Source organism: Podarcis muralis, chromosome 1 (assembly GCF_964188315.1).
Source record: "Podarcis muralis chromosome 1, rPodMur119.hap1.1, whole genome shotgun sequence".
In the NCBI taxonomy this organism is placed as follows: domain Eukaryota; kingdom Metazoa; phylum Chordata; class Lepidosauria; order Squamata; family Lacertidae; genus Podarcis; species Podarcis muralis.
The window spans coordinates 46,932,343-47,144,627 of NC_135655.1; the positions used below are offsets into that span (position 1 = coordinate 46,932,343).

At 44.2% G+C, this 212,285-nt stretch overlaps 1 protein-coding gene and 1 long non-coding RNA gene across 6 annotated transcripts; both read left to right on the top strand.

Annotated features, from left to right (window-relative positions):
• The first annotated feature begins 4,464 nt into the window (after positions 1–4,464).
• LOC144327543 (uncharacterized) lies at positions 4,465–10,124 on the top strand. Its single transcript, XR_013392663.1, has 2 exons — positions 4,465–4,944; positions 9,304–10,124. It is a non-coding gene; the product is annotated as an uncharacterized LOC144327543 (long non-coding RNA).
• Positions 10,125–31,690: 21,566 nt separating this feature from the next.
• On the top strand, positions 31,691–196,599 carry SLC8A3 (solute carrier family 8 member A3). Of its 5 annotated transcripts, none has more exons than XM_028725121.2 (8): positions 31,692–32,324; positions 72,947–74,772; positions 162,902–163,008; positions 176,712–176,729; positions 190,451–190,575; positions 191,873–191,972; positions 194,040–194,315; positions 196,005–196,599. In XM_028725121.2, the coding sequence occupies exons 2-8, from the start codon at positions 73,004–73,006 to the stop codon at positions 196,379–196,381; spliced, it is 2,772 nt and encodes a 923-aa protein (XP_028580954.2). In that variant the 5' UTR covers positions 31,692–32,324; positions 72,947–73,003; the 3' UTR covers positions 196,382–196,599. The 5 variants fall into 5 exon arrangements, with proteins under 5 accessions (XP_028580981.2, XP_028580954.2, XP_028580970.2 ...); XM_028725137.2 differs by lacking the exon at positions 162,902–163,008 and adding an exon at positions 167,000–167,103 and having other exon boundaries at positions 31,694–32,324; XM_028725127.2 differs by lacking the exon at positions 31,692–32,324 and adding an exon at positions 32,902–33,054.
• Positions 196,600–212,285: the final 15,686 nt, after the last annotated feature.

A 212,285-nucleotide genomic window follows, 5' to 3' on the forward strand; every position in this document is an offset into this window, starting at 1 on the left:
TGTAAGTTTACAGCAGACCTTAGCATCTTACCATCACCTTTCGATAAACTGTCCCCTGATGTGTGGGGCTCTGTTTGCATGCACACAACTGTGGGAGTCATGTGCCCTCCCACCCCGCCCAGCTTGATAGTCCATACATTTCCAATTTGGGTAAATGCCAGAACAGCAGGACCAATTGTTTGCCTTGCCCCCAGCCAATTGACACTCTTCCTTTTGGCATGAGGATCACATCCTGTCCATATGATTGCAGTTTCACACACGCCTTGCAGCTGCAACAGAGAAGTAACTCCAGTGTGTTGTTGTATGAGTGTGATAGAGGCCTGAGTTGAAATAGTAACTTTGCCTGTTACCCCAAGTGTCTCACTTTCTGGTATTTATAACCCCATGTCAGTCCTGGGTTGTGCAGAACGGTCCTCAAGAGTGATGCATTTAGATCTGTGAGACTAAGCCAATAGCTTACTTGAAGCAAATCCCATTAAACAACTGAGCCATTGGGGCCAATACGTTTTACCCATCATTTTCCAAACTGCAAAAAATGTTGCTGTTTTTTAAAAGCTGATTTGTTGTGCTAGGGCAGGGGTCGGCAACCTAAGGCCCATGGGCCACAAGCTGCCCACGGGGGCCGTTTAACCGGCCCACGAGCTGCCCCCGAACCAAGCCGCCCGCTCGGTGAGTCCCCATGTGCTGTGCTAAACCAGCGCAGCACAGCACTGGGACTCGCTTCCACGGCACCAGAAATCATGTCTGCACATGTGCAGATGCCAAAAATCATGTCTGCGCAGACACAGACACCAGAAATTGCCTCTACGCAGACGTCGGATCTCCACTGGAGTGAACTGGCTTAGGTGAGGTAAACCTTGCCGACCCCTGTGCTAGGGCAACAGAGCAACATGATCCATTTTAAGCGCAGAAATTTACAGTATGCATGTGAATCCCTCCTGCAAAATCCTGAAAGTCTAGAGGCACCTAGCATTGGACTTGGGCTGCACACTGGAATAAACTGGATGAGGAATCTTCCCTGAATTGCCTTAGATTAGAAGCTGTGATTCTTGGCGTTGTTTTATTATGCGATCAGAGAGAATTTTATGTTATATGGTACACGTCTTCAGGCACAGAGGGGGTGTTTCCTCCAGTGTTTCATTAGAGATTCATATGGATTATTGCTTGGAAGCTTACATACCAATTTGAGTAAATTTCATCCTATGCATGAAGCATTTGCTAGGAAGAATGTTTTAATTACAAATGCAATCTGAAATTTAAAGGTTTAAAACCTTGTTGGCTGCTTCGCCTTGGGCCTTTGAGAACTCTAGCTTAGCAGAGCATAACACATAATTACTGTGAGCCTAGGGAGTAAAAAAAAACCCAACCCAAACCATCTTCGCAGGAGAAGAAAATCTTGAGTGACTTAATAGAAAAGTATTCCCTTTAAGGACACTCTCCCCCACTTTTTTTTAAAAAAAGGATGGCCTCCGTCAGTGTGTCTCTGTGGAAGCACAGTACTTACAATCTCTGGGGATTTCTTTGTCATTACCCTTGAGATATCTCCCAGCATAAGTCTGAGGAAATCCACAGGGATCTTGAGTTACTGAGCCACACATTTTGATACTGTTCAGACCCGCATTGTGGAAGATCTCTTGCCTTGCTTCTGCCATTCTTTGGCATCCAATCCACCCTACTAAAGCAGGTATAAGGAACCTGTGGCCCAACAACATCTGGAGGACTAATACTGGCCTAATTTGGCAAATATAAAAGGCTTTCTTTAAGGGTGTGGTGTTATTATGACACACACAAAAATATGAATTCCGCCCCAAATTTGTAGATTTTTAATTCCTAGTGCAATTAAAGGTAAAGGTACCCCTGACCGTTATGTCCAGTCGCAGATGACTCTGGGGTTGCATACTCATCTCGCTCTATAGGCCGAGGGAGCCAGCGTTTGTCCGCAGACAGCTTACAGGTCATGTGGCCAGCATGACTAAGCCACTTCTGGCGAACCAGAGCAGCTCACTGAAACACCGTTTACCTTCCCGCCTGGAGCGGTACCTATTTATCTACTTGCAATTGACGTGCTTTCAAACTGCTAGGTGGGCAGGAGCTGGGACCGAACAACGGGAGCTTACCCCGTCGTGGGGATTCAAACGGCCAACCTTCTGATCGGCAAACCCTAGGCTTTGTGGTTTAGACCACAGCGCCACCCATGCCCCTTAGTGCAATTATAAGCTCTGTTTAATATAAGATGCAACAATTTAGCTACAAATATTTTTCACACTAAATATCTGAAATCATGACACTCAACTGGGGGTGTGTGTGTGGAAATGCTCGGTTTAAAATTTTTGAAGCGTTCACAGATGCAGAAATAACTTCAAAGCCCGCAGATGTCTAATCATTTCAGGCCCCTCACTTTGCTTCAAAGATCGATCAAAAAGGAGCAAATCCTTTGACTATGGTACTAGATCATGCTTTTAATTACTAATTAACCTTATGGAGAAATGAAGCCTTTGTTAATAAAATGTTGCCATGCTCACTCAGGTAAGAGCAGAAGACACTACAGAAACAAATAAACAACAGAAACCATATATCCTAACATATACCGTATTTTTCTCTCTATTACACGCAGATTTTTTCTCCTAAAAAGGAAGGGGAAATGTCTGTGCGTGTTATGGAGCGAATGTGGGGGGGGGGGGTCCCTGGAGCCGATTAGGGGAGCGCAGGAACAAAAATCAGCAAAAATCAATCTGCGTTGTGTCGGAGAAGGGAAACCTGAAAAGAGGAAGTGGTTGCTTTCCTGCATTCTGCCTCAGGGTCTTACTGCCCACCCTCCTCTGTTTCGTTGCTGTGTTTGCTCAAACGGAACAAAGAGCAGGCAAATCCCCTCCCCTCCAGGCAAGCAGAGGGGAAAGCAGAGGTCTTTCCTTCTAATTCCTCTCCCTGCTCCTCGCAGGCAGCCAGAAAACATGCAGGAGGAGAGAGAGAGCTCGCTTCGGTTTGGGGAAACTTTTGCCTTTCTTTCCTCCCTCCAGTTAAATCCCGTTAAATCCCTCTCCTGCTTTCTTAGCCAGCTGCTTCTCTGCACACTGCTCTCTTGTCCCTTCTGTGTTTTTCCTTCACTCCCCACTTAAAATGTAGTTACAAAGCATGGATCCACATGGATCCTCAGGATCTTTGCATTGGGCCACCCCAAATTCATCAGATCACATAGCAGCCTGCCCCCCAAAAATCACACACCCACTGTTGCCTGGGGCTGCAATGGTGCAAAAATGTGGTTAAAAAGCATGGATCCACATGGATCCTCAGGATCTTTGCATTGAGCTACCCCAAATTCACCATCAGATCACATGTCTGTGGCCACAGCATGAAGCACAAAAATGATACATCCACTGTTTCATTCAGAATTTTTTCCCTTGTTTTCCTCCTCTAAAAACGATGTGCGTGTTATGGTCAGGTGCGTGTTATAGAGCAAAAAATACGGTATTTTAAGTAAGAAAGTATGCCAACAAAACAAAAATGTCACCCAGTCCCATTTTTTTATTATTATTACGCTGGGCTGTTTTCTGAAAAGCTCAGGTTCCCCTGTGCCTGTTCCATATTAATTCAGCTCCACGTTTTCCTGAAGTCAGCTGAGAGGGGAATAGCTCCTGCATTGCTGATGGAACTATCTGAGTCAGACTGAGGAATATAAACAGAGAGAGTATAATTCAGCATCTGTTATGTGGGACACTGGAGAAGAAAAGGGGTCTCTCTTGATATCGCCCTCGTGTTACTTGCCAAGTTCTTTCTCGTACAGGATCAGTGGCGTAGCGTGGGGGGTGCCAGGGGTGCCGGCCGCACCGGGCGCAACATTTTGGGGGGCGCGTTTGGCCGGCCCCCCTCGAGGAAGCGGGAACCTCTCCAAGGCACAGCGTGCCGTCGGTAGAGGAAAAAAGCCGCGCAGCAGCAGCAGCAGCAAAGTCGGGAGGAGGAGGAGGTGGAGCGAGCCTGCTAATTCCTTGCTGGGAATTAAGCGGCTCAAGACTCTCTCCACTGGCCGCCTGGGTAGTGAGCCGAGCCGAGCAGGGAGTCTGGCGAGCGGGCGGGAAGAGACTTTCCCCCCTTTTTTCCACCTCGCCTGGTCAAAAAGGAGAGCGGAGTCTCCTCAGGGCGCCCTCAGGCAGGGCAGGGAAAGGCAAGCAGAGCGAGGAGGAGAGAGGGGGGGGGGAGCAGCCAGGAAACGCCGCGGTGTGGAGGAGGAATCAACTTAGGAGAGAAAGCGAAAAGCCTTGGAGAAAGGGAAAAAAGGAAAGAAAAGAGGCAGCTCCAGGAGAGCGCGGGGGAAAGAGAAGCCTCGCTGCTGCTGCTTGGGAGAGTAAATTACTGTACTTGCCTTGCCCCGGGTTAGGGGGCGCAAATTACTTGCCTTGCCCCGGGTTAGGGGGCGCAAATTACTTGCCTTGCCCCGGGTGCTGATAACCCACGCTACGCCGCTGTACAGGATGAGCTCTTTCCCTGTCAACCTACAAACCACAATGCCTATGTTGTACTTCCAGTGACAGAAGCAGTGTGTCCCTGAATGCCAAGTTGCTTGGAATCACAAGCTGGGAGAGTGTTACTGGACTCGGGTGCTGCCTGAGGTCTTCCCACAATCGTCTGGTTAGCCACTGTAAGAACGGGTGCCCAGGCCTGATTCAACAGGCTCCTATGTTCCTTCTTAAGAGGTATTTGTCAAAGGAGCTTTAGCTGCTCATCAGGGGCTGTGAACAAGCTAATTGTCCTGCAATGGGCTGACTAGGGAGCATATGTTCTGTGCAATCTTTCCTTTCAGGGAATCAGCACAACTGTTTTTTTAAATCCAGATTCAGAGAATGCTGGGAGGAAACTCTGTTTCTAAAGCTGTTGGGAGTCTGGCCCTGAGGTGATTTCCGTCTGAAACCATATGGAAACAGCCCTACGATGAACCAGCAAGGCACAAATGTAATAAATAATGCTGAAGAATATTGTTGCCCTTTTCATATTGAGTCAGACTTGTGCATGTGGTGACCTTTCTGGAGTAATGTATGCTTGTGTATGCGTCCGTCCCCCCCCCCCCCATGAACATTTCAGCATGATTTTTAAAGAGTCAAAGCGAAAGAGCATTTGTAAACTAAATTTAATAAGTTAATGTAGATTATGCATGTAATGAATTTATTTTTCCAAGAGGAGCCCTGCCCCAGACATTTTTGGAGTGCCTTGAAACAGGAAATTTAGAAAACCACAGTCTGAAACCAGAAATGTTAAGATTAGTGATACAGATTGCCCAGGAAATATTAAAAAGGTAATCTGCATCAGGAAAAATTCTGATGCCCTAGAGCAGGGGTGGCCAACTCCCAAGAGACTGTGATCTACTCATAGAGTTAAAAATTGGCAGTGATCTACCCCCCTTTTGGGGGGTTCAGGTCAAAGTTGAGCTTTTTTTAGGGTGGAAAGCCCTGTTTTTAGCAGTTTGGGTCAAAGTTGTTGATTTTTTTTAGGGGACCCAAAGTTGTTGAGTTGTTGAGGGGAGCCAGTGATCTACCGGTGATCTACCAAAGACGTCCAGTGATCTACTGGTAGATCATGATCTACCTGTTGGACGTGCCTGACCTAGAGAGTTATGTAATTAGCATGTTTGTTTAACTTGTATTTACTAAACAAAGCTAAATGGTTGGAATTCCCTTGTTGTTGTTCAGTCGTTTAGTCGTGTCCGACTCTTCGTGACTCCCTGGACCAGAGCACGCCAGGCACTTCTGTCCTCCACTGCCTCCCGCAGTTTGGTCAGACTCATGTTTGTAGCTTCGAAGACACTATCCAACCATCTCGTCCTCTGTCGTCCCCTTCTCCTTGTGCCCTCCATCTTTCCCAACATCAGGGTCTTTTCCAGGGAGTCTTCTCTTCTCATGAGGTGGCCAAAGTATTGGAGCCTCAACTTCACGATCTGTCCTTCCAGTGAGCACTCAGGGCTGATTTCCTTCAGAATGGATCGGTTTGTTCTTCTTGCAGTCCTTGGGACTCTCAAGAGTCTTCTCCAGCACCATAATTCAAAAGCATCAATTCTTTGGCGATCAGTCTTCTTTATGGTCCAGCTCTCACTTCCATACATCACTACTGGTTGGAATTCCCAAGCTTACCAATATTCAGTTTGAAGCTGACATCTATTCATTGTTACTAATGAACTAACGGTGGCCAGGGGGTGTGAGGATTACTGGAAAAATAAAGCACTGGGGGAAAATAGGTTTTGGAAAAATTTCCATCCCATATCCCTGGATTAGACAAACTACGCAATATTTTGAGTTTTTGTAGAATGCATAAGTTTATCCCTGTACATTTTGTCCTCAAAGAAATATGCTATTGGTTCATAGGCAGGAAGAATGTATAGTTGTCGGGAAATGACTGGAGGCCATACGGGGGAGGGGGGTGCACATGCTGTTTCCCAGAACACTGGAAACTTGCATCTTTTTCAAACATGACTATTAGTATGAATCAAGATGCCTTGCATGAGCCACCTAAAGATGCTTTTATGCAACATTTTTTTCTTTCCTGGCTAGAGAGCCAGCAGCAAATCCTGGGCTCAGCTGAAATACAAATCACAGTACCTGGGCATTAATTAATAAGAAAAAAATAGTTTTTGTGAAAAGCGGATCATTGTCTTCTGAAAGAAGGAAAATTAAATCCTCCCAACATGGGCGTAGCCAAGGGGGGCACGGGGCAGCTGCCCCCCAATCAATACAAATCAATACAATTCTGAGGTTCTGCCCCCCCCAACAAAAGTTTGCCCCCCTAACAAAAGCCTGACCCCCCTAAGAAAGAAGAAGAAGAAGAAGAGTTTGGATTTGATATCCCGCCTTTCACTCCCCTTCAGGAGTCTCAAAGCGGCTAACAATCTCCTTTCCCTTCCTCCCCCACAACAAACACTCTGTGAGGTGAGTGGGGCTGAGAGACTTCAAAGAAGTGTGACTGGCCCAAGGTCACCCAGCAGCTGCATGTGGAAGAGCAGAGACCTGAACCCGGTTCCCCAGATTCCTGGCTATGCACATTTCTCCCAATTAATTTAAGGTCATCAGTTTAAAACAATATTATACAAAGTCCCCAGAAATGCAGGATTGCCATTACAACTCCCCCAATTGTTGCGTCCAGCCCACTGTAGGCTGTGGTTGTCTTACACAATGGCCTGTCCTGTATGCACTAAGGAAACTAGGGTTGCTTCCAAATGACCTGTTTATTGAGCATTCATCCTGATTTGTTTGTACAAAGTTTGGGAGGGTATTACACAATGGGAACATTACACGCAGGAAGGATTATCCCACACTTTCCTCTGCATTTTTGCCACCTTTATTGCAAAAAGTCAGATGGGGAGTGGGCTTGTTGTGCAAGACCACCAAATCAGCTTCAGTTGCCCAACCTGAATTTGCCAGGATGGGATTGAAACCCAGCCTAAAATAGCAACAGCCTGGAAGCCCCTAATATGTACTTGCTTCTTTAAATGAAGAAACAGTAATTCAAGGCCAGTCAAATCTAAGAGAAATCGTTTCCCTTCTATATAGTGATTTAGTGACTTAGTTGCCCATCTTTTCTCGAACAAAGGACAGTGATATAACATACAGCTTAGGAAATAAAAAATAGCTAGAGGAAAGTCATTGCATATTTCAGAGGAAAGGGGAAATAATGTAGTAAAAAACCAGCTTTCCAAGTTCCATTCCCAGCAGTCTATTTTTCTGCCCAGAGATCTCAGATTGCTTTTTTAAAATGCAAGTTTCTACTTCTTAACACTCCCAAAAAACAGAAAACAAAAACCACCTTGTGAAATTCTGCAGAAAGCATGTTGGGGATGAGGGGGTGAGCAAGATTTGCAGAAGGTTAAGGGACAGACTTCCAGCCATGCAGAGTTCTTTGATATTCCCTAACCATAGTAGAAGTAGAATGAATCATACCTTGTAATCAAATTTGCCCAATTTTTACAAGCCGTGTTGGTTTTCCCCACCCCCAAGGAAGGGACATATGAAATCCCATGTCTCTGGAGCTGATTGAGGAATTCCTTGGAGAATATAACAGGTTTTGGTTGATTCAAAGACCAAATCCCTTAATCATTGGGCCACAGTACTGGCTGGTCCTAGAAATGCAGAAGATGTACTCTGGTGCTTCTCGTTCGGACATGATAAACTATTGTTGAGCACTACACAAATCCTAACATGCTCTTTCCTTCACATTTGTAAGTGGTAAGTCCTATGAGAGGTGGTTGAAAGAACTGAATACAGTTAGCACAAAGAAGGACTGATTAAGACGTGTTCATAGCCTGTCAGGTAGAAGATGGAGCAAACTTGTTCTCTGCTGGGCCAGAACCAATGGGTGGCAATTGCAAGGAAACAGATTTTGGCTAACATGAGGATAAAACTCCTAACTGAAAATGCGGTTGAATCATGTAGCGGGGTGAATGGGCTGCCTTCATTGCAGGGTTTTAAGGAGAGGTGAGATGGCCATCTGTTTGGAAGGCTGGCTTAAAATTACAGACTTCTGCACTGAACGAAGAGTTGCCATTAGATGATCTCCAAGGTCCCTTCCAATTCTATAATTATACAATTTTATGATGGCAAAAGCATTTGCTTCCACTTTCACCCAACTGCAGCTTGTCATTATGCCAGAACAAAGAACTGTAGCTAGCTTTAACAATGGTTTATCCAAACATGCCAGGATCATAAACAATGGTTTGAAGTTGGCTTGTTTCAGCAAATCATTGTTAAAATTACCACAGTTCCCACTCTCAACATAGTGGTAAGCTGTGGTTCATCAAAAATGGAAGTTGATGCTTCCTACCTTATCCTCATGGCTGTAATGGAGGAGGGTGGAGTGCAGACACTTGTTCATGTGCTATATATTAAGAACTATAATTACTCATTATTATGAACTATAATATGCGACGTGGGTGGCGCTGTGGGTTAAACCACAGAGCCTAGGACTCGCTGATCAGAAGGTCGCGGTTCGAATCCCCATGACGGGGTGAGCTCCCGTTGCTCGGTCCCTGCTCCTGCCAACCTAGCAGTTCGAAAGCACATCAAAGTGCAAGTAGATAAATAGGTACCGCTCTGGTGGGAAGGTAAACGGCGTTTCCGTGCGCTGCTCTGGTTCGCCAGAAGCGGCTTAGTCATGCTGGCCACATGACTCGGAAGCTGTACACCGGCTCCGTCGGCCAATAAAGCGAGATGAGCGCCGCAACCCCAGAGTCAGCCACGACTGGACCTAATGGTCAGGGGTCCCTTTACCTTTATGAAACATAATATAGTGCTGCATAATTTATGGTCTACTAAATTTGTGTGTTTCCAGGTGCACTAGGTGCTATGAAATACTAGCAGCAGAAGCAAAACACAGAAGCTCTATCCTCTAAAGCAGCTCCTGGGAACCTCTTGACTTTTCTGAAGTTCCACCAGGCATTGCCCCAGCATCTGCAAGATGTCCTACAGAAGCATCCCACTTGCAAGGTGTTCCTGCACAACCATTTCACAAGTGGCCAGGCAGAGATCTGATAGACTCTTCCATCCTGTTGGGTCCAAGGGGCTTCAATAGCCTGGGGTGAACTTACTGACTGACTGTGCTGAAATTGAGTAGCTGTGATTCTGATCAAGCACCCATGTTTCCCCCTTTGCTTTACATACTGTTTTGGAATATCTGTTAATATATCCAAATGCCTTTCTTCCTTCTGCTTTTTCCTCTTCAGAAATCTTGTATTTGCAAGCACTGAAGATGTGAAACAGCCCTGGAGCTGCTTTATGCCTTTATACCTTGATAGTACCATATCCATGCCGGCCCCCACAAGTTGCCTCCCATCTCTCTGTAAATCATAGAGGTACACTTTACAGCATCTCAGACTAACCTGTCTCTTGATGCCCTTTGAAGAATCTGCTGTTAACCTGATGATGCCCTCTCTACACATATCATATCATGTACCAGGCTCCCATTTATTTATCCCCCAGGCAGCAGCAGTGGCGGCTGCTACCACAGCTTTCCCTTTCTGCTGAGAAGAAGGACACACAAAGGAGTCTCAGCAGCTGCCTAAGGTTAAAAAATTCATCATTCACCCACCCATAAATGGATGTTTTTCTCAGTCTTTTAAAGAGTCACTGTAAATAAAAACCCTCCGTAAGTCATGTTTTGTGTGCTTTCTCGTTGTTGGCTCCCTTTTTGTTTGGAAAGTGTTGTCGCATGAAAATGGTTATGGCCTTGTGGAGGACCAGCCTTGCATCTCTAGTCAGCCAGAGTGGATGTTTACAGAGCTTTTAACTGGCCTTAAGGTATGACACAGGGACGCGAGTGGCGCTGTGGGTTAAACCACAGAGCCTAGGACTTGCCAATCAGAAGGTCAGCGGTTCGAATCCCCGCAGCAGGGTGAGCTCCCGTTGCTCGGTCCCTGCTCCTGCCAACGTAGCAGTTCGAAAGCACGTCAAAGTGCAAAGTAGATAAATAGGTACCACTCCAGTGGGAAGGTAAACGGCGTTTCCGTGCACTGCTCTGGTTCGCCAGAAGCGGCTTAGTCATGCTGGCCACATGACCTGAAAGTTGCACGCCGGCTCTCTCAGCCAATAAAGTGAGATGAGCTTCACAACCCCACAGTCAGTCATGACTGGACCTAATGGTCAGGGGTCCCTTTACCTTTACCATTTTAAGGTATGACACTTGAACACTGATAAACTCTGTGCCCTAGAGTAAGAATGGACAAAGCCCCCCCCCCCCAACGAGAGCTGCATTATCTAGGAGGTGATCTCTTGAGAGTCGCCTGTCAATGGGCAGTGGTAGAGTTAGTAGTGGGCAGGAAGAATGAATTAGTTTGAATTAAACAAAACAGGTGCTACCACCTAACACACCCCACATTCACCGCCACCTCCACTCCACACTGGTTCTCTTTCTTCCTTAAGAATCTCACTGAGAGCCAGTGTGGTGTAGTGGTTAAGAGCGGTAGTCTCATAATCCGGGGAACTGGGTTCGCGTCTCCGCTCCTCCACATGCAGCTGCTGGGTGACCTTGGGCTAGTCACACTTCTTTGAAGTCTCTCAGCCTCACTCACCTTACAGAGTGTTTGTTGTGGGGGAGGAAGGGAAAGGAGAATGTTAGCTGCTTTTAGACTCCTTTGGGTAGGATCTAATCCAAACTCTTCTTCTTCTCTTCTTCAAGGGGTGGTGGTGGTCTTAAAAGAGGAAACAGTGTTGGTTACTGATGATCTTAAGAGAGAGAGAGAGAGTGGTGCGCAATGAGGATAATGAAAGAGAAACGAGCCAGCAGGTGCTGCGATGAGCTTAGCTGTTTCACGCACCTATGATTTTGCAAAATGGAGATTATGTGAATATACTCATGTAATACTGCTATTTGGAATGAATGAAAGGGTGGATGAGCATTGGAAATAAATGAAACCGCTACAGGGAACATGGCCCTTGCTGATGGCTATCTTAAATAAACAGGATTTAAAATATCGGATTAAGGAAAACAACATTGCTTGGAAGACATGTTGCATTTCAGGACAGTTCCCAAAGGTGATGACAGGCCTCGCAGTCTGCGGACTGTGTGCAATCAGCACATCTTGTTTGCTTGCCACATAGCCCTTGCAATCCAGAAACCACATCTACAATCTACACATCAGCCAGTAAAAGACCATTGCAAGCAGATATATTTTGAGGAGAAAACCTCTGCAGCATCCCCAAGAGTAGCCCTTGGTGTTGCTAGACTGGCCAGTTTCACCAGAGCATCTGTCTTGGGTACCTATACTTCTGCAGAGCATGTGTGAATGTGTGGGATGGTTGAGAATTCTTGAATGAACAAAATGAATAAATTGTTTTTGAAAACTGCTGCTGCCACCCTGGTCTCTGTGTCCTCCTCCTCCAATTCTGGGTTGCATTCATGACAGAAACAGGAGCATCTTTCCAAAGGATGTTCTGTGCTCCCCATGGTTGGGAGATGCTGAGGTTTCCAACAAGACTGAGGGGTGCAGGTGGACACAGGTTGCCCACTTCTAGACTAGAGAGAGTGGGTGAGAGGTCCAAGTGCAGGACCTCTGTGTGGACCAAGAGTCATGATAATAGGACCATAAGACCCTGTTGGGTGAGAGCCAGAGCGGGAGTGTCTGTGGTACCCCAGGTGAGAGATGGGATGGGGTCACTGAATGTTTGGAGACTGAGTCTTAGACCCAAACTATGGGAAACACCATCTAGAGCATGTGGATGTTTTGTATACTACTTTTTTAATTTATGTGTTAGTCGTTGTTCTCTCTCCTGTTGAGTTTTCAGCTGTTAAATTAGATTGGCTTATTGCTAGTGTTGCATACAAACTTATATGGATTTTTTTGTATTTATTTATTGACATTAATGTTTTGAACATGTAATTGTTATACATAATTGTTCACTTGATGGGCACAATTTTGTGGAAAAGTGGCATACAAATAAAAAGGAGGGACCCTCACTTTTTCAGCAGATGATGAGTTCCATTCTAAGGGCACAATGACTGATGTTCTCTCCCTGCCACTGATAGAACACTTTAGAGAGCACTAATAACTTCCCCTCCTGTCACTTCCACTAGCAATACTTTTCAGCATCAGACTTCACACAAATTGCCTGCAGGCCATCAAATGCAAAGGAATGCACCAATGAGAAATCATTTGAAGTACACACATGTGCAAACCGGTTCCCCATCTCACACCATGTAGTCACCTTCAGCTTGCACAGCCCATTCATCTGAGAAAGGCTGCCAGATCTAATTGTTCCCTTGTTTACCGTTGCCCATAGAAATCCTCACAGTTCCAAACTTTGCTAACCCAGTAAAATGGCTTGAAACGGACTTTGGCTCTAAGTCTGGTGATAAAAATCAGAAGCTGATCTCAAGAACGTCAGCACAGAAGTGAGAGATTTCGTCACCTCTCTTCTTGTGCTGCTTCCTTCGTTCTGTAAGTGATCTTCTAAAGCCCTGTGCTACAGGAGGGAATGCAAAATAAGGCATTCATTTGTGGGGAAAGAACTGCTGCATTCTTGCAAGAAAGGAAGGGACAAAAGGAAACACTGACCGCTCTGGGGAAGACAGCTATTTTTAGCAAGACCTACTAAAACGATGAGGCTTCTGCTCAGAGAGCATCCCTTCAGCAAGATCTCCGACTACATGAGCAATGAGATCAGAGCCATAGGCTTCCAAGTCAAGAGAATGCGTAATGCTCCAATGTCTTCTACCATTAAGTATTAAGCTGCATATGGGGCAGGAGGGGCGGGTGGGGGGGATTTATCAGCAAGCTGGCAGCAGGATGGTTGTTTACTTCAACTTCCTTGCACTCAACTAGAGGAGCAGGATTATTAGTATTATTATTTTAGTTCTGTGTAAGTCACCACTCCTTCTAATAGTGGGCTGATGACTATGGAGTTGTAATGAAATAAAAGGGAGATATCAGCATGTTAGGTGGGGGGATGTTTGCAGAAGCAAATCTTCTTATGAAAGCAACATATGGGGGGTAAAAACACCGAACTGAAGACTTAGTGTGCTTAGTAGTCATGGAATGTTGAGTGTCATGTGGAAAATGGGAGGAGAAATGGGGTGCGGGGAGAGAAATGCTGCCATCGGAGGGAATGGTTAGCTAGAACCCAGAACAGGTTATCTCCTGTTAGGCAGGAGGATGCAAAAGCTGTATTGTCATGTTCATGGAACAGTACAGGATTCCATTATACCACTTGAAATTGACCCAGGCTAGGGGCTGCACCAGGCCATGGATTGTGGACATAAACATTTAATCATTTTAACGTTGTTTTTTGTGGTTAGCTATGGAAAATTTTAAAGGGATGCGGGTGGAGCTGTGATCTAAACCACTGAGCCTTGGGCTTGCCAATCGGAAGGCCGGAGGTTCAAATCCCTGCGACGGGGTGAGCTCCCGTTGCTCGGTCCCAGCTCCTGCCAACCTAGTAGTTTGAAAGCACGTCAAAGTGCAAATAGATAAAGAGGTACTGCTCTGGCGGGAAGGTAAAGGGCATTTCCGTGCGCTGCTCTGGTTTCACCAGAAGCGGCTTAGTCATGCTGGCCACATGACCTGGAAAAACTGTCGACAAACGTCGGCTCCCTTGGCCAGTAAAGCGAGATGAGCGCCGTAACCCCAGAGTCGTTCGCGACCGGACTTAACTGTCAGGGTTCCTTTACCTTTACGGAAAATTTACTACACTGTTGCATGATCCTAGAGTCGCACAAAAGCAAAGATCATGAAGTGGAATAGTTAGTTAGCAGTGGCATAGCGTGGGGGGTACAGGGGGGGCCGGCCGCACCGGGCGCAACATCTGGGGGTTAGGGTTAGGGGGCGCAAATCCACGGGTTAGGGGGCACAAATTACTTGCCTTGCCCCGGGTGCTGACAACCCACGCTACGCCACTGTTAGTTAGTAACACTTACCTTTCCTCTGAGCTTTCCAGGCACAGTCCACATTTTAAAGCTCTATGTTTGTGTACTTCTTTTTTGTTCTGGAACTTCCACTGTGAAAACATGCTCTTTAAAACTGAATTGGAGCAAACAGCAATCTGTGGACCACATGAATAACTGATTTAAAGAGTGGTTTTTTGTTGTTTTTTTGCAGGAAAAGCTCTGGAGGGAAGGGGGGGGATGGTGCTTGGACGCAGAGCTTTAAGGCATGGACTTGTGCCTGGAAAGCACAGGGTCAAAGACAAGTGTGGATAAACACTTAGCCAACGATTGTAACTTTCCCCATAAACAGCATGCAATCTGCCATCAAACAATGTTCCTAATTTATTTATTTTTAATTATTAGGATTCATTTTTCAGTTTCTCTAGGTGTTCTTTCAAGTGCCCCCTAAAAAACCCCAAATACCTGCTTTGTTTAACCCAAGCCAGTCCATTCATTTAGGCAAGATTTACTAACTGGTCCTTTTGAAGGACATATAGCTTTGACCCCGGGTGCCACACAATGGTTTGGAGAAGCTCAGGTAAGCCACAGTTCCAGAGCATTAGAAGAATCCCACTGCTTTTGCCAAGCTGCTTCTGTTGTAAGTGATTTCAGGGTTCCTGTGCTACACTTGGCTATATTCCAGCCTTGGGGGGAAGGGGAAGTCAGAGGTTCTACACACCCACACACCCCTCCATTCAGACACACAAGAGGTATTTATTATAATTCAAGGGCAGACTCCAGTGGGCCATGGGGCAGGGGGGGACATGGCCTGAGGAGAGTGCCAGGTGCCAGGTAGAGAGGCCTCAAGGCCCACATTAGACACCCAGGCTTGAAGTTTTAATTGTATTTGAATCTGTCCCTTGCTGCATTCACCTGAGATCAGGCTTTGTTGCTATGCTCAGTGTGCAGGTGAAAAGACAGTCAGTTGCCTGAATGACTGTTGTGCCCAGTTAGTGCCTGGATTAAAAAAGCAGCCCCTCTTAATCCTATGCATCCACCTCTGTGCTCACCACTTTGACAGACACTCTTGCTCCAGGATCAGGTCCTTTGTCTCCTGCCCTCCCTCCGACTGCTCCTTTTGTTGGACAGTAGGCTAGATCTGTGCTTCATTGCATTGGCAGTGGTAGAGGTGTGATGTTTTCTCTCTGTTCTGAACCTTCGTTTTCGTGTTTACTCGGCCTCCTGCTGCACAGCTCTCTCCAGTTGGCCTAATGAAACTACAGAAGACTGGCAGGTTCCTACAGGGTTCTTTTGCCTTGCTTTGCCAGATATGCTGATGAGCCAAAGTCCACCCTGCATATTACAGTGTGAGGCAGAAAGACAGGCCTCGGTAAGCAGGTGAATGATGTACACAGAAGAAGCTGTATTCCAGAGGTGGGGCACCTCAAGGCTGGGAACCAAATTTGGTCCTCCAGGCCTCTGGCCACACCCTTCGCAGGCCCTGCTTTGCACCTGAAAGGTTTTGGCCAGGTTTCAATGTGTCCTTGAACTTCTTTAACACTTATTTTGCCTCAGGCCCCAACCGCCACTGGCATGTGGTCCCTGAAAGGTTGCCCAGGTGGGAATGTGGCCCCTGGCACTGAAAAGGGTTCTGCAGCCCCAGTGTGTACAAACCCATTGAAAAAGTCGACACTTGCAGTTCTACTGCCAGTCTCAATATTTTAGCCCTAAATTTAGTGTGTTCTCCGTAACATTTAAAGAGAGCCAAATAAGGCACTAATGAATGAAAGAAGGTCTGAATAGGTAACATTATTTTAAGGAAGATAACAGTGTCCACCCACTAAGCAACTCTCTACATGCGAGAACATTATGTTCTCCTCCTTCTGTTCTGTTCACAGTCTGTCTTGCAAATGGAAAGGCCCAGACCACCTGCTTTTAAATTCCTTACCATCCTCTGTGTGTTCTAACAACACCCTTTTAGCATTCTGGGCCTCATTTGAGGTGGCTTTTTTTGTTTTGTTTTGTTTTTGTTTATTTTTTATTTTATTACAATTCAGAGCCACCAGAAGTTTTATTTATATTGCATTGCCTAGAACAGTAATTGTTTCAAAATGCTTTTTGCATTTGTTCCACAGTTGGAGCTGTTATTTACTTAGAGATAATTGAGATTAATAAATAAAGACATTTGTTTGAGGTTGTTTGAGGGTCCCCCCCCCCCCAATCTGGGTTCTTCTGACAGCATAACAACAACTTCAGTGCTCCGCTTCCTCCCAAGAATACTAATTCTGCTTCTAGAGTCCTCCTTAGCATGAGGTCTCTGTAGAAACCTGTCACAAAGTCTTGCCGTCTCTGGTTGAACTGGGGGAAATCATTGTCGATAAAACTGCCTGTCTTATCTTGAGCCAGATCTTTGGTCCACAGGGACTGGGGACAACTTTCTGAAGTCCCAGGTAAATGCCTTTCCCAGACTTGCACTAACTGAATCCTTTAACGCCTGGACTGGGAAACCAGTGGCCTTCGCCTGTTGCTGAGCTACAACTCTCATCATCTCTGACTATTGGCTATGCTGAATGGGGCTGATGTTGGAGTTGGAGTCTAAGAACATAATGTATGATGGCCCTAGGGGCCCCAGCCTTGCTTTAACTGTAGATGTGAGGGATTAAACCTGGCATGCATTCTGCCACTGAGCTATGGAGCTTCCCCACAGCTTATCCAATCTTCTGTCGCTCACTCTGTGTGTCTCCCTCTACCTTCCGGCTAGGTGTGGCAATTTCTTCTGCAAGCCTTCCTGACTGTATGTGCTACTGCGACAGTAAGTCTGCCTCAGTGCAAAGACTGCTGAGATTCTGTACTATTGTTGCCTGGATTGCTGTGCTTGTTTGATGAGCTGACGGCTACATCCCAGAAGCAGCACGTGGGAGTCAAGTTCCTTTGGCGGTGGGTGCGACTGTCTGGGGAGGTGGAGAGCTCTTCTTCATGGAGGGGAGTATTTAAGCAGAGGCTGGACACTCCAGTTGCATCCTGCATGATTGTACATCCTGCACTGAGCTGGGGGCTTGGACTAGATGGCCTCCGGAGGGGGTGCGGGTGGCGCTGTGGTATAAACCACTGAACCTCTTGGTTTTGCCAATAGGAAGGTCAGCGGTTCGAATCCCCGCAACGGGGTGAGCTCCCCTTGCTCTGTCCCAGCTCCTGCTAATCCAGCAGTTCGAAAGCATGCCAGTGCAAGTAGATAAATAGGTACTGCTGCGGTGGGAAGGTAAACAGCATTTCCATGCGCTCTGGTTTCCATCACGGTGTTCCATTGCACCAGAAGTGGTTTAGTCATGCTGGTCACATGACCCGGAAAGCTGTCTGTGGACAAACGCCAGCTCCCTCGCCTTAAGCGAGATGAGCACCACAACCCCATAGTCACCTTTGACTGGACTTAACTGCCCAGGGGTCATTTATCTTTTACCTTTAGAGGCAAAAGAGTGTGGAGCAATGGATTACCTTTGTTCAGTAGGCTGCATTCCAACCACACATGCAATCAGCTCATGCATCTCTCTGTCCTCCATCCAGGCAAGGATAATCTAAACGTTAACACTGTTGAGGCTATGACCTGGCCAGGCAAAAGCGCTTGAAGATGGTATGGAGTACAGCCAGTGAGAGGGTGTGGCTTGGAGAGAAGGGACAGATTCTGCAAAGGGGTGTGACCTGGACAGAGCTCCGAGGACTGGATTAAAAGGGATATCCCCGCCCCTGCTATGGAACTAAGCACAATGGCACATACATAACACAAGTTACATTCTGGGAGGAAGCTGGGATGGAAGGGCAGCATTGGGGAATAATCCTCACTTACTTCAAATAGAAAGCTACAAGTCTATCTATGCAAGACAAGCTCTGAGTGATCACTATGTGTGCTTGTAGAACAGATGTCTTTGTTCCATAATTGAGTGTATTTGATGAAACAAGCCATGTGATTTGAAATTTAGGGGTTTCACCTTGAACCAAAAGCAGTTATGTGCATGAGAATGCAAGTCATGTGTACCGGAACACCCATGGACTGCTGGATCCGGGGGGGGGGGGGCAAGTGTGCACATATTTGTAGGACATGCCCAAACTGCCAGGGTCTTATTTTAGCAAACTACTGAATGCCTTATGTCACCAAACGGCGAGCTCTGTATTGCATGCACAATAAAATATTCAGTCACCATATGTTTTGTTCAGAGGTGACAGAATGGGCAGGCAGTGGGGAGATAAGCAACAACCCCAAACATCTGGAGTGGGAAGGAAAATGTGTTACTGACCTGAACAGTTTCCCAAAGTCTGATAGTGTTTGGTCCCAAAATATAGTCAACAACATGACTCAGAGCTATTCTGCATTACTGCAAAGGACAACTCCTGGGTCTTTTCCACAGCAGATCTGGTGGTAACTTTAATCTGTTTTAGTATTTTAACTTTTGTATGTTTTAAAATATGGTTGTAATTTTTTCTTGATTTCACTTGATTTGTAAATCACTTTGAGGTGTTGTTTTGTTTTGTTTTTGACAAACAAGCAGTGTATGAATTTTACTAAACAAACAAACAAATGATCTTTCAGGCCTCAACTTCTTATCTAACACGGATTTATCAAATTAGCAGACATGTCAGTCGCTACCAGTTCAACAGCTAGCAGGCAACTACTCTTGGGGCGCTCCTAGACTGCCATGATTTTCAGGTGGGATTCAATCAGATGCTGGAAAATTCAAGTTGTGCAGTTAATGGCGATTTGGTGCTCTTGTGCAACTAATCAGCTCTTCCCGCAAAACCCAGACGTTTTGCTGCAAGGAAAATGATATTAAAACACACCAGAAAGTGTTGAATATAAGTAATGCAAAACAATCTAAATGCACTTCATACACGCTCCAAAGTGCCCTGCCCTTAGGACAATTTCCAGTATCTTATATTAAACAGATTTGGCCACCTGAGCATGGATGAGAGCTTTGCTCCCAACAAACAATGCCCATCTTTTTCACATCAAAGATCTCAGTAATGAGTTTGATGTCGCATCAATATTCTCTTGATTGTTCAGCTCATCCTACTTAATAAAAGAGAGTTTCAATTTTCCACAGAATTTAGCAATTTTGTCTCCACAGTGTGAACACAGCATAATCCCAGCTCTTCTCTGTGTGTAGCTTCCTGGGTTGCATTAAAGTAGGAGATGAAGATCTGTATGCATTTGAGAGATACAGGTCTGGAATATATTTGTTCAGCAAGTGAGATGTATCTTGCTGTGAATCCCCTCCCACCTTCGAAAAAAAAGCCATGCTTCCTTCACAATCTGCATAAGAACCATATTAGAAGAGGCCAAGTTAAATACTTCTGCCTTTAATGTAAAAAACGATGCACTGAACTTCTGGAGCCTTCAGAAAAGCAATATATCACAACAGCCAAGCCCTGAACATCCTGCTTGTATTCCATGTTGATCAGAATATGCTATTATTTAATTTTAAACACTGTAGTTTTACTATTTAAAAGTTAACAGAAAAACAATTTTTAAAACAAAACAAAAAAACAGACATCTTCCTGTATTTGAGCAATCCTTTCGGCAGTTTTCACCTTCCATAGGTACCCCTCTGGATGTGCTGGTTCCTGCCTGTTCTTTCGACAGCAGGACCCAAAATTGAAGCCTGCTGCCTGGATTGCTGAGCTGACACATGATGCCAATTAATGCATGACCGGAATGCCATTTTATGGGAGATGATGTGATTTCCATGAGACACTGCCACTGTGAATTTCACAGCAGCCTTGTATGAAGCATGTGTCATGTGCCGTGGCAGAATGAAAAAAAAAAACTTTGAGGGTGGAGGGCACAGGAGGGGCAAAGAGCACTTTGGTTTTGAGAGACAATGGGTGCTTCCAGACATAATGACATGAGAAGACCCTGCTGGATCAGCACAGTGGCCCATCTCTTCCGACATCCTGTACTCACAATCTCCAACTAGATGCCTGTGGGAGGTTTGCAAACTACCTGAGCCCAAGAGAACTCTTCCTTTCTGTGGTTTGCAGCAGCTGCTATTCAGAAGGATTACTGCCTCTGACCAGGTAAGTGGAGCAGAGCCACCATGAGCTAAATGTGAAAAACGGGTCATTTAGGTATCCCAAATGGATCATTGCCAACAGCTGGGGTTTTTTTACATAGCAGATTTTCCATGGGAAGGGTAAATCTGGATTAAATGCCAGAAGTGTCCTGTGCTGCAAATGATAATAATAATAATAATAATAATAATAATAATAATAATAATAATAATGGGACGCAGGTGGCGCTGTGGGTTAAACCACAGAGCCTAGGACTTGCTGATCAGAAGGTCGGCGGTTCAAATCTGTGACGGGGTGAGCTCCCGTTGTTCAGTCCCTGCTCCTGCCAACCTAGCAGTTCGAAAGAACATCGAAGTGCAAGTAGATAAATAGGTACCGCGACGGCAGGAAGATAAACGGCGTTTCTGTTCGCTACTCTGGTTCGCCAGAAGTGGCTTGGTCATGCTGGCCACATGACCTGGAAGCTGTACGCCGGCTCCCTCGGCCAATAAAGCGAGATGAGCGCCACAACCCCAGACTTGGTCACAACTGGACCTAATGGTCAGGGGTCCCTTTACCTTTACCTTTACTCTGTTCTAATGCTGGACTAGATGAAGATGGTGGTGGTGGTGGTGGTGATGATGATGATGATAATAATAATAATAATAATAATAATAATAATAATAATAAGCCTGTATTCCGTATAAAGTACCGGCCTGAATGTACCCCTCCAAAAAAGAGAGAAAAAAATGTTTCTCTCTTGAAACACTAGAATTGGACAAGTGAGCCAATTAAACTGGTTTAGTTCAAACAAAAACAAGTATTTCTTCATGTACTTTACGGAAGCCTCAGCTGTAAGGTGCTGTAAAAAGGCCAGTAGCTTAAATGGCTTTTTAAAAGGCCAGGCCTAATTAAAACAGGAGAGCTCTACCAATAGCAATAGGATTGTCTCACAGCTAAATGAAATCTCCGTATTCAGAGGCTGCAGAGATGGCCATCCCTCTTGCAAGTTGTCGCTGGCATTTGAATATCCAGGGTCTCAGACATGCTGCTGCTTGGAATAGACAGACTTTGGGTCTTATCGACCACCAGGGCAAATACAAGTTACTCTCTGCAAATACTATTTGGCTTATGCTACTTTTTAAAGTCTTTCCCACGTCTTCAGCTCTGGAATAGCTACCTCATAGTCTCTCTCTGTCTCTCTCTCTGTCTCTGTCTCTCTCTCTGTCTCTCTGTCTCTCTCTCTCTCTCTCTCTCTCTCTCTCTCTCTCTCTCTCTGGCTGGGAATTCAGTTTCCCCTCCAGGGTACTGAAGGCAGCAGAGTGAAGATAACTAGGCTTGTGTGATCACTGTGGAGCCTGCATGTAAGCAGCTAGAGGAAAAGAAGATGGAATATTTACAAGGCACTCTATTGGTTGAGTCAAGAAGATGGTGTATTGATCTCATGGGAAGGGCTGCAGCTCAGTGGTAGATTCATGCAGAAGGCCTCCAGTTCTGTTCCTAGCATCTCCATGTACCTGTCTTGAAACTCCCTGGAGAGCTACTGCCAGGCTGAGTGGACAATACTGAGTTAGATAGACCAATGGTCTGATTCATCTTAAGACAGTTTCCTTTGTTCCTAGGTCCTGCTTGACTCCAGGATCAATTTCCTATGGCCCTTCCTTGCAAATGAGGATGCTGCCTTTGTACAAGAACCAGCAGAGAGGTTATATTGGCTCCATCTCAGCCTGACTTTCCCCATCCTCCTCGGTACTGACTCTGGGGAGCTTGTGGTCTAAAAGCAAAACGGCAACCCTGCTTGTTTCTTCCTCAGTTGTGCGTTGTGCACACAAGCTGGCATTTTGTTCAGGGAAATCTCCAAATCAACCTGTCTTCCTACTCCTGTTCTGTGGCTGAGTAACAGACATTAACAACTGATGGCAGGAAACTGAACACACAACCGCATGACAAAGGCCGAGGGGACTGGGATAGTGTTCACAGTCTTTCTGGTGATTTGAGGATCCTCTAAAAGACGGCACAGAGCCTTGTATCCAATTTCCTGCTCTTTTACTACTCTGTGCATGTCAGCTGAAGCCACTGCCTGTCATTATCAGACAATCCGTCATATTAAAACAAGGGGGCTGGGGAAATAAATGCCTTGTAGCTTTTGAAAAGACATAGGCCCATGAAACTGTAATTCCATCTCATGCTCAGGCACGACTCCTGCCCACGGTGGGCTACTAGCTCTCTGTACACAAAGGGTGCTTCCATGCTGCGCTGTTTCCACGTGGAATTTGAATTTCACTACGAATGTCCCGGTCCTCAAACACTCTGCACTTCAACTGGGAGAAAGCTGTACTCGCAGAGCTCAGGCGATGCCGGATTTTGGCATCAATGTTGGCCCTTGTGGAAAGATAGCTACCCAGGTAGGAGAAGTGATCAATATTTTCCAACATTACACCGTTAAGTTGGATTTGTGGTGCTACAGATGGGTTGTTTTGAACTTGTTGGTGCAGCACTTTGGTTTTCTGGATGTTGAGTGATAGGCCAAGATTTTGGTAAGCTTCTGCGAAGCTATATAGGATGGTTTGGAGGTCATCCTTTGAGCGTGCGCACACTACGTTGTCACCAGCATACTGAAGGTCTATGATGGAAGTTATGGAAAACTTACTCTTTGCTCTTGACGGCTTCTCTCACAAGGATCATCGGAACATTCAAACCCACTCACCACAACAAGGTTATGATCCAGCGAGTGAGGTATTGGTAGTAAGCCATCTAGAAATACTGTGGTGATGATGTGTGCGTTTAAGGTTCAGTCAATGGACCTCCTTCATAATTTATAAAAGCAATTCTTCTCTGGGAAAGAAATTCTCACCCCTCTTTGCTCAGCACCCCACAGGGTAACATACATAAAACTCCTTGCACGTTTCCATAATGGAGGTTAGCGGAGTGACTTGTCAGAGCGAGAACAAATTTGCAGCTGTGATTGCATTGACGACATTGAGGTTTTAGGTCTCCACCTTTCACGGTGAAAATTGCACTTATAAAATTAAGCAGCAATTTCACACATCTTGATATACTATGAAAATGATTAGCCACGGCAGCAGCTGGAGAGAACGAAAGCGGGAAGGAGCCTGCCATGATACGGTTCCCTCGAATGATTTTTGTTTTCTGTATGAATTCAATATTGCCAGGCTCTACAGAGGGAAGGTGTGTATCTGCTCACAGACGACGTCGCTTTGGATGTCAAAGTCATAATTAGTGGTGGCAAGGCAGCTTTTCTGCTGCTGGGGCTAACAATTCTGACCCTGCAGATGCAAGCACTAGGGAAGAAGGGAAGAATTGGTTGGGAAAATTCACATTATGATAACATGTACCTGAATTTTGGTAACACAATCTCTGTTAAGAAAGTTTGTTCGGCAATTCCTCCACCAGCCATACATTTTTTTTCAGATGTGGGTCAGACATGGGTTTGTTGATACTGCCTAATAATACTAACAATACTAATAATAATAGGGGCCAGATGTCAGGCAGCAATGTTCAAGGCCATGTTAGGGAGGAATATGTGTATGTTGTCTGGGAGGAAGCAAGACCTGTTTTTCTCAGGCAAAGTGTTACTCAAGAGGTATCAGAAGGAAATGTTTCAAAATTGATGAATGATGATTATAGTTAAGATAAAAGAGGATTCACTCTACTAGACTATTTTGAGGACAGGTTGTAACAAAGTATAAAAGCCATAGCAGAAACTGGTAATTGAACAGGTAATGTCTAGGGAGAAGGCATTTTGAAATTATAAAGGAAAAGTTATTTTATTGGGAGCAGCAAAGGAGGCAGGAAAATCGGGGTGGGGGGAGTCAGCTTTTAAATCTGTATTGAATTTGTATGCAAAATCAATTAAATAATTGGAATAATAATAATAATAATAATAATAATAATAATAATAATAATAATAATATGCTGCTCATCCGAATGGGTTGACTCAGCCACTCTGGGCAGCTCCCAACAAAATATTTAAAGCATCAAACATTAAAAACTTCCCAATACAGGGCTGCCATCAGATATCTTCATTTATTGCATTCAGATGTCTTCTAAAAGTCAGATAGTTGTTTATTTCCTTGGCATCTGATGGAAGGGCATTCCACAGAGTGGGTACCACTACCGAGAAGGCTCTCTGCCTGGTTCCCTGTAATTTCACTTCTCACAATAAGGGAACCGTCAGAAGGCCCTCAGAGCTGGATCTCACCCCAGTGGGGGACCACTGAAACAAGTTGTAATGAAACAGCTTCTATTAATTGGCTGGCCAGCTTTCACACACACCCTTTTTTTCCTTGCAAAGTTCCTATTGCTTTTAATAGTTTTGAGTCAAACAGGAATTCACCAGGTGAAAGTTTTCAGAGTATGCCAGAAAAAGTCTGTCTATAATGGGAGATGTCCATCTTGCACACCTCCTGTTAAATAGCAGTGAGACCAGACGCTCTCGCATGCATGCAATAAATCCGCTCTATGGCTGCCTCCATGGCTGCCTCATATAGGCCTCACAAAGTGCCCAGTGCGCTGTAAGAATCCTTCTTAATAATAACCCAACATTGAATTACTCCTGTGCCGTGTTCCAGTATCTAGTGCTAAAACTGGAAAAGGCAAGTAAGTGTCATCGTCACAGGAAACTGCTGTGCTGAGATGAAGAGGGAGTTGGAAGAAAACAGAGAAGCGAAACTGCTCATCCCTTTAGCGCTTACATTTTAAAGATTTTTTTTTAAAGAAATAAGCAAAACCACAGCTGCTGCTGTTATTACCTTAGACACATCCATCAATAAAAGGCATACCGAGAGACAGGCAAAAACAGAAAAATTGGCTCTGTGCCACAGATCCACTGAAACAGTCGTAATACAAATATCTGTCATATAAATGTTTATGTCCCAACACCCAAAACGAACCATGACTCCCAGGTACCAGTTCATGGTTTAACAGGTTAGTGGCTTCCATCAGAAATCTAAGAGAAAAGCAAGATAGCAGAGAAGGAAAAGGGGACTTGACCTGACATAGAGCAACAGTGAGACACCAGGATAGGAATGGGCTTCCAGCTAAGTAGTGCAGCACATCATTTGCATGCAGAAGGTCTCAGGTACCAGGTAACCCCTTCCTGGCTTGTTGGGCCTACCAAAACCTCCCAGGGATCTACCAGTAGATTGCAATCGACCTGTTGGACATCCCTGGGTTAGAGTGTTGGACTAGGACCTGGGAGACCAGGGCTGAAATCTCCACTTGGTGACCTTGGGCCTGTCACTCACTCTCAGCCTAACCTACCCTACAGGGTTGTTGTGGGGATAATATGGGGGGAACTATGGATGCCACCTTGAGGCCCTTGGAGGAAAGGTGGGATATAATAATTGAATGAGCTAGCTAGCTAGACAGACAGATAAGATTGCATCCAGGGGATTCAACGAGATGATCCTCAGGGGTTCCTTCCAGCTCTACCATTCTATGAGTCTAGGTTAATTAAGATTTGATAGAGTGATTAATTCTTACCTCTTTCTATTTGTTCATCTGTTGTCAAGATTCAAAAGCTTCTTTGGGGGTTTGCAGAGATGGTGCATCAGGATGCGTCTTGATTAATGTTCTGCCTCTGGTATTTGGATGGTGGAAGATGCTGCTACCTTTGTGGGCTCAGGTAGGGCTTTAGCGTCAGCCAACTTCCTGGAAAAGAGCCAACCAGCATTAGAGATGCAAAAGCCTATCAGGAGTTCTCCATTCTGTGTCACAGCAAAACGCAGCATTTATCAAGGCTTGATTATGGCGAAAAAATGCATTTTAAAACTGCTTATGTAAGAGTCTCCTTTAATCATTTACACTCTGCAACCACTGGGACAGAAAGAAGATGCAATTCTAACCAGTGTGTCTGCTCTCGAGTGATATGGACTCAGATAATATTGGTGCTTTTTTTTGGCTTCGGGCCACTTTGGAAAAGTCTATTATTGCGATGGGGTATGGGTGTGTTTTTGACACCCACATCAAATACAGTTGCAACTCAAAAGTAAGTCCCATGGACTGCAGTTGGACACATACTCCCTGTATGTAGGATCAAAGTCTTAAGTAGGATCAAAGTCTTAAGTCTTAAGTGTCCAAAGGGCCCTTACCTGAATGTGGGGTAGTTTTACTATTATTGTGGTTGTAATAAATTGTATCAATCTTAATAAATAAATAAATATCTCAGTGGCTTATCTGCATACTCAAGGTGGTTATAGTAAAATACGTACCACCCATCAACTGCTGGCATATAGAGTGCTGTGTCTTGTGTCTGAACGTATCAACTGCTATAAATTTGGGCAGCTGGAAGAGGAGCCAGGGGAGGCAAAGCAATACAGGATCTTATGTGATCTCGTATTATTGTTCAATATGAACACACTTTGTGGATGTTGTGGCATTTTATGAAGCTGACAGGCAGGTTTTCATTTTACCTGTATTCTGCGCATAATGAACTAATAATAATAATAATAATAATAATAATAATAATAATAATAATAATTTATTTATACCCCGCCCATTTGGCTGGGTTTCCCCAGCCACTCTGGGCGGCTTCTAACAAAGTATTAAAATACCGTGGTCTGTTAAACATTAAAAGCTTCCCGAAACATTAGCTACATTTATCACTCTTTCTGGATATGCTATGCATATACATGAGAATTAATAAAGGATGCCCTTATTTATCTATGAGTCAAGGGTTTTTATGAATTTAGTAAAGGTAAAGGTACCCCTGCCCGTACGGGCCAGTCTTGACAGACTCTAGGGTTGTGCGCCCATCTCACTCAAGAGGCCGGGGGCCAGCGCTGTCCGGAGACACTTCCGGGTCATGTGGCCAGCGTGACATCGCTGCTCTGGCGAGCCAGAGCTGCACACGGAAACGCCGTTTACCTTCCCGCTTGTAAGCGGTCCCTATTTATCTACTTGCACCCGGGGGTGCTTTCGAACTGCTAGGTTGGCAGGCGCTGGGACCGAGCAACGGGAGCGCACCACGCCACAGGGATTCGAACCGCCGACCTTTCGATCGGCAAGCCCTAGGCGCTGAGGCTTTTACCCACAGCGCCACCCGTGTCCCTAATTTATGAATTTACCCTAAAACAAATTATCTTGGTGCAAAGCTAGCAAGAGGAGAGGTGTTCTGCTTTGCTGCTGGGTTGGGGTGGTCTCCCCCCCCCCCTCCTGGCGGTGTGACAGGGCTTTGCACCAGCTTTTCCTGAAGTGAGGAGCCAATGCAAAGCCCCACTGCTGGGGGGGCGGCATCCAGAAAGGATCTCTGATCCTCACCTCCTGCCCAGCGGGGAAGACTCCTTAAGTACTTTGCGCCCCCATAATGGGGCTTTTTTTTGCCTCAGGTGTTGAAATGCCTCAGGCCTCATTCTAGGTACAAGGTCTCTTACAGCACATGCCTATGCACTTCTACTCCCCAATGAGTTCAGTGAGCATTTCCCCAGTTCCTACTCTCATTCCAAAGTATGAAGAACTAGGCATGTGTGGGAAAGTGCTAAGGCACAACAAACAACAGGGCTGAAAATAAATTTCCCAAGAAGATGGGAAAAATACCAACATTAATAACAAATTATTAGGTTACGCAGAAATGGTTCTATTGACAAACTAAGGGGTAATACTAAACAATCATTTATTCAAAAATGGGATATGTCCAAGAGATATTTACAAAAATGTAACAGTGACTTAACATCTACGGCAACAACCCTTGTGTAAAGTAAATATTAAGAAATAAGGAAAAATGGTACATGTTGTAAGAAAGTATTAGAAAATATATTAAGAGGAAGGTAATACCGGTAATTATAAGTGCATTCATTATTACAAACGTTAATTACATTGGGAAATGACGGGAAGTCTACTTTATTTTATTTTACTTTATCTTAGTTTAGTTTGAAAATATGTAGAAAGAGTTATCACTGTATGATATCTATGAATTTCAATAAAGGATTTAAAAAGAAAGAAAGAAAATAAATCTCCCTAACTTAAAGCAAAAATATAAAACATATGATGCCCCAATCCGGAGCTTCGTATGTTGTGCAGATGGAATGAACGGCCTACACTTAAGGATGCATGACTCTGTCAATGTCTGTTTCTCATTTTCCCAGTCTTCGGCTCTCACCCTTCCTGATGTTTCAGCACATCGTAATGGCTAGCTGATGTCCCCCTTCCATTTAGTGACTAGGAAAGTCACTGCAAGGTGGAGGAGAGCCACATGCATGCTGAGGTGAAGGACTGTAATTCAGCTCACAGCTAGATGCACTTAAGACCCATTTATTTTATTAGAAATGAGCAGCGTGCGTCTCTGAATGAAACGGCAGGCACAACTGCGGCACTCCGTAGACATCCTCTGAAGGTCTCCAGCTCCCTTTCTCATCTCTGCTGTTCCTCCCATGGCGCCCTCCCTTTATGCTTAGAACTGCCTTCCAGGAAACCTGCACATCTCTCTTGCTCCAAATCCACCTTTTCCATAACACCTTTGGCATAACCTTCTAGATTCTGCTCTGCGGGTCTTGGGTAACCTGCGGTCCTCCAAATACTGTTAAACTACAAAACCCATCATCCCTGGCCACTGGCCACACGAATCCAGCAACATTTGGGGTGGCCACTGGTTCCCCAACACTGCTGTACTGTAACTAAGCATGACTGAAATGTGGCTGAAATAATGCACACTTCCCTTTGTCTTGCCTACCTCCACACATATGCCTTCTATGCTACACCACCAGTGTGGTATAGTGGTTAAGAACGGTGGACTCGTAATCTGGTGAACCGGGTTCGATTCCCCGCTCCTCCACATGCAGCTCCTGGGTGACCTTGGGCTAGTCACACTTCTCTGAAGTCTCTCAGCCTCACTCACCTCACAGAGTGTTTGTTGTGGGGGAGGAAGGGAAAGGAGAATGTTAGCTGCTTTGAGACTCCTTAGGGTATTGATAAAGCAGGATATCAAATCCAAACTCCTCTTCTTCTTCCTGCTTCCACTATTGTCCCCTTCTCTCTTTTCTTGTTCTGCATCCAAATATAGATGGTGAACCAGGACCCACTCTCTTTTCCTTGGAAACTGGACCACAGCTCAGTTTCCAAGTTGGCCTTCAAGATGGTTTGAGATCCCGGAGAGTGTTGCTCATCAGGGTAAAGCAGGCAGGCCTGAACTAGCTGGCCCATGAGGAGCTTCATGTTATGCAGCTGCCTAAGGCCTACGCACATTGAAGACACGCCACCCAACTAAAACCATCTCCATTGAAATGATTTTCAAGAGGCTGGCCTTTCACTGGTTTTCAGGGGAAGAGGTTTTGGGATGCCACCAGTGCTTTTTTCCCCTGGGGGTACTCAAGGGTACACAGTACGTGCACCTACCCCCCCCCCCCCCAATGTTAAAAGTGTGGCACTTACTGCAACAACTTCATGGTGAATATCGGCACCTTTTTCTTTCTTTCTAAAAAAAGCACTGGATGCTGCAATGATACATATTAGCTCCTGAATCTCACGCAAGGACAATGTTGCTGTTGAAGTCATTTAGGCTTGGCCAGAATAGCCTGCAATGGCTGTCAAACAGGGGAAGACCCTGCAATGGGCTTGAGGCTCTGCAAGAGTTTCCCCTTAAGGAAAAGCCCTTGCAAAGCCTTGCTGCCTGGCAGTGGGAGGCAAACTCTGCAAGGGCATCCAGCAGGCCCCCCTCTTGCTGAAACTCGGTGAGAGGGGATGTTCCGGAGAGCTTTGCCATTGGACCCCCTCCATCCCTAAAGGTGGTGGGAGACCAGTAGCAAAGCAGAGCTTCTCCAGTGACAGTGGTTGGGCAGGCAGGATGCCGCCTCTTGCTTTTCCGCCACCTGAGGCGGCTTCACCCTGCCCCATCTGTGGCCTGGCTCTGCTGTCAAAAATAACCAGTTTGGATGTGACCCAACTTTGCAGGGCATTTCTTTTCATTAATGCTTCCATTTGGGTAGTAGAAGCTCAGGTTTCTGCACACACAAGAGGTCAGAGTTGGGAAACCATGAACACAAAGCCCAAGGGAATATAGTTAAGTTTCAAAGCAAGTTCTACAGCCACATGTGAGATGGGAGGAGAGGGAGGAAAGAGAAATCCTTGTAACTATTTGACACGCATTGATGTGCTTGGTTGCGGAGATGAGTTGAAATGAAACATCTGCGCACCTCAAATCACTGTCTGTCTTAGCATACTGCTGCAGCTGCAAAACACATCTGGAGTCCTGCTTCCGCCGACAAGAATTATGTATCTTTGTGCCTCAACCTACTTTCTGCTCCTGCTTGGAATTATTAAAGACACCTAACACTGTTTACAAAGCACTAAAAATAAGAGGCTGAAACCACAGAGCATCTTCATTTCAAAACTAAGAACTGATAAACTAATGCAAGCGAAGATGGCGGTGCTTTTGCACAGCTCCCATTCATTTCTAGAGGGCCTGGGCAGGAGAACTTCCCCGTGGATCTCTATAATGTAGCATTTAAAGCAGGGATCACCCCATGCCAAGCGGCAGGCCTCTTGGAACGGACTGACACCATGCTTGCTCATGGCAAATTTAGAGGCAATTACAGGCAGCGGGGTGGAGATCTGCTCATGGTCTCCAGTTGCAAAACTCAAAAGCTATCATTCTCCTCCAGGCGGATGGAACCCACAGTTTGAAGCCTGGTCATTTGTCACTGAAGCCAAACAGCAATTTGTGAGGCAGTGGGTCATATTTTTAGCTTCCAAATGGTTGCTGCTGCCTCCCAAGTAGTTATTTGACTTCGGTTAAGAAAGATGACTGGGCACATTCCCACCAACTCCACCACGGCCACATGAACAGGCTGCATCCAACCGATTCCCAAAAGCCAACACGGATTCTGCCTAAGCAGTTTTCAGCAGCTATATTTATTCTCTCTCAGATGTCCTTGGCAGATACTTCCAACCGAATGAAAGATTTGGGTTAGTTTGGGGTTTTGTTTTTCTACTTCTGAAAAAATAATAATATTCCAAGGGTCAGATTTTGTTCTCCCTCCTCCTTTTGCTACCCCCAATATAGAAGGTGCAAAGTCAAAGCCACATAACTAAAAGGGGAGGGGGGAGAATCTCTGCCCTCCCCCCGGGGGTCTCCAGTCATCTGTCCGTCCGTCCATTCGTCCGTCGGAGAGAGGCAGCCCATTCATGTATTTATTTTGCGCGGGGCTTGCCTGTGGTTCCCTGCGCTTCAAAGTACACAATCCGAAAAGCCCCCCCCCCCCCTCCCCGGCAGCGTTGCGAAGGATAAATATGCATGGCTTGTAATTCGGTTGCAGTTCTTGCTCCCAGCTGATAGGGTGACGTGGAGTTTGGAGAGGCTCGCAGATTGGCTTTTTGATTTGGCTTCTCTGCTGCAGTTGTGCACAAGGCTGGCTGGGTCTGCCTCTCATCCAGAAAGCAAGCAGGCGCCGAGGTTGGCCCGCTTGCTGTCTTGCCAGGCTGCGAAGTCTCCCTCTCTCTCTTCTGAAGCACCAGGGATGGTGTGAGAAGCCCACCCTGCTGTCTATTTTCTTTTGGAAGAGGCGGGGTGTGCCGCCACCACCACCACCTCCCTCCCGCCCAACCACCCCCGCCCTCCTCGCTCGCCCACCTTATCTTCATCTCCACTGTGCCTCCCTCCCTCCCCTCTCCAAATTACTCTGCACACACCACCGAGCATAAGCGAGGCCGGGCGGTGGGGAGGGGGAATCGCCCGTGTTTTTTAAACCCACGCACTTCCCCCTTTTTCAAATGCACTTCCCCACGCGCAGCGGTGGAAGAGGAGCTCGGTCCACCGGCGAGCCAGGCAAGTTGGATTGACATGCCAAGGAGGCCCCCCCCTCCCGCTCCACACCTCACCATCCTCCCGCCTGTCCGGGCAACGATCGGGCACGAGATGCAATGAGATCGCTTTAGAGAACCGGAAGGATCTGTAAACTGGGGAGCAAGGAGGACCCCCGCCCCCCCCGCAAAGAATCAGAAAGGTAAGTGGCAGAGGTCCATTCCCATTTCAATGTAAACAAAATATGCAGGTTTGTGGCTGGGAAGTCCTAGTTTCGCTACTGCATGCGAATTCCTATATAGTTGCGTGTGTGTGTGTATGTGTGCGTTTAGGGAGAGGAGAGGGAAGGGTCTCCTTGCAAAAAGCAAGCCCCCCCCATCAGGAAACTGCTGGATCAGATGTTGCAAATGCAAACAGGAGGGCCGTTTCCCTGCTTGGAGGATGGAGCTGTCGCTTGCCTGCGTGTGAGGCTGTGCATTTATGAGTGCGTGTGTGTGTGTGTGTTGCACATGCATATGGAGATAAGCCGGGTGCTGCAGCCTCGCATCCTAGTTTTGCACGCAGACCGTTTGAAGGAGCCGGAGGAAATTGCAGGGAAGGAGGGGATCTGTTCGGGGTTTGTGCTCCGTCAGAAGGTGCATGGAAGCAGGCTGCCCCTGCTCGCTTTTGCCTGCCGCTCTCCAAACTCTCCTGCCACCCCACCCCCTCGCCGTAGCGGCTTTTGCGCGGGGATCAGGAGAGAGGCTGGGGGGGGGGGCGGTGAGATTTTAATATAATAACAAGCCGGCAAGGGCTCCGGCGAGAAGCGTGCAGGGCGCTCCGTTTCACAGCCAAAACCCGGGGATTCCTTGATTCCTTGCTGCCGAACTTGCTGACAGCCTTTTGGAACAGATGCAGGAGGGAAGGGCGAGAGAGGTGGCTCAGTGCAGGAGGTGAGGGGAGACGAGGATTTGGGGTTTTTTCCCGCGGGGGGGGGGGGAGGGAAGGGAAGGGAGGCAGGAGCAATGGGCAGAATAGATGCCTTTAATGCAGTGGCCATAAATTTCTTTTTCTCTCCCCAAACGCCCTATTTGGGTCTTGTTTGGGTCTGGAGCCATAGCTAAGAGCTTTGCACAAAAAGTGGCGCAAACGGAGACCCCATAAACGAATCGACTTGTTCCTTAAAAAAAAACAGCGATCGTGCTGGGATCACTCCACAGAACATCTATATGTCTGTTTTAATGGCCGAGGAGGGGTTGTTCGGGTAGAGAGAAGGGCCGGCTGCAGTTCAAGGAAAAGGGATTTCCAGCCGCTGTTTGGGCTCGGGACCAATTTCAAAATGAAAGCAAAGGAAGCCCTTGCAGGCAAGCCCCCCCCCCCCCCCGCAATCCTCCCATGTGTTTGCGCGGGTCTCCCTTTCCCCCCTCGACTTGCGCGATTAATCTTAGGCAGCTGTCGTGCTCCATCCACTACCGCCGAGATCTTGTTTACCTCGGTTTTCAAATATAGCTCCTGCGCCATCCACTTTCCTAAATAGGGCAAGGAGGGCAGTTCACTTTGTAGGAACGGGAGGCGAGGGGGCGGACGTGGATCGTGGCTGCTTCCCGGAAGGGGCTCACGCCTTGCCCCTTCCTGGCTTGTTGGGCCTACCAAGCTCATTCTCCCCTTTTCTTAAAAAAAAACCACCAAAATATCAGGAGGGAGAACCGGGGCCAAAGAGCCCCCAAGCCTAGGGTGAAAAATCACGTGTATGCCCCCAACCCCTTTTTGAATAAGGGGTTCATCCAGTTAAAAATAAGCGACACTTGTAGATCAAGTGTTTCTCTTTGGAAGTGTAGTGCTGCTGCCTTGTGCAGCAATAAATGAAAATATATACAGGTTAAGTTATTATTATTTTTAAATGCTAAGGGCCAATTTTGAAAACTTAACGCAGGAACAAATATTAGTTATTGTTTATCTCTCCTGAAATGTGATGTTTCCCCCTTCCTCTGCAGATTCTGAAAACACACATTTGTCCTATCCTGACAGGACCATTTCCCTTTAACACGAAGCATGCCAATGTGGTTCTTAGTTTGCCTGGCATAGATCTGTCCTGTAGAACAGTCCTAAATAACACAGCTCTCAATGGAAAATGAAAGAAGAGAGATATTTGAAGAAGGGTTTTCTGGTGGGACCAAGATTGCCTTGCTTGCTACTTCTTAATTCCGATGGTTATTCTACGTCGCCGTTTTTAGAATATAGTGGTTATGTGGTGGAGTCACCACAAACCTGACTTTGGCGTGGCGCCTTGGGGAGTTCTTTGGTAGACGTGTACTGAGATTGTAGATCCACACATCCCAATTCCATCTGCCTTTTGGAAAGCTTTTCAGGTAATGTGTACACTGGCTTTAACTAAACTTGCTGTGGTATTTTCTTTGGAAAGGACAGACTTCCAAAGCAGTGAAAATAAAACCAGCCTTCTCTGTATAGCCTGCACTCTGTTTGCTCGGGTTACCTGAGAACGCTTTCTGATTTCATCCATCTTCATAATTAGCCCGTAATGGAAGGTCACCTGTTATCAGTTGGGAGGTAGACCAAGAAAAATGATCAAGGCTGCCTACTGGCATCCAAACCCACTTCCTTTTAGTTCAACCCTCTAGTGCAGAACAACACTGGGTTTCTCTTCTGTTGTTCTCATTGGTTGCTTGCTAATAATCCATCCCTTGGATGGACTGAGACTGGAGGAACTCAAGTGGCTGAAATTCTGTGCAGTTGGAACAGGATGATTCCCTCCTAGTCAGTAAAAGTTTCATTCATGAGAAGCTGGGCTTTAGATATTTATTTCATTTGTTTTTCTGCATTGACTGATAAAAGTATCCATTTGCTGTAACTCTGTAATTTCAGCGAACCTTTGGTGTAACACTGCAATTTCACATGGTGGCTATAACTAGCCAGTGTCCCACAATTATGGGAGTGGACCTTCTTTTCTGTGGGAAGGCTCTGTTCTTCAATTAGACACTGCTAGATGGTAGAATATGTACTTAGTAGGGATCATGTGTGTGTTGCATGATTAAAGGACAAAATCTGAATTAAAGAGGAAGGCTTTGAGTTGAGCAAGTTAAAAGGAATGATTTGTGGGATTCCACTTATGTACCCACCAATATTTTGTGACGTGACCTTGGACAAGTCACTCAAGCTTCTTCTGCGTTCTTGAGAGTAACCAGCCTGATATTTCTCTACTGCAGAGTGAAAGAGGAGGAACTGAAATCTATTCAGTAGAGGTTACATGTGTGTTTATCACAGCAGCAAAATATAAATGCTAATTTCAGAGTAAGAAAATGCCATATTCAGGTACTCCAAAAGCTGGGAGCCAAGAAAGCTCTGGTAACGGCTGGGTCAGCTCCATGCTTGAGTGGGGTCCTCGACAATGTGGGTTCCCACTTACATTGATGGCTGTGCTCCCTTAGGCATACTTGGAAGAAGTGGCAGCGGTGCTCCAAGACTGGCTCGGAGCTGGCATTTTAATATCTCACAATGTCCCATGGCACCAGACATAGTGTCACGCTTGTGCTTTTATGGGAAATTGAAGTGGGGGGTCCCAGAGCACATGTCCGTTCCAGGAGACCCTGGCAATTGCTGATGTCTAGCCAGGACAACAGTATATTAAAGCTGTTGCTATCCGTGGCGTGTGCTGGATAGGCTTTAGCCAGAGAGACATTGGTCAATTGTTTCTGTTGACAGCTCTTTTATTGGTATTGGGTGAATAATTTCATTTATTTGTAAAGAGTAATGAGCAACCCTCTGCAGCTTCCCTGGATGCTCTAACAGCAAAGACATTAGCAACCATGGAGGCAATGGAATTTTTATGCGTTTGGTAACACCACAAGGCCAGCTGGAGTTCTCTGGTTTTATGGCTGCTGGACAAGTTCCTGATAACATTAGATTGTGGATCACACTATGTGGAGGAATAGGAGACACTACCATTTTTGCATTTTTTTCTGACAGCAGCAGAGTAACACACTCAAAGCCACCCACCCCAGACATATATACCGTGTTTGCATTCTCATGATGTGCATCCTGTTTAGGTCATTTAAATGTACATACCTGTATAATAAACATTTGTATCTTCACTTACCAGTGAGAATGTCCCTCCAATAGACTGAAGATCTGCCTAGTTTCTCTCAGTACATACAAAATGATTTGCTTTGCATTCAAAGAAAAACACAGTGGGAATGCTGGCTTAGTAGCTAAGCCAGTGACATATGAATTAGGAAATCCCTTCGCCCTGAACTCACTAGTGACCTTAGGACAGGGTTAGCAGTTATGGTGCCCTCCACTTGTTTCTGAACTACAACTCCAGTCCCATCACCTCTGATCATTGCCCTGAAGTGCATCACGGTGGCTACCCCTGCCATAGACAGACCTCTACCTCTTAGATTTGCATTTGTAATACAGTCATACCTCATGTTGTGTCCGCTTCAGGTTGCGTGTTTTCGTCTTGCATCCCACGGCAACCCGGAAGTACTGGAATGGGTTACTTCCAGGTTTCACCACTCGCGCATGCGCAGAAGTGCTAAATCGCGCCGTGCGCAGATGCGGCATTTCAGCTTACACCAGTTCCGTGTTATGAATGGGCCTCTGGAATGGATCCCGAGGTTCCACTGTAATGGATTAATGATACTGATCTTACAGGATGTTTTGATATGTGAAGTTCTCTGAACACACCAAAGTGCTATGCAAATATAAATATTATACCATATGCACCCTATGTTTATTTGGAAGAAGCAGCTGGCCTATAATCTTCGTGAATTATGCTACTATGAAACCAGCTTCCTGTTAAAAAGTTTTTTTTGTATGGATTTCTCATCGTTGGTTTTAAGGGAGCTGTGCATCTAAGATGTTACGTTATTTTTACATCTACCAAAGCATGAAAAAAGTCATTTTAAGTGGGCCTGTTCTGAGATGTCTGACATAGTGCTTGTAGGCAGCAGGACTGCTTAAAACTCGATGTTGTTCATTTATGAATTCTGCTTGATAACTAGCCCTAGAGTGTGCCTAGAAATTGCCAGTGGCCCTCTGCGTCCAGGCAGAAAAATGCATCAAGAGCTTCTGGTGAAAATGCAAGCTGGAGTTGAAGCCTTTCTAATATATATTCTGAAGTTTATGAATCACAGTAACCATTACAGATAATCTGCCCGGAGACTGCAGTTCTCAGTGCTGCTTCACCAGAAATGTACTCTTAACTAGGCATTCTACAAAAGTTGGGATACACTAAGAGCTAGAAGTCCAGGTTTGAGTGTATTAGTTTCTTTCAGAAACAACCATGAATGCTGCTACAATCTAGCATGACTATCCTTCTAGAATTTCTTACACAGATTGTAGAGAAGTGATATAAAATAAAATAATAAAATAAAATAAAATAAAATATTGTTTCAGCCACTTTGGAGAATTTCCTGAGTTTGAAAATGAGGCCTGCTAAATTTCCTCATTCACTAAACGTGACACTTTTGCCCCATGGGTACTTGTTTAGAGCTGATTACTCTGTTCTAGGGGGATGCGGGTGGCGCTGTAGGTTAAACCACAGAGCCTAGGACTTGCCGATCAGAAGGTTGGTGGTTTGAATCCCCACAACGGGGTGAGCTCCCATTGCTCGGTCCCTGCTCCTGCCAACCTAGCAGTTCGAAACCACACAGTGCAAGCAGATAAATACGTACTGCTCCAGCGGGAAGGTAAACGCCGTTTCCATGCGCTGCTCTGGTTCGCCAGAAGTGGCTTAGTCATGCTGGCCACATGACCCGGAAGCTGTACGCCGGCTCCCTCGGCCAGTAAAGCGAGATGAGCACCGCAACCCCAGAGTCGGCCACGACTGGACCTAATGGTCAGGGGTCCCTTTACCTTTACCTTTACTCTGTTCTAATGCTGGACTAGATGAAGATGGTGATGGTGATGATTTGTTTGTTTGTTTACCCACCCTTCACCCTAAGGCTCCAGGGCAGGTTACAATATTAAAACACAATATTTAAAAACCGTTATAAAATGGGAACTAAAAATATACACCTCAAGTGTCAAAAGACAGGGTAAAGAGGTGCGTCATTAGCATTTGCCTGAAACTGTATAAGGAAGATACCAGACGCACCTCTGTTTGCAGCCACTTTGCTCCTCCATGGTCCCTTTGGGTGACGCAACATGCTAAGCCAAGATCTGCCATAGTGTGTCATAGTTAAGCTGCCTCCAGACTAACCATGAGCTAGAACTTGGTTACAGCCAAGGTTCAGATAACATACTAAACCTTTGCTTAGCTCATTGAGCGGTAGCAGCAAAAAGGAGCAGAGAGGCTTCAAAATGTTCTCTGGGAGCTCATGATTTCTGTCTAAGCCATTGTTTGGCTTAGTGTGATGTGCAAAATAATGCCATGTTCGTTTCTTTCTTTCCTGCCCCCACACACTACAGATCCCAGAGCAGGCCTTAAACCCCCCCCCTAACTACAGTGGTGCCCCGCAAGACGAATGCCTCGCAAGACGAAAAACCCGCTAGACGAAAGGGTTTTCCATTTTTGAGTTGCTTCGCAAGACGATTTTCCCTATGGGCTTGCTTTGCATGACGAAAGCGTCTTGCGAGTCTTGCGATTTTTTTCTGCTCCCCCCCTTTTTCTAAGCCGCTAATAGCCTTTTAGCAGCTAAGCCGCTAAGCCTTTAATAGCCGCTAAACCAAGGTGGGTTTATTGGAAGAATGGCAGATGAAGGTGATTGACTACATGGGTCTGGCAGAGATGACGAGCAGAATCCGAGACCAGGGAAGAGAAACAGCGGAGGAAGATTGGAAAAAATTTAAGGACTATCTAAAGAAATATTGTAAAATTAATGAATGTTAAAATGATGTTGGATTAGAAAATAAGTGGTTACCAGCGGTAATGGATAAGTTAAAGAGAATAAGTAAGATCAAATTCAAGTTAAAATAAGGGAAGGATTTGCTGAATAATTGATTAGAAATTGGAATACAGAAAGGGGAGGTACGAGGAAGTCGGGGAAGTAAATTATAAGAAAATAAGATTTCGAAATTGTACTTGGTTTTTATTTGTTGTGTCTATTGTATTGTATTGTTTTGTTTTTGTTGTTATAAAATTATGGAAACTTTAATAAAAATATTATATATATATAAAAAAAGCCGCTAAACCGCTAATAGCGCTAATCCGCTAAGCCGCTAATAGGGTTGCTTCGCAAGATGAAAAAACCGCTAGACGAAGAGATTCGCGGAACGGATTATTTTCGTCTTGTGAGGCACCACTGTACATCCCTTTAGGATGTTTGAGTTTTCATGGCATACTGGCAGTGACTTAAATAGACAATTTTATCTCTCTTTTTAAAAAGAAATGTTTAGATTAATACAAGCCCTCCTAAACACCTTTTCTGGAAGTAAGGTTTTGTTGCAGCTTTCTCGTAGTTAATTGGTGCTAAGGCCGGCAGCCTGATCCATCATTAGCAACCAAAAGAGCAGACGTAGCAAGGAATAATTTTGTTTCAAAAGCTGTCATTGACCTGTTACGATAAACTTATTTTAGACTGCAGCAGAATATCCCCATTTTGAGGATGTTGCTGTGGAGTGTATCCTCAGTTTGCATTGCCCTAGAACATCCTCTGGTAGTTTGTCCAAAGAGGGCACCCATTTGGATGAGCATGGCAGGTTTGTAGAATACTCTAGGCCAGTCTTCCTTAACCTGGCATCCTCCTGATGTGGTTGGATTGCAACTCCCCTCGTAGCTGACATTGTTATGCTAGTGTCTGGAGTGATGGGAGATGTAGTCAAAAACATCTGTAGCTCATCAGGTAGAGGAAGATGGCTATAAGCCAAGCCTACATAACATGTGGCCTACCCAGCCAAATGCAGACCACCAGCCATGGGCATATTATATTATTTCCCAGGGTGGGCAAGCTTGGAATTCAAGCAACGGCAGACAAGGAGATTAGCAGGTTGGGTTAAACTTGATGTGTTTATGCTGGGCAGGTCTGTTCAAGACCACAGATTTAAAATACCCCCCCCCCCCGGCAATCATCACAGTGGGTGTGAACATTTTAAATGTTTTATAGATCTCCAAACATAACTCAGTGGAATGGATTTAGGCCCACTAAAAGGCAAAATAAGTACTTAGTCATTTTAGATTAACAAAAAAACCACACCATTATTACCCCTTATTACTGTTTGTAATACTATAATACATAACTCTGTAATACTCAATACCATGAAACTGAAAGGGAGAAGGAGCTTAGGTAGTACTTGAAATCCCAAGTGCAATATTTGTTAGGAGAACTGTTTAAAATAAGTAGCACTTATTTCCAGAGTAAGATGTTTTAGATGCAATTGTTAGGAAATCAGCAGTTGTGGGTATTGGCCCCAATCCACTCAGTGTTAACATTTTCAAAGTTCTATTGATTTTTTTAGAACAAGCAGTCACGTGTCCCAGGGAAATCTGGAATGTTAGGAAGTGCTTAAGTCTGGCTGAATTCTGGTTTTTTGTTGCATGTAACAGATTCAGCAACCTTTTGAACAACAAGTGAGAGATCCTCAGCTAAACTGGTAATCCAGTGTGTTATTGAAGGCAATATGTGATTATACAAATATAAAAATGTGCTTGTTCTCTCTGCCCCCCCATCAGACTCTGTTTTAAAAAAACATCTCACGTAAAAGCCAAATGAGTATTTTCTTTAGGTGGCCTTCTTCAGTGTGTTTTAACATGCTCTAGCTTGGGCTGCCTGCCAAATTTCATTTGTTTCTCAATCAAGCAATAATATGATCTAATTCAATATTTAAAGAAATTAAATAAACACAGAGACCGTTTTTATGTTGTGGCAGAAGCTGTAAAGTCAGGGAAATCGTCCACGGATCTCCCAATTGAGAGACTCCATACTTTTGCTTCTGGCACATATTACTTATTTTGCAGAGTATTCCAATTGATTTAGCTAAGAAGAACCCTAACGTTTTGATGCAATTTGCTAACATATGGTAAATGGTTCAGAGTACCTGATGGGGATATCTAGGATCAGATGCTGTTCCTGGGCTTTTTTAAAGTGGCAAAGCAAGCAAGCAAGCAAGCAAGCAAGCAAGCAAGCAAGCAAGCAAGCAAACAAACAGGAAAACATTCTTTTAAAGTTACTGGCTCAGAAAATCAGTCTGTCTGCCCAAACATGCATACATTAGACTGCAGTTCTCTGCATACTTACTTGTGAACAAGCTCCGTTGAACCCAATGGGACTTACTTCTGAATAAATATGCATAGGATTTCTCTGTTAGTCATTTGCCTGATAAAAGGAGCAGATGTAGCTCTTCCAGGTTATAGCAGTTTACTTTCATGGTCATCTGGAACAAATTCTCTCACCACAGGTGACCAGGCAAGAGGACGTTTTCACTGCTACTTTTTGGCAGAATCTGTACTGTCACTGAAGCAAACATTTGTTCGTTCACTTCAGTGAAGCAAGAGCATGCATTACGTAAGGGCGCTGTGGCCATTTTGCTTATTAGAAAAGTCTCTTCCTCTTTTTACGCTGGAGGCGATGACTTGCGGCCTGTAGTCTTAAGACAATGCTGTAGTTGTCGAACCGCACCATTTCTCCAGTGGATCCACTAACTTGACTGTAATTAATGCTGGATAAAGAAAAGTTGTGGGTTCCAGCATAGCTGTCTTTAGAATAGTCTGTTGCTGGCCGAGTCTGTGCCACAGTGGTCTGCGGCAACAGCAGGTGTGAAAATGGAACAGGTATTCCCTGCCACATTGTCTTCTCAGCTGAAGTTTAGAAGGGGGAAAAATGGTGGCAGTGAGAGATTTTACTTTTTTGGACTCCATGATCACCGCAGATGGTGACAGCAGTCACGAAATTAAAAGACGCCTGCTTCTTGGGAGAAAGGCGATGAAAAACCTAGACAGCATCTTAAAAAGCAGAGACATCACCTTGCCAAGAAAGGTCCGTATAGTTAAAGCCATGGTTTCCCCAGTAGTGGTGTATGGAAGTGAGAGCTGGACCATAAAGAAGGCTGATTGCCGAAGAATAGATGCTCTTGAATTATGGTGCTGGAGGAGACTCTTGAGAGTCCCGTGGACTGGCAAGAAGATCAAACCTCTCCATTCTTAAGGAAATCAGCCCTGAGTGCTCACTGGAAGGACAGATCGTGAAGCTGAGGCTCCAGTACTTCGGCCACTTCATGAGAAGAGAAGACTCCCTAGAAAAGACCCTTATGTTGGGAAAGATTGAGAGCACAAGGAGAAAGGGACGACAGAGGATGAGATGGTTGGACAGTGTTCTCGAAGATGCAAACATGAGTTTGACCAAACTGCAGGAGGCAGTGAAAGACAGGAGTGCCTGGTGTGCTCTGGTCCATGGGGTCACGAAGAGTCGGACACGACTAAATGACTAAACAACAACAACAAAACTGCATTGTGTCAGGTGTGTGGGTGTCAGACCCAGCCGATGGCAAGGCAAGAAGGGATATGGCACGGGTCATCTTCAGACACTACCACTCTGACATGTGCACTGCTAACACCTGTGCTGAGGTCCACTTTTATCTTCTTTCAATGAGTATCAGGCAGCTGGGATCTTTGAGATACCATTATAATATTTCATGGTGCCCCCGCAACACTCTCCAGAACACTGTGGCACACTTGGGATCTAGGAGCTGCCATTTTACTTTCCCACAGAAAGTTGGTATCTGACACAGCTCCCATTACAACTCTAGCCCTCTTTACATGTTACGATAAAGAACGATGGCACAACTGTATGAAATGGGATGCTGGAGACAAGCATGTCAGTCACATGGCTCTCCGACCCGTGGAAGGCAACCTTTGGGCGTCTTTCCTTTTCAAAATTAATTTACAAAATGCACAATGTGAAAAATAATAGGAAGCATTCTTATCATATTAAAGAATATAAATAGAATGTTATGTTTATGAGGGCTGAAACCCATTAAGAGCACTTCCAAGAACAGGTCTGTCGTTAGAAAAGATGCTTATCTCTGTGTTAATCTACTTAGCTAAAACTTAGAAAGCAGGGCAAGGGTTACCAATGCAGGCCAGCTCCCTTGCTTCTTTTATACTTTTTAAAAAGAAGCCTATTCTTGTTCAAACCCACTAAATCCATTCAAATCCCTGCTACCCCACAATTGCTTTACCCATAGGGTATAGTGAAATTCCACATTTTGATGTACCATTCTTGCAGCTGAGGAGATTGATTATTTTTCCAATATCTTAAAGTGTCCTCACCACCACAATCATAAATAACAATAATTTCTCTTTCACCTGTGAGACAACATCTTTAAAAGAATTCAATAAAAGTAGTTTAGAGTCGAACTATAGTCTATATTTCAAAATCAGTTGAACATTCTGTAAAATCTCCTGCCTATAATTCTTTGCCACGGGGCAGGTCCACCACCAGTGGGAAAAGTCAGTCTGCCCATTCCACATTTCCAATTATTAGAACGCTTGGTTTTATAAATCCTAAATAAACCTGATAAAGATTAGGTACCAATTTATCCACATTTTATTGCATTATCAAGGTTATTGACGCTGTGTATCTGTTGATATTTAGCCAAATATATTTCCATATGCCATCAAAAACTATTCTCTAAATATTATTTCCCTTTTCATGTGTGGTATAACTGATTTGGCTCTCTTATTTGGATAATATAATTAAGCAAATTCTAGATGGCACATATCTATAGATATATATCCCAAATTTGTTTTTCTGAATCGCTTTAACTGCTTCAGTTCACTGACATTCAATCTTAACCAATAGTTTAGAAAGTCTCATATTTGAAAATACTCAAATAATATTAAATTTGAATTTTTCAATCTATCCTCCATCTGTGTTAAAGCTACAACCAGAAATTTATTAAGACTGCCTTTTTGGCCATTAGTGAACATACCAATAGCCCAATTTTTATAAAATTTCAGAGGCCAGTGGGGAAAATTGGGGTTTATCCCACATGTTCCATAACCTCAGGAAGATGCTTAACTTTGTCTTAACTTTGTTGTCGTCATTCATCCACAAAAGAGCATTTGGCAGAATTCCTACAAAATGTACTTCAATATCATTTATGTAGTCTTGCCCTGCTTCTTGATACCATTCTGATATCTGCACTAAATGGATAGCCATATGCCTTCTATATGCTCCCCACACATTTCAGAACCGCAGGGTAAAGTATGCATGAGTATAGAAATCTCCCCACTTCAGAAGAAGATTGTTCCCCCAGAAGTTGGGAGGTGTTGGAATGGGGGGGGGGCAGAGCTAACAGTCTCATCTCTGCTGCTCCCCCTCTTTATTGCAGTGCTTGAAGAAGGTTTCTGTCACACCTATAATCCCTTATTAGTTCCCATATTTCAGCTACAGGGGCCATGCTGAATATCTAAATCTAAAGAGAAAGCTTTCTGCAAGTATTTTTTTTTTTAATGACACATAAAGGCTAGTTGCCTCAGAACTGTATCTCTTCATAACTGAACTCCAAGCAAAGTGAGATCGTGATTAATTAAAATAATAATAATAATCCCAAATTAGCCTTGTGGGTGGGTTGCTAGGCTGCGAGCAATGGGGGCAATAAACGTAGATTCTTTGTGAAATTGCTTACTTCAGGGGCTTTTGATCCTGATTTGCTGACATTTAAGAGCCATCACCATGGAACAAGATGGAGGCTTGGTAGATACAGGTGGTTACATTCACACCAGTTTTTGAGTGAAATGGTTGCTTTATTATCATCATCACCCCAATCCGCTTTATGGCAGCCTAGATCGCTTCATGAGGTGTAAGAATACCTCAGGTCTGTGGGCCAGACAGGAAATCTGTTGGTGTGTTGACCCTGGGGCTTCACACAGGAGCATAAATTATTTGACTGTTTTAAATAGCTCCTAATGTGAATGAAATCTCTGTGTAGATGAAAACCTTGACTTCAGTTTATGTTCAGTTTTTTTGAATGAGTTCTTTCCTGAGGTAATGTTATTCATATGTGAACTAATGAATTAAAATGTGCAGGTGATCCTTTTTGGTGCCATATGTGACCTGAGTGGAATGCATCTGTGCTTATGACTTCCTTGATACTGTCAGAGGTCCCTCTGCAATGGCAATAGCATCACTCGCATCTCTAGGATCACGTCCACCTGGAATGGATGGAGATGTAGCATTAGGAAGCGGAGATAGCTGTGATGCAGGAAATAGCTGTATTGTCGCCTGTACAGTGGTACCTCGGGTTACATACGCTTCAGATTACAGACGCTTCAGGTTACAGACTCCGCTAACCTAGAAATAGTACCTCGGGTAAAGAACTTTGCTTCAGGATGAGAACAGAAATTGTGCTCTGGCGGCGCGGCGGCAGCTGGAGGCCCTATTAGCTAAAGTGGTGCTTCAGGTTAAGAACAGTTTCAGGTTAAGAACGGACCTCCAGAACGAATTAAGTACTTAACCCAAGGTACCACTGTGTTGTTGTTTAGTCGTTTAGTCGTGTCCGACTCTTCGTGACCCCATGGACCAGAGCACGCCAGGCACTCCTGTCTTCCACTGCCTCCCGCAGTTTGGTCAAATTCATGCTGGTAGCTTCGAGAACACTGTCCAACCATCCCGTCCTCTGTCGTCCCCTTCTCCTTGTGCCTTCCATCTTTCCCAACATCAGGGTTCTTTTCCAGGGAGTCTTCTCTTCTCATGAGGTGGCCAAAGTATTGGAGCCTCAGCTTCACAATCTGTCCTTCCAGTGAGTACTCAGGGCTGATTTCCTTAAGAATGGATAGGTTTGATCTGCTTGCAGTCCATGGGACTCTCAAGAGTCTCCTCCAGCACCATAATTCAAAAGCATCAATTCTTCGGCGATCAGCCTTGATGGTCCAGCTCTCACTTCCATACATCACTACTGGGAAAACCATGGCTTTAACTATACGTACCTTTGTTGGCAAGGTGATGTCTCTGCTTTTTAAGATGCTGTCTAGGTTTGTCATCGCCTTTCTCCCAAGGAGCAGGCGTCTTTTAATTTCGTGACTGCTTTCACCATCTGCAGTGATCATGGAGCCCAAAAAAGTAAAATCTCTCACTGCCTCCATTTCTTCCCCTTCTATTTGCCAGGAGGTGATGGGACCAGTGGCCATGATCCTCGTTTTTTTGATGTTGAGCTTCAGACCATATTTTGTGCTCTCCTCTTTCACCCTCATTAAAAGGTTCTTTAATTCCTCCTCACTTTCTGCCATCAAGGTTGTGTCATCTGCATATCTGAGGTTGTTGATATTTCTTCCGGCAATCTTAATTCCGGCTTGGGATTCATCCAGCCCAGCCTTTGTACCACTGTACCTCTTAACAAAAAATCTACCTAGATCTGCTTCATAGGGTGTGAGATGGGATATTATGCATTTGCACCAAAGGACTGGGGAGGGGGTGGAGAATTAAAAATGAAGGAAAACCCAAGACAAGTTTACAAAATGGCAGGGCATCACTTTGAGACAGGGAGCCAATATGGTGCCTTATGGATGCTTCAGACTACAACAGGCTTCCTCAACCTTGGCTCTTCAGATGTTTTCCCATCATCCCTGACCACTGGTCCTGCTAGCAAGGGATCATGGGAGTTGTAGGCCTAAAACATCTGGAGGGCCAAGGTTGAGGAAGCCTGGACTACAATTTCCATCTTCTCTGGCTATTATCCATGGGGCTTATGGGAGTTATAGTCCAAAACATCTGGAGGTCTCCACACCCTGCTTTAGCGATAGGACGGGAGGTGTCTGCTGGGGCTTAATGATCATGTGTTGGAATTGCATCCTAGGGGAAAATATATCCTTCCGGTATTTTTTTTTTTTTTTTAGGGGCAGAGCATGGGGGGGGAAAGGAAGAAGGGACAGTTGTGTCACATATCATTAATTATGCGATAAGAAAATTCTGCTTCACATTCCTGACCCTTGTACAGCCACCTTCCACACAGCAGTAAAAATTGCAATGAATGGGCTACTTGGGAGAAATAGTCCACTTTTTCAGCTGCAAATACTGCGAATTTAAGTGCTCCAAAATGTAATCCTGCTGCATCAGAGGTACGACTTGAGGGAAGGCACGCCAAATGAGAATCAAATGCACATTTATTGTAAAATAAACTGATTGTGCAGAAAGGCTCTGAGATACGGCTGCCAAACAAATGAGACCTATCTGAGAAGAGAAATCATCCTCCCTTAACTTTCACTCCATCCCTTTGAGATACCTTGTCTCATCTGATTCTCCCCAGATTTAGTTCAGCACAAATTCAGTTTATGCTGTCCTTCAGCTTGTCATGGTCCAAATATTATTTGTCACTCTTGACATTCCTGTTGATCTCAGAATTTTCCGTGAAGTTACTGTTCAATACTTATAAGCAAAACGAGGACAACCAGATTCTACCTTGGGACCTGCATCCAATTGCTGTTGTCAGCCTATGACCCAGGCAAATAGGGGACTCTGGGTATCCAAACAGCAGTCTGTGCATACTTTTCTAGCTATTTAGTTCAACCCATCACCTGTTCTCCCTTGCATTGGCACCAGTGGGATGTCCCCCCAACCCCAATGCTAATTCCTAATTGCTACACAGGAGGAGATGTGATTTTTCTGAAATTTCCACTAGCGAAGGAATGCCTGAATCTTTCCTCTATACACTGCAGTGATGATGACTATTTTTCTCCCACCAGGTATCTAACTAAGAATGACCAACATCAGGATTGCTAAGCATGCTGTTAAGTGTCACATGTAGCTAGACCCTCACTGTTTCAGGCGTCTAGGCAAGGCAAGACTTTCAAATATGGCTTAAACTCATTATAATTCAGGCACACACAAAAATAAAATAGTATTTCTATTATTTGTTTAATTCTGAATCTTTAACCTACCATTGGTACTAAATGGGCGCTTTTACAGGACAACAACAACGACAACAACAACAACAATAATAAATTTTATTTATAGCCCGCCCTCCCCAGCCAAGACCGGGCTCAGGGCAGCTAACACCAAGTATAAAAACAAAATACAACTTTAAAACAAGATTAAAATACAACTTATTTTAATGCAGCCTCATATCAGTAGAAACTCAAATCAAAAACTTTTTGGGGATGAAAACGTCAAATCTTTACCAAGGCCAAATAGTCTAAAATCTGGAAAATAACCACTTTGAGACGAAAAAGTTTAAATAATGGGAAACTCTCCCTATATTTTTTACAGAACTAAATACTTAGTACTACATCAATTGTGTCCAAACTGTATTACTGGAATCCTTGGAATCACCGGGACTTCCTTGATGGGAAGAATGAAAATGGCAGACCAGCTACCCATCATTATTGATCTTATAGGATGTATTATTTCAGTTGTACACTTCCGTTTCAGTTGTACACTCCCATTAGCATTTTCTGCCATTGTTTATATGCACATTTGCCTAATATACATATTTTTTGCAGATAGTTTTCCCCTAAAATAACAATTTTTTTGGTGTTACTTTCACTAATGCGCATTTTTACAGGCGCTCAAACCTAGCATATCCATTTTTGTGCATGGTACTTGGCTTGATAACTGCATTGTAAAATTTGGAGAATTGTAAAATTTGAAGGATGGCTTTGTTTCAGCTCCTGTTTTGTTTTAGAAAATACAAAGGAGGGGGCTCTGTGTGATATGACAAATGGGTGAGACCCCTCCCTCAACTCAGAGATAGAAGGACAAAGCCTGAATTTAGAGTTTGCAGTGATATGACCTAGAAGTAAAGCAGCTAGCTGGAGAAAGAATTGGAGGGCAATGTTTGATGTCTATTTGAACCCATGGCTGTGGCTATCCAAGACCCTTTTGGGGTGCTAATGCTACGAACTCCTCCATCGTAGGCTCAGGTTGCATATATGTGTAAATAAGCCATAAATCATGAAGATACCACTGTCTCTGCTGTGCCTCATTTCCAAAAGGAAACATGAACCCTGGGTAAGCGTCTGGAGCTCCTGGAATCTTGCAGAGCTCAGAGACTGGGGTGACGTGCAGCAATATTAAGACTGCATCCTAAAATGGCCTGATAGGGAGAAAGAAACACATTTTGCAAGCTAGATCTCTCATCCCCTATGGACAAGATAGTCCCTAGGTCGCCCTGTTGTAGCAGTTTGGGGAAAGAGAAGCCACCTCAGCTGGAATGTGAGGGGTTAGATAGATGGGCAGCTTGATAGGCTGTTCTGTCTTCTCCTTCCTCCCCTCTGAGAAAGGTGGTCCTTTGGTAGCCTTGTGGTAGCAGTAGTTCATTTTTAGAGAAGAAGAAACAGTTACCTGTGCATAGCCTGGCAGGAGATGCCTTTACGAACAGCTTGTGTCCATCAATTGATCTGTGAGTGATCACAAAAACGACTGAATCAGTCAAGACACACACCCCTTCTTTGTGGGCAGAACTGTCTCCAGCAAACAGGCCCATTTACATAGCCTAACACATGCAGGTGTCCTCCCAAGCTGAGGAAATTACATATTGGGATCTTGTTAAAAGATTCAAGCAGTTTGCTGTGATTACTGTGTGTCAGAAGCATTTGGGTAGAGAGATTTGAGTGACAGCGAAGAGAAGGCACAGAAGAAGAGGAGAGAGACACGCTCAGGAACAATAGATAATATAGTCAGGAAAGCACAACGTTTTCATTCTGTGTAGGTTTCACAGTTGAAAGATAATTAATAATAAAAATAACAGCATGTAGCCTTGTGATGTACTTTGTTCCATCAACCGTTTCTGAAGGGTACCATCCATCTTGTGGTCTTGATCATCGTTAGCACATGCATTCCTCTTTGCACGACTCCAGTAGATCTGTTCCCCAAAAGCAGAATCGAGCCATTTCCAGAGTTGTATGAATAAAGAATAGGTTGCATCACTATGCTGCATCTTTCCCTTCCAATTCTGCCTGCCAGGGATCAGGTCACCAGGTCAGGCTCGAAACCTTGTCAGAGCCAAAGTGCTGGAGGCCGCAGATCCGCTAAGGGCAAGCCAATGTTCTGGTCAGAAAGCAGCTCTTGGTCAGAAGCCAGAGGACAAAGCTAAATGATGAACAAGGAGCTCGGAATGAGGGAAGCAGAATCTGTGCCAGGGGTTACGTGAGTGGGCAGACTGGATCAGAAGGTGAGGGGTTGGGTTTCAGGGGTGGAGCTGGATTAAGGAATGCCGGAGTGAGAATTGTGCTGAGCTAGATTCTGGGACCCCGTACCTCTGCCTGAACCCACTCAGAGGCCTGCAGGGTTGGTGCACGTGTTGATCACTTGATTGCCTCAGTATGCCTCATCATCCCTCAGTATGCAAAGCTGAGTGTTTGAAATTCCACTGAAAAGCATCTTGCTTGAGATGAAGCTGATTGGTGATACGTAATTTCTCTCTGTAAGGTTGGATACATGATGGCACATTCATGCAAGCAGGTTATTCTTATTTTATCTGTAAGTCGCCTTGAGTCCCTGTTAGGGAAAAGGGTCAGAAAATAAATAAATAAATGAATAGATGAATAGATAATAAATAAATAGATGAATGGATAAATAATACAGTCATCATGTGATGAGCATGCATATGTAAACTAATATTATTAGCCTGCCCAGATGGCATATGTGCACAGAGGCCTACATGAATCTATTCTCAAGGAACTAAAGCATGGGTAGGCAAACTAAGGCCCGGGGGCCGGATCTGGCCCAATCGCCTTCTAAATTCGGCCCGCGGACGGTCAGGGAATCGGCGTGTTTTTACATGAGTAGAATGTGTGCTTTTATTTAAAATGCATCTTTGGGTTATTTGTGGGGCATAAGAATTCGTTCATATCCCCCCCCAAAAAAAATATAGTCCACCCCCCACAAAGGTCTGAGGGACAGTGGACCGGCCCCCTGCTGAAAAAGTTTGCTGACTCCTGAAAGCCAAGGTGCAGTATCTCCATCCTGATAGGGTTGCATCTGGGCCACCAGCTGAAGCTGATGGAAGGCACTCTGCACTACGAGGCAACTTGTGACAGCAGTAGACCCAGAGGTATTCCCAAGCTATGTACCTACTCCTTCAGGGAGAGTGCAGTCCCATCCAGAACAAGTTGCACCCCCCATACAGTTTGAGGGACCACTAAGTGCATTAGTCTATCTGGATTAAGCTTCACTGTGTTGGTTCTCATCTAGTTCATTATCAGAACCTGGCATGAGTTAAGTACCGTATTTTTCGCTCTATAGGACGCACCAGACGATAAGACGCGCCTAGTTTGGGGGGGAATGAAACAAGGGGGGGGGGGAGATTCTGAATCCCAGAAGCCAGAACAGCAAGAGGGATCTGGCTTCTGGGATAGTCTCTTGCTGTTCTGGCTTCTGGGATAGCCGCTGAAGCCTCTCCTGGGCAGCGGGATGAAGGCTCCCCCCTGCCTGGAAGAGGCTGCGTGCGGGTAAGCTGCCCTCTGTACCTTCCCCCATCTCCTGCAAGAACCATGTGCTCTTTAAAGGGAGTGCGGTTCTTGGGGGCTTTTCTGGGAGGTGGGGGAAGGGACAGAGCCGCACACTCTGTCCCTTCCCCCCCACTTCCCACAAGAGCCGCGCGAAGCCTCCGCAGGGTAGCGGGCAGCCTTCGTCCCACTGCCCTATGGAAGCTTCGCGGGGGCAATCCAAAAGCCAGAATAGCTACAGGGAGCGCTGCGCAGTGCTTAGCCGCGCAGCCTGCATTCGCTCCATAAGACGCACACACATTTTCCCTTACTTTTTAGGAGGGAAAAAGGGAGTCTTATAGAGCAAAAAATACGGTACATCCTCTAGCCAGAAATAGAACTGCATACCAGCAGCATATTGATGACAGTGGATTCTAAAACTCAGGATGACCCCACTCAGCAGTTCCATGTAGATGTTAGATAGTGTGGGATGTAAAATTGACTCCTGTAGCATCCCGCTTTGGATGAAGCTAAACAGCACTTCATAAGCACCAGCTTCTGGAGATGGCTATCCAAGTAGGACTGGCACCACCACAAAGTGACAATCTACTCCCAACTCAGACAGCTGCTCCAGAAGGATACCAAGGTTAATGGTATCAAAAGCCACCAAGAGATGAAGGAGAATCGACAGGGTCACACTCCCTGCTTTTTCTTTCCTGATGAAGGTCATCTTACATGGCAGTGGTTTCCATGCCAAAATCAGACCTAAACCTTGTTTGAAATGGATCTAGAAAATCAGTCTCACCCAAGAGATCATAGATCTGGTCAACAACCACCTGCTCAAGAACCAAGCCCAGGAAGGGGACATTAGTGACCAGGCAACAGTTATTCAGATCTTCCTGGTCCAGGGAGAATTTCTTAAGGAATGATCTTAACGCTGCCTCCTTCAGGCAGCCAGGGACTGCCCGCTCTCATATGGAAACCCGTCCCTGGCTCAATGGGCCATTCCTTCACTACTCAATTTTATCAGCCATAAGGGAAAGGATCAAGACTACAAGTGGAGTTTATACAAGCACCTTATTCACATCCTTGAGCTGTACCAGCTGAAACTCACCCAACAAAAGAGGACCAGCGCCTCTTGAGATCTGTCTGCTGTAACAGAAGAGCTAAGGTCCCGACGGATGCAAGCGACTATCCTTGAAATGCTTTGCAAACAATCACAGCGTACCACTGCGAGTTCCAAAACCCCTTTGGGCCAGCATGTAGGAAAATCCCCACTGGACAGCATAAAGAAGATGCAGTGGAGACAGCAAAGTCATTCTTGTTTGCTAGCTCATGAGGCAAGGTAAAATGGGAAGCAAACAAAAAACATTGGTGCTAAATAGATTAGCCAAATTCTAATGCACCCCATCTCTTCATTTCTGGTAAAATAATCCATCTCTAAGATGTATCCCACATTACGGCCCTCGTGTCTAACTTTACTGGGCATTTCAGGATTGCTACTGTTCCTCCTTTCCTCTGCTCTCCTTCTTCTCCCTTATGCAATCCATCTTCCCAAACCCATCCTGACAGATGTTGCCCTCCTGGTGACGTCCAGTGCACACAGCCTATTGCATGAAAACTGGTTTTGTGGGTGACTGCAGCATGAGCAGTGACCCTACTAGCATCCCTGCTAAAAATACAACTTGTTCCTTCTGGCAGTGCTGGGATTTGCTTTCAGATAGGTATGTAGACTCACCCCCTGGATGCACTGTACTTTTGTACCCACTGGAGGGCATGGTGTAACCTTTTGTGCTCCTCACCGGGAAACAATTCAGAGGTGCAGGGCACCAGGTAAATCTTCTGTAAATGCATGAGCAGCAAGCATCCCAGTACCCTTGCTCCATTACTTCCCAGTAAAATACCTTTTTGGTCAACACACACAGCAATCCCTCCAGGCTTCTCCTTCTGTAGCTTATATAATTCTGCATAGGTCTACTGTAGATTTCACAAGTCTTGCTAACTGCAGCCCTTTGCCAATATAATTTGGAGATAATTACCATTGAATTCAGAAGGGTTTACTTGAACTACGCATGCATAGGAATGGACTGCATAAATGGCTTTCTGTTTCTAACACACGTAAAAGAAATCCAAATATCATTCATATGGCTATTTTAATTCAAATTGTAATCCCTGGAAATATGGCTGTTTAATTCGATTGGTGTGGTAGAAGCATACCGCTCTGCTCAAAGGTGACCACTTACACATCATATAGCTCAGTCAGTACAGCATGAGACTCTTAATCTCAGGGTTGTGGGTTGAAGCCCATGTTGGGCAAAAGATTCCTGCATTGCAAGAGGTTGGACTAGATGACCCTTGTGGTCCCGTTCAACAGTTAAGGAGGCAGTTTCTTCATGTGCTGGAGAGGGAAGTGTGGGGTAGATGGGGCCCGTCAACCTGAGAAGGTAGCAAATCTAGAAGAAGAACTCTGCTGCCTTGTGGGAGAAGACAAGGCTAAGGAGTAAATCCTGTACAAATCTGGAGTGGAGTCCTTGTACAGTGGTACCTCGGGTTAAGTACTTAATTTGTTCCAGAGGTCCATTCTTAACCTGAAACTGTTCTTAACCTGAAGCACCACTTTAGCTAATGGGGCCTCCTGCTGCCGCCACGCCGCCGGAGCACGATTTCTGTTCTCATCCTGAAGCAAAGTTCTTAACCCGAGGTATTGTTTCCAGGTTAGCAAAGTCTGTAACCTGAAGCGTCTGTAACCTGAAGCGTATGTAACCCGAGGTACCACTGTACAGCTCCTTCTGGCAATTCCTGCAGCCAAGCTGGTGCCAAACCTTTGGACCACATCAGCAAGGCTGAGAGGAGGGTCTTGTCGTCTGGGCAGCCCAGGACCTCCAGACACACTGGCCAGGCTTGTGCCCTAAGGAGGTAACTTCAGTGATGCTAATGCAGAAAGCAACAATGTGGAAGGCAGCAGTTACCGGTCTCTGCAGCCACAGCAGGTGCTGTGATTCTCCAGCAGTTTGACTTCACCCCTGGAGGCACACTCCATTGTCTCTTGAGACAGACAGATGCCAACAACTGGAATAGTGATTGCATGGGAATATAAAAGACTTATAAGGTTTCTAGGGTTGCCATATGTCCAGATCTTCCCAGACATATCCGGAATACTGTAGTCGGCAGCAGTGTCCAGGTGGGAATTGGGAAAAATGTCCAGGAAAATCTGGACGTATGGCAGTTTTATGTTGGCAGTGCCGTTTTTCCACACAAATGTTCAAAAACGGCATTATTTCAAGATTTTGACCTAAAAAGCTCAACAACTTTGGGCAAAAATGAAATAAATAAATGCTCAACAACTTTTCCAGATTTTCACTGTTTGAAATATGGCAACCCTAGGCTTCCCAGCATCCTTTGATAAGACTGTAGACCAAAAGGGCATGGGTTGGTTAAACAAATGAGCAGTAGAATATTTGTCCTTCCTACTTTACAAAATACGCAGTGTCCCCTGACCAATATTAATTGCCTGACACTTTTCTTTAAAAAGCTTGTCCATTTCCCACCTATTATCAGTTTCCAAGCTAAGGTATTGCAACAACTCTAAATGAGCTTGTATTTAAATAAATTAATGTATGAGGGAGAGCAAGGGAGGACTGTCTAGGTGGGGTGGCAACTCTTAATTTTACGTGACTGCCGAACTTAATATTTTTTCTCGTGCAATCTCTTTTTTGCTAGTCGTGCATGGTTAATCTGACTTCGGTTAAATAATGGGAACCAATATTAAGAAAGAAATCCATAAGCATCTAATATATAAAAGCGATGAGCGTAAGCAGCTTGGGCTCATAAGAAATTAATCATGCTAGATGAACTACTCAATCACTAAAGAAAACTTAATTGCAAAATGAGTGTGTCGGAGAAGTTCAGCGACTGTGATGAAGTGGTGTTTAGAGAGAGTATCTGTTACCATGCGCCACAAAAGCTTACCTGAGATATTAATTCTAATTGGCTCATATAGATGCATATTTAGAGCATCTGAACATTGGCTAAAGGGCTGCGTTGCAACAGGCATGGCCACTGCCTTGAAAAAAAGGGTTGCCAAGGAGCCGCAAAGGCTGGCCCAAGCCAAGGCTGCCTTTCCACCATTAACTAGCTAAAAGAGGGAAAGATGTGGGAGGGGCTGCAAGCTTCAGTGAAGCTGTGGAAGCAATATGCAGGGTGAGGGATACTTTACGTAAGGAGAGGAAGGAAACAACATTAAACTAGGGAAACATACCGGCTATAGAGAAAATATCTCAAATGCTGGATATGCAAGTTCTGAATGGGTTTAGTGGAAGTTACAAAATGTCTGTGGTTAATTGTGACGGAAATGGAATGAGGATGTGACAATGGTGAACTAAAGTCAGATAAACAAATTCCTACTCCTGCCTCTAAATTAGGATCTGGGTCTTTTTCAACTGGCCATCGCTCATCTGACCTATCCTTGTATGTTTCCATGTTCCCTCAGTCAGAGGAAGGGCTGGCCAGTTCTGTAAGAGTTTCCAGTCAGGGCTTGGCTGTTCTGTTTGCTGCACGCTCGGAACATCTGTGCTTATAATAATGAGCTCCACCCATTAACGCAGCCTTTCTATGGACTCATATATATTACTCCATGTGAAATGCCACTGGCAAGAACATGTATGAGGCCTGGTCTTCTCGAGGCAGTTCTGTAGCACGGTGTAACTCGGACTTCTCTAAAGCGTTAGGAGGATCCTGTGCTGCTGCGGTTGCTGCTGTATTAACTAAGCCATGATCTGGCTTGGCATTATGTCCAAACTCAAACTTGTGGTTTGTTGCACTCCAGACAAACTATAAGCTATAACCAAGGGGAGATGAACCACAAGCCCAGATTTGCATAGAGTTGTGTAGTGTGGCTGCAGCAGAATTGGGAGAGGAGCACAGTGGAACCAGCATGTTTCCACTTAGACCTTCCACTTGTTCCTTGTGAACTGCGCCATTTTGTCCTCAGGCACCAGGGCCGAAACTACACATTGCCTTAGTTATGTATTTGTTCCTTTAAGTACAGTATTTGGTGCTGTTGTTTTTTTACACGAATTGCCAGTGTAGGGCCTCTGATGTGAATTGGGATCCTGAGGCAGGGGCTTTAATCTGCCCCTCAGTATGATCCTGATCAGGGGCCCCACACTGGCAATTTTTATTTAAAAACTCTAAACTTAAAGGCACAGCTACATATCTAACAGTACATGTACTCTGCCCCATAGTTTCTGAATGGCAAAACATGAGGGATGAATTAGAAAGCCCTGAAAGAAGAATGATCCAGATGGCGAGGTTGCTGGCTGATAAAATTTTATGGAAATAAGATGTTTTAGTCTGACCGAGGGATGCCCATTCCAGTTTATGACAATTCTATTCCAGAAGTATCTAGAGTGTTAAATGCCAAGTAATGAGAGACTGTCGGAAAGTACCAAGTAGGAAATAACGAGGTGGAATAAAATGCAATTGCTTACTTTCATTCTGAAGGCTGAAGTGCAAATCTCTGCGATAAATTAGATTGCGAGTTTAGTCTCCTGGGGAGGATGTGGCATCGTCCTCTTGTGGGTAATAGAAAAGTAAAAAGGACAACACATTAGAAAAATAGCATGCTTAAGGGACAAAACAGTCCTGGCTGCTGTGAAGGGAAAGGGCAGTGGGGAAGAGGGATGGGAGCCGCAGACGCTTAATAGTTCTCTTCTGTCTCCAATTTCAGTAATTCTGCAAAATCCCCACTAATAGGGCTAAGCCACAGAGCGTTGGCTAACAATCCATAGCACTCTGCCTGCTTCACAAAGCATTCTAAAGCATTTTAATTTACAGCTGAGAATTAAATAATCGGTTCTTTCTTTTGTTCCTCTGAAAATATTCCCCCTCACCTTTCTTTTCTATTTCCTCACTTTCATCTATTCCCGTCATTTTCACCTCTGCTCAGACCTGTGCACGTTTACTCAAATGTAAGCAAATTAGGTACAGTGAAGCTTGCTCCCAAGTAAATGAGCATGGGGTCGGACATCTACATGGGAGTAAGAAATATGGAACGGGTGGGACTCACTTCTGAATAAATACAGATTGTGCGGTCCACCTCTTAAATATTGTATCACGTTTTAAGAATTTAAAGCAGTGTGTTCTTGAGCGGGTAACGCAGGGAGTGCGGAATTGCTGCTGCCAAAGCTTGAGATACGGCTTTCTGACCATGTTGCACATGTGTTTGCTTGGCACAGCATAAGCTTCAGCGTAAATAATTACTTTTCTTAAGAACATGACTGAGCCAAAGAAGTTCTTGCATCCTTACTCTTTAAATATTTATAAAATGACTGCATTCCCCTCTTTGCAAATGTGCAGCTCCTGCTAGTAGATTTGCCACAGTGATTAATGGGTATGTGCGTGTTTGCGCATCACTTCCTTCAGGTGCACTTTTCCCTGAGGAAAGGGGAGGGGGTAGCCTTTCTTTAAAAAAATAAATCCCAAAAGAAAGCCATTATTCAAATATCTATAGCTTTCTGAAATTGCCTCCTTCCACTGAAATTGCCTCCTTCCAATTGCTGTCTCCTTCAAAAGGGATGGAAAACATTTTCTTATGCCCTATAATTCCTCCTGCTGCTGTTTGCTTATAAATCAGAAATGCATTTCATTGTCAACAATCCTGCCCCCCCCCAAAGCAGAACTCCTATTTTGCTACTGCTAAAATGAAGAGATTGCTGGGATCTGAATCATTGTGAATTGTCAAGGTGTCTGACTCTGACTTAGCCCTCCAGCACTGGCTCTTTTTTTTAATATCCCGCTACTGCAGACTATATTGGTGGCCAGACAGCTCTTGAAATTCCATTGCCATAAACTCCAGCTCCTTGATATATTTACTTAAGAGGTACCACAAAACAGCCACAAGCTTATGTCATGGGCTGCAAAGAGCTAGTATCTGTAGAACTAATGGATCGAGTCAGATTCAGCACTGGGTCGGGACTGAGCAATGCTGAACCGATAGGGCATTTACAGCAGGTCTTAAAGATAGTACACAGCAGAGAGAGAAGAATGGGCAGCGTCTTGCTTCGGATCTGGAGCCAACAAATTGTCTCAGAAGAAACACAAAATCTGCAAAACAGTTTGAGATACATTCCTTTATAGCCTTTGACAGGGAGATTCACATTCAGCTTTGGAATATTTATATAAAATATGTTGATGGGCCTCATTCCACTTTCTGCTGGACAAAGGTCCATTGGTTGGATTCCTCCTGTTCCATCAGCGGAAGCTCCATTGGACAAGTACTTACACTTTTGCAGTGGGACTTCCCATCTCCTCCTCCCTCTGGGTTGTCTCTGCAGCTCCAGAATTGCCTCTGTGGGGTTGGGAGAACCCCCCAGAACAGAGCATGGGGGAGGAGAGGAAGGATTGTTTTGTTTGGCAAGCGAAATTTAACATTTGTTGAACTCCACCTCAGGTTTTTACACACAAACACATAAATGCAAGGTGTGACCAGAAAGTTAAGTGAATCGTCACAGAAATCAGACAATGAGAAATATCTGAACATACATACCTTACAGGCCTTCAGAGTAAGCCCCCTCTGATACAATGCACCATTGACAACGTTTGTAGAACTGTTGAAAACATCTGGAGAAGTTCTTTTTTCGTATTGCGTTCAGTTCCCGTGTCACAGCAGCTTGGACGTGTGAAATGTTGGAAAATCTGTGCCCTTTCAGTGCAGATTTCAGTTTTGGAAAAAGAAAGAAATCTGGTGGGGCCAGATCGGGAGAATACAGAGGGTGGGACAACTCATTAACCTCAGTAACAATTTCATTCAGAATATGCAATTCTTCCGCCATCATTCAGACAGTCAAACGCCAATCCCACATCAATAACTCACGAACTCTGTCGACATTTGCAGCCGTTCTGCTCGTCAATGGTCTGCCAGACCGAAGGTTGTCTTTGATAGTTTGCTGCCCTTAACGGAAATGCTATAAGCCACTCATACACTGTCTTTCGAGTTACAGCTTCATCCCCATACACAATTGTGAGCATTTCGTGGGTTTCCAAAGCCGATTGTATGTTCGAATATTTCTCGCTGTCCGATTTCTGTGACCATTCACCGAACTTTCCTGTCACACCTTGTATGTTCAGAAGGGTATCCGTTTAAATCTGCTCACCTGGAAGCTGGTTCAATCAGGGCTCCTCAAATGTTCTGAAGCGAGACCCACTTTGAGATCTGAGGAAAATTTACTCATCCTTATGGGACCCACTTGTAAACTGAACCTCATCTTTCAAACCCTGCTTTCCAGCTGCAAATCGGAGTGCCTTTTCTAATACCAATTTGCCTGTTCACTGAGATTATTGGGCTCGCCTCCAGGTGCTCCTACCTGCAAAGGCTAGTTGACTGGCGACTCAGGCTAAGCTTTCTCTGCTGGCTCCGTGATCACGGAATAACCTTTCTAGAAATAGTAACTCAGCATCTCCTCTTCTGTCTTCTAGGTGTCGAGATAAAGCTGTTTTCTTTTCCCGAACGTTTAGTGAATGACATTATGACAGTATCCTACTCTATTGCCGCTGCAACATTTAATTGGATCTTTTTATGTGGATTATATTGTGAAATGGTTTTTATTGATTTTGTAAGCCACCTTGAAGGCTTGGTATTGGAAAGGCAGGATATAAATGTTTTGAACAAATATATAAATCAACCCATTTCTGTACCTTTTCCCCCCTCCTTTTAAGAAGAATAAAACAGTTCCATGAAGGAAGTAAAGCAGGAAGTAAAGGCTTTCAAGCTTCCTCTTGGGAGTTCATGAGGACTAGTCAGCTTGCTTCCAGGTGCTCTTTCTTCCCTGGAGAGTCTGTTCTGCAAAGAGTGCCACAGGGTCACGCTGAGGGAAAGACAACCACTTCATCTTTTATACTTAACAATTGGCTCCTGCTGTTAGGATGTGGAAAGCGGCTAGTATACACCTCTCATCAAGCAGACAAATAAATTCATCTTCCCAACCTGGCCCCCGTGTATCAGTAAAATTCTGACTAGGTCTGCCCAGCATTTGGGATGTTTTACATGAAGGCAAATGTGAAGCAAGACACCTGGCAAAGTAAGGATGTGGAGTACATTGGAGTGCGATTACTCTTCTTAAATGCTGTTGCAGTGGGGAGGATGTGCAAATAACTATAGTCTTCTGTCACTCATCTGCTTTATAAATACCTGTGGCTGCTATATGTGTGTGTGTAGTGGCTTGTGTGATGTGGCAGAGCTGCAGGGTGGTGGCAAAGTTGGAGCAACTGGATCTCCTGGCGTTTGTTCTTGGAGCAGTTGGGTGGGGAAGGCAAGGGGTATCTAAATGTCTTCCTTCCCCCATGTATCTTCCAATAACAAGCATCGTCCCAGATTGCAATCCAGAAACCCATAGTCAACAGCACCTTGGCAAATAGCAGTTTAAGGAAATCTCTTCTTCCCCCACCCTAGGAAACAAAAACCCAGTGGCAAGTATTTCACGAACCAAACAATTTAGAAAATCCAGTCATGGTTCTCCTGCATAATGTGTAGTTTTGACCCTGGAAGCACAACCACCCTTTTTGTTTTAGACCCTTACAATAAATTAAAAGGATTAGAAACCCCAATTTCAGCCAGAAGCAGGTGCTGAAAGGGCAGTGAATATCCTCCCTTATATGTACAGCCTTGATTGCAATTATGAAAAAAGTGATGGAAAGTGTGTGAAAGGGTAACAAATCCATGTCAAGTGATCCTTAAGTCTGCATATTTCTATTTATAAAAATGTTTCAGGAAGAAAGAGAAACACAAAGATAGAGAAAGTATAAATACCATGGGGGGTGTACACACTGTCGATCAATAATGATAAAATCAGTCAAGTCTAGTCTTTCAAAGTTGTATCCAGCTGTGCTCCTCCACTGATGGAAGCCTCTTGGATCCAGTGGAGGAATGAAAGGGTGTGTGTGTGTGTGTGTGAGAGAGAGAGAGAGAGAGAGAGAGAGATTTTCACTGATTCTCCCTTCCCTCTGTATCCTTCTGCATCTAAAAATTTACTTCAGAGGGTGGGAGGCATCTGGAGGTAGGAGAAAGGCGGACTGCCTCCTTCTTTCTGTTCATGGAAGCAAAGAGCCTTTCACCAGTGGAGGGACACAACTGGATACAACCCTCAATATGTACATCTAGTTTGTTGCAGAAATCAACAGAACCTTTCTTTCTCCTTTTGGAGGCGGTTGTTCTTTTGTCTCTCTCTCTCTTGTGAGTGCTGTGTTTATCCATTCTTTGAAATAACAATTCTATGCCATTCCGTACTTGCTCGGCCAGTGATTCACAATTGAGGGGACAGAACTGCGTATTGCCTGAGCACACACAACCCAAGCATTGTTTGCCACTTAACAGTGATGAGGAGGCAGGGGAGATTTGGGGGCAGAAGTTGCTTAACCTCCCTCCTCTACTAATAATATTCCTACACATCCCCTCCCCTAAGTGACTTTTCCTTCTCAGCTGGGCTGCTATTTCTGGTCTGAGAGCTGACTGGCAGAAAATGAGGAAATACAGTTGGGAAGGGAGCGGTTTCAGAGAATAGTTATGGATAAAGAAATACTTATGTACAGTGGTACCTTGGGTTAAGTACTTAATTCGTTCCGGAGGTCCGGAACATGAAACTGAATTCTTAACCTGAAGCACCACTTTAGCTAATGGGGCCTCCTGCTGCCGCTGCGCCGCCAGAGCACGATTTCTGTTCTCATCCTGAAGCAAAGTTCTTAACCCGAGGTACTATTTCTGGGTTAGTGGAGTCTGTAACCTGAAGCGGATGTAACCTGAAGCATATGTAACCCGAGGTACCACTGTACTCCCTACCCATGGGTCAATGTTTCTTTGCAAGCATCCCCTGCATTAGTGTTACAAGGCAAAGATGGGGGTTGCCTTTCAGCAGAGAGTTCCGAAGGTGCTTTTAAGTAGAGACCTCTAAGAACTTGAAAAGAGGCTGCTGGTTCAGGCCACTGGCTCCAGCATCCAAATGTCTGGGGGAAACCAGCAAGCAGCTTCTAGCCATATTCATGAAGTTAACTGAATAACCTTGATAAAATCTGTGTCTCTCCTCCTGCCATTTCCACCAACTGGTATTCAGAAGCGTTACAATGGTACCTTGGGTTACGAACTTAATTCGTTCCGGAGGTCCGTTCTTATCCTGAAACCGTTCTTAACCTGAGGTACCACTTTAGCTAATGGGGCCTCTTGCTGCCACTGTGCCGCCACCACACAAATTCTGTTCTCATCCTGAGGTAAAGTTCTTAACCCATGGTACTATTTCTGGATTAGCAGAGTCTGTAACCTGAAGCGTCTGTAACCTGAGGTACCACTGTACTTCCTCTGACTGTGGAGGCAGGGCAGTGGTATGGTGGCTAGTAGCCATTAATAGTATTCTCCTCCATTAATTTGTCTAATCCTCTTTTATAGCCACCCTAGTTGGTTGGCAAGGGAGTGGGCGGTGCTGTGGTCTAAACCACCAAGCCTCTTGGGCTTGCCAATCTCAAGGTCAGCAGTTCAAGTCCCCATGATGGGGCGAGCTCCTGTTGCTCTGTCTCAACTCCTGCCAACTTAGCAGTTCAAAAGCACACCAGTGCAAGTAGATAAATAGGTACCGCTGCAGCAGGAAGGTAGACAGCGTTTCCATGCTCTCTGGCACTTGTCACAGTGTCCTGTTGCACCAGAAGCTGGCCACATGACCAGAAAGCTCCAGGTTGGAGAAGCCTGCTTTTAAGTCAGCAGTCCTTAGTACTTCGCATGTGCCATGTTTCTACGTGGAGATAATCTCCTTTGAAGGAGGGGAGAAGCCCAGTGTTTTCCCCCACAATTGGATATGTTTGGAAGATGTAGCACACACAACAGTTTCTAAATAGGACAAAAAGGACATGGTGATGTTTAGATTTGTGATGCTGGACATTTCCTACATCCAAGCAGCATTTTTTAAACAAACAAATTTCAGGTTTTAGTTTTCCTGGAGAAAAAGCAGGAGCCCTTTCTGCCTTTAGCTATTTATGCTACAGTGGTCTCTCCAGCCCAGCTAGTCCTCTATTCACTGCAGGCATAGTGGAAAGATTATTTCCTACAGCAACCAGAGCCGAGACTGGTGGTGAAGAGAGCAGCAGACCTGCTAGACTTCTCTCTGCCGTGAACCTCTTTAGGAATCCATCCGAGTGAGCATCTGGCAGTGCTGTTTTTAAATTCATGTCCTGCTTCAGGCTTAAAATGACACAATCCCTTTTTGAGCACTGTCCACAATCTGAGCTGTGCATGTCCTAAAATATTTTTTTAAAGAACTGAGCTGAAAGATATTTGTAAGTGATATGATTGTGACAGCAAATGAACAAGATAAACTCTTGGCTCCACCTTCTTCCTGATGTCAGAGGTTGTGGAAAACAGTTGCAGAGATTCAGGCATCAATCTCGTGTGCATTTACAAGGGAGTATAAGCTTAATTGAAGTCAGTAAGACTCTTAGATGCTAGAGCTTCTTTACTCATTTGTAATGTAGGGTGGGTGGGTTATTTTAGCAGCTCTATATTTTGATTATCATTTTTGCACATTATTATTATTATTATTATTATTATTATTATTATTAGTATTATTTTATTTTACAAGTGAGATCTGTAACAAACTGTTGCAGTGTGGAGTTTTCAATTCAGGGTTCCAGCCAGCCAGGCATACCTGGTTTTCCTGAATACTCCATTCCATTCTCCCCATTTCACCTGCAATACCTCAAGGACTACATCTCCCCATAGAAACCAACTCAGACTCTGCATTCATCACCTGAGGCCCTTCTTTGTGTCCCTCCTCCACGTGAGGTCCAGAGGGTGGAAACACGAGAATGTGCCTTTTCTGCACTGGCTCCCCGTTTGTGGAATGCTCTCCCCAGGGAGGTGCCTTCTTTATATATATTTAGGCGCCAGGCAAAAACATTCCTCTTCAACCAGGCGTTTGACTGATTAATATTCTACAGCCTTTTAAAAGTGCTTATGGGAGGGGAGAGGGCTATTGTTTTGTTTTGTTGTGTTTGTTTTAATTGCTTTTTTGTGTTTTTATCTTGCAATTTTCTCTTCTGAACTGCCCTGAGATCTTTTGATTAAGGGTGGTATATAAAGCTAATAGGGGCATGGGTGGCGCTGTGGGTTAAACCACTGTGCCGCTTGGGCTTACCGATCGGAAGGTCGGCAGTTTGAATCCCCGCGACGGGGTGAGCTCCCGTTGCTTGGTCCCTGCTTCTGCCAACCTAGCAGTTCGAAAGCACGTCAAAGTGCAAGTAGATAAATAGGTACCACTCTGGCGGGAAGGTAAACGCCGTTTCTGTGTGCTACTCTGGTTCGCCAGAAGCGGCTTAATCATGCTGGCCACATGACCCGGAAGCTGTATGCTGGCTCCCTCAGCCAATAAAGCGAGATGAGCGCCGCAACCCCAGAGTCGGTCATGACTGCACCTAATGTCAGGGGTCACTTTACCTTTACCGTTATAAAGCTAATAAAAATAATAATAATAGCCAGCAATTGTGGACCACTGAGAATGCTCAATCCTCATTAGATTCTACCCCCCCCCCTTTTTTTTTTTTTTGCAAACATTGGGATCCCCTGCCCCTACAAGCCTATTGACACCTTCCATTTCAGCTGCATAAATATCTATGCTTGAAGAATGAGTCTGCCATTTGTTTATAGGTTGACATTCTCAAGAATACTGGTATGTTAAATGGAAATGTTAGTGTAAGAGTCAGTGTTGAAGACTACAGGGCGGATTGTGCATATTTAACAATTCTATGCGTGCCTAACCATCCATTCCTCTTCCCAGGGAACTTTGTGGAAGTGTAATTCTGTGAAGGGAATAGAGGTCTCCTAACAACTCTTGGTGCCCTTAACAAACTACAGTTCCCAGGATTCTTTGGGAGAAGGCGTGACTGATTATAGCGGTATGACGCTGCTTCAATTGTTTAGGGTTGACGGGGATCTATGGAGGATGCAAAATGATGGCCAGCAGGAGTGCCAGCTTGAATATAATAAATGGGAGGGGGGAGAGTAAGCCCCACACTGTAGCATTGATCACATAATGGGATGCATGCACGTCATTTGAATGGCAATGCCCATCAACTTGGGGGGGGGGGTTAGGGTATTTTATTGAGGGGGCGAAGGGAGTTGGCTCCTAAGATGGCCAGGCTGCTAACACTGGTGCTGGGGTAGGGGGAGAAGTTAGGAAAAAAGAAATAAGCTGTGAAACTGCCTCTGGTAATAGCGAGTCCCATCTTTTGGATGATTTCTCCTCCCACTGAAGAAATCTGATGAAAAAATTCCCTGCAAGTTCTCTTCCCTCAAATAGCATTAGGGAATTTTGAGAGTTGTGCATAGCTCAGCTGTTCTTGATCCTTTCCACACATTGGCCTGGTAGGAGCTCATGGACCACAATGTGAGAACCTCGGCTCTAAACTCTCTTTCTTAGAAATCCTGTTACAACTCACACCCTTAGAGTGGCCATCCCCATACCTGGTATTTCATACTGCCAACTTTAATTAGCCCTGGTCAGCGTGGCCAATGGTTAGGGCTGATGGGCGTTGTAGTCCAAAAGTCTGGTGGGAAAGGCTGCTCTAGAGATCCAGGTTGTAACATATATCTAGTTGAGATCACGACTGCTGGAACTTTGTGGAAAAGGATATGTAGAAATTCAAGACTTTTAGTTTTCTTTTCTTTTAGTTTCTGTTTTCTTTTAGTCACTGATTACTAGTTGTTTAGCAGAACATTCTAGAAATCCTCTCTTTAGGGCTCTTTCCAAGCCACAAAATTTTTCTCTAGGGTTTAGAGCCAGTGTGGTGTAATGGCTAGAATGTTGGGCTATCTCTTGGGAAACTAGGGTTCGGATATCCACTCAGCTCACTGGGTAACCTTGGGCCAGTTACTTTCTCTTAGTGCAACCTGCCTCACAGGAATGTTGTGAGCATAAAACGTGGAGGAGAGAACCATGTGTGCCTCTTTGAACTCCTTGGAGGAAAAGATGGCATAAAAATGTAGTAAGTAAGTACATAATAAATTTCTGGTGACAATTTGGATTACAAATTGTAATGCATTTTTTTTTTTAAAAAAAACAAACTTGCCTCTCTCTTAAGAATTTTTGTCGGTTCATTTGCAGAAAAGTACAGATACCATTGCCAAAATCCAAGCCTAGGTTTTTTAAGTGCATTGGGTTTTTTTGCAGGTACAATTTGTATGTGCATAATCATGCAATGTGCAGCGCAATCAAAGTAATTGCACATGCAAATTATGCATAAGAAGAGCTCTCCTAATGTGGGCTTTAATATCCACATACTGTTAACAAGAGAACTGAGCTGTGTGAAAGCAGCTTTTCTTATTTAATTTACATATTTATTTTCAGCTGTTGGCAATACATTCACAATGTGGTTTTTATTGAAAAAAATTGCTCTCTGGTGAGTCTTTCTGCACAGGGTACACAAAACACACCCGATCTTTTGATCTTGCTCTCTTGCTTTGAACAAAGCCCACGAAAACAGGAGGCTCTGCTGCTTCTACCTCTCAGCTTAGAAACAGAAGCCGGTAATTAATTCCGCAGTATACTGTTAATGCAGTGTTTCCCAACCTTTTTTGGGCAAAGGCAGACTTGTTTCATGAAAAAAATCTCGAGGCACACCACCATTAGAAAATGTTTAAAAAATTAACTCTGTGCCTATATTGACTATATATAAAGTAACTCTCTTTAATAGGAATCAAATAAACACAAAGATAGTATTTTATAATTACTTTATTATGAAATAGTAAGTAAACAGAAATATGAAAAATTATAAAATACTTTATTCAGTGCGCAACCTGGGCCTGTTTACCATGCGCACAACATCATCCAACACATGAACTAGGTCTGCTGGTAAAGTCTTGGCTACGAGGGCCTCACGGTGCAAAAAACAATGCGTAACAATCACATCTGGATTTCTTTCCTTCACTCTGCTTACAAAGCCTTTGAAACCTCCCTAGATATCATCGTCATTTGCATGCTGTTTCCATAGTTAAAAACCATGCTCGAGGCGGCTTACGACATGGCAATATTTACATAATTACCCAAATGCACTCATAAGAAACCGTATCAAAGCGCCCACAACGAAATTAAGCAATCCCCACACAAGTTATAACGAGATCTATAAAGAGTAGTTTAGTATCACGAACAGCAAGATGGACATAAACAAAATAAAATCTTGACTCTAACAAGCCCACCCGGCCTAAATCTCCTGCGCGCACCGATGCCCACGCAGGCATTTCCAGCAGCTCTTCCTCCTCCGCCTCTTTTTGCGTTGCCAGCAAAGAAGGAATGAGGAAGAAAAGGCGCAGCGGCGAAGAAGCGCGCCTTCTCAGAATGCCGCTGCTGCCCGAGGACTACATTTCCCAGAATGCCGCGGCCGCCCAGCCGAGATGCGCCCTGATTGGACGGCGTTGCTAAGCCGCTCGCGCCGGGGCTGAGTGTTCGGCAGAGGCGCGCGCCATAAGACGGGCGTCGCGCGCGGAGCCTGGCTCGGGTCGCCAATGCTGCGGGCGGACATGGCGAGCTGGGCGGGACTCGGGCGCGCGCTGGGCGCCTGCTGCCTCCTGGGCCTCTTCTGTGGCGCTGCGCTGCCCTTCTCGCTGCAGGGCGCGAACGAGAAAGCGCCCGCCTCCCTCCCACGGCACACCAGGCAACGTCTCGCGGCACACTAGTGTGCCGCGGAACACCGGTTGGGAAACACTGTGTTAATGCAAAGACTCTGAAACTCATACAGCTGCCTTCTAACCAGAAGGACAATTTTCGTATGAGGTCAGTTTTAAAAGCAGGCTATCAAGATAGACATTTCTGTTCTGATGCAGAATTTTTGAATCAATGGGAGAGAGGATCCCCTGTTCCCATGAATAGCACGATTTGTGTGGCACCTACACAAGTGACAGCTTACTCCTTCAATGTTTCCTCTTCCATCTCTTTGCCCTGATCTGTGGGAAACAAATTCTCCTGGCCAATTAAAACATGGCTATTTCTCTCTTTCCAAATCCATCTAAAAACAACTGAAACAGTTGAGAAGCGGGATCACGTATTCATTGTTTTAGACGTAAGATGAACATGTGAACTGTAAATTAACACGTGAACTGTTTTTGTTTCTGAGATGCAAGTTCTGCCTGTGGTGTTAAACCTGTGCTGGCCATGAGATTGTAACTTTCCTACAGTCCTTTCTCTACCGAGCAGCACCTCTTCAGTTCACACATGCCTGTGAGCTGCTCAATTCCTCCCCCCCTCCCCTTGATTAGTTGACACTGGATAACATGCAGCTTGAACGTGTAAACTCACACCACTGAAAACCCTTCTGCTTGTGGTGATGTGATAAAGAAGATCCATCCGTGGTGTTAGATCGGACAGTTCACCATCACATCAGGTGACAAGCATGTTATTAAGTAGATTTTTCTCTGCTCAGCTACATTTGTATATTCACTCCAGACCACCTCAAAGGCAAGTCTTGGGGTGGGGATTAAAATCAATAATCAGTGTGGGGATTAAAATCAATAAAAAGTGTAAAAATGTAATGGGGGGGAGGCTGGGTTTTTTTGTTTTAAAAAACCCAGCCCTTTTGGTATCATGGTATCACAGCAGGTGACCTGTAGGACAACACACACACACACAAAAATAACGACAATTTTTGAGATGTTTGCGGGGTATAAAAAAACCTATTGGATGTGGCCCGTAGGATAGTTCTCCCATGTGGAACGCTGCATATCTATGCAGCCACATATTTTTCTACCTCAAGAAGAAGAAGAAGAAGGAGGAGGAGGAGGAGGAGGAGGAGGAGGAGGAGGAGGAGGAGGAGGAGGAGTTTGGATTTGATATCCCGCCTTTCACTCCCCTTCAGGAGTCTCAAAGCGGCTAACATTCTCCTTTCCCTTCCTCCCCCACAACAAACACTCTGTGAGGTGAGTGGGGCTGAGAGACTTCAGAGAAGTGTGACTAGCCCAAGGTCACCCAGCAGCTGCATGTGGAGAAGCGGAGACGGTTCACCAGATTACGAGTCTACCGCTCTTAACCACTACACCACACTGGTTTAAGAGGACAATGATCTTCAAGCCTCCCCCCCCCCCCCGGCCAGGCACTGTATTCTACACGAATACAGAAAAGGATATCCCTGTCTTAAAAGCTGGTCGTCATGGAACCTTGCACCAACATTTATCTTCGGTGATTAATTTGAGTCAGGGCTTGCAGGGTTGACCCCAGAATCCGCTTTACAACCTTAGCTTCTCTCTGCCTAGACTAACACCAAAAGTCAGGTCCAAATTAGAAAAGGAAATAAATAACTAGGCTTTCAGAGAGCGAGGCAGAAAGAATATGTCATGTCTGAATTAATCTGTGTAATGTCAAGGAGATGTGTTACTTCTTTCTGTCCTCATCTATCCCAAGGATGTCTGATATGGATTTGTGATTCTGATACCACAAAATCAATTCTCTCCATTTTTCAGGCCTGGTGGGTCTTTTTGTTGTTGTTCATTTGCAGTCGCTGTTCGTTCTTTTCTTCCTGTTTTGCTTGTCATTATATATACTTATCTGAAAGCTTATAAAAAAATTATTGGTAGTTGCTGATACTGGACAGATTATGCCTGCTTGGGGGTAGAAGCGAATGACACAACATGATGATAAGCCTGCCATTTGTGATGCATCTGTTCACACTGATAACATTCAAACGATTCCTGGAATATACTCAGTGCTGCAAATTCTTTAGTCATTTGAGACATTTCTGGTCTATGATTATGCATATAAACTATTTAACTCTGGCCATGTGCGCAGGGTTCTTGGAATCTCTTCTAGCCGCACTAGTGAGAGGTTCAGAATGTATGACATGTGCCACTAGAGCCTGCAGGTGGGCTTATTCAGATTTATGTGTCAGCAAATTATAGATACAGCTTTGCAGCAATGAGTAGCTCACAGCAGAAGTAATAAGAACTAGGCTTTGAGTCAGCTTCTCAGATTGTTCAGAGAAGTGTAAGTTCTCTCTGTTTCCTCCCTCAGCTCTGTTTAGGGATATATGTGGACTGAACTGAGAGCCCACCGCCATGCCAAAGTCTCTTTGTGAGTGATCGGCTTCATGCTATTGCAGGTCCTTTCCTTTCCCCCTTTCCCCCTTTACACTGAAAATATAGGCAAAGTGATTTTTAAGAGTTTTGGTGGTCGTTGGAACATGCAGAGGATCCATGTACAGTGGTACCTTGGTTTACAAACTTAATCCAAACCGAAACCGTTCTTAAACTGAGGTGTGCTTTCCCTAATGAGGCTTCCCCCCACCGGTGCCCTTCCACCATTTGGCTTCCGTTTTTAGACCGAGGTAAAGTTTGCAAACCAAGACACTATTTCTGGTTTTGCGGAGTTTGTAAACCAAATTGTTCTTAAACCGAGGTACCACTGTTGGACTGGGTAGTTTCCTAAAGGTGCTAGCTTAGCCATATACTGGTCATAGAATATAGAACTTTAGAGTTGGAAGGGACCCTGAGGATCATCTAGTCCAGTGTTCCCCAAACTTGGGTCTCCAGCTGTTTTTGGACTACAATTCCCATCATCTCTGACCACTGGTCCTGTTAGCTAGAGATGGTGGGAGTTGTAGTCCAATTCCATGCAGTGCAGGAATATACAGTTGTCCCTCGCAGGGGGTCAACCTGCAACCCTGGCGTTATCAGCACCATGCTCTAACTAACTGAGCTACCCGTTACACTCTTCTTTTTTATGTTGTACTCTACTTACCTCTCTCCCACTTCCTTGATCATTACTTGTTTAAAATAAGCTGTGTAGTTGAGAATGATGTAGGCTGGCTGGTTGCTTTAGAGCACTGTGGCTTAACTCCCATGAAACAGACAGCTCTGGCAACACACAGGACTTGTACATACAGGGAATCTGGAGAGGATGGGCTGACTCTTGTGTCCAGCAGTGGCAACACACAGGACTTGTACATACAGGGAATCTGGAGAGGATGGGCTGACTCTTGTGTCCAGCAGTGACGGGCAGTTTCCCAGACCCCAGAACAAAAACCGGAAGGTTGTCTCCCCAGTAGGATCTGGGGTTCCTAAGCACAGTGGGGGAACTTCTGAGTAGTGGTTAGAGCAGAGAGTAGTGCTGTGCCATCTCACGGGGTGAGTGTGCTTGGAAACTTCTTGTGACAAGGCCATTTGGGTGTGGGGAGACTCTGAGCTTTCATTTTATTTTCATTGTTAAGTCTCTAGCCCTTATAGAGTGAGAATAATGAAGCAAAATGTGCAGGAACCCCTCTAACCAATTGCTTTATGAGAAATGAGCATGTCCTCACCTTCCAGTGTTGATAGTCAATGAATAAATTCAGAACAGTGATTGACAAGTGATATAGAGAAATCTGAGAACTCTCACAAACACATGAGGAAAAATCCCCAAATAGCTTCAAAATAAACCAGGAAGTTTATTTCTGTGGCGGGAAAGAAGTAGTATTCCCTGTGTGCCCCCATGGAAGTGGGAGATTTGCATCCAGTCCTATACAGACTTACCTAGGAATAAGTCTCACTGAACTTAATAGATATGGATAGGATTGGGTTGCACGTAGCTGCAATTTTTTCACCTCTATCTGCATCGTGGTAGGACTGACCCTTGTGGTAGAGTTTCCTTGGTAATAATTCAGTTTCCGTTTGGGAAATGTTTTCAACCTGAAATAAAAAATTTAAGGTCTTATATATATAATAAATGTTTATAAATGTACCAACCAAGCGTGTACATAGCTATGTGGACCACATGTCTGGAGCAGCACAGGAAGACTGCCCTGAAACCATTTTGACTCCCAAACTGACCAAATGTTTTCTCTGCAAGGAGGGAGGGGGTGAGGGAACCTTCCCATTGTCTGTAGACCACCTTTTCTGTGATTTGCTGTACAACAGCAAATTTCTGTTGTAGACCACCTTTTCTGTGATGCAGGTATGATGTTTGTGGGGGGGGGGTGTCTTGGGTTACACCCCTTCTGTGATGTATGTATGATGTTTCTGGGGGTGGTCTTGAGCTCCGGGGAAGGCAATTTAAAATGTCTATATAAGGGCAGACACACCTTGGTTCTGGGTCCTCCTCCTTTCCTGCGTGTGAGGAACACCCTGTTGCAACAGTTCAATAAAGATCAGGCTTACTAGCTGCTTTGCTTCTCAGTATTCTCTGGTTGGCCTCTGTTGTTTTCTCCTGCTGATGGAGAACCTACAAAGGGCTCTATAAGGGCTCTTGTGTTCCCCATAAGGGAATAAGGGCAGATTTTGTTTATTACAATCCAGAAACTGGTATCTGAATTAACTATACTGTTAGTCACTGTGGGATCTGTGTAAACATTTGGCCTCTGAATTTTTTGCTCATCAGTGCTACAATTTTGCCTGCGCTGCAGATATTGTTGCTGTTTCCATGTGTACTTAATAAGTAGATGTGACTTGGGGTGAATAACAGTGAAACACTTTGTTTATGTACGAAACAGCTTTCTTTTGTTTTCTTCCATCTCATACTTCTCATTCTTTTCTGTTGCAGGTTCTTAACCTGGAAAGAAGACTGTTGCCTCTGGACAGTAGAAGCTAAATCTTGTGTATGGCGTGGTTAAGGTTGCAACCCGTCAGCTCAGCCTTTCTCCGTTTTGGGCTCATTACTTTTGTCCTTTTTTTACATGGTCTGCAGGTGGACGCTGGCACGGGGGCAGATCCAGCCAGCATAGGACAAAACAGTACATGCTCAGGTTCCTCGGTGTGCAAGGAGGGTGTTATCTTGCCAATATGGTACCCAGAAAACCCATCTCTGGGGGACAAAATTGCCAGGGTTATTGTTTACTTTGTGGCACTGATCTATATGTTCCTCGGAGTCTCCATCATTGCCGATCGCTTCATGGCATCCATAGAGGTCATTACTTCGCAAGAGAAAGAGGTTACCATCAGGAAACCCAATGGAGAAACCACCACCACCACCATCCGAGTTTGGAATGAAACTGTTTCCAATTTGACCCTCATGGCTCTTGGTTCCTCTGCTCCTGAGATCCTCCTGACATTGATAGAGGTCTGTGGCCATGGATTCATTGCTGGCGATCTGGGACCTTCAACCATAGTTGGCAGTGCAGCCTTCAATATGTTTATTATCATAGCCATCTGTGTCTATGTCATTCCTGATGGCGAGGTGAGGAAGATAAAGCATTTGAGGGTCTTCTTTGTCACTGCGGCTTGGAGCATCTTCGCCTATATCTGGTTATACATGATCCTTGCGGTTTTCTCTCCAGGCGTGGTCCAGGTATGGGAAGGCCTCCTCACCCTGTTCTTCTTCCCTGTTTGTGTCCTCCTGGCTTGGATAGCAGACAGAAGGCTGTTCTTCTACAAGTATATGCACAAAAAGTACCGTACTGACAAGCACAGAGGCATTATCATTGAGACTGAGGGGGAGCACCCCAAAGGGATTGAAATGGACGGTAAGATGATGAACTCTCACTTTCTGGATGGAAACCTAGTGCCTATGGAGGGGAAAGAGGTGGACGAGTCTCGCAAAGAGATGATCCGGATTCTCAAGGATCTGAAGCAAAAACACCCAGAGAAAGACTTAGACCAGCTGGTGGAAATGGCCAATTACTATGCCTTATCTCATCAGCAAAAGAGCAGGGCGTTCTATCGGATTCAGGCCACCAGGATGATGACTGGAGCAGGAAATATCCTTAAAAAGCATGCAGCTGAGCAAGCCAAGAGGAGTGCTAGCTTGCATGAGGTGCGGCCAGAGGAACCAGAGGACTTTATCTCAAAAATTTGTTTTGATCCTTGCTCCTACCAGTGTCTGGAGAACTGTGGTGCTGTCCTCCTAACCGTCGTTCGGAAAGGAGGAGACATATCCAAGACAATCTATGTGGACTATAAAACGGAGGATGGCTCTGCCAATGCGGGGGCTGACTATGAGTTTACAGAAGGAACGGTTGTCTTGAAGTCAGGGGAGACCCAGAAAGAGTTCTCTATAGGGATCATTGATGATGACATCTTTGAGGAAGATGAGCATTTCTTTGTGCGCCTCAGCAACCTGCGGGTGGTTGAGACAGACGAACCTCCTCCGGAGCTCAATAACTTGCCATACCCCAAGGCCATGCTGGCCTCTCCTTATGTGGCCACTGTGACTATCTTAGATGATGACCATGCGGGCATCTTCACCTTTGAGTGTGACGTGATACATGTCAGTGAGAGCATTGGGGTAATGGAGGTGAAAGTCCTTAGGACATCTGGTGCCCGAGGTACAGTCATAGTCCCTTTTAGAACGGTAGAAGGAACAGCAAAAGGAGGCGGAGAGGACTTTGAAGATGCGTATGGGGAGCTGGAGTTCAAGAACGATGAAACTGTGTAAGTACCTTGCTTTAATTTCTTCAGAGGTCAACTATTTATTTAACTCCAGAATTTTCTTCCATCACAGGTAAACAAGGGCAACATGTAATGGACTGTCCTCTCTCCCTTCCCTCTAGTCTCCATACTTATCTCCCCCCAGGCAAGAACCCTACAGCAGGATCTGGGATTTTCTGCTCTCCTCCTAGGAATGAAGAAATATGGCTGCATTTTTCTTTAATGGCCTAATGGGAAAACCTTTGAAACTTTACTTGAGTATTGTTAAAATTGTGACAAGATTGAATTCCAAAATAAAATTGGGGTCTTGGTCTAGAGGAATATTCCCCAAGTTAATTGTCATTGACACATGCTATTATCAGATTGAATGAGTTATGGTTGTAGGACTAGATCCTTGGTCATCATACCCTGATCTTACTGGTTCATCTAATCAGTTACAAGATTCGGGTAGGTGTTGGTCTGGTGCAATCAAAATAAATTTAAAAATTGTCCAGTAGCACCTTAGAGACCAACTAAGTTTGTTCTGGGTATCAGCTTTTGTGTGCATGCACACTTCTTCAGATTCAATTTTTTAATTTTTTTTATCTAATCAGTTACTTTCTCCTCTGCTTCTTTCCAGCCCACAAATTAATCACTATTTCCCCCCAATAATGATAGTTCAGTTTGAGTCTGAGTAACACATTGGTTGCTTCAAGAGAGAGATAAAAGCTTCTAATTAGGTTTTAAGAAATATGGTAGGAAACCCAAGCAGTTTTCACGTGCTCCCCTGCAAATAAAATCCCTTTACATACCAAGGGATTTCTACCATCTTTGATGAGGCACATTGCAATTATTCCTGGGAACAAAATCTTCTGCTAGCCAAGTCTACAGCAGTGTACATTCCTCTATTAAGGTTTGGTAGCATGACCACCTCTGATCTACAGTTTAAATATTTTAGATAAAGTTGAAAGGTGGAAAAATCTGTAAGATGCCTTCAGTGTAATCATCTCTTTTAGCTTGAAGCTTAAAACAGACACAGCTTTATTAATCACACATTTAATTTGTTATACCTTCCTCTTTATAAAATACATGTTAAGGCAACCTCTCTAGTAGATCTATTATGCTGCTCTACTTGCCCTGCCTCTGTTGATTCCTCTGTCACTGTGAGGGTTTGTTAGGGAATGCAAGAGGAACAGACCATACTGAGCTAGGTGCTCCAATGGCCTCAGGAAACTTCCTATGTCCCCCTGGGCAGAGGCATTTTGCTCTTTCATTCACAATCATATAATTGCATTTTCTGTGACTGTCCAGTGACATCCCAGCAAAATGCACTATACATGTTAACATGTTCATGCTTGATTAATAGTTCTCTAATTTTCCATTATGGAAAAAGCCGATCCTTCAGGAGGAGATTCTGGATGCTGTGCCAGATTTTTTAAAAAGGCAAATGGAAACCTGTCATATGCAACCTAAAGACCACCTCTATTTACAAGAAAAGAGTGGTAAAGCGAAACAGCTACAACTGCAAGTTGTTTTCCTTTAGAATTCTAAGTTGTTCTTTTCCATGTCAGCACTAGGTTAGCTGCATTCACAAATGTCCCACACCGCCCCCCCCCCCCCAATTGATCTCAATCAAGTAGGTATACAGGAAAAAATTAAAGAGTCAGGAAATGGAGTTTGCTCTGTCCTGGAGATACTGCCTACCACTTAGGAGACAATGACCAGAGATGATGCTTTTCCTTAAGTGGCAAAAGTTTGTGTATCATTTAAATATTAAAAAAGGAAAGAAACCATGCTGAATCCCTAAAAATGTTTATCTTGGGCGGAATATGGGAATAAAAAGACCCCTGAATCAAACTTCAATTCTGTGGGAAGCAGATGGGATCCTGCTGCCGGGTCTTGCTTATTGCTTCTGTAATTCCAGTATGGTCAAAGTTTCCTCACCCATATTTAGGGAGGTGGGTTGGGAGAAATTATTTCTCTGTTGTTGGTGGATAGGTGATCTTCTGTGTAACTCTCTTGTTGAGGGAGTGTGGAATTGAGGGGAGTTCTAATTTCTGTGGCTCTGCAAGCGATCCAAATCCCACAACCCAGCTGTTCTACACAGGCGGGCTGGTACTGCCACCGGTGCCAACCCATTGATGGTGTGCAGCTTACATCACTGTCGCTCTGCCTCTGCAGGCTTCCTCTTAATAAGCATGGAACTGAGTTCATTTTGGCCACATACTAGCAGCTGTGTTGGCTTGTGTGGTGGTGGACACGGTGGTATCCTCCTGTCAGCAGTGTCTCCAAGCTCATTGCATGGGATGGGGCAAGTTGAGGTGGCAATGAGGTCCCAGCTATGCACAGACCTGTGAGGTCTGCGCCCTGGTGCTCCCCCCTTAAGCAGTCCCATCCACCATATTGGGTTGGGGCCTATGGAAGATCCACTAGCCTCACCCAACAGCTATAATTCTGCTGTCATCTGCTCTGTCCTATCAGCTTCAGAGCTGATTGACAGGTAGCTGTGAGGTCTAGGACAGCAGTGCTCAAGCCTCTACAGATCCTATGTACTTTATCCTTTCTCAGAGAATCCTGCCTTCTGGTGAGGAGTGCTAGGCCACTGGAGAGCATCCAGGCCACTGGAAGAATTTCCCTCTGCCCCTGCTCCTTGTTGACGTGGGCCTCAGGCAGCCCTTCTCATATCCCTCTTATTCCATCCCCATCATTAGTCCAGGTTAATGCACTGAAGTGCCTTTTGGGAAAGTAGCATGCTCAAACACATTAGACCTTTGGATCTTCTTCTTCTTCTTTTTTTACGTAATCCATTTAATAGTTCAAGAGCCAATTCTGCAACATTGAATAGCTGCCACGTTGCCCCAAGTGATGCCGCAAAGGGCAAATGTGAGAACTACATATATTTAGCAGGACTTGTGCTGTCACTGCGATGCCTGTGAACCTGCTAGATGAAGTTCCATTTTCTCCAGTAATTGATTTTAAAATTCAAGCCGCTGTTTTGGAGGGCACATACATCACGGCTTTCCAACATGGCAGATTTCCAAACACAGCAACTAGTACAGAAGAAGCACCCATGGGTTGGGCTGATTTATTTTTCTCTTTTTTTAATCATAGAATATGAGCAAGGATTTGGGGGTTCAAATCAAACTGGATGATTTCTGAAGAGAGTAGAGTAATCCACAGATATTTGATTCAGTACAGATGCCTGCCTACTTTAAGACATAACGTCATTGTGGTTTAGTAAGGGAATAAGGTGGCAGATAAGTTACCAGTTTTGAGAGACTGCCATGACTTTAGAGCAAGGACAGTAAGTCTGTATCTAATTATTGATAGAGATGCCTAAGTAGAAGTTACATGGTTTCACTGCTTTGTGCCTCTGAAACCTACAAGTGTATACAGTATTTTAAAGAATTTCATAATTGCAGACAGCATTGTCTAGCAGGGTGTTTGTAACTTCTGAATGTTGACAATACTAGATGCTTTCTCTCCATTCACTGCCTTACATCCTTGCCACTTATTTGCCGCTGCTGCCGACCTCCCAACTTCCCACCAGATTCTAACTTATAGTCATTGTGGGCCACCCATTGTTGACTGAGCTATTTAAGAATCATCTCTCGTGCTTCTCTTGGGAATTCTCTGATTACCACAGTCAGTGCCCTGGAATTAATAATGTTAAGAAGACACATTTCCCTCTTATGAGTTTACTGACATACCAAGTTTAAATTACAGCTTCTGTAACTTTTTGTAAGCAGGCGGAGGTCTGCTTCCCGTAGCCAGTATTTCTCCTCTATAATTTTTTGTTGCACAAAACGACCCTTTTCAATTAAGTAGTTCCAGAGAGGAGATTGTAATCATTTGAAGACAGGCCATTTAAATAATTCATCCAAAACATTGAGATACTTGCATGGCTTCATCAAGGAGTTTGTTTTGTGTTTATGAGAGACAGCATACACATAGGTCCTAAATATCAGTGTCATGTACCCACATATATAGATGTTTGAAGGTTTGTATAATAGGGGCTCCACAATGGTGGAAGCTTTTTTTGGTGGGGGGAGGTAAATGTTGGATTTACATTTATGTTCTGCTCCTTGGATACGTGTCAAAGGTTGTAGATAAGCTCCCCTTCTTTCAGGATTTAATAATCACTAAGGAAAAAAATCTATTTTCCCTTTGACATGCAGTGCCTACATACTTATGGTATGAAACACTTCAGCTTGAATGTTGGCTGTGCATTGGCTGGCATGACTTGCGGAGATTATCCATGGTGTTTTCATGCCGACTGGCTGAGGAGCAGTGTGTGTTGTGTGCGACTTTCTAGAGATTAGGATCAGGTGATTGTGGTGGCGTTTCGGGAATGCATGAAATCAGTCTTCTGAAATGGGACACCCTGACAATTGCTTAAACAGGAGAAGCATTGGGTTGATCTTTACCCTCTTACAGCCTTTGCTGACAGGTGCTGATGGGGATTACATGCCAACTTTCCATGTGAAGGACATATGGCATCCTGTCAGGGGTGGGTGGGTAGAAGGGAATGGCATGTGAACGGATTTGTGTGACAACTTCAAATGAGGGAAACTCCCAAAGTCCCAAATCGCCCATAGCTTGAATGAAATACATTGACAGTGAAGATAATAGGTGAAGAGGATTCTTAGCAGCCCATGGTGGAAGGGCTCTAAGATTAATTCACAGGCCATGTGTTTGCATAATCTTAGAGGGAACTTATCCCAAAGTGAATTAAAAATGGCCTTTTTCAGGTCAAACAACTAATTTATGGTTGGTTTCAGAGTTCTGCTACTCTTGCTCACTGTGGTAAGGAAGTAACTTGTTATATCATGTGTCTTAGTAACATGGAACAGAGATGAGATCTATCCATCGATGTTTAGAAAGGCAGGCAAAAAGTTGCTTCCCATCTGCTTTTGCTATACTGGTTCATTCATGGTCTTGCCCACATTTCTTTATATACACAACTGTAGGTTGAACTTCAGCCTAGAGGTGATGGTGTTGCTTGATGATCTCATGGTTAGAAGAAGGTAAGGTTGGCCATTGTCGAAAAGGTGTCCTTGCCCCATTGAAAATAGATGTGTTGGGGTTAGAGTCCAGATCCAACCTTGTTCCTGCAGGTGGCTGGCTTTCCATTTCACTGGATTTGCAGAGTGCATACTTTTTTTGATCAGATAAAAAAGCATCCATGTGATATGAGCCTTTCCATTCATTCAGGTCTGCAAAAGGCCTTTGTTTAGGATCCCTTTGCTACAAAGCTAGAAGGATTCAATTATCGACCCTCCTTTACTGTGGCCTTGCAGCCTAAATAAATCCATCGCAGCCGTTCCCTCCAGATTTTGTAGGGAAAGATCCAGATCTATTTTTATTTCACTGGCTTTCAATCAGATAAACACACACACAGAGAGAAATCTGCTGCTGGGAGGAAAATCCCTAAAATTCCTTTATATAGAATTAGACATTTCTACAGCCCCATTTCGGGACACGGGTGGCGCTGTGGGTAAAAGCCTCAGCGCCTAGGGCTTGCTGATCGAAAGGTCGGCGGTTCGAATCCCCGCGGCGGGGTCCGCTCCTGTTGCTTGGTCCCAGCGCCTGCCAACCTAGCAGTTCGAAAGCACGTCAAAGTGCAAGTAGATAAATAGGGACCGCTTACCAGCGGGAAGGTAAACGGCGTTTCCGTGTGCTGCGCTGGCTCGCCAGATGCAGCTTTGTCACGCTGGCCATGTGACCTGGAAGTGTCTCCGGACAGCGCTGGTCCCCGGCGTCTTAAGTGAGATGGGCGCACAACCCTAGAGTCTGTCAAGACTGGCCCGTACGGGCAGGGGTACCTTTACCTTTACCTTTACAGCCCCATTTACTATCACATGCATGCATGCATGTGTGTGTGTGTGTGTGTGTGTGTGTGTGTGTGTGTGTGTGTGTCTGTCTGTCTGTCTGTCTGTCTGTCTGTCTGATCAAAGACTAAATAATTTGAAAAGGTTACCCAAAGCTTCACAATCTTCTTTGAATGTGCTTTAGTAGACAAGTCCATATTCCTTAAGGCACTTAGATTATATTAACATGAATGGACCAGTCTGAATCCCGTGAGCAGTTGCACCAAGCCAAACAAGGCATAGACTGAAGGTTATATATCCCAATATTGTGCCTTTTTACCAAATCTTGCATTTGATCTCAAGTGCTCCTTCCAGATGAGCCGCTCCAAGGGCTTGCGCTGCTTCAAAAGTGACGGGAAGGAGGCAGCAACAACTCTTTGTGCAGCGTCCCAAAGAGTGTCCCAAGATGATATGGCAATGCCCTGAGATGGCAGAGCCTCATATGTGGGTTAAAGCTGGTCAATGGATAGTGGTTAACCTCAGATTTTCACATATTGAATATATTTCTGCCAGAATGAACTTTCATTTCCTGTATGGATCGGAATGTCCAACACCTTTTCATTTTAGGTATTAAATAAGAAATAGAAATATTAATGGGGAGCAAACCTGTTGATCTGGTTTCTCATCCAATATCGTCTGGGAAGGATGCCTGATAGCTGCCTTACATTTAAATCTCATCTTCAAAAGCTCCAGCAAAAAGGCCAGTACATATGTTAATACAGCCAGAAAATGTGCCAGAACCTCATATGCTGTGGTAGTACAAACATCGTCACTGTCATTAAATTATCCACCAACCGAGTATTGCACCCCTGAATGGGAAACGTGCCAGGACCTCCTGTTAGACTAATGTAAGACTTCATGCTGCAGTGTTAACCCTAGTTTTACAAGGATTGGAATCCAAAAATGCCCTTACAAATGTGGAAAATGTTTATCTAAAGAGCTTGTGCAATCATGAGAACTGCTTTAGATCCTTAATATTATAGCATTATGGAAACCTTTGCACAACCTCTTGTGCAAGCTTTTTTGAAACTGTAGCTATTATTTGGATCCAACTCATAATTACTGGTAGTATTATTGTTGGGGCATCTCTACCACTCTGGGGCAACTGCGAATCAACAGCCATCCTCTGCTGTTCCCCCTAAGCCCTGAGGCCAGACAGAGCTGTGTATGCTACGTGACCTGTCCTGGACCCCATAGATGACCTGCAGGTGCGGGGGGGGGGGGGGTGCGATCCTGCCACCAGTGTTGAAATAAGATGGAACAGCCAGGCCAGTTAGCTTTTGCACGTGAAACAAAGAGGGGCACGTGAAACAAAGAGGGGTGCAATCTTGTTCTTTGCCTCAGGCAGCAAAATATATTTGGCTGCTCCTGACCTAGGGGTGCTTGCACCCTAAGTCTGCAAGAATGTGGTTTTTGCGTGTGAGGTGCATTTTCTCTTCACCAGCTTAGATAGCTGAATTTAGCATGTGCAATGAGTAGCAGTAGTTGCTTTCCTATGTGCCTGGTAGTTTGGGTAGTACTAAAGAGAGTCTCCATGCTAAAGTCAAGGTTTTAGTCCAGAGCAAATTCATTTAGCACCATGGATAACAGTGACAATGTTCTTTTGCTTCAAAGGTGACTTTGTTGTTATAAGGGTTGATGTGCTTCATACAATCACTGTATTCATGGAATAAATTTACTGTATTTTGCTGTGTATAACACGCCCCTGTGTATAACACGCCCCCTATTTTTGGGGACTCCAATTTAAGTAAATGGGAGGAGATGGTCACTCACCCGACTGACAAACGCTGCCAATTGCATGTGTCACCAAAGCCAACAGTAGCCAGCAATCAGACACAGCGGCAGCCAATCCAAAACAGCCCTTGACGCAGCCACCAATCACCCACCCAATTGCCGCAGCACCAGCCAATCCAAACCAACCCCTGTCACAGCCACCAATCACCCACCAAATCACTGCTGATAAGCTCCTGATCACAGATGCAACCAATCGCCCAACCCCCCTCTGCACTTCCCATGTATAAGATGACCCCAGATTTTTAACATTATTGACATCTATGCAGATAGGACAATGCCAGGATGTAAAGTGCCCCTAAGACTTTGAGGCTGGCTGAAAGTGTTCTAGCTTATGAAAGTGCAATAAGTCTTGCAACTGGTGTTACCTCCCTATAAACAGGCGAATAAAGAAGAGGAGCTTAGTTTCATTTTGGAGGCAGCCTCAACAGGAATAAAGAAAACACAATACGAATGACAATGGGATACTCATCATGCCGACGGAGCCTGTAAAGAAATATGAGGAATGCCATCCCTTTTCCTCTTTCACAGAGTTTTGTGTACATTCCCATTGTGAATTGTAACCTTATCTATTCCTTGTAAGCTGTACAAAATCGGATCTGCCCATATTTGGAAAGAACTTTAAAAAAAAAAAATGCACACACAAGATTAGAAGAAATCATTTTAGCTAGTTCTGGTAGTTATTTGAGAGTTAAATAAACAGTAGCAATATAGGTTGATTTTTGTTGGAATATGTAAATGCTTAGAGATTGCTAGTGAAATATAAAATGGCATACAAATTAAAATAATCATAATAAAGTGAGTTGGCAGTGAATTCCCAAGGCTGAATTCTTGAAACGTAGGTAACTTCTTAAAATATGCCAGGTTCAACATTTCATGATGGGTAAAATCAATATCATGAATTTTATAATTGGTGGTGATGATGATGATTATAATAATACTTACACCCTGCCCACCTGTCCCCAGACGCTCTGGGTGGCTCCCAACATAATAATAATAAGCGATAAAATATCAAATATTAAAAACTTCCCTAAACAGGGCTGCCTTCTAAAAGATGTCTTCTAAAAGTCAGATAGTTGTTTATTTCCTTGACATTTGATGGGAGGGTGTTCCACAGGGCGGGTGCCACTACCGAAAAGGCCCTCTGCCTGGTTCCCTATAACCTTACTTCTCACAGTGAGGGAACTGCCAGAAGGCTCTCAGAGCTGGACCTCAGTGTCCAGGCATAACGATGGGGGTGGAGACGCTCCTATCTGTATTTTATACACCACACTTTTTTTCGCAACAGAAATACACAGGGTGGCTAACAGGGAATCGTGCTGGAAAGGTTGCTAGAATTCCTGACATATGTCAGTTGACTGGTGTAATAGTCATGATGATCAGGCCTCCTTTGTTGTCTCTGGCTGCCCCTGACAGGTCAGTTATTTTGAAAGGGATGGGAAGAGGCAATTTGGAAGGGATCAGAGAGGGAGACTGGATGGAAGGGAGAGGTTGGGGGAGATAAGGTGAGGTGGGCTAAGCTAGGAATTACTTTCTGGCCCACACAATATTTTGGGGGCTCATAATGATTGTCTCATCTTTTATGCAAGCATCACTGGTACCCAAAGCTCATTTCTGGGCCTGAGCCCAGGAAACTTTGCTGGCATCTCTATGCAAATAAAACGGGTTACCAATATTCAGTGTGGTTAACACTGAACTTGAGCAAATAGTTTCATAATACATGAAACCAGGCCACTGGCTTTTTCAATTCCAGTTTCTTTTCACAAAGCATAACAGTGAAATTTGCTATGTATGCCCAGATTCATTTATATTGCTGTTGAGGTGCACACTGTGAAATCTTCTCCTTTCCTCTGCAGCCCTCTTCCAGAGGGTTGTTGAACTCCAACTCCCATGAGCTCCAGCCAACATGTCCAATGGTTAGGGGTAATGGGAGCTGTAGTCCAGCGATGTATGGAGGGTCATACAGTAACTGCCTCTGCTTTTAAGTTAACTGCAGTTCGGGCTTGTGTTAAACCAAATCATGGCTCCCTACGCATTTATAGCTATCCTCTTGCACTGTCTCCTTTGCAATGTTGCAACAGACTAACAGCTACCCCTCTGAGACGGAGCACTGTCATGAGCCCCAGAGTCCCGAAAGACTGGAGGCTAGGATGACAATTGCTGTCAGAGGAGGAAGAAGAGGGGAGCTTGGAGGGCACTGTCAGCAGGGATAGGCTGAGGGAAAGGACTCTGGCCTTGCTCCTTCACCTTTAGATGTCAGGGAGGGGCAGTAGTCCTGCTGTCTCCCTATCCTGCCCCATCAACAGAGTGGAGTAGAGATTCCCTAGCATTGAGGAAGGGTGTTGACCAGCTGGAGAGAGGAGGCTGGTCAGCTGGAGGGAAGGAGGAGCCAGAGGAGCTTCCACCATTAGCAACAGACACTTGTCCCTCCAAATGCACCATATTGTAAGGAGAAAGAGTCTCCCAAGACTGCATTTAAAAGCTGGCTGGAAGGGTGTGACCATTTGTTGAGACACCTCTGCAGCTTTTGTCTGCTGTTGGAATCTGATGCTGTTCTTGAACTCTTTCGCCATGCCTTTGGAATCCGTGGCCTGACCTGTGCCATTGTAAACCTTGAATAAAGCTTTCTTACTTTCCCGTACATAGGAGCCTCTTTTTGTAGCGTTTGGGGTGGGAGCCTTGAGGCAGAGGACGCTATTTTCTTAGTGTAAAACAAACTCAGCACAGCCAGTTTGATTACAGGAGAACCTCGTGTTCAACTGAAGGCATGGTGGAAAATATCAGGTAGCAGGTATGTAATTAACTGTACGTGTAGTTTAGTCATTTAAACTCCTCATCCAATATTTGCAGACAGAATATATAATCTTTGTTCCTGGGTGAAAATAGCACCTCCAGTAGTGTCATGCTTTCTGACACAATCGCGGATGGAGGAGAAAGGGGAGTAGGAGGGAGCTGTGCAAAAATAGCTATCGGCTTGCTCATATCTCAGATTTAAGCAGGGGCAAGCAAGCTGAGGATATGGGAGGGGAATCTGTGAATCTTAAGATTGCTAACTAAAAAAACAACAACAATCGACGTGTTTATAACAAATGACTTCATGAGGTAAGGTCACACTCCCCTGAGGGTACTTCTAATTTAATTACGGGGTGTGTCTCTATCTTGTTCTGGGCAAGAGAACGGCTCAGCTTCCTTTAACCACTGCCCACGATGCTTGTGAGACACCCTATAATTCAATTAGAAGTACCCTCCAGGGAGCATATAATTATATCCTATCAGTGAAACCTAATGACAAGTGCCTCATATCACATGGTGAGTAACTCTATCCTGCTGCCCAGAACCTTTCACCGGTAAAGAACTAATCTGCTTAGCGCAGATTGAACTCCGTGGTGTGCAGCACTTACCCAAATGCTTCTGAAAGGAATCCCTGCCAGCGGAATAAACCTGTTAAAGGCGCGTGCTTGCCGTCCGTCGGGCTGGCCACCTCCTGGTTCCCAAGCGGCAGGGTCATTATGTTACAGAAAACAATCTGGAGAGCGATTCTAAACTCACTGGGCTTCAGGGAAGTGGCATGAATGCTGCTCTGGCAGTAGAGAAAGAGAAAGACTGGTGGGATGATACGGATGCTGCCCAAAGTCCACTGGCCTGGTCATGGGAAGTTGCATGGTCGTAGGTGTCCTGCCTGTGATGTTCTGCTGGCAGGGGAGAGGGGAACTGGGCATGCCAGGAGGTATGGAGGGGTGATAGGGCAGGGGTGGATATGCCACCGCCTGAACCCCTTTGCTTCTCCAATAAGTGCCAGGAACCAGTTCAACTTTCTGCCAGCCCTGGAACTGGTGTAAGGAATTCCTTCCCATTGCAAAGTGGAACATGAAGAAATTCCTCCCTCATGTCCTACCCATGTTGAAATGGCAGGGCGTAGGATGTGGCAGTTGTTTCACCGGTGAATCTTTTCTCCCCATCACCCCACCCGGTTAATATACAGTAGTTTTATATTATGGTAGCCATTGTTACATAAGATAACCAAAGATTTCCAGACACTGTAAAGGTTAAAGCTTTTGTGGATGAGTCAGAAAGCAGTGCTAAAAATGAAAACCTGACTGAAATATCTGTTCTTTATTAGTAACTTTACTGGTGTTTATGCAACAAAAGAAGCTAAATCAGATACCAAGTATGTATTAATTGGTCTAAAAGAAAAGGGTATTGCCGCAGTGTTGATTACAGGGAGGAGTGGAAATGCCAACCATAGCTGAGTGTCACCTTAGCAGCTGTTGGAGGCATGTAAATATAACTTGTGCTGTAACTTGGAACAAGAAGTTTTGTTCATTCCCTTGGAGGCCAAGGTATGGTAAGAGCCAATGGAAAGAGGATCGCTATTGCTAGAATTTGGGATAAGCATAGAGATGTGTTAGCCTTTTCTTTGTAGATAATTCAAGTCTATACATCACAAATATTTTAGCATGGGCAGAAGCACAGGTGATTTAAGTACATGGGAGAAATATGCCTTTATGTGTATTTTTTTTAAAAAAAAGAACATGAAAGTATTGCATTCCAATAAATAAGAGAAACCATGCAGTCTGGAAGTCTGAGCAACAAAGAGGCTGACGAAAGCATTATAACATAAATTGCCATGGCCCAGAGTCTATTGGCTGATGGAAATTTGTGCAAGTCTTCTTGTGCCTCAATACTGTTATTTTGCTGCAACAGACTACCTGTGTTTAGACAGATCATGAATTTAACTGCAGAGAGCTGACCAAGAGAATAGAAAGATAGCGGGACCTCTTAGAGTAAACTTAAGAACTTCTAAGCAAGCTCTCTCAAGTACCTGGAATATATTGATGGGGGTTCAAGATATACTAATAAATGGGAGGAATACATATCTAGAGCAGCTGGGTGAACTCCAGGTATTCTTGCACGGCAACTCCCATCATCCCTGACCATTGGCTATCCTGGCTGGGACTGATGGGATTTGAGAGTCAAAAGCATCAGAGGGCACCAGGTTGGGGAAAGCTGATCTAGCAGTTCATATTCCCAGTATCTCAATGGTTGCATTTTTTGTTGTATCTCTAAATGCAGCAGTGCTTGGACATTAAAAAAAAAAAAAAAGGATTTGTACCAGTGGCATTATACATGTGCAAGAAAATTAAAAAGAAGTTTGGAAATACATCAGAAGAATATTGAAGGGTAAAAAGATCAACCAGACTATATGAATAAATATATTGTATAAAGATATGGCAATTTTGGAAAGCTGCTAAGGATCATTTATTGTTTTATTGAGCTTGATGAAATACAGTATTAGCCCTGAACGCTGACAGTTGATAGGTAATTTATTGGTAGCAACAAGGGTGTGTGTGTGTGTGTGTGTGTGTGTGTGTAAGTAAAAATAAAGCAGCTCCCATTGGGGACAAATGGAGAAGCACTTGGCAAAATTTCATGCTGAACAAATTAACTTATCCTTTAAAATGAGAGGAGCAGAACCTGTATCAGTTAGCTTGTTTGTGGGAAAGCAGTATAGGTTTTGGATTAGAATTAAAAATCAAGAAAATAGTAGTGTTACCAATGTTATAAGAATTTCCTTTTTGCTTATATATAAAGTAGTTCAGTTTTGTGGCTGGAAGGAGAAATCTAATAAACTTACAGAATATAAATAGTTGAAGGCAATGTGGAAGAAGTTGTGTTGCATTATTGGAACAGATTGGAACTCATTTATTACATTTTACGTTTGACTTTTATTTGTACATTTTAATGAAAAAGAATAAAACTGTAATACACGCACACACCAGCACCTTGATCTGTGCCAGACGGAAACAAGGGACCAGTTCAGATGCTGAACTTGGGATGAATGTGTTTCCAGTGGCCTACCCTATCGGAAGACGGGCTGCTGCTTTCAGCCCCACATTCAACATGTTACTGTAGTCTCCTACCAAGGCATGAAAGAGATTTGCTAGGTCTGCCCCAGACAACGCAGTTGCGGCCTTCTTGCTGGATTGAGTTGGCACAGAGAGCTCCTGGCCTCTGCAACAGCCTGGGCTTCCAGGGATAGAAAGAAACCCATGGATCCAGAGGCTGTTAGGCATTTTAGGTAAAGAGATTCTGAGGGAGCAGAAATTATTATTCATGTACGTGACGACAGCAGCAAGGATACTACTGACCCAGAGATGGAAAGAAGACAAAGTTCCAACCAGAGAGGAATGGCTTATGAAGTTGATGGACTATGCCGAAATGGCGAGACTGACTAGAAAAATCAGAAACCAGGAAGAGAAGAATTTTAAGAAGGAATGGAAAAAAATTATAATGTATTTAAGAGAACACTGTAAACAACTAAAAACTTTGGCAGGATTTGAGTAATGCTTGTAATGTACGAAAAACTATGGGAAATGGGCTATTTTTTAAAAAAACAAATCGGAGAAAATAAGATAAAGAGATGGAAAAAGAATGGCAATGGTAACCACGGAAGGGCGGAGGGAAGTCAAGGAATTCAGAGAATCCTAAATGAGGAGGTGAATGATGTGTTTGAATTTAAATTTGTTATGTAAAAATTAATAAAAAATACATTTAAAAGAAGAAGAAGAAAGAAATCCATGGATGCTCAAAACCATTTTCCCACTTACAGCAGATCACTTCAACGGTTATGTTTTTAGCATGTACCCATATAATGCATTCTGAAAACAGAATGTTTCATACCACCAAAACAGTTGTTTTTAAACGATATATTTGATGTACTGCAGAGATTTCCCAAATGACTTCAGATCTTTATACTGTGTTCCCATGTGGGAAACCAGCCCCCCCCCCAAGACAGTGTGTGAAATGGCCCAAAGTAAGCCCCTTAAGATGTGCTAATCTCTTCTGTATGCATTAGATGGAATCGTGTGTTCATTTGTCATTTCCAAATGCTTCCCTTCCCAGCATGTCTCAAATGTCTATTATCCTGTGGGTCTATTGCTCTAATGACTAGGAAGACGGTGTTTGTTCTTTCATCCTTTGCAATTCTCGCCCAGCTGAAAAGGTATCACAGGAATGAATGTAGCTGCCACAGTTTGTAACGAATATGTTAGCATTACTGTCCTAGTCCTGAAATTCAGCATATGCCTTTAAATCATTTTAATCTGTGGGAGGTGGATGTCATCTGAATGTTATCTTTAAAAAGAAGAAGAAACAAATAGAAAGATAATGGAGACAGTTTTCGTGAAAAAGATGAGCAAGGGCTGTGTGTAGATCTCCTATTCCTTTCTGGAAGGGAGAATACTGAATGAAGGGACCTTGAAGATGGCAGATCTGAATCTCAATGCCAAACTGAATTGGGGACTGAGCCACTTGAAAAGAAGGGAAAGCAAGTAGGTGAGAGTGGGGAGCCTTTGAGGATGAGTACTTATGAAATCACCTTCCAGCTGGGCCAATTTAGCAAAATATCTAGACCCAGAATGGTGAACTTGCAGCTCTTTAGATGTTGTTGAAGTCCCAACTTCCATCAGCTCCAGCTGCCTTGGCCAATAGTGTGGGATGGTGTGAGTTGTAGTCCACAGACAGCTCCTAATCTTGGAGCTGTCTGTGGGCTACAGGTATGCAGAACACCAAGAAGGCTGGGGCAGAATGTGCATTTGAGGCCCGCTGTCCACTTCCTCACAGCACCTCATGTAAGGGTCATATCCCCAATCAGCTGAGGAAAAAAGTACGTATGGACAAAAGCTATGTTTGACGCCAGAATGTTAACATTTTCAACTCTCAGCCTAACCTACTTTGCAAATGTTCTCTATAAATTCCTGGCAGAGATGTGCCAGATTCCAGAAAATAGTAATTGCCAGCAATAATTCATTGAGAGGGGATCTGTAGAGTGGGCTCTCACACAAACTACAAGGCATCTCAGACCTTTTGTCCTATAAGGCATAAACGTACCTTCTTCAGCCCCCTTTCCTTCACACAAAGCCTCCACTCCATAGCCCCAGAAATAGCCCTAAGTCAGGTCACACTTCTCCCTCAGCCTACCTCTGGATGTTACACAGAATCATGTGTTTTGTTTATATTTTTCTGGAGCTATTTCCAGAGTTCCAGTTCAGAAACCTGTGTTTCTCCCTTTCCAACATGGTGAGATGGATGAGCCATATAGGGATCTAGAGCACAAACGTTCTCGTGTTTTGGAGGAGATGGTTTGTGTGTGTGGTTATCTGTCCATCCATCCATCCATCCATCCATCCATCCATCCATCCATCCATCCATGTTAACAGAGTAAGTGTGGGTTACTTGTGTTTTGGAGCCACTCAAGGTCTTTTCCCAATCTTGTTCCAGGTACAATCTAAGTCAGGGGTCAGCAACCTTTTTCAGCTGTGGGCTAGTCCACCGTCCCTCAGACCCTGTGGTGGGTTGGACTATCTTTTGAAAAAAAATATGAACTAATTCCTGTGCCCCACAAGAGATGCATTTTAAATAAAAGCACACATTCTACTCGTGCAAAAATACCAGGCAAGTCCCACAAATAACCCAGAGGTGCATTTTCAATAAAAGGACACATTCTACTCATGTACAAGCACGCTGATTCCCGGACCGTCCGCAGGCCGGATTGAGAAGGCGATTGGGCCGCATCCGGCCCCCGGGCCTTAGGTTGCCTACCCCTGATCTAAGGGCTAAGTAATAAGGGAACATCTCATAGTTAAAAGACTTGCATTCCCACTTGGTTTTTCTTAACTTAAGAATGCAATTAAATCTGAAATTCATTTTCTTGGATCTAATAGATACAAAATAGTCATTTCTTATTCGTTGTCATTCTTTTAACTGATGCAATATTTTTTTTTTTTTTTTAAAGTTTTGCTGAGCAGGCACCTGCAACCCACTGAGGCCACTGAGGCCTATGCATAAAAAGGGGGAAAGGCTCATATTGGATTCTCATTGGTGCCATATCTTGAAATGGACTGCCTCTCATCACTGGAGCACCTAGAATTTAGAAGCTCTTGCCATTGCCCTTGAGTAGCACCTAAAATAATACAAATTTGAAATTTGTTATCGATTTGGGGGTGCTTTACATCTCATGTACCGTTTTCTTTAAAAAGAAAGGTGTGGTTTGAAACTAAAACAACGACAGCATGGTGCCATCACAGAATCTCTCCAGTGCCAGTTTCTACCACCTCCTTTGGCACAGGGCAGGCATTGCTGCTGTGTTTTCATTTATTGTTTGCGCTGCCAGTTTTTGCTTAAGGGAGCAGTTTCCTCCTCCTCCTCACATGCTTCCCACATGCTCGGCTTCACCTCCCTTAGCGCTTGCTATTAATTAGGCCCTTGATCCATCAAGTGCTAATTGTCAAGGGTTTAAATAGAAAAGAGGAAGGGAAGGGGGGAGAAGCAGAGCAGAAAACTACTGCTTCAGAAGCAGAAAATCTACCCACTCCAAATGGGGTCTGCCGCTCACACATATCTTAATATTTGGTTAGATGGCTGGGGAGGAGTTCAGAGGGTGTTGGTGCAGAGTGAGGCAGAGGACTTATCACAGTTGCAATTCCCTTTGTCTAGTAGAAGAAGAGTGTGTGTGTGTGTGTGTGTGTGTGTGTGTGTGTGTGTTTTAGCAGTTTGCTTTTCTGAGCAGCAACAAGTACAGAAACTGATTAAAAGCATGCACAGAAATTGCCAATATGTCATGTTTGGCAGCCACAAACAATGCCCCGTCTGCATGCCTTCAGTACATACTTTGATGTTTCTATTTTGCCTTTCCTAGGTATGTGGGGGGGGGAGAGATGGGGGACAAAGAACAGCAAACAGATGAAAGAGGGTATTACTCTCTTCCTCTGACAGAGTCTACACTGGGGCAGGAGGCAGTGGTTGAATGGCAGACGGTCACTGCCAGATAATAATCTGCCTTTGACCTGGGTAGCTTAAAGGTAACAATGAGCATTATTAATATGATAATAGATGATATGAGCACATCTATTTGTCCCCATAAAAGCCAGTTTCCAAAGGAGCAGAATTCTAGCATCAAAGTGAAATGTGATTAAGTGCCAGGCTATATCTTCCACAGGGAGTTCTGTGATAAATTGACCTACACACACACACACACACACACACACACACACACACACGTGTGTTGTGTGTGGTAATTTGGTAATTTGGTAATTTGGAGCTGTGGTGTTTCGACCCTTTCCTTTGTGTCGTTTTCTTGCTGTTAGGTGCCTGTATTGAGCCTGTGCATTTTAAACTGTCTACGCTCCAGGGTGTAGTTAGGCAAAAAATGTCACCTTCCTTAGACACGGGTGTTACCAGAGGCATGGGGCAGATTTAACCCCCACCCAATTGGTGTTCCTCAAGTGCATCCCTTCCGCCCCTGCAAGTGAGTGCCTATCATTTATCCAAGGGGGAAATGTTCAGTGCTGCCTGGAGGCCAGCATCTCTGACAACACATGACCAACCTGCTACCAGCAGGTGCTCAAATGGGGAGTTGTGTACAAGCCCTCCTTCCAACTCTCATCCTGCCTGTCATAATTATGGGCATTTGTCTATTTAGATAAATAGCAAGCTCATTAGCACTTGTTAGGATTCCTGTGTGGCTAACTTACTGAAACAGCCGTAGTCCATTCTTAAGGACAGAAAGTAAATGAGCTTTGAAAAATTGGTTTTGTGAAGAAAAAAATGTGAGGTGCTCAGTTTGAAAGTGTGACGGATTCAGCTGTCTAGCCTGCATCGATGATCAAGAGGTCTTGACAGCTTTGGTTTGTTTCAACAACTCTGCATAATCGTGGTTTTTTAAAAAGCAGGATAGACCGTCTTAGGGTTGGTCCCAATGATGCTCCAGTTATCACAGGCTATGGAACATTTACCCCCTTCCTGAAAGCAGTGATCTTTGAACATTGTAAAGCAGCTACCTCACACCACCTTTGATTACCCACAGTGCATTGGGGCTCATACTCTGTTAGGAAATGATGCAGATCTAAATGTCAGCGATTGCTTCAAGGCTGCTTGAGGGATGTGGTTTCTTAGCAGAGTTTTGTCGTTTAAAGCATCAACCTCAAGCTAACCTCTCTGCAGCTGTGGAACTATTTAGTATTTATCCTTCCCCTCTCTTTTTTCATGAAGGATATGGCCTTCTCTCTCTATCCCTCTCTTGCAGACAAACATGTATACAAAAAAAAAAGAGAGATAATACATTTCCTCCATTTCTCTTCTAAATAGGATTTTGCATTTCATTGTGCATCTTCTCCTATTTTAAAAATTCAATTGCACAAGGCATGCATGATGGTTTTTGAGAACTTGTGTGTGTGCTGTCAGACCTAGGCTGGTAGCTTTGAAAAGTCAAGTCCTCTAACTTATGCACAGCAGAATATATATGGCAATAAAAACATTTCCCCTTCCCCTTTAGCAACCGTCTGCAAAGGAGTACCACCCTTTCCCTGCTCATTCTGCTGTTCTATACATTTCATTCCTGTGTCCATTCACACCAACCATCCCCTATGAGATTTTTTTCCCCAAGCTAAACACTGTTTTGATGTTTTTTTTCTACAACAAAGCAATATATAATTTTCATGAAATAAGTTTACTGGGAGGGATAGCTAATGCCTCTAAAGACAGAATTCAAAATGACCTTAACAGATTGGACAACTGGGCCCAAACTAAGAATATGAATTTTAGGAGCGACAAACGTAAGGTTCTGCACTCAGGCAGGAAAAACCAGCTGCACAAATATAAGATGGGAGGCATCTGGTTTAATAGCAGTACATGTGAAGAGGATCTAGGGGTCTTGGTGGACCACAAGCTTAACATGAGTCAACAGCAAAAAAAGGTAATGCTATTTGAGGCTGCATCAACAGCCTTAAAGACCTACATTGGCTCCCAGCATGTTTCCGAGCACAATTCAAAGTGTTGGTGCTGACCTTTAAAGCCCTAAATGGCCTCGGCCCAGTATACCTGAAGGAGCGTCTCCACCCCCAACGTTCAGCCTAGACACTGAGGTCCAGCGCCTTCTGGTGGTTCCCTCACTGCGAGAAGTGAGGTTACAGGGAAGCAGGCAGAGGGCCTTCTCGGTAGTGGCACCCCCCTGTGGAACGCCCTCCCATCAGATGTCAAGGACTTTTAGAAGACATCTGAAGGCAGCCCTGTTTAGGGAAGTTTTTAATGTTTGAAGTTTTATTCTGTTTTTAGTGTTCTATTGGAAGCCACCCAGAGTGGCTGGGGAAACCCAGTCAGATGGGCGGGGTATAATTAATAAAAATATTATTATTATTATTATTGTTATTATTAGTAGTAGTAGTAGGAGGAGGAGGAGTAGTAGTATAGTGTCCAGATCAAGAGAAGTAATAGTCCTTCTCTATTCTGCCTTGCTCAGACCACACCTGGAGTACTGTGTCCAGTTCCGGATGCCACCATTTAAGAAGGATATTGACATGCTAGAATGTGTGCAGAGGAGGGCAACCAAGATGATCAAGGGTCTGGAAAACAAGATTTATGAGGAACGATGAGGGAGCTGCATATGTTTAGCCTCAAAAAGAGGAAACTGAGAGGAAATAATGATAGCCATCTTCAAATATCTCAGGGGCTGTCACATGGAAGATAGAGCAAGTATTTTCCCCCTTCTCTGGAGTGTAGGGCTCAAACCAATAGCTTTTAAGTTACAAGAAAAGAGATTCTGACATCAGAAAGAGCTTCTGATAGTAAGAACTGTTCGACAGTGGAATAGACTCCCTTGGAAGTTTATGGACTCTCCTTCCTTGGAGGTTTTAAGCAGAGGTTAGGTGGCCATCTGTCATGGATGCTTTGATTGAAATTGCAGGGGGTTGGACTAGATGATCCTTGGGATCCCTTTCAACTCTACAATTCTATGAATCTATGATAAAGAAAATAAATTCAGGATTGGCCAGTATTCGGTAAATCCTTAGGTCTGGACAGAACCATGGATGACCCCACCAAATGTGGTGTCTACAAAACTCTTTGTAGGTCTTTTTACCCTCTCAAAAGATGTTCTATCTCACTGTTATATATCTGCTTTCTTAATAAATAATAATCGTGTGTTGCAGTCAGATGCTAATATCATTCATACCTGTTTAATTACCTTTAAAGTGTTGTTTGGTGGGTTGTGCATTTGAATGAATATCACCACCCACATTCTACCTGAAATAGTCAAGTACACCTGACATGGGCATAGCCAGGATTTTTGTTGGGGGTGGGGGCAGAACTGAGCTATCTGTGACTTGATTGGTCAGTTAGTTAAGTATTTATTTATTTAGCTGCCCTCCTGCACCCCCCCCCGGCTACACCCATGACACATGTCTGAATCAGGTGAGGGAGGTTTGGCCCAGTTGTCTTGGCATTAAGGATGCTTTCCCTCTCTCCCACCCCTTCCCCGCCCCCAGGTCCCAGGTCCCAGGTCCCTGGTCCCCCTACCAAGCCATCTGCTTGCAAAGGGTGTTACACCCTTTCAACAAGGTATAGGGAAAGATATTGTTGCTGGAAAGAGATGCATTTTACATGGGTCAGAAAATGTGTCTAAAACTTTCATTGTTTTCACCAACAAGATTGTTTTAGTAAAAGGTTATCCCCCTGTCCTTTTGTATCTCTTGACATTTGGTGCTAATGGAAATTTGTGTGCCTGCAGTGCAGTCCTGTGCATGTCTACGCAGAGGTTTGTTTAACTGAGTTTAATTGGACTTATTTCCAGGTAAGTGTGTATAGATTGCAATCTAAATCGTATGTGCAAATTGGAATTTTTGCCTTCTCTTTTCAATGCAAATGTTCTTCTTTCAATAAGATTTTGACAGACGTAAATTATGGGCTGAATGAGTTACATTGGGAACTTACTCAGTGTCCTGTAAAAGTGCAGTTGGAGTAGAATAAATTTTTGACAACAGACCTTCATGTTTGCTTTTTTTTTTTTTTTACACAGCATGCTAGTTACACAAATATGGGGTTTTATGCTACTGTTTGTAAAATGTGAGAAATAGAGTCATAAACATAAAGTCAAACAAGGCCAAGATGTCCCAGGAATAGCTGGTTAGGAATTGAAAGACACCATTCAGGGTAGGATAAATCAGGAAGATAGCTTAGTTAGGAATGGTAGAAGACAAACAGATCATGTGTCCCTGTTTTCCAGGGGCAGTCCTGGATTTATATAAGCCATCCCAGTTTCTGATTTGATCCTGGAATGTCCTGCTTTTCCTGAGAACATCCCTATTTTCATCAGAGAAATGTTGGAGAGTATGGAGTTATGTAATCCCCGAGCCATGGAAATAAGTAACTATACAACCTTTAGAAGACATGTGAAGGCAGCCCTGTATAGGGAAGTTTTTAAATGTTTAATGTTTTATTGTGTTTTTATATATGTTGGAAGCTTCCCCAGAGTGGCTGGGACAACCCAGTCAGATGGGCAGCGTAGTAGTAGTAGTAGTAGTAGTAGTAATAATAATAATAATAATAATAATAATAATAATAATAATAATAATAATAATAATAATAGACAGCCCTGCTGGGTGCAGTTGTCCTCATTGTTTTGCATTTGTCTGAGGTCTGAGATTAGCAATATGGCAAAATGGTTTAGAATATATGAGGGGAGTTGTGTGACTGTACTGGCTAGTCTCAAACCAGCCCCATGACAGTGGTTCTCAAAGGGTGTACACTAGGAGACATGCACACTAAAATGCTGATGAATTTTCACAAGAGAAAAAATCAGAAACTGATGCAAAAATGTGGGGAACTGAGCTTAATAGTTTTTTTAAGAAAAAGAGAAACAGAGAAATCAAAACTGAAAGGTTTGCATCATCAAAGTAGGATTGTGTTTGGTGTACATGTATAAGCTAGTAAAAGATGCTTTGGCCCACCAAGGACCAAAGGTCAGTGGTTCTCAAACTTTTTCTCTGGGTCAAACTTTGAGAATAAAAATTTCTTCACACCACACCGAATGTATTGGATTTGTGACCATTGTGCTCATTTACCTTCAGTAGTAGCAGTAAAGCTCTGCTGGATGAAATATTAATTGCCTCTGGTCTACTTTTTGGGAATCCTGCAACGTGCTATGTTTATTTTACTCTGCTAGCTATATGTTGGAATCTGCTCTGGACCAATATTGAGCAGAATTTATGAGAAGAACATCATCAGAGTCCCTTCCCCCTAGCTGAAATAAAGCAGGGATGGGAGGTTCACAAGGGAAGGGGCCTTTTCAGTGGTGACCCCTTGCTTATCGAATGTCTGGATAATATAATGGAGTTGATATTTCCATCCTTGGCACTTTTTTTTATTTTGCTAGCTGTTCACAGGGTGAAACTGGGGGCGTGGGAGTGAGCAGTGAGCTGGGGGCAACCTACAGAAGAATAAAAGGAAACAGCAGGAGGATGCAAATCAAACCTGAGCTTTAAGAGCCAGGGATGTGACGTGGCAGCTTAGGCCTGAGGTCCCACTTGGCTCCTTCCCCGATAATGGTATCTTATCAGGCAGCAGCTCCTCTGATTTTGATTACTGTCACTCAGGGCTGCAGGAACCGAAAGCCAGAGATGGGATGGGGCTATTGATTGGCAATCAATAAGGAACAAGGCTGTTTTCATCAGACATGTAGCAGTGAAGTGTATTCACCTGCCAGTGGAAATCTCCAATTCCCTGCTGTGTTGGCGCTGATATTGTCTTGACTGCATGTTATGCCCTCTAAGTCATGCCAGAGGTGCTGAGGCATAAAACTAGTCCAGTCAGTCTTGCCCTCTTTACAGAAGGGGATTCATGTGAGAGAATTATTCTCCTTTAAGCTTCCTCCCTTCAAAAGTGCTTAGAAACAAGGCTAGGAATAGCAATCGGAAATGGTACTGAATATATGTTGTTGTGGCAATGCACCCCTTGGTTCAGGAAGCTCACAGGTCTTTCTGCCTAGTCTTGGTGCTCAGCCTTACAACCACACTAGCTCCATGGCAAAATGCCCTGTGGTCAGCTCCCCTGACTTCCACACATACTGCCTGGTCATAGGATTATTTGGTAGGAGGAGCTTAGTCTGGAAAGCTGCCTGCCATTTTCAATTCCCACAATGCCCTGGAGCAACTCCATATCTGCCCCTTTGCAACATTCTGGTAAATACAAAATGGTGGGTGGCTTCTTAGTCGCTGCCTCCAGTTAAGCCCGAGGGGATTAGGCAGGTTGGTGGTCTGGTACCATCTAGATAGGCTTTTGTGTGATATGTCCTTTATGCTGATATATAAAGAAAAAGCTGGATAGGTCTCCCATATTTATTTATTTATTTATTTATTTTACCAGTGCTCGCCCTCAGCTCCATTTGCAGATCTGTTTCCCAATTGTACATACAGGCCAACTTGTTTTTATATTTCTCTTCTGTCAGGATGAGTTGCTCTATATCTGAAAGCAGTCCTCTGGACCTTATCAGATTTACAGGGTGAATTAGTGTATTAAGTCTAGTTAGGTCAGTTTAAAACTTTCCAGGAAGTCCTCGGGGAGGGGCTTCATCTCAGTGGCAGAACACATGCCTTGCATGCAGAAGGTCCCGGGTGACATCTCCTCTGAAAATGGCTGGTGAGGTGAAATACCTTTGCCTGAGACCCTGGAGAGTCCTGCTTGTCAGTGCAAACAACTGTGGGCTCAGTGGACAAATAGTTTGCCCTCATGTAAGGCAGCTTCCTTTCTTCCTAATTCCCAAACTGCTTGTTGCGAGTTAACTTAAGAACATACAGAGAGTCCTGGTGGGACAGGCCAAAGGCCTGCTCAGCACTCTCTTCTCCACAGTGGCCAGCCAGATGGCTCTGCAAAGCCCACAAGGCATTAGTCCTTTCCCAATGCATATTTTCTTCCTTAAGGCCAAATCATAGTCTACAGAGAGAGGGAAACGGTTTCCCAGCAGCAGCCATTTGGATGTTGTGCTCTTCCAGGGACTTGTCTAAACGTTAGGTTCCTGCTCCTGCCAAACATTACAAGTCCATCCTCCAGTTATGGGCATGTTTGGGCTGACATTTGCTTTTCTCCTTGTCATACTGACTCTACATTTCATATTTGGTCAGTGTGAACTGCATACTACTCTCACTGAGCGAGATCGTCATAAAGTATTCCTCCCCCCGCCCACCTCCTCTCTTCTGGAGAAAATGGCACATTATAATAATTAGAAAGATTGGTGCTGCAGTGACTCTGGCAGAGCACAGCATGATTGCCCTAGCTGAGGATGGCCTGTGCATATGTTATCTGAAGGATGCGCTGGCAGAGAGGGCATGGCCTTTCCCCCCATAGCGTTCCACACACACTCACATGCCACGCCAGCAGGAAGGGTGCCCCAAGACACAGATGTTGATTTCCTGAGGATGCTGTCTCTAACCCAGACCTGTCAAATATGCGCAAGCCACACATCCCTAGCCATGTGAATTAACATGTATCACAGCCTTGATTTTTTTTTTAAATGCTTTTTATTGTATTTTCATCATCATACACATCTACAAAAACAGAGCCAAAGAAAAACATTCAACATTAAGAAAGCGTTACAAAAAGAATAAGAAAAAAGAAAAGAGATAAAAAAAAAAGCAGAAAAGAAACAAGAAAAGCACATACTACAGTTTGTTAAAACCGACTTCCTTCCCTCCTGATTTCGGATGCTTACTTTTAATAGTTTCATCTTACAGCTGGTGTTGGTTTTTAGTTTATAACATCAGAAGATTTAGATCAAACCTACTGTAGTTGGTAAGTTACTAAAATTGCCTTCGATATATACCATAAATTTGTTCCAATCCTCTTTTAACTTTGTATTTTTTTGGTTTCTTAATCTTTGCGTCAGTCTTGCCAATTCTATGAAATCGTATAGTTTCAGTTGCCAGTCTTTCAGTGTTGGTAAAGTTGGGTTTTTCCAATTTTGGGCAATAAGTATTCTAGCCGCAGCTGTTGCGTATTGGAACAGGGTTTTGTCTTTTTCCAGTATTTCTTTTCCGACCATCCCTAGCAAAAAGGCCTCTGGTTTTTTGGGGAACGTGTAACTAAATATTTTTTTTAGTTCATCATATATCTGGTTCCAAAATCTTTTAATTCCCTCGCATGTCCACCACATATGTATAAAGTTCCCCTCATTTGTTTTACATCTCCAGCAGGCCTTGTTGCCAGTCTTGTACATTCTATTTAATTTTTCTGGTGTTAAATACCATCTATATATCATCTTCTCTAGGTTTTCTCTAATTGCCGCACTTGCTGTGAATTTTATTCCCTCGTTCCATAATTTCGACCATTTCTCGTGTTCTATATTATATCCCAGATCTCTTGCCCACTTTACCGTAACTTCTTTGATTTCTACCTCTTTTGTATCGGCTTCCAGTAAGATGTTATACATTTTAGATAGTAACTTACATTTACTTTCGATTATTTCTATTTGGAATTTTGATTTTTTCCCGTTCATTCCTACTTTCCTATCCTCCGTCCATCTTGCATTAATCTGGTGATATTGAAACCAGTCCTTCAGTTTTTCTTTCAGCTCCTCATACGGTCTTAGTTTCCAGCCTTCATGGGAGCTTATCAATAGATCTTCATATGTCAAGCCTTGCTCTTCCGTATTTGTTTTTTTGAATGATAGGATATCTGTGGGGGACAGCCACCAGGGTGTTTTTGGTTCTAACAGATTTTTGTTTCTTTTCCAAACTTCATAAAGAGGACCTCTAATTATATGACTCGAGAACCCCTTATGTACTTTCCCTTTATCTAGCCAAAGGTAGGCGTGCCAGCCATCCATATCACAGCCTTGATAAGCATTTGATAAACTTCCCCCCTCTTCCAATTTTCAAAGCCCCAGGCAAGACTCCGTACATGCATTCCTCCAAGGAAGTATGTGTTTAATGGGCTTACTCTAAGCTTTCCGGACTACTCTTAAGAAAATGACCTACATTATAGAGCTAAAGAGAAATGTCGGGGTGAAGCAGTCTTAACGTGCTCTGAGGCTTGTAAAAAATAAATATAATAAAATTATCTGTAGAGTGGTGTGAATACATTAACCATAATCTATAGCTATATCTATGACTACACCTATATTTGCAAACAATTTAAAGGCATGGTGCAAGATGTTCCCTAAAAGCCACATTATTTACTGCTATTTGCAGTCATTTGTAGCTCATGCTGCCTTATTACACGGTTTTCTTTTCCTGAGAAAGCCCAACCAAGCGGGGATCGTGCAGGGAAAGTGACATCATCATTATATTTCATACCCTTTAAGCAAACAAAGCCTGTATCTGCCCTCAGTCTAACATGTTGGGGAAAACATAGGAACAAAGGAAGGGCTCTTATGCCAAGTCAAACCATTGGTCCATCTAGCCATTAGTCACACTGAGTGACAGTCGCTCTCTGGGATTTCAGACAGGCTTTCTCCTAGCTCTATCTGGAGATGATGGGGATTGAAACTGGGAGCTTTTTCATGCAGGGGCAGTAATAGTGAGCCCTGGCCCTTCCCCAAGAAACATCCTCCTACCATTTAGGGTCAACTCTACATATTTCTAATATAGGTCTAAAGTAAAGTCTTGTTGATATCTGCATGGCATAGGTTTCACTGGTACCCATTTTGGACCGAAATGCATGTTTAATAATGAATAAGTTTGATCTTGCATCCTTCTATGGATTATTCTTGTGTGGCATTTATTTTGGGAGTCTCACTGTTGTACAACAACTGTGGAAACAAGTGGCAATATACCATTTCCCCGTTTTTCATGCAGGCCAAATCTCCACCCACCTTGAAGCTCAGCTTACTGTATGTTGTAGCAATTTAAGCCTGTTCTTACTTGGTTACTAAACTTCAAGTAAGCCACCAAATAAGAGTCAAATTGCTAGCCTTCTGCAGCAAAGAGATTCGGTTTGCTGGACAAGAAGCATGGAATTGGTATTGTGTTTAGGTAGCATATGACTTTTTATTATTAAAAAAAGCCTAAGATAATTGTTTTAAATAATAATAAAAACCATTAGTGCCTCTGTCTCAGTGAAGCCACTTCACAACGCAACATTTTCGCTACTTCCGTTTATTTTGGTTCATTGATTTTGAATAATAATGACAATATAAAAAAGGTAAAGGTAAAGGTACCCCTGCCCGTACGGACCAGTCTTGACAGACTCTGGGGTTGTGCGCCCATCTCACTCAAGAGGCCGGGGGCCAGCACTGTCCGGAGACACTTCCGGGTCACGTGGCCAGCGTGACAAAGCTGCATCTGGCGAGCCAGCGCAGCACACGGAACGCCATTTACCTTCCCGCTAGTAAGCGGTCCCTATTTATCTACTTGCACCCGGGGGTGCTTTCGAACTGCTAGGTTGGCAGGCGCTGGGACCGAGCAGCGGGAGCGCACCCCGCCGCGGGGATTCGAACTGCCGACCTTTCGATCGGCAAGCCCTAGGCACTGAGGCTTTTACCCACAGCGCCACCCGCGTCCCATAATGACAATATATGAAGATCCAAAGTGGTTCTGAAATAAAAATGAAGTGGTTTAGCAACAGTTTCCTGTTGCTGGTCTGTGTTTGCAAAACTGCCCAGGGCTATTGAAAAAGCAAGTGGAAATCCTCCATTATACAGCAGACAGCTTTGCAGACAGTTTACTTCCTTCTTTCTCCTTTCATCCACTTCTGTGGTGGCCAGGAGTCTACAGCCACATAATATTATATGGCTCTACGAGTTATTCCATTTGAGTTCTTGGTAGACCTGCAGAAAGTACACAGCTGCCTGAGATTGCTCTGACAACTCTTCTGGGTTGTGCATCTGCAGTGGGGTTTTCAGCTAATTTCAGAGAGCAGCATCTTTACTACCAGCTGAGCTGGATAAGGAGCAGAGAAAAGCTGATTTCTATAACAGATTCCAAAAGGCAGCTTGCAGGGTTAGCACTTTCAAAAAGAAGGTCCCTTTGGCTTGTAAATGGAGCATGTTTCATACAGAAGCCAAATGAGACACAGAATCATAGAATTGTAGAGTTGGATGGGACCCCAATTCCCAATGCCCTGCAACGCAGGAATCTCAACTAAAGCATCCATGACAGATGGCCACCCAATCTCAGCATGAAAACATTTAAGAAAGGAGATTCTATAACATCCCAAGAGAAGGAGACCTTCCACATTTTATCAGCTTCCTCGCAAGAATATCTTGGGGGACTTTGTCAAAAGCCTTACTGAAATCAAGATACACTATGTCCACAACATTTCCCTGGTCCACCAAGTTTGTAATTCCATCAAAAATAGAAATGAGATTCATCTGGCATGACTTGTTTTTGAGAAACCCATGCTTGGACTTGGTAATCACAGCATCCTTTTCTAAATGCTCACAGTCCGGCTGTTGAATTGTCTGTTCTAGGACCTTTCCTGGTACCGATGTCAAGCTCACCAGTCGGTAGTTACCTGGGTCCCCCCCCCCCTTTGAAGATGGATTCATTGCCCAACTCCAGTAAACAGGGACCTCAACTATTCTCCAATAATTCTCAAAGGTTATTGACAGGTGCTCTGAGATTATATCCGCAAGCTCCTTTAGTACCCTTGGGCTCAGCTCATCAGGCCCTGGAGATTTAAATTAATTTAAAGTAGCAAGGTGTTCCAGTGGCGTAGCATGGGGGGTGCAGGGGGGGCGCGCTCGCACTCGCAGCTCTCTGCCCGAGTGCTAAAATCCATGGGTTAGGGGGCGCAAATTACTTGCCTTGCCCCGGGTGCTGACAACCCACGCTACACCACTGAGATGTTCCTTACCACCTCTTTTCCTATTTTGGGCTGCAGCTCCCTCCCTAAATCATTTATTATGTTTATAACGAGTTGGGCATTGCTTTCCTTTTGGGTGAAGACACAGTCTTCCTTCTTACTGCAGGCACATTTTAAGGAGACTAATACATCTCTCTCTCTCCCTCCTTCTGCAGCTCACAAAGCATCTCAATTGCAAAGCTAAGATGTATTTTAAAAAGATCACCACTTGCTGTGAAACAAGACATATCTTACTTGCTGGCATAAATAGCAAGGTCACTCCTTCCCAACTACTCTTGATCCCCTCCCCCCAAAATGACAGACTGGCAAGCATCTGCAATCTATTTCCTCTTGCCAGGACGTGACAGGAAAGGTGCACTGAAAGGATTGATGGCAAAAGAGTCAGGTTGAATTATTGCCTGTTGCGCATAGAATGGAGGTTTGCTTTGTGGGATGCTGGATCCTCTTAAATCATCCATCTCTCCCTCACCCCCAAAGGCATGCAGAAGAACATTCAGAAAGGAAAAGAAGAAAATTAGCCATTTGTTTAAAAGCTCCTGTCAGGGCAAAACAATAAGCATGAATGAAACATTCAAAGGCATCTACTTCATGCAATTTGAGTAGGAGAATTCATTCTCAGACAGGGTACTTTAATCCAGGCAAGGAGTCAAAGCAGGATTTCTGTGAAGTTCTGTTTTACTCATTACTTTGGGAGTGGGAAAACCCCAACAGAAAAAAGCTCCTAAATTCAATAATTATATTCTTAACAATTGCCTGAATCCCAGCTGAGCCGAATTTTAAACTGCAGGAATACCTGAGTTAGGCCTGCTTAAACATATGGAGCACAAATGGCTAATTTGCTTCCTTTCTCTTCTGAATTTTCTTCTGCATTTCTTTTGCTGGGTATTGCATTTAGTAAATGGTAAGGGCTTCAGCAAGGGCTGAAGGGGAGAGTTGTGTGAGCAGAGAGGCTGTAATCCTCACTTTGACCACCACTAGGAAATGGCCTCTCTGCTGTGGCAGAGGGACTTGTCGGGCCTCATGGCCTCCTTCCAATGTCTGTGATGTCACACGTGTGCTCCACAGGTGACATCACACACATTCAACAAGTCCCCCAATGCCGTGCGGAACTCGGTGCCTCTGACCTTTTCTGTAGCCTGCTGGTGTGTTTGTTTCTGTTTCCCCCTGTTGATCCATTAACGCCAACTGTATCCTTGCTTGTCGTGCTAGAGAGATGGTGAGTGATTGTTTAAGGCACTGTGCAATTGCACAGGAACAGGAGTATCTCTCAAGTTTTCTGTTCTCAGTGGTCATTTATCCCTTCTCAAATGGAATTAGAGTTGTTGAGCTTTTATGAGCTATTTTGGGGGGGAATCGGCAAAAATGGCACTGCTGCCATGGGCTGCCATGTGTTCGGATTTTCATGGACATTTTACCGATTTCCGCCCAGACGCTGCTAGAGACAGCACTATTCCGGATGTGTCTGGGAAATTCCGGATGTATGGCAACCCTAGATTTACTTAATTCCTGTTGCAGGGACAGCATTCATATTTTGCTAGGAGGAGAGATGTGAAAGTTCTGCTTTGGAAGTACAGAGAACAGATGGTATAATTAGTTTGTGCTTCCTGTTCTCCTCCACTCACGTTACACAAACTAACAAATTTTATCAAAGGAGTAAGGTGGGAATCTTCATGGGGCCAAGAGTATTGGCAAAGATGTGCTCAGGTTTGGGATCCTGAACAGGTTGCATTGCTCTAAATGGACTGGCAGGCAGTATATAAACTCAGAACAGAACAGAACAACGTACCTACACCCCTAATTGTTACCCTGCTGTATAAATTTGATTGAATTAATTCATTTACTCCATTTCGGTCCTGCCGTTTATGAAACCATGATCTCAGGATGGGTTACAGAATAGCATAATAAACTTGAAAGAACAGCTACATCTTTAACTATTGCTTAAAAATCATCGGTGTCAGGGAAAGTTGTACCTCAGAGGAAAGGGCATTCTGCATTTGGGGTGCTAGCACCAAGAAGATCCCATCCTGTGCCTTGGTACTTCCCCTGCACAGATTTTTAAAGACAGGCTGGTGATACATTGATATTAAAAGCACCCTTTCAGGTTTCTGGATTCGTTTAGGATCTTCTGATGTTAACATTAACCTCTTGAATTGGACTTGATAGTATATAAGCAGCCAGTGCAGATTCTTCAAGACCAGAGTTACCTGGTTCCTGTCAGGTGTACTGGTCAAAATTGGACTAAATGATCATCTTCCTTGCTAGCAGTATTGTACATGGAAACTGAGCATATGGGTGCAGGTACATAGTGAGCACACAGGGACGCGGGTGGCGCTGTGGGTTAAACCACAGAGCCTAGGACTTGCCGATTAGAAGGTCGGTGGTTCGAATCTGCGTGATGGGGTGAGCTCCCATTGCTTGGTCCCTGCTCCTGCCAACCTAGCAGTCTGAAAGCACGTCAAAGTGCAAGCAGATAAATAGGTACCGCTCCGGTGGGAAGGTAAACGGCATTTCTGTGCGCTGCTCTGTTTTGCCAGAAGCGGCTTAGTCATGCTAGCCACATGACCCGGAAGCTGTACGCCGGCTCCCTCGGCTAATAAAGCGAGATGAGCGCCGCAACCCCAGAGTCGGCCACGACTGGACCTAATGTTCAGGGGTCCCTTTACCTTTACATAGTGAGCACACCTGCACACAACATATAAATGCGGGTGGGACTGCTACTTGGGCCATTTCCCTTTGAGGAATCCCTGTTGACCAGCCTCCCAAGAACCTGGGCTGGCATTGTTAAGAACAGTCTGAGGAGGAGTGCCGTCTCCTTCTTTCCCCTCCTTTTCCATTGTTCTTTTTTTAATTGCTGTAATAAATCTCACAAGGTCTCCGAAAGCGGGAGGGGAAAGAAGCAGATTTCCTGTTTCATATATTTCAGGTTTTTATGGACTGTCAAAAGGGGCAGTACATTTGCAGCGAAAGGTGAGCCCAGTAGTGGTGAGTGAAACACAATATGTTGCTGCCAGCGGCAGGTGGAGAGGCATTTTGAGTGACTCACCTGTGCCACAGTGGGAGATTTTAGTGAGGCCCAAGGCAGCATGGAGTGGGATTTTATTCCTTGGTTTTGGTTCACACACTTCAGTCAACTGAGCCTTTCATCTGGCCTGCCTGAAGTTAGGCCCTGAAGAATACGTGCTTCTGCATATAGTGCCCAGGCCATACCTTACATTAGGTGCCAGGCAGACAGAAGGGAAGTGAGTCTGTTTGTCCACCACAAGAGAGAATCAGGCTTTGGACCTTAAGCTTTTAAAATCCCTTACACATCTGGAAATGGATTAAAGAGCTGGATCTCTGATACATCCGTTTCAACAGAGGGATATACTCTCTGCCACCCTTGCATCTGAGGCTCAGATTTAAGTCTGCAAAATGCAGAAGCCATGTGTGGCCGGCCTTTCAAGCCTTGCTGCCAGGCTGAGCATGGCAACAGCTAATGCTCAGCCAGCTGGCAAGGCACCACCCTCCAAGCAGAGCCTCTGCTGGGCCCATTCAAATTTGCCCATTTTAGTGAGAAGACTGCCCCTTGATACTGCTGACCAAGGGGAATTCCCCAGCAGCAGCAGCAGCAGCCTGTGAGCAAGCACGGCCTAGTTGCTGGGGATGAAGGCGGAGTGTGAGGGAGCCGCAACCATCCCCCACCCCCGACATGGTGAGCAACCATTTTGTGTGCACTTGACCCTGAAGCACTTTTATGCGCCAGGGACTCAGTAATAGCGAGAATTGCTAAATGTGAGGTATGTTGGGGGTGGGGGGCTTTGTAGGGAGATGCATCCATTTTGCAAGGAAATACTATTCAGACTTAACATGGTCCTTAAGACTTCCCATCCCATGGTCCTTAAGACTACACATCCTATATATTCCTATACAGCATCAAGGTTAATTTCTGGTCAAAACGAGAGATTTCTGAGACCTCCATGCAGATAACACTACAAAGATGTCTCTGTGGTAACAACACCCTTTCTTGGCTCAGACAAATGGCCTGTCATAGTCACCATCTTGTTTCCCACTGTGGCCAGCCAGATGGCTGTGGGAAGCCCACAAGCAGAATGTGCCCACAGGAGCCCTCTCCCACTGTTCTTCCCCATAAATAGGTATTCAGAAGGAGGCTGAATACATCATGGAGGTAGTACATCATGACTTGTTGCCAGAAGTCATGGGACCAGGAAGTTAGCTGCTGTAAGAGAGGATACGATGAGACAATCCAAGTAACCAGAGTGAATTCCTAGACTTATTTGGGTTATGACTGACGAATTGAGGGTTGAAAAGGCACCCACCCTGTTTCAGAAATGATCCTAACCCCACAACTCCCGGCTTCTCCTTAACCCCATCATGACACTTACTTTCTGTTTAACCACTTAGAAGCTGTTCTGGCAAATGAACAGTATGTGTGTATGTATGTATGTATGTATAAATAGCAAAACTGAGGGTGGTAAGGGTGTGGAGGAATTGGGGCAACATGGTTAACGTGGCAAGTTTATACTTGCTTTTGGTGTTAATTACTGTATGAAAATATGAGAAAAATCAATAAAACTTATAGCAGCCACAAAAATACCGTATTCTTTAGCCTGTTCCAAGAATTGTTATTATATCCATTCAAAGAAACCATGGGTGTCATAATGATTGATGGTGACTGTGTAGTCTCAGGAGAAGCTTATTTTTCTTTTCTCTATTTCAGGATCAATCTATTTCTGGTCTGAATCACTTCTACTTGTGTTCATTCATAAGTCTGCTCCATCCTGCTTCAACAATCTCTCTCTCCCATATATATCTATATATCTATATGCATGAATATTCATACTTAAATTCAAAATTGTTGAAGATATTTTCACTCCAAATACATTTCTAGATGTATTTTTATCCTGAAATACAGTACTGTATGCATTTTTTGTATGTTTTGAAGTCCAAAACTATATTGAAAAATTCAGAGAAGTGCATGTTCCAATCTGCACAGTAGTTCGGGAACTGTTAATCAGGCCAGTTCATATAGAATTTTGCAATGTGTGAATTTCTCAAGCATTCTTACTAAAGTGTAACATGATATTAAGCTAATTCTTCTTGCATGCTTCAGAGAAAAAGATGGCCACTATTTTGGCTAGACTTTAAACAAACATTTTGATTTCCCTCTTTAGAATATATTTGCCTGGTGCTTCTTGGAAAATTGTATAAAATTGCATAACAACATTGGCCTAGATTCATCTAACCTTGCGTGCTAGTTGAAGCCAGTACAAATACTCCTCTCTACCGCAATAGGCCTTTCCAATATCTCTCATGTGCCCCCATGCCATGTGAAAAGTGGAAATGTTTGTGCTGGTGGAACAATCAGGAGAGCGCAAATTATAAGTCCTCCCACAGGGCGGTACTCTACTTACATGTTCCACCAGCACAAATATTTCTGCTTGTACATCAAGACTTCCCCCCTCCCCCTGTGCATGCTCTGAACCCTTTCTAAATATGTTCCAGAAAGTTGGGGGGACCCCAAGAACAGATTTAGGGGGTCACGGGGGCAGGAGAGGGGAGAATATTCTGTGGCGCAAGCCGAAATTCTTGCACTGACAGAAGGATTGCCTTAGCTCTATGCTGGATTCCACCCAAAAGTTCCAAGACTACTTTAACCTCATCTGAAAATGGGGTGTAATAGGACACGTGGGGGTTAGACAAGGGGTTCATTTATTCCTTAGCCTGTGGCTTCAGACAGCATGGATGGGAAATAGATTTGAAGTGTCAATTCTTGGAGAGCTACAGAGACATGGAGCTGGCAGTGCTGTCACTGACAGATGGAGATCCAACTGGGGATGGAAGGCAGTCTGTGTTTGCAGTTCCTGCTTTGGTAATTGTTTCTTGTCTCCTGCACAGAGTTCTTTGATTCCATTTTTGCTCTGAGCATTTGTATGAATTAGGCATTAGGATCAGACATTTCTGTGAGTAAGAATAGCATCTGCAGTAGCATTAGCCAGCAGTCATAATTACTGTGTCTTTGAATTGTCAGGCTTCAGGGCATGAATTTCTTACCAGCAGAGGTCAGGAAGAAATCCAGACTCGGGAAGAGTGAGCCGGGCAGCTTTCTTTCTGAAGGCATTTCCACTTTCCTACACGTTGGCATCACATGCTCAGGACATTTATCCACAGAAGCGGGCATAGGATTTTCAGAAAGCGGCTCCAAATGATTTTTGCACATTCCATGCAGCCTGATACCGACAACAGACTGGGCTGAACTTCAGGTTCTACAGTCAAGAGTACAGCGTAATATCGATCTGGACCATTCTTGCATGTTCCACGTGCAGTTTAACTTATTTGAGCAACAGCTTGTGCAATTAAGCCACCACTTTTGCTGTTTATATGCAGATTCAACAAAAACATTTCCCCAAATGACTGTCTGTCCTGATGCAGCGAATATGCTGTTTCCATTTTAGGAACAGAAAACCAGGGATATTTGCAGCATTCCCAGTCCTAGGCTGCAGTAGCCCCATAGGAAAAACAAGTTACTATTTCTTCCATGGTCTGATCATTCCACTGTCCTTCTCTGACCTTCTGCGCTCAAAGGTCTCTTGACTCTTCACTTTTATTAATACATTTTAAAGCGAGCGGAGTGCTGAAGTGACAGTTCTGCCAACTTGAGGCATTTACTTTGCTCCAGGACAAGTAGCACACAGGCAGCAGCGAACGCATGCTGTTTCCCCCTCACAACAATGTGTTTTGCATTCCAACGAAGGGCAGGAAGGCATTTTCTATGGGTAACCTATGGCAGGCTGTTTCCTTTATGTAGAGGTGACCACTAAGTAGTATTTGATCTCTCCGAGCAGCAAAGAGGGGTTCTGTTCACTGACCATGATCAGGGCCTGAAAAGCCAACCAGTTCTGGATCCTGAAAAACTCAGTCCGCAACCTCACAGGCTCCTCCTCTAACCACCATCACCCTGGCAGGTCTACACGATTCTGCCCCAAGGAGCCATTACTTTTTTAAAATTAAAAGTTGGCAACAGGCCCTCCACAAAACTGTACATTTGTTGTTGTTGTATAGTCATTTAGTCGTGTCCGACTCTTCGTGACCCCATGGACCAGAGCACGGCAGGCACTCCTGTCTTCCACTGCCTCCCACAGTTTGTCAAACTCATGCTGGTAGCTTCGAGAACACTGTCCAACCATCTCGTCCTCTGTCATCCCCTTCTCCTTGTGCCCTCCATCTTTCCCAACATCAGGGTCTTTTCCAGGCAGTCTTCTCTTCTCATGAGGTGGCCAAAGTATTGGAGCACTCAGGGCTGATTTCCTTCAGAATGGATAGGTTTGATCTTCTTGCAGTCCATGGGACTCTCAAGAGTCTCTTCCAGCACCATAATTCAAAAGCATCAATTCTTCGGCGATCAGCCTTTTTGATGGTCCAGCTCTCACTTCCATACATCACTACTGGGAAAACCATAGCTTTTACTATATGGACCTTTGTTGGCAAGGTGATGTCTCTGCTTTTTAAGATGCTGTCTAGGTTTGTCATTGCCCTTCTCCCAAGAAGCAGGCGTCTTTTAATTTCGTGACTGCTGTCACCATCTGCAGTGATCATGGAACCCAAGAAAGTAAAATCTCTCACTGCCTCCATACAGACAGACAGACAGACAGTTAAAGTTGACTTATGTGGATCTGCTTATGGGATGGAACATCTCTTTATTGGCAACTGGCTTGGTTACTAAGCATTAGGTAACAGGGATGGTCTAAGGCATTTTGCTTCCGGTGTTGAAGGACAGGATTCCCACACATAGAAGCCAGCTGGACTGGTAATTGACTCAATACTAGTGATAGGATAGGCTACTTTAGGGGAGGGGCAAGATGCTGCATAGCCTGCATAGACCTGCTCTCCACCAGAGGGGAACGGGCAGGGTTCTTAGGACGGATTTGCAAGAGTCATGAATTGAATAGGAACAAAAATAGGTTGCTCTTTGTTTTCTCCCACTCCCAGTCCTTTGAGGCCTAGTCAAGAGGACAGAAACAGATGCACCAACTATGCCAACAAGAGGAAAGTCACAAGCAAAGAAGGAGTTGAATCTTTCTTTCTTCTCTTGTAAATGGCAGCGCCCTCCACGAGGCAGAAATGCATCTTGCTCTTGCATTTGAGAGTTGTACTTTCACTGTACAACTCAGGACTTGCTTGTCCTCATTGTGCAGGAATTGTAATGATTGGATTCTGCACATAGTTTTATGTAAAATTCTTTATGTTGCACAGTTTTAGAAATCATTTTTGGGGACTACATATATGAATACACTGCCTTAAACATTTTGTTCATCCTTCTCAAAGAACGTATTTCATAATCCAAATACAGTCGTACTTTGGAAGTCATACGGAATCCGTTCTGGAAGTCCGTTCGACTTCCAAAATGTTCAGAAACCAAGGCGCAGCTTCCAATTGGCTGCAGGAAGCCATGTTGGATGTTCAGATTCCAAAGAACATTCGCAAACCGGAACACTCACTTCTGGGTTTGCAGCGTTCGGGAGCCAAGGTGTTTGACTTCTGAGGTACGACTGTAGTCTCCAATTTTTCAGGGGGGGAAAGCTTTCAACAAAGGGGGAACCCTCTTTTTCCCATATTGTTCTGGGTCCCCCTTCCCCCATGTCTTCACATCTCTAATCTCATCAAATTGCAAAAGGAAAAGAAAATAGAAGTTCACAACTGGTGAAAAACTTACTGCCAGCTGTCATTGATCTGTGCAGTGAAACGCTTGGTAAGCCAGCAGCTGCAAAGCTGAAAAGTATATTCTTATCAGAAGCCACAGTAAGTAAAAAATAAAAATGGTGACCTTTCTGATTATCTAAAAACACAAGTTGTTCATCATATAAACCAAAGCAAGCATTTTGCAACGCAGATGAGTCAACAGATGTTCATGCATGCTGTTCTTGCATATAGGAGGTATGTATGGGGAGAAGAAATTGCAGAAGAAATTTTATTCAGTAAGGAACTGCCAACAACAACTACAGAAAATTATATTTTCAAAGCTTTGGACAGCTTCATAATAGAAAATTCAACAATGTGGAGCAACTGTGTTTGTCTACCAGCAGCTGGTGGAACAGCCGGGACAGGAAAAAATGGACGGATCCAGCTTGTTCACAAAGTTGTTCCAAATGCAGCTTTCTCCGCAGAGAAGTGCTAGCTTCCAAAAGTATGAGTGAAGTTCTGCATTCTGTTCTAGAAAAATGTGCAAAAATTGTTAATTTCACCAAAGCCAGTGCTCTTAATTTAAGATGTTTTGAAGTTCTCTGCACACAAATGAGCACAAAACTATCATTACACACAGAAGTGAGGTGGTTGGAATAGTGCTCACATGCCTGTTGGATCTTCAACATGAAGTTCTGTAGATTCTGATAAATAACAAATCAACACTTGCTCAGAATGTTACAACTCATTGTGGCTTTTTAAGGTTGGCATACCTTGCAGATCTATCCAGCTGCCTGAATTAATTAAATGCAGCTAATTAATTAAAGTGCAGGGAATAATTGTTACCATTTTTGACTGTCAAAAAATGGAGGCATTCAAAAAAAGATGCTGAAACTGATTGAGATGTATATTAGAAAATTCCACTGACAGGTTCTAACTGTTGCACAGTTCCTTGAGGAAATCAAACAGTAAAATTTGCTTTTATCAAAGGAGGTGTTATGCAACAATGGCTTCTGAGCAAACATGCATGGATGGGATTTCACTGTTAATTTCTTTTCTGCATTTACTGCATTCACATGCAGCACCTATGCTTGTTGGTATCATGCAAAAATGGTCTTCAAGCAACTTTTGATCTAGTTTAAGTAGCCCTGGTTAGCAGTTTACATCTCAGTGGAATAAGGGCACTGTTGTTGTAGCAGCAGCAATGGAAGTGCTGCCCCTGTTCCCTAATCTTAGATAACCCCAGTACTATGTGTAGCTTGTGTGGTATTTCAATGGCCCCATTAGGTTTGGACAGGGGTCAGCAAACTTTTTAAGCAGGGTCTGGTTCACTGTCCCTCAGACCTTGTGGGAGGCTGGACTATATTTGGGGGGGGGGAGAATGAACGAATTCCTACACCCCACAAATAACCCAGAGATGCATTTTAAATAAAAGCACACATTCTACTCATGTAAAAGCACGCTAATTCCTGGACCGTCCGCGGTCTGGATTTAGAAGGCGATTGGGCTGGATCTGGCCACTGGGCCTTAATTTGCCTACCCATGTGTTTGGACCTCAGGGCCTAAGTCCAGTTCCCTTCAGCCCCCAAAGCTGAAGGAAACCCAGCCAGATGGGTGGGGTATAAATAATAAAACTGTTATTATCACAAGTGTCTCTATTTTTCAGGGACCTACCTGATTTAGAGAAGCCATCCCGGTTTCTGATTTGATCCCAGAATGTCCCACTTTACTTTAGGATGTCCCTGTTTTCATTGGAGAAATGTTGGAGGGTATGGAGTTATTCGACCCCCAAGCTGCCTGAAGGCAATCCTGTATAGGGAAGTTTTAAAACACGTTTAATGTTTTATTATTATTTTTTATATGTTGGAAGCTGCCCAGAGTGCTGGGGCAACCCAATGTGTGGGGTATACATAGTAAAATTATCATTATGGAATGGGACGTCCCTATTTTCATTGGAGAAATGTTGGAGGGTATGTTATTATTAAATGACCATCTGAGGCACTGGCACCTGATGGTGGAGGAAACAGGTGCCTCGTGTCTCTTCCTCATTAATGTTTTTAAAGGGACCCTTCTTGTTCTCCACCTCTGTGTCTTAGTTTATGCAGCAGGCAGGTTAGCAAAGCAGAGTCTTTGGAGCAGTTGGAGAGGGTACGAAAGTGCCAGAGGACCCAGATGCGGGAGGGAGAAATGGGGCAGCAGTGGATCAGTAAGGACACTGAGGGCAGTGGGGGAAGGGAGTATCCCAGGGCAATATGGGATACTTCCAGACAGCACCTCAGACCTGGCAGTGCTCCTGTAGCCATTGCCAAATATACTCCCCAGTCCCTGCCTTAACTCCAGCTCATTCATTTGCCTACTTGGAGTGAGCAAGTTGAGTAGCAAGAGAGAAGGGCAAAGGGTGGAATCAGAAGCAGCATGGAAAAATGGGAAAGAGACCTCAGCCGTTAGTTGAAAACACACGCAGCAGTACGGGACTATTTTAGTCTTCAAGGTAGCTTGAAAATAGCCTTTCATAACTATCTGAACCATCTCAGCTGACTTAGCGTTCTCTCTCTCTCTCTTTCTCTGCCTGTCTTCCTTTTCCCAATTTCCAAAAGCGCATTGCTTTTCACGTGGAGTGTTTTTCCCCTTGAGATTTCCACTGCTGTGGAGTCCTTAGCAGACACTGATGTGACATGCGAACAAAAACCAGGGCTCCGGGGTGCCTTTATCTCCTCCTTCCCGAAATGAGCTGTGACATTCTAAGTTCTGCTTCTCCACAGGCCACCACTCACAGCGCTTTCATTAACAGCTCCCCGTGAACTGAGAGACTTGGGAAGAAGAAACCACAGGGTGGTGCCAGTCTTGAGGAGGGAGAGGACATTGCGGAAGGTTATATTCCCACCCACCCACTGACTTGGGCACAGAGTTGGTGGTGAGGGGCCTTTCTGTCTGGACAAGCAAAGGGTGACCAGTTGGATCTGGGGTCATCCAGTCAAATTCTGTGGCAGGAGAGTCAGGCTGGACAACAGAATGTACTTCTCCAACCAACGAATGTGTAATTGGTTTATGAAAATGCTGCCACAAGGTTACTATGGCAGTGGCCCCTCACATTACTTGAAAAGGGAATTCGATCTATTAATTGAGAATATGTTTTTTAGTCATGATGAATATATGGAACAGAGTTCAGAGGCAATGTGGCTGAAGAGCAAGAAGGAGCAAGGGCTCTTGTTTTTATAATTATGCCTGGCCCGGAGAAACTGAGTAGAGGAAAATTTCTCTCCCTCTCTCTCTCATAACATGAAGCTGAATGTTGGAAGATTCAGCACAGATAAAAGAAAGCACTTCTTCATGCAGCACATAGGTAAACTATGGAACTTGCTGTCACAGGGAGCAGTGATGGCCACCCACTTGAATGGCGTTAAAAGAGGATTGGACAAATCCATGGAGGACAAGGCTAGCCGCAAAGGCTATGTTCTGCCTCCAAAAGGCATCATGCCTCTGAATCTAGGAGTCACCAATGGGCAGAGTGCTGTTGACTCATGTCTTGCTTGCAGGCTTCCCACAGGTTGGCCACTGTGAGAACAGGATGCTGGACCAGATGGGCCATTGGCCTGATCCAGCAGGCTCTTCTTGTATTAGCAAAATCCATTTTGTTCCTGTCTAGTAGATGGTGTATAGTACGAGTTTCTCGACAGCATTCCCTTCATGCAGGCAATTCACCTTTGGTCCCACCTCCAACCCCACAGTATATGTTCATTAAAACTGTCTGGCTACTACTTTTGAAGTCGCTTTTGCTGACCTTGACCTTTGTCTTCTTATATCTGCTGTTCAGAGAAGGCTGCACCAGTGGTATCACTATTTCTGAGCTCTTTGTCGTGCAGCTGTCTCCCTAGCTATTAAATAGAAAATGTTTCACTTCGAGGCTCCCGAGACTGGATATTGGTTTGTTTGTAAGACATGTTTTCCAGAACACAGTGCCTGACCTCCTGGGAGGCATGAAGAGATGGCAGGGGGAATTGTTTGCAGGATGTAGCAAATGCCTGGCTTTTCTGTGGGGAAAACAGCAGCAGCAGTAGAACCCAGGATAAACGTTAGAGAAAAGATTTAAGTGGAAACCGTGATGCTGTATTGAATAGCCTTTTGTCTGCTTGTAACTCAGCATGAATTACCGTGGAATCCTATAGCTGTCTACTCAGCAGTAAGTCTCTGAGTTCAGTGGGGCTTACTCCCAGGTAAGTGGGCATAAGATTACAGCCTTAGGCTGCAATTTTATGACTGGCTGACCCATCCAGTGCCTTTGGCAGCCTCCTTTTTGTGCGCCTCCATTCCTCCTTCCGCTTTCTGGGATTTGAGTTGAAAAAGAAAAAGAAAAAAGAATCAGAAAGGGGTGAGAGGACAGAAAATGGGTTTAGAAATGCTGAGAAATAGATCTACATTTCCCTCTGGTTTGGAGGGGTGATAGGAGACTGGATGGGATCCCAGCCGCTTCCCAGCATATCCCTCACAAAAACTCACTGTACTGGCACCTACTAAGAACATTTATGTTTAGACAAGCCCTCCCAAATACGGGGAAATCCAGACATAAGGTAGCCCACGTTGGCAGTGCCGTTTTCCCTTTTTTGCATAAAAATAGCTCAAAAATGGCTTTTTTGGCTTTTCTGTCCAAAAAGCTCAAAAACCTTGGGCAAAACTAAAAAGTTTGAAATATGGCACTGATTTCAATATTTTTAAATGGTTGCTTTAGCCATTTTTACTGTTAATTTTATTGTTTCGTTCATTTTGTAAACTGTTTTGAGGGTTTTGGGGTGTTTTTTTTACAATCTAGTGGTGCATCAATTTTATGAAACAAAGAAAACAAATCTATAAGGGCCACAGCTCAATGGAAAAGCATTTGCTTTGCATGCAAAAGGTGGCAGGTTCAGTCTATGGCACCTCCAGGTTGGGCTGCCAGTGCCTCTGCCTGAAACCCTGGAGAGCCTCTGCTGTTCATTGTAGGCAATAAGGAGCTAGATAGAGCAGCAGTCTGATTTAGTATATGGCAACTTCCTATGTTCCTATGAGGCCCCCACATGTACTCATGTACTTTTTCCGTGTTTGACTATTGGTCCTTCTAGCAAATCATCATCTACTTTGACTGGCAGCAGCTCTCCAGGGTCCCCTCAGGTCTTTTCCTGCTGCCTGTTTCTTTTAACTGGAGACTGGATTTCAAGCTGGAGCCTCCTGCATGCGGCACATGTGCTCTACCACAGGGCTATACAGAACAACAAACCCCTGTGTTGCAAACTTAACACAACAAACAACACAAGCAACACAATGACCAGTATACTAGATAGCACTGCAATTCTTACTGCATAATATACATAATTTAGTGCAACAAAAACAAAATGTGTACACTTGTAAATTCTCTAATATATTTGAAATCAAATGAACACACGTCTGTCAATCTTTGAAAGTCCGTAGAAGTACAATAAGTCTATAGTTGAAACAAAGTAATAGATGCTATCATGTGGGCTAAGTGGTAAAACTTTTTTGGTGTTCATGGTGCCGCAGTAGTAAGTGAATAACAACGTAGGACAGTGATCCCGGATAATCTGACTGTTTCGCTGGAATCTTCTTCAGCACAACCCATAGATTAGAAAAATGCACAAGGAGCAGTGGTCATAAGGATATGTACCACATATGGATATGTACCTGAAGCATCTGTAACCCAAGGTACCGCTGTATACATTTTAATCATCATCATCATCATCATCATCATCATCATCATCTCAACTCCTGCGCTTGGGCACCAGGGCTCCACTTGCATGATAGCCCACTCTCTTTAGATAGGATGGGATTGCATCCGTGGGTCTGTTTGTTAACAAGAACACATACATGGGATCATGCTGTACAAGCAGTGGCAGGAATGGGAGGCAGAGGTGAATGGAAGGCTCCCTCCAGCACCTCACTCCTTGTGCAGTGGAACCGGCCCTTACCTCTGACTAGAAAGCCGCAGCACAGAAATCTCTCTCCCCCTCTTCTTTTTCTTCTCAAAACTGATTTCCAGTTTGGCTCAGTCTGGAGCATGTTTTGCTTAGCAAGGTTCTGTGGTAGTTCAGCACTGAGGTGAATTGGCAGGAGAGCAGAGGGGAACAGCAGGTGCTGATGGAGGTCACGGCGGAATTGCATTGGCAGAACCGAGCCCAGGAAGGTTGCCAGCCTCTAGAGGCATACTTTGTGCGCCCACAGTGTGATCATTACAAGCAAAATCCATAAATCATCAAACTTCCTTCAGCTTTGTTGCATCAAAATTTGGGAAAGGGGTTTTAAAACACCCCGTTACGTTTATGCAATACTGCTAGATTAGCCAGCGGTTGAATCTGATGTAAAAAGTACTTAGCAAGAATTATACAGTGGTACCTCGGGTTACAGACACTTCAGGTTACAGACGCTTCAGGTTACAGACGCTTCAGGTTACAGACTCAGCTAACCCAGAAATAGTACCTCGGGTTAAGAACTTTGCTTCAGGATGAGAACAGAAATTGCGCGGCAGCGGTGTGGCGGCAGCGGGAGGCCCCATTAGCTAAAGTGGTACCTCAGTTTCAGGTTAAGAATGAACCTCCAGAACGAACTAAGTTCTTAACCCAAGGTACCACTGTACATAGAATGTTTTAACAAACCATTTATCCTTTCTGGGTGTGTGGGATAAATCTCAGACTCTGGGTTTTATTTACACACACACACACACACACACACACACACACACACACTTGTTTTTGTTGTACTGTCAGCTGCTTTGAGTATTTTGAGGGGAGAAATGGAGAGGGAAAGCTTGGGTGCATAGGAGATGGCACCCTGGAGAGGACATTCTTAGTGGCAGCTCCCAAAATGTGGAGCTCCCTCTCCACAGAGGTGCATCAAGCATCTTCATTATATTGTTTCTTTATGCTGGCCTTTGACAGTTAAGATTTGTCTGATTCTTTGATGAACATTATTTGGTTTGTTTTAAATAGTTTAACTTCAGTAGACTTTAATATTATATGACCACATCATTCTAACCTGCCCTGGGACCTTTTGGGAAAGGGCAAGCAAGAAGCTGCCTTGTACAGACTCATTGATCCATCAGTATTGTCTACACTGACTGGCAGGGTTCTCTCATGGAGAGAGAAGAGATGCCAGGGGTTGAGCCTGAGACGTTCTGGATGCAAGGCAGATGCTCTTCCACTGTTTGCCAATATGAAGAAGAAACAACCCCTTTCCATTCTATCACATATAAGTCAGTAAAATCGTCAATATATAAACCCAACTGAAACACAAGCTCTTTTCACAAAACCTAACCAGCCATTCTGTTTCCTCTTCTGTCTTTCACCATAAAATCCAGTGTGAAAGAACAGGGTGCTTGATTAGACATGCTTTGGTCTGATCCAACAGGGCTCTTTTTATCTACTGGCAGTCCCCTTGTCCTCTGTCCAGGCAGTTTGTTTGACTGTCCAATATCTCAGTCACCCTCAGGCTTCTCACAGTGTGTGGTTTCCTGAGGCTCCTTTGTCAGGCTTCAAGCCACTTCTTCAATGTACAAATGCCAAGTGTCATTTGCCCACCATGTGAGGTATAGGAGAGGAGACTATTCTCCCAGCCGCTGAAACTGCAAGATGAACACAAGTTTTGGTTTTTTGTTGTTGTTGTTGTTGTTTTTTTTTTGCTTTTGGAACATTCAGTGCATTCTTCTCAGTAAGTGGAGTTTTGCAAAACTCTTTTATATTGTACCTGCCTTTGTGCTGCAAATCATTTCTCATGTTTTCCCCAGTCTCTCTTCATTCCAAAAGTATGGTCAATACACAGGGAGGTATGTGGTGTTAGGGAAGGGATAGTATCTCTAGAGGGCTCACATTATGCTTCTTCTGGGGTAGTTTTGGTCCCCACCCTGTACTCATCTCTCACCTGTGGCCCTTAGAAGCTGTCAGCATGCAGCAGTGAACACACCTCGGGAAACACCTTCGCCTGGCCAGCTAAACCAGATGACAGTGGCTGATGGGTCTCAGACCCTCAGAGGGTTAGGGACTTCCCTTGCATGTGACGACAGGCTCCAGTGGACCCAATACTGGGTTTACAAGGCAGTTTCTGCACGTGCTGGAGAGGCAAGTGAGGGGCAGAGGGGTCTTGTCAACCTGGGAAGGTAGCCCATCTAAGAGAAGGAAAGCTCTGATCCTAAACATCCACTGCCTTGTGGGATATCTTTGGGAGAAGAAAAGGCTAAGGAGTAAATCCTACACAAATCTGGAGTGGTGTCCTTAAGACAGTTGGATGGTGTCATGTATGCTTCCTCCCGGCAACTCCTGCAGCCAAGCCGGTGCCAAATGTATTGCTCTGCTTTCCTTTGGACCACAGCAGCAAGGCCAAGAGGGGGGGGGGTCTGTAATCTAGGCAGCTCAGCTCCTCCATACAGACTGTGCCCTGAGGAGGTCACTTCGGTGCTGCAAATGCAGCAGTTTGACTTCACCCCCAGAGAAGCACTCCATTGTCTCTGGTGCCAGCAACAAAAGCTAATACACTTGTTTTATTCTGGCATTATTTCTCCCCCACTTTTTCTTATCCAACACATCTTTCAGGTTTATCCCCCCTTTTCTTTTTTGTTGTCATTACAAAAGCAGCTGTCGCCAAAGAATAGTTGCCTCGTTCCAAACCTGGTACCAGGTGAATCTTCCCATTTATCTGTGGTGACCTGCTTTGAAGATTGTTCTATCTTCTGAAATTGCATCTTATCTTGAAGAAGGAGCCGTGGATTTCTAAACGGAATGTTTTGGTATATTCATTTTTTTTTTATACCTTTCAGTAGAATAACATGATTACACAGTTCTGTGGTTGGGATAAGGCAAGAGATCTACTTGGGAGAGCATAGTGATGGCCACTGACCTTAAATGCTTGAGAAGATGAGAGAAATCCATGGAGGAAAAGGCTTCTTATTCATTTATTTATTTGCAGATTCCACAAGAAGCTGTACAATACAATAAAATGCAGGAAACTCAATAAACTAAAAACAATAAAGCCAATTTTGAACTGAAAAGCAATAAAGTCATTTCATCAATGGCTACTAGCCATGATGGTTAAATATGACCTCCAGTACCTCAGGAATGGATGCTTTTGAATCCCTATTACTGGTGGAAAACTCTCGGAGAGTGCTGTTGCTCTCATGCCCACCTTGCAGAATGCTGAACTAGCAGGTGGGCTTTGGGTCTGATCCACGTCTCTTCTTGTATTATTAATAGTGTGGGACAAGCCACCGCTTTTCGTTCTTCTGTGCTTTCCAAATGGCTTTGTGGAATAACAACAAAGGGGCTCTTGCAAACCCTTCTATGGTGTCCCCTTGCCCGCCATCTCTTTCCTCGTACTTCCCTTGAAGTTTCTTTGCTGACCTACCATGAAAGGGAAAAGGTGTCACTGCAGTTCCATGGGTGTGAAGGCACAATGTTTACCTGGTGCTGTTCAGAGACAAAGTTATGATTCATAGGGAAAGAGCTGTCTTTGGGAATTAGATACTCTGGGCAGTGCCAGCCAAGGGCTACAAGAAGTCAAGCGAAAGCCTAGCATGACTCCAGGGGTCTTTCTCTCCCCCACCCCCTTTCTTAATAATATTCAGTTTCTGGCTTTGCTGTTTGAAATCCCTACAGACATTTCAAAAACAAAAAACCAAGCCTTCTCCCACCCCTACCCCAACTCAGTTCTCAACCTCCTTTTCTTTCTTTTCCCAGGCGGTGGCTGATGCTGATCTCGTTTTTGCTTAGGCATGGATGAGTCATCCGCATGCGTACGTCAAGTTATTGGGCGGCGGTGGGGGGGGAGAGGGAGGAACACATGTAGAGCTGTAGAAAAAGAAAGGGCAAAGAAGGAAAGCGACTCTGTTAGCTAGCAGTGCTGGCTTCTCATGGAGACCTGTTCTTGTATGCAGAGTTGGTGCTGAGGGTCTGCATGGTCAGGAAGGCGCCAAGGGGCCGCAAACCAGCAGTGAACCCATTGATAATAGCTCCCTGGACCTGCTGCTCCTCTTTGCTATTGCAACCTCTTTGCTGACCTGCCTCTCACTCAGGCCGAGACAACAGTGGAGGTGGGCAAGGTGAAAGATCTGTAGATGCTGCTGCCTTGTTGCCCATTGGGCTCTCTGCCTGGTAGGCAGGCATGTGATCGCAGTGAGAATGATGATGGGGAGGAGGAGGAGCCACAGCAGCTGGTGATAACGGTGGTGAGGAGGGAGCCTAGCTGAGGGGTGGGGGTGTGACCCATGGAAGGAGTCTTGTCCAAGGGCCCTCCAGAACTGGCTTAAATGTGTGGCTGTAACCACGATTCTCACTGCTGGAACCAGTATCTGATCACACCATATTAGTCCAATGGTGAGGGTAACTGAGAGAGACTCAGGTAGTGTTCCTTGACCCTAGTCCAAGGGCAGTGTTCTGGTAAGTCCCATCATCCCAAGGGTTTCCACTTCTGCAATAGGATCCCCCCCCCGCAATGCACCCCACAGCCCCCCCAAATCTGCTCAAGAGTGTTGGGTGAACCCCTAGAACCGATTTAGCAAGCTGCTTTGGGAGGAGAGGTTGAGAATGTTCTATTGCAAGTGGAGAATTCATTGCACCAACAGAACATTTTACTCCGTGCTCCATTGGACTCCACTCCAACAATGTATATGCATGCAGCAGACAGGACTTCATGTGCACACCTTTGGTCAAATAATTGGCAGTAGCTCCATTTATTTGTGTATGAAACCCAGTTCCTCTCTTGAACAGCTCATTAATGCAGAACCGCAGCAGTTGGGTGAGATGAGACCACTCTCCCTTATTGTACTAGCTGCACTGGCTTCCAGTCTGTTTCTGGGTACCAATTCAAGACACTGGCTATCAGCCCTAAAGCCCTAGACAGGTTGGAACCAAGCTACCTGAAGGACCATCTTCTCTTAAGCAGATCTGCCTATCCTTTAAGATTAGCTCTTGTGCCGCTCTTGTGTATGAGGTTGCCTTCTGAGGCAGGGTTGGTGGCAGTGCAGGAGAGGGCTTTCTCTGTGGTAGCACCCTCCTTCTTGCTGTGGTCTCAGACTTTGAGCTTTTGACTTGCATAATGCACACTTGCTAAGTATTTGGGTTGAGGGTACTGCTTAAGTACCACCCTACTTCTCCATGAACTGTGAGGGTATATTAGCAATGACCCTCATTTTGGAGGGGCTGGAACCAACTTGTAACCCAGCTCCCCTTCCATACATATGCCCAGTGCTTTTTTTTCTGGGGGGGCGCATACCCCTAAACATTTTGTGAGTCTAAGTTTGGCCTCATTGAGGGGCAGTATTTCAATATGAGTAGGAAAATGAGAGTACCCCTAAACATTTTTTTAAGAAAAAAAGCACTGCATATGCCACACATGTTTGTCATTTTGAAATTATGTTAATGTAGGGCAGGGGGTGCATAGAGTAAATGCTGACTTAGGCCAGGCAGATGGGCAATAGAGTGTAGATGCAGAGTAATTTCAAAGGCCTACTCAGATTGCGGGGGGGGGGGTGTCTTCAGCAAGAATTTTCCCTGCATGTAGAAAAGTAGGAAGTCAGGGGGAAGACTAGGTTTGAACCTTTCTCCCTGACAGGTTACTTTTCTGTGTACAGGGAGATTTTTAGCTGGCAGAGCATTCCACCATGCAGTGCCCTGCCTGTAGTCTGAACTGATATTTTCCCAGAAGGCAGAAATACATGAATTTTCCTCATGTTGAGACAACGTGTACTTCATTTGCTGGGCTGCTTCTTCCACTGCTCTAAATATGAAACATTTAGGGAGGAGCACTTTGTTAACTTCCTTCCAAAATATGTCTATCATCTACCACTGTGTACTTTTTAAAGAGATTTTGTTAAGATGTGCATTGCTAACCAAAACAACACTCATTTCATAAGGTGGAGTGCAAATGATGGTTTTGGCTCCCTTCCTTCTTTGCTCAAAGGATACTTCATATTGAGGTGCTCCTCTTGAAATTCTGCCCTTCAAGCCGTGAGAGAGGTGACCTTTCTAAATCATGCAGCATTCATAGTTTCTGTTCCCTGACAGTGTTGCATTTATTCGATGTTGTGCCTGTTTGAAGATATTTCCGGAATCTTGAATCCAGCTACGAGACTGACCTGCAGGACTGCGGATATCCCCCGTCTCAAACTAAGAATGAACACTGAGCGAGAGGGTGGATATTTTTAACTCTGAGACATGTGGCTCGCTTGAGAAAACTGTGTTTTGCCTCAATGAGGGAACGTGTGAGGATTCACTGAAGGGGAAGGCACACGTGTGGATATGTTTTCCAGATCTTAGCTGATGAGACCTGGGATGTAGAACAAGCTGGCTGCACGTGTCCAAACCCCAGGGGGGAATCGACTTTGTAACAGAACTCCAGTGATCCTCACATGTTTAGGGCGAGCTTTGAACTGCGGAGGGGATGCAATGTGTTGGAAGAGTACAGTCAAACTGTCAGTGGAGAGGCTGGTGCATCGAAAGGTAAATGGCCTCTCCCACGGGGGAGACGAACAAAGCCGTGTGCTTCTGGGTTATGCCACAAACAACTTCATGTTTCATTTTTCACTGCTTCTTCAACGTATGTGCTTGTGAACATTAATGGGGATGTGCTTGTCAACAGTAATGAAGAAGGAGGGAGTGAGAGAGGAGATTAAATGCAAGCCCTAACCACAGCCATGGATAAATGGTGAGGGGTAGGTGGGTACTCCAGGCAGCAGGGTTTGTACGGGCTTTTGTAGGAGATTCCTTTTTTTCCAAGATGGAAGGAGTGATGCACTAAGCCACCGGCAGCTGATCTTGCAACGGTTCGCCATGCAGTTAAATCAGGGGATGGGGTGGGGAGCCACTTCTCACACACAGAGCTCCCCATTTTTAATCTTGAAAGGGAGGTATCCACTCTTTCCCTGCAAGAAGGTGGAGGCAGGTGAAAGACTTCATGTAAGAGGCAGGGAAGGGAAGATCTCCCAGGCTGGGAGGCTGGGAAAAGAAAGGGAAGCTCCCAAGTGAGAGCTGGGAAGGTCCACCTCTTTCGGTGTGAGATAAGGGTTAAGATATGCTTTTGAATTATGGTGCTGGAGAAGACTCTTGAGAGTCCCATGGACTGCAAGAAGATCAAACGCATCCATTCTTAAGGAAACCAGCCCTGAGTGCTCACTGGAAGGACAGATCGTGAAGCTGAGGCTCCAATACTTTGGCCACCTCATGAGAAGAGAAGACTCCCTGGAGAAGACACTGATGCTGGGAAAGATGGAGGGCACAAGGAGAAGGGGGCGACAGAGGACGAGATGGTTGGATAGTGTTTTCGAGGTTACCAGCATGAGTTTGACCAAATTGCGGGAGGCAGTGGAAGACAGAGGTGCCTGGCGTGCTCTGGTCCATGGGGTCATGAAGAGTCGGACACGACTAAACGACTAAACAATAACAACAACAAGGGTTAAGATCCACCTGTGAGAGAGGAGATTATTTGCAGCTCAGATACTCTAGGATGTTATAAAAGGAAAAGGAAGGGGAGCTGTTTTTTGCCTTTAGCTCTGGTGCTACTACAGTGGTACCTCAGGTTACAAACGCTTCAGGTTACATACGCTTCAGGTTACAGACTCCGCTAGCCCAGAAACAGTGCTTCAGGTTAAGAATTTTGCTTCAGGATAAGAACAGAAATCGTGCTCCGGCGGCGCGGCGGCAGCAGGAGGCCCAATTAGCTAAAGTGGTGCTTCAGGTTAAGAACAGTTTCAGGTTAAGAACAGACCTCCAGAACGAATTAAGTACTTAACCCGAGGTACCACTGTACTTCCTATGATCTTTTGACATGCAGGTTGTTGGGCATCAAAAACCACCCACAGTCTGGTCTCAAATCTTCGGCCAAACCCATTGCAAAACAGAAAATACTTACAGTTAATAAGATTTCCTTCTGTTCCTTGACTCCGGAAAGTCCTTGACCATTGCCCCATGCCAGGCTAAAAACCATACCTGAGAGTACTTGGAGGGAGGAAATTGGCTTGATTTTACTTGCTTCACAGTTTGATATTTCAGTGCTTAGTATGAACCTGTCTGTATCAGAGATAGTGAATTTCTGGAACCTTTACATTTGCTGGAATTTATCTCGTTTCACTTGCTAACTTTCTGGGGTTTGGGGGGGGGGTTCGTAGCAAATTAACAACTTGTTAAACAACAAATTTTCTGGATAGTAAGGATGAAAGCCTGGTGGAAAACCCATCTGATGAACTGGTAAAGAATGCGAATCAAGGTAAATGTTTCACATTTTCCTTCACAGAATGGAACGGAACCTAAGTTTCAGAGGAAACGTACTTCTGAATCACAAATAGCAGTGCTGATCCGCTGATGTTGCTCTTTCTCTTGGTTTTAGAATACAGTATGTTTGAAGTAAAATATGGACTGAAGAGAGAGAGTGGCAGGATCCATAAATTTCTTCTGTTCTACTGAGAATAACTCCAAAGGAAGTTCACACACTTCCTTACCATTTTGCTCCTTCAGCTAAGCTCAGCCACCATGTTAATCTCTCGGGGGGCGGGGGGGGGAGGAGAGAGAAGGATGCTTATCATTCAGTTCCACACTTCTACCCAGAAGTAAGCCCCATTGAGTTCAGTAGTGCTTACTCTCAGGTAAGTGTGCATAGGATTGCAGTCTTAACAGCCTATTTTGATACTGTACAGTATAGTTTATTCTTCTACTCTTTCACTTTCCTAATCCTTGTGGCGGTATTTTAGATTTTTCATAAATCACTCCCTGAGATATCTGCATGTTGAAGAAGTTCATGCAAAATATTATTTCCTGCAGGGAGGCGTAGCACACATTGTACATAACATTCTTGAGGGAGAAGAGGGGAAATAAATATAGCTTCATTTCTTCCAGCAGAATGTAGTTTCACTCTGAATCACATCCTAGTCTTTTGTGTCATTTTCTTTGACTATGTATATATGCCTACCTATCTCTGTTCTCAGAATGTGGTATGTGCTTTTCATTTTACATTCTTGAAGTAATCATACTTCGCCTCTTATGGAACCAACCAAAGATTCTCTGGATTTTATGCTTATATATTATGTGTACACAGCAACACACTGGAAGAGCCAAGGTTTCTATTTGGCTCCCTAAAGAATTATTACCGTATTTTTCGCTCTATAACACGCACCCGACCATAACACGCACATAGTTTTTAGAGGAGGAAAACAAGAAAAAAAATATTCTAAACGAAACAGTGGATGTATGATTTTTGTGGTTCATGCTGTGGCCACAGACATGTGATCTGACGGTGAGTTTGGGGTAGCCGAATGCAAAAATCCTGAGGATCCATGTGGATCCATGCTTTGTAACCACGTTTTTGCACCACTGCGGCCCCAGGCAACAGTGGGTGTGTGATTTTTTTGGTGCAAGCTATAGCCATGGACATGCTATGTGATCTGATGGTGAATTTGGGGTGACCCAGTGCAAAAATCCTGAGGATCCATGTGGATCCATGCTTTGTAACAGGCTCTCTGTCCCTCTCTTCTCCCCACTCAGCGGCTCTTCTCCCGCTTTGCTGTTTCAAAGCAAGCAAAGCGAGCCACGAAGGAGGGAAGGAAGGGGAACCATGGATCCTCTGCTCACGACTGCAGCAGATCCCCCCGCCATCCATAGGCATTCGCTCCATAACACGCACAGACATTTCCCCTTACTTTCTAGGAGGAAAAAAGTGAGTGTTATGGAGCAAAAAATACGATATTATTCCTTTTTTAAAAAGAAGAAGAAGAAGAAGAAGAAGAAGAAGAAGAAGAAGAAGAAGAGGAGATATCCAAACTCCTTGGAAGTCATGTCTCCTTACCTGAAGAGCATGGCATAATAATAATAATAATAATAATAATAATAATAATAATAATAATAATAATAATAATATTTATATATTACCCTTCATCCAAAGATCACAGGGCAGTTTACAACAGAAAAACAAAACAAAATAAAAGCATACAATACATAACATAATAGCAAAAAAGAAAGAAGAACACATAGCCCATCACATTTTAAAGGCCGTAGATTGTTTAATCAGCCAGCCAGGTTTCCCATGCAAATATGTTTCTTGCAGGGCTAACCTTCCTCTTAAAGCACCCAACATGTTTGCTGGTAAAATTACACAATTCAAATAATAAACTTGCACGATTTCTTGAATTTAGAGACAATGTCCTTGTTGCAGAAATGTGGGTTTTCCAGTTATAGCATTGTATAATTTAACCATGGTGCTTTTCAGCAGGCAATTTTTTTTTTTGACCTCGTACCTTCCACTCCCAAATTCACTTTTCTTTTCAGTGCACCATCAGGGCATATGCAGAATTTCTAATTCACAGGTGCAGAAAATGTGCAGGTTCCCAGTTAGTGTGATTTCTAAGAAAGTATGTATTTCGGCCAATGTGGAGGTGTCATGATTCCTCTTAACTCTCCCACCACATTTCCTACAACCTCATCAGCTGGAGAAAGAAAGCAGCGTGGTTATAGCAAACTGTCAGGAAATCATGGCGGAATGAAGTCACAGCATGAATAAAAATGCAAATGAAATTCATTTAATAACTAATTCATATGCACATTTGAGTGCTTCTGCTGCCAGCAGTGTTTCTCCTGATCCCTAAAAGTAGGTGTGGCAAAATCATTGATCCTCGGTTAATGATCTTCACTTTCTCATCTATCTGCTCAGGCAAACCTCCATTGCCAGTGACCTTTCAAAAATCCCTTTAGCTGCCCGGTGTTAACTTAATATTATGTCACAGTTTAATGGAATCTATAGCACATAGCGGGACAAGTGTGTAACGAATTAACATAGCAGCAGTTTCCATGAGGAGTCACAAGATCAGATTAAGCTTTGTGCTGCTGAAAGATGCTCTTTCCTGTCCACAGCTGATGCGCTTACAGGTCTGGATAAAATATTGCTACTGAACCCTACAGAGCTCTTCGTTTCTGGATTTAGGGCACAATCCATGGGATATTGTACAGCTATAGTTCCTGGTGGATTGCATCTGTAGGTAAATTTGTAGTGTACAGTGCTTCACTTTATTCTGATCTAGCTCTCCTGACAGAATAGCATACAATGGTACCTCGGGTTACAGATGCTTCAGGTTACAGACACTTCAGGCAGGTTACAGACTCTACTAACCCAGAAATAGTACCTCGGATTAAGAATTTTGCTTCAGGATGAGAACAGAAATTGCGCGGCGGCAGCGGGAGGCCTCCGTGGTACCTCAGGTTAAGAACAGTTTCAGGTTAAGAACGGACCTCCAGAACAAATTAAGTTCTTAACCTGAGGTACCAGGTTCGCTTTTGACCCTCCGTTCTTGTGAACTGGATAGTCTCTTCTTCCATGGTAGCTTCTATATTAAGGGAGTGCAAAATTGTCCTTTCCTCCTAAGATCTTCAGGGACCTGGAAAAAGACCTTTTCAGAGGTTGTGCTGCACCTAAGCAACACCCTAAGCAGCTTTTAACATTTTTATTAATTCAGGCTTTAGTATGGAAAAGAGTACCCGATCCCCTGCCCCAGGTTTGTGACTTATTGCATTGCATCTGAAGCACCCCAGTAGTCATGGCTTCACCCAAAGAATTCTGGGAATTGCAGTTTGTCACAGAGCTACAGCTCCTACTTCCCTTAGCAGAGCATGTTAAATGTACGATGTGATAGTGACCATTGCTGAGATATATATGTGTGTGGTGGCTGTATCCTCCTCTGTCTGCTTGGTTTTTCCTCTGTGTGCAGCAATGACATGAGGGGCACATATGAATATGGATCGTCATAAATCCCCCCCTATTTCTTCTTTCTCTTTGTAACTGCTGTACTTGCAGCTTCTCCAAACTTGCAGCCTCGTAAAAGCCATAAATTTAGATCTTCCGCATGAGTATTGGGAGCATTTCCATGATTCCAAGGATGTCAGCGCTGCTGACTCACTAGAAGTACCGGAGGCCAATATGCTGTGATACTCAGCGCTGGTGGGGAGGAGGGAATGAACATTGCAAAGATTGGTTGATAGATAAGGTCACCCAGTGCCTCAAGTAACCAAATAAAACTATCTGGGATGTTTCCCTCATGTCATTGCTCCACACAGGGGAAAAACAAACAGCAGCACTCCACACATGATGTGTGGCTTAAAACAGCTTTAACTTCATTCACATACCGTACCATTTCAAAAGGCTTCTTTCAAAATAGTTGCTGGAGTATTTCTGGTTAGTTTTCTCTCTCTTATTAACATGGTTGGGTTGTGTGTGTGTGTGTGTGTGTGTGTGTGTGTGTGTGTGTGTGTAAATGTTATTGCTGTATCTGCCCTCCCACCAATGGTCAACCTCTCAAGTTAAAAAAGAACAACTAATATGGTTAAAGCAGAAACTCATGAGTTTATATGTATATTCTCTCTCTCTCTCTCTCTCTCTCTCTCTCTCTCTCTCTCTCTCTCTCTGTGTGTGTGTGTGTGTGTGTGTTGTGTCTGCACTTCCTGTCAGAAGGAAAACTGCCAAAATATCTCCTGACAAAAAACACTCATGTCAAATGTTAATAACTAAGAACAAACAAGAAAATATAAAAAATAAATAAAAATTGTTCAGTTCCATTTATCCATGCCATCTGAAATGCCACAGAGTCCAATCCTATTATTATGTGTTGGCTGCTGTGATGCGCCTACGTCTTACTCACGTTGCTTCAGCAAGTGGGTAGTGCTCTCTGGAGGGGAATCTTTTGTTTAAATCTCTTTCCCAATAAATAAATATTTTCTCCACATAGAGAACTAGCATGGCATCCTAAAATAAGTTCCCCAGGCACGCTAGCTTTCTCTGTGCAGGAATAATATATGTGTGTGTGTTTGTACACATACACAAACACACTATATACAAACAAACAAACATGTAGTTTCCCTCCTGCAATAAGGAGACTGTCACTATTTTTTCCATTTGGGATTCATTGAATCATAAAATCACAGAATCATAGAGTTGTAAGGTGCTCCCAACCCCCTGCAATGCAGGAATCTCAACTAAAGCATTCATTCGCATACTGGCAAATTCACATTTCATAATTAAATTTGATTTGGAGCTCTTACACAACAAACTCACGACCCCCAAAATTTGAGCTTTTGTAATAGGGAAAGTAATGAGAAAATGCACCGAATAGTATGGGATGACATTTGCTTGACACAACATCATCTAACCTCCCCATAAACAAATCAGAATGGGTGCTCAGTGAATAGATGGTGATGTCTAAGCTCCCCGCAAACAAACAGCAAAAGTGCCCAGTAAAGAGGTAATCTAGAAGCACTAAATGCACCACATGATTCTGTTGATCATTTACAGTTGACTCACATCTTACACATGGGTTACATTGCAGGGACAGCACGTAAAGCCAAAATCACATATAGTCAAAGCAACCCATTAAAATCCTGGAAATTGCCTGTAAAAAGCACAGCTCAGCACCTACCAGCGACTTCTCTTAAGCATTTGAGCTTGCTTACTGGGCTCTGGGAAGCTCTCACGAGATCTCGCGGGGCTGTCCAAGATCTTGCAAGAGCCCCCCAAAGCCTGGTAAGCAAGTCCGAGAGCTTAAGGTTTTTTATGCACCAGTAAAACCCAGGACAGAAAGAGCTTTTAAACTCTCCACCTCCCATGTGATTAATTTGTGCTTCAGTTGGCCAGCTTTCAACTTTGTAAAGTTGAAATCACACATGGGAAACATGCATAAGTTGTGAGTCAACTACAGTGGTACCTCGGGTTAAGAACTTAATTTGTTCTGGAGCTCTGTTCTTAACCTGAAACTGTTCTTAACCTTAGGTACCACTTTAGCTAATGGGGCCTCACGCTGCCGCCCCGCTGCCGCGCGATTTCTGTTCTCATCCTGAAGCAAAGTTCTTAACCCGAGGTACTATTTCTGGGTTAACGGAGTCTGTAACCTGAAGCGTCCGTAACCTGAAGCATCTGTAACCCAAAGTACCACTGTATATTTATTAATTGCATTTACATGCCACCATACAACCAAGTTCTCTACTTATGTATCTCTGCTCCTTGTATTTGTAGAAAGTGCAATTATAGTTTGTTTTCTATCGGAGAGTAGTGCAGCCACCAAGAATGAGAATGAAGGCCTTTTTTTATATAAGTACAGTTCATCAAGCGTACAAAGATATCCGAAAACCCTCCCATTCTTGGTCCTGGCTAGGATGAGCAGAAGGTGTTTTGGTGTGAATCCTGACAGATGCTTCAGCGTTGTGACAGAAGCAGCTTTGTGGACCACGTGGAAATACTCGGAGGGGCATCCGTGTTCTGCATACCCCTCTTTTAAGACATACTTCCTGAAATATGGAGCTTTAAATCACACATTCTTTGTGTCCTTTAAATCACTCAATTATTTAGAGCCCTTTTATCACTTCAGCATTGGCCATTCTAGCTCAAAATCTCTGGAGAGCAGAGTTTGGGGCAACCCAGCCAGATGGGAAGGATATAAATAAGAATAAGAATAATATGATGGCGATACTTCCTTTTTTCCCTGCTCTGAACCTTCCATTTGGCTTCATGGAGTGACCCAAGGTTATAGAGAGAGAAATCTCCCTCTCTGCTTTCTCCACACTATATACATAAGTTCAGATTCCTCTATCATGCCTCTCCCCTTGCCCTTTACTCAACCTTTCACTAAACTAAATCGTCACCCCACCAAACCGGGAAGGGATCATAACCTAGGGACCTGAAGAAACTGGGATTTAGCCCATACAGCACCTGACGGACAAAATTCAGTTCCTCCCAAGACATAGTGTCTGTGTATCTAGCCATGCCTGCTAGCAGACTATCAGTCTGACACTTTTGGCATGGTCCTCGCTAGGATGTCCTCCTGGGGCTCAGATGACAGCATAGCTGCTGCAAGCCAGAACTGAATGGCATTATTGGAGGGCCGCTGGATAGCCTTGCTTGATGGATTGACAGAGAGCTGCCTACTAGGATCAGGGCAGGAGAGCAGAGTGTGAGGTAGGTCAGAACAGGGTTGACAAAACTATGCTGGAAACCTTATATCTGCTGGCTCTGTATTTCCCTATATCATTTTGGATTGTATTTCAGTGTTCACTCCCTACCAGACCCAGAAGCACATGGCAACAGTATTTAGCTCTTCCCCCCCCATCCCATTTTTATGAATTGTCATAAATGGGGAATGCATGGGTCTGATGAGGTATACAGTGAGTGCCCTATGTTTGCCCTGACACAGTTGCTCAAAATTGTAATAGAAACTAGGGGGATTTGGTGCCAAGGAACATCTCCTTTTTCTTTCGGTACACAACCACTTGGCTTACTGTCCTTTTTCCTACCTCCACAGTCCTTCTGAATAAACTGCACAAGCTCCCCATCTCAACAGTGGTGGAGAGGGCAGGTGGCTGTTGAAAGTTTCTCTGCCAATGAGCAACTCCGCAAAAGTTTGGAATCTAAAGTAAAGATAAAGGGACCCCTGACCATTAGGTCCAGTCGTGACCGACTCTGGGGTTGTGGCACTCATCTCGCTTTATTGGCCGAGGGAGCCGGCGTACAGCTTCTGGGTCATGTGGCCAGCATGACTAAGCTGCTTCTGGCGAACCAGAGCAGCGCACGGAAATGCCGTTTACCATCCCACTGGAGCGGTACCTATTTATCTACTTGCACTTTGACGTGCTTTCGAACTGCTAGGATGGCAGGAGCAGGGACCCAGCAATGGGAGCTCACCCCGTTGTGGGGATTCGAACCACCAACCTACTGATTGGCAAGTCCTAGGCTCTGTGGTTTAACCCACAGCGCCACCCATGTCCCGAATCTAAAGTAGATAAGAGTTATTCTTTCCCCAACCTGCAAGTAACTGAGAGCTCACCCACATTTCTGTTTGTGCTGCGATTTCCAGGCACAGGTCCAAGGGCTTCTTCTTTCATCTGCCACTTTCCCCAGGAAAACCTGCAGTTTACTGCTGAATTCTGGAGCAAACGTCTGTCCGGTTTTCTACGGATCGGTGATTCAGCAGTAAATTGTGGGTTTTCCTGGTGAAAGTGATGGGACAACAACAAAAAACCCTCTCCGACACATGTTTAGCTGATCCAGTTTTCATCCACCTTCATGAAGAGTGCCCTTTGAGCTGTGAAAAATTGAAGAATAGCCTAGGCACCATCTTTCTCTGAAAGATTCTGCCTCCCTACAGATAGCTGCATCTGGTACAGTTAGAGCATGCAATATTTTTGTCTTGCCTTCCATCCTTGGATCTGCAGTGCAGTTTTCTGCCTTCAACTTTTATGAGATCCCAGGATGCCTCTTTTTACTGCCACTTCACACACTCCCAGCCAGCGGAGGTGGGTACTCCCCTTGCGTGTGCACAGACTTTATTTCTGCAGCTCACCCCACCAACAAAATACGAGGGGAAAGCCTACAGGTCTATTTGCTGTGTACCCAGATTGCATGATCGGCTAATAAGGGAAGGGGGGCACCCTTGCTTTTTTTTAAACCACATGGAATGTGAACAGCCCTTGATAATGTGTTTTACAGTTCTGGAAGAAAATGGTTTGGACTGTAATGCTAAGGCAGGTTATGAGAAGCTGAATGCCAGGGCTGACTTGCCTGCAACCCTCCAGATATTGTTTGACTTCAACTCTCATCATCCCTGAGCATTGACCATGCTGGCTAGCACTGATGGAACTTGAGAGTTCAAGCAGTAGATATGGGGAGTCACGTGGTAGCCAGACTTGCTGTAGGCCAACATACAGTGATCTGCACCACACCACATGCTTCTTGTGGATGGCCCGCATATCCATGTGTGACCAAGCCATGGTATGGGAGGCCATGACCATGGCTGGAGTGATTCCCACACCAGGGCCTGCACAGCACCAGAAGGAGACTCGGTACTGCAATGTCCCATGATAACGCCGTTTCTGGTTTTAGAGGTACATGGCGATCGTGCGAATGTAAGCAGCCTGCCGCTGCAGAGGGATCAGAGGCCATTGAGGCAGCCTGAGCTTCTTTGCAACTGACAGCGTCCCCAGGGGGGAGACACACAGCAAGGAAGGAATAGCAATAACGTGCAAGGGGCACAGCAAGTGGGAGAGTCCAGGGACATGAAGTATTTTGAAATGCTTAGTGAGAGAAGGAGCTGTCAGAACTATTTCTTCTTCAAAGTAGAGAGAGCACTTTTTGTCCAGCAAACCCCTCCTGGAAAAGCCTTAGACAGCTGTATTCAAGTTGAACAGATCTCCCTGTCTAGACAGATGCACAGAAAGGAACTTGCACCAGCAGCAGACCAATACATGTCTTCTTTGACTTGCAACTCATTTCCCTTGTCCCATCTCTGTGCTGTACCTGAATCTTCTAGCATGTGGTTTGGACCCACAGGATGGCCCAAATACTTGATTATATTGCTGAATATGGAAAAGTGTGTTCTTCTCAAGCACTGAATTTTTGGTGTGTCTCTCCCAAAAGTATCGCCTAGCCATGGGACAAAATCTACAGGTTTTTTTAAAGCTATATATAGCAGTGACATGTGGAAGACATGGACACCTTTCTCTGAGTTTTATACACATGTCTTCCAAGAGCGACAGGGAACCTATGGCCCTCTGTGTCTTATTGGACTCATCAGCCCCCAGCCAGCATAGCCAGCGGTGAGGGATGCTAAGACCTATAGCCTATAGCTGGAAAGCCACAGACCCCCTATTCCTATCTTATACTATATGAAAATGCTGGAACTTCACAACCCATGCACAACTGCATGCTCATCACTTGATGGCTGCAACACTAAATGATGGGGAAAGGGAAAGAGCCGTTGGAGATCAAAGCCCTCTAATAGATACGTTTTTATCACTCCAGCAGTGTTCAGTATTCAGGTACAACTCACCATATATTAAGGTGATGGAGGATCAAGTGGCATATACGCATGTGTGAATCAGCCTAGCTCAATTATCTGGACGCTAGACACATGTAGAGCAAGAATCTGGAAATAATCATGTATCATTTTTCCAATATAGAGGCAGCATTCATTACTGTTCCAGCATTACGCTTCCGTGTAACCTGAGTCGTGGGTGAAATTCCCAAGAGTCTTTTTTAGAAGTACTAAAGATAACTGTTCTTCACCTCTTAGAATAGATAAGGAGAAATCAAGTCTCTGGATCTGTTACAAAAAAGTATAAAGGATTATTTCCCGCTGTTTAAAGGCAGCCTATTAAGCACCAGAAAGAAGTTTTATGCGTGGCCAACCAAGTAAGCCAATGTTCAGTTGCCATTTATTTTATTGTTCAAAGTGTTCTTGAAGATAGTGAACATCTCCCCTTCCCTCTGTGTGTGTGTGTGTGTGAGAGAGAGAGAGAGAGAGAGAGAGAGAGAGAGGGAGGGGGGGTGGAAGGGCGATCTCAAGGTGACCATGTGAAGCTGAGCAGATACCATGAAAGCAAAATCTCTCTCCTTATAGCAAGAAGTGCTTGTGAGCCCCTATCTTACATCCTGCTGGTCCCCCCCCCCCCACAACACCCTGTTACATCTTCTCTAGGCAGGCTCGCCCTGTTCCTGATTATGTGCTGCTGTGTTCCTGAAGTGGTGGTAGGGAAATGTTTGATATATTATTCCTGTAGTTAGGGGGATATCATGATGAGTTAAGTGAGTTTAAAACTGTGCACAGTTTTATCAGGGTTGCTTTCTGCTCTAGCAGTGCAGCAGTTGCAAAGCATGGGGTGGGATGTGAGGGAGAAACCCCACTGGACACAGTGGGAGTTACTTCTCTCTCTCTCTTTCTCTTTCTCTTTCTCTCTCTCTCTCTCTCTCTCTCTCTCTCTGTGTGTGTGTGTGTGAGAATAGGACGGGGTTGGGAAGAAAGGTGCTTAGAGTAATATACATTACCATGCAAAGCGTGGGCGGGGGGGGGGGGAGTAGTAGTTCTGAGACTATTAAATCCAGACTCTGAAATTATCTAACTACACCACTGCTTCAGAGATAATGCTTGTGAGCTTTTTGCCTTGACTTACTCAGAAATATACTGAGTTCTCTGCTGGATTTAGCCACAGGTCCATTCAGAGTGGGAACAGCAGGGTGGCTAGACTATATGTGATGATAATTTTGAATGCTTTTCTGTTGCTACGCAGAAAAAAATAAACACACATTCTTCCTTGGTGGTCCCCCATGTATGCTCCACCTCACCCCTGGAACTGCAATGTGGGGTAACACTTAATTGATCTAGTGCAATGGACTATAATCCACAAAAGTTTGTGCCAGGATAAATGTGTTAGTCTTTAAGATGCCAAGAGGCCCTTCATTATTTCTACGGCCTCAGACAATCATGGCTGTGCTTCAGGAAATAGAGACTTTCACTCACCCCCAGCTTGGGAGTTGCTCAAGTTTGCCTTCTCATCATGAACCTGAATCTTGCCTTCTCTCCATAAACTTGAACAAACAAATGGTTTGTGTGGAGAAGATGAAGAAGTGCTATTGGGTGACAGAGAAGGCAGAACTGCTCAACACCTACTTTGCTTCTGTCTTCACCCAAAAGGTAAGCAGTGCCCAACCTGGTGGTAACAGAATACACAATGCTGGGAGGGAGCTGCAGCCCAGTATAGGAAAATAGGTGGTAAGAGAACACCTAGTTACTTTAAATGAATTCAAATCTCCTGGGCCTGATGAACTACACCCAAGAGTACTAAAGGAGCTTACAGGTGTAATTTCAGGTCCTCTTTCTATAAGAGGATTCTTGGACAACAGATGAGGTCCCTGCAGACTGGAAGTGGGCCAATGTTGTTTCCATCATCAAAAAGCGGGGGAAAGAAGTCCCAGGTATCTACCAACTGGTGAGCTTGACATTGATACCAGGAAATGTCCTAGAACAAATAGCAGTTGGTCTGTGAGCACTTAGAAAAGGATGCTGTGATTACTAAGACCCAGCATGGGTTTCTCAAAAACAGGTCATGCCAGACAAATCTCATTTCTTTTTTTGATAGAGTTGCTGGCTTGGTGGATCAGGGGAATGTTGTGGATGAAATGTATCTTGATTGCAGTAAATCTTTTGACAAAGTCCCTCATGATATTCTTGTGGCTAAACTGGTAAAATGTGGGTTGGAGAGGTAACTATTAGGTGGATTTGTAGCTGGTTGACTGATGAGACCACAAAGAGTGTTCACAAATGATTCATTGTTATCCTGGAAAAAACTAACAAGTGGGCTGCCACAGGGTTCTGTCCTGGGTCCGATGTTGTTCAACGTCTTTATAAACAATTTGGATGAAAGAATTGAGGAGAGGCTCATCATATTTGCAGATGACCCAAACTGGAAAGGGCAGCAAATGGCCCTGAAGACAGAATCAGGATTCAATATGACCTTAACAGATTGAAAACTGGGCCCGAACTATTTCAATAGGGACAAATGCAAGGTTCTGCACTTAGGCAGGAAGATATGCACAAATATAGGATGGGGGGGGGGGATGACGCCGACACCTGGTTTGCCAGTAGTATAGGTGTAAAGGATCTAGGGGTCTTAGTGGACCACAAGCTTAACATGAGTCAACAGTGTGATGCAAAGCTAATGCTATTCTAGGCTCCATCAACAGAAATACAGAGGTGCCTTGGTTTAAGAACAGTTTAGATTAAGAACGCTGCAAACCCGGAAGTAGGTGTTTTGGCTTGTGAACTTTGCTTTGGAATAAGAATATGTTTCGCTTCCTGTTGAGTGTGTTCCATTTGTAAATTGAATCCCCCACTGCTACGGGAAAGCACACCTTGGTTTAAGAATGCATTGGTTTAAGAATGTACTTCCAGAACGGATTACGTTCGTAAACCAAGGTACCACTGTACAGTGGTACCTCAGGTTACATACGCTTCAGGTTACATACGCTTCAGGTTACAGACTCCGCTAACCCAGAAATAGTGCTTCAGGTTAAGAACTTTGCTTCAGGATGAGAACAGAAATCGGGCTCCGGCGGTGTGGCAGCAGCAGGAGGCCCCATTAGCTAAAGTGGTGCTTCAGGTTAAGAACAGTTTCAGGTTAAGTACGGACCTCTGGAACGAATTAAGTACTTAATCTGAGGTACTACCATATAGTATATAGTACCACTCTATTCCACCTTGGTCAGACCACACCTGGAGTATTGTGTTTAGTTCTGGGCACCACAATTTAAGAAAGACAAGCTGGAACATGTGCAGAGGAGGGCATCCAAGTTGTTCAAGGGCCTGGGAACCAAGCATTATGAAGAACAGTTGCAGGAGTTGGGTATGTTTAACCTGGAGACGGAGAGGAGATATGATAGCCTTCTTCAAATGTCTAAGGGCTGTCACATGGAAGATGGAGCAAGCTTGTTTTCTCTTGCTGCAGAGGATAGGACTCAAACCAATGGATTTGAATTACAAGAATGGAGATTCCAATTAAACATCAGGGATAACTTTCTGACAGTAAGAGCTGTTCAACAGTGGAAGAGACTCACACGAGAAGTGGTAGATTCTCCTTCCTTGAAGGTTTTTAAACAGAGGTTGGACAACCATCTGCCATTTATGATGTAGTTGAGATTCCTGCATTGCAGGCAGTTGGACTAGATGATTTTATGATGGTACAATTTCCCAGGAATAGAAAAGGCATATGCTGTATTTACAACAGAGGAGCTAGGAAGCTGTGCTTTCTCTTCTTCACAGCAAACAAACATCTGAATTGACCCTGTGGAAACCTGTGCAAAAGCGACTGTAATGTTAGCCACTGTGCAAATCAAGATTTCACAGACAGCATGAAAATTGCAAAATTGTTATGACATCCATGAAATTGACCAATGCATAAACAGGTTGTGGGTGACTGTTGAGTAGCTGTAGTAAACATCCCATGAGGAGAAGGACAGGTGTAGGTTTGGTTATAATCTAGCTTCATCTTCACATATATTCTGTGGTATATTTTGCAAGAGGGAAAAATATACATGGACAATATATTTGTGGTTGGGGGGTTTATTTGAGGCTATTTTGTACATTGTGGTTTAATATTTGGTGTGGGTATATTGTGTGATGGCAAAGTTTGGGTAGCATTTTATGTTAGAAATCAAAGTTTTCTGGGAGTGAAATGATTCCCATAAACTGTGGAAGGCTCTGCTGACACATGCATCAAACTGATCCCAAGCTCATTTAGCTGTCTCATATGACTATACTGAATAGGAGTGGGAACTAAGTGGAATCCGATCTTTCTGAATTCTGAAAAGATGATCCCATGAGGATGGTGAATAATCATCATTCACTGTCCTCAGGGACTACCTTGTCACCAGTGTGTGAATATGTACCATGCGATAAAGCCAAGCTGTCATTGATGAGTCGAGTGAGGCACCTTATTAAAAGTTCTGGGGGGTGGAAGCTCAGAATTGAGGAGCCCCAAAGTAAAATGTATGGGTGTTTTCTCTCCTGTCATATCAGATATGTGCTATTATTGTAGTTGTTTGCACTTATTAGTTACTTTTTTCATAAGTAAACTCAAAGCAACTTACAATATAATACAATAATCAAAACCAATACAGTAGTACCTCTGGTTTCGAACTTAATTCGTTCCAGAGGTCCATTCTTAACCTGAAACCGTTCTTAACCTGAGGTACTACTTTAGCTAATGCAGCCTCCCGCTGCTGCCACACCACCACTGTGCGTTTTCTGTTCTCATCCTGAGGTAGTTCTTAACCCGAGGTACTACTTCTGGGTTAGCGGAGTCTGTAACCCGAAGTGTTTGTAACCCAAGGTACCACTGTACAGATCTAAACTAAATAAAAGCTAAAAACATTCATATACTTAAAATGTGATCTAACATATCCCCCTACTTAAGGAGGGCAGAATATCAAAAACTATCCAAATTTAAGACCTAAAGCTTGGCTGAAAATAAATGTTTTGCCTGGTGTCAGAAACTAGCTAGTTGTGGTGCCAAGTTGGGCTTCCATGGGGAGGTGGGCCTCCATAAGTGGGGAGCCACTACTGAAAAGGCCTGTTATTATGCACACTTCTTCATCTTCAGCTGGCCACAAGGATGGCTCCATAGCTCAAAAGTAGAACACATGTGTTGCAGGTTCAATCCCCAACAACTCCAGGTAGGACTTGCAAAGACAGGAGTCTGAAACTCTGGAAGTGTTGGCAATACTGTGCTAGATGGGGAAATGGCTGACTTGGTTGAAAGCCATTTCCCATGTCCCCCTCACCTCCCCCCTTTATGCTATATTGTTGGCGAGAACAGTAGTAGTTGTCTGGGAGATCATGCTGGTAGGCCACGAGACCATGTCCTCCATAAGGACATGCCAGGTATGGGCTAGGATCAAGTGTAACCTAAGTTAACCTCAGACTTCATGATGGGGACAAGGCCTCAAGATTATTTGTGGAGTTGGCTGAGGAGAACGGAGAGCTTTGGAAGTTGAGGCTGCAAGTGAAGACTGTGAAATGATTTCTCCACTGAGGTCCTTCTTGGGATTGACTTTGGCTAGAGACTACTCAGAATCCTCACAGGTACTAGTAGCTGGTTTTGAAGATGGCAGATTGCTCCGCTGGCTCCTGTCAAGAGTGCTATGAAACAACCAGTGGACACTTCAGTTTGGCAAGGAAATGCCTATAGAAATCCAGCCCATGTTAACAGCAGTAACCTATAGACCTTCCTTCCTTTTGGGGGGAGGACAGTGGAGGCTTGGCAGAAAGTTCCCCCACTGTTAGAACATGGTGCTGGCTGGCGCATAAAATCTGACAAGATACTGTTCTTTGTAGAAGGTATATTTTTAATCCAGCTACCTCGGTGGAAACTCCCCCAATTCATCATTCATGGTGTGTGCTTATATTTAATTTAAGATCAACTTGTAAATATTTATCCTCACGCTAAAAATAAAGAGACCAACATTCATTTTTCTTTCCCACCCCCCCTAAAACCTGGCTGGACTTTACCAGAATACTCTGATCTTTCATAATAAGGCAGACTTTACGTTATATTATATATTATTTTTAATTGGGCTGGTTTCCTGCAACTTCGGCTTTGGCCAAGGAACATCCCTGCCAGGCTCCCCACAAACAAACCCGGCCTCCCCCTTCCCTGGCTAAGTGAAGCTTGTTTCCATGGTAGCCTCATTAAATTTGCATCTTGCTCAGCTTGGGCTGCATCACGGCTGCAAGTTGTATTTTTAGCCCGTGGCAGTTACATAATGAGAGAACTGGGGGAAGCAAGGAGGGCGGTTCCAGTGAGAAGCAGTGGCTCTGTGCGGCCCACTTGGCTAACTTTGCTCACTTGGGCTCCTGAGGTAACTTCTGCAGACAGTAGACCCTCAGCTGCTCCTGTCACATATCAGCCAGTGAGGCGACTTTCTTTTTCCTTTTCATGAGCTGAACCAGGCAGTGGGCTTCACTTAATCCAGGAAAGGTGATTGATGGCTGCCAGCCCCTGACGCAGGCCGAAATCTCAGAGGTCTTGAGACAGGGCTGGAAGAATTGGCATGTCTTGCCTTTTGGAGGGGCACAGCAGCACATGTGCTTCCTGAAGGAGAGAGCTTTTCTCTTCTTCCCCACCCTTTTGCAAAAGGAAAAGAACGGAAGGAGAGCATGCCCGTGTGTTGGAATGACTCAATCATTCACAAGTTGCAGAGGCCAGACAGTTGACCCATTTCTATCTCCAGTGCTTAATTTCTAAAATGAAAGCTCCCAGGCCTTGTGTGCCTGCCTGCAGAGAGTTCTGTCATGGAAGTCCTTCCTCAAATTCCTGAAGTGTAGGATGACTGCGGCTCTGTGATGATGAAGGAAAGGCACCCTGCCTTCATCATTTTTAATTAAGGCTTCATGCAGGGCAGTGGGGTGGCCTCCTTTACAGAGGACAGGCCCTCTATTTGAAGGAGTCCTCTGTTTGAAAGGCTCCTTCAAATAGTTTCCAGATGAAGGTGAATAAAAGGGAGATGAAGTTCCCCCTCAGCATTTAATACCTCGTCAGTCAACTGTGCTGGCACACAGGTCGCCTGGTCAGTCTTCTCCTATGTGGTGAGTAGTATTCAATTTCTATATAAATCATAGTAATTATGTCCTCATTTGCATCTATGCATATAAATTGGATGATAAAATTTTATGGAAATCTGTGCGTTCCCATTTTTGGCAAAGTGAAAATGGTGAACTTAGTTCCACAATTGAGTTCTAGCTGCAAAAATAGTTTTCTAACTCTCCAAAAAAACTGGGAAATGAAACTATGGAACAGAGTGGTTAAGAACATGAGCTATGCACTGGAATGCTCCCACTTCACCTCAAAATCTTTGGCAACCCTCCATCTCTCAGTCTCTCAGCCCTCCTATCTGCAGTATGGGATAATCATATCTTGTAAACTGTCCTTATACTCTGTTAACTACATATATATCTTTTAATAAATAAAATAAATAATCCAAGCCTATTTTGACGTTGAGCAATCCCATGGATTGTGCCACTGTGGATATGTGGAGCTAAGGGCTGATGAGTGAGTCCAAAACCAACAGTTGTGCAAGCACATGGAAGCTGCTTCATGCATCAAACGTTTTACGTGCACTTCATCTAATGACTGTGTAAACAACAACAACAACAACAACAACAACAACAACAACAACAACAATTATTTTATTTATACCCTGCCCATCTGTCTGGGTTTACCCAGCAACTCTGGGCAGCTTACAGCACATAAAAAATTGTAAAACATCAGACAGTAAAAATTTTCCAATACGGGGCTGCCTTCAAATATCTTCTAAAAGTCAGATAGTTGTTTATTTCCCTGACATCTGATGGGAGGGTGTTCCACAGGGCGCACACCACTACTGAGAAGGCCCTCTGTCTGGTTCCCTGTAGCTTTACTTCTCGCAGTGAGGAAACATCCAGAAGGCCCTCAGAGCTGGAACTCAGTATCTGGGCTGAACATTAAGGTTGGAGATGCTCCTTCAAGTATACTGGACCGAGGTCATTTAGGTCTTTAAAGGTTAGCACCAACACTTTGAATTGTACTTGGAAATGTACGGGGAGCCAATGTAGGTCTTTCAGGACAGGTGTTATATGGTTTTGGTGGCTGCTCCCAGTCATCAGTCTAGTTGCCACATTCTGGATTAGTTGTAGTTTCCAAGTCACCTTCACAGAAGGCCCCACGTAGAGCACATTGCAGTAGTCCAAGCGGGAGATAACCAAAGCAGGCACCACTCTGGTGACACAGTCTGTGGGCAGGTAGGGTCTCAGTCTACTACCACGGTGGAGTCTACCTCTTTCCAAATCTGAGCGACTTTATCTGCAAACAACTTTGCAAAATCATTCCAGGAGATCTTGGGGTCCTCACCAGGCCCTGATGGTGAAGGTGGTTCTGTTAGATTGCAAACCACCTGAAAGTCTCCTACTGCTATTTTCTACAGATGCAATAGAGGCGGTGAAGAAGGTCCACTTTGCCATTGCTATCACCACTTGGTTGAGCTTTAACCCGTGTCTGCTCAGTTCAGAATAAGTTTTCTACCACTGGCACTCTAGCTGTCTCAGTGATTGTTTCATATCCCTCAGCTCTGGAGAAAACCACAGGGCTGTCCAGGCTCCATGCAATCAGAGAGGGCACTTTGGAGCCAGACAGTTGATAGCCCTGGTTAACTCTGCATTCCAGTGGGCCACCAGGGAATCAGCTGAGAGGCCATCAACACGGGATAAAACATCCTCTACCGCTCTTTGGAAACCATCTGGATCCATTAAGTGGCAAGGGCGGACCATCCGAATCTGTTCTACCTCCCTGCAGAGGGGAAGGGTTGTGGAGAAGTCTAGTTGCACCAGGAAGTGATCCGATCATGGCACTTCTTTTGTTTCACTTTTCCTTAGTGTCAAATCACCCACATCTGTAGAGGCAAACACCAGATCTAAGGGATTTCAGTGGCTATGAGTTGAGCCAACTTATTCAGGGACAGCCCCATGGAGACCATGCTTTCTATGAAGTCCTAAGCTACCCCTTGTAAGGTTGTGCCAGCATGGATGCTATAATCCCCTAGGACAACCAAATTATGTGTCTCCAGGAGAACATCTGCCACAACCTGAAGCAGCTCGGGCAGGGAATTCTTGATGCAGCGGGGACGTCGGTATACCAAAAGGAATCCTGTACTGCCCCTATTGCCCAGCTTCCAGAACATGCACTCAGAAAACTGGGTCTTCCCACTAGGATGCCTGGTGCAAGCTAATGACTTCCTAAAAATCACTACAACCCCTTCTCTCCCCACACATATGACCTGGGTTGCTGTGCTTAAGAAAAACCTGGTGGACAAGCAGCGGCAAGAACAGGCCCATCTGCCTCGTCCAACCAAGTCTCTGTTACACATGCCAGGTCAAGTCTTCCATCCATGATCGAGTCATGGATAGCAGCCGTCTTGTGAATCATTGACCTGGCATTGCACAGCAGCACCTTCAGGTCATGTGGGTATCCCTTGCTGATTCCAGTATACATCCGGTCAAGACCAGATCCGGAGGCAGGGATAGTCTTCCAACAACGAGTAAACCTGCCTCCTCAGTAATGACATGGTCTGGTCCTAGCATAACTCCTTCTCCTACCAGTGATCACTGAGATTGGGTGTCCCGGTGCATCCCCCCACTGTGGAACCTGCCCCAGCCATTCTGCCCCACTCCCAGGCAGCCCTGACCCTCTCAGCTTCAGAACAGAATACAAACTATACAATAAACCAATAAGACAGTAGAAACCAATTATTAAAAAAATTACATTTATACTAAAACTAATCCCCAGCCCCAACTGAATGTTTATCCCACCCCCCAACAGAGCAAAAACAAACCTAAAACCAAAATTTAAAACACCACAGATTAAAACATATTTTAAAACATTTGGGGATAGGATGGAAAAAATTGCTGGAGCCATATAGCAAGTAGCACTGGCTTGTTGTATGAACCAGCCTTTGAACAGTTGCGTTTTATGCATGAATCAGTTCCTGGTGATTCCAGATCAAATGTGCTCTCAAATTAGAACATCGTTTTTAAAAGGTTTGCCAGCATCACATGCGGCTCTTCTACAGAACGCCCACTGTCAACAGCCATAAATGTTTTGCAAACCCAGTTCCACCCTTTGTTGTCCCTGTGTGGCACATTCGCCTTCGCTTGGGCTTCAGTGTTGTCGCCACGGGTCCCGTTTATTCTGCAATGCGTTTATTACTTGTGTTGCTGTGAGAGAAAAGGTGGGGAAGGGGAACAGCTTGACTCTAAACCAATATCTCTGGGCTCTAATAAACACTATCTCTTTGTTTGCAAACTGAGAAAAAAATTGATCTGCAATCATTGGGATATAACAAACACACCACCCCATGATGCCATTTTAACAGTGAGCTGATCAGAAACACACTACACAGCCTGAGATGTCAAGCCAATTTGTTTTGCTATTAGCTGTTGATACAGGGACATAGGTTCAAGTGTTTCCGGGGAAACTAATCTATGATGTGCCTTTATAAAGTGGACGTAAGAACCCACCCACCTACCCCACTCAGCTCCATCCCTCTGCCCTCTCTGAACTGGGAGAGGAGAGTTAGACCAGCGTTTGGAGGCAGTGATGGGCTGGTGTGGGCCAGTAAATTGTGGGTGAATCCTGAAAGGACAGAAGTGTTAGATGTCCCATGTTCTCACATATGGGAGGTTGAGAAACAACCTGTCCTGGATATGGTTGCAACTCCCTTGGAGTGAACAAGTCTGCAGATTGGTGGTACTCCGGGTTTCAACAGTGTCACTGGAGGCTGAGGTTGCCTCGGTGGTTAGGAGTGCCTTTCTCCAGCTCCAACTGGTTAACCTGTTATGACTCCTTTTGGACACAAATGACTGGGCCACTGTCTTCCGTGCTCTGGTACTTTCCAGACTGGTAAATTGCAATGCACTCTACATGGGGCTGCCTCTGAAGATGACTTGGAAACTTTAATTGGTCCGAAATGAAGCAGCAGCCAGATTATTGACTGGGCTTCCACTGAAATCCTGTTATTCCTGTTTTATTGGTTGCCAGTTTGGATCCAGATCCTTGGCTTACAGCCCTAAGCAACTCAGGCCCTAAATATCTGAAAAGCTATGTCCTTTCCTACAAATCTCTTGGGTGCTAAGAACTGCATAGGGGGCCCTTCTGCCACCTCAGAAGCTCATGGAGAATGCATTCTCTGTGAGTTGTGGAACTCCCTCTACACAGAAATATGCCTGACACCCTCAATATACAGTTTTTGGTGAATGCTCTTTACCTTGGCCTTTGATACCTAAGATGTATGTTTTCATGATTTACCCTATTTTTTATTATTGTGTTTTTTAATGGTAAGCTTTGAAACTGTTTTAGTGTTGTATTTTACATTTTTGTAAGGTGCCCTTTTGCCATCCCACCTTCCATTCTCTCCCAACAACCCTGTGAGATAAGTTAGGCTGAGAGTGGAAAACCCAAGGTTCCCCAGTGAAATTCATGGCTGAATGGTGATTTGAATCAGGGTCTCCACAGTCCTGGTCCGCCTGGTCCTTCTCTTTGGTCCGATAGTTGATCTCCAAATTTGTGTTGCGCTTTAGGCAATATAGTGCAGCATATCTTCCATCATGAACTTGCAGTGCCAAACTGCATCGGCATAAGACAACCTTGGAACTTAGTACACAGCAGCTTTTTTTTTTTTTTTTAGCATGGAAGCATGTAATAGTTAATATATTTTGGCATAATTGCCTTTCTGTGTTTCATTCTGTGACAGTGCAATAACAGAACCTTTTGGGAGAGAATTCAGTGAATGACATAAGGAAAGATGAAGACACCAGGAAGGCTGGCACGATATATGAGGAAAGGGTAAAGGTGCCCAAGTAAGAGAGAGGGGAGCAGGAGAGACGTGTGAGGTGGACCCACTTGTAGAAAGTGTCTGGTTCCATTGAGCAGCCACCAGGAAGAGGGATGGGGTGTCACACTTTAATCAGCAGGCATCGTTTCCTGCTGCCAACCTCATCTCACAACCCATCAGTGCTTTGATAGATAGACAGATAGATATGGGTTCTGTGACACAAAGGAAGCTTAAGCCTTCAAAGCTGACAACTGTTCCGTGTTGCACGGAGATCCTCTCCCAGAACCTTCTTTCTGACTTCTTTGAACAATCCCATCTTTGCCACCATCTCCATAGCAACAACATTCTGCTGCTGAAGGATAACCAACAAAAAAAAAGAGAGTCTCTATATATAGCTTCCAGATCTCCCTTCCTTCAGCTAAAAGCCTTAAACCAAGGGAGACAGTTTGAAGTTCTCGACACCTCATGGCAGGGCAGGGCAGTACATTCAGTGGAGAGGAGATAGGGACTGCTCTGTGGGCCCTGAGCTCATTTGCCTTCCTTTTCAGCACATGTGCAGGAAGGCATCCAAAAACCTTTCAGTCCTACCTCTAGACTTCAAAAGGATCCCTACTACACTTCAAGAGCCCATGTTTTTCAAGAGAACCAAAGGCCGTTGATTATTTCATCAGGCTATAAATCCATGATGGGGTTTGACACAAGATTTTGTTCTTATAGTAGGTGGAGCAGAACTAGAGCATAAAATTAAAAGACATGACGGATATTGCCAAGAAGTCTACTACTTTTCTTAAATTTATTCTGGTTATGATTTTGCAGTGCTTACACCATCATTTGCTACCTGTGTCTTTCACTCCCCTTCCCTCCTTTCTCTTGCCCTGTTATCTTCTCATTGTCAGAAACTAGGATATGTACTCCTTGGGGGCCCGACTTTTGTGTTTTGCATTTCCAAAAAAGCAGGGATCTCCAACCTCTCCCTTTTATACTCTTGCCAATACAGAAGACTTGGGGAAATATTATGATGTTCCCTCTTGCTTCTGATGCATTTTGGGGAAGGGAAGAAAGAACAGGAGAAACTCCTTCTGCTGCTTCCATTCTCCAAACTGAGGCACAAGAAGGCCTGCTGGAGGCTGCTGGGACTGCTCTTTGCCAGAGGGACAGGGGCCCTTGATCCTTTGTGAGCTAGTGTGAGAGACTGTGGATACCTGGGAATGAGGGGCAAACTTGTTCCCAAAATGTGGCCCACAATTGCACTTGCTGTGCCTGTTATGGCAAGTGTTTCTGGCACATGTGATTTCTGTTATGTCTGAGCACAGCCTGAGTGATGTGTAGTTGTCGTCATCATTGCCAGAGTGAATTAGGGGAAGCTGGGTTGAGTCGTGGAGCAAACCCAGTCACCATAGACCAGTGGTAGGGAATCTGCAGCCCTCTGGATTTTGCTGGGTTCCAACTCCCATCAGGCCCAGCCAGTAGAGCCAGTTGTCAGGGAAGATGGAAACCATAGTCCAGCAACATCTGCTATAGTCAGCTTTCTCAGCCTAAACTACTGCACACACACAAATACAAAATAGTGGAAATTACCAGGGTTTGCTTATTAGTCACATGTCTAGAACGGAAATCAATCCAGCAAATACAAAATTGGTATTCACAGTTGTGTTCCCTTTGCATTGAAATGAACAATGCAATGACACCATGATTTGTGTAATTTACATAACTAATTATATAAATTATGCAATTTTTCCATATCATACAGTGAGATGAATAGTGTGGTTTTTAGTGGAAGGCGAACTACAGCAGAACAGAAAGAGTGCTGCATGTGACGAAATAGAGGCCAGAATGGTAAATGATGGCTTCTTGCATGAGGGATAGGGGTGACATTGTTTTTTAATTGACTCATTAGCAATATTTTCATATAATTTAAATGAAAAATTAGATATTTCATGTACTCTGTTCTATATTTCAAATGTTTCAGGCAGGGCTGGCCCTACATGACTGAGGTTACCACTTTAGGCAGCTGATTTGGGATGTCATGGGGGAAAAACAGAAAATTGATAGTTACTTAATTTATCATTTTTGTATTTTTACTGCCAGAGAGCAGGAGAGGAGACTGGGGATTTCCTGTCACAGTTGCCAAAATAACTTGACTGGCCTTGATTATTATGTCCCTGGACTTTGGAGAGGGGCTGGCATCATTTGCTGCTGCACCTCAGGAAGCAAAATGTCCTCCTGATGCCAGCAGGAGAGGATGCTCAGTGTGTGGAAACATGGACTGAGCATGCTAAGGAGTCTTTGTTCCTGGGATAAGCACAGGATTTCACATCCTGTAAACTACAGGAATATATTCCAAAAAGGCTAAACAGGAGTTCTCTTTTTAAACGGAAACTGAAATAAATTCTAAGAGCAATAAAGATTTCAGTGGGCTAAAAATGAAAAGCAAAATCGCCTCTGAATTTAGAGAGGCAGGGTGGAAGGGAATGAAAACGAGGGGGCAAAATAAGTTGAAATGGAGACTCCTTGTGCAATATTCTCCTTGTTACTTAATTTGCTAATTGCCATCTGTTAAATTGCATATGTAGTTACATCAAGAGCCTCTGATCCCGTTTGGCCTCCTTTCTCAATTAATCACTGGCATGAGTGCAAAGTGAATGCAAAAGAATGCTCTGGTGCTTTCGCTCCTGTGCCCCCTCTGGATTTTCATAAATGGCAAATCAAGATAGCGTACTTGGAGAAAATGAGAGGTCCACTTACTGACTTTAACAGAAGTTAGCCCAAATCAAGTACTTCGCTTAACGTCCTTAAAGAATGTGTCTGTGGTACTTAATTCCTCATATACTCTGGGCTCCCAGGAGGCTCACACCCATGTTATGAATCAGAGTCACACCCTCTTTAGTGACTCTGCAGTAGCAAGAGCTCCAAGAGCATTCAGTGGGTCCCTGTATTAGTTTAATGCAGGGACAGCCCCAGATGTTGCTGAACAACTTCCATCAGCTCAGTGGTCAGGGATGATGGGAGATGTAGCTGAAGAACATCTGGAGGGAATCATGTTGGCTATGCTTTCAGCTTTAGCTACATTTCATATTCAGGACAGTTGTGCCTTGTGGTAAAGGAATGTCTTGTCATTCCTGAATGTGTAGGAGTGCAAATGGGGCTTTTTTTCAGCCAGAACTCACCTGAACTCAATTCTGACATCTCTCAGGTGGGCACCCTTGCCATTATAAGAGAACAAGGGAGGCATTCATGCTAAGTTCCAGCACCTCTTTTTCTAGAAAAATAGCACTGAGTGCAAGAAAAGTAAGTTACCTATTTATATTAAGGCACACGTTAGCTTTTATTAAGTTTCATATGTGACATGAGTAAACGGATGTCTGGGGATTACAATGATCATTTGCACAGTGGTTGCACAGTATTTGCTTAGGAATATTTACTTGGGGATCTGCCTGTACATTATACGCTGATGTCCTTGTCCTAATTACCGCTACTGTGTCCTTGTTATTAATATTTATTTAGTGCCATCGCTATTCATTGTGCTTTACAGCATAGGCAGGTGTCTGCTCCAGGACCTTATGTCTAAACTTTTGCAGAGAGGTAGCTGCAAGACAAGGAGAGGGAGGAAAGGGATAACAAGGTAAATATTAAACCTAGGAGGGTGCTTTCTTTCAAGTCAGAAGGCTGGTCCATCTAGCACAGTGTTGTCTACAGCACCTTTCCCAACCTGGTGGCCTCCAGAAGTTGTTGGACTACAACTCCCATGACCAGGGCAGTAGTCAGGGATGATGGGAGTTGTGATCCAACAACATCTGGAAGACACCAGGTTGAGGAGGCCTAGTCCAGAGTGACTAGCAGAGGCTCTCTAGGGTTTCAGAAAGGAATCTGTTCCAGCCCCGCTGGAGATGCCAGAGATTAAACCCAGGAACGTTGCATAAAAAGTGTGTGCTCTAGCACTATAAGTTATAACCCTTTCCAATGATGATGATGATGATATAGGGCATGGGCAGCTTTGGCAAAGTACTGGCTCATGTCCCAGCAAGTATGAACAGGAAGAAGGAATTTAAATCAGTAACCAGACTTGAGTAAATAATTATTTAACAGGACAGTGGGTAAATGCTAGTAAATGTTAACAATATTATTATTATTATTATTATTATTATTATTATTATTATTATTATTACATTTTCTAGTCCTAGTCTTCTCTAGGTGGTATACAGTAAGTGTAACAAATACCATAGAGATAAAATCAGTTAAAAACTAACTATTGTGGTCGATATGACTGTACTGAAGCCACCCGTAAGTCCCTTCCTGTTCACATCCTCCATGAGAGTATTCACTATTCCTGCCCTAAGGAGAATACAGCACAGTGTGACATTTGTACAGTACAGCAGTGGAAACAGCAGAGGAAGGAGAGGGAAGTTGTGTCAGAGATGAACAGCGAAAGGTGAAGGCTGAAGGTTGTGTAAGGCACCGACTTGGATGATTTTAAGAGAAGATTAGAGAAATTCACAGAGGGTAAGGCTCTTGGTGACTACTAGCTTCCATGGCAGTCCCCTGCCTTCACAACCTGAGGTTCTATTGCTTCTGAATGTCAGTTTTTGGAACATACAGGAGATGAGAGTGCTCTTAGGTCCTACTTTTGGGCATCCAGCGAGAGCAGGATGCTAGACTAGGTGGGCTGCTGGCCTGATAGAGACATGGGTGGCGCTGTGGTCTAAACCACTGAGCCTCTTGGGCTTGCTGATTGGAAGGTCCGCAGTTCTAATCCCCGTGATGGAGTGAGCTCCTGTTGCTCTGTCCCAGCTCCTGCCAACCTAGCAGTTCAAAAGCATGCCAGTGCAAGTAGATAAATAGGTACCACTGTGGTGGGAAGGTAAACACGGCGGTGTTCCATTGTACCAGAAGTGGTTTAGTCATGCTGGCCACATGACCTGGAAATCTGTCTGTGGACAAACGCTGGCTCCCTTGGCTTGAAATTGAGATGAGCACCGCAACCCCATAGTCACCTTTGACTGGTTGAAACTGTCCAGGGGTCCTTTACCTTTTACCTTACTGGCCTGATCCAGGAGGAATCTTCTTGTGATCTTAAGGTGTGTGTGCTCAAGCTGCAGTAGGGCATGAGAAGCAGGGGGCTGAGCCAAAGGCTTCAAAAAAAGGTGGATTTTGAGCAGGTGTCCTTGGGAGCATACAGGGTGGCAACTTACAATAGGATGCTGTATTCCTAAGGGTAACTTCTGCCAAACCCCTCTAGTTCTTTGGCTTCTAGCATCTTAAACTGGAGAGCAAGGTTCACGATGAGCTGCAGTTTCTCCCACCCCAAGAGGCCGACAAAAATTACAGCAACTATACTACTGGTGAATAATACATTAAAGTCATTACAAATCTTTCACTATTAATATTTTAACAGAAGCAAAGATCTTTATTTTATATGTATGGCTTGGTCTTGACCATGTCCCATTAATTACCATGCATCAAGCACGAAAGCATTTCCCAATAGCTCTAATTGAAACACTGGCCAATTTACTAATTAGCTTGAGAGTACAAGGGGAATACACAAAAGGAAATTGCTTTTTGTGTCAATACTTCTTTCTCTTTCTGCCCACTGAGAGTGAAGTAGAGGCGGGGACTGTGCATGAAATAAGGAGGCTGGATGTTGTAGCTCAGGGCAGGAGAAATTTGCACAGAAACAAAGGTGGATTAACCATAAGGTCAAAGTGTTCTGTGGTGCCCTCTGAGGTCTGGGTGGGTTTATCCCGGGATCATTCAGTGATGCTGAATAGTGGGAGATTTGGGGCAGACAAATGAAAGCGCTTCTTCCCATAGCACATAGTTAAAACTGTGGAACAAGAGTTCCAACTTGGACATCCTAAAAAAGGAATTAAACAAATTCATGGAGGTTAAAAATGATCAGTTACTTCCGGTTAGTAGCAGCTAGTAAATGCTCTGGCTCTGCAGCCAGAGGCAGCAATGTTTCTGAATGCCAGTTGCTGGAGGCCTCAGGAGGGGAGAAGAGTCTTATATGCTTGGGTCCTGCTTGCCACAGGGATCTGGTTGACCACTGAGAGAACAAGACGTTGAACCAAATGGGCCAGTGGCGTGATTCAGCAGGTTATTCTTATGTTCTTCTTATAACTGTATGCTACTTCCAGGAGCAGAGGCTGAATACTGGTTGCTGGTGGGGAGGTCAAGAGGGGAGAGCAGGGGTTGCTGATTCATAAGGGTGAAAGGGTCCTCTTATGTTCCTGTTCCAAGACAAGGTTGTCTTAAGAATTCTCTACAGCTCAGAAATGATGCAGTCATGAAGAAGAGAGATGTTGTGGTCGCAGGACTTGGAAAAGAAGGTTTTGCTTTACAAGTGGTTCACAAGAAAGATTGAGGAAAGGGCATTATGAATTGACCTGAGAAATGGCAAGGGGAAAGAGAATATAGAGGAGGGAATACCAGCAAGAAGGTGGCTTCAGGTGAAAAATGATCTGAGCACAGATTTAACAGTAAATGCAGAACAGAAAGGGTAATTTCAGGAGATCTTAAAGAGAAAGAAGTGGTAGGACCACAAGATCATAGAATCATAGAATCATAGAATCATAGAATCATAGAGTTGGAAGAGACCACAAGGGCCATCGAGTCCAACCCCCTGCCAAGCAGGAAACACCATCAGAGCACTCCTGACATATGGTTGTCAAGCCTCTGCTTAAAGACCTCCAAAGAAGGAGACTCCACCACACTCCTTGGCAGCAAATTCCACTGTCGAACAGCTCTTACTGTCAGGAAGTTCTTCCTAATGTTTAGGTGGAATCTTCTTTCTTGTAGTTTGGATCCATTGCTCCGTGTCCGCTTCTCTAGAGCAGCAGAAAACAGCCTTTCTCCCTCCTCTATGTGACATCCTTTTATATATTTGAACATGGCTATCATATCACCCCTTAACCTCCTCTTCTCCAGGCTAAACATGCCCAGCTCCCTTAGCCGTTCCTCATAAGGCATCATTTCCAGGCCTTTGACCATTTTGGTTGCCCTCCTCTGGACACGTTCCAGTTTGTCAGTGTCCTTCTTGAACTGTGGTGCCCAGAACTGGACACAGTACTCCAGGTGAGGTCTGACCAGAGCAGAATACAGTGGCACTATTACTTCCCTTGATCTAGATGCTATACTCCTATTGATGAGGCCCAGAATTGCATTGGTTTTTTTAGCTGCCGCGTCACACTGTTGGCTCATGTCAAGTTTGTGGTCAACCAAGACTCCTAGATCCTTTTCACATGTACTGCTCTCAAGCCAGGTGTCACCCATCTTGTATTTGTGCCTCTCATCTTTTTTTGCCCAAGTGCAATACTTTACATTTCTCCCTGTTAAAATTCATCTTGTTTGTTTTGGCCCAGTTCTCTAATCTGTCAAGGTCGTTTTGAAGTGTGATCCTGTCCTCTGGGGTAAGGAAGTGAAAGAAAAATTAACAGTTAGTTGGTGAGGGTTATCATTAGTCAAGTGTGAAACACAAGGAGCTGCCTTGCACTGAGCCACACCATTGTACCACCTAGCTCAGTATTAATCTGACTGGCAGTAACTCTCCAGTGTTTCAGACAGGTGACATTCGCAATGCTTCCTAGAAATGCCAAGGATCAAGCCTGGGTCGCTTTGCTGTGCAAAACATATTATCCCTGCCCAAGGAACTAAGGAGTTAGCAAGACCTTCTACAATGACAGAGAAATTTGGGGAGGAACCCTGGTTAGAAGCATACAGAGAAGTAGACACCCTCACTGATTGCCACAGACTTATGGGGTCAGTCCCCTCAGTGTTTTTGGAAACATTTTGTGTTAGACTCAAAGGAGGAAAGCCAAAGTAGGAGAGTCAAGGGAACCTGGAGACCATCAGGAGGGAGGGAGACTGATAAGACACAAAGAACTGGCGGTTTCTGGCATCTCTCCAATTATAACAATGGCAGGTGTGTGTGTACTCCTGGCAGGGAAGAGCCTTGAGGCTGCCATCTTGATACACCTTTGGTGCTGAAGCTGAACCTAGGACTAATAATGTGAGGAATGAGCCCAGACAAATAATTGCCTCCTGTGGGGTTGTGCAATGGACTCCTGGGAGTGCTGAGGAACAACTTTCATTTTAAAGTATTTGCAGTTCACTCATTGCACTTGCCAGTAAGACTTACCAAGTTTACAAGTATAAATAGAAAACTCTTTAAAATCAGTTGCCAGCCCTCCCACTGAAACCCAATTACTACTAAACCAAAACAATGCTTTGTCCACCGTTTCCCCCCTAGCTTAGCACACAGTAGTACTGATTCCCAAATGGAGGTTCAAGAACCGTTAGTGGCTTCCTGAGCCTTCTTGGCCTGTAACTAGGATGCTGCCAGAAACAAACATTATTGATAAAGTTGCACAATGGCTTCGGAAAGGTTTGAAAGGATCCCAAGCAAAGCTAAACTTGGTCAGATTGGGCCACAAGTAAAAAGTTTAGGATGCCTCAGAGAAAAGGAAATGCACAAGGTGCTAACTGAATTGGATATGGTGGCCATCTCTAGGCCTACAGCGAGGTAAGGAAGGCAGATGCTCATTGAGAGATCATCAGGCAAGTTGTGCTATAGAAAGTGGAGGCACGTGCCAATTATGGATCATGTGTTGTAATTCGTCAGGGAGGCACAGATTGGGGCAAGAAGACACACTTTCCAACTCCTGAGCACGTGAAACAGGTGCATCTTTTGCATTTGAAGCAAACAAAGAATTTGGTATTTAGTGAACTGTGGTGGTGCCAAATTTGTCTTTCTTGGCACACTTTTCTGGATCTCAAGCTCTTTGCTAACTACCCAGCAACCCTGTTGACAAAAAACACAAAAGCAAAACATCACACTTTTCATTGTGTTATTTTATGTATCTGTTTATTCGCTAGGGTCTTTAACACTAGACCCTTCAGGATAAGCATCTCCACTTTTTCTCCCCAACACTTCCTGCCTATGTGCATGAAGAACCTGTACCAGTGCATTTCCAGTGAGGCTCTGTGTAGAGCAGCAGGCAGCCTCTTCAGTTCTCCAAAATCTTTCCTACTGTCGTGCCCACAGTTTTTCCCAATCATGCAGCCATGTTGGAAGTTCTCGACTCTGTTGGACGGCCTGGTTGTGGAATTATTACATATTTAATTCCTCTCCTAGTGCAGCTTTAGATGCAGCTCTCCATGAGGAACAGAGCCACTACACTCAGTTTTTCTGTCGCTTTCCGCAAAGGATTGATTAAAAAGCTGCCACTGATGACCACTGATGAAGTTGATACACTTCTTCTTCAGATGTATTTCTCTTTGCACATATTAGTTGTGTCTGCCCCAGCTGCCTGGATGCAGAGAAAGGAGAGCAATCAGTGATGGATCACTCCTGAAGCCTTATCTCAGTGAGGTCCCAATGTGGCCTTGCAGTGCTTTTGACTGTCATGCTAGTGTGTTGGACGGGCTATTTGCCGCTTTAGAAGTACCCGGTTGTGGGGGAACACTATATCTCGTACACAACTGTCAGGTGGGGTGTGGGGAAGACAGAGATCATTACACAAAGTGCCCACCTGAGAGGCAGCTGGAATTCAGTGTTTGTGAGTGAGAGCCGCTCAGCCGATCCAAGTGCTCTTCGGATCTCTCGCTTTTCATTCAGGAGAATGCAGGTGTCAAACCTAGGTTGAAAATTTCTCCTCTGCTAGAGTCCAGCTCAATTAATTTCAAAAGATTGTCACAACATTCTCATGGCAGAGTGTCACAGAGCCCCTTCTCTGTTGTTCTCTTCTTTTTTTGGTGCCTGCTTGTCACACCTTTTATATGAACATGACATCTTCACACAACGTTGTCTCTCTTTCTGGCTCTCCATCTCCGTACGCTGCTCTTTGGGAAGGGCCAGGCATGGGTGACCAGATATCACCGGTTTCTTTTTCATTTGCTTTTCCTTTTAATATGAAACAATATCATTGCGATTGAAGCTTAGACATCAAAAAACCCTGAGCAACCGCAATCAGAGCTGTTGACTCCAACTTGTTAGCGGGATTCATAATAGCGTAAGAACTGTCCTGCTGGGTCAGACTAAGGTCCATCTAGTCCAGTATTTCCAATAGTTGCCAATCAGATGTCTTTGGGTGTGCTGTTTTCTCCCTGCATCCAGACATATGTTGCCCTGTATGTATGCAGAGACTGTATTTGGTTACTGTGACTAATCACTCCTAAGGATGGGCGAATTTGTCCATTATGGTTTTTCCCCAGCTTCTAATTTTTCTATTCTTAGGTTCAGGTCTCTATATCTCCACATCAGTTTGCTAATTATTTATTTTTTAAAATTATAATTCCTTAGGAAAATTCATTGAGATGTTGGTGCAAATTTCTCCCAATTATACACATTTTTGCACAACCATTTTCAACAATGCAATGCCTTTTTCTATGTTCTTTTTCAATAACACGTTCGTTTTATGAACAGTTTACCCTACCGCATGCCTTTTTGTACACATTACATGGCTTAACAACTGGTTTGCAAAATTCGGAGAAGGGCACATTTCAATGGATGGCATGCTGTTTTGGGAAGTGTAAATTAGTTAGACTTGCCACTGAATATGAACTGAACTGAATTTCTCTTCCATCCCTCAGGAAAAAACCCAGGTTTGCAGAAGTACCGTATTTTTCTGTGTATAAGACTAGGTTTCCCCCCTAAAAAATAATGTCAAAAATTACGGGGTGTCTTATACACAGATACATCTCCCCCATTTTCTTAAATCTAAGTCCCCCCATGGGGCATCTTACAGACGGAAAAATACGGTACATTAAGGAAACAGGTAAAACCCCTGAAATGGCTCAGTAGTCTAGATCAATTGGAAAAGAAGAGTGGAAAGTTGGTAGTGAGGAACAGAATGGCATGTTGGAGGAGGGCATGGCTGACTGGAACCCTGAAAAGGAATACTTCTATTAGGAGATAAGAATACGCTGCTGTGTTTTGTTGCAGGTCACACTTTGCACCGAATAGTGCTGACTATAAGTGCTGAGAAGTATAGAAACATACAATTGTAGGGTTAGAAGACCCTATGAGGGTCATCTAGTCCAATCCCCTGCAATACAGGAATCTCAAGTAAAGCATGCACGAGAAATTGCATAGAAAAATATGTTTATTAGGAGAAATATTCACGAGGACTTTTTTTTTTACGTTGCAATCTGATATGGAAGTATGGTGAAATGAACTTAAGATTGGATAAATGACAAACTGAGAGGAACTGAAAATATTCACACATCCTTAAGTTATCCCCTTCATCCTGATACTTTTCCTCTTGTTCCTCGGTGGTCCTGTTTTGTCTCAGCACTCACCACCTGAGTTTGGTATTAGAGGGAGATGGGGAGGGGTAGGAATCCAACCTTTCTATACTGTTTATTCATCCGTTACACAGGAAGGTCAATAAATTAGTGAAAAGAGTAGGCTGTTTTTCATTTGGTACTTTATCTTGTGCTGCAAGTTGGTGATTGCTAGCATTTAGATTAGTATTTTTTTTTTACCAGTTACTCAATATAATAGACTACTGAAGCTGCCACCAAGTGATAAATCTTCACACATTCCATTTTGTTTTTCTTGATAATTGCAACAGTCTCTTGTAAATTTGAACACATGAAGCCACCATCTTTTTTTGTTTTTATTCTTATTCTGATTATCTTGGATCAGGTCTTCAGCTCATTGTATTTGATCATAGTAACCCAACAAAAATATGAAAGATGCAATGAAATATTGCTTAAACAGAGTTGATTATCTTACCTCAGTTTTGGATTCACAACCAGTATTGTGGGAGCAAAACATTTCATAACATTCGCTTGCATTTGTTCCTTGTTACCCTTGCCTCACGTAACCCACCCCCATCTCAATTCCAACTTGAAGCTCCTTGAGGCAGAGACCAGGCTTTTGCTTATCTATCAAGCTCCAACACGTTACACTGTGCTTTGTAAGTGAGGAAATAAGAGCATGCCTGTTGCCCACATGAGTCAGGTAAAGGGTGGGGTTGGATGCATTCCAGTCTCAATGAAATTTATTTTGAAAGTGGGAGTTTCTCAAGGGATAAATTTCAGCCCTAAGATAGATTCTAAGACAGCACCATTCATCTGTTTATTAGCTGGCAGCATGCCACAGATAGAGGGTAGGTAGGTAGGTAGGTAGGTAGGTAGGTAGGTAGGTAGGTAGGTGATAGATAGATGATAGATAGATGATAGATAGATAGATAGATGATAGATAGATAGATAGATAGATAGATAGATAGATAGATAGATAGATGATAGATAGATAGATGATAGATAGATATGCAGTGCTTTTTTCTGGGGGTATGCATGGGTATGTATACCCCTAAATGTTTTGTGAAGTTTGGCCTCATTGAGGGGCACTATTTCAATATGAGTAGGAAAATGAGAGCACTCCTAAACTTTTTTTAAGAAAAGAAAAAGAAAAAAATCACTGTTTATATGTAAGGCACCTTCTGCTTCACATTGAGTGTTTGCAAATTCAACATAACATACAGGATGAGAAAATCTTGGGGTCATTAATGACTAAATAAGGTGACAGGACCTTTTTTTGTTTGCAACAAGGATGAATCTATCCATTTCCTGGGTTTGTTATCCAATTCAAATAGTTGTTTTTCAAACAGTTTAAAACACAGTCTTCCCCAGCAGTTCTGTCTGTGACTGATGGTAGTTCTAGTTCAAAACATCTGGAAGGTACCAGATTGGGGGAGACTGATTTAGAGCTTGATGGATGAGCATCTGCCCCTGAAGAAGGAATTCAAAGGCTCTTGGTAGCATTTCCACAGAGATTTTACTAACTTTCCTGAAGCAAATTGTTACCTTTATGTTGGACTTTAATGTTGGGAGGAACTTCTGAATATTTTGGTTATCTACCCAGATGAAAGCAGCTTTGCCTCCCCTTCCTCCCACTTTTCCTACTTCCTTAGTGGTGATTTATTTTCATATTTTGTAGCCAAGTTCTTTCCTTCCTCAGTTCCCCAGTGAAGCGCAGTCTTGCTACCATCATAATAATTTGCTTAAGGTTTACTGTTGCAAGTTAGGAAAGCAGTTCCTTTAGAAGTCCTCAGGATAAGTTTTGAAACTGTTTCAAGACTATCAGATGTGAAGAACTAGAGTCTTTGGTTATTTGCAAAACAGGCCTGGAAATAGAAGTAGTGATAGAGCAAGGGATGGCTGACATGCAGTAGTGTGCCTTTAATATTTGAAAATAGTGGTGGTGGTTGCTTGCATGACAGATCATTTCCCTCCTGCATACCCTCCCCTTAATTTGTTCTGTGGTTCCCCCAAGTATCTGGAGCAGATTTGGAGAGGGCATGGGGTACACATGGGCGGTAGGAGGAAATCTACCATTATTTATTTTTGCTTTATTAATGTCAAAATAAATAGCTTGCCTTCATCATTTTAGGCACTCATTAGCCCACACAGAGAACTGGAAGAGAGCGTACCAATGCAGGCTTCACTTGAAGCACAAATGGTAGCTGATTTTTGCTGCAAAGAGAGAAAGAGTTAAAAAATTCCCCACCCACCCCATGGTTCTGAGACTGCTCTGGTTTTCCTGTAATTGCTATTTTACATTATGAGAAATGTGCACATCAATTGCATTCACGCAATTAATGTCATGTCTAGTTTGGCCCTGAGTCACATTCAGCAGATCTAGTTAATGAAGTAACACTGTCTGCCATTACTGTCTTAACACAACATGCACTTTGCAGGGGTAGGAGTGTTTGCTTTTAAAATAAAGAAAAATCAAAGATATACTGTAGTTTAAAGGCCGACAATGAGGATCTATATGCCAAGGAACAGGTGTGATTTCTTGCAGATTTTTAGCGTTAATAGAGTTCTAACATTTTTCTCCTACTAACACCTTTCTTATACTGACACTTTTATACAAACAAACTTTGGTGTGGAATGCCCCAATCTTATAATATTTTCAGAATCTTTGCTTACTTGGTTTTTAAAAAACAAAACAAAATCAAAAAAGTGTTAAAACGAATAGTGTTCCGTAACCTTGATGCAAAATAAAATGTTTTCATTTCTAGCCAACTGAATTGTGTCATAAATTTCTGAAATGCTCCATTTTAAAAATGTAGTGGGTTATTAAAAATTACCTTTCCATTTGTGATATGCTATTTAATTTTTTAACTCGGAGTTAACAATGCATCTTAAATGTCCAGTTTGAGTTGCATAAGTTAGCCCTTGTGTATGTGGTGTGCAAATACCTTCTGATATGACTCCTATGACAACAAGGTTTTAGATGTAAACAGAGGACTTAGCATATGAGTAGGTTTTGCAAAAAGAACAAATTTTAGCACAGTGTGGCCAGCGTCTGGTGCCAATGTTCTGCCAGACTAGCTAGCTGCCCAGCAAAAGGTTTAAATCTCTACTGTGTTTTGCCATTCGTAATGGGTGAGTAAGCTTTGACCATCTAAAATCTCTCTTTGGCTTCTCTCTCCCTCTCTTGACCCAGCTTGCCTCCCCGCCCCTTCTCCCCATTATGACACTTATTATTTTTCCATTCACAGCAAAACTATTCACATCAAGGTAATTGATGATGAGGAGTATGAGAAAAACAAGACTTTCTTCATTGAGCTGATGGGCCCACGCATGGTGGATATGAGTTTACAGAAAGGTGTAGTACTGGTTCTCCCAACTAACATTAACACTCTTCTTTCCTCTTTCTCTCGTCTCCTTGCCTTTCTTTTCTCACTCTCTATAGTCTCTTTTTGTTTTCCAACTGCTCAATCCTTAACACTGCTGTGTATGCACAACCTGTCACATGGTACTGATGGGAGCTAGCGAGACAATGCATTCTAGGTGTGGGGATGTGTGTGTGCCTGTGGTGTGTGTGGCTTGTGAATGTCAGCGCACATTCTTGGAATAACTAGACACTGGGGTTTTCAGCTCCATCACTGACACCACAGAATAGGCTGTGAAGCACTGTGTTCCATCATGAAGTAAAGCTGAGTATTTCTTGAAGCTCTTTCCGTGGAGCTGTCCTCACAGACAGCATTTGCTCTTGGTATGCCAGGCAACACCCCAATGTCTGCAATGCACCATGGTCAGCACACCGCTTTGCAAGAGTAACTGTTTTAGTTCTTTGCAAAAGGAAAAGTTTCACTAATCAGTTTTGTCTAGCCCTTAAAAAAATGGTATTTCTACTTACTGGATTTTGGGCATAATGGATAATATTGCAGTCAGTGGTGATATCATGAACAAATAGAAATTCAGGCTACATACTTCCAGTATTTCCACATTTCACTGTGTGCAACATGCTCTTGTGCGCTCCTGACCTTATGCCAATGCCACTCTCCTTGCCAATAAGGCCACAGATTCTACCCAATGGTTGCACTTTTATTTCAACTCCACGTTGGTTCCATAGACCCAAATGAAAACCTCTCTACATCTGTTGAAGTGTAGATTATGCAGAGGTCGATTAGGCTGAGAGCAGGAGTGGTGTGGTTGGGGCTGTGCAAAGACGGCAGCAGAGCTAGTCCAGGGCTCCTGCCTGTGTGCCCTTGCATCAGGGCCAGCCCACTCAAGAGGCAAGGTGAGGCAACCACCTCAGGCAGCAGGATCCGCAGGGGCAGCAGATCTGGCCTCCAAGGAATGTATATCTTGCTGCTGCACTCCTTGGAGGCCAGATCTGCCACCTCCTCGGCAAACCATCCCCAGTGCCGCCTCTACAGCAACTTCTTGATGTGTAGGAGCCACTGCTGGTCTCCTCCCACCCCCAGGGAAGAAATGGCCAGGGCTGCCCTCTGGGGTCTCTTGAGCTCTGCACCCGCCTGGTGTGATTCAGAGCGGGCCCCTGCCCACCCCCTTTGATTCCCACTTTAACCATCAGATAAGGTTGAGTTTATCCCCACCGTTGTTCCCAGTGTAGATCCTCACTCACCCCTATTTGCCTGGCAGGGGCGCCATTTTGTAGTTCAACATGTCTTAAGTTGGCCCTGCCATGCAGCCTTGACCATGTTGTTGTCTTGTCCAAGCCCTGTCCAGGTAAGCCATAGGGATGGCAATGTCTAGATGGTCGCTCCACCCCGCTGGCCACAACTGGCTGAGAAAATGATCTGGCATGTTTCCCCCAATGGCGGCATAGCTGAACAGTGATTTCCCCTTGGCCTACCCATATCTGCGTGTGTGCTCTCTCACTGTCACACACACACCATGCACTTGCTCTCTGTTCCATTTGGCTTCTATTTCCAAGTGCACCTTCTTTTACCCTCATGGCTTCTTTCCAGATTAACGCAGAGGCAGAGTCTCAGTGTAGCATTTTGCATTTTAAGAAAAGGTTAGATGCAACACCTAAATGTAGTTCCACATCTGTTTACCCGCTGAGCCACTCAGGAGCCCAACTTCAGGGTCTCCTCCTTCACACAATTATTTTGATGTTGACCTGACATCTTTGTGACCAGGACTGTTTCTGAGCAGTGCCTTGGAGGCTGTCAACATCACCCTGGAGGCAGAAGTGTAGATGTGGGAACAGCGGCAACATACACAGCTACCTAAATCCCTTCTTCCTTAAAGGCCACATAGAGAGACTTTACCAGAAAATGGTGGCAGTCTGCTGCACCTGACTGTACTGTGGGAATTGAGAGTGTTTCAAACATGCGACCCTAAAAAACACATTTGAGCTTTTCTCACTCTTTGTGCCATGTATTAATTTGGCAGAGAATTCAGAAGAGAGTATCTGCCGCTGCCAGGGTAGATTTTTCATTTGCGTTAGGAGCCAATTTAAGCCTCATATGTGGAAATGCCCTGAGATAGGTGTCTGACAAAAGTCTTGACTGCTATTTATTTGTCTCTCAGAGTTGCTTCTGATATTCTTCACATTACAAAGGCCAGCGTCAGACGGTAGCTACTTTGTGCCACTTACCTTACCTATGTGTGGTTTCAAAATGTAAGGAATGAAATTTTCAAATCTGCTTCTCCCGAACAAGTAACTAGGAGGGATTGTGTTAGAACTGGCCTAAGAGCTCTAATAGAAAGCCCCAGGGACATTACAGGGCAATCTCCAGGGGGAAAGAGAAAGTAGGAAATGATCAATTTTCTTCCTTTTGACACATTTGACAGAATAAAAGCAACCCTAGTGTTACCATTAGCCCTTTTCTGCTGCAGCCGTAGTGTTAACATAATGTACCATTAGGAAGGGAAAGAATCAAGTCAGTGAACTTTGTAAAAGTCATTTAAACTGCATTCTTACTAGTGTTCTCTTTTTTGAATGAAAATGACATGCTTACCTGGTTGGATTGCATTGTGCCCTTAACCTTGTAACACTGAATTTCATGAACACTGAGTAGCACCTAGGGCTGCCATATTTCAAAAAAGTAAAAAACCAGGACAGGCACCCCAAACGTTGTTGAACTTTATTTATTTTTTTACAAAAACGCCAAAGAAACTTGATTTTTTGATTGACTTGCCTAAGATCAAAGTGCCGCCTTACGGAACCCCCCCCCCCCGGTGTCAATCAATTCCACCTTTGAAATCCTGGTAATGTCCGGTGGGGGGGGGGGATCCAAACGTATCGCAGCCCTAGCAGCACCTCATTAAGCAAAAGCAAATTTCTAAGCCACAGTAGGCACTTCCAGACACCCCCCCAAAAAACTAGGTAAGCATATCAGATCCTGGCTTGGTTTGGCATTAAGCTTAACTATTATTTAAAGCTGAATGAGAAACATGCTGGTGCCCAGTGCAAAAATTGCAAGCACTTTAACCCCCTCACGCTCCTGCTGCTGCCACACTGCCAGGAACTAAGCCATGGTTTGTCTTAGCATTACATCCAAACCGAGGCTTGTATTGACCCTCTCCAAACAAGCCATGAGCTGTAACTAAGGTTTCTTCTTGGATTCCATCACAAGGTTTGTTCCATCACAGGCCAGAGTTCAGGCGTAATGCTGAGGGATTCATTCTCAGCAAGAGCAGAGAAGGAGCCAAGACACTGCAATTTTAGCTCCATGCACCAATATATATGTAAACCATAGTTAAACTTAAATGGACCTGCAATTGCAGGCGTGCGTTTTTAAAGGAAAGGGGGAAAGTCAGTGTGTGTCTTCTCGGAGCAAGAGGACTACCCTGGATTGAAAAGGGTGTGTGTGGGTGTGGGTACGTGTATGTGTGTATGCTAATGTAACCATGCTCCCCACCAAAGACCAAACCTGATATTATAAAATGTGTGTGTGAGCGAGAAATTGGCTCTTCTCCTAAAACACTTCAGGTGTATATATGTGTGTGTCTAGGGCTCTCTTGTGCCTATGGACATTTTTGATTGGTTATTGTCGAGCCAGCTGACGAGCTGTTATTACCATGTGACACTCAACTAAATGTGCTGCAGAAATCACCTTCCACTAACCATCAACAAGGACCAGGTTCCCTTTCCTCGCCCCCTGCCCCTCCCAGCCCTCCTTTCCTCCTCTAACGTTCTCCGACTCACCTAAAGATCAGCTACGACCAGCGTGCCATAGAAAGCCAGTGAAAGGGCTGCCGCAGGCAGTGGCAGGAGTGGGAATGGTGCATGTGGGAATGGTGTGGCGGTGGAGGTGCTGCCGCTGCTGCTGTTTGCTGCATCTGCTCCCAACCAGGCAACCCACTGTACACACATGTCTTTCTTGTTGTCCCTACAGGAAGACCGTAAGGGTTAATATAGTAGATGAGGAGGAATACGAAAGGCAGGAGAATTTCTTCATTGCCCTTGGTGAACCGAAATGGATGGAACGAGGAATATCAGGTGTGAGATTCTTTTTGGAAAAACAAACAAAAGAAACCCAAATCCACAAAAAAGTAATCTTTTTGCTTCCCCCCCACCCTTTTTTTCTCTCTTTCGTTTTTACACGGACCAAGTTTTATTCCTTTCCCTCCTATATTCTCGCTCTCACCCTGTTTCGGTCCCATCTCTGAGTTTTTGAGCCTAGCTTATTTCGGATCCTCCTTTCGTGCAGTGCTTGCGCCTTTCAGGCCGTGTGAGCCGCGTGTGTTTGAACCGTTTCTCCTCTCTCTCTCTCTCTCTCTCTCTCTCTCTCTCTCTCTCTCTCTTCCCCCTTTCGGTGACATCTTTGGCCTTCTCCTGTTTCCCTCTCCCTCATGCCGAGACTGAAAGCCCTTCCCCAGCCCCAGCCCCCCCCAAAAAAGAATGCAACTTGCATGGCTGCCTTTTCAGCTTCCTCCCCAGTTCTGTATCTTGCACAGTCTTTCCCGCCTCCTTGCTCCTTTTCTGTGGCATAAGTTGCAGTGGATGACTTTGGGTGCTGGTGAATTTTTATTTTTTAACACCTACAGCTGGAATTGTAATGAACGGGTTCTGTCATAATAATGACAGTGAGCATTTGCATTCTGTTTTGCTTCTTCGGTGCAAAAATCTGACAGCCTGGCAAGGGAAAATTGTACTTTTATTAATAAAACTTCACAGCTCTAACATTAGGAACTCGCTAAACATTCTGGTTAGCTGGCAGATGAAAATGAAGCTGACTGCACATCAGCAGCAGAGGAGTCTGTTGATTTTGGAAGTTAAACCGTCTTCTGAGGCGTCACTCCTAGGCCTGTTTATGTGGATGTGGCAGGCACCCATCTCAAAAGGGCAGGCACACGAGGCTCTATCAAGGCTTTTCACACAGCTCCTCTTCATTTCAGTGGGTCTTGTCAAGGGGGTCCCAGTGTACCAAACCGCTGACCAAAGCGAGCAGCATCCTATACCACTGAATGCAGAAGTCTTGGGAAGGCAGAGATAAACTCACTTTTAAAGTTTTTTTTTTAAAAAAATTATAACAAAGCATGCATTAAATATTTTAGATCAATAAATTGTGTTTCCTAGTATAATACCTATCGTACAAACAAATCAAGTTCTCTCGGCTTTATGGTTAAATAAATTGATGTTTTGTACAGCCGTTTTTTAAAAAGTGACATTGAATAATGGTTCTCCAATATTATAATAATAATAATAATAATAATAATAATAATAATAATAATAATAATACTGGGGAGACATTTTTGTTGGCTCTTCTTTAAAAAAGGCTGCAAAATTTTAAAGCATCAATTCCTTCAAGCATAAAGCCAGAAGAGCTTGATTTGTTTGTTTGTGTATGGTAATCCTGCCCTATTCTGAGGCTTCATAATGCAATATTAAACAAAGAAATTAAAACTGTGTGATGAAACTACTCAAGTGTTTTAAATCAAGTATTTTAAGCTAATTTTTTTGAATAAAGCCTCTCCAATGCTTACTCATAATCCCCTAAATCCAATCCTCCAATCCTCCCAATCCACTCCTTTGCCTCTCAGCTGAGGGAATGCCAACCTTCCATCAATGCTTCTTCTCCCTCTCGCAGGTCTGTTACCGGCACCTAATAAGCTCTACCTTTCTTCTCGCCCTCCCCAGCCCAGCCCAGCCTTTCCTAATGCACTTCAGCAATGGTATCCACAACAACCCTGTTGGCTTTTTCCTTGGTTCTACTATTTCTATACTCTTGATTCTTCCCTTCCAGATCAAGTGAAGGGAGATCTGTGATGGATCTCCCCTTGGTTTCTTCACAGCTAAACTTTGCTATGGAGCGACCCAATGTCAAGTCAAGCCCCCAGTGTGTGGGGCGGGGGTAGAGAGCTAATGAATTGCCTGCCTGTTATGTCCCCATGGGGCAAACAGCATCTTTTTTGGGGGGGGGGTTGGTTTATTTCACATGTCATGGGGAGACAGCTTCCTCATCCTGTGCTCTGGTCACTGTCCAACTCAAGTCACCTCATGAGTGCTTTTAGGTACAGATAAAGATCAGAGGAGGTCCAGTCCCAGATCTCCTACCATATCATCTAGTTGGCCCTAACTGTTCACCTTTAATAACAATGTTGCAGAGACAAATTCAGCAAGGACTGAAGCTCAGTGGTAGAGCACATGCTGTACATGCAGAAAGTCTTGGTTCAATCTCTGCATCTCCAGGTCAGACTCCTGCCTGAAACTCTGGAGAGCTGCTGCCAGTCAGTGTCAACAGTGCTCAGGTAGATGGACCAATGGCCTGACTTTGTATAAGGCAGCTTTCTATGTTCCTACTGAGGCGGCCACACATGTTGCTGCTATGACCATTATTACAGGGACTGATGCCCCTTTCAGGGTTGAGCCTAGAGAACGTACAACTACCCAGGTGGAGTCCTGGCCACTGCCTGGACTGGAGACACTGTGTAGAAATGAGAGCAGGTGTTGATAGCTCTGTTATCCTTTGTGTGAATTTGTATTTTAATGTTTATTTCACTCTGCCAAGTTATTTGGTAGAGAAATGAGGCTGAACCAATGTGTGCCTCTTCCTTCCCTCTCTCCCGGATTAACTGTTCATCCTATTTAGATAAATTCATCCTATAAGATGTTCAATCTTTGTTACCCTCCAGGCTTCTAGTGTATTAGCTAAATTGAATTAAATTGTATTTTGTGAGCTCCTCAGCCATTTTACGTTTGAATTCCCTTCAGAATTATTGGCTGTAACTATGTTCGGCCCTCATAATCCTGTGCGTTATCAGTTTCCCGACATTTCCCTCTTTTGTAATCTCATTCTGTGACAATGCCCCACAGATTAGGCCTGAGGTGGGTATCCTCTTTCTCTTTCATTTGTAGCTTGGTAAGGAACACAGGGATCAGAACCCACCAGCAAATATATCTCTTCTTGCCAATGCCCTTGTTCCATTTGTGATAACAAATGCAAAACAACAACCACCACCAAGAGTTTGTTGAACTTCTCGTTGTTAGAGCTGGAAATGGGTTGCCTTCTTCTCCCTTCCACTGATTGGCTCCAAGGCTTCCCAATCTCATTCTGCGGTCCCATGGTTCTATATGTTTCCCTTATCTGCAGTGACAGGGACCAAACCGTTGTTGGCAAAACATAACAGGGCCTAGAAGCCTTCCAGCAGATTGTGTCACCTTTCTGGTTGCCCTACTGTCAGTACCTTTTGAGTGTCCCTCCAGTAAATCCAGCCTATTTTTTTTTCCTTGCTAGGAAGATGACATCTTTTCACTGGGCTGTTAACTCATTTGATGGCTTGAGTGTCACATTAGTTGACAACTGGGGTCTAGGTTTCCTTTTCCTTTGTCAGCCCCCCAGGGAAATTTGGGCTGGATATTCCCTTCACACAGCAGTTTCGACACTCCAGCATTAGAGGGGCTACAGCACCAGGTCTCCTTTTTCAGTCAGGGTGCTCCAAAGTCTAAATTATAATGGCCTCAAGGGTGTAATGCAAGGTATAATTCCATCACGGCATTTGGTTCAGAAGATGGAGAAGGAATTGCATTTCATTGGAACCTCTCCAGCTGTGCCACACAAACTTCTGCATGTGTAACAAAGGCAAAGCAAGATTTAGTTTGCCCAGGCAGCAAACGCAGCTCTTCTTTTTAGCCCCCACCCCAAGAAATGAAAGAGAAAGGGAGTTGTGTGAGACACAACTCTGTGTTTTGAAGTCCCAGAGGAAGAACTATGGGGAAACAGAGAGTTGTAAGGGAAAATCGTGTTTTTCATTGGGTGCCAGCAAAACTCACACCACTTAGAGAAAGTTTAGATCTCTTCTGGAAATGGCTTTGTGCATGTTGAAGACTTTGGCCTTCCCAAACGCATCTGGGAGATACAGTAGCCACTGCAGTATATCTCCAAAATAGTACACCTTTTGAACCACGTACACCTTTTGAACTTTGGCACAGAAGAGTACCTAACATGCCACACATGCATGTGCTTGGCAGTATTGCCCATGCCTGTGTACCCAAGGAGGATAGGCACAAGTTAGATTCCAGAGCAGAAGAGACTATTGTGATTGGCTAGACTCTGAGAAGCAAAGGATACGGAGTAATGGACTTGAGTACTGGGAAAGTCAGCACAAGACGTGGTTCATTTTGATGAATACAGGAGAGCTGACATGAGAGGAACTGTGAAGGACTTTTCTGGTGAGTCAGAGGAAGAAACACAAGCCCTCATAAATTTACCAGAATTGATGTATAACAGTCCAGATCTGCCTTCTACTGTCACACCACTTAGCACAGATGCTGAACAGGAAAGAGAAGCAGAGGAGCAGATTCCAAGATGCAGCACAGCCAGAGGGAAGCAGACTAATGATGACATGTTTGCGTTAAAGGGTGATGAAGAAGCAGACGAGGTTCCAGAGCCAGGTGTCAGGTGCTCACCAAGACCCAGCCCCACAACTGTCCCGTCTTGCGAGGTCATCGCAACCTCTAGAACCTTCCACCTGGGAAAAGATAGAGCAGATGCTAACTGCTGAAGCTCACCTGTGAAGGGATGCTGCACAGGAAGAGATAGATGCACTGCTCCAGCACCAGACCTGGGCAAGAAGGCGATTGGGTGCAGAAGGGGAAATTGAGTACAGCTCGGCCAAAGGAAAGCTCCTGTACTTAAGCACAACAACCAGACCTGACATAGCAAATGCAGCGGGAATCCTAAGCAGGAAAGTTAGCTCTCCCACTGAGAAGTACTGAACTGCTGTGAAGAGTTGTTAGATACTTAAAGTGAACCATGAATTGTAAACTTACGCTGACAACAATTCAATACTATGAGGTACATGGATGCAGACTGAGCCAGAACCCAAAGGAGTATAAGTCAACAGGTGGATTTCTCTTTATGTTTGGAAATTGTCCTGTTTCCTGGGCCAGTTGTAAACAAAATTCTATAGCTTTGTCTTCCTCAGAGTACATAGCCAAAGCCACAGCATACAGAGAAATGGTCTGGATTGACCAATAACTACGGACTTCGGGTTGTGTGGGGAGAAACTTGTCTGATGGGTGTACACTCAAAGCTGCTTGAAATTATCTCAAAGCAAGAGGTTTCATGCAAGACCCAAACACATTGGGGTGAAATACTACTATGTGCATGCAGTGATACCAGATGGACTTGCTGAATTGGCGTACTGTCAAACCAAAGAAATAACAGTCGACATTCTGACCAACTCCCTACCAACAGACAGTTTTGAGAACCTCTGAATCAAGATGGGACTCTAGGTGGTTCATTAATTGTACTTGCATTTGGTGTATTTGCTTGAGAAGGTGTTTGTAGTATAACCAGCCTCATCTAATCAGCACTCTTAAGTCTGATTAATGCATGAAGGGGTAAATACCATAGGGTAAACTGTCCTACCAGGCTTCGCTCACCTTGAGAGGGATTGGAAGGGAAGCCTATTCTTCCCCTCATAGTCTACCATGTGAACTCCAGGTTTGGGCCAGTTGCTCCAAGCTCAGAACACATGGCCTCTTTTAAAAGCCATTCTTGAGTTCCTGTACCAATAATTTAGGGACCTTCACCACAAACCTAAGTTTTGTTGCCTGTGTATTCTGAATGCTGTATGAAAAGCAAATGAATCTGACCTTCAGTGAGTTTGTAAGTAAACAATTTTTTAACTTACTAAATGTGTGGTCTTTTTCTATGCTAAGGAAAGAGGGGAACTTTGGAAGAAGTTGAGGGGCATATTTTAAAGATCTAACAGCCTATATTTCCACACTTTACTTTGCTGCATGTTTTGTGATTTTAAATCTCTGCTCGGGTTCTCTCACCCAAGAGTTCTTGCCCCAAACCTGGATCTTGGCATCCAGGGAATTCTCCTTTTTATACCTATATTTTTCCTTGCCAACCAACATTCCTGAAATCTCATTGATAGTGTTCTTCAAATATTCATGTGTAACATTAGAAGTGAAAGAAAAACATTCCATTACTAGAGTGAAGTGCAAATGAAAGGAAAATATCCCAGATCATCAAGAAATGGATGTTTTAAGAGAAATAAAGGTGCTGTTTTTGTTACAGAAGTGGTGGTTGTTGTTTTTTAAAATAAAATCCTAGTGTATTTATATGTCCCTTTTCCATAATTAGCCATCCCTGAAGCAGTTCACAACAGCCAGTTTTCAAAGTGCAAAGCATTGGGGTTGGGGAGACAAGTCAGTTTACATGCAAATAAATCCAAACAGCTCAAAATCAGCAGGAACCCTTGCACTAATAGGATGACATTGATGGATACAGGGCTCGGATTCTTAAATGGCAACAACTTTGGCAATCAAATTAAGCAGCCTTCTAGACTGGCCTTTTGTAGGCAGTGCCACCCAAAAAACAAAAAACAGAAGCAGAATGTAAGAAATGGCTTGAGAGGGTTTCACCATCAACATTGTGATCTGCAAGCTGCAATACCATTGATGGGTGCATATGGGAGCAAGGAGAGGGGCTCATCTATTCCTTCTGATTAGATTACAGTATGCAGGCTAAATTCGTAGAAGATCTTTTCCCAAGACATTGAAAAGATAACGCACATTAACCTGTCTCCATTTCACACTTTTATCAAAAAGGTCATATTTCTCCAGACTGTTCTTAATTACATTCTTATTTCAGAATTATATTTCCTGCTAAGGCAACCTTTCATAGAAGCAGATATAAAAATAGCAGAGACTTGGTTGTATGTGCACTACAGACGGCCAGCAATGTCCTACCCCTAGATTCATGCTTTCCGCCATTAACTTTTGCAATGATTTTTAATTTATTTTCATAAATTAGGTTTACCTGCATAAACAATATCAGGAACAAAAAAAAAGTACATTTCTAACACATGCATATTAATGTATAGAATATAATGGTGTGCTTTAAACTGCTTTTTTGACCATCATACTATCATATTCAAAACAATGAGAAATAGCATTTTACATTGGGATGAACTTTCAGTCATTCGTTTGTTTATTTATATTTATAGCCTACTTTTGAGAAATCTTCTCCACAAAGCAACTTACACTACCGTATATCTAAAATTGTTTTACAGGATAGAAGAAAAAATAAACCCACCCATTAACTTTAGGAATAAAACCGCAAAACAACATTAAACTAAAAGGACTCACGGCATAATATTCCCAACATGACCTATTAAAAGCGCCCCAAAGAGGTATGTCTTCAAAGCCCTCTTAAGAGCTTTGTTAAGGATGAGACCTGCCGTATCCCCAAAGGGACATGTTTTCACAAGTAAGAACCTTTATTACAGGTTGCCACCAGCCCGATACTTTTAACAGGTGGGCACCTAAACAAATAGAGCCTCTTTTTGTTGATTTCAGGGCATGGGCTGGCTGTTATGGGTCCAGGCAGCCTTTCAAGTACCCCAGACCCCCGACCATTAAGGTTTTAAAGTGGACTTGGAAGCTTACTAGCTATCAGAGCAATTGGTACAGTATAAGTACTGCATGTTCCAATCACAGTCATTTTCCAAATTGTCTTCAAAGGCAGCCCTACATTCAGCACATTACAGTGGATGCGACAAATATATGGATAACTCAGACAAGATCAGACCTCTCTCAGAAAGGTTGCCATTGGCATATCAGCCAAAGCTGGAAACAAGTGCACCTGGCCACTGCAGCTATCTAGGTCTTCCCAGATAGGAACAAATCCAGGATCTCCCCCAAATGATCCTTTGGGGGAGTGGAAACTCACCTAGGTCTACCTGTACCCCTCTATCCAGACAGCAATTCTCCTTCCCACAGAATGCCCACCTTGCCTGGGTTTAATTCTAGCTTTTTTGCTCTCATCCAACCCAAAAGTGTCTCGAAGCATTAGTTTAGGAACTCCTTGGGATTATCAGATGAAAAAGAGGGGTAGAATTGCATGTCATCTTCATGTTGGTGCACTTAAACCCAAACATTCAGGTGCCATCTCTCAACAGTTTCTTATAAATGTTGAAAACCATGAAGGTACCCCATGGTTCATTGGCCATGGGGTGAAATAAAGTCCTCCAATACTACTGTCTATTACTGGGTTTCCATTATGGACCAGGCCACCATATCACCATGTCTCCCAGGCCCAATCCGGCCAAGTGATCTAGAAGGATACCGTTGCTTATGATATCAAAAGCCACTGAAAGGTCCAGGGGAACCAGCAGGATTGCACTTCCTCAGTCGGGTTCTTGGTACCTGAGTGAGAAAAACCATTTCCATCCCTAATCTTTCAGACATACTAAATTTCAAAGCATACAAGTTTTTAAATGAAATTCAAAGTAATATAGTTACAGAAACAATGGTGACTGGCTTAAAAAAACCAATTCCTGTTACAAAATTCCTATGAGACATATTAAATCTGAAACATGAAAAAAGAAAGAGATATAATAGGATTAAATGAGGCATTTTAGCATTAAAAAGATTATTAACTGTCTAAACCTAAATTAACAGTTCTGTCGTTAAACTACTCCTATCCATGTCAGACTACCAGTTTGTTGTTGGCAGCCGCCAGTCTCACCTGGAGACTTCCAATTAGCAAATAGAAATTAAAAGACTTGCATCAGAAGAGATTTCCAGCTGCATTATGAGATTGAGAAAGATATGTAATCATTTGTCCTAAGTTATTTGTTGTAGCTAGTCATTGTTAGCATTACAGCTCCTGTTGCTTTATCAGTACTTTTATCTTGTAGTTTTATCTTGTACTTTTACAGCTCTAGGGTTCAATAGCACCTGACTTAACCAGCATCTTGATCAAGCTTTATAGAACAAAATCACAAAAAGATTATTTCAAAGCTCAAAATACAGTTAGACAAATTTGTTTTGGTTCTCGGGATTGCTTTACAACTGCATTTGTAACTCTCTGTAACATACCCGGGGAAAGTTAAGGAAGGTCTAGGCATTAGCCTTGGGGCCGTCAATTATTCTTCCATCTCTGGCCATGCCATGAACTTCACTTTGTATCTTGGAATTGTACCCAGTCCCCCTTACAGTTATACAGCTTACCCCTTACAACTGGAATATCACTGACAATTACCGTAGCTAAAGGAGTTATCAAAGTGAACATGCAAAGTAGATGGGGTGATGTTTTATTTCCTACTGCAGCAACAGTAATTTTGCTGCGGAGTAAGGTGACTTAAAGTTCATTTTTAAGCATGAATCATGACTCGCATCTTACTTTTTGAGCAAAGGCAAAGTTACAGTCGCTTAGCACCAACTATTCTAAGGGTTCTAACATGACTGAAGTCCCCGTCAGCAAAAACAACTTATTTGGGTTGAGCTTTGGCTTATCCCAGATCTTGCGAAAGTGTTGCGAATTGGCATACTTTCTGACTCCAGAGACCCACCCCACCCCACCCCTTCAAGCCCCACCTCCCTGCCTCTGCTCATGAAGGAAAGGGGAAAACCTCTGGTAGCCAGAACCTTTGGGACACACCTGTTCTCTCCAGCTTCATGTTCATTGTGCTGCTACCAGGCATGTTCACAAACCTGCATCTAGCATGTGGCGGCAGAAAATTCACAGCTACATCAAGTCAAGTTCATTGCTCATTTAATACAGTCATCTGCAAAATGAAACTGCCATGCGTAAGTTATTAACTGTTCCCTTTTTCTCTTCTTTTTTATATTTCTGTTTTATATAGCACTCCTCTTGACACAAGGTAAGTTTTTTTCCCCCTCTCTCCCTTAACTGGTTTGCTCTGTTCTTCTCTTTGTTGTGGCCTTGATTTCAATGCTTCCCTTTTATTTGGAGCTCCTTGACCTTTCATGTATCAAGCTGTGCATTGAGACTATATGAATTTAAGACCATTGGCATATGCCCCTTAGAAAGCTTCCCAGAAGGAAAGGAGGCCCTCAGGCCAAAAAGGATACTTCACCCCTGTTTCTGCGCATTTGTGCAGCAAAATTTTCCTTGATAACAACCTAATTTGAGAGTTCTCTCCATGTCCACACACATGTTGTGAATTTCTTATCTGTTCTAAGGTAGCAAGGATTTGGGTGGGATTGCCAGAACAGGAGAGCCTTGCTATGTCCTTGCTCTTTCCCAGATTGAATAAGCACAGTAATAGCAGAAGAGGAAACTCCCTCACTTTCACTGCGCTTATTATTGTTGATGCAGGTCGTTGTACAGAAAGGAGCCCTTTTTGCATACTTGCTGCAGGCATTTGATGGTATGCTGGACAATCTGAACAGGAACTGTGATCATAGGATGAATTCTAAGAGCCTTCTGCTATGTGTACTTAGAAACCCACTTCAGACTTTCCCTCTCAGTGCCGGGAAGGTGTGTGTGTGTGTGTGTGTGTGTGTGTGAGAGAGAGAGAGAGAGAGAGAGAGAGAGAGAGCTACCAAATTATTAGTATTATTTACCCACCCTTCAAGTTAAGGTCCCAGAGTGCGTTACAACAATTTTAAATAACTTACCATCACAAAATAGGATGGGACACACACACACACACCCAGGTGTCAAAGGTGCCCTGCTTCCAGATTCACCCAAAACTGTATGGTGAAGTTGCCAGGTCACCACAAGCAGTCCCTCAGGCACAGTGCACATCAATCTCCTGGTGAGGGTGATGGAATTTTTATGGATGATCTCATGATCCCCTGCCCCGTCCATCTGCCCTGCAATGGTGCTTCACCAAGTACCCAGACAGACACAGCTGGGTTAGCATAGGGTCACAAAGCTAATCTGCCCAGTGAGCCCCCTCATCCATGAACAAATCCTGGGTGATCAATGTTTTCTTGCAGACAGACCTGACATTTAGCCACCACACCGGGTATACGCCAGCCGGTATTCCCAAATTCTGAACTGCTGCCAGGGCTCCTGTGTGCATTCAGGTGAAGGCCTCAGTAGCATAGTGGCAATGCTTCTGTTATCAGGCAAAGAGGACTGTTCTCTTCAGGTGACTCTGCTGAGACGAGTTAAGTGGTTGAAGGGCTAGAAGCTCCCTGCTCCTACCTCTGTATCAGGAATCAGGGGACACCCAGGAGCTGCCCCTACTCAGATTGCCTGTAGCCCTGACTTAAAAGACCATTTCGAGACTGAACTGTATGCTCGTTTCTGCCTGGGGCTTCCATTGGAGGTTTCAACAGAAGGGAGAAAGCACAAATTTTTACCATTTGTAAAACACCACTTTAAGACTCTAGTGGGTGTCGATAGTGACCTGTCATCACGATGTGAAGAAGGTTTGCATTTACATCCACAGCTTAATGGACAGCATTACCAAGAGGCAGGCAGGATGTAAACAAGCCTCTTGGAAAGCAGTAATTGCTGCTGTTGCTTTCCACCTCCCACTTCCCCACCTCCTGCTGCCCTCGCTTGCCATCTTTAGCTCTCTTTCATTCCCCATCTGTGCAGTTTCTAGTGGTTCTCCCCCCTCAGTGACTGACATTCTTGCCACCTTCATTCGCATAGGATCAGACAGTGGCTATTGTCAGCCTGGTCTCCAAAGTCTCCCCTTTGTGTCACCTGCACACTAATTATGGTTCAGCTTGTGCCCTTAAAAAAAAGAGTGCAAAATGATAAGAATCTGTCTCACAGCCCGGAGAATGAGGCTGGTGTTTTGCATTCAAATGTGCTTGGACCATCACCTTCCCTTTCCCTGAATCTGTCAGAGTCCTTCTGGCTGCAGCTCTCAGAAACGATCTATGTGCATGGAGATTGACAAGTGCTTCTCTGGCGTGACAGCTGCAGCTCTGTGGACCAACTCAAAGTGCCCTCTATCAAATTTTCTTAGAAGGCTTTGTTGCGGAGAGGCATTTGAAATAAAGCCACGCTCAGGACATCCGAGTTACTGAGATAACGGACATATGCCAAAATCTGATGCTAATAAAGTGCATATATAATATATGAATGAGAGAAAGAGAAAGAGAGAGTCCCTGGCATATTGTTATGAATTGTTATGGTCTTGGCAAAGCCTGCTGGCTAAAGTCACACAGTAGTGAGATACCCCACCAAGAGTACATTGAAGCTGGCCTAAGATGCAAAGGGCAAAATGGCGTCCTCCTTCCCATTCCATGTGTAGAAATTAACTAGACTGCCATTTCATTTATTAACACTGTTTGCATACCATCCAAAACTAACTTTCTCTGGGCAGTGAACCAATACAAATTAAAGTGTATAGGTGTATGTAGTGCAAACCTTCTTTTGTCTCGAATAATGGAGGGCAGCAGTGGGCAGCGGAGGGAATCCCTGGAAATAATTACTTGCTGCAGCAGCTGAATAACTGAGGAAAGGAGTTGAGCCCATTCTTAGCAGCAACCCCCAAGAAGCAGCGGCTGCTGACTGGCTAGCAGGCCAAATGCCTGTATAGGCTGCTGAGGCCTTCCAGGAAGCAGCCACACATTTCTCCAGGGACGACTGCAATGCCCTTTCCTCCACCGCTGCCTCCCCATTGTTATAGCTTAGAATGCACTTTGCCACCCCTACTTTCTTCAGAGCAGCTGCCAGAAATTCCTGGCAGCAAACCACCAGACTGGTCATTACTGATAACAGGACAAAGGAGACGAGTGTTTACATCGTAGGCAACAATGCCTTTATCATATCGCTCACATCTCTTAAAAGCTGTTCCCTGCCTCCAGTCTAAAAGTTATACGGCTTCCGTCACACACCACAGAGTTCACCTAGTGTGTTCATCGGTAATGGCACCTTACCTTTGGCTCGCGTTCAGTAGGTCTGCATAACATTGCATGTCAGATGACCCAATCCCTGTTAGCAGAGGAGCTCCTCAAGCAGAAAAAAGAAGTGGATGGAACTTAGGGGGCTACTGGTGGAAGCACACAGGGACCAAGCGTGTAACGAGCTCCCAAATCTCTGTCAGCTAGAAATGATTCTCGCCATCATTTTTTTTCCACCCCAAAAAGAATTTATAAGTATCTGTAAAAGCATATATGTACCTCTGGTTGCAAACGGGATCCGTTCCGGAGGCCTGTTCGCAACATGAATAGAACTCAACCCGCAGCGGCGTGTCTGTGCATGCGCGGGTTGCGATTTGCCACTTCTGCGCATGCGCATGATGTCATTTTGCGTGTCTGCGCATGCACGAGCGGCAAAACCCGGAAGTAACCCTTTCCAGTACTTCCTGGTCGCCGCAGGACACAACCTGAAAAAACGTATCATGAAGCAAACGTAACATCAGGTATGACTGTATAAAGTAGAGTAAGAACGGCACAAGAATATGCATACTCTCTTAGTTGTAAATGTACATTTCAATGCCAACATGCACTCAGGATTCAAGAAGCTGCTGTGATTGGTGGCTTCCTGTTATCTAGAGAGACGAAACTAAAACACCTTCAGAGACATTTCTGTATTACATTCTTTGTATACACACCTGGATCCCTTGTGTACAAAAAGAGAGAGACATCAACTGGAGAATAACTGGGAAGCAAAGAGGCGCTTTCCTTCTTATAATTCGATCAGCTCTTCAGTTTCAGGAAGTCTTTCTCAGCTGTTCCCATAGTAATTTTGTTGCTCTAATTCAGTAGTGTGCTAATTTAATCAGATCTTCTGGAACCAAATAATATGTATTAAAATAATACGATTTCTGCCCTTTCTTGTGCTCAGATTTGATTGCTTTTGGCAGGTAGCATTGGATAATTCACTCACTTGGCACTACTGGAAGTTGCTCTTAAGTTAATAAGGAAAGAGGCTAAATCTCTGACCATGTTAGGAAAGAAAAAAGGTGCCCAGAACACAGCACCAATTCCTCACCAGCCACATCTGCTCCAGACAGCACCCGCCTCCTTTAGATGAGCTGTTGAGTGAGCAAGGTTTATATAATGACACTTCTCCTCCACTTAACTTCTGCAGTCGGGCCCCCTTCCACGGGCTTCGTTGACATCCCTTGGACGCATGGACGATGTACTTCAAACCCTGTAAATCCTGTGGCAGATGATATCCAGAGCAACATAAAAAATGCATATGCCACTGCGCACGTAGAGTGCCACTCAGGACAGATCATGACTAATAAGTAAAGAATGGAGGTGACATTTTCACTTAGTCCATGTCATGTTAGATTTAGAAAATGCAAACATTTCAGGAGTGTTGGAAAAAATTACGTTGAAAATTACATTGAAGTCTCTTTGCCTCTAGCTTCTGCCTCCCCACCACCACAAAACTTCTATGTTGTGTAGCCTTCTTTAGGCCCAGCTCTGCGTAGAAAACTCTCCCTGTCTCTCTCTCACACACTCACTCTCCTCCTCTCCTCCATCTCTCTCTCTCTCACTCACTTACTCTGTGACAGTGTGACACAATGGCTGTATTATTGTCCCCATGTTCATGAGTCTTCTATGTACATTACATGTATTCTCTGCCCTTCAGAAGTTCGGTTGCTCTTGATAACCTGTTTGTTTGTCTCTCAGAACTAGGCATTACATGTTTGTAAGGATGCCTACCTAAAACTATCCTAATTCAGAACAATTCAAATTAGGGTGTATGAAGATGTGAAGGAATGATGAAAGCATGTGGGATTTTTAATCCTATATTCTAACATTGACCTATGCTAGGGATGATGGACCTCTGCTCTACAAGTGTTACTTGATTACAGTTCCCATCATAGCTGACCATTGACCATGTGGGCAAAAGCTGAGGGAAGTTTGAGGAATCCAACAATATCTGGAAGGCCACGGTTGCCTGTTCCTGGCCTGCACCATCAATGAGACTCTATCTGAATGTTTGACATTCAAAATAGAATCTTCTAGAGGCACAAGGTGTACTGGGAAATATTGATATGTTCTTAACTGTTATGGCACCTTAACTGGGCTTTGAAGTTCCAAAAGATGTCGAGAGCCACAGGTACAGATAGGTAGCCGTGTTGGTCTGCCATAGTCAAAACAAAAAAAATTCCTTCCAGTAGCACCTTAAAGACCAACTAAGTTAGTTCTTGGTATGAGCTTTCGTGTGCATGCACACTTCTTCAGATACACAGGTTGATGGACTTCCATTTCATGCGGCTCAATGTGGTGCCTTCCATAGTTCCAGTTACAGATAGGTAGCCGTGTTGGTCTGCCATAGTCAAAACAAAAAAAATTCCTTCCAGTAGCACCTTAAAGACCAACTAAGTTAGTTCTTGGTATGAGCTTTCGTGTGCATGCACACTTCTTCAGATACACATGTATCTGAATTAGAGCCACAGGGTGAGAGACTTTGTGACTCTTCTAACCCCTTCCCTCTTTGAGAATCTTGGTCATGAGGGTTAGCTATGTAACGCCAAAGATAAGGAAGGAGTCCAGAGTTTCATATCTGGACATTGCCAAGATTCAGAGATATGGAATTCTAGTAGTCATGTAAATAGGAACTACACTTAAGTTATGACTGAAGCTACTCCAACTCAAATTTCTGGCAGAGTGACTCATTGTTCAAATATCCTGACATGTCAGACACATGTTGAACTTATGGGTCATCAGAGCCTAGTTCATCACAGTTTATGCAGTGAAATACTCCTACAACAGATAATTCACACAATCTGTCACTATGTAAAACAATTCACCAATGCATGATTATCTAAACTAATAGTTGTTGTATTGTTTGTTAATCACCCCATACCATAGTTTTCTAAGCAATGTACAGTAAAGTTTAAAACAAATTTTAAATGATAAATATAAATAGTGCAATCCAAAAAATGCCACAATAACACACAAAAAGTGTACCCAAGGGAGGCATGCCTGACACCAATATTGTGTTCTTTGTGGCATGTGCTTAAAACCTTATTTGCCCAGGCATGTTATAGCATTTTTAGCTGGTTCATCCTAGTTTTATTGCACTGTTGGTTTGGTTTATAATAAATTGATAGTTTTTAAATGTCTTCTTATATCATCCTACAGTTCGTTTTTATATTGAGGGTGATTGATGCAGGATGGATGGATGGATGATAGATAGATAGATAGATGATAGATGATAGATAGATGATAGATAGATAGATAGATAGATAGATAGATAGATAGATAGATGATAGATAGATAGATAGATAGATAGATAGATAGATAGATAGATAGATAGATAGATGATAGATAGATGGGGAATTTGTCACAGGAGTCTCAGTCATCACAAGAAGTGTAATGTCCAGGATGGACGTGATCATTATCCACCTGTACATAAATACTTTGTGATGTTTTCAGTGAAGACTCACCTTCCTTTCCTCTAACGTAAATATCAGTATCATTTTGGAACCACTTTCACTCACTCCAGAGTGTCTGTGATTTACACCTCTTGCAATAAGGGTAGGTTTGCCCCACCTTCCTGGAAATGCACCCTCCATTTCTCCTTGTCCAGAAAGAGGGCATCTTGCCTCCCGCCTGCCGTTTAGCACTTGCTTAAGTTCAGAACGAGGGGTGTTAAGGTGGAATTATTTCCTCCCAACCTTTGCCATATCTGGAAAGCAGAGATGGGAGCCAAGGAGGAACTGGCACATTCATTTCCCTGCCTGGCATCTCCAGACCTTATCAGGACTAATTGGACTTGACAGCTGGGAGTCTCGGGTGCAAGCCATGTTGAAAGCTGAGTACTGAGGCTGATGCAAACAAATCAGGGCTGGTTAATAATTAAGCTGCAGTTTGGCAGCTTTCACCTTGACAGACTTGACCTGTCAAATTAAAAACTCTTCAGCTTTTTTTGTTCCCGGACATACCTGCTGTTGGGACTCCTGCCACTTTAAGCCTGTGGGCGATTGTGCCTTCGTCGCCGATCTCTCCCTTCAATGTTCACGGCTGTGCCTTCCTTCCTATCTTTAAAGAGGACCTGAAAGCCGATTTGTTTTAACTGTGCTGTGGACTTGTCAGCAGTCGATTTCTCCTTTATGGTATCTTCCTTTCTCTTGAAAATCTTTGTGCATTTGTTATTCTCTGTATGGCTTCTTGAGTGCCAGAAGCTGGGGAGATGGTGCTACATGAAAAGTTGTGACTGTCGTTATCATTGTTGTGAATGGATTAGGCCAGGAACAGTCAGTTCCGATGCCTTTTTTGGGGGGGGGGAATGGCATACTTCTCTGGGAGTGAGAAAGTACAGGCTGGACATAGAAGAAAGGAATCGTAGAATTGTAGAGTTGGAAGGGACCCCAAGGGTCATCTAGTCCAATCCCCTGCAAGGCAGGAATCACAGTTAGATCATACATGACAGGTGGCCATCCAACCTCTGCTTAAAAACCTCCAAGGAAGGAGAGTCCACCAGCTCTTGTGGGAGTCTGTTCCACTGTCCAACAGCTCTTACTGTCAGAATGTTCTTCCTGATGTTTAGTTGGAATCTCCTTTCTTGTAACTTGAATCCATTGGTTCAGGTCCTAGTTTATGGAGCAGGAGAAAACAAGCCTGCTCCATTTATTATTATTATTATTATTATTATTATTATTATTATTATTATTATTATTATTATTTATTTTTAAAATTTCTATACCGTTTTATATTTTTAATAAAAATCTCAAAGCGGTTTACAGCATATTAAACTCAATAAATCAATAAAACATTAGCTGGGCGATGTTCCTCCGGCCTCATGAGGAGCCTCTTCAGTAGGGCTGGTGAGTGTGGGCCCCACCTCCTAGGCCAGGTGGAAAGGCCCATGCAGGGAGCTGCCTTCACGCCTCACATATCACAGCCCTTTAGATATTTGAAGATGCCTGTCATCTCTTGGTCTCCTCTCTAAGGCTCAAAGGGTTCCGTGGAGCCTTGTAACTCCCCTTATAGCCCTCAGCTGCGCACACAATGTGCTGAAAACATTGCAACATGCCCAGGCATGCGGCCCATGTACACTGTGCCCATAGCAGCAGCCAGTGACTCCTCTCCAGGACCATGCTTAGGAACAGCAGGAGAGCTCTATGCCACACACCTTTGTCTCTTCAGTTCTAGAGGATGGCTGGGTCTGTTGCAGGAAGATGCACCCCATGGTTTAAGTGAGGAATGACTAGGGCATCCCTAGCAGAGGAATGCATGCCATGTACTGCAGGCCAATGAATGACTTTGAATGACTTTCTCTGAGCAGACAGATGTTTTCAGATCACTTTTAAGTGATCTGGAGAAAAGCACTCAGTCCACCTGGGGATGCACTTATAGGCAGCTTACCCTAAAGCCACAGACATCTCACTGAGAAATTTCAAGTGGCCTGCACTAGAGGTGGGAAGGCCTAGGAAAAAATGGGGGGGGGGCCAGATTTCCCCCTCGTTCCCCCCCCCCCCATTTTTTCAGGTTTTTCCCCAGGCCTTCCCATCTCTAGCCTGCACATAGCAGCTACAAATGGACATACCAGAAATCATTCCGATATATCCACAAATGAACTTATTACTTACCTGTTGGTTGCTGCTAGATTGATCGTCCCTTAAAGGTGGAAGAAGGTGCAAACTTTCATGATAGACTGTTAGGAAAACATTTTTATACCACCAGAAAAACTAACACAGCAACTGAAATTTTGCAGGGGGACAGCTGAGTCTGAGTCATTTGCCACAATTTGGTGGGACTTCATCTGTGGGCCCAAGGCAATTCCAGCAATGTGTTTCAGCCCAGGACAAATTTATCTGGGGGAAAACGTAGGATATGCCTCTCTTTGAGATGGGACATTTATCTCCACCTCTTCTCTCCTGAAACACATACCAGTTATGACAGAAATGGCACGACGTGTTGTTAATTCGTTGTGCATGTTTGCTTTCGTTATTCGTTCTGTTTAGGGAAGTTTTTAATTTTTAATGCTGTGTTGTGTTTTTAATTTTTGGTTGGGAGCCTCCCAGAGTGGCTGGGGAAACCCAGCCAGATGGGCGGGGTATAAATAATAAATTATTATTATTAACCTATATTTTTAATTTAAAAAATACTGCTAGGGATCATCCACCATTCTGTTTGTGCCATAATTTTTAGGTACAGGTCTGTAATTTTTAGACATGGATCTGAAAGGGAATTTTGGTTTCTCCTGCTGCTTTCCCCAGGAAAACCTGCTGATTAGCACTGAATCGGAACAGACAGCAATTGGGTTTTCCATGGGTTGACATTTGTTCTAATGTTCTAAACAGTAGGTTTTCCCAGGAAAGTGGCAGGATAAACAAAAAGCCCACTCAGACTTGTGCCTAAAAATCACGGACCTGTGGACGATTCCTTAGTGAGGTCTGGAGTTGAAGTGCATGGAAGACTTGTTAAGCCTCATAGTCCGCCCCCCCCCCCCAAATGCCTGTTGCTTCAGTTCTGATAGTATGCAGGTGCTAGCACCATTGCTATCGCCTCTGGAAATTTTAGTGTTGGAGAAAAGAAAGAAAGATGAATTCAGTTTATGGTGCTGAAAAGCGATGCCCATAATTCTGTATGGTGATGACTCAAGTGGTTGGGGATATTCCTCAGTTGAACACCTAGAAGGAGCATTAAAGGATAATGGCTCCGACATTCAGAGATGCATCTAGTCTCTGCTTCTGTTCTTTTGTGGAGCTATTTCTGACTCATGCAGGGGATTCCCCAGTCTGGAGCACTCGGTGGGAGCTCACAAAAGAGCCCTGACACTTCAACGTGCTACTGACTTCAAAAGGTGGATGGATTTGTCTCTGCTGCTGCTGCTGCAACAACAGATTAATGTGGTCTCCTGAAACAGGAGTCCTTGTGTGTTCTGTAAATTGTGCTGGCCTTGCAAAGTTAATAATATTTGTAGTCCGGAAGGCTTTTTGAGTTGAGGCAAAGTTTTAATGATATATGGAGCATCTGTGCAGAGTTTTTAGCCTCTGAATAATTTCTTACGGAGAATATGAGGCCTGTGGGAGTCCATGCAGGATTTATAAGTCCTTTCACATCAGGCATCTTGTGCTCACAGAATGACCTGAAGTCTTCATAAATCCAAGTGAAAGCCTTATAACCCATGCACCTACAGGGTTTAGACTCCTGGGTTATGTTTCCTTTGCGTGCCAGTGCATAACTGAACGGCCAGGGTGTTCATCAAAGAAAGGCGAGAAGGACACTAGTTGACATAGCTACTAACTCTACTGCTTTCCCAAAGCAGCACTGTAGGTTGTTTCATATGTGGCACAGGGCAGGGTACTTTCAACTAGATTGTGCTCCTGAGGGAGGTTGACCTGGCCTGTTGCTACTCACCTGCAGGCAGGTAGACCAACAAGACTTCTTATTATTTCAGTCTTGTATCTTAATTGACAGCTGGAGGTGTTGACTACTATTGGTTTTGTGATCCTTTCTTTTGTTTTAAGATTAATTTTAATAGGGGACTTTCATTCTTTGCATTTTTAGGGGGCCACTGTTCAGCTGCTTTGAACATTTGCAGTAGAAAGGCAGAGCATCAATTCTAGTAAGGATGATAATAACACCAACAGCAATGGCTGGAAGTGATTTCCACAGGTTCATGACTGCTCTCTAAAAGCACAGCCCTATAGGTGTTTGCTTGAAAGCATGATACACACTGAGACTTACTTTTTAGCAAGTGTGTGAAAGACTGCACCAGGAGGCTGTAATCCTTGGCTTCCCGTGTCGCTCATATCATGCACAAATTCACAAAGTGTCTGATGCCCCAGGCAGACACAAACAGATCCATGTGGGAAAGACTGCAAAAAACAAAGAAAAAACCAGCATGCTACCAGTATCGTATATGAAGCAGACATCTTCCTTAAAGGAGGAAGAACCACCTGCAGAGTAGGTTGGCCATCTCTCAAAATGCACACAGCCTGGAAAGAAGAGTGAACCAATTACAGTTGGGGGTGGACTTTATTTAACTGCAGCAGATAGAAATCAATGCATAAAACATTGGAGAGCAAACTTCACTTCGTGTTTTCAGCAGAAAACCAGTTGCTCCAGTTGAGCTTTAGAGGCAGATGTTTTGTGGGGAAAGCTTTGGAGCAAAAAAGGGGGAGCCACCAGACATGGAGCTTTAAAGTACAGGCCATGTCTGGAAAGAGTGGGAAAAAGGTAAGTGTGAAGAAGTCCTAAGTTCTGTTGCTTTTATTAATTCAATGAGCAGCTCCCATCAGCACCATGGACAAGGAAAGTTTTCAATGAGCTGTTTCTAACATCAAAATTGCCAAAGCAGCAAAAGCAAATCCTGAAAGTTCACCCTGCTGTACAATATAAATTATAAATTATACACCACATTGTAGATTATTTGATATATTTTTAAAAGATTTGTTTCAATGCTTTATCTTGCTTACCTCCATCCTTTCTTACTCTTGTTGTTCAATTTATTTATTGTCCTCTGTTGATCAAAACCTCCTGCGTGGATTGAGATTGCTCTATAGAATATTGTCACAAGCACTTTTGGCAGAAGCATAATAGTTTTGTCATGAAAATTCTGTCTATTATTGTTGTTGTTGTTAATAACACTATATACGTACTGCCTGTTAACAAAGAGATCTGTGAATGGTGTACAGGGTGGGGGAAGACTTAGTGCAGGGATGGATAACTTGTGACTCTCCAGATTTTCTTGGACTACAACTTCCATTGTCTCCAACCGTTGGCTCTGCTGGCTGAGGATGATGGGAGTTGCAATCCAAAATCTCTAGAGGGCACCAAGTTAGCCGAAGATGGTCTAATGAATTCATTTACCTTGATTTGTTTTCCCTCCCTGTCCTGAAGACAAGATTTTGTTCAGTGAAACGTCCTCCCAGTTCCTTCATTGCGCTATGACAGGTGTGAGGAGCCTCAGGCCCTGGAGCCAAATACAACCCCTCCAGGCCTCTATAAACAGCTCTAGACCATGCCTGTCCATGGGCTGCACCCCTTGCCCCCAAACCATGCCGCTCCCTGGCCCTGCTCCACACACCTCTTCAAGTGTTTTTGCCTGGCTGATAATGCCTCTGCTTTGCCTGGAGAGGTGTATGTGGTGTTTGGGTGTAGAAACCTCTGGTTTCTGTGTGGCTGGAATATGGCCTACTTAACGACTGCATTCCATTGCTCCAGCCACTTTGCCTCTAACCCCACGCTTCATTCTCAATAAGCTCTCAGAAGTTGGCCACAAGGAAGTGTGGCCCTTGGGCTCCAAAAGGTTCCCCACCCCTGCACAATGGGGCGATGAAAACCTTGTAGTTCACTCATGATTTGTTTCTTCTGAACATTTAAAAGAACTCGTATGAAGTCAGCCCGGATAGCTCAGTTGGTTAGGGCATGATCCTGATAACGGCAAGGTGGCAGGTTCAGTCCCTGTAAAGGACAGCTGCATATTCCTGCATTGCAGGGGGTTGGACCAGATGATCCTCAGGGTCCCTTCCAACTCTAAGGTTCTGTGATTCTATGAATGAGATACCATCGTTGCATAGCAGTTAGTGTTGGACAAGGACATGAGAGGCCGGCCTTGGCCAAGTCACTGCCTCTCAGCCTAACCCCTGTATTACCGGGGGTATCACAGAGTTGTTGTGGGGATTAAATGAAGAGGGGGAGAACCATGTATGCCACCTTAGGAGCTCTTAGAGTTAAAAAAGGTGGGATATAAATGCAACAAATAATGATTCATTGAAGCACAGGAAACAATAAGTGCATGTGCACGCATAACTCTCTCTGTGTGTGTTCCACACATAACTGAACATTAGTGTATATGAGTGAGCCTTCAGTACTAAGTTGAACAAATTACCAAGTGTGATTGTGCAATCATTGGGGAAATTTCTTCTTCCTTGCAAACATAGAAACCATTGAAGTTTTCTTAAAAGAACAGAGAAAGAAATAATAGATACCTCAATCTCTCCCAAGCTGAGTTAGCAGCATTGAGTGCCATAGAAGGACATCTTACAAAATAATATGATCCTCACCCCAAATAATCATTTCCTTTCCTTGATCAATTCACTTCATATTGAGTTATTGCATTTGCCTACTGAAATCTTTGTTTCCAATAAAATATTGACATCTGCTAATTTTTTCTATTCTCATTTTCAAAGGATCAATGTGTTCTTTTCATATTCTCATATAATCAGGTTGTCCCAAAACAATGCACACTTTCTCATTTTCATGTACTTATAGCAAGACCTCAAAGAAAATCCAGATTAAAATGACTAAAGCCACAAGACAGCATGAATTTTTGGATGTTTGAGTCAGTGTATGCAAGTCTGTGTTGGATTGTGGTTCTAGAAAACAACCAGTGCAAATATAAAATTGTAAACAGTAGGGACGGAGGAAACTGTTCCAATATTTTCAGCAAGTTCCCACTTTGGGCATTTGCCCAATCTGGAGTAAACTTCCATTTCCAAGAAGAAAAGAAAAAAGTATAACTGACCCCAAAAAATGGATTGACTCTCTGTTTTGGCCAATATAAGACAGTTGAGGTAAGTAGTGTCAACGCCTAGGCCCCACCTTCATGAGATCTGTTCTGTGGAGCTTGTGATGGAGACTGGCAGCATACGAGCCCCTTCTCTGCCCAGCCCAGCTCTTTTGCCCAATGTCCTCTCCCCTTTGTCAGAAGTGTGGAGGACATTCTCTCTGTATGTTGACATTTTTCCCACAGAAGTGGCAGAAAGGAAGCTGACAATGGAAGAGGAGGAAGCCAAGCGTATTGCAGAGATGGGGAAGCCAATACTGGGCGAGCATCCTAAGCTGGAGGTCATCATTGAAGAGTCCTATGAATTCAAGGTCAGTGTTGGGTATCGGGAGACTTTGGAGGAGGAAGTACAGGAAAAGGATTGACCAGAGAATGAATAAAGGATGAAAGGAAGGGAAGAAAGAGTGGTGTATGAAAAGGGAAACAACGGTGAAGGGCAGGGAAAGAGGCTCTGAGGGGGGAGAGAAGAAAATGAGAAAAATAAGTAGCAAGACCATGGAGAAAAGGATAGGGGGGAATCTGAGGAGAAATAGAGTAATTGCTTGAATTACAACATTACAGAATTAGGCTGCCTTCTATCATCCAACAAGCCTCTCCTGACATGTGACTGCTGAAAATAAGGCCAGCCAATCCTGAGTGATGAGTCCAAAATAGATTGTTTGAACAGCAACTTGGCCAGATATGCCCAACAATTACATGGCCATGCACAGCTAAGAAGAGTTGTCACCATTCATTCCGTTGATTAATCCAATGGCTGCCATTGAAAGAAAAATCTGGAAAAGAAGCTAATCTCCTAAGCCTAAGCAGTTGGCAAATATATCACCAGAAAAAGCATTCCTTATTATGCTTCACATGAAAGAACAGATGATAGTAAATGTTGTTCTTTAGCGCCTACTCAGTCTGCGCAGTCATGTTTACAACTGTGCTTCTTAAAAAGAGAGATATTCCTATACATTTGTCAGTAAAAACATTTGCTTGCACTGTTCCCTTTTGCCTTACTGTTTGTTGTAGCAGATGGACATAAAACCTGTTTACTGTGGTCACAGTCACAGTCAAGAGCTGAAAAGGAAGTAGAGAGCATTGGGTCACGTGCAGGATATCATTTCCATGCTGCTTCAGCCTTGGATTCCTCCGGTCTCTTTCACTTCTTTGGTCTTGAAATTGGGCGGTAGAGGCAGATTTCACTCTAGGGCCACCAGCTGGCCATCAAGGGAAGCTTGCCTTCCAACTGACAGGCTTCTAAGCTTACCTCCTCTTCTTTTCTTTCCTAACATGGCAGTGGTTTGTTCTGTGGGAATATAGTTTTCTTATCATTAAACTGTGAAATTTACCCCCTCAAGACGTGGTGGGGGCCATCAGCTTGAGCCCTGTTTGGAGGGGTGGGACTTGCTCCTGTGTTGGTCAACACTGGATCGGGAATTGGAGGACCCCTGAGTGGCTCCTGTCCCTAACCCTGCCACAGAGAACTTTGGCATGTACAGCTGTGTTCGCAAAAGCATCACAGAAAGCTACGCTCTTTGTGCGAAGGCTAGGGGGAGGAGCTATGCAGTACATTGCTGCTCCTGTACACAAACAGGTGCCTATTCTCTGTGTTTCTGTCATTGACAGAGTACTGTGGACAAGCTCATCAAGAAGACAAACCTGGCCTTGGTTGTAGGAACGCATTCGTGGCGGGACCAGTTCCTGGAAGCCATTACTGTCAGCGCAGGTGAGATGGGGTACTGGGACCCACAGTGAGAGAGGAGGATTTTCATTATCACTGTGCCCTGCACCACCTACCACTAAGGTCTCCACTCAGAGGCCTCAGATTTGCAGATGGGCCAGAGTTTTTGCAGGTTTTCCATCCTATGTTTTGCTATCTTGTTTCACCCACACATTGGACACAGAATGACTGTTCACCAGCATTTTAAACAACAAATGTTACCTTTTTTTATTTGCACATTTTTCAAAACGTAAATCTAGGTGACTCTTTAAGATATTCAAGGAAATGTGAGATCAGTCATTGTTAAAAGGAGCAGCTTTTTTTATTGAACTTTCTCTCCCTCCGCCTCCAGTTTCTATTACAGAGACTTGCCAAGATCAAAATAGCCTCAAAAATGAACTGCATTGCTCACTTAATTCTCAGATTCAATAATTAAAAGTAGCCCTCACCAATTAAAATGGATCCATCCTGATTAATCAACAAGATTAAACTGGTTGATTGGTCTGCTAGACACTTAATTCATCCCAGCTTCACCTACACTTTGGCAGCTCACATGAAGCATGGAAATTGCCCCCTTAGTTCTCAGTCATGAACAGTGCTTAAAAACAATTTTCTTTTGTGGCTGGGATTATGAGTGAGGAATTCACCCAGGAGTAAGCATCTCCATTAAAAAAAGCCCCACAAAGAAACTGTATAATATTTTGGCACAAAATAGAAATATAAAAAGGTAGCAAATAAAACAGAAGAAAACAGCTGCTTCCCTTTTCAAGCTGTGGTACCCCATTGCGAGATGTTTCATGAGGCACCTTAGCTTGCTGGGCATGTTGCATTCTTCCTGGATGAAGGGTTAATTTCCAATCAGCCAACATAAGAAAAATGGATGGGAAGCAGACTTAGCCACCCCGAAGGATGCCTCCAAGGACACCCCTTGTCTTTCTTCCATATAAATGACTTTGCACTTGGAGCCATTGCTGTGATGAGGGCAAAACCATCCTTCCACCCTGATGCCAGGTATCCCACGTGCCACACCCATTTTGCTAGCTTCATTTAATAACCCAGAGTGTGTTACGGTATGGCAAACCTCACAACAAGGAGAAGCCTGTGCCCCAGTGTCTTGTCAGTGAATGTGTGGTTCAACTACTGTGTTGTGCAGGGAAGCCATTTCTTTGAATACCCTTTGAGTTCAAATGTATGCTTGCTTGCTTCGTGTGAGAAAAGATGAATAAGAATGCCTGAGTGGCCTTCAGTATTTTCATGATGCTGTTGCTATGGTAATAAATATGACCATATCCTCTGAGTCCTCATGCAAGAACAAAGTTAAGGGCATTAAGAGATGCTTCTCTTGTTGTTGACCCACTTTCAAAGATGCTGGTACCATTACAGGGTGTGGGGAACCCCATTGCTGTCCTTAAGCATTTCACCTTCCTAACCCTCAGTAGTCCCAGAGAAGCAGAGGAAACTAAGGTAAAGCTAACAGAAGCATTTATTTTTCCAGCTCTAATTAAGACCTCTGAGTGGAAAGAGGCTTTTACTATGGTCAGCTTAGAGGAGAGTATATCTCCTGGTTAGCTTCCCAAAGTAAGCAACTCACTACTTCTGTGTTTCTAAAGGTCATGAATGTTCTTGCCGGCAAGAATCATAGTCTAATGATTCATGGCAAGATCAGATTTTGAGGCACCTTTTGGGAGGGTCAGGCAGCAGCAAGGTAGGACTGGAATACTGCAAGCAAGGAAGGCAGGCTAATGTCCAGGAAGGGCTATTCATGTCTGCAGGTGGAGGGGGAAGATGTAGGTCAAGGGCAGCCAATCTTTGGCCCTCCAGAAGTTGTTGGACTCCAACACCCATCAGCCTCGGCCGGCATGATCAGAGACAATGTCTAGCAACATCTGGAGAACACGTTCTCCACCCCTACTGCAGAAGGTCAGGGTAACAAAGCAGCTGTAGAAAGCAAGTACCAGAACTCAGCATTGTCCACAAGAACTTCCTGTGACGTTGTGGAGTGGTGACACTCAATGTAGTGTGGTTCCCACAGAGACTACCAATTCAGGGTTTCCTCTTTCCTGTTTCCTGCAGCTGGCGATGAGGACGAGGATGAGTCTGGCGAAGAGCGCCTGCCCTCCTGCTTTGACTATGTCATGCACTTCCTGACAGTCTTCTGGAAGGTGCTCTTTGCCTGCGTCCCACCCACCGAGTACTGCAACGGCTGGGCTTGCTTCATCGTGTCCATCTTGATCATCGGCATGCTCACCGCCGTCATTGGAGACTTGGCTTCTCACTTCGGCTGCACCATTGGCCTCAAGGATTCAGTGACTGCTGTTATCTTTGTGGCTTTTGGGACTTCAGTTCCAGGTGAGGAGGCTGTTGGGCGAATGGTTGGCTTTCTCTATGTTTGGCCAGTCATACCAGTGCCGGGGGGGGGGGGCAGAATATGCTAGGGAGATCCAGCAGCAGAGGCTGCTCCCCCTTTCCCCTGCCTGCCATGGCCTTCCTCCTCTCCTGGTGCGGCAATTCCACAACTTGTTTTCTACCCCACAATGCTGCACTTTCCCCCCTAGTCTCTCAGGCTGTTTGGGAGAACAAGTGCTGGAAATCGCTTGGGAGCAGGGTTGTGGGGAAAAGAAGTAATCATGTAACCACACACCAACTTATCCTCTTGACATGGTCATATTTGTTCCATGAAAAGCAAACACTTTCATATGAAGTTAAGAGGTTTCTTAACACACAATACTCAGTAATGGAGGGGTAGGGGACCTGAGGTGAGTGGCTGAGAGTGGCCTTCTGGCCTCTCTCTTTGGCACTTGGGTCATTCTCCAGGCCACTCCCCTTACTAGGCCACACCCCTCACTGGCCCTGTTCCTCAGGTGCTTTTTGCCTGGCTGAAAATTGTCCTTGAACTCTGATAATGTCTCTTGTTTGCTTGGAAGTGGTGGGGGTGGGAGATCTGGTGACAGGTGGGGTATTTATCTAGAGAGAGAAAACCTCTGAATTTTTGTGGTTGGGATATAACCTACCGAAAAACAGTTAAGTGTCCTGTCTGTTGCTTGTTCCCTCTGGCTCAGTGCATCACCACCATGCAGCCCCTAGAACATTGCTCACAAGAGAATGCATTCCCCAGGCTGAAAAAATGGAATAATGCAATAATGGAAAATGAGGAAGGTGATGAGAAAATGAGAAGGGACGCAGGTGGTGCTGTGGTCTAAACCACTGAACCTCTTGGGCTTGCCAATCAGAAGGTCAACGGTTTGAATCCTCACAACAGAGTGAGCTCCTGTTGCTCTGTCCCAGCTCCTGCCAACCTAGCAGTTCGAAAGCACGCCAGTGCAAGTAGATAAATAGCTACCACTGTGGTGTTTCCGTGCACTCTGGTTTCCTTCACTGTGTTCCATTGCACCAGGAGCAGTTTAGTCATGCTGGCCACATGATCCAGAAAGTTGTGGACAAACACCAGCTCTCTCAGCCTGAAAGCAAGATGAGCGCCACAACCCCATAGTTGCTTTTGACTAGACTTAACTGTCCAAGGGTCCTTTACCTTTTTTACCTTTTATGTTTTGAATACATTTCACTGTAATCTGGGATTTTCATATTATGCGTTGCCATTGTATATGAGTAGTTACTCTAAAAGGTGGCTTCTAAACCTTTTAGATTAATGCATATTCCACTGATTATATGCATTGACCCTTCAGGTCAAGCCTTGATTCTTCTGAGGTGATAGTCATACCTGAACCTGGGATGCACCACTTCAGATTGCAGCTGGGGTTCACACAACTAAATGCTCTTTCTCACAACAAATACACAGATAGATAAAATCCCTTCACCACTATGCAAGTTCTCATTGCAGACTGAAATGCTCTAGCCCAGACACAAGGATGTTTACCACCGCATTGAAGTGGGGCCTACGTTTCCGGCTCTTCTCCTTGCACCCCAAAAAGATACCTCCATCCTCTGTCTGCCAGTATCTTGCTCTAAGTTAGCATGACTGACCCACCACCCGCTGTTTTCCGTTGTTCCTCATGCCCTCGTTTCACCTCTCCTTTTCAGACACTTTTGCTAGCAAAGCAGCCGCCGTCCAGGACGTGTATGCAGATGCTTCCATTGGCAATGTCACGGGCAGCAATGCCGTCAACGTCTTCTTGGGCATTGGACTGGCGTGGTCAGTGGCCGCCATCTACTGGGCTTACCAGGGAGAGGAGTTCCACGTGTCAGCAGGCACCTTGGCCTTCTCTGTGACGCTGTTCACCATCTTCGCTTTCGTCTGCGTCAGCGTCCTGCTGTACCGGAGGCGGCCTCACCTTGGAGGGGAACTGGGGGGCCCCAAAGGGTGCAGACTTGCCACAACTTTGCTCTTTGTGAGCTTGTGGCTCCTGTACATTTTGTTTGCCACCCTGGAGGCCTATTGCTACATCAAAGGGTTCTAAGCCACGCAGCTGGAAGAAGGGAGGGCTTTCCCCCTCCTTCGTTACCTCACTGGATGCCAGTCCTCAAAGCGTTGTCAAACCAGGACTGACAGCTATCAATCAAGATTCCATAACGGCCCAGACTGAAGGACAACTGGGCTTTAAAGAAGGGCAAAACTATCCTCGTACAAGGGGGGGGAAACCCTGACAATTAAAATAAAGCCAACCATGTCAACCCAGCCGCTGATCCCATCCAGTCAAATCAGAAATGCCAGCAGCTTCTCAAAGTACCTATTTGTTCAAACGTTGCTGCTGACCTCAACTTTATTCCTTCCTCCGCCTTACCAAATGTCACGTATTCAGATGGAAAGCCTATAAATAATTTGGGTGGATATTTGGGTGGTTTTTTAAAAAAAAAAACTGGGGGTGGCAAATCTTACTTGATCTATATTTTTCCTTTTTTAGCACTCAGTCAGGGCCTGAAAATGGTCAACACATCCAAACCTCACGCCAGTGTCAGTGCTGGAGATGAAAATGCTTTTCTTTTTCCTTCTTCTTCTTCTTCTTTTTACATTGCATAAACAATGTCTATGAAAAAGCTCACTCTTTTCACTTTCTTTTAGAGTTACAGTGCTAGCCTGTTGCATTTGAAATGCAAACACACAGACAGACAGACACACAGACAGACACATGCAGGAAATATACCATTGAAGGCTGGAGAATGTCACCTGCCTGGGCTACCAAAAAGAAAGAAAGAACAAGCTGTAACATTATTGTATGTAACTTGTATATTTTGAATATGGCAATTCTCATTGTGTAATTAACTTAAAGCTTTTGGCACTGCAGATATATATATATATATATATATATATATATATATATATATGTCATTTTTGAAAGATAAATAAACCAACACAAGGGCAGGAGGGTGGGGGCCTGCAGTGTGGAAAACAGGAGCAAGGAAAAACAGCACAAGTTATTTTCCCCTCTCTATTTTTTTTCATTTTTTGATCACAATAGACTGTTTGTTCTATTTATGGAAGAAAAGAAAGAATATTTCTTTTTCTAAAGAAAAAAAATGGAAATGAATTGATGTAAATAATTTGCTTTTTCTCACATTTGTTGGTGCATATGAAAAGAAATCTTCGAGGTCTTAAGGTGCCGCTCGAAGTCTTCCAAGCATTTTCTTCATGGGTTGGCTTTGTTCTTATAAAAACATTACAGGAGGAGGAATGAAATTCTGGTGGTCCCTCGTGGCGAGCAGTGCCAGGTGGTTGCTTCATGGATGGTGATCTGCTGGCTGCTTTAACATCCCATTTGTAAACGGAAGCGCTCAAACACTGCATTTTGATGTAATACTAGACTATGGTTTCATGTTACATGAACAAGCCTCAGGCATGTACTCCCCCACCCCACAACTCCTTTCTCTTTTAAGGAAGACGCAGAGGAGAGATTGGAAGCATCCATTTTCAGCTAAACACAGTTTGTCTTTATGCCCAAACTGAGAATTAGCTTCACAATATACAGTCGTACCTTGGTTCTTGAACGCCTTGCGACTCGAACTTTTTGGCTCCCAAACGCAGCAAACCCAGAAGTGAGTGTTTGCAAACGTTTTTTGGAAGCCGAATATCGCACACGACTTCCGCAGCTTCCGACTGAGTGCAAGAAGTTCCTGCAGTCAATCGGAAGCTGCGCCTTGGTTGTTGAACGTTTTTGGAAGTCCAATGGACTTCCGGAACGGATTCCATTAGACAACTAAGGTACGACTGTAAGTTGTTTAGGAAGGGGGGGAACCAAGCCAAATTTAAGGTGCTGTTTTGACCCTGGCTTGTTTGGATAAAGCATGGTTAAAACTTACCAATATGTGCAGTTTGAAAGAAGAATCCTCAGCTAGTTTAAAATAGAAGCTACTGCTTCCCATTTGCTCCTCACAGCCATGCCAGAGGAGAGGGTGGGGAACATGCTAAACTGTGGTTCAGTGTGTTATATCCTAGTGAGGCCAGGGTGTTTCCAAACATCTGGAGATCTACCTAATGATCATTGTTGTCTTAAACTGGCAGCAAAGCTCGTTCTATGAAGCACCATGATCTAGGACACAATTTCATTAACCTATTTTGGTGATTTCTTGGTTTTCCAGCCAGATGACTTCCTTACCTCTTTTGAGACAGAGTATGATCTCATGGATAATGCTACATGGCTGGTTACTGTAGTATACTGACATCTTGTATACACAACAAAGCGAATCCCAATCCCCTTGGGTGTGAGGGGCAGGGTTTCTGTGGTCCCCCCCCCTTTTTTATGAAGCAAGTACTGACAATATTTTTCCAACTCATGTGACGTTTCGCATTCTAATGGTCTGTGTTGTTTTTCTTTCGTGGCCTCTGGGGGCCAACACTTCTGGTTTCTGTTAGATTGAGGGGGGTAGTCTTAATTGTCAACATTCTTTGGGGGGGGGTTGCATCATGTGAAGAACATTCTAAAAAAGCACCCTTTAAATTTCCAATGGTAATTTTTAAAAAGAAAAATATTACATAAACAGTTGCAAATGAAATGTTGGGTTGGTAATAAAAGCTATACTTATATCTATACACACACACATATATTTACATATATATATATATATACATATTTCTTAAGTGCAAGAAATTGGGGGAGGTTACGCTTTATTTTTTTAAAAAATGAGATTTTCTGTCAAAAACCTTAGGTGCTCTAACTGCGCCAATTAAAGGGGGTGCAGAGAAGTCAGTAGCTAGAATTTCAAGAAAAGGAGTGTCTTTGTTGTGTGTTATCAGAGTGAATCAGTGATAGTAAATAAGTTTTAAAAGCAGGAAAAATAGGTATGTGGGAGAGAGTGACTTGAGTGGTGTGCGCACCCCCCCACACACACCCCACTCATGGGCAGGTGCATAAAATGGCAAGAAGAAAGCTGCAGTGGCCAAAGGTATGCATTACTAAATACGAAATGTTCTTAAAGAGTTATGACAATGAATGAAAAGAAAATGAAGTATTTATTTTCATATGAAACCACAGAGAATTTTCATACATGCCACACTACGTTTGTAGTTCCTTATCACAAAAGATACACACAGAGAGATAGATATAGATGTAGATATAGGCTGCAAACCCCACTGAACTTCTGAATGGGCATTCTTAGGATTGCTCTGAAAGAAGCTTAAAGATGGAAATGAGTGTGCTTCGGTCACGCAGGCAACTAGCTTAAGAGGGGGCGAGGAGGTTCACACCCCAAGAACGAAACCCTAGTTAAAGGTGGCTATATTCCAGGAAGAAATTAGGTTTCTTAAGCTACGCGAAAAGTGGATCATCCCAATGGAGATGTGCATGAGAAGAAAGGGCGCTGTGGCCTGGAGAAGGTCTCCTGTGCCCGCCCTGTGGAGCTGCCTGAGAGCGGCATGAGGGCACAAGAGTGGTGAGCTGCGCCCAAAGTCACAAAGCTGGTTCCTTTTTATGGAACCACTTGTAACCCTGTGCAGGCATCCCAGCTCCAGCCCAAACATCAGCTGTGCTTTTCTGACCTAGTTTTGGTTGGTTTGCTTAGAGGAAGGGGGAGCTAGAAATCTAGATGAATAAATATTTTGGTGCCTGCCCTACAAGGAGCTCTGTACCAAACCTTGACTTCAGAAATGGAAAGCTAGCAGTCTAATGATCAGCTCTTCTGGAATAAGAAAAATGTAATTGGATTTTATTTTATTGATAGGGAGGGGGAATCAGAGTTTCAGGAGTTACCACAACCATATATAATCTCTGTTATTCAACACTATGTTCTTTCACACCTGCTAGGTGTTCCAATGCCTTGGTTCCAACTATCTTTCTACCACAACTCTGTTTTCTTAACTGCTCGCTTTCCCACCGTTGCTTGTTTATATGTGTGCTTGGGTTCGTCTGTCACATGGGCCTCCTGCTCTTCCCTAAAGGAGCTTTGGAGAGTGAAGCTGAGATCTTATTTTATCCTCGCACTAACCTTGTGAGGTGGGCTTAAGGCTGAGCGGCGTGACCTCTGAGCTTCTCATTTCTGCCTGCCGGAAAGCTCTGCAAGGCTTGAAAGCTCATAACGTTCAGTCCAGCTGTTATCATCTCACCTGCTTTGTCTCTCAAGTGTCTTGGTTTCCTGCTCTCGTGCCACATGATCTGTGTGGCCAGTCATTAATTTGTTTTCTTATTTGAGCACTGGCCTGGGCGGTTCAAGGTCATCAGGTGAGTTCTTATTTGATCCAGCCTAGCTCTGCCTTCCCATGCCTAGTTATTAAACCTAACTTGGGTACAGCAAATGCCGTTAAATGATGTCTCCTTGTGTGGTATCAGATACATTATTCCCATCCACTTCTTTCTTAAGATCACCTTGCCTGGGAGGAGTGCCATTGCCCATCTCATGGTTACTTTGCTGCCCTCAACACGCACTGAAAAGAACTGTTCTGGGCCAACTATATCAGTGGAGTGTTCCTTCCTTTTATTTTTTAAGTCATTAAATACAAGAAAAATAAACTGAACCGTTGTGTTGTCTTTGTTTTGATTGATTGGTTATTTAATTTCTATACCACTTATTAAAAAGATTTCTGAGAAGGGTACAATAAAAGAAGCAACAGACAAAATATTACAAAAATGCAGTTACATTAATACAAAGTTACTAATATATAACCCCCCCCCCAATATAAATCAATTTTCCTTCTGACACACGCTCCCTCTCAGCCTTCAGGTTCTTGCCCAGGTGCAATCGAACTCTCAACTCACCCACAAAATTCTCACAACTAGAGGAGTTCCTGGAAACAGCAGATAGGCTAGTCTCTCAATGTAGACTTGCTTTTTATGGGCAGGCCCAAAGTGGATGGTATCTCCTCAGGCTGTCCACATTTGTGTCTAGTTCCGCTGTGCTCTCCACACCCAGTTCTGGGTGCAGCAGGTGTGCGGAGTTTCCCAGGTGGTCCAAAGGATGGGGAAAGGGCTCCCCTCCCCTCACAGCTCTTTCTTCACCCTCTGTACTATTCTCCAGCTGCTTTGGTGAGCAGTACAGCCACGAATCCACAACAGTGCAGCAGGCCACAAGTAGGTTCCAAGCAGCTAAGAGTCAGCCTTTAACCCTGTGTTGCCATCATACCGGTTTCTAACAGTATAACATATTTAGAACTCCACTAAGTGTCCCTTTCCTTTGCTCATTCAATCCAGCCAAGGCTCTGCTGGGAAAGAGGGAGATATGCTTCTCTCTTATTCACCTTCCACTCCACAGTCCCTCTACTACCCCTCACTGTTTCTGCAGAGCAAATGAGGGGCTGGAAGGGAGAGAGAACCCACAAGAATTGCTTGCCTTCCTTCTCCTGCCCCCCACCCAAATAATGGCAGTGGGAGCATCCTGCAAGTGGAGCTCCACTCCACTCATGTCCCAGCCCAAGAGATTATCCCCTTTCCCACATTTAAATAAGAAAATTTCAAATGTGGAATTGACATCCTGGGTGGATTTCTGAAAGGTGGCACTTTGTCCTGAATCTTAGGGAAGTCTTCAATTTTGGGGGGTTTCCTTTAAAAATCTCAACAATTCTGGGGTGTCCTGGTTTTTACTTTTTGAAATACGGCAACCCTAGTTTGAACTTATGAAAAACCAGGGGGAGACTTCTCTGGAAGAGATGAAGCCTCTGAATTATCTGCTCCGCTTTCTGCAAGGGAAAGCTTTTGTGGCACAGTCCTCTGAAGTCAAGGGGGAAACTCCCATTGGTTCCCATGCTGCCCCAAATTGCCACTTTCAGCAGGTCCATTCCTGTTCTACATTCCTGGCTGAAGTCTTTTGGGGTTTCAGTCCACAGCCTTAGAAAGCTCAGGGAGTTATTAAAGCCATTACTGAGATGTTAAAGGCAATGTGCCTCCATTATGTTTCATTAAAACACAGTTTACGGTGCTGAAGGAAAAGTATTTTATGTAAAGAGCCTCACTTGAGGCGCCTGCTCTGTTCGTCATGCTGAGGGAAGGATGCAGCAGCCACCCGCCAGCTGCTAACATTGACTTCTTGGTCTGTCACCTGCATTAAACCTCCCAGGATGTGACTCCCCCCCCCAACCTCTCTCTCTCTCTCTCTCTCTCTCTCTCTCTCTCTCTCTCTCTTTATTCTTTCCTGACCATTATAAGCATCAGCACACAAGATACCTTGGGACCTAAATGATCACAACACACCAGCTGAATTACAGATTTTGAGCCCAGCTCATCTGCTGAGTGGCTGCTAAAACACTGGATAGGCCTTGGCCTGGTCTCTCATAACACGAAACCATGGCTTATTAAACTATGATTGAGGATTCTGCATTAACCCTGTCCAGTATGATTTTTTCCCCCTGTCAGTAAACCACTACCTGAAGCCATTCTTTATTGTTGGTTTACAAACCTTGGTTTGCTTTAACTCCGGCTTGGTGTTATGTACAAAGCCAGCACTTTCCCTTAACCATCATTTCTTGGGTCACCTCACCCCAGGTGCTCAGCTGATTACAAAGGCACCAGGCAAAAATAGATGAGAAACCCAGTGTTTGAGTAACAACTTTGGTCACCTGTGAGACAGCTGGTAGTTAGCCTGTGGTTTGTTCTATAAACCACAGCTTTGCATTATGTGAGAACCAAGCCCATGTTCTTCCTCTGAGGAAGGAGATGGTGTTTAAGCAGTCAGGCCTCAATTAAAACTATGTGTCAGTGAAACCCCCAGGTGCAGTAATGTGACCTTAAGCACCACCTCAGCCAAGAAGCTGAAACAGAAGGAGGAATTTTCCTGATGCAGGGCCTAAGAAAGGCAGACTCTCCCTAGAATGCAGCTTCCACCTTTTCTTGTTAATTCTTTCCTGGCATGAATCTAGCCAGGAGCACTACTTCGCTTTTGTTCCTCACCTGAAATAGTTATGCCCTTTCTTCCAATGCTTGAGGAGCTCACTTGAATTAATTTAATTAGGAAATGGCACAGTTCAGTTCACTGTGACAGAACTAACCTTTTTGACTGTATTAGCCAGCTTGAAAGAAAACAGCAGACTCTTCCTTCGGCCCCCTCCAAGCACAGGCCTGCCATAGGGAGGCGTCCCTGCTGGGAGCCTCTTGTCACTACTAATACGCAGAGATCACTATGTAGACAGGAAACTTTTTAATTACAGCCGTCATTTTTGCACCTAGTGCCGGAGGCAGCCAGCTTGCTGCAAAGCAAGGCCTCTTCTGGCTGTGGCAGCGCAGATCCAACAGAAGACCGTGTCAGGCGTTGGTCGTAGCTTGCTTTCGTTAGGCTGGAGGAAAATGCTGTAGTTTGGAGCAAGCATTAGCACACAAAAGAGGAGAGCCTGCTGTCACCTAAAAATGTTTCCATGCAGGTGATGTTTTTCTTTCTGGGGGCTCTTTCACCTTTAGCAATTGCAGAACAGGAAGAAGTTCAACAGCCAATGCATGCTGGGAAACTGTTCAGTTTTTTTAAATAAATAAATAAATAAATAAATAACCCCATGAATTTATTGAATGCTTACATCAAGAATATGTTTGGTATAATGGATATAAAAAAACACATCTAATGAACAGCTTTTCGAAACTAAAAATAAATGAGCAATATGGCAGTAAATGATGAAATGTTGATCATTTGTTGTTCATGGTGTTAAACTTTTCTGCTGTTCTATGGAGGGTGCTGGAACCCTGCCAGAAGCAGAAGCCTAAATCAATACTGTTACAGCTTAGAAGGGTGTGAGAACAATCACTATTCCGCATTGAGAAGAGAGCGGTAAGACTTTTAAGGAATGCATGCCAATCCTGTAGTGAAGCATAGAGTTCCTCTGTCTTGTGGAATCTGAAAGTGAGATGATGTGTGGTTTAAGAAAAAAGAAAAGAGAGAAAACGGCTGATCAACTAAAAGTGGATGCACAATTCTCCTATTCACGTTAAGGAACTGTATTTACTGAATCGGAGCTACTAAGGTTTTCATGACCCATTGAAACCGATGGCAGCCACTGCTGGGAGGAATTCAGCACCATGCTATTGCAAATATTCCTTCTGCACAAACATTGCTGCTGGGCAGATGGAACAATAAAGCCCCTTGCACTGCATGCGTTCTGGGGTTCCCTTGACTCCCCCGGAGCCAATTTCAGGGGGTGCGAGAGGAGGGAGGAAAGTCTCCTTGTGCAAGCAGAAGCACTTGAGCAGGGTTTCCGCTGACAGGGTTCACGCACCCAAAATGCTGTGCGCGCCTTTTAAATTTTGAAGGGAACATTCTTCCAGGTGTACAATGCTTGCAGAGGGAGCCGCCTAGTGGCCTCTGTGTGCAACGCCTTTTCCTTTAGTTATGGAATAGGACAAGGTGGTACAGTGGTTAGACAAAGGGGGGCAACCATTTGGGGCCCATGGGCACAGCTAGAAACCTCAGAAATAAGGCCACACGTGTCGCCCCAACCCCAAGTGCAGCTGCACCACACACGCCCTGCCCCATGCTGCAACCCTCTTTGCAACCACAACCACACACCCCCAACTGCTCCCTCCCCCACTGCCATACACATGCACACTGCTGAAGCCTTAGCAGATGCCATGATGCGTAATCTGGCTGCGCAATATCACAAATTCTGCTTGCTTACATAGCCTCCAACATCTCAGTGAGGCAAATCGGGACACGACCTTAACAGAGGCCCCGCTCAGGGGTGTAGGAAGGAGGGTGGGGGGTGTGGTCCGCCCCAGGTGTCATCCCCGAGGTGACAAAATGGCGCACGACAGGGGGTAGCATTTACCACAGGGCCTGGCCTGCAGCGCGCCTCAGCCACACATCTCTCCTGGGTGTGCTGCGGTGGCTCAGGGCCCCGCACTGCCCGAAATGGCAGTGTGGGGCTTGCATCCATTAGGCAGACTCCATGGGCAGCTCACTGTGGCACCCCCTGTGCAGATTGCTGCGGTGCCCCTGTACGCAGATCAATGTGGTGCCCCCCTGGGCGGATCGTCCCACCCCCGCCACTCTGGTTGCCAGAGCAGCTAGCTATGCCCCTGGCCCCGCCTACTCTAACTCAGCCTGGCTCTTGGCTCCCTCTCTCCATCAGGGCTCACCATTCTCCTCCCCGCCAACACATCCTCCTGCTGACGGGCCCTTGCCCACCGCCGTCCTTTCAAGGGCTGCAGCAACTCAGCTTTCCAGCTGACATACTTCCAGAAGCTGGCACCACTTTCAGAAAGAGGAAGAGGAGTCAGTGGTGCGCGTACGCAAGGTGAGAGCGCGTTCTTTGGTCCCGCGCTCTGGTGGTAGCCAATGGACTCATGCTAGAGCACAGGACCAGAAACCACACGTCTTTTAGCTGTGCAAGAGCCAAAACGGGACATCCAGGAATGGAATGGAATCAGACGCCTGGACAGTTGCACAGTATGTGCTTATAGCTTACTCTCTGTGCAGCCACACTTTCAGGCCCAAATGCGTATGGGGAGCCTGGTGTGCTTGGACCATCAAAGATGTCCCAAGTCAAAAAAGGTTATGTATGCCAGTACTGCAGCCCATGTTTTGTTAGCCCAAAAATGGAAAACGAGTGAGGTCCCAAGAAAAGAAGAGTGGCAATTTAGGTTGACAGAATATGCGCAGCTTGCAGACATAATTTACAGAATAAGAGAACAAGAGAAGATTGGAAAGATTAGAGAAGATTGGAAAACATTTAGTGAATATATGTGTACAGTTGAAAACACTGGCAGCATTAAGATAAATTCAACAGTGTAAATAAGTTTTGATGGATTCAATAATGGAATACTAAATGGTATGTTTTGTAAAATATGCAGGGATTTATGATATGTAAAATGAACTATGGAAAGAGAAGAAGGGAAGTCATTGATATCTTAAGGATGTAAAATGAGTGCTTTAAATTGTAGAACAGAAAATTATATATATATCGGTAAAGGTAAAGGTACCCCTGCCCGTACGGGCCAGTCTTGCCAGACTCTAGGGTTGTGCGCTCATCTCACTCTATAGGCCGGGAGCCAGCGCTGTCCGCAGACACTTCCGGGTCACGTGGCCAGCGTGACAAGCTGCATCTGGCGAGCCAGCGTAGCACACGGAACGCTGTTTACCTTCCTGCTGGTAAGCGGTCCCTATTTATCTACTTGCACCCGAAGGTGCTTTCGAACTGCTAGGTTGGCAGACACTGGGACCGAACGACGGGAGCGCACCCCGCCGCGGGGATTCGAACCGCCGACCTTTCAATCGGCAAGTCCTAGGCGCTGAGGTTTTACCCACAGCGCCACCCGCGTCCCTATACACACACACACACACACACACACACACACATACACATATATATACGCACATGCCCCAAGTTATCTTGAAGCATCTGAGCCTTCCAATTTTTTAGCTTAGTAGAGTTTGAGACAACATGAGAGAGCCTTAGCTCTCATCTTCAACCAGCAGGGGTTGTTGTTGTTTGTTTGTTACTGAATAGCTTAATCTTTTTGTTTTATACTTGCATGGTCTTCTGCATGTTTGTACACTGCCCTAGGAGAATGGGTGATGCAAAAATAGCACCTTTGTAGCAAATATCACCCCCTATCAGACAAGGGGACATTCCCCACCTGGAGAGACCTTCTGCTTGCAAGGATGGCACTGGAGGAGATCCATTTCACATGTGTAGGGCTAGGATGGTACACTGTTAGATGAGCAGGGGATGCCGGGACCAGGCCTCAAATGCAGCCTTCTAGGCCTCTTGATCTGGCCTGTGGGACATGCTCCATCCAGCTCCATGCCACATACCCAAGGCCACTCTGATAATACCTGCTGCTTGCCTGGATAGAAGATAGAGAAGGTTGTGTATATGTAGAATGTAGCCCAATGAACAAAGGTAAAATTTACATTCACTGCTCTGCCCCATCACTAGCATATGCACCCCAGAAAGTTGCCCCAAAGCGAATGTGGCCTTGGGAATGCCTGCCCCATATCTACCTGAACAAAGTCAACACAAATGACAGATCTCAGGCACCTTCATTTCAGCTGGAACTGCTTTGCTGGTTGCGTGAAGGTCTTTTGCACAACCATCAAAGCAGAAGAGAAGCAGCGCATAAAAGAGGGGAGTGTGTGTGTGTGTGTGTGTGTGTGTGTGTGTGTGTGTGTCTTTTATCTTGCTGGAACCAAATGATAAACCTGGAAAGAATTAGTAACATGAAAGCACACTACAGTGGTTCCTCCGGTTGCAGACGGGATCCGTTCCAGAGGTCTGGCCGGATCCCGAGGTTTTTGCAACCGGAGGACTGCTTCTGCGCATGCACGCGGGGCAAAACCCATTAAAATACTTCCGGGTTTGCCGCTTTTGCATCCCGAAGTTTACGTAACCAGAGGGTTACGTAAACTGAGGTACTACTGTACTTGGTTATATTTCCTGGAGCCAGAAGAAACATTTACATTTCAGATGTGGCATTTTTGACCAAGCAACAATGCCACACAAACCAGAATCTACAAAACAATACTGCGCTCTATGGTGTCTTCTGTGTTTAAATCGAGTTAAGTCTATTTCAGTGGGACTGGGAGCTCTCTTTAGTTGGCCCAGGCCTAAAATTCCTGTTAAGGGAGGGTGAGGGGAGCGTCTCTCCATTCCCTTTTGAGTTACACCTTAAATGAAACACTGACACTTCAATAAAATGGATGGCTGAAATACGTTTCCTATTGATGGAAGGATCAGGATGCCAAGGCCTCTGCAGAAAATGCACCTTCCTCTCTTTCTAGTGTGCTCTCACAGGTGCGACAACAGGGAGTAGCTTCACCAAAGGCAAGTGTTAAAACCAATGTAAACTTAAAGTGAAAACAACACTAGGCCAAGAGAGAATTTACCTGTGAAGTAATAAAGCAACCAGGCTTGTCAGACAGCCTAGCCTTTAAGGACATCCCAGAACCACATTGCTTTGTACGGAAGACATCCACACAATGTAAGGAAGATAAGGTGCTCTTCACAAGCAAGGTCACTTTTAAAATGATTATTTCCAGAATTCAGTCCTGTGACTGGAAACAAATTCTGAGGCTGCATGCAGAACACAACACAACACAACCCTGGGAGTAAATGGGTGGAGAATACTAGACAAACCAACAGATTTCTTTCATTACAGGGAACTCTGCGTTTTAGGAGCCATACAAATTTGATTTTTCTGTGTACACCTTTGTGCACTTTTGTCCACACGAGTGCTTTCCATTTAACTCTGTCTTGTTGTTTCCCATTTACACAACCGGGTGGTGCTTGGTTGGACATATCTGCACTGTGCTTTGCTGTCTTCTCCCCTTAATTACTACTGCCTCATCCTCTGGAAATGACAGAAATCTGAGATCCATTGTGTGCATGCACCCTTTTCTTTTAAAAAACAACAACCCACAAAACGTTTTTGTCCATGGAATAGCACAATAGTTTTCACTAAAGGCAGCATTTCAAGTGGGCAAAGCAGCTATTTTGATATTTATTTTTGAAATACGTGTTTTTCAATTTCTAAAATAAAAAATGGTGAGGTTAGAAAAGGTTTGCTCTCTAGCTTACTGTAGTGAGAGGTAGAGGAGGCAGGCAAGCTCAGGACTTGACTGAACTTGCACAGGTGCTTAATTTGCCTGCATCTTCACTTTTTTGCTTTGCGACTTCGTTACTACACACCCCATGTACACTCAGAGCTGTTCCTACTCTATGTAGGATTGTAGGCCTTCATGCAGAGAGTTCCCAGCTTCCTTTCTGCCATGTATATAACAGATTCTGGTATTAGATGCTGTTGAACAGCACCACTAATGTCACTGAAATGTCGATATTTCCCTGTATTGTTAAATACCATGCAGAGAATGTGCTGACCAGGTCAAAGAGGAGAAACATCCTTTGCCAGCTTTGGAAGAGTAAATGTGTAACTGGAATGAGCTGTATTTGAGATTCATGTTCGTGAATTCATTCTGCCAAGAAAAATTAGTTTATAAAAGACTCTCTTATTTTTATTGAAATTCCTCCACAAAACAAACCAGAACGAGACACTGATTCTAAAGTCTTACAAGCAAAGTAAAAACATCCTCCCTGCTCTGGATCCAAAGTGAAATCTGAGCTTCCTTTGCCGCTTCCAGTCAGCATTACTCACCCAAAGTCAAAATAATTAAAAGCTCAACAGCAGACATTAGTCCAACAGAACATGCTGCTTCCTTCACATCTAATGAGCCCTTCATTTATTATTACCTTGTTTGTTTATTGCTTGTTGTGCAAAACCATTAAGCTACAGGATGTCCCCTTTGCTTTATAATGAAAAGGTTGACTTTGCCATAGGAAAGAGAGGCAGGAATAGTGTGACTAAATAGGAAGAAGGCTATCTCTGAAAGTCCTATGTACATAGCTGTCAACCGTCCCTTATTTGGCGGGAAACTCCCTTATTCCAGCTCAGTTTCCTGCTGCTGTCCCAGATTGATGATATCCCGTAAATTTCCCGGATTTCAAAGGAAGCAGCTCCTCTCCCTCCCTGCCGGCCAGGGAGGTGGGAGGCTCCAACTGTGTTGCTCGGCTGCATTGCTCACCCAATAAGGAGTCTAAGAACGACTGAGGGGTGGAGCTTGCATGCCTTGTGCCGATCAAATTGGCCGCGTTGCCTGGGGACTCGCCTTTGCTCAGCGCTTCCCAGCGGAGAGGTGACGGTGGTTTTCCTTGCTGCATCCCCTTTGCCAGGTTGCTGCGCTGTGGGAACCACTGCTTGAGGCTTCGTTTGGCTGCTGGTTGACTAAAATCCCTTAGTTTGGCTGCTGATCCCTTATTTTTGAGGCTGCTGGTCCCTTATTTTCAAATCTGTAAGTTGACAGCTATGCCTATGTAGCTTGCTAAAGGTTTGTTATGATGTCATACAGCACAGGCATGAAACAGCTCAAGGTAGTATCATGCTTTGCAGCCAAATGTTGAGACTTTTTGAATTTGGCATTTTTTCCTGCTGCTTTTGGCTGCAAAGCCAGAGCCAGCAGCACAGTTAAGAGAGCTTGCTTCTGATTCCACCTTAGCAGCTGCAGTGGATTAACAGGCAGGTGGCCTCACATGGCCTGAGGCAGGCTGGCCACCTCTGGATCCAGCCCTCTGGTCAGATTGAATTCCTCATCTTAGTTCATAATGCTTTAATTTCACTTCTTGATGAAAAATTGCATTTTACTGTTACTATTACTCAAACATTCTACAATAATGGAAAGGCAATACCTAATGGACTGTAGGTAGTAAATTCATTACCTTGTTAAACAAAGCAATAGAGCAAACAGTGGCACCTAAAGGCAATGAAGTGCATCTGCATTTCTCTTACCATATCTTCTGTGTATAAGACGATTTTTATTTAATATAAATAAAAGCAAAAAATATGAGGTTGTCTTATACATGGACAGTGCAGAGGTGGGCTACCGGTGTCTGTGTGGGAGAATTGTGGCTGCGGCAATTGTGTGGGCTTTTGTTGGGTGCTGGCAACCCCCCCCCCCAAAAAAAATCTCCCCCCATTTCCTCAATTTGGAGTCACAAAAAATAGGGGTAGTCTTATACATGGTGGCGTGTTATACACAGAAAATGTGGTACATATTCTAAATGCTATTTGCTTTTCCATGTGTACAGGTTTGCTAATGGAAAGAGGTATATACCTTTACTGTATTAGAAATTACACAGACCCCATTTTTTGAAATGTCTAGTTTTCTAGATTCATGTGACACCTACATAGCCCAAGAGATGCTAGATCAAACTATTAAAATAAAAATAACAAAACTGCACAGTTCGGCCAGCTGTCCTGTGGACTTGATTGGAACTGGTGTATTGAAATGAGGGGTGCCGAGCAGGGCTGTGGCATTCTGGACAGATATTAGTCCCTTGTGCAAGAAAAAACCCAACAGCTTGTGTGAAACTTGGAACAAATCTCTCTCCATTCAACTTTTGATTTTCTAGAGCTGGCTGTGGGTGCAGAAGGCAGACTGGGATTTACTGATAGATCTCTTGGTGATTTGAGGTAGATTGCTTTAAAGCAACATAGTGATTCTCTACCCCCAGAAAAAAATTATATTGCTGAAGCAAGCATAGGGGGCACTGGGTTGAACCAGGAATGTTTGAGTGTATATCTGTATTCTGGTACACATAAATAAATCTGAGCCCATGAATCTGAAAGCCCTGTTTGAGCACTACTTGTTCCCATGTACAAGACAGGAACAAGGAGATCCCAGGACATCTTCACATGTACACACGAAGTTGTCCTCCCTAAAGACCTTTGCAACTCACATGTTGATGAAGGATTGCATGATGCCGGGGTGGCCTTATGCAGCACAGCCATACTCTCTGCTTCTGTGTTGATGTACAGGGGGGTGAATAATGCCCAAATAAGGCTTCCATGTACGTCTTTTGCCCCCAACTTTGGTTGATGCATCTTGGAGATGTTGTGAGAAAGAAAGCACATCCCACAAGTCTGACCAGCCTTGCTCTAGAACAGTCAAGTTCGCAACTGTGTCATTACACACATTTTTATTAGCTCCGACCATTGCTTAATTAGAAATGCGGAATCCCTGAAGACCAACAGCTCAAAGGGGTCCACACTGGGGGCCATTGTCCAATCCATGGGGTGATCAGCCCAAGAGCAGCATGCTGTGTGAAGCAACGGTTTTGATGGCAGGCCTCATAAGTAGCTTAGAAGACTATGGCTATCTCACATATATTGCCTACAACTGACTCACTCAATTTTCCAACATGAGTGCCTGTGGGTGTTCACATTTTTCCAGGCAAGAAAAAACGATATTTGAAGGAGTCGTCAGAATGGAAGCAGAAGGGTGGTGAGAAGCAATAAGGATCAAAATATCAATGCTTTTGACCTGCCATGGACCGGGATGAAAAACAAACAAAAATTATCCAGTGGCAATTTATCAGCCAGGAAAATAAAGAGTGGAAAAGGTATGAAATATGAAAACTCCCAAAGTGGCTAGCCTTGTCCATTACCATTCAAAAGCAACACTTTTGGTTTG

What these genes read in the sequence shown, in the direction of transcription:
- SLC8A3 (XM_028725121.2), top strand. Translation starts at nt 73,004, where the DNA reads ATGGCGTGGTTAAGGTTGCAACCCGTCAGCTCAGCCTTTCTCCGTTTT. An exon ending in TTCAAGAACGATGAAACTGT is followed by an intron (nt 74,773 to 162,901) that starts GTAAGTACCTTG and finishes TTCCATTCACAG; the next exon opens with CAAAACTATTCACATCAAGG. An exon ending in AAGAGTCCTATGAATTCAAG is followed by an intron (nt 190,576 to 191,872) that starts GTCAGTGTTGGG and finishes TGTCATTGACAG; the next exon opens with AGTACTGTGGACAAGCTCAT.